The 226,677-nt window shown below is 43.7% G+C and overlaps 4 protein-coding genes across 4 annotated transcripts in view; 1 reads left to right on the top strand and 3 right to left on the bottom strand.

Annotated features, from left to right (window-relative positions):
- Nucleotides 1–21,455: 21,455 nt before the first annotated feature.
- On the top strand, nt 21,456–185,502 carry CELSR1 (cadherin EGF LAG seven-pass G-type receptor 1). Its single transcript, XM_084206040.1, has 35 exons — nt 21,456–24,153; nt 89,095–89,733; nt 110,475–110,697; nt 115,020–115,135; nt 117,757–117,845; nt 138,539–138,696; nt 139,580–139,743; nt 140,752–140,877; nt 145,582–145,748; nt 146,198–146,383; nt 146,702–146,815; nt 147,141–147,315; nt 148,018–148,159; nt 149,829–149,949; nt 151,015–151,198; nt 152,472–152,573; nt 154,411–154,505; nt 154,823–155,032; nt 157,599–157,782; nt 160,455–160,598; nt 161,774–161,975; nt 162,300–162,467; nt 164,831–164,957; nt 165,339–165,539; nt 168,906–169,080; nt 174,757–174,869; nt 176,164–176,243; nt 177,799–177,925; nt 179,824–179,949; nt 180,260–180,396; nt 180,853–180,956; nt 181,793–181,960; nt 182,820–183,062; nt 183,369–183,633; nt 184,954–185,502. The coding sequence occupies exons 1-35, from the start codon at nt 21,471–21,473 to the stop codon at nt 184,976–184,978; spliced, it is 8,283 nt and encodes a 2,760-aa protein (XP_084062166.1). The 5' UTR covers nt 21,456–21,470; the 3' UTR covers nt 184,979–185,502.
- Nucleotides 185,503–195,879: 10,377 nt separating this feature from the next.
- TRMU (tRNA mitochondrial 2-thiouridylase) lies at nt 195,880–205,443 on the bottom strand. Its single transcript, XM_084205794.1, has 11 exons — nt 205,323–205,443; nt 204,721–204,886; nt 203,515–203,621; nt 202,833–202,955; nt 201,568–201,740; nt 200,515–200,568; nt 199,901–199,967; nt 198,991–199,091; nt 197,816–197,960; nt 197,497–197,579; nt 195,880–196,309 (listed from the first exon to the last, which is right to left on the bottom strand). Exons 1-11 carry the CDS (start codon nt 205,408–205,410, stop codon nt 196,163–196,165), a joined length of 1,254 nt encoding a protein of 417 aa, XP_084061920.1. The 5' UTR covers nt 205,411–205,443; the 3' UTR covers nt 195,880–196,162.
- Nucleotides 205,444–206,276: 833 nt separating this feature from the next.
- GTSE1 (G2 and S-phase expressed 1) lies at nt 206,277–215,278 on the bottom strand (the record flags this gene model as incomplete). Its single annotated transcript, XM_084205411.1, has 10 exons — nt 206,277–206,360; nt 207,283–207,423; nt 208,974–209,172; nt 210,291–210,539; nt 210,951–211,023; nt 211,215–211,592; nt 212,772–212,922; nt 213,785–214,382; nt 214,460–214,523; nt 215,200–215,278. The coding sequence occupies 10 exons, from the start codon at nt 215,276–215,278 to the stop codon at nt 206,277–206,279; spliced, it is 2,016 nt and encodes a 671-aa protein (XP_084061537.1).
- An 8,227-nt stretch (nt 215,279–223,505) lies between these two features.
- Nucleotides 223,506–226,677, bottom strand: part of TPRKB (TP53RK binding protein) — a 3,203-nt gene continuing 31 nt past the window's right edge. Inside the window, exons 1-4 of the mRNA XM_084205481.1 lie at nt 226,418–226,677; nt 225,870–225,992; nt 225,398–225,574; nt 223,506–224,587 (exon numbers count right to left, since the gene is read on the bottom strand). The exon at nt 226,418–226,677 is cut by the window's right edge and continues 31 nt beyond it. Of these exons, the coding sequence (XP_084061607.1) occupies nt 224,501–224,587; nt 225,398–225,574; nt 225,870–225,992; nt 226,418–226,558 (528 nt within the window). The 5' untranslated portion in view covers nt 226,559–226,677 and the 3' untranslated portion in view covers nt 223,506–224,500. The remainder of the gene's footprint in view (nt 224,588–225,397; nt 225,575–225,869; nt 225,993–226,417) is intronic.

Here is a 226,677-nt window from a genome sequence, read left to right as displayed (position 1 = left end):
TCTGTGCATCCCGCCTCTCCCCAGCCAGGCTTTAAATGCAAGGGGACAGAAGTTCTTACCAACCCCTGCGTTTGTCAATTCCCTGAACACACGCCTGAAATGCTCTTTCTGGCATTCAAGTGTCTTCAGATGGAAAAGAGAGAGCTCAGGATTATGTGCACCATCTCTTCCAGAGGCAGCTTGGCTGATGGATCACCTCCTGCCGTACATGGCGGCTGCAGGGCAGGATGCTGAGCACCCCCAGCTGCAGCAGAGCTGGGGCCAGCAGCTGTGCGCCATGCAGCCTGAGCAGCAGCCTCCCTGCCCAAGGGAGGGCAGCCCAGCAACCAAAACCTCAGCCAGGTTTTAAAGGGATTAGACCGGCAGAAATGGCAAGGAGGATTTTCATAACAAAGGACTAAATAGATGCAAGTTTGCAAGCAACAGAAGCTCTATTTTATGGGACAGTTACACTAGATACAAAGAAACCGCAGGAAGAAATCTTATCCCACCCTGCCAGCTGCTGTGGGGCTTGCAGCATCCTCAGAAACAGCCCAGACCTGCTGGTCCAGGCAAGGAGCCTTCCCTCGGTAAAGGTAGAACAGAAGATCATGCCCTAGCTGCCCTATTCATGTAAATGAAGAGTCAGGTCAGACTGTTCAGAAAGAAATACTCAGATTTCAGAAATTTTTCCTCTATTTTTTTTGTTTCGGTTTTGGTTTTTCTGTTTCTTTAGCTGTTGCTTTTTCTTTTGTTTTTGTTGGTTTGTTTCTTTGTTTTGTTGATAATTTACCATTTTGATAAAATTATTCATGCTCTCTTTGGGCTTTAACCTGGCTGTGGGTAACTTTCACACCCAGCTACACAGCTGTCAGAGCCTCAGCAGGCAACAGCTCTGAAAGTGGTGGGGAAAATGTGAAGGCAACCCCAATACCAGCAGTTTTGTTTCTGGGAACAAAGATGCCAAAGCATCTGTGCCTGTACAAGGCTGAACAGCTTTCTGCTGATGTTCTCCCTGTTTGTCTCCATCAAGCTGTCTTAGGAAATGCAAGAGCAGGGAGCCACTGCTTGCTCACTCAGTGCTATAGCTCAGGGAAGAAAAAGCGCCCTCATTTCTTCCATCTGGTTGGTGTGTGGGAAACAACTCTTATCTGCTAGCATCAGAGGAAATGCGGGCTGCAGCCAGCTGCTTCCCAACACAGGACCCCTGGCCCTGCCATTACTCCTCTGCCTGACCTGGGCACAGTTTCTACCCCACTGCTGAGGCTGGGCAGCTGTTTGGAAAAAAGAAACCAAGTCAGACAAGTGTAGGAAGAAGCAAGCATTTCTGAAGCAAAGGGTAACAGAGCAGTACCCTAGAAACTGTTTTTATAACAGTTTAACTGTTTTGATAACAGTTTGGGGTTTTTTATAACTGTTTTTATAAATGATTAGTGAGAAAGTGTGTGTGACTTGGAGCAGAAATCCATTCCCCAGTGAGTGCCATCTGTTCCAGGTTCCCCACCAAGGGCACTTTTGCTTATTAATATTTTTGGACAAGAGATCAATTTAGGAGGCAGCCAAGGCTGAGAACTCTTTGGAAATTAGACACAGTAGTACTATTATTTAAATCTCTCACACATCTCTTTACCACAGCTCAGTGCCTGCTATGGATAAAAATCCAACCTCTGCTTCTCATTCTAGTTTCAAAACAGGTATGTTAGCTGGGTCTGATGATCCAAGTGCCAGTACTAGTACGAGCATCTGTTGTTGCTGTTTCCAACCTTCATAAAAGATCTTTTGCCTGTCCTTGAAGGCAGATTGACAGTGAAACTGTTTCCAGCACTGAAAATGGTGTCCTCTCCATTTCGTGGTTGTGTCACATTCCTGCACTTGTCAGATGATGACCCAGAAGAGGTAACAGCCGTATCAGACAGACTTCTCTGTCCCCTGGGGTCAGCCAGGGACAAGGTTTGACTGGGTGCTATAAAAAATTTATCGGAAGACATGTGGTTAGGCCAACATCCCTGCTCACTTGTGGGATTTCATGGCACAGCACATCAAGCTGCATTTCTCTGAGCAGGGCTGCTCTTCTCCTGTGCTGGATCTCCCTGGCTTTGCCAGTGAGCCCTCACAATTGAGATTCTAGCTGTGGACTGCACAGTCTAAACCATATCATGTGTTCTATCCTGTGTGTCTTGCTAGATGCCCAGTTGCTGTGCTCAGTGAGCTCCAGTGAAAGATCCTAGTTGGATTCTCAGGCTATAATTAAGTGAGATTTCATAAAGAATTTAAATATTTTTAGCAACGTGGAAAAAAGCGCTTTTTCATAATCTAAGATTAAATTCTCTCCTTCAAGTCAGCCAGCCAAGACACTTCCAGCAGGGTGCTGAGTCACACAGCTGAAGATGGTACCACCTTGTCCTTGCAGGAATGAGTGTGATATCATCTGGGCTTTGAGCCCTGAGCTGAAACAGCACCTGTGACATACTGACAAGCCAAGCCAGAGGGGACGAGGCCTTGGACACAGCAAGCACACTCTCCAGCAACCCAGTCCAAAGCCTTGAGCCTGAAAGGCAGCACACACACACACACACACACACACACACACACAGCTCCTCCAGCAGCTCCTGTATGAGCTGGCTCAAACCTGCTGCTGACAGTCATTGTCATTCTCATAGATAAATGTAAGCTGTGGGTATGGCAGAGCAGTATTTGGTATAAATCAGTTAATTGAAACTCAGCCAGCTTGTGTCAGGGCTGAAATAAACCTGAAAGATTTCAGCGCAAACATTTTATTTTTATTTTAGAAATGCTAAAAGAATAAAAAGGAGAGCAAGTCTCAACACCAAAAAAACCAGCTTCTCTTCCAGAGAGACTGCTCCCAGGCACAGGACAGGCTGGCAGGATGGCAAGGCAGGGCTAGGAGGAGTGCCAAGGGATGCTCCAGGTGCCAGGGGCACTGCAGGCGAGCGCTCTGCTGCCCTCCCCTCACCAGCACTTTGCTCAATGTCCCCCTCTTCCTTCTGCTCCTCCCTGCACACGGCTCTGGCTGCTCTTCCCTAACAGGCAAGGAGGTACCAGCTCCTCTCCCTCTGAGCTCCTGTCTCCAGAAGTAGATTAAACTTGAAGAAATGAAGGGGTTATCCATTTCAAAGTCCCCCCAACAACAATCTAAAGGTGAAAAGCCTCAAAGGATTGCTCATCCTGCCTCTGCATGGAGGAGGTAAGTTTTTACACTGCTGTTGAGGGAGGAGTTGTAGTCCCCACACATGCTGTCAGCTGCAAAAACCCAGCATGGATAAAGGAACATCATTTTGCTTTACTCCTCTGGGCCTGGATGACAGATATCTGGTGTGCTGGTATCTCTCCTCACTGGAGTGAAGAGCAATTTCCATTCTGTGAGCTGACTGACATGCACCAGCAGGAAGTGACCCATACCCCAGGAGTGCACACTTCTCTCAGTTTGCAATGGAAGGAGCCTGAAAACCTTCCTTGAAGAGCAATGTCTGGAATTAGGCAAGGCTGTAGTAGGTAAGATGTGGCTGAGGGAGAATGCAGATCCATGCCAAGTCCATCCAGCAGTGTCTGGTGGCTGTGTATTCCCCAGGGTGTCACATTCCTGGCCTTCCCCCCAGCAGTTGTGTGTAAGCTATTAGCTGTTTGCCACAGTGAGCTGCTGGGCTGAGAGATGCTGAACAACATCTCATTCAGCTCAGAATGAAGCTCATTCAGCTCTGGCTGGCATGGACATGTCCTCTCCACAGACCTGATGCTCACAGGGACAGCCAAAAAGCCCTTCCAGAGCTACAGCCCTTCCAGGCAGCCATTTGCCATGTTTGTGGCTTTTAGAAAAGAAACTCTGCCTGAGTCACCTCCCAGCAGGGTTCATCTGAAAGCAGGATGTCAGGAACTTGGGTCATGCCCTCTTGGAAGAGTGGAGAGATCCTTGGGAAGATTATCCTGCAGATCTGTTCTCACTCACCTGCTCAACTGGCATGGCAGCCTTGCCTTCCTCACAGGAAGCCTTTCCACTGAGAGAGAAAACTCACTGCTGCTTTCTGAATCCCACAGACTGCGAGACAAATCCATCTGCAGGGAAAAAAAAAATTAAAGTGTGCAAGTTTTGCAGACAGTTTTTGCAGGCACGTGGCATCAGTTGCCTACCTCTGTCCTGCCTGCAGGTTCTGCCAGAAGTTTTTTGCCATTCCCATATCTGTCCTGGAAGAAGCTGTCTCCCTGCTGTTTGGAGATTGTGGGCACCAGCAGCAGCTTGAGAACAGTCTGGGACTCAGGAGTTCCAGCTTTACCTGCTTCCTGCAGCGGGCTGTCACCATCAGGAAGTCAGAGCCACCTGGCTGCATTTCTCCTGCACAGAGCTGCACAGAGCTGGGCAAATCCAACCAGCAGCTTCTCAGGGACTCAGCTTTATCTGGTGCCAGTGGTCATGGGATGGCCTACATACAGCCTTTCATCTTCTGGTTAGAAACACAACAGGAAAATTGTCCTTCCTCTTACCCTGCCCCCCATAAGAAAAGGAGTACAGGAGAGCACAGATTCCTGAAGCTTGTGGAGAGGGTTAAACATTGTCACAGACTGACCAGGCATTGTATTCAGCCATCCCCGCTCTCCCTCCAGAGTTCCTTGTGCCTGACAGCACTGGCCACATCCCTGGTGCTCATATCTCCCATGGGCATATTTTGCAGCAGAGTTTTGATTCCATGAAGTGGGTGTTAGCTTCATCCAGTGTGAATAATTTTGAAGGTGGGACTGCAGGTTCCCTCCTCTGCCCTGATTTGGAGATGCCCTGAGGCAGACAAACCTATACACTCACACAGGCAGCAGGGGGATTAGGGAGAGATTTTTGAAGCCCGTGTCTGTTCTCCTGATGCTGAAGGAGCCAGGATCTATCTAGCAGAGCACAGTGCTTTCCTCATGCAGCAGAGCAAGCTGTGTTTAAATCCCAGAGATCTGGGACCCTTCGATTCTTCTGGCAAGTGAAATCAAATGCTTTGCAAGTCACTTTGTGAGGTACCTGTGGGAACAGAATCTGGCATGCTGCATCTCTCCCTAAAACTAACATGATCCTACTGCAGTGGAAGTTTGGGGCATTAGCAGCACTTAATCACACAGTTCTTTGAGTAGTATAAATCTTCCTCATACTCAGGCTGAAGAGTCACAAGTTAATGACAAATATTTGTTCTCTCTAATGTGTGTACCAAGGGAGGAGTGCCCAGCTCCTTCCATCTTTCCTCCTCCATCCCTCTGACAGCTTCAACACCACCTGCTCTTAGAGCAAAGTGGGCACAGAAATAAAATCCATGCTGATTTTTGGACAGGCAGGCAACACAGGCTTGTAATGTGAGAACACGCACTTTATTTTTAAGTACAGGGAAGAACTTGGGCACACCTTGTTGCAGATGGAGTGGTGCACTTCACTTGGAACAAAGAAGTATCAATATTCTTTTTGATGAAAAAAGTTTTAAAACATTTGATAGTAAATGCAACAGTGATTTAATGAATTTGATGGCAAGGTGCATTTGGTGATTTGCTGCATAGAGGACAGAGTAACACCAAACTGTCAGGGAGACTCTCCCATAGAGTCCTGGGGTTCAGAAAGACCCTCTTTCATTCTAAACTACTTTGAGGAGAGTTATGGGGATGGCTGACTTAGTCACAAAATTGGTCAGTGATTTATATGTAAAGGATTTTACAAGTGCAATCAATCCCTTTAATCACTTAGCTAAGATTTCTACGTTTCAGAAAATCTAAAAAGAAAACATTTAGGTCTTTCCACCAGGATGCCTTTCCTGTATATTGCTGTTATTCTACCACCTTTCCTTCAGGACCCCACCCCTCACAAGGGTCATTGCTCAAATTCCCTGGGAGCCAGGACCAGCCTCGCAGGCTCCCACTGCTTCACCTCACTCAGCTGTCAGGGACCTTGAGCACTCTCCTCTGCCTCCCAGGCTGTCCCAAAAATGGCTCCTACTCCCCAGCAGCTCTTCTCCTCCTTGTCCTCCTCCTCATCATCATGTGCTCACCCCTCTCCTTCATCTGTAAAGACAGATATAGCCTGTGTCTTCTTTTGCCAAAGCCTGTGAGTGCTGGATCATCCTGCCCTTCTCTGGTCTGCTCCCACTAAGGAAACTGATGAAAAAGAAGTTTCTGCTTTTCTTGTGTAGCTTTCAGCTTATGAAAAGTTCCAACAAGTGCATCACAGTGCAAATCCCTCACAGTGAGGACACTGGAAAGGCTGGCTGGCCAGCTGGTCCCACCCTGCCAGGCACAGGGTGATCACCAGCTAATGGAACAAGATGCATTTGTAGCCCTGGGGCTTCAGACTGAAACGCCATGGTCCAGAGAGGTGACCACGTCCCAGGCTCTCAGGGCTCTACAGTGGCAGGGAAATAGCATGGAAATAAACCCAGAGGCTGCTTTTCCATAGCAGGGTCACCCTGCCGAGTGCCCCCAGCGTGCTGCTGAGCCCTGTGCACCTCCCAGCTGCCTGCTGCACTGGAGTGGCAGAGATGGTTCTGTGTGGCCATGCTGGGACCCCCTGCAGCAGCACGGGGCTGGTGTGGTGACATCCCACATCCCCATCCCAGGGTGTCCACAGCACCCTTCAGATGGGCCTGGGGCCATCATTTACACCCTTTGGGTTCCAGGGGGTGGGCTTTGAGCTTTTGGTCTGCTTTGCCTTTTTTTTCCTCCAGTGGTGAATGAGCAGTTCTTTGTGCTGTAATTATGGGGGACAGCTGGATGTCTACAGCTGTGCTCTGCCAAGACAGACCTGTACCCTCAGTGCTCTCATTCCAGCTTGGATGTGCATGGTCTGTGCTAGAATGGGGTCCTGAGCCACAGGAGCACCAGTGGGCTGCTGCAGTATGGATGATAACAGCTACAGGTGGTATAGAAGGTTGAGAAAAGATTTCAGATAAGATTCATCTCTTTGAGAGTTCAGGATTGATGCTGCTCCTGTACAGAGAATAAATGATCTGTGCAAACTTTGTCCTCAGTTTTCCATTAACTTCTATTTTCTAGTGTTTCTTTTCCATGTAAGTAAAACTGATAAAACCTCAGGAAAAGATCATGAATATAATATATATACTGTTGTGGATATCTAAGGTTTAACACCTTCGAATATTGGGGCCAAGATTTGGACCCTTTTTAATGACTCTTTTTGTAAGGCCACACTTATAAAATCTGTGATTTAGAAAACACTTTACAGGCAAATTATTGAATTTTCCTAAAAAAAAAAAAGAAAACAAAAAAAAAAGCCTCCCTCTAAAGAGCTTCATTGGATACTCTTTGAGAGATCAAACAGTTATTCAAATGTTGTTATCATTGTATTAAAAGGTAGAGCAACTCTAGCATGATTAATTTTTCATGTATTGAGTAGAAAGGGATAATTAGAGTGTGCTTCATACCGATTGACTGCAATGGCTTTCTAATTAAGTAAATGACTGCAGAGCTAATGAGATTCAAAATTAATTTTTACATATGAATTTGGCCATACCTATTTTAAGAACCATGAAGACAGATTGGTCAGAAGCTTTCTTTTGACGTCAGTCAGACTGCTATTTTGGAAATGGGCGTTTTATCACCAGGGTGGCTCCTTTGCAACGGCTTTTGCCTCTACCTGGTGGCTGGAAGATGAATTGCAAGATTCCCGGGGGTGCTTTTGGCAGTACTTTTGGATAAGAATATATATAAACATGAAAAGCTCTCTAAGATTTTACTATTTGAGGACTTATCTTTTTTCCCCACCCTACAGTTTGGTCAAGTAATTATTGGAAAGGACTGTTCATGTGGATATGTGAATAAATAAGGTACATTTATCATTTATCTCAGCATCAGCAGTCATGGCTCACATATCTACAAGATTCCTTTGAAACCATCAACAAACTGGTGTTAACAGACAAGCAAAACCCAAAAGATACAGTCAATTCGATTTTCAAAAGGCACTGTGTAAATCCCACAACAGCAACTTGTGAAATAGCTGCCATGGATTAAGAGAGAGTGTTTTCATGTGAGCAGGCAATTGGCAAAACCCAGGAAAAAAGCAGCATTATTCACAGGGAAGGGGAGTCCCAGCTGGAGTCCTACACTGACATATGCTGCGGCTCTTCTGAGCAACCAGCTTCTACAAAATCCACAAATGAAGGTTTAATAGACCTATTATAGGAAAAATAGACCTTCTGGGATATTGAGCAAAGTCAGTCAACTGCATGCAACAGCCCAAAATAATAAGGACAAAAGTTACTTCAGCAGGTGCAGAAGGGTTTCAGAATACACAGAAACTGGACAATAAAGCAGCAGGTGAAATTGCAGATAAAAGACAGAATAGTTTAAGTCAAACCTGTTAGCAAACCCAGTTGTAGCCTCCCATGTGCAGAAATAAAACCTGAACGAGCTATTGCAAATCAAAACAAGATACACAGTTCTAGGCCCACATTTCAAGGCAAATATAAATGTGAAAATATGTTACAGAAAAAAATGTAGCCATTAGACCTGAAAATAAATAACTGGGGGGGGGTGGGAACTGTGTGCATGATGTCTTGAGCAGGATGGAGAAAGGGAGCAGAGAACATTGTCTGAGGGTGTTTGCAGCCCTGAGCAGGTGGCAGATGCCACAGGGAAGGAAGAGGAGGGTTTCACCCAATGAATGCTGAAGTTCCACAGCAGTTTGTGGGAGGATGCCAAAGTTTGCACAGTTCAGAAAGCAATCAGCCAAATTCCTGGAAGAAAAATCCATTTGTCACTATTGAAAATGAAGGTGTTATTTCTGGTCAGGAAGTCTTTGGACCACAAATAGTTGCAGCGTACAAGCACTTCCATGAAACACCAGCACTTTCCTGTCACCTCCTTTTGCTCTGCCTGCAGGACCTGTCACTGCCAGAGACAGGTTAGCAAGCCAGGAAGCTCTTTGGTCTGCTTACTCTTGATTTTTTTGGTATCATTTATATCCATTACATTTCACATTTGAAGAAAAACACCAAAGGTTACTGAGCATTTGCTGGAACACATCTCATCTCCCACTAGATGACATTTCAAACCTCAGCAGGAGTCATTTACAGTGTCTATAACAGGAATGGAGACAGCCAGAAAAGCCTCAACTACACGTGAAAGAGGGCTAAAATCCTTCATATTACCAAGTCCACAGTGTAGAACAAGTGGTACTCTGAGAGACTGCAACATTTCCCATAGTATGTGTACTTAGGGAGTCTGTACAGCATGTGTAGCTCACCTTAATTCTGGCATACTCTTGTGAGCTTGACTTTGCAAAGGCAGTAAAGTTCATTTAATTTGGTTTCTGGTGGTTTTGTGTTAATAATTAGTAGAAATAATTTTTTAATCGCTAAGACTTGACATTTGTACTGTACACTGTAACAGTTTGGGATGATTTTCTTCCATCAGACCCAGTATGGCTCAAGCTGCTCTCTTCCTGTGAGTGCAGGCAAAGCCTGCCCCAGACACAGAAACAACCCATTAGAAGGTTTAGTCTGCCTGCACCTTTCATCTAGATTGTGTCCCAGGGCAGTCAGTGCTCCCACAGCCCTGAAAGCCTGGTCATGGTCCATGGTGAGCCCTGGTGCTGAGCACCCCCTGCCAGGGACCCCACCTGTGGGCATGGTCTTCACTGCACTGCCAGCCTCCAGCAACACCAAGAGCAAGGGGAAGGTCTGTATGGCTGTCAGATAAGCCAACAGCAGCGGACAAACCCTTGCAATGACACTGCTAGTTACAGGTACACAGAGCCAATCCAACCCAAGCAAAGAAACTGGGCTCAGACCTGCCAGCAGACACCATACCAGCTGTGACTATCACATCCCACCATATCTCAATTAGCAAAACTGTCAGTGGATAATGGAACCATCTAGATGGAGGGAGGGCTGCCAGCAAGGTCCACCCCGCCCTCCATGTGCTTGATGTGCCAGCTGCCTCTGATCCACCACTCATGCCCCAAGCAGTTCCAGTTGCTGGGATTCAGACTCTGAGGGAGAGGGAAGACCACAGAAAGATGTTTCATTAGGAGCAGCCATGTCCCTGGGATCAGCCTGCCATCCCCTCTGCACACCCAAAGAGCCTGTGCACCCGGGAGATGAAGTGCAGGGACAGCCCTGACGCTGGGCAGCTCCCACAGCAGTTCCAGGTTTCACTGGCTCGGTGTTACAGGGGGATGGGAGGCTTGGCACAGGCTGACTGCAACCCATGACAGCCACCCTGAGCAGCTCAGGACCAGGTAGAAAGCCTGCCAGATTGTGAGACTATTGTCATTTTCCACTTTGCAACCACGTTCTACTGCAGCATTATATCTCAGTAAGTCCTAAGATACTGGTTTCAGATGGACCAGAAGAAAGGGAACACTAACTGATGCTCTCTCCTGGCAGTTTCATCCCCCTCTTCTGTTCTGCCTCAGTAATTTACCTGGCTCTATCTTCCTTGCCCTGTTTTATCCTGCTTTTTTCCCACTATTTATTGTCCTGTTTTGAACCACAGAATAGTTGAATTTGGAAAGGACCTCCACAAGTATCTGGTCCAAGCCTCTGGTCAGAAAAGGTCATCTACAGCTGGTTGGTCAGGCCCACAGTCAGATGTCCTTTGAGCATCTCCAGGGACAGAGGCTCCACAAGATGGAGACTCCTGGGCAGCCTGTGCCAGTGCTCAGCTACCTTCAGAGTGAAAAGTGTTTCCTGGTGTTCAGAGGGAACCTCCTGTGTTTCAGTTTGTGCCCATGGCCTCTGGTCCTGTCACTGGGCACTGCTGAGGAGAGCATGGCTCTGTCCTCCCTGCACCCTCCTTTCAGGTATCTGTATTACCTGATGAGATCCCTCTGAGCCTTCTCTTCTCCAGGCTGAACAGTCCCAGCTCACTCAGCCTTTCCTTACAGCAGAGGTGCTCCAGCCCCTCATCATCTCCACAGCCCTTCTCTGGGCTGTCTCCAGCACATCCATGTCTCTCCTGTACAGGGCAGTGCAGACCTGCACCCAGCACTGCAGTCTGGGCTCCCTGGTGCTGAGCAGAGGGGAGGATCTCCCTGACATCCTCCTCCTTGGAATACTTTGCCCAGGAGGACACCAACAGCTGTCTGTGCACTCCAGTGCACAATACCAGGGGAGCAGCACTGCAGAACTCACCTGAGAAGAGATGTCCCATGGAAAGAAACAGCCACCAAGCCCCTACCGATGGATTAGCAAGGCTAACCACTTCTGTATTTTAGAAAAATGTCACCTTGAGGCTGAACAAACCATCTGATCAAAAGTTACAGCACATGAAAAAGGCAAGGACTTTCCAAGAGAGCCTTGCCTCAATCTGCAGAATAGGTGGATATGGGATTTTTGAAGGAATTTTGAATGAGTTAGAGATGGGATTTTTGAGGTTTTTAGATGTTGTGATTTATTTTTCTTATCTTCTACATAGGTGGGAAGGGTGAGTTTGGTTTACATCTTTACTGTAGGGTTCAGGAGGTCACAAGACTACAGGAGGAGATCATGGATTAGGACAGGAAGCAATCTTGGCTGTAGAACAGTAAAACACAGATACAGGGCAACATGCCTTCAGCAATCCAAATATAAACACATCTCTGGCATCTGCAGGTTTATACAGCATGCAGTTGGGTGAGAAAGCAAAGAAAGAATATGAAAATTTCCTCTTCCAAACAAGACCAAATGTTTCCCTTCACCCCCTTTCCTAAGAAACACCCATTAGCACCCAGTGATATCCACCCACGGGAAGTCCAGCATCCCAGCTCCCCAGCACTGTGCCCCACAACTAACCCAGGACTATTCTCTGTCTCAGTCTGTGCTGACAGCATGCTCTGTTGGTTAAAATTTTCAGAATAAGCAAATTTTGACAACCTTTTTCATCAGTGACAGTGGCAGCTGTGGGAATACTTTTACTTCTAAGTCTCTCAGCCTCCTCATAGCTCAGAAAATATTTCATTTTCTCTACTGTGGGTGGAAATGGAGATCAGCACTTTCTAATGTTAGAGCAGTGCTCTCTGCATGAGTAGCAAAGAGTCCCAGTGTTTCAGCCACAGTCTGCAAAGCCCAAGGGCACCCTGCATGTCTCCAACATGACTTGGCAGAAGGTGCAACTAACTGTACAGGCAGAGGCTAAAGGTGATGCTGCACGCTCCAGTAGGAATGGTTAGAGTTATCCCCAGAGGATTTTTTCACCTGAAAATATGTTTTGGGCCCCTGAGGACAATGAAATCATCAAAATGGCATTTATAGCTGAAGGTCAAGTCAGGAATTATAGAATCATCAAGGCTGGAAGAGACCTTTTAGATCATCAAGTCCAACTGTCAGCCCAGGACTACCCCTGCACCCCTAAATTACTGGAGTGGGGCTTTGGCTCTGCAGAGCCCTGTGAGACCATTGCTGTGGCGTGACTGATGGTGGGATTGACCCCAAAGCTGCTCTCTGGAAATCATCTTGTGTGACTCTTGTTTCTTTAAGGGCTGTGAGACCCATGTCTGTGGGTACAGGGAAAATCAGCCTGGCAGCAGAGGTGGAGCTGGAGCACGTGCCTGACAGCCCAATGAGCTTCCCATTCCCCCAGCCTGTGCAACCAGGGATAATTTTTGTCCTTTTCCCTGACCACAGTGTTCAGCTAGAATATCTGAAGATAAGGCTGCTTTGGGGCATGCCAGATAGGACAGGAAAAGGCTCCTGGCTGTAACCAAGCAGGAAAGAGGGTCTCTTGTACCCAGCCACGTGGCACATCCTCCCACAGCCACTGTGGTGCTGCCAGTGAGGCTGCTGTGTGCTGAGGGGTTCCTGTCACTGCAAATAAGCTTCACCAATTTTACTTAAAAAGCAGAGTTTGGACTGCTTCCCAGATTATAATTACCTATATATAAATACAATGATAATTACGCTACCTAAGAGAGACCTCAGAGCACAAAGCTGACAAGTGATGACAACTAAATTCATTAAGAGTGCAAGTGCTCTTCCTCTCCTTTATGAAACAACACTGAGTGATCTCTGAGGAAATCCAGCAACCAGAGACACAGTCTGTTAATAAGTGGTGAGCCTGGTGAAAGCTGCTGGAGAGGCAGGACAATGAACCCTGGTGCTCATGGGCACAGCAGCAGAAAATAGAGCAGCTAAGATACTAGTTTTTGAAAATGCAACGTGTTTCATACATTTGGAGTGAAATCTCTCTTTCAGCTGGTGTAAACTGGGAAATAAATCAGGGCAGGGGCCATTTTTCATCACAGAGGCCAACTGGTGTGGCATGGCTTGCTCCCAGAGAGCAGCCCTTTTACCTTTCCCAGCACACACAGGGCTGCTCCGGCCAAATTTCTCACAGGCCATAATCCCAAGGGCTGTGCAAAGCCAGCCTGGCATGGGCTGACCAAGGAGGTGAGCTGGCACAGGCAAAGCTCAGCCTGGGAGCCCAGCAGCAGAGCAGGGCACACAGCCCAGGCCTGATCCCTCTGGATGCCTGCAGATGGACGTGGTGCCACTGTGTACCCACCTCAGAGACTGAGAGAGCCTCAACTGAGGCTCAGCACTGTATTAGGGAGGTTTTAAAAGTTGTTTCTCAAACACTTCCTACTTTTCCACATTCAGAATTGCCAAGCCTCAGGGATGCCAATGAATGCTCAGAAATTTGTTATAAAATGCATCTATAAGAAAAAAATTACTATTCCTGGGTCTCCTGGGAAAAAATGAAAAGAAGTCATGGTGCAGAGTGGGCTTCCAGTCCAGGACTGGAAACCAAGACTCTGTCTTTCCATTGAATTCTAGGTATGAAATAAAATTAAGAAAGGGGGGATATAACAATAGTCATCTCACATGTAAATCCTACAGTGATTAGGAGAGGTGCTAAGTGCTGACTTCACCTTCTCTTGCTGAAACAGCCACAAAGCTGTAACCCCCACCACTGTCTGAGCAACCTGTTATGCTGACTTCATATTCCCACATTAGGCATTTCAGTTAATACTTTTATTTTTCCAGCATGGCAACTAATTCCCTGCCTGCAAGTGTTTCATGAGAGCTGTGTGTTTCCTCCCCTGAGAGGCTGAAATCCCTTGCCTTTGAATGTAATTGAACTTCTAGAAAATGAATAGGTTAAACCAAAGTCACAGTGTCCTTGCTTTCACTCCACCTTCATGCCCACCCACCAGAAGCTCTTTGAATTCTCTTTGATAAATTGTTGGAAGAAATTTCCTCCATGCTTTTCTTCTGCAGATGTTGCTGTGTCCAATGAGCCCACGGCAAGCTCATGAAAAAAGGGCTACAAGGTCCTGCTGCCAGGAAGGAGCCCAGCAGGAAGGTGGCTGGGTGTGTAGATGTTACAAAAATAACCAGTACTGTTTAATCTAATGGTATCAGATCTAACAGGGCAACTAACTACTCTTCTGGAGAAGAATCTCTTGGTGCTGAGCAAGTAGGGAATATAATGGCAGATGATGCTTGATGCTGATAAAGACAAAATAACAGAGATTGGAGGAAAAAGTCCAATATTGTCTCTATGTAAAGCATAAAAAGTTCAGAAAATGTTAGTTCAATCCAGCAAAAAAATATTTTGGAGGCATTAAAATCCCTAGAAAACAGTATTTCAATATGAAATTGGTGTCTAAATATTAGAGAGAGCTGAAGGAAATACTAGGGGAGAAATTGGAGCAGTCTGGATTCTAGCATCATATTGCAAGCATCCACATGTGGGTACTGAGGAGGAGCTACTGATGGTGGTACAAGAGCAGTATCCCCACATTCCCATGTGAATGCAGAGCATGCCTACCCCATCAGCAGTGCAGCCCTGCAGAATTCTTCACAGCCAGAAGCATCTCTGTCACTGCATGGACTCCAGTACTTAATCTGTTCATCTCCTTGCTCCTCACAGCTCCTGCAGCACCACCAGTCACTGCTCCCTGGTGACCACATCGGGGTGTTTGTAACATGCTGTTAGATTTAGTCCCAAACCCATCACTGAGTCAAGCTAGAATGCCTGCCAAGATAGTGTTTCCCTTTTGTACTCTCCCCGTATTATTCAGTCCCCTAATTCCCCAGTCAAGCAACAGGAGGTGGCAAAGTGAGGAAATCTGTCCTACTGCACCTTTATTTTGATGAGCTGATAGCAAACTTTCAGCAAACTCTTGGGCAAAGCCAGAAGAGCTGACTTTTAAATCTGTTTGTACAACATAAGGTGAGACCCTGCAAGAAAGAAAGGGCAAATCCTGCAAAACCAGCAATAAAAGGTAATTTCCAAGGGTTTGTTTTTCACTCAGTACCTCAGTTAATGTATAGGTGAGATATGCAAAGTACAGAAAAACACATCCATGTGCAGACTTGGGCTTTCCCCTCTGTTTGTTTACTTGAACTGGATGATTAGTCTCACATTTTATTTATTAGTTTGTTACAGTATGTGTTACAGAGCTTGTTATTATGTAGAACTACATTTCTGGTGCATTAATCTCCATATCACTTCCTGCAAAAGTAACAATCAAGCCTTATTCAGCTTTTATTCCTTGCACAGTGTTCTTGGCCTCTGTGCAATTTTTGAACATGAAATTTGCTTTTCTATTGGTTTATTTGTCGTTTTGCATGTTGTAACTAGCGGAGCCTTTAGCTAAAGTGAGGAGGGAGAAAATACCCAAACCAATTTAGAGTGAGGAAACTCACAGGCAGTGTTTGAGTAGGGTGGGGCTGAGCTCCTTAGGGTAAATTATAAATGGATGGTATGAAGTCTAAAGAAATAAACAAGTTCCAACACCGAATCGCTGCTGTATCCGCTGAGGATTTTAAAAGAGGCAACAGTGTGATTCGCTACAACAAACGCCAAGAGAGCTCAAAATTGTTTCTACTTTCTGAAAAGAAAAGCTATGCACAGCCAAGAAGCCTTGAACATAATTCCTGCAAGAAGGATCCCAGCATTTTGAAATCCGTTCTTGGCTTTAAGAAGAATGAATGTTGGCAATAAAAGTATTTTCTGGAACACTTCCAAACCTGTGTGGTTCCTGCAATAGGGGAAGGATCAAGTTTCACCATATGGAGCTTGAACTGGTTCTTCTATTCCTAAAACAAACTCAGATTCAATGTGGAAACATAAGTTACTTTTGCTCATTTGACCATTCTTGGGCTGGACATGGAACAGATGGGGACTGGAAGTCCAAGCCTGCTCACAGGGAAATATCTTGTGCTTTTGTTCAGTAGTGATTGGAAAAATAGTCTAAAGCTGGGTTTATTCAACTTGAGTTCACTACAATGGGCCTGTCAGCTCCTGTCCTCAGACTAGTTGGCACACTCTGGCAGGAGGAGGTCTCCTGGAGGAGCTTTGAGCAGACAGAGATCCCCTCTGTGGTGCCCTGTCTGGGAGAGCTGGGGCTGACTTGGCCAGTGACAGAGCAGGGCTCCCACCTGCCTCCTGCCACAGCCAAGGGGAGCCTTCAAAACCGGGGAATTCCTCTTTCCTCCCCCTCCATTTTTTATTAGGCTTTGTCTGGGATCACAGAAGATTGCTCTCTGCTGATGTGCAGTCCCAGACAGGGAAGACACCCAATTGTGAGGGTAGGATGTAACAGCAGCCAGCACAGGTAGTCTAAAAAACAGTCAGTTATTTGTTATTTGGGTTTGGTTTAATTTGGTTTTTTCATGTCTAATATGCTGCTAGTTTATTTGAAATAACGGGTAATAAATAGCATTCCCCTCCAAAATCCATTATTGTTCACTTCTAATGTGTGGCACAAAACATCCAGTTTCTTTCAAGTTGCTGGAAAATTGTAAGGTTGTGGAATAAATTGTGGTTAAAGGCTGTTTTATTACTGCCTGTTGTGGTTTCTTAGATTATTTTCTCAAAGTGTTACTTTAGCAGGAACAGATCATTGGTGCATTTGTGAAGTGAATAAATGCAGTTATGAAGATGTGATACATACATCAATTTATGTTAACACTATGTATAGAGAGATCTCATACAAGATATAGGTTGTGTTGCATGGATACCTAAATTTGAGGATAAATTTTCTTCTTCCCCCAAGCAAGAGTTTAGAAGACAAAACCCCTGGTTTGGAGGGGTGGGGTACGCACTGCATATCACATTTTTGCAATATACTTCACAAATCCGACGCCAAAAAACTTTTCACCACTCTTGTTCTTTAAAAAAAATAAAAAGAAAAAAGTGAACTATTTTAACACAGCATTACTGAATGTGAATTTTTAAGTCTTTCCTCAAACTACTGGTGGGCTAAGATAAGAAAAGCCCCATCTCCTTCTCGGGGATGGATTTACACTGAATCACTTTATTCCCAACCTTAAAAATACTATTGGATCTAGATGCAGGCAACCCACTCTGCACGAGCCTTCCTCTGGGCTACAGTCCCAATTAAGGAATGATTTTTGATCTCTCCCCTAGTCTTGTAAACTTAATGTTTTAGGAAAATCCCTTACAGTTTAACTACTATTTTTTTTTTTTTAAGCTCAGCACTGAATTAAGCTGGGTGAAAAATCCGTCCTTCTTTTTATATATATATATATATATATATATATTTATCTGATATATATTTTTTTAATTCACTTTGGAAAGAAACTTGAAATATTTCACTCCTAGACAAGTTGAAACAGAGTTTTTTTTTTACCTGTGAAATGAATATGTCATCAATTGGTACTAAGGAAACAAAGGGTCAAGGAAAACCTCACCCACTTGCATTTTTTATGAACGTTGCTCATCCTGGTGATGTCAGTGTGATTTCTTCTATAGGAAAAGGACAGCTCATATGAGAAAATCTGCAAAATCAGACACAAAGAAAGTATCTGGTTTTCTTTGGAGGAGCAGCCTTCACTAAAAAACCTGCCAGCTAAAACAGAGAGACGTGTAATTCTGTTTTTGTTCCCCACCTGGAGTTGCCTTTACCAAACGTTCTGTGTCACTGTTGCCTTCTCTGGCTCTTGTGGACCCACAGAAGCAGCAGCAGGGGCAGATGCACCTCCGATCTAACAGCGACCCCTGTTTCCATCCAGAGCGCTCCGGGAGCAGGCGTGACTCATTTCACCTCTGAAAAGCCATTTGAGTTGCCAGAGTGTTAAAGAAACCATTCTTTTTGCTAGAGCAGTGAGTCAGTGGTAACAATTGGATTCACCATTCTGGATTTGAATTCTATTTTAATGGCAAAATGATATGACAAATGGTGTAACGCATGCAAGGAACAATAAGGTTAATACATTTAATTAGAAAACAGTGAAACATCACATCAACAAGATGAAATTGACTGGAAACAGAAGACAGGTCATAAAAATACAGAAAATATGGAGGATTTTGTGTAATCATACACAAAATTGGTTTATACAGAGGATATTACAGTATCTTCCCAACTCACAGTAGTCTTTTATTCCAATAAAAAGAAAGTTTAAACTGTCTTTTCTTACAAATCTATTTTATCTTGAAATATGTACTTGGATCTCACTTTTGAAGAGCCAAGAAAAGATTTTATAACAAGAGGTTATTTTTGAAATTGTGGGCATTGAGCATAGCAGCAATAAAATAAAGAAGGAAGCAAGAAAAGTATGGACTTAAATTAAAGATTCCTTATGTAAATCCCAAGTTAATATTGATTAACCCAGCTACCAAGTGAGTTGCTTTGTTTCTGGAGCAGGTCACTGCATCCACTCAAAGTCAATAAATGAATGGAAGGTTAAGTTTAACTTTTTAAACTTTCTTTTCATGAGCAATCATTTAAACCAGAAGACATGCAAAGCCAAGTAAGCTCCTAAATTCCATTTTTAAAAAATCTCAAATTAAGTAAAGCTGAATCATTAAAACATCTTCCAAAAAAAAAAAAAAATTTAAAAAGCATTTTTCCTCCTGACAGACATACTGGCAATTATCCAAGTGGTTCTTTCTCTTTCTCTTTCTCTTTCTCTTTCTCTTTCTCTTTCTCTTTCTCTTTCTTTTTTTTTCTTTTTCTTTCTTTCTTTCTTTCTTTCTTTCTTTCTTTCTTTCTTTCTTTCTTTCTTTCTTTCTTTCTTTCTTTCTTTCTTTCTTTCTTTCTTTCTTTCTTTCTTTCTTTCTTTCTTTCTTTCTTTCTCTTTTTCTTTTTCTCTCTTTTCTTTCTTTCTTTTTTCTTTCCTCTCCTTTCTCTCCTTCTTTCTCTCTGTGTTTCTCTCCTTCTTTCTTTCTCTCTCTCACTCTCACTCTCTCTCTCTTGCTCTCTTTCTTTCTCTCTCTCTCTTTCTCTCTTCCTATTTCTCTTTCTCTCCTTCTTTCTTTCTCTCTTCTCCCCTTCTTTCTTTCTCTTTCTTTCTTTCTCTCTCTCTCTTTCTTTCTCTTTCTCTCTTTCTTTCTCTCTCTCTTTCATTCTTTCTCTCTCTCTTTCTTTCTCTCTCTTCCTTTCTCTTTCTCTCTTTCTTTCTTTCTCTCTCTCTTTCTTTCTTTCTCTCTCTTTCTTTCTCTCTTTCTTTCTTTCTCTCTCTTATTTTCTTTCCTTCTTTTCTTCTTTCCTTCCCTTGCAATAATGCGTTCCAGGGCATGAAAGCCACTGAAAGAATCTGTTTAAGTCATAGTTTTAAGTGCTGAAGAACCTGAACCGACCGTGACAGATCGCTCTGAAAGTTGCCTCCCAGCTCCTAAAAGTAACAAAGTCTTGCGAAATCCCAGTTGGCGACCTTGGGCTGGTCGTTGTTCACCACCCCGTGTCTTCCTCCCGGGTGACGCTCCTGTCCGCGGGATCTCTGCAGATGCACGGGTCCTTGCGGGCGGCGGCGGCAGGGGAGCACGGCGGGCGGGTCCCCGCGCATCCCGTCCCGGGCCCTTCCCGCCGCACCCACCAGGGGCCACTGCAGCCGCGGGGATGCGGCCGCGGCTCGGGCGCGGCGCTCGGGCGGCCGCATCGCGAAGGGAAAAGCAGCGCGACGTACAGTAATTAGCATAAATTCGTAGAATTGACATTATTATCTCCAGTGCAGTGTTTTCACGGGGAGTTGAGCTTTGCTTCTTCCCACAGAAGTTTGCGTCCTGTTTATCATTATAAACAGGATTTGCGATTGTCCCAAAGAAATTTTTAACTCAAGGCTCCAGATCCCGTCGTCTGCCCTGCGTGTTTCAGAGCGCGGCAGCAGATCTTGTGCCGGGATACTGGCAGCCCCCCTTGGGCCCCCACATGATGCTCATTTTGCCCTGGAAAGTAATTTCACCTTATTTTACCCCCTCCATAGCGAGAATGTAATAAAACGAATTTAAATTAATTTCTGTTTGACTCTGTCCTGGACGACGGATCTGAGACGACAGGTGGCTGCTGCGTGGGGAAGCGGCCGAGAGCCGCCTCCCGCGGAGCTCCGTCCACGCGGGGCAGCGGAGCAGCCGCAGCGGGCCCTGCCCCGAGCCCGCACGGCCCCGCCGGGCCGGGCAGCTCCCGCGGCCGCCGAGGGGCGCCGGGCGGCGGAGCCGGAGCCCCGCGGGGCTGAAGTCGGCCCGGCCCCCGCCGCCGCCGCCCGGGAGGGGCCGGGCGGGGCCGGCAGGAAACCCCGCCCCGGGCAGCGCCCGCCGCGCTCCGCGCAGCCTGCGCTGCTCAGCGGAGCCGAGCCGAGCCGAGCCGGGCCGGGAGGCTGGAGCGGGACAGACGGGACGGGACGGGACGGGACGGACGAGGCGCTGCGGCTCTGGCGTGTCGTGCAGCCACGCGGGAACCGCGCCGCCCGTGGGCCGGCCCCGCCGCGGGGGGGACCTCGGTATTTGATTTTCTTTTCTTCTTTTTGGCGAAGGAGAGAAGCAGCAGGTTTATGCTAATCGCCCTCTGGGGAGCGGCGGCGGGAGGAGGAGGAGGAGAGGAGCCATTTTGAACTCACTTCAAAGTTTAAGGTGGAAAAGTTGGAGCTCTCCAGCCTGCTGCCCGCGGACCGGGACGGGGCGCGGGGCTTGAGGCCGGCGGTGCCCGGGAGGCGAGGGCGGTGGGGGGGGCGGGCCGGCGGCTGATGGATGCGGGCGGGCGGGCAGCCCGGCGGGTGGATGGATTGTGCAGCAGCCCGCTGCCCGGCCCCGCTGCCCGCTGAGCTCCGGAGATGCCGCGGCTGCTGTCCGCCGCCGCCTGCGTGTCCTGGGCCGCGCTGCTCTGCGCCCTGGCGTCGGCAGGCGGCAGGGACCCGCGCCCGCCCCGCGCCGCCCCGCTCCTCCACCTGCCCGCGGGGGCCACGGGCCGCCCCGCCGCTGCCGCCGCCGAGCCGCCGGTGCTGCCGCCCGCCGGGCGCCTGAGGGCTGCGGGGACCGCGCCGCGCCGCGCTCCGCCCGCCGAGCCCCGCGGGCCCCGTGGCGGCGGCCCCTGCCCGCGGCGCGCCCGGCACCGGGCGGCCGCCGAGCCCCGCGGAGCCGCCGCCGGCTGCGCCCCGCTGCCGGGCAGGGAGGGCGGCGGGCGGCGGGGAGCGCGGCGGGCGCGGAGCCTCAACAGCCCCCCGCAGTTCCAGCTGCCCAGCTACCAGGTCTCCATCCCCGAGAACGAACCGGCCGGCACGGCGGTCATCGTGCTGCGGGCCCAGGACCCTGACGAAGGGGAAGCCGGCCGGCTGGCGTACTCCATGGAGGCGCTCTTTGACGAGCGCTCCAACGACTACTTCACCATCGACGCCGAGACGGGCAGTGTTGTCACTGCCCGCAGCCTTGACCGGGAGACGAAGGACACCCACGTGCTGAAGGTTACCGCCTCCGACCACGGTTCCCCACGCCGCCGTTCGGCCACCACGTATCTGACAGTGACTGTGAGTGACACCAACGACCACGAGCCAGTGTTTGAGCAGCCCGAGTACCGGGAGAGCATCCGAGAGAACCTGGAGGTGGGTTATGAGGTGCTGACTATCCGTGCCACTGATGGTGATGCCCCTGCCAATGCCAACATGCTTTACCGCCTGCTGGAGCCGGGAGCTGGTGACGGAGTCTTTGAGATTGACCCACGTTCTGGGGTTGTGAGGACCCGAGCTTCGGTGGACCGGGAGGAGGTCTCTGAGTACCACCTGGTGGTGGAAGCCAATGACCAGGGCAAGGATCCGGGACCGCGCAGTGCCACAGCTATGGTGCACATCACTGTTGAGGATGAGAATGACAACTACCCTCAGTTCAGTGAGAAGCGCTACCTGGTCCAGGTGCCAGAGGATGCCCCTGTGAACAGCCAGATACTGCAGGTACAGGCCACAGATCGGGACCGGGGCAGCAATGCCCAGGTGCACTACAGCATAGTGAGTGGCAACCTGAAAGGCCAGTTCTACATTCACTCTTTCTCTGGCGCCATCGACCTCATCAACCCTCTGGATTACGAGACTATTCGGGAGTACACACTCCGGATCAAAGCCCAGGATGGGGGCAGACCTCCTTTGATCAACTCCAGTGGTATGGTGTCAGTGCAGGTTGTGGACGTGAATGACAATGCCCCCATCTTTGTGAGCACTCCCTTCCAGGCCACAGTGCTGGAGAATGTTCCTCTGGGTTACTCGGTGCTGCACATCCAGGCTGTGGATGCTGACTCTGGAGAGAATGCCCGCCTGGAGTACAAACTGATAGAGATGGCACCATCCACTGGAGGTGCCCCTGTAGCAGGTGACTCTGGGTTCCCTTTTCAAATCAACAACAGCACGGGGTGGATCACTGTGGCTGCAGAGCTGGACCGAGAGACTGTGGAAAACTATCACTTTGGGGTGGAGGCCAGGGACCACGGTGTGCCCGTCATGACCTCCTCAGCCAGTGTGTCCATCACTGTCCTGGACGTGAACGACAACAATCCCACCTTCACAGAGAAGGTGTATCACCTCAGACTGAACGAGGATGCAGCTGTGGGCAGCAGTGTCCTGACCCTGACAGCAGTGGACAGGGACGTTAACAGTGTTGTGACTTACCAGATTACCAGTGGCAACACCAGGAACCGTTTTGCCATCACCAGTCAGAGTGGAGGAGGGCTGATCACGCTGGCCTTGCCCCTGGATTACAAGCAAGAAAGGCAGTATGTGCTCACAGTCACTGCCTCTGACGGCACTCGCTTTGACACCGTCCAGGTCTTCATCAATGTCACAGATGCCAACACACACCGCCCAGTCTTCCAGAGCTCCCACTACACAGTGAGCGTCAGTGAGGACAAGCCCATTGGCACCTCTATTGTCACCATCAGTGCCACTGATGAAGACACGGGGGAGAACGCAAGAATCACTTACATTTTGGATGATAACATCCCCCAGTTCCGCATTGACCCCGATACAGGCACCATCACCACCCTGATGGAGCTGGACTATGAGGACCAGGCCTCCTACACGTTGGCCATTACAGCCCACGACAATGGTATCCCCCAGAAGTCGGACACGACGTACGTGGAGATTCTCATCCTGGACGCCAACGACAACGCACCCCGCTTCCTGCGCGACCGCTACCAGGGCTCGGTCTTTGAGGATGTGCCGCTCTCCACCAGTGTGCTGCAGCTGTCTGCCACTGACCGTGACTCAGGCCTCAATGGCCGTCTCCTCTACACATTCCAAGGCGGTGACGATGGAGATGGGGACTTCTACATCGAACCCACCTCTGGAGTGATACGCACACTGCGCAAGCTGGACCGCGAGAACGTGGCTGTCTACAGCCTGCGGGCCTTTGCTGTGGACAGGGGCAGCCCGCCACTGAAAGCCTCTGTGGACATCCAGGTGACCGTGCTGGACATTAATGACAATCCCCCTGTCTTTGAGAAGGACGAATTTGATATCTTTGTGGAGGAGAACAGCCCTGTGGGCTCTATTGTGGCACGCATCAGTGCAGCTGATCCCGACGAGGGGACCAATGCACAGATCATGTACCAGATTGTAGAGGGGAACATCCCTGAGGTCTTCCAGCTAGACTTGCTCAACGGAGACCTCACAGCCCTAATGGACCTGGATTATGAGAGCCGGACAGAGTATGTTATTGTGGTGCAGGCCACTTCAGCCCCTCTCGTGAGCCGAGCAACTGTGCACATCCGCCTCCTGGACCAGAACGATAATCCACCCGTGCTGCAGGACTTCCAGATCCTCTTCAATAACTACGTGACCAACAAGTCCAACAGCTTTCCCTCGGGCGTGATTGGCAAGATCCCAGCTCATGATCCCGATGTGTCTGATAGCCTGGCCTACACTTTTGTCCAAGGCAATGAGTTAAACTTGCTCCTTTTGGACTCTGTCACTGGGGAACTTAAACTCAGCCGTGATCTGGACAACAACAGACCCTTGGAAGCCCTTATGAAAGTGTCAGTTTCAGGTAAGCAAGCATTTGAGTGCATGATTTTGTCTGATGAGTATGGGGACATGGGCAGAAATAACACACTTGCAGTTTAGAGTGTAGCTCTTGGTTTCCTGAAGCGGCAATTTATCTGTGAAATTTTTGGAGAGGAACCACAAAAATCTATCAAGTCTATGTGCTGTGGATTGAAGTGGTGCTTTGAAGTTATTTAGTAAACGTGGATCACAAGGATAAATAAATATGAGTGTGCATGGGAGGGAGCATACTCCCTCAGCTGAGGTGGTAGTGAGGCTGGGGCTTTTCTGATGTGGTTCCATAAAGGTAGTAAATGATGTAACTTGCAAAGGTAGTAAATGATGTAACTTGCTAAGATGCAGGGAATGCACAGGTATCTGTAATGCTGTCTTCCCTCCCTCTATTTTTCTGTAAAAAAAAGTTGAGATTTGACGTCTCTTCCTGCTCAGCAACAAAACATGTTTACTCCCTTCTGTGTTCCCCGAGGTTTGGCTGGTAGTTCCTTAGACCTCAGCCCAGAGCTGGTGTGGCCCAGGTGGATGTTCTGCTGTGTTTGCACTGCTGACCTGCACTCCCGTGGGAAATGGCAGCCCTGAAAGCAGTGAGCTATGGCTGTGTGATAGCTGTGTGACATGGCTAATGGCACTGGAGCTGCTTTAGTGGCACTAGGGGCAGATACTGGCCAAATGCAGCCCCCAAAGCAGGGCTGTTACGGGGAGGGAGAAACAGGGAGAGGGAGGGATGCTGTGCATTAACTTCATTGGGGAACTTGTGTCTCTGTGTGTGTGTGAAGACTGTTCCATATTGTCCAATATGTACTTTCATTTGAGCACAAACACACTCCTAGGATATTATTCTTGTTCTGCTCAGTTGCCTGTTTATCATGGAATTACTTTTTATGCCTCTAATTGTGACATCAATCGTGCAATGAGTAATTTCCTCTTCAGGTGCCACTCTATAAAGTTTACTGTGGACCTGATCCCATATTTCTGTTGACTTTCAAAGGTTTAGCCAGATACTTTTCTTGCTGCCTCTCTCTGCCGACTAAAACTAAGATTTGTGTTATTTTTGTTTTTAAAAAAAAGGCTCAAAGTACTAGGTATGTAAAATCACACTTGGGGAGAATATTAGAAAAATAATAATCAAACTGTGGCATAATCCCAGCAGCAATTGTTTTGCTGTAAAAGTGGCCACAATGTGCAGCAAGGCCTCAGAAAAGTGAGTCACATTCTCCCTTATATTTGCAGGCTTGAGGTTCTTTTTTCTTCAGAAAAATGAAAGTGACATTAACTGAGCTGACTGATTTTGCTGCAGTGTATCCCCTGAAAAGCCACTCCTGGTTCTTCCAAAATGCTAGGGTGCAGCTTCAGTGGTAAGGTAAATGCTGTTTCCACATCCTGTGAGGACTAGCAGGAAAAACAGACAGTAGGCTCGTGACCTTAAAGAAAAACATTTGGATTAAGGTGCAGATGATTGCATGGTCACTGTCTGTTTGAACCAGTAGCTCTCTATCTGGTAGCAGAAGATAAGCACTCATCTTGGAGCACAAAGCTAGGAAGAGTTGTTAGGCTAGGTGAAGAGTGTGTTCAGTGAACAAAAATAGTTGACATGGATGATTCCTTTCTCAGTATAAGTGTTACACGGTTTAAGTGGGTGAAGTCTCAAGCAGGAGTGAAGACTTGTTTTTTTTATGCAGGAGATTGATTATTCCAGCATCCTTTTCATGTTTTGTGAAGGTGTGAACGTTGAAACTGTGCTGTGATGTTCATCAAAATGGACTGTCTGCTGTGTGTCTTGAGATACTTGAAATGCTTAAGTTTTTTATGGCTGGATTTTAAAATAATTTTTACGAGCACTGAACTACCTATGACATTTATTTGGAGAAGCTTGCCGTGTGGAAATTGGAAGGGCAGTTTGTCGTGTGATTAGTCCATGAAAGTCTCACCTGCCTGGTTTCTCTGATTTATCTGATGCAGTTCAAAAAAGAAAAGAGACAGAGAAGAAGCTCAGACAGAAGTACTCCGCGGGGTTATCTCTAAGTGTTGCGTAACACCTGCAAATCATCTGCTAAAATGACCTGCCAGTTAACTGCAAAAAACGTGTCTGTGGAGTAGCCATTAACCTCTCAACCCAGACAGGCACAAAGTCCTCCCTACTCGCAGCTGCTCTTAGGTCGGGGAAGGACTGGAACTCCTTATGAACTTGGGGGATTTGATCTCTGTACGAGTCGGAAATAACCGTGGTGCTATAAAAATCTTATTTCTGTCCAGCAATGTGCTGTGCAGCAGAGGCATGTGAGTGTGTGCAGTGCTAGCGAGGAGCCTGCTACTCCGCCGAGTTCCTTGGAGACACTGATACGTGGCTAAACGCAGCACTCTGCGGTTTCACTTGGGGATTATTCAAATAAGCATGGTAATTTTTGCTTACTCCTTATAAACAAAATGTAAGAATCAAGAAGAGCAAGCAAATGGAGCTAGTAGGCTTCATGAAGCTGTCAGAAGTTTCATGCCATCCTTGTCAGAGGCTCTGTGGGGTGGTGAGCAGCTGGGGCAGGCTCTGCCCTTGCCTGGGTGCTGGGGTGCCCGGGGGGTACCTGTGGGCTGTGCCCCCCAGCCAGGCAGGAACCAACCCAGGCAGAGCAGGGAGGAGTGTGGGTGGTGTGGATATTAGCATTCTGCTTTGGATTGGGAAGGAGCTTTTGAAGTGTGTCTCTTTTGAAGTGAATCTCTCTGGGTGTCCCTCTGCCTGTTCCTGTTGTACAGAGCCGTCTGAGTGAACAAACCGGACCCCTTTTGCATGCAACTGTTCCAGACGTGCTCCAGGGGTCCCTTTAAAAGGCATATTCTCCTTTCTCTAGTGTGCCTTCGAGGTTTTCCTACAGAAAGGCAAAGCTTTAGCTTTATAGTCCCATGTCTGCACATTGTGTTGTTTTAACAATTGGGGTAAAATCTGGACTCTGCTGAAATCCTGTCCCTGCTTTCCAGGAGGGGCAGGATTTTACTCTGACCTTCTGAAACAGGTGGTCAAGAGTCAACCAGTCTGTGATTTCTTAGTTTTACTAATTGACAGGATGGTTAAATATGATTACTTCTTGTCCGCAGCGATGTTCATCATAATGTTAAATTGGGATTTATTTGGTCCAAAATGGGTTAAACATTGTTGAAGTCACCTTTCGTTTGCTTGTTAAACATTATATTGCAGTTCTTGCTGGGGCGGCAGGGGCAAGGCTGGTATGAGCATCAGCTTTTCACAAACGTTACACAAGTTTGCCTGGGTATCACATTGCAAACACTGCTGGCACCTGCTTGGCTGTGTTGCCACAAGTAGTCCCACTTATCATCAACGACAGCTCGGTGGGACACAATAGATGTGTGTGCAAACTCCTCTGGGAACCCAGCCTAAATCAGCAGTGCAGACAAAACCCAAACTGGCTGGATGCTACAGCTTTTGAGTGGTCCAGAAAAATGTAAAGTACCATTATGCAACAGACAATATACAATTCTGGGAAGGTTTTTTCACCTCGGGCAGTGAGGGATAGACACCCAGGCATTTCTGAGGACTATGCAAGCTCAAGTATCATCTTTTGTGTTTCTTTAGCTTTAAAAATCCCGTGGCATTCAGTGGTTATTGACTATCAGCAAATAGAAATTAACATAGAGCTTGTTTGTGTTACAATCAGCTTTGGGAATGTTTACTCAGAGCTTCATAAAGAATCTTGTATTTATAGCTTCATAAAGAATATTGTATGTCAATAATTATTGTTGTAATTTAAAAGTCATTATTGCTAATGATCCTGAATCTCCAGGTCTGTGCCTTCTCCATACAGGTACAGATGCTGCAGTACTTTGGTGCAGCCCTTCTCAGAAAGGCGAGGCCGCAGCTGTGCCTGAGATACAAAGTATTGGGGCATTCATTACTGGTGTGTGGCAAGGTTTGGGATTACAGGGAAAAAGGAAATTCCAGCGAAAAGGTATCCTTGTATGCACAGGGACACCTGTGGGCACGCAGGGTGAGCCGGGTGTGACCTCTCAGGATGTGCGGGGCAGCGCCAGGGACAGCCCAGCCTCCTGTGCCCGCTTGGGGCAGCTGGGGCCGTCTGAGCCTTGGGGCAGGTCTGCAGGGCAGCTGCTTTGGCTGCCACCAAGGACATGGTTCCAGGGACAGCAAGGGGCACTTGGTGCCCACACTGGCACTTAGTGCCCAGGCTGCTCTCCGTGCCCCCCTTCCAGGGAAACACCGCTACAGGCAGTGGTGTAGGGATCCCTGTGAGTGACACAGTTAGGAGAGGATGGAAATGATGGGTGGAGAGTCCTCCCCTTGGAGCAGGAGATGTGTTGGGGCCTGTTCTGTGGCTGCAGGGCTTTTGCATGGTCCCAGGGACCTCGGGCTCCTGCACTTCCCTGTGCATCCCACTGCAGAGCAAGGGGAGGGGGCAGCGGCACAGAGGCTGCTGAGACGTGGGAGGCAGTGATGAGGGACCCAACTTGGAAAGATGCATGTAACCACAAGCTGCAGGATTGCATCCCCAGTCCTTGTGTGGTGTGTTTGGTGGGACTGAAGGGAAGGATGATCGATAATAGCTAGTCATAGTGACTTGGAACATTTACATTTATTTCCCTAAAACAGCAAATCAAGAACAGTGACCATCAATTAAAGCTAAGGTAGTTCCTGGATCTGCTGTGGCTACCTGTATCCTTTATTGCATCCATATAGGCTCCATATTCTAATTCACGCTGCAGCAAGGTGCATTATAGTTGTGTGTCCTTCCAGCCTGCTGGAATGTGACTTTCTGTTTTCAGCTGCATGAGGTGCTCCAGCTGATAAAAAGCTGTGGTTGCCTTGTTGCTTCCCTACAGGCTTCCTTCTACTTCATGCCTGGGCTTCGTAGGTGTAGTGTATTTTTGTTTCAAAAGACAGGAAAACATGTATGGCAAGGAGGGGAAATTATTTAGTGGAAGTCTGACAATGTAACTTTTTATGAGATAAAAGGTATCTTCTGTCTCTGAATAAATAGAATGCTGATACTGTTCTCATCAATTTCTGGGAAAGAGAGAAGGTAAGGTAACAAGGAGAAAGTATAAGAAGAATGAGACGGGAGATATGACAGTGAGAAAGATCTAATAGGCTTTACTTGATAACAAGTCTCAGAGGAAAGAAATTAAATGTAGAGAAGTATGGTAGTGGGATTACCTTGAAAACTTTTTTCCTCTCATTTTCACATTATTTGCAAATGAGGAAATAGTTTTAATAACATTTTTAAAAATTGGATTAGTAATTGGTTTATATTTTGATTGCTTTTTAAGCCTCAGGGTATATTAAAGAATTGGCTTCCTTGGTGTATTCTCTTCTGATTTGCTTCCATCTCAGTCATCACTGAAGTATTTTTCCTTCTGACCTGCACCCCTGAGTTCAGAAGAATCCTCTCTTGTTCTGTTTTAGAATTGTTTTAGGCTGGGATTGTGGAGCCTGCTGCAAACTGCCAAATACAGAATAAACATTGAATTGATGTCCAGGTAATGGCAAAAGAACCCTTTGTTTAGAATACAGGAACAGTTTTCTAAGTTTCGGTGTTAGCATGATAGTAAACCTGCAGCAGAGGTAGTGCTGGGGAAAGTAGGTGATGTGAAGCAGTGGGATTTTATACTTTGTTATCTCCACCATCCCAGGCGTTACCTGAGGAAGTGTCTGGCTGCTGATAAAGCCTCTCATGTTACATCTGCTCATTGAATGGTCCATTTTCCTTCAGTGCATGTACTTAATACCTTGGAACTCCCATCCATTGCTGACTCCTGTCTTGGAACTAAAGAAATTTTCTCAAGACATCCCATGACTGAGGAACATAATGTTTTAAAGCACAACATGAGGTGAAGTAGGTAGTGTGCTCACTGCTCTTCTGTAGGGTGATTGAGAGACCCTTAGCAGATGTTTGGATGGGAACCCAGACGTCCTCACATTTCAACCAGTCTGGTCAGAGCATCTTGATCAGGGCATCTTGCCATCCTGGTATCTCCCAGCATCTTCATGGAGGGTTTGGGGTGACTCCATCATGATCTGCCTCCCCCTCAGAGTGTGCAGCAGGTCTGTCACACACCCCTGCAGCTGACAAGTTGTCTCCAGTCTTTGGGCTGGCTGGGGAGTTCATGGGTCCAGGGGCCTGTGAGAGCATGCCACAGCTGTGATGGTGGTTCCAGATGTTCAGCCAGATGTGTAGCTGCTGCACACATTGGCATAGCTGAGCTCACATCCACCTGGTTATGTTGAGTACAGCAATTGTTGGGCATGGGTCTGACTTGCAGTTTCACTGGGTGCCTCAATTCCCTTGTGGGTCAGGTGAGACCCTGGGAGTATGACTGCTCTGAAAGCTGGAGCAGGAAACGACTAAATGTGGAGCAGAAACCTCTTTAAACCTGTATGCAAGCACCTTTTCAATATTTAGCAGTGTAGGCAACTCTATCAGTAATGGTCATGCATGGAGGATGAGTAAGGGAAGGATCAAATGTCAAGACACAAGATCTATGCTCTCCATCCCTTCACCCTCTCTTTCTTAAGCCTTCAGGGTTTTGAGAGTCAGTTGGTGAGACAAGCTCTCTGGTTTGGGTACCTGAGATAACAACACAGCTTACCTGCTTACCTCAGTATTGCCTAAGTTACAGGGTTTGGGCAACTGTCTCTTTTGGCTTCCTTTGACCTACTGACTTGCATTTCCAAAAATATCTATGGAAAGTATTTAGGAAATGTAGGAGGGTTAGAAGAGCTGAAGATACTCAGATCAGCTCTAATGACAGTCTTTGGCAATCTTCCATTTACAGTTTTTCTGTCCTGGTTTCTGTGGGAATTACGATGTTTTTAGGTAATATAGTAGTCCTGACTACTCTGACGTCTACTTTGCCATCCAAAAAACAAGCATGGTACTACTGGTTTTTCTGAAGGATAGTTTTTTTTGTTGTCTGCTCCTTTTTTAAGACTAGTTATACAAAAGATTGCATAAATCAAAGTACAGAACAAGTCGACAAGGAGTTCAGTTCTTCAAAGATTTTTTCACAGTGGTTGTCCACTTGAAACAAAGAACATCTGATACCTAATTAAATTCAGTTTTGCCACTTTGTATTTCTGTGACAAGTGACAGTATTATTTTTCCCTCCCCACAACAGAGCTCTTTTTCCAGTATTGAAAAACACCGAGCTATTTATAGAAGTAATAGTTTTCCAAAAGGGGCTGAATGTAATCTTTATAAAAAATTTTGAAATCTTTCGAGATTCGCCTAATGCTTTTTGAAAAAATTCTTAAGTCTTTGCTTGAGAATGAATTGCAATATGTTGATCTTGTTGGATTGAAAACAGCATTATCAAAGGTACAGCTTGGCTTTTGTGGTCAGATCTCTATCTGGTACCATGATCATCCTCTGTATCTCTTCAAATGCTCCAAATGTAGGTTGCAGCCATGGCTGGTCGATAAGCAGGAGGGCTGTTGACTGGAAATGTCCATCTCTCCCCACTGATTAAAGAGGGACCAGGAATGACTGACTTGGGCTGAGTGCCTTGCTGTTAGGTGGCCAAAGTTCAGTGGGATGAACCCACCCTGAACGTGTGTGCCAGAACGGAAGGGTTTGTTTTCTTTTGGAGTGATGATTGTACTTATTTCTGTTACAGCAAACTACCTGTAGTAACAGGCTGAGCAGACTAGATAGAAAAGATGGGGGAGGCTGTAATTTGCAAAGAGGAAAATGTTTTGCCATGAATAATGCTAGGATATACTTTAAATATTGTCAAGGTTTTGAGTGAATGAAGGGGGAAAGTATGCTTTTATGGGGATTTGGCATTCAACAAAGAAAGAAAATTTTAAAATACTTCAGAAAGATGATCTTCACACTTGAAAAAAAGCACTTGAACAGAAAAGTAGGATTTGCTGGAGAGAAAGGAAAACTGTTGGACTTTGTTTCAACAAGTCGTTAATGCTGCTAAGCCGTAACCACCTTCATATTTATTCCAGTGTTTACCCTTGCCAAGCACAAAAAAAGCAAATAAATGGAACAGCAAACCTGTAATAAATCCTCAAGGGACCACATGATAAACATAGACATGTTATGTTTATCACATACAAAGGAAAGTAATCTGTTTTCAACACCACTGCCTGACACATGATAGATGCTACATTCCATCAGGTCTCCAGCACTTTTGGAAATGACGCATATGGTCAAAATATTTCAGTGCTTTTTGAAGGAGACAAAAGAAAAATCCCTTGTTAACAACTGCTGTCAACATGGCATCTCCTGCCTGCCATGGAGACTGTGGGCTTGGCCCAGTTTTAGGAAGAAGCAAAAGGTTCTGGACCCCACCAAAAGGGGCAAAGCAAGGACTGTGCTATTAGATTTGAGTTTCCAAGGTGTGATGGCCAGCACCTAGCAGTCTGTCTTTGCTGTTAGGTTTGGAAGCTAATGTACTCAAGGTGGATCTCTGCAGCTGCCATGCCACCAAAGCACATATCATGGACGCAAAGATCTGCTGGATTGGTTGGGTTTGCTCTTTCCTTTCACTTGCCACAGATCAGACTCCTTGATCTTATTCAAACCTGATGTTAGCAAGTCACTGAGCTTATTGCATTGAATTCCTGTCACAGCACTTTTGAACTTTCCAGGAACTGGCTCAGCCTCTCCTTTATTTGTGTGCTTGCAGTGTTTGTGCTGACTCCATTTCTAAAGGAGACCCTTGAACATCCAAGCTGTGATTTTTAGTTTGAAAATTGATTTGGTTAGTTTAAATCATGTAAAACCTGTCCCACACCAGTGCACTTCTTGTTTTAGCAGCCTCCAGACACTGTAGGCACCATTCAGTGGTGACTAGGGAGAGGCATTTGGAACCTTTCACGCCCTAGGTCTAGTAACAGGACTTGGATCTAACCAGCAAGTGCTAGAGCATTTCACTTGTAGGTGCCTGTTCCCTGCAGCCCCATTCTGTTTTAGGCAGTTAAGTGTCCTGTAAAGTGGGAATACTTGAAATACCATCCCACTACAGCTTGGGCACTTCACTCAGCACAGCGATCAGGACACTCAGTGAGGGCAGAGATGGGCTGGGCTCCAGCCCTTGATCTCAGAGCTCTCACTGTGCTGTGCATTAAAGAGGAGCTCAAGAAGCTGTTGTGGGACTCACATTTCCCATCTCTTTGGTGGGTGCCATAAGGCACAGGATCACACTCACTCTTGCAGGAGAGGAGGCTTTCTGGCACACGTGCATGGACACCTCTGCTTCAGCAGCATTGTGGGCACTCTGGCTTTTACCCTCAGCTGCTGGATGCTGCTTGGATTGTAACAAAAGAGGGATCACAAGCCATTCAGGCCATGTTGGGAATAGGTCACTTCTGGTCATAACCAGGAACTGAATTCTTCTCACCTGGGAACTTAAAGGTAAAATAAACAAGAACCCTGGGAATTTTCATGGAGTACTTTCCTGTTGATCAGAGATGATTCGTTTGCCTCCTGGCTTTAACTATTTGTAAATGTATTCTGATTTTATGTGGAGCAGCCCCCAGATGGGCTAAAGGGTCGGTTATGGAAGAATTCATGGGCTCAGACTTAAATTACACTGCTAAATATTCAGAGTCCAACCCATCTTTGCCTGCTGTTTAATCCTCTTTCTCGCTGCAGTTTGCCATGATGATAGACTTGCTGGCAATTACGGACGTGTTGCTGCTCGTCCCTTGGGAGCAGTGGCTTTTCCCCAGTGTGCTCCCCGGTGCTGCAGGCAGCCAGTGCTGCCCCACACGTGTGCTAAAGGTCCCTTGGCAGCAGTGACTGGGCTGAGCTGTCCCTTTGGCTGCCTCAGTTTCCCTTCTCACGGGGTGCATTGCTGGTGTTGGCCTCCTCTTACTGACACGGCGTAATTTAGTGATGTGTGCTCTGCATGATGAGCTCTCCATCTGGCAGATAATTGCCTGCTAGTTTAAATCCCATCTTAACTTCAGTTTCTCAAGCTCATGAACCTGATGGTGCCTTCTGGTTAGTTTTGCCGGGTGTTTGCAAAAGGGTTTGGTACAAGTTACAGTGATGTGGGTAAATTTCTCAGGTTTTTTGATTGATATGTAAGACAGATTAACTTTTAGGTCCTACTTACCAAGCTGTCTGACATTATTCTGCATTGAGTTTGGCAGAATGATACCTGGGTTTGTAGACCAAGCTGCTGGCAGCAGGCACTGATTGTTTGCTCTGGTTATGCAGAGTGGGAACCCTGGCTTTATTCTGGGACCTGCTAGATGCTGAAAGCTTGTTACACAATACATGTTCCTCTTTCCTTCTTCCATATTTTTTTATCCATTCTCCCTTTGCACTCACTGGATCTGTTTGCCCTATCCTGTTCTGCAGCAAGGTGCTGCATCTCTGGAGCTTGCTTGCTGCAAGTTTGTACAGGGCCATGCACAGCAGAGACCTTGCTGGGCTGCTTTTGTAATACCTGCTGTAAATAATGAGGATAACCAGGAGGCATCGAGTGAGTGACTGCCCTGTGAGATAGCAGACAGCAGCTCTGGGATGTCCTGGGCCCGTGGTGTCTGTGGCAGGAGCTGGGAGCTGGCTGGCAGCTGCCCCCCAGGCACAGGGCTTGCTTGGTGTGGCAGCCCCCAGTGTCACTGCCTTCCCTCTCGCATTCAGGGAGGCAGGGCAGATTTCTCATCCACTCTGCACCTCTTCTGAGCACCACAGCACCACTGTGCTGTCACTGGGGAGGGTATGTGGGTGCAGGGAGAGGGGCAGGGTCTGTCCCTTCCTGGGATGCCCCTGGAGATGGAGATGTTCCTGGTGAACCAGCGCATTGCCCATGCAGCCCTTCATTGCCCTGGCAGTTCTGGGCTCCAGACTTCAGCAGTGATGGCTGCTGGGTGCAGCTTCCAGAGGTTTTCAGACACAATCCCCTGCCCCTGTCCTTGTGCAGAGCCCAGCATGAGGTGCTGCTGACAGTCCCCCAGAGGTCAGCAGCACAAGCAGTCTCAGGACATCTGTGTCAGGCTGCAGGGCACGCTGCACACTGGGGTCAGTGCTTGTTGTCTTTGCAGTCTGTGGGAGCAGCACCTGTGTGGCCCACTCTGGTGTTGATGCTGACTGGTTTCTTTCCTATCCCTTGTGAAAAGGTGCAGCTGCCTTTGTTGACTTGTGCCTTTGTGCCTCAGCTACCCTATGGCTCAGCTAATAACACTGTCTGGGACTTTATTCAGCTTTAAGAAGCTTTAAACTGAGAAATTCCTATTTGCTACTAACAGCATTGATGGACATGACTGATTAATGGCAATAAACTCGGGTGAGAACTGAGAGACAAGGACATTTTTTGTGTTCTGTGCCGTGAACATGCTTGTTTTGTATGACTGAATTTTACGAACTTTTGTATGATCTACTTTTAAAATGTGTCCTTTGCCAAGTGGTGGGGATTTCTTAAGCTGAGATGACTGATTCATTCCTTTATCTCAGCCAGCCTGCATCAGACTGGGCTGAAGCTGAGATGCTGAAATGATCAGATAAAATTCTTCACACCACTTCTGGCAGTTAAGTATCCATCCTTTTTTTTCCCCTGGGGCAAGTCCTCCAGGAGAGTTTCTCCTGCTCTGAGGTTGTGTCAGTGACTCCCTGAGTTTTTGCTCTGAGTTTCTTTGATCAGTCTGTAGCTGTTAAAAGATTCCATTGCTCTTTTCAAGACCTAAGGGGAAAGTAAAGTGACAACTCTGATGACCAGTTTGAAAGCTTTCTCAGACTGGAAAGCATCCCATGGGGCAAACAACTTTACTCACACTCTAGCATCCCATACTGGTCATATAGGATGGCTTAGTGCTGCATAAAATTTGGATATTGTGCATTTGCAAGTATTTCAATGAACTTATATAAGTGACTAATGATAAGAAATCCCTAATTAAATTTTTCTCCTGTGATGAAACGGAATTTTAGAGAAATCAGGTTGAGATTTCAGCAGTTGTGAAATTCCCAGTGTTGTTCTTTGCACTGTAGAGCCTTTGTGTTTACTGCTGTAGTCATATTACATGACATTGCCTAATACCCAGCAAGGCGTATTCTTGGCTCATTCAGCAGGTAAGATTCCCTGAGGGTCACTGAATCTGTCCCTGCACTCAACAGAGAGCTCAATCTGATGGTTTCACAGCCATGTATTTGCATTGCCAGTGCTTTTTTTCCTTTTTGCCATGCTTTTCCCTTCTATTCTACCATGATTATCAAAACCAAGGCTCTGACCAGTTTTGTGACCTGTGCCATCCCTTCCTGCATCCCACTTGTGGCAGCCAGCAGGCAATCAGCTGGTGGTCTGTCCTGGGGATGGGTTTTCCCTCCTGAGCCCTGGCTCCCTCTCATGATGCAGTGGGAGGGGCACCTTGCAGAGATGGTCATGTCATGGGTGGGGTACTGAGCTTCAGCTGGGAGCTGGTCCTCTAACAAATGGGAAGGTGATCCATTAGAGCTCCAGGGTCATATCATCCCTTTTGGAAAGCACAATAGTTAATAATCCAACACTTAGAAAGCACCACTGCTTCTGTTCCTTATTAGACATCTAGATTAGTTTATTTTCCATTTCTGTTCTTAGGTGTTTTGTAGCATTTCATTTTCTCTATGATAATTTATGAGTCACAAAATCTCTTGGAACAGGTTATCTTCCACGTGATGGCATTTCAGCACCTCTTGCATTTCCTTTAGTTGGATCACGTGGTGCTGCTTGTTTGGAGGAAATGCTGCTGCTTCTCTGAAGAAATCAATATATTTTTACCTGGGTGTGATATGCCAGGGTTGCACTGCTCTCTCTTTAGAGATATGCCCTCCATCAACTTATATAGTACTTATGGTGCTTGTCAAGTACTGGGATGGAAAATTACTCCTTTTTCTGAAATGACACTATTTGGGTGACTTAATTTTCTTTCCTGCCACCTCTGTCTATGTATTTGAGTTGGTTCAGATGCAGGGAAGCATCAGACCAGCAGAAAAAATGCAGTGGCGCATGGGGCTTCCACCACAGGGGCTTAATGAGTGAGATGGGTTTATTACATGAAATGAAGTATTACATGCTGTTGTACAAGGCACTGCAAATATCTCATCTCTCTCCAGTTCTGATTGTTCCTGGTGCAGAAAAGTTAATGTATATTGTAAACTGGGGAACAGAGAGAATTTGTTCTACCGGAGGTATCATTTATGGTAGAAGTTTGCATCCTTCTTATTGCAAAATAAAAACCAAAGAAGAATATGACTGCTACCTACACCCCTGAAGTACAGGAGCAGGGCAGTTTAAAGAAAAAAAATGTGTAAGTGAATGTAATAAATTTAGGTGGGATGTTAGAAGGCAGTTTGAAACCTTCAGGGAAGCAAATTTCTGGGATAACTCCTCTGTGAAAGCATCCAAAGAAGTGTAGCTGGGTTTAAGATAAAGCTTGATAAATTGATAAGCTTCATAGTTTTAAGTAATATTATGTATATACAACACATTTCCTTGAGAACCTTCCTTAAACAGAAAATTGAACTTGCTGATGGAAAAATCATTTCCTGTTCTCTTTTTGCTGCAGAAATTAAACATACATATTAATAAATTGTGAGAGCAGTTAGCCCTTTGAACTGCCTGAGCTTGTGTAAGTTGCTGTGTGTTGGCAACACCATTGCTATCTTCTCCTAAACTTGGTACCAAAAGAAGGTATAGAATCCACAAGGTGACGTGGCTCAGACACATGAAGGGGGCTGGAAGTGATTCACAAATGTCACAGGAGGCAAGTGGCAGCAAAGATGAACCAATCTTGCTTCTGGCTGTTACAGCCCTTTGCTTCCCATCCCCTGTATGACCTTGTGCTGGGCTGTTTCCATGCACCAAGTTTCTAAAAAGCCAATCTGACAATAAAAGTCCCCAACAAAACAAACTTCTGCCTTAGCGTGAGGAAACAGCTGAGTTCATTGAATGAGTAGAAGATAATGCAAGGGAGGACGAGTGTTGACAAAAAGCCAAACTAGCAATAAAAAACAGAGAAAAAAGTTCTTAGTTGGTGTGAAGAAACAGTTCCATGCAGTATGAAATGAGTTCCAGCGTGGAGGTGGAGAGGAGCTGTGGTAGTCAGCCCTTCCTTTAGCTTAGGGCTGCTTTGAATTTGCACCCAAAGCAAAACTAATTTTTCTTGTTTGTTTTTTTTTTTTTTCCCAGTCAGATTTCTGTTGCCTTGTGCTGGAGCAGTTCAGCACATGGTTGGACAGACATAGGGATGGTTTTAAAGAGGAGGCATTAATTAGGTGGGTTTAGGCTCTGCCCTTGGCTTGATTGTTTCTCTGCTGCTTTTTCTTGAAGGAGATATCATATATTTGTGTCCATGCTTGCATTATGTCCCTCTGAAAGGGCGAAAGTTCTAGAAAAGTCCTTTCCAGTTATGAAGATGTTGTTCTGTCCCTCCCTCAGGCCCCTGTGACCACATGGACTCATATCAGGTGAAGGATTTGTTCCAGTGCTCTGTGTGCAGTACTCAGCACCTAATCCATGTAGGCAAGAGTGTCAGCACTCACCACTTTCTTCTGTGGGTACAAAGCTCCCGGCTTTCATCTGTGTGAATTTCTGCCACCTAGAAATTCTACAGCTTGACCCTACCAGAGCTGTTATGATACAAAATGCAGCTGCATTGTACTAACATCAAAACCTCAATAAACATGGCTGTCTTGAGCCAAACAAAAACACAGAGCACATGAAAAAAATAGTAATAAATGGATTCAAAAATAAACAACTGAATGTATTTTCCCTGTAGATTGCTGCCTTTCTAAGTTTGTTAATTTAAAAGATTAACAAATTTTGGTTAAAAAAGGTAACAAATTCTCGATAATAAGAGTTTGGCATTGAGAAAGTGTACATATTTATGAGCTCTGACTCAGTCCTTTGAATTATCTAGGCACTACTGTAACTGATAAGTGAATGCTGATAACCCTGTTAATATTTCAAGGACTCTGCAGCTATAGGGGAGCACTCAGTAACTATCACATTCCTTTGCACTGCAGGACAGGTTTTTATTTGCTATCTTAATGGTATTACATACATACAGGTTTTTTTCTAACTCAGTTCACCTTGTCTCGCAGCAGCTCCTTGGCACACAGCCTCATGAACCTTCTAAAATGCTTTTTACAGCAGCTAGGCTCATTGCCTGCTCTGGTGTGGCAGGGATTTGGATTGCAAATTCATGAACCAAACAAAGAGGGGGAATAGAAAGGGCTGGTCTCTGGCCTCTCTCACACTTTAGGAAGCTTTGCTGGCTTCACAGGATTGTTCTGGTAACTCTGGTTACACTTCCAGAAAAGAAAAAAAAAGCCTCTAGCTTTGCAAAGATGGGTGCAGCCCCACCAGCTGGAGAGAGGAGGTTCTGGGGAGGCTGCTGGGATTTCAGGCTACCTTGAGTTTTGTCCACAGTTGTTCTCTTTTTCTCCCCTGCTTTGTTTCCTCCAAACCATGGGTCTGGAAGTCCATGAGTTTAGAGACCTCATGATAGAGTGGAATAAAAAATGGATGGAGGCAAGTGGTGTACGCAGGATGTATCCACGTGTTCCTTCACCAGATTGTTGGCTGCACACGAGGGCCCTGCAGTCTGAGCAGCAGCTTCCAGTAATTGATTTCGTGAGCCAGTATCCACTGGGTAGGATTTGGCCTGTGCTGGCTTGTGTTCCTGGAGGGGCAGAGCAGAGGAGTCAAACTGAACAGGGTGACTCATGGGCGTCAGGTTCCTGCAGTGCTTGGATGAGAACGCTGGGAGTTGGGAAATGGGCTGTCCTGGTGTTAAATCATCACCCCCCTTTGGTCTGCTGCTCTTTGCAGCCACTGCAGCCCATGGAGCCCTGTCAGTGTCTGTGTGTGCCTGAACCTGGCTGCCCAGGGGCTCTGACAGGGGCACCCACATTGCTGCTGGGCAGCTGCTGAGACCAAACTTGTGTGCTCGCACCCGGGCTTCCCTTTTGCTGTCCCTGTCATTAAAAATGACCAAAATTGCTCCAGTCACTCGTTTGTGTGGAACCCTCTCCGGAGGACCTTGCACAATGAGCAGTGCTGGGCTAAGCAGCCTGCAATTATTCAGTGTTTTGGTTTTAAGTGTGGTAACTGCTTCCCTGAAGCCAGGTTTGTGCAGTGCCATGAGGAAAGGCACTGCTTTGCTGTCTCTTGAACGGTGTTTTGATTTGACACCATTTTCCCTCTTCTCTTGGGCATTTGTGTGTTCAAGATGTTCACCACATGCTGGGATCTCCACTTCTCTTGTGCCATAAAATCAGGTTTTGTCTTAATGGACCCGGGTAGAGGCAGGGAGAAGGTGGCAGATGGACCCCGGGATTACTCTCCCTCGCCCCGGGGCTGATCAGAGAAATCCAGTCAGGGATGCTTTTCCCCTGCATGAGAAAAAACCTCCTGAAAAGGGGAACTGGAAGGTAGAGGCAGCTCTGGGAGGAGAGCCTTGTTTGATCTGCAGATGAGAGCCGGGGTGGTGGCCGGGAGCAGCCGTGGGAGCAGCGATGGTGGCCGTGGGCGGGAAGGAGCCCCAGGGCTGCCTCAACTGATCTCTGCAGACAGGAGCAGCCTCATGAAAGCACGGTCTTGAATATCATATGCACAAAACAAGCCTCTGGGAAAAGCTGCTGCTTGCTGGAGACATTTTTTTGGGTGTATCCTGCTCCGTGAGGTACAATTTCTGTGAGACACAACGCACACCCTCTTTGGGTGAGTTTGTTAGTCAAAAAGTACACTGACTTCCTTCTGTTTCAGGGGAAGCGAGGCTGGAGGAGAGGCAGGTAAACAGTGTAAGGGGATCTCCTGGCATGGCTCATTTCAGAGCTAGGAGGCTGCTGGGATGAGGGCTTGGCTGGGCTGCCTGGTCAGTTCCAGGCATATAGGTAACTAAGATATATGCTCCAATTAACCTGAGTGGCCCTTTTATTGATGGGTGAGATCAGCGAGCCCAGCTGCCACACAGACAGCAGAAAAGAGTCTGGATGATTTTAACCACTGCTTTGCATGTTTAAGTAATTCAGAGATCTGCCCTGTTAATGTTTACAGAGGTTCATTAAGCAGGACAGGTATGCTTCCCTGCCCTGCAGGTTAAAAGGCAGAGGCTGGCTGGGCTGGAATGGTTCCCTTGGCTTTGTCCATCCTGGTATGGCCAGATCTGTCCCTGCAAGAGTGCCAGCACAGCAGGGTGCTGCTGCACCTGCCAAAAACTGCACCAGGGCTAACCCTGCTGTGTTGTGTGGCAGCACAGTGTATGAATGTATGTCTGTGGTGCCCTGTTTCATTTAGTGCCATCAGCATCACCTCTCAGACCGGCAAATGCTGTGAGGCCAAAGGGATGGCCAGGCTGATATCCCCACTCCTGCTCTGCCTAGCAGCATGCACTAAGGAAGGTGTGTGAGAAGCAGGACAAGTACAGACTGATCCTCCCCTCCTTGCCCTGTTCCAGCTCACAGCAGGCAGATGTTTAAGGGCTTTTGGGGCCACAGGTTTCCCCTGATCATGGCATTGACTCACTGTGGGGCACGGCAGTGCCACAGCCCACGGCCCCCTCATCTCTCAATTTCTTTAATCCCTCTGAAGTTTCTGCTTTCCCCAGTGCCTGATCACAGTCCCACCATTCAGATGCACCCACTTGCAGAAATGGTTTTCTGTTAAAACATGTTGCCTGTTCATCTCACTGGGTGATCTTTTGTTTTTGTATTGTGAGGGACAGGGATTTTTTAATTTTTGTTTCCCTTCTTGTTGTGATTTTGTGATGCTTCCTCTTAGCCATTCTTTTTCCATCCTATGAAGAGTGCTCCTAGTCTTGTAGTATACTGTGAAGATGGTTTCTCCAGATGTGCCTGACTTGCCCAAGGGGGTGCAAATGAAAGCATCCCAGTGTATATGGGTGCATTTATGGCCAAACTATTTCCAGGGAAAAGGCAAATTGCAGAGGTGATAATTGTCTGCAGTGTTCTCAGATGCTTTGAGCTTTGTGTTTTTTCTGCAAAAATTGTACTGTGTTTACATCATTTTTTAAAACTTCTTTACAAAACTTCAGATATAGAAACACTGTTTTCCCCAGAGAGCTGCTTCTGTGGCTGCTGTTTGAAGAGCTGCGTGGTACCCCCTGCAGCTTTTTGTTACCCTCTTTGCTCATCTCTCTAGCTGGGCTGTTTTGGATACTGAGCTGCTTCAGTGCCCATTTCAGTACACAAATAGTAGCTGTGCTGCCTTCCCACTCGTGTCAGAGCAAAGCTTAGTCATATCTTTCAGAGAAGAATAAAGAGCCAGGTGCAGCAGATGTGTTTTTACATTTTTATTTGTATTTGTTGGTAGCGTTTTAGCCTGCAGAGCTGTGCTGAGCAGTGTTTGCTGCAGCTGATGGAGGGTGGCTGTGACCTGGGCTGGGCATCATATCAGAATTAAGGTGTTCATCCCTTTTGGGCTCTTGCTTACTTTGGGCCAGCTCCAGGTAGTTGCTGGTAGTGGAAACAACAAGGAGAGGGTGGGACATACCCGTGAGGTCAGGGTCCCTGCACACCTTAAGCCAGAGTTGCATGTCACACCTGCCCAGCTGATCCCTGCCCAGCTGATCCCTGCCCAGCTGATCCCTGCTGGGCGCTGTGCAGGGACCACTGAGGTTCTCTCCTCCCTGGGGAAAGGCTTGACTCCAAGCTAAAGGTTTTACCCCACTCACGATTTCTTTATTTATTTGCTTATGCATCTGGATACTGTTGCTTCTATAACCACATGAATGGTGAGCACATCTGAACTTGATACTATAATTGCTGTGTGAATTGCCTTTCAGTCGCTAAGGGAAAATCCCTGTTTTTTCCTTCAACGGTGCTCTCGACCTGGTGAGGATTTTGCTTGGAGGTGGGGCAGGTGTGGCTGCCTGGTTTCTTAGACCCCTTTCCTCAGCCCTTGTGATAGAATGACCAAGGTGGGTGCATGTGGAAAGATTATTATTTTTTTACGAGAACACTTTCTGCTAAAATCAGAACACACTGAATTTTTTAACAAAGTCAAAATCAGCTCAAGAAAGAAGATTTCTATAGGCTTTGGAAGAAGACCAAAGCAATGAGAATATTTATCTGCTTGGCATATGGAGTGCAGGGCTTTGGGAGTTTCATGGTCCCATGGGAGAGTGTCTTCATGGGGCCCCTGTCACCAGTTTTTTGGAGAACAACTTCACCCAAAATGGGAGCTCAGTGCTTGGCAACAACATTGGATGTTATTTTTAGTTGTTAGATTTAAATTTGTCTCTGTTTACTGATTTAAAAAGGGGACAAAAATACAAAGCAAAATCTTAAGCATCATTGTTCAAATTACATAAAAAGCAAAGTGTTTGTTGTTTTTCTTGTGTTTATGTTTTGGGTCATAGGGGCTTGATCTTGGATCAAGCTTTGGATTATAAATCACTATAATAAAATTAAAAAAGCCAGCAACTCTGCTTTGCCTTGCACACAAGTATGATTTGCTTTATTCAATTTTTAAAAATTTTCCATATATGCTTTTGATTCCATTTTTAGACAGGAATTGTATTGGTTGTGTCTTGGTCACAGGTGATTGAGCAGGGAGTTATTAACCCAGCATAAGAGCTAACATGAGGATTACTGGAAAGTTCCTGCCTGTGGCAGCTTTAAGTGAACTGTGTTACTGCAAAAGCTGCAGAAAGTTCAAATTGCTTGAGATCGTGCCAGAGGACTGTCAGTGGTCTTTTGTTAGAGGCTGACCACCTCAGGCAGGGCTCACAAAGGGAGCCTATTTTGTTTAAACCAAGCAGGGCTAGTTCTGTGCTCCAGAGTTACAGCCTAGCTACCTTCCCCTGCATCAGCATTTTGGATATTAAAACTGGTACCCGTGTCTCCAAAAGCCTCCAGGAGGGGACCTGGCAGTGCTGTGACTTGGCTCTTACCAGCTTTCATGGGAACTTACTGCAAAGCTCCTGTTGGTTTGTGGACTACCTTTGTTTTTACCTGAATCATAAAACTTGGTTTTGACCAAGTACTGCTGGCTGACACCTGGACATCCATCTCGCTGGGGCTGAGCCCTGCCAGGTTGACAGGCCACTGAAACAGAGCAGTTCCCTAAAGCCTGAGCAGTCTGGGTGAGGCTCTGAGCCTTTTCCTAAGCACTGCAAAGCTGTGATGCTGCTGTGATCTGCAAGGACCCTTGTGTGGCTGAGCTCTGGGGAACAGCCTTTAGATGAGGTCTGGCCTCCACAGCCATCAGATTCCTCCTCCAGGTGCTGAGAGAGGTCCTCTCCATTGCACATCCCTGCTCTGCACAGGCTCCATTGCTCTGAGATGTTTCACTCCTGTAATTCTTCAGGAGCAGAAAAGCCTGAAATGTCATCAGTTGCATGGAGGAACTGAGGGCCAAACCTTTCACATCAAATTGACCAGGAGTCTGGAGTCTGGACCACTCCTGTTTCTCATGTTGTCATTAAAGCATCCTCCACTGAGTAACTGATGTCCTTGATTCCAGTGTCTGCAGTATCTGGATTTTAGATCATTTCAGGAAGTATTTGTCTAGGTTGCCAAACCCTTGGAGACAGAAGAAGCAGAGACAGCAACAGAACCAGGACCTGTTCTTCACTGTCAGGTGCTTGAGAGGTTGAGATCACCCTCCAGGAAACTGGAAGATGTTGAAACCCGCTGTACTGTTTGTACCTTGTGGGAAGTGTGTAAATGGGGCCTGTTAGAGGCCAGTGGGAGGGCAGAGCAGTGGGGACAGGGGGTTTCCATCAGTTCCCCAATTGCTCACACATACCAAAGCCACATGTTACCAGCAGCTGTGCTGAGTGTGTGACCACAGCTTTCTCATGTGCTCCTGGGGATGCTTAGGGGACCAGCTATAGAGCTGCACGCTGGTTGCTTGGTGTTCTGTGGTAAAGTAACCTGGCAGAAGTTTTAACAGAAGAAATGACCTCGTCAGTGGTCAGCAAAAATCATGACTTTCAGCTTCTCTTGCCTTTTCACCTCTTTTCTAGATTGATTGACCAGCTTTAGCCTGGGAGGTGTTGCCTTCTGGGGTGGTTTTTTCCATCACTGTCAGCAATTTATGGAGGCTGAGCCTGACTTTGTGCACCTGTGCCTCTGCTGACTATGATGGATGCATGAGTTTCTCACTGATCAAGCTACTCCCAGCATGGCCAGCATCTGTCCTGGAGGTCTAAAAAGGACCAGCCTTTGTCTTAGCTGAGGGACAATGTAATCTGTCTACAGAAGCTGTAGCTAGCCCAGGGCTAGCTGTATGTTCTCATGGCTCTGCTGCCCTAAGAGCAAGAGGCTGCATTTTCAGAAAGGAATTTGTTGCTCTCATGGAGAGAAGCACTGCCAATCCTACCCTGGGCATGTCCTGCCCACTGCCAGAGGTCCTTTTTCCCTAGTCTGAGGGGCTGTGAACACACAGCCTTCACTGGGTGTTGTGTCTTGAAGGTGAGATCTGGTTTCTTGTCTCTTTACTGATGTAATTTTTCTGACAAAGCTTATTTTCATTAGCCAAATATATTGACATTCGTAAATGCTTTCTAGAAAAAAGGATCCTCAGCTCCTGCGGCTTAACACTTCAGAGCCTAATTTATTTTTTTTTCTCTGGGAGGGAGACAGTTATTACCAGGTTTTTGGTGGATGGACCTCTAGGAGGTCTATAAATAGATTTATATTGTTACATGTATATCACTACAACTATTCTTGAGGTAAAAACGTTAAGAGATCCACTATTGTTCCAGCATTTTAAACCCTAAGTAGTGGCAGTAGCATGAGACAATATCTCGGGTTAGTTTGACCCTTTCAACAGCTTTCTGAAGCAGTAGATTCTGGTGAGTCAGAGGAACAGAATACAGGTTTATGTGGAATCTTTCAGAAACAGACCAACAACATTGTTTCTGTTGTTCCCCCAGCATCTGAAATAGTTGTAGGATTTTTTGGAACATCTCTTTCTCCTGTACATCTGTGCTGTTTCTAGAGGAGAAGGCTCAGTACAGAAGTTGCGCTCTTAGCAAGTGAAAGGCTGCCCTGCAGCGCTGTATCCCACTCAGGCATGTCTAAGACAAAATTATCTCCTTTCTTTTAACTGTTGTGTACTGTATAACACACTGTTGTTATTGGATAACACTGGAGTCCCCTTTCTGGTGTGTGTGCCTACACGTGTGAAGAACAGCAGTGTGGCAAAGGGGAGCAGTTCCTGCAGTGCATTGCTGGGGCTGTCAGCTGCCGATGCCGGCGTGGCCGGGGGTGTGTGTCGCCTTTGCATCCCTCAGATTCAATAGCAACAGCTGCCAAGGCTTTTGTGCTGGCTCTGATTGCAAAACCACTCTGCCTGTTCCTCCCCGTGCCCAGCCCCGCAGCAGGCTGTTCGCAAGCTCTGGGTAGCGTGACCATTTGTACAGGATGAGGCTCCAAAATCCTCATTTTGCACTGCAGCATCTGCCGCTGATTCTCTGCGATTTGCTGTCTTAGCTGTGCCGTGTAACCTGTGCTTATTCATTTCCCTGTGAAAGCAGTAACAGGTCAGAAGTCAGGGCAGAAAAGGGTCTGGCTGTAACCTGGGCGGGTGCAAATCCTCAGTGAAAGGGAAAACAGGAAAACAGGGCGGCCCATGGCTACAAACCATCCCTCGGGAATGCCGAGCTCCTGGGGGGCTGAGCTAATGGGCCTCTGCATTGGCACCGGGTGAGAACTGCCCTGTGCATATTGAAGAGTCTCTTTTATCGTGCTCCGGGTCAGGTAGTTCTTATGGAATAACGTCAAATCACCGATGAAATGGAATTCTTATGGAATAACCTCAATTCATTGGTTAAAGGGAAGCCCTTTATTATTCTAGAGAGAGATGGCAATATACTACAAGAAATGCTGTGTAAATACGAGTGACAAGAAATGGTTGCATTTGATTTTGTTGATGGAGATGTGGTAGAGACTTGGCAGATAAAGACTGACAAATGCTAAAAAATCCATATTCTGGATTGAAATAAAATGCAAATGTGCAGAGGTATAGAATCTTCTCCTTATCTGTCCCTATGCATCTTTATAAGTTTACAAACTCATGAGATAACAAAACCTTTAGATCCCAGAAGAACCCATGTTTTACTCAAATAATGCTTATGGCACATTGGTCTGGCCTTTTGTTTTCTTATTATTCTTTCTGTTATTTTCTTCCTTCACAGCAGCAATCTTTTGGCCAGCTATAACGTAAAATTCCTGATTCTTTTTGAAAACTCATGTTTGCCAAAACGGTAACCTCATAGATTATTCTCTTGTCAGCAAGGCTTTTAACCACAGTTTTGGCAGAGCCTTAAAACATGCCCTTTCTCAAGAAAGAGTTGTCTGGGCTAGAAAATCATTGGCATTAAAAAGAGGTTGTCATAGTGATTGAAACCTCCTCATAGACATTCCTTAGGAAAAGTAGGCTGCAAGATGCACCTTTGTAGTCCCTTTTTTAAGTAAGGGACCCTTTAAATTGAAGAGCCTATTTCATTGTCTAAATGCAGATTTCTGTCACTTGTAAAACAATAGGACTCTGGAGTGCTGTTTGTGTATCAATGCTTCTTTTAATTACTTTCTACAAGAAATGACTCAATGGGAATCAAGTTCCAATTTCTTGCTATTGCAAGGCACCAGGTTTTTAGGTTTAAACCAGGATCACAGCTTGGTTCCTAGATTAATAGGAAAAGATTTGAGGAAGACACTCCAACTGAGCCCTGAATGACCAGCTCTGAGAAGGCTTGAAAAGCACAGCCTGGGAAATCCTTCCTTACAGAAGTTTGGTCTCTTGCCTGAAGAGACCAAAACAAGGTCGGGAATTAACTGTTACCTCTGGAGCAGGCAGATCCAAATGTGTCATCAGGGTGTTTGGCTCGGGACAGAACGATGCACATACAAAAGAGACAGCTGAGAACACGAACAAATCATTTTTATGCTAAATCTAGAAATACAGTATTGCATCAGTATGGTGGGGTTTTTTTATAGAGAGATGTCCTTATTTATTTGAATCACTGCTATATCTGTGCTGTATTTCTCAATAAGACTAAAATAAGATGAAGAGGCACATGTTTCTTGGATGGGATCTTTATAAAGTGAATAGAAATGTATGCTGGATAATCTCTGGGAAGAGATTGGAAAAAATTAGGCTAGGAATAAAATATGTGCAGGAGCTGGGGTGAGGTTGCAGAAGTCTCTTGGCAATTATATCTTTCACTACTTGAAGTCCCTGGGTGTGCTTTATTCCATACACCTACTTTCAATTCTTTCATAACACATGCACATGCAAGGAATATTAATTAAATGAAAGCTAAACTTGTGGCTAGCCCAGAGCCATCTGTTAGGAACCTACTTTTTTACCTGGCTGCCCAGCAAGAAAGGTCTAATCCTGAGCTATTTGGAGACAGTGGCAGAATGAGAGGTGTTGATGTGAGCTGCACTGGATTTCAATGCCTACTCCTGCAACAAAATTAACCCCAAATTCCAATCCTGTTTGGATTAAAGAAAGAAACAAAGCAAGAGACCTTTAGGAAGATCTTGTTATTTCTGGAAGTACCCAAAGCCCTGCTGGGAATGAGGCCTAATGAGAACCTATTATTGTTCTTATTGTTGTCTCTGAAGTCAAAGGGACTTCTGCAATCGACTTGAAAGGAGCAGGACCTGGGAGCCATTTATTTTACTTTCATTCCCTGCAGTGAGAGTTCATCAGTTCCAGAATAGTAACTTCGGGGTTTATGGGTATGGGAAAATCCTTCAGAGGGAGAAACAGGGGCTATTTTTTTGTATTGCATCAGGGTGTCTGGGGAGCTGGGTGAAGCTGAAATCTGCCATGTAGTTTAAATCTGTCTCACCATAGGTGCATCTGTGCCAGCATTTTAGTTCAGATCACAAGTGTGCTTTTGAAGCAGGTCTGCTGATCATTCCCACGGGCTTCACTGCCATGTGCCCTTCAGTGTGCTTTGTGCAGTCCCTTGTGAGTGCAGGAACTGGGCTTCTCCCCCATGAAACTTGTCCAGAGTGCTCACTTTAAACACAGCCAGTTCTCAGGACAGAGCCAGGAGCAGGAACCCCTGAAATGCATGCAGAGAGGTTGTCAGCCCCTGCTGTCATTCACTCCCAGGTCCTGTTGCACTGCTGTGTCAACATCATGTGCCTGTGCTGCCACAGCAGCCTGGAGGGGAATATGTGCCCCACCCCGAGTTTCCCAGTTGCCCATCCTTGTCTGGATGCCAGGCAGGAGCTTGGAGCAAGTCTGCAGGGTCTCATCAGGTGAGGAAAATCCACAGGAGGGTCACTGAGCTCACAAGATAACAGGAGACAGGTTTTGTGGCTCTAGCACACAGCCGTGCTTGCCCCGTGTCTGCCTTCTCTTGCTCTTAGGGTGCTGCAGCAGATGCTGTCACTGCTTTCGTAGGAAAGTTTTTCTTTTCACATACGCAGCTGAGTTTAAATATTTCAGAAATACTGGAATGTTGAAACATGTTTAGTAAGAGATTTTTAAAGCAGCTCAGCATGGTTGGATGTGGCATTACACTTGGCAAAGGGATTGCTACAGGTGAACTGATGGTTGAAATCATGTTTTGAACAGTTTTTTGTCTGCGCTTTCCTTTTTGGAAGCTCCGAAGTTAAGGAGGACCAAAACCTGGATCCAACTCATAATTCTTAAGTGTGTTCTCCACATGAGAAAGTGCTGTAAATAATAATTCAAAAATCCTTTAGGAAGAATAATTAAGAAATTTGGCAGACTTTGCTTCAATACTCCCTTTATGATTACTCCCACCAGCCCTGGGTGTCTCCCCAGCTGCTGTTTCAGCTCGGAGACTTCCCTGGGGTGTGTTTCAGGCTGCAGCCTTTCATCCCCCCTTGCCGCGGTGTTAGGGACCTGCGGGAGCGCTGGGTGCAGCATTGTCCCCGAGTTACTCATCAACCGGAGGGGCCGGGGGCTCGGGGAGGGGGCCCCGTTGCCGTGGTTACCGGCAGCATCGCGCTCCGCTTGTAAATGCGATCTTTGACCGAAGCCACTGCACCGGAGGAATTTTCACAGCTCCCGGAGAAGACAAAACTCCGGGAGCCGGGATGTAAAAGGTTATCTGATACAAGGCGGATGAAGCGGAGGCTTGTTCTGTGTGAAAGCGAATCCCTCTGCCTCACAGTGAGGGAAATGTTGGGAAGATTTTAAAGTTTCAGGCGTATTCCCTTGCAGCTACGGTCTTGTTAAATTTGTTTTCTCTAGCTGCGGGACAAGGGTCGCAGGCAGCGGTAGGAGTTTGGCCGTTGGCCATTTGCAGAGGTATAAGGTCACTCAAAATTGTTCTTGCGCTTGTGTGTTCGCAGTAAGAAAATTTTAATGAGTCTTTCATCGGTAGCAGCCAGATTGTATCTGCTCCAGGGTATCACTCATCTGGCCCCAGCAGAATTAACGTGCTGAATGCCCTGAGCTACGGGCTGAACTTGCAGAAAAGGAGCTCAAGTCTTTGTCTGCGTAGCCACAGCAACAAAACCACAGCTGAACTATAAGTTTCTCCAGGATCTGACGATAAACATGCTTTAGCCTGAAAGATGGTGATCACCTGCCTATAGGAGGGTGTTCTCAGTTGGGACTTTTTGCTCACCTGTTTCAAAGGGAAGGGTCACTGAATAAACAGAAATTATGGCCAGAGCACTGGAGACATCAAATTATAATTTCATTTACCGTTGTATTTTGTCTCACTTGTTCACTGTTACATTATGTTAATAAAATTATTAACATATGTTTCAGGGGAGTTTGTACGCATAGACTACGTCTGTCCTGTATCACATTTTTATTTACTTGAATTGCTTAAAATGTTTAATTCAAGGCACGAGTTTAACAGGGGAAGGGGCTGGTGCAGTGCTGGCTGAAAGGGAAGTGCAAGAGGTGCAGGTGCTGGGATTGTCCCCTCTTGCTGGGACTCTGCCCCCCTCCCATGTGCTTTAGACATTCCAAGCTCTTCTTAGGATTTTAGAAGTCGCTTCCTTCTTCCCATACATATGAGTTCAGGTCTTATCTGCCCCTGTTCTTTCAGTTCTTAAATGGAAAATACACTGGCACCTGTGCAGGTAATGAAAATACAAGAAATTGTTGCCTGCCTGGATTTAAAATCTGTGTGATGGCTCTGAGCAGATCCTCAGCCCTTACAGTGTGAGGATGGCATCTTGCAGCCAGCAGTGCAGGTCCTGTCCCTGGGTCAGAGGACAAGAAGGGGTGACAGTGGCATGCTGTGTTGGCTCCAGGTTTCAGGGACAGGGTGAACATCTGGATGGTGTCAGGAATGAAACCAAGGGAATTAATGCAGTTTAAAAAAACCCACAAAACTGGATGCAGTTAAACCTGCATCCAGTTTTTCTTAGTTCCCTCTTTGCTACGGTGGGAAGCTCCCAAAGCGAGTATGATTCAGCAGGGCCAAACAATATGAGCTTTTGAAGATGCTCTCCTTGTGCCACTTTGGGAGCTGCATTCAGATCTTGAGAGGTGCTGCAAGGACAGACATCCCAAGGCAAGTGAGCAGGTGAAGGCAGTCAGGGGGGTGTAGCAGGTGGGGGCTCCATGGTGCTGCAGCCCCACAGCCCCAAACAGAGATGATAGGCCAGATACAGTTTCACTGGGGCTTGTACTGTGGCATAAAAGGTTCTTTTCTAGTGCAGCCAAGAGTTCCATTAGCCTTTCCTTTTCCCAAACAGCCTGTCTCCTATCCACTGGCAGTATGTTTTGGTTACCTTGCATCATATAGTGTGTCTTACATGATTTTGTTCTAAAATGCATCTCTCTACATTTGCTCATATTACAGTGAATTCTGTCACTTCACTACAACCAGCTCCCACAAGCCTAAAGTCATATAGTGTCCTGATGGTTCCATGAGTCTGTTCTCACTGGGGAGGTGAGCAGAATCTGGTTGTTAGTGGGACCAATGCCTGTCCAGCACAGTCTGTGTGATGTGGGACATTAAATGTATTGAGGAGATTTGTGTGGTCTGAGATGTGAAGACATAGAGCCTGTGAAATTGCAGTGATACAATGACATGGGGAGGTGTTTAACTTTACAGGAAATCTTCTGCTCCTTTCTTGTAATTTTTGAACATCTATCCCATTTGTAAAGACAGAATTCTCCCATCTCTTCCACTACTTTCTCAGAGTATTCTTCCAATACTCTGAGAAAGCAGCTCTTCTGTTGAGTTGTTAATGTTACAATACTGTCTGTGTGCACCCTCTCATCCCTATAACATCACACCACTTTGGACTAGGAGCCTGAGAATAGTTATTCATTACTTTAGTAGAAAAAGCACTCAAAAGATCCAAGTTTTTATCCCATCAAAATTCAAATAGTAGATATTGGGCACCATCACTCTTATTAGTAGCTTTTGCTGCATTAGAGAAATCTGTACTATGAAAAAGCTTTTAACTGCTAAAAGTGTCTTAAAACTGTATTCTTGCTGAATTGCATGTGAATGGCCCTTCTGCAGTGAGAGGTAAATACTGGTTTAATTGCACTTTCTGGTGGAGCTCTTTTGGTTTCCCTGTAGATGACCCACAGTTTATTCCCACTCCTGCCATTACCCATCATTGCAGAAAGCAGACTCTCTAATGCTGACTCTCAGAATAAATTGGTCTGAGAAACTGTTGGCAAACAAACTGCTGCAGTTTGGTGGTTTAGAACAGCACTAATGAGGATAAATTTGCAGGGATATTTGGCATGATTCAGCATGGCTGTCAACCACGTTTTCTGTTTCTGCCAAAAATACTAGAACGTGTGTAATTTGGTTGCAAGTACTAAAACAGTTTTCAGGTATCAACAGGTCAGTTTTCTCTAGAACAGAGACACCAAAGTGTATCATAATAATTTTCAGGTCTGAAAACTATCACTCATAAATATCTCTTTAGGCACCAACACGACAAATTCTTGCCTGAGTGAGCTATCTTGTCTACCTTGAGTGATTTCATTCACTTCATTGTAACTGCCAGGGTAGGAAGAGGTTTGCAAGACCAGGTCACCAATTTGACTTCCTTTCCCACGTGGTGCTCGACTTCATTGTGAGAAACTCTTTGTTACCAATTTCAAATCATTTTTAGGAGGAAAGGCTGGTTTTGATAAGCGATCTAGACCCTATTGTCTGTCCTCTTTTCATATGGGTTTTTCTTCCTAGTGGATTTTATAACATTTTTCTCTGTTGAGATCTATTCTTTTAAGAATTGTTCTTTTGGTAAGAGCTGTTTGCTTGGGGAGATTTGTGTACCTAAAGTGCTGAGGTTGCTCCTGCAGTGGATTTCCACGTCTCGCGTATTTGTCTCCCTGGCGGATTAACCGTTCTTGCTGTGCCACCAGGAACATCTGTCAATCTTTTCTGCCCTGTCTGGCAGCTTCATTAAGGATCTCAAATGCATGTAAACACCTTGGGGCTGGGCCTGTCTCTGCCTTTCCTCTTGGCCAATGCAGTGTGTTTAGGAAGTGCTGCACCAGCGACAGCTCTAAGTAACAGACACACATAGGATGTGAGTACTCAGAAACAGTAGAAAATCCACGGTCTCAGTTTGAAGGGTTTGGGGACTGGCCTCTCTCACAAAAGTCATTGGGGCAGGGAGAACTTGGACTTTTCCAGGTCAAGCTTTTAATCTCCAGAATGTCCAGATTCTCTTCTGTACTGCAATTTACTGTTGGAAAGATATTTGAGGTCTTGGTAGTTTTGTTTATTTAATGGGATTTTTGTGTGATCGCTTAAGGGAACCAATGAGTTCTTTTGTGTTTCTTAATTTTATTTTATACTTGCATCATAGGTTGTTGGACAGATCATAGGCACAGTTTGTTCTTGGTACATGCTCTTCAAGTTACATTTCCAGTGATGATCATAAGAAAAAGAAAGCAAACAAATGTCATTTTTTAGGGCACAATTGCTTTTTCAAATGCACGTGGATGGAATATGCCTTCTAACCAGGAGATACCTCAAGGAGAGGCTAAGACCTTCACTGCCTGGCTAGGAAGGCAGAGGGGTGGGGCTGGCAGTCACTGGGACTTTGCCAACAGAGTGGATGTGGAGTGGGATGCCCCAGACTGTGCATTAGGCAGGTCTGCTGTGAAATGCAAGGTCTTTCTCCTTTCCCTTTTGAAGTGCATTTTGTCCTTTTCTGGAGTGCAGCTTCCTTGGGCTGAGCATAGTTCAATAATCTGTGATCGACAGCTGTTAGCAGTGCTTCTCTTCTCGGACACAGTTCAGGGATGGTGTGAAGAGATGGCAGCCACCAGTCAGGTCTGCCCCATCTAGAAAGGATCTTTTCCATTTTAATATGGAACCTGTTCTTCAGAAATGATGCAAAAATTTTTTTAATGGATTAATTATATCAGATGAATTTTCAATTGTTTTCACTATGGAAAGTATGTTATATTTTCTGACTTGGCTCAAACAATTCACTTCAGTTAACCAAGTCATGGGATCAAGAAGGTGAGGGACTTCTATAATCCTCTTGCAAATTTGCTGAGGTCAGTAGAGTTTTCCTACTGAGCCCTTTGAGCTGACCTTACGGAAAATATGGGTGCCTTATCTTGATTATGATTCCCCTCAGGGTAGGTGACATGCACTAGTTAACTGCAGACAGAATAAAGCAAGAACCTCCCTCCCATGTATTCAGTACCTCCTAAGCTTCCCTCCAGTCCTTCTACTGATATTGCCAGTGCCAACACAGCTCTTGCTAATTAGTGAGCCCTCGTGGGACTTCTTGCTTTCCCACTGGATGTGGATGGCAATCTAGGAGCAGGATCCTTCTGTGTACCCAAAAACAGAAGACAAGGCACTATAGCTATAGCTCACAGGGGAATTTGGTTTGTTGTTTTTCTTTAACTTTGGTTGACTATTTTCCAAGGAGTGCAGATGGCCCAGTTCTGAATAGTGTACAGACTTGCATTTCCTCTGTGTTTTTCTTTATAAATTGTCTCTCTGTATATATTTGGGAATGTACCAATATCTATATATATTTCTCTTTTAAATAGTTTTAAAATTTCACTTTTTAAGGCAATGACTATGGTATTATTAAACAACTATGGTATTATTAAAAGATAAAGCATGCTGTCTTCTTCTTATATTTAGCCCAACTACAGTGAGTGGAGAGTGATTTAGTAGGGCTGTGAGAATGTAATGAGTGCATTAGCAGGCTTATAAAGTCAGATTGTGAATCAAATCCTGACTCATGCACAAGAAGTTTTGACTTGCTGAGTTGGTCTGTTGGATTTCATACAGCCAACAAATTAATGAAGTATATGAATTATTAGCCATTCAGCATCTCCCTTTTCCTTTTTTAGTTAAAATGTTGTTTTCATTTCAAGTATGGACAGTTCATATTATGAAACTGTTTTGGTAACTGTAGACTCCTTGCTTGCATTTTCCTGCCCTTTCTTGGTAAAATTGATTTTGAGGTTTCCAGATTTGCATTGGCAGAAGTCAATGTCCAGCCTGAAAGGGCCATGGGTGCCTCCTGCACAAAGACTGCATCTCATTCTCCTTCCAAGCTGCTCTTTGCCCGTTGAGCAGATGCAGCATGGTCAGGGTGGCAAAGCAGGTTCTGAGCCACAGGAGTAACGGAGACAGCCTGAGCACTTTTTATGGCATGAAACTTTTACAAGCAAGCACACTTACTAGTTTTCTGAATCCCCTCACACCTGGAGCCCTGTGATTTCACAGCTATCAAATTTTCATTTTTGGGGTTAAAAAAACCAAAACACTTTAATGAGCAAACATTTAATTGCTTTAATACAAGATTTCCCAACCTGCTGCAATTTCATTTGAAAATCACGTGTTGTTATGAGAAAGCTGTACTCTGACAGTTGTGCCGCATTTTAATAGAGTCCTGGGGCCTAATTCTGCCACGTTGGCATTAAGCAATGCTTTGTTCCAGGAGCAGTTGTATGGCAATTACCAGGTGTACATTACTGCACACCGTGAGTAAGCATGTGATTTAATTACCTCATGGGAGATTCTCATTGATGTAAAAAGAAATATCGACCCTTCCAAAATCTAATACCTGAACTTTAGCGGAAGTAGATGAAGCTGTTTTCTATCTGAATACCAAATGTAGTCATTAAACATCAGGCACTCACTGTAAAAATGTAATGGGAAAAGTTGGCCACAGTTCTGGAAGAATTGTGGTATGGGCTGGAGCCTGTGCCGTTCCCAGGAATGGGAATTTTTCCTTTGACTTGGTGAAGAGCAAGATAAAGATCAGTTTGCTGAGTTCTGAGGGACCAGTTAAACAACTCATGTTGGTCACATTCTCACGGTAAGCCTATGGACTAAATGTGCAACTACTTCAACGAGTAAATGCCTCTAAATTAACACCGATAAATTAACTAACCTAATCCTTTGCAGTAAATAATGTCTGTTGGGCGCCGTATTTAGCATGTTGGGATCTGAAAAGGTTTGTAGCAGAAGAGTAGGGTATGCACTCTAATGAGAGAGAGCAAGTCTGTGAGCACACTTTAGTTTGGGGGATCTCAACTGGACATTAATCAGTAGAGACTTTATTAGCAAAATTCTCCTTTCAAGTCTGTTTATGTATAATACACTAAGCGCCTTTTATCAGATTTTCTTTCAGAGGGAGTGGCAAGAATCTCTGATGACAAAACTCTTGCCAGTGTGTTGTGTTGGCAGCTGGCTCGAAGGAGGAGATATGTGCTGTACAGCTTATTCTCATCGGGTGGACAAGAACCCACTCGTTGCTAATGGGGTTTTCTTGATTTTGTTTGATTTTTGATTGTTCTTCATTGGGTGTTTTAGGTTTTTGTTTGAAAGATGTATTGCTGCCCCATAGATTTCTCTATTGCTTGTCTCTATAAAGTTATAGAACTGGGTTCTCACCTTCCAACTCTCAAAGGGCTTCTTCTCATCTGATGATTTTGAAGTTGGAAGCCAGGGGAGCAGGAATCTTTGTCTGTGCTCAATTTATCTTCAAATAATTTAGGAGTTAGCTTCATGGGATGCGGAGTCAGGATCTGCCTCCTTCCCTTACTGGGTCCTTTCTGGTTTGCAGACTAAACTGGGTCGGTTGCTTGTCTTGCCTTCCCCACTCAACTGTTGCAGCCAGCCTTCCTTGTAGCATGTGCCACGGTGAGGAAAGGGTGCCTGGAAATGCTGGGGCAGGATGTGAGCCCAGGAAGGGCAGGGACAGCCATTAGGCCTCCAGCATTAGAGCTGCCTTTGCTGCCCAAGTCACACATCCTGAGGGTTACACAGCGTATCGTTTTGTTCATTGTCTGAAAAATTTGTGTGACTAGGAAAGTCCATGATCTGTGGTCTTTTTATTCATAAATAACAGCTCAGTAATTTTGTTTAATTCTTAAAAAATCTGCAATACTGTAAATTCCTATAGAAACTATGCCCTTTTGGATAGAATTTTCATTTTGGTCTTACCATGGTATTCAGAGAAATTCAGAGGAAAAGTGCACTCCATTTTAACTATATAAAATCTGCTCAGATGATTTACTGCCTGACTTGCAGATATGATTGGATTCATATGCCATGTTGGTATGTTTGTTTTGCAGTATATATTACTAAATTTGAATGTAAGGTTGCTGGAATACAGCAGACACCAAGTCTACTGTACCTTCTGCACAGTGCAGCTGTCATGCACAAGATTCATTCCTTGTGCCAGAAAAATATCTTGGGTGGTTCTTGTTCCTAAATGAGGGAAACATTTCTTATTTCATTAATTTTACCCTCTCCAAAGTGTTGGGTGAGGACTCTGTGTCAGGCAGCACTGAAATGTTGAAAAGTCGAAGACAGTGGAAAGACAAGGATTTCTGCTCCTTCACAGTAGGAATCCCTCTCTATTAAACAGAAAAAGTACTAATCTATAAATTCCCTTTTAAAACTTGCATCTCTTGAAACAGGATTATTTGAACAACATAAAAAAGGAAGTTATATAAAGTTTTTAATGGTCTGATATGTACCACTTTCAATTATTAATAGAGAACTCTTTCATCAATGTATTTTTATGTTGTGATGAGTAAGTGTTTTCACCTGAGGATGATGAGTGACAGCTATGAAGGCTCCTGCAGAACACGTTGCCCTGGCAGATGGAAGCCTGGGGCGCCTTGGGGCAGCTCCTCCAGTAGGTGCCCGCTGCTCCTGCAGTGCCAGCAGGAGCTGCTTGGAGGAAAAACACTGCTTGACTTCCCATGCCAGTGACCACCTTGCTGCTTTGAAAAATATGGTTGTAAAAGAGCTTGGTTTATGCTGCTTCAAGTACCAGCCTGATCAGAGAAGCCCTGCTGACCTCATCATATTTGTGCCCTTAGACCTCGATCAGAGGCCAGTGGGGTGGACCTGTGGTGACTCCTCTGGCACAGGTCCTAGTGCCTCACAGCTTAGGCCTTGCACTGAGACTCCTAAGGGTGGGAAGGATTTTAGGACCAGAGGAATAGATTAACAGAAAAGTGTTTAATAAGGAGATTTATAAACTTTCTGTGTCAGATATGTAAATAGGTATTTAAGAACTGAAGTGACCACGCATGGGATGTGTTACACAGTTAGAGTCATGTAACAATTTCCTAGCTGTGGCACCTGGGGCAAACTTGGGTCACCACTCATTGCCTTCAATTCAAAATATTAGCCCTCTGGTTTTTTTCTTTTTGTGCTGCTTTTATAAACCTTTGGGCAGGAGCAATGCATTCTTGGCATTGTTGGACGTTTGGGGGAGAACACAATTCCATGCATTCTTAGCTTTGAAAAGTGATCAGGCAGAAAGGTGTGAGCTAATGTCCAATGATTTATCATTGTTCCACCAGAAAAGGGACACAAGACTTTAAACAATTACTGGCTGTATAAGCTCAGAAAGTTATTTTACATGGGGTTGTTTAAGCCCAAAATAGGAATAGTGACAGCCTTGCATACTGGAAAGTTGCACTCCTGTTTAAATTCATAGGCATTATTTACTTGCATGATAATTTTGATAATACAGTAATGGGGAAAAGTTTGTAAAGGAGAGAGATTTACTTTCAGGAAAAATATTAAGACTGTGAAAGCTTAATATGTCAAAATGTTGGGTACTTTGTTCAGTCCGGGACGTCTTTATCTTTGTACTCGTAACAATGGTCTTCTCCAACCTAAGATTTAAGTTTATTGATGGGCTGTCTTGGTGAATGGGGAACTTCCTTTCTTGCTGCTGAGAGAAAGAAAATAGCATTCTTGACTGAGATTCCCCTTTTACTAAATCCAAAATCAGTTGCTTGACAACTGATGGTATGTTCTCAAGTTTTTCACAGCCGAAACCTTGCATTTAAACCTTGTTTTTATTCTACAGCATACATTGTGTAATAGAAACTCTCTAATTTAAGTACAATAGTCGTAAAAGGAATATATCAAGTGCTTTCTCAATTTCACTCTCTTTCAGAAAGCATTGGCAATTCAGATAGGTAGTAAATTGTTTAAATTTACTTATGAATTTTCTAAAAATTATCTACAAAGTCATCACACTTCTAGGTTTTCTTGGACATGTCTCTTTTCTCTCCCCAGCAGCTTTGTCCAGGCAGAAAGACAGGACTTTGCCTATATAAAAGCACATTATGTCAGGCCCTTAGTGTGTGAAAATTTTGCCTAAGGAGGTGTTTGATAATTAGGCTAACTAAAAGTAAGCACTAGGGCAGATGCGCTAAGGATATTTATGGAAGTTTATTTTCTGTATAAACAGAAGAGGAGCCACTTAAAAGGCTGAAAGCTTTATTTTGCATCTTTCAGTCTTGAACCAGAACACTAAGTAGCACCACTGCTACTTTGGCTTTAAAGATAACACTGCTGTGAAGACTCGTCTGGTTTTAGGTACACAGTTTTCTGGGTGACAGCCTTTTGAAGTTTGTGAAGGTCTACTTTGTACAAACACATGCATGAAGTGTTCCCAGCCTTGGGTCATGATAAAACCTCTTTAAAAGAAATCAAGTAGTGTATTTTGTTCTGGTTCACAAAAGTGGTATTGGATAACATAGTGAAAACCTTTGCTGCTTAGTGACTCAGGAGAGAAACAGCAGTGTGGCCCTGAAGGGAGGAGAGTTGGATGTACAGAGCCTCGAGAAGGTGAAGTCCCAAGTGCCTTTGGGTATTCTGAAAGAAATAAAGTGTGTTTTCTTTTAGACACAAGTCATTCTGATTCTGACTTCCTTCGTTTGGAAACCATGGGCAGAGCCAGGAACTGGCTCTGAGGCAAAGCAGGGTGAGGGGTGAGACCTGGAGGACTGGGAGGGAAAGGAGAAGGCTGGCTGTTGCGGGAAGCTGCTGGAGTTGGGCACTCTTACTTCAACTGAAAAGTTTTCCTTTCCTGACTGCCCCTGAGCAGCCTCTCAGTCCTCCTGGGTGAGAAATACCTGTTGTCCTGGATCTGGCAAAATATCTACCTCTCAAGGCATAAAGGTGCCTGTTTACAGATTTACTAAGAGAGGGAATGTGTGAAAGAGGACTGTGGGAGGAGAAGAACACATGCTGTGTCTTGGGGAACTTGTGTTTCCCAGCATGTGAAGGACGCAGGAATTAAACTCCCTGCTTGAAAGATGTGACTCTCATTCATTGTCAGTGTTTGTCCTCAGTCCATATGTATGTATATATATTTACCTATGTGTGCCTATGTCCATGTAATGCATGGTCATATATTGGGATTTTTTGGTTCTGTAAAGAAAGTGTAGGGTGAGAAATTGCTTGTATTGTCATATAATTACTTAGCAGCATTTGAAATAAATGGAAAATAGTGATCAAAGTTCCTGTTAGTTAAGAAAACTCAACACTGAAAACCCCCCAGCAAACTAAAAATCCAATTGCAATGTGTGAAAAAATGTTGTATTCAGTCTCTGCAGATGGAAATGTTCACCTTCAAGTCTGAAAGTGGAACTTCCTTAAAATGAAGGAGTTGGAGAAAAAGAAAAAAATCCCAAGTCCAGAACCATTCCATTTCAGGAGTTTGAGCTTTCATGCTCTGAGGGAAAGCATTTGTCTTTTTTCAGTATACATACCTGTGTTGGTTTACAGTCAGAAGAGTAGTGTAAGCCTCATCAGAACCACAGGGATTACTTCATGTTGGCATCTGTGAGAGTAGGACTTGTCTTGTGATCCTAATGTTTTAGCTCCTACCAGAACTCAAGTCCACAAGTGAAACATGCTGATGTTTTCCTGTGAAAGTGTGAATTCACAAGGGGAAAATTGAATGTGTGGAATGGTATCATTAAAGTTGAAAGCTAGAGGAAATTGTGCAAAGTCCCAAAACACAGACACTTAGGCTCGGATCTGCTTCCATTATAGTGAATGCCAAAACTCCTATTGTTTTCCCTAGGAACTGGATTAAGACTTCTATTGAAATCATGCCAGTTTGAATTCCTTCTCTTATTTTGGATCTTGACAATCACTTTTTCCATTGCAGTTTCATTTAAGACTTATAACACAGCATAATAAAGCTTGGTGAAAAAAATAACTTAATGCTCCTAAATTATTATGCAAATGGATACAAATTAAAATGTATTCCCATAATTGCAATTCTCTCTTTGCTGCAAACGGTAGAATCTAAACTTTATTCTTTTTGCTTGCTAATCAATTTTCAGTTCATTGTCCCTTTTTTTCCAGAGGTTTTTGAGTATCAAAGTAATTGAAAATAATTGGTCTTTCAGTTGTTTTACAGTTAGTACTTGAATAATTAAAAATTAAGCAGATTATGCATGTTGTATTTTAATAGAACAATTAATTCAGTGGCATTATTCAGTGGCCTCTGTCGAGCATGCCTGGCAGCGCTCAGCCCCAAACCGATGGAGACCAGTCCAGAACACAGAACTGGCCTCTCTATTTTGGCAGCCACTGAAATTGCTATTATGGACTCTCCACAAGGAAACAAAAACAAAAGGACTAAATTATCCTTTTTTAACCCAGGAGAAGCTGCTGCATCAAATATTTGGGAGCAGGGGCAGCAAGAGACTCCAGGTGTCAGAGGGTGCTAAATTGGCTACATCTCTTCTTCATTCACTTTGGCATTTTTTCTAAGACTGTGATAGAGGTGTCTATTTGGGCATCATATGTAGAGCTGAATAAATAGTCCTTAGTCAGTGTCAACATAGTAAATTCTGTCACAGTTGATCTCCATATGGCCATCTTCCAAATTTTGTATTTACGTAATTCTGAAAAATTGTAAACTTGGATTTAAGGTGTATTGGCTCCGAATTTGCATGTAGAGATAAATGGAGATACTGTAGGCTGTCAGTGTGCAACTTTGCTGTCTTTTGGACTGATCATGGTTTATTTTTGTTTATATAATTTTATATGAATTTAAAGATGTGATGGCAAAGATACGGTTTGAAGAAAATTGATATATTGCATCTAAAACGTTTGCAGTGAAGATCCAAAGTGTCTTATGCCCTTTTGGTTTTGGGTCTGCACAATGTGAATTCCTTTGCCTCCAGCCTTTGCATAGGACAGCTGTGGGAGCGTTGCTGTAATGTTTTAGCCCTTCATACTGCAATTACAGACAATTAAAGACAGTTTGAAAAATGTTATTATTTTTCAGATTTGAAAAAGCTTTAGTGAATTGACCAGCCTCCTGTCTACAATATGCAAAACAATTTTTCATATTACACCAAGTAATAGGACCTGACACAAACAAGGGGAGTTCTGCAAGCTGCATCTGGTTTTGGGACAATTCTGTCACTTACCTGCGTGAGCAACGTGTTCAGGTGGTGCACACAGACACTGAGGATATAGTGGTGTGATAAGAGACCTCGTTCCCTCTTCAAACATTGTCCCCTTCTCTACACATGGGCACACAAGTGTTAGATGCAGAGTCCTAAGTCAGTCCCAGCAGCCTATGAGGCTCAGGCCAAGGCTCATGCTGGTTACTGAAGAAGACACTTATGGCCTCCAAAAATTCTCACTGTCCTTGTGACAGGACAGGTTTTTAATAGGGGTGATGGGGGGCTGTGGAATCTGTTGCATTCACTCAGTGCTCTGTGGTGGCTCTTAGGGAGCTGGAGCATGTTTCTGTGTTTTCCCTTAGTGGCTGGATCAGGAAACGAAGCGTAAGTTAGATAACCTCAGTTAATGGGAATGTTAGAGACACATTGTCCCTAGGTTTTTCCCCTTCTTTTCATACATTTCATTCTACATACATTTCAAAAGGAATGGGTATTGCCAAAAGGAATGAGCAGCATGCAGGGACAATGAAACCTGAATTTGGCAGCCTGAAGTCTGCCAAGGGCTGGGAACCCGGGGGTGCAGCCTTCACAGGGCGCCAGACCGAGTAGGCTAGACCACATGCAAATCTTGATTTGAACTGTAAAGGCAATTTGGGATGGGTCTTGCTGGGATGGGTGTTCCAGATCATTCTCATATGCCCAGGGCAGATGTATTACTGTTTGAGCATTTGGTTGAGACTCAGAGAGCTCTTAGCTTTACTGCTGGAGCCAGGGATGCCCAGTTCTCTCTTCAGTAATAGCCCTGTAAGCCCCAGCAAAATCAGCAGAGTTATGTCATGTCTGCATCTTTGGGTAGAGGACAGTGTTTTACTTCTGGGCAGACTTCAAATACACAGATAAAAAGGGACAAGTTTCTTTTGTCTTGCACCAAAAGAACCAGCTCTTCTCTGAACATATTTGAGTGGGTTTTGGTGGCTTGAGTCTGTCATCCATAGTGCATGAAGCATGGGATGAAGCTGCTCTGCTGGAGCTCTGCTGCTGCCTTGCTTTGCCACAGCCCTGGACACGTGCTCACAGCTGGGGGGGCTTGCCTGGAAATGTGCACTGAACCTGTGTGGTTTTATTCTTCAGCTGTCTTCTAGCACTCCACCCAAGCATTGCTAATAAAATTGTCCTTTCTATGGAGATCTAATATCATATGAGCTCTGCTTTTTGAGCAAATTTACATTATTTCATGGCATGTGGTGACAAGTCTGAAGTGCTGCAAAGCACTGGGGTGACTTCTCTTCCAAGGGCTGGGGGGGCAGCTCCTGATAGAAACTCCTTTACACATACACAAAAATCTGTGTCAGTTCTGACTGCAGCAGGTGTGTGGGCTGTGCAAAGGGATTACAGTAGGTGTGACCCCTCATGGTGCAGCTGCAAGGACATCAGCAGAGCCACCCACTGCTGAGATTTTCTGCTTTTTCCTTTCAAAGGAGAAACATGTAGTTTCTGTGGCCAGTTTGGAGTGTTACCTGCCTAAAAAAATCCCTTGATCCTTATACTGTCTGAGAGGCCTCTCAGGTGGGTGAACACAAGCTTAATATAACACAAGAGCTCAAATAGTAATCAGGTGGTTGTTTGGATAGTAATACTTTTTTATGATTTTCTTCACAAAAGGCTTAGTGAAGGTGTGGATTACTTGCTAACAGCTAAAGTCAAGCAGTGATAGGCAAATCCTTTCTCTCTATTTACACAATATAACGCCAGAAAGCAAGAAATGTTTTTGAAATAGTCTCTGTAAGCACTGTAAAAACAAATGTCTCCACCCTTCACAAATAAAGGCTTTACTGGAGAGGCCATTTGCCATGTATAGAGCAGAGAAAAGGAAATAAAGCTGGTAAAAGTACCCTGTTCATGATGGAAGTGAGAATCCTAGCTGTTCTTCTGTCCATGTTTGCAAACACATCTCTGCTGACTCCATGAGCTCCACAGAGCTGAGCACGGAGGAGGAAGAGAAAAGCTTTGGGGGAACAGTCAGAACATCGACCACTTTCCAAACTGGTGCAGTTTAAAATCAGGTTTGGGTAGAGGGTAATGCCACTTGGGTCTTCTGAGAGATCCATAGCATGGACTGCTGGTGGGGCACTCAGTTTCTGAAGGCTGATGCTTGGCTGAAGCTCACTCCTGCCCTGAAGATGCCTGTTCCTGTGCTAGTTAGTCACTAGTCTTATATTTTGTACATGTTAGCTGCTGCTCCCCAAGCAACTGGAGGTGAACCACAAGCAGGTTGCAACAAGACCCTTTAAAATGCTGAAAGGTTAGAATGCACAAGTGGGATTTTCAGCATGTTAAAAAAAATCTTGTAAACCTTTCATCCCCAAAGTTTTAATGGACGTTTTGTGTGTGTGTGTGTGTGTGTGTGTGTGTGTGTATCATTCTAGGAATAAAAAACTATTTGAGGAGATCTCGAAGTATAAATTAACTATAAATTGAATTAGGAAGGCACTCCCACTTCAAGAGGGAGAATGAGACTTCTCTCCAGCATTTCTGAAGTTGTTGTGCAGTAGGATACAAAACCTTGTAATGTTTTTCCAGTTGTCTATTTTTATTTTTTTCAATATGGCTACTCTTCTGTCTGCCTTTTCAGAAGGGGTTTGGCATGAACTAGGAGGTATCTCAGATCTCAGCAAATCTCTGAGTTTCTGAGTTTCTGAGCCATACATCATCTGCATCTGCACACCAAACAAAAATCCCAGACAGAAGCACTTTTCTCTCTGTGTTCATGCAGAGCTAAGGATTACTTAGTTGTCTTGCACTGAGAAAGATCTGTGGAGGCCTCAGTTGCAGAACATGCAGCTGTTTGAAGACTCTCAAACTCCTGTTTCTGAAACAGTGATCTCCCAAGTTGGGTGCCCTTTGGAAGCTGCACAGTGCTTTCAGTTTAACAGGTACTGTTCAGGTGGCGTTTTGGTGCTCAGTCTGGTGGCCCAAAAAGCAGAGCCATTGCTTTTGCCAACCTTTCCCAGTGGGGGCTCCAGGAGGTGTTAGTGGAGGTGAGCCCGTGGGTGGGCAGCATTTGGCATGGTCTGGGGCAGGGGATGGATGGGGGTGGAGTGGGAGCTGCTGCACAGGTGCCCTGTGCCCTGCCCCTGTACTTGGGGCACATCAGCAGAGTTCCCTGCTGGAGTGTAAAGGAGCTGAGCAGCCCAGGCAGGGGGTGTTGGAGAGAGTGGCAATGCAGGACTGCTGTGAAACTCCTAATAATTAACTGCCTACTGTGGGCTAGATGAAAAATCTTCAAGTGTTTTCTCTTTTTAAATCCTTTTTTACATGCTATAATAAATGGTAGAATTATGATGATCTGCCATAGAAGCTGGGGTGGCAAATGAAATGACCTCTATACAGGAAAGGGTGTTACATTGCTGTTCCCATCTTCAGTTGAAATATGTCCAGTGCACTTTTCTATTGTTTAAATTGCTTAATTGCTATGTTCTATGAAGGTGTTATTTTTCTTATTATTCTTTAATTTGTAAGGTAAACTTTATTTGGGGCCAGAAAGTCAGCTCATGAATATTTTTTAGTTTTTAGGTAAATAATTTTGCTTTTAAGAAATGTTTTGGTGCTAATTCTCTGTGTCCTGTAAAATAAGTCTGCATTGAATAAAATGGGGAATAAGAAACATAGGCTAATAGTGGAATTGGTCAGGAGCAGGGTGCTGCTGGCTTGCCTGGTGGTACTATTGGTCACTGGGTCTGCAGCATGTCACCCCTTGCAGAAGCAGCTTCTCCAGGAACTTGCTTGGTTTCTCCTGGCAAAGGTAGTCTCTTGTGCCAGGAGGAGCAACTGCCCTGGCTGCCAAGCCTTGAGAGGCTGCAGACCCCTGAGCTAACCAGCATTAGTCTAGTGGAGACAGATTAATGTGCTTCTCACAGCATGTTTTAAAATATTGCTAAAACCTTCTAAATGCTAGTCTATACAAGTTAATCAGCTGAATTTTATCCCTCTTCAGTGCCTTGGGAAGGCGTGCTCTGTGTCTGAGCTTTACCTGAGCTCGGCTGTTTGCTCTGCTTCAGAGAAATGCAGCAATAACAGATGATGGACATTCTTTCTCACAAACGTATTCTTTTTTCCACACTCCTCCTTGAATGAGCTTGTGCCAGAATTTGCTGAGCTGTTAGGAAGGTGCCGGAAGCTGGTAATTTGCTCTCCTCTCACAAAAGCTACCAATTTTTCGTGTAGTTCTTACCATCTAAAGGCAAATATAATTAAGAAATTTAGTTGGTTTACAAATAGGTTATGGACTATCTAATAAATTGCAATTGTTGACATTTATGGAGGCTTTTTCTCCCAAACACTGTTTGTGAAAGGCAACTGGCAAAGGCAACAAGACAAAAACTGCTGTAGGCTCCTATTCTGGGCAGCGCTCAGCCTCTCCAGCTCCTCCTCCTCTTTCTCTCCCCAGCATGTCTTTTGAAGCTCCCTTTGAGTATTTTCATGTATGTACATGTGCTACACTTCAAATGGTGCAGTAGTTGACTTTCTTGTACTGAGAGCTGTGGGTTGTTAATTGCAAGGCTGGTATTAATGGGTTTCATCCAAATTCTGGCTTTCCTCCGGTGAGGCTGCAGTGCATGTTGGTGATTTCAGCTGCCGTGCAGGCTAGGTGGGGTGTCCCAGCCAGGCACAAAGTGTCCTGCCAGAGCTCCTGCGGAGCTGCCACCTTCAGGAGGTCTGTGTGGAGGACTCTGGCTGTCCACAGACATTTGTGTGTCTCAGCCCCAAATCAGCCTCTGGAGCAGCTGTAGGTGCATGTATGGTCTTGCTCTTTGTGGGAGAGCAGCAGTATGTCGAGCACCAGAGCTGCTGCAGGCAACAAAGGGTCAGAGTACAGTCTGTCCTTGAAGCAGCCAGTAAATTTACCATCAGGCTTTTCTTATTTCAGTTTGCTGTGCATTGCATCTCATTCGTGTACCAGAATTATTTACTCCAGTTAGAGGCAGCTGATCTGAACTAAAAAACTCTTGCTGGAGGCAAAACGCATATTCTGTCTTCATTACCCACACCAGACTGGTGAGAAAATAACAAAGGCGGAGAGGCAAGGAGAACCAGATCAGGGAAAGAGTTGAAAGCAGAAGCCTGGTCTCTGTTCAGTTTTTTGCCCATGATCTGGTGTGCTCGGAGGTGTGGTTAGTTGGATTCAGGAGAAGGAAAATAAGGGTCAGTCAAGGAATGACCTCGGCATGATCTTCTCAAAAACTGGCAGTATTGGGTTGTGAAGTTGTGGTTCGGAACTATTGGTAAGGAGGCAGAACCAGGACCAAGGAGATCCTGTGGGGATCTTCAAGGAACAATAGCATCTTTCATACTTCATGTCTATAAAACACATGAATCAACTCACCTGAGGCAAGAGAAGTCAGGAGCAGCTGACATCAACCCCCAGGAGCCGAGCTGCTCATTCTTTGAGAGTTAGCGCATTTCTCCGGTCTGCGCTCCGGGGGCCGATCCCTCCTTCCCTGCCCATATGAGCTGGGCCAGATGTTTCATGCACTGCTGCTGTTGTGGCAGACAGCTCACCACTCCCACGGGGTCCACATGCAGGAGCAGGGTGAGAGGCCCAGCTGGACGCTGCCATTGCCTGACCAGCACTGGAGGTGTTGTGCCATGTCCTCGGTGGTATCCCCACGCTGTGTGCCTATCCTGCAGCACACAGGGTGTTGAGAACAGTCCTGCCCTGCATGGCAGGGGACAGCCCTGCTCTCCCTCACAATGGGAAGCTGGAGATCAGTGTGCAGGGCTTGGCTTTTTGGATGGTTCATGTGCAATTCCACAGTTGTGGCCACTCTCTTTTCACCTAAAGTTACTATAGTTGGAGTTTTAGTGGAAAATGTCCCAGAGTGACCAAACTGGGATTTAATTTACCCATGGAAAAACCCCTTGTGGCAAAATCCCACCCCTTCTTGTATGGCATGAGTTAGTGTTTCAAACACCAATAAGAGCCAGAGATAAGCTAAATGAAACTAATTTAATTTTTTTCTTTTGCCGGAGCACTCAGCCTGGTGTGAAAGACTCCTATTAGCAGGATTATTCTCTTGTCAGATGGAAGCTGGAGATAGTAGTCCCAGATGTGCATGTCTGGTTTGAAGGCCTGATTATCTTGTTCATGTCACTTCTTGGCCTCTTATCAAAGGAACTCTCACCCACATCACCCTTCAGTTCCACACTCTCAGCTCTGCAAGGAGGAGGGGTACACTTAAACCATTTCCAGCTAGTAAGCCAATGTTTGTAAATTTTTTTCCTCTGGGGCAATAGTGTCAAGAGGAACAGGCTCCTGAGCATGTTAGGTGGAAAGAGGATGGAAGAAATTTTCTCATGTTTGAGGACAAGAGATGAGGACAGAGCTGCTGTGCTGCAGCAGGAGGATTACAGCCCGGTGCATTTACCAAGCATGAGGTGCCTGTTGGATGGAGCCTTTTGGATGGCTGGGATTTAATTTAAAATAATTTTAAAATACCCTTTATTGGTGAAATGGGGCTTAAAAGTATTATCAGGTGGCACAAGAGGAGACTTTAGGGAAGATTCAGAAGTACTGTAAATACTCACTTGTTAAAAAATCATCTATTATTGCTCTTATCAATATGTCAATAACTATAAATTCTGGTATTCCTGGAGTTCATGTACATGAACCACTTAGTAACTTTTTGTAACTAAGGTATCAAGAAGAGAAACCAAGTATTTCCTCTCTGTAAAATCCCCAAACATCCTTTGGTGCCTCTCAAGGTGTCACCGGGCTAAATGGAGGCACATGTCCTTCTGAGCATAATAAATACAGGAGCTTCCATCTCTGTCATTCACTGGTAGGGAAAGCTTGTCCTTTCCCAAGGCACATTGACAAGGGATTGTTTAATTGAGCTGAACAAACCGGTACTGAGGGGCCGGGGCGGGGGGGATGAGCAGCGCTGGCTGCGGGGCAGGCGCTGCCGTGGCTGGGAAAGCCGCGCTCAGCGAGCAGTCCCGCCTGGAGCCGCTCAGTGTGCGCTCTGCCCGCTGGAGTGAGCCGCTGAATGTGCGCTCTGACTCCGCACTGAGCCGCTGAATGTGCGCTCTGCTCTCCGCACTGAGCCGCTGAATGTGCGCCCTGACTCCGGAGTGAGCCGCTGAATGAGCGCTCTGCCCTCCGCACTGAGCCGCTGAATGTGCGCTCTGCCCACTGGAGTGAGCCGCTGAATGTGCGCTCTGACTCCGCACTGAGCCGCTGAATGTGCGCTCTGACTCCGCACTGAGCCGCTCAATGTGCGCTCTGCCCTCCGCACTGAGCCGCTGAATGTGCGCTCTGACTCCGGAGTGAGCCGCTGAATGTGCGCTCTGCTCTCCGCACTGAGCCGCTGAATGTGCGCCCTGACTCCGGAGTGAGCCGCTGAATGAGCGCTCTGCCCACTGGAGTGAGCCGCTGCATGTGCGCTGACTCCGGGCTGAGCCGCTGAATGTGCGCTTTGACTCCGCACTGAGCCGCTGAATGTGCGCTCTGCCCTCCGCACTGAGCCGCTGAATGTGCGCTCTGACTCCGCACTGAGCCGCTCAATGTGCGCTCTGACTCCGGAGTGAGCCGCTGAATGTGCGCTCTGCCCTCCGCACTGAGCCGCTGAATGTGCGCTCTGCTCTGTGGGCTGAGCCACTGAATGTGCGCTCTGCCCTCCGCACTGAGCCGCTGAATGTGCGCTCTGCTCTCCGCGCTGAGCCGCTGAATGTGCGCTCTGCTCTGCGGGCTGAGCCACTGAATGTGCCCTCTGACTCCGCACTGAGCCGCTCAATGTGCGCTCTGCCCTCCGCATTGAGCCGCTGAATGTGCGCTCTGCTCTCCGCACTGAGCCACTGAATGTGCGCTCTGCCCTCCGCACTGAGCCGCTCAATGTGCGCTCTGCTCTGCGGGCTGAGCCACTGAATGTGCGCTCTGCCCTCCGGAGTGCCGGGAGTGCCACTCCATGGGGTGCCGGGAGCCGAACCCACATGCGGCCGGCACTGCAGCCGGCAGGGGGAAGAGAGAGGGGGATCAAAGGGGAAGAAGGAGATAAGAGTTAAAGGAAGTCAGCGTGGTGCTCCCAGTTAGATTGGCACAGGCAGCAGTTGTGAACTCAACACTCTGTGACCATCGCTCTAGTCCAGGTGGACTGGAAGTTTCTTCTGTGTTTCCAGGAAAAACACTCTGAAGATATTCCACTTTTATCGTATATAATTTTTAACAGTTATTAGTCTGTATTAAGAAAAGTGCAACCAGTGGAGTTCGTGTTGGATTAAGCTGGCTTCTGTCATGTCTGACTCCTGCAGATGGAAGCATTACTAGTATTAACAATTTACTAGTATTTGGCAAATGAATTTTAACTATGCTGACTGCTGTTCATTACTAGCACTAAACTGCCACATGGTGCATTACAAGCTAGATGTTCCTTTAATTCTTAAGTCCTTTCAAATCTCTTTTCTTGTTGTTAGATTCCACTGTTTCTGTACCACAGAGCTGCAGAATCTAGCATGTGTGGAAATGCATAGTGTGTTATAATTCCCTACCTCTTTACAAGGTGTGAAAAGCCAAGCAAGTTTATATTGCAGTGTGGTCTGTTCCTGATGTCCAGCTGGCTTCCTTTTATAGCTGCTTTGGGGTTTGTCCCATTTATTCACTCCCATAATGTTTTACTTCCTTATTTTCTTCATTGTCATATGGGTTTTTGTTAGCAACATCTAGCATTGCATCACACACCCCTCTGCCTCCATTCTCCCTCTCCATTGCTAGTCCAAGAATCATTGTTCTCTTTTTGGTGATGTTGCCTAGGTCACAAATTGCATCATTTATTAACATTTTTGCATAGCTCACTGTTTTCCTATAGCCTCTACATTATGTGTGTGTACATCAATGTAGCTGTCACCAAGCACTTATATTTCCGTTTTAAAATTAGCATTTTGACTCTTCAGAGTTTCTTTAAGCCATAAAAAGGAGCAGAGAGCTGGCTGTGCAGAGTAACATATTCAGACATGTCCCCAGGCTTGCAGAAAACCCAGATGACACAGACCTGAGAGGTATGTCTGTGTTAGGAACATGTTTACATACTGGGGGCCTGGCAGCAGTGGAGGCAAACACCAGCCATCAGTGTGCCCTGTGTTGCTTGGCTTCATATAATGTATATTGTTGTGAGAATGTATATTTTGGGAATAAGAAAAGCAATTATATTTTCTTTTACACTCTATGTTGGAGCCTATACTGAGACCTCTGTGCCAAGTGCCTCCTCTGGTTTTGCACTTATCTTGAAGCTCTTCTGAACTGTCAGTTGTGAACACAGGGAGGTTAGCACCCTCTTTGCTTAAGACCATTTAATCTTAGCACTAACCTTCCATTGAAGAAAGCACCCGTGAGCCCTGCCACTGCAGGTTCATTTCTGTGGCACTCCTGCATCCCTTGGCTGCTGTGCCATCTCTGCTCACCTGCAGTGGGTACCAGAGCAGTTGCATAGGGGCCTTCCTCTTGGCTTTTCTAGCCACACATTTCTAACATGATCCTTTTAAGCACTGACTTCCCTGCTGCCCTTCTCAGTAGTTTTCACTTGAAAATACTGACTCAGAAAATTCCCTGGTATTCTTGAGCTGATCCACCCTCCATATGTTTATTGTATTAATCCCAAACTCCCAGAAGGTAACATCACATCCCATTCTCTTTCTTACAGACTGCAGGTTTTGGCTCTTCACCATGAAATAGCAGTCATGGTCACTCAGGTCATCTCTGTGTCTCCAGCCTTTGGCTCATGTTTGCTTCTTGACTGTGAGTTAGCAGAGTTTTGGGTTCCTTGTGTCCCTTCCATGCACTGCTCTCTGCAGGAGCTGTGGCTCAGTCAGTCTGAGCAGTCTCTAAGCCCACAAAGTAAATTCTCCACAAACATATGCCCTGGGACCATAAATCCCTTTCTGCAAGAGATACCTTTGCTTCGCTACTCTTCTCTTCTTGCATTTTAGCAGCCTGCTGAGACCCAGAGCCAGGTGTGTGAGCATGGAACAGGCAGCCCTAGGGGCTGAAAAAGGAGATGGTAAAAGTTTGCAAGGCTCACTCAGGGTGAGGGATGGTGGAAGGGCAAGGCCATTTGTCTCTGTACATTTGCACCTACATTTGCAGTTGAGACCTTCCCTTATCCACATGAACACGTGAAGAAGGCACCACTGGCTGCAGCCACTTGCACCTGCTGTCACCTGCTGTCGCCTGCTGTCACCTGCTGTCACCTGCCATCACGGGAGGGCAGTTTCCCAGCAGTGCTTCAGAAGAGAGAAGTGTATAGTGAGAAACAGAGGGAGAACTTTGTGATCACTCTGGGAGGTGGAAAAAGGGACAGACACTGAGAGGAGATGAATTATAGGGTAAATCTGATGCTGGGAGATGGAACCCTGCTGTGCTGACAGAGCAGAGGGTAAGTGGCAATGTGTCACTAGTGAAGGCTGCAGAGTGACCTTAATGATGTGGAAACCTTGATATACCGTGCCTACAGCAGCATGGTAGCTCTCTGATATTCCTTAGCTCATGAGGATCCTGCGAGCCACCACTACTGCTTTGAGGACTATATTTGCTTTTGTTGGTGTGACAGCTCTCCTTTCTTTCCCATCTCCTTTGAGGGAGGATTTCCTACAGTTTTCTTTGCAAGCTCTCTGCATCTACTCCAAGAGAATTATCAGCTTCAGGCAAGGGCTGACAGGACCTGAGCCCACACTGGTAGTACCAAACAAAAACTAATACGTAGTTACCCTTGAATGATTAGTTTTCATACCTGCATTCATGGTTTTTCCCTGCACGTGCTTCTCTGCCCACTTCTTTACTGACTGTTGGCAATTTGCATTTGAAGTAGCTGGCTTGAGTATCAGTAGAGGTTTTGTGACATTTTGGGGTGCCAAAATGGGACCTGTTCACCTCCTCAAACATGCATCTGCCTCTTTGCCCTCCTGTGCGAGTCTAGCAGCTGAGAAGAGAGGGATTAGTCTCTCTAGACGGGGCTTTCAGAAACAGACTTTAATTAAAGGTGCAGGATGGAGCTCAGTGATCACCTCTGATTACTGGTGCAAATGCTTTAAGAAGAGAAATTAGAGCAATGGCGTATTAAGAGGTGGATTCTCAGGTATTTATCTCAAGCAGTTCAGTCTTTTTAAAGTGATTTGGCCAGATTCTGCCTCCTGGTGCCTGTGTGCAAACCTAAAATAACTCCAGTACACCAAAGGTGTTCCAGCGCAGAGCAGTTACTTTGCTGCTTTGGGTAGAGACTGTTTTGAGCTCAGTGCTGCTGGGTGTGTAACTCTGTGCTTGGAAAGAGGAGAGGGAACCACCCAGTTTATTTCAGAGTGGTGAGTGATAATAGAGAAATAGTCTGTTTCATGCTCATATGACCTTGTTGTTGCCACATTATTTCTTTTGACATTTCTCAGCTTCTGCTGATGTCTTGGGATGTTAGTTTGGTATTTTCTAGGACAGTATAATTATTCAAATCCCATGCCTTGCACAGCAGTGCACAGCATGCATCAAGTGAGCTCAGTACTTTAAAGTAATTACAGAAATATCATTACTTGATTGGCAAATAAAAACATTTGTGAAAGAGAGGTACAAGATGCACTCAGAGACCTAAGGAGCCCCTCTGTACTTCCATGATCTCCAGGGTATCCTGTGCTTTCCAGATGACTCAGTCAGTAAAATGCAGCAGATATTAAACGATGTTAAATTTAAAAAAATTGTAATATCATATCTATTGGCCTTGTGTAGTGCCTGGGTATGAGTCATGGACTGGTACAAAAACCTCCTAAATTCTGATTATGAGCGTAAACCACTAAAGACAGAAAGGTGCATTAGGTAGGTAACATTAAAATGTTTCCTTTTTCTGGGTGCTGACTTAACTTTGACCACCTGTTCCAGCATTTCCTGACGCCTCAGGTTACTGCTGGAGAAACAACGTGCAGGAGATGTCTTGAGCCAACCAAGAAAGCGAGATGAGGGAGGTCATTTGCAGAGCTTGAGCTGTTTTAAAGAGCACAGGAGGCTGGTGTCACAGCACAGCTTCCTGTTCACAAGAGCCTCTTTCAAAGACAACTGTGAAAGGGTTTATCCACTAAACACGGAGCTGGCAGCAGTCCTGAAGCAAGAGCGTGGCGTTGGATTTCCGTAAGAGGAGACTGTGAAATGTCCTCTTTGCCAAACAGGTCTCTGAAAAGGACACAAAGACAAATTGGCAATTTTTTCAGGGCTAGAATATCTTATTTTGAGCTTGAACATTTTTTGACATTTTCATGGGTGTTTTTTTTGGTTTTTTTTTCCTTTTAATTATGCATCTATCCATCCTATAATTTTAATGAGGTTTCGTTTTCTTTTTTTGCTTCTAATTCTACATCCATCCTTAAGTAGAAGATTGTTCATTTTTTTTTAATAGAACCAAAGTAGAAGATATGTTTTTCAACTGAGGAAACACTTTTAAATTTTACTGTAATGAAGCTGGAGTTCGTGAAAGCTTGAGTCTGGCCAAACCACCTCACCCCATGGGCTTCATGCCCATGAACAGTTTTCCACCATGAAATGCACTGTTGGGGTTTGCTTCTGCATCACTGCTCAGAGAAGAATGCCCATGTGAGCTGTCCTTTTCTACCTCCATGTCCTTGTAGTGCAAATGCAGCAGTTTGTTTTTCCAGGGAAGACAGAAAGAAAAAAAAAATAGAGGAGTAAAAGCCAGCTTCTCTGGGACAATTCTCTGTTCCTCTAGGGGTGGTGGAGGAAGAGCTGCATGCTCTTCTTGTTAGCAGTCACAGGAGTCAGCCTGAGCTGGAGATCAAGAACTTCTGCAGTTTTGGAAGATTTCTGGTAGAAATGTTTCTCCACTCGATGCTTTCTGCAGACATTGCAGCCACCTGTCGTGGCACTTCCACGCGCATCTTGCTCTGAGTTTTCTGATGTGAGGAATGCCATCTGTGTGACAAATTGTGGAGCTGGGCTGCGTGACAGCTGGGCACCACCGCTGGTCACCACGCTGCCCCACCCAGCCTCCTGTGACCTGGAGTGTGCCAAAGCCATCCCTTGCCTGGCACACATTTGTGTGAATTTTGCTGTCCTTCCCACTAACATTGGCCTGTGTGGAGCTGCTGCTGCTTCCTGTGCTGCACAGGCACGCTGGCAGCACGATAAACCTCCTGATCTGGGTTACAGCTGCTTTGCCTCTCTCCCCATAACCAGCTGTCACATCCTGAGAGAAATAGTTCTTTCCATGCAAATACTGAAGCTGTACTTCCCTCTTGCATGAGCCCACCTGTGGGACACTCAAAGTGCTTCAAGCAGCCCGTGCTGTGAGGTCCTGCAGCTGAGGACCACTGTGGTAGGATTTGGCTGTCTTGGGACCCACCTCAGGGGATCAGCAGGCTTCCTGCAGGCTGGGAAGCAGGAGGGGGTTTCTGGTTGGCCCTGTGGAGAGAAGGAACAAGTCTTCCCATGTGGGATGTTTTGGGGGTTATTAATGCAGAACACGGACTGCAGGTGTGAAAACTGAGTGTTTTTTCAGTGTTTAGGAAGCTCTTTCATGACGATGCTCAGCACTGACCAAATAGAGAAATATCAGGGCTAAATATAAACAGGGCTAAAGAGGTTTTTAAAAACTCAGGAAATTTAAAAATAGCTAAAATACATTTTTCTTCTGAGAACTTTGTCATTGAGTTGAGCCATGGCAAGTGCCTAATTTTATTAGTAGAGAGAGAGAATGAATGTCCGGACTCAAAGGCATGGTCCAAAGAGCTGATGTACTGTCTGTCCAGTTGCCCTCAGAGCTCAGGTGGTGAAAAGAGGTGCTCTGGACACTGAAGTACAAATGCTTTCTACTTAATTAAACTTCTGCAATTGCCTGAGCTCTTGGGAAGTGAACCACAGTGTGAAGCATCCTGCAAGAATTCAGATAATTCATATATTCTTTGCATGGAAAAATCCTGATTTACAGACAGCTGCTTTTCACAGTGTGTACTACTAAATTTTAAAAATAAAATTAATATTTCTATTCTCTCTGTGATAACATTTATCTCATTGCATGCCTACAAATGGAGGACATGGGTTTGGTATGTTTTATAGAAAGGTGATAGAATGAACTTCTACTAATGCTTGGTGAAATTTCATCCTTGTGACTCAGTGGTTTCTCAGGAAGCTGCACATTCTTGATATTGTACCAAAGTAGTCTCAGAGCTCGGGCTGAAGGCTTCATGTGCAGCAGTCCTGTAAATGGTCAGGCTCAGTATTTCTATATTTTTCCATAAAACATAACTAAAACAATGAAAAATAATAGCTTGAAAGATATTAATAGGAATCTACTGGTACTATAATGAAGGAGATATATAAATTCTTTAGGTTTTGTAGAATATACAAGCAGCCCTGGGAAAACTCAATGTACAATGAAACATTTTTTCCTCAATGCTAGTTGGAAAATGCTGCTTCCATGGCACCATTGTGGTCATCATTTGTCCAGCTTTCACTGTGCATCTCCTCTTCTACACCTGGAAATTCTGCTTGTGTTGAAAAAGAAGGCTTTTCTACAGATTTTAAGATGTCCAGTGGTCTGGTGGGAGCATTAGTTACACTGGGATGCCTGGAAATGGTGAATTAATTCTCACCGAACTGGAAAAACTTTGTGCTGTCCATGATGCAGGTGTCCCAGGGAGTCATCCTGCCCTGCTATGTGGTGGGCACATGCCTGCTGAGTCTTGCCATGCTCTTGTAGTAAGGCTCTGTTTGCTGTCGAATACCCTGATCTCACCAAATACAAGTTGCCCAGATTGCCTGCAAATTCGGCAGAATAGGAAGGAAAGAGTCATCACCCAGAAGAGAAAGGCACAGTCATCCTGCCCTTAGCCAGAAACATGTGGCTGCTTGGCAGAGCCCAGCCTGGCACACCTCTGGTGATGCCCTGCTGGTGTTGTGCTAAGATCAAGCATGTATTGACAGCACACATTTTTTCTCTGTTTATCCATTATAACAAATTCCTTTAACGAGAATCTTTTCCTTTTGGAATTCATTGGATAGTCTCACATTAGTCCTAGAATGCAAAATTTTGCTCCAGACCTCTGTCTTACAAAGTGCTTGGCAGAAAATCTTATCTGATTCTTAAAGTGAATCATGTAGTTATGACTTCATTTCTACAGTTCAGCTGAATAGGAATCCTTAGATAGGCATTTGAGATTGCAGTATCATTTCTGGAGATCAGTGTAGTTTCTGTGTTTCACCAGTGGCTCCCAGTCACTGTCTTACCCCCTTTCATCTGTCATAACTCGACCTTCCCCTTCTCTGCATGCACCTCCCCAGATGGTGTGCAGCGATGGGAGTCGAGCTCTTCTTTGACATTCTCCACATTTTGTATGAGCAGCTGCTTTTGTCTTTGGAAAAGTTTTGGGGAGAAAAATACCCACTACAGGTTCAGTACCATAGAAACAGGAAACGTGGGCTTTGTCTCTTTTGATTCTTGTCCAGCATTCTAGTTTTAACGGCAGGGATCCAAGAATAATCTCAGTTGACCGTGCAGCCAAGCCCACCATGACCTCATTGCCAGTGGCCAGTGATGTGAAGGTGGTTAGTTAATCAAAAGGGGGTTGTTTTTGCATTGCATTTTTAGAAGATTGTGTAGGTCGCCTATCAACAGAGAGTCCGGACAAAGTACACAGCATTTTCCCTGTAAATATTCCCACTGCCTGCTGAGTCTTTCCCAAAACTGTGAAAGTTTGGTAAGGGTGGTTCTACCTGTTTATTTTGTCTTTGTCTTCATACTTCTTTAATCACACTATACGAGCAATTTCTTTTTATTTACATTTCTTATTTGCTTAAATTTAATTGCTCAAGTTTCTGATTTGCGTATTTCCTTCTTACTCTGCTTAAGTCAGCAGACTTCAGTTAACAGAAAAGACCAGCTAAACTGGTCAGCTGAAAATCTAGTAATAAGAAGGAAAATCTATTCCCTTTGAAATCAAAAATGAACAAAAATGTGATATTTTGTTGAACATTTTCATTCTTGAGATTTTTAATGGAATTAAGCTCGTTGAAAGTCTAAATTTTTCAGAATGTGGGAGATTGGTATATTTTTTGTCAGATCCCAGTTGATGGACTGTGATGGACCTCATCTCTTCTCTTGAATTTTATGTACTTCTTATTAAAAAGTCTTAAACATTAATTGGGCTTGAGAGATGAAGGGAGAAAAGGTAGAGTTATAAAGGCTCTGAAACCTTCTCTTTTGGATATGTGTACTACAGGTGAGACATCCATGCCCTGTCATTGCTCCCATCAAAAAATTTGAGATCTGAAGCAGCCTGAGAGTGTTACCTTGTTTATGTGGGTCCCTCATGTTTGACTCTGAGTCTCCTAAGTCTCCTGAAAGAACTTTTCCTGTGCCTGGTGCATGTGGAAGCTGACATGTAGCCATTATTGCTTGCTCTATCCCAGAGAGATAGCCCTCTGTTTTCACCTTGTATTACTTTGTAAACACCTTAGGATGACAGAAACCACAGAAAACCAAAAAAAAAAGGAGTGTCCATGTGCCTAAGAACCTTCTTATTTCCCCAAGCTGGGCCTCCATAGTGCACAAGCACAGTCAGCAACCTGTTGAGCTACCACAGCTGAATTTTTCAGGGGGTTTTTCTGTTTTAGAGGGCTGGGCAACTCTGCATCACCTCTTATATCAATAACTTTCAGCAGATACATAGCTGTTTTGAAAGCTTGTCTGTAAACATAACTGTTGTCTTTCTTTCATTGTTCCCTTCTTTTTTTTTCCACTCAAGATAGCAAACCTGAATCCCATCCAGCAGGAAGTGTCCCTGTGATTTCACTGGGGGTCATAGCAAAGAGCAGAGCATATCTCCAGGGAAAAGCAACATAGGAATATGGAGACATTTAGAGAAATAAACCTGATGGATTTCATTTTGCTGGTGCTGTTTTGAAAGGATACTTTGAGGTTACTAATATCCAGTATGGGTGCAAACAGTGAGGCAGAGAAGCAATTTCCTTAGCACCGTTCCCAGTTTTGACACTCCCAGGCCCCCACCCCAATTCATCCCACCTCACCCTTGCCATCCTCAAAACAGTTTTCATCCATTCCTGCTTTGAAACTGCGAAGAAAGAGATTTGAATAGAGCTCTGGCTTGCTTGGGGAAGTTCTTGCAGACACCGTGAGTAAAAATGTTTGCAGGGGGTGTGCAGCTGTGAGGAGAATAGGGGCTTTTATGGCGACCCATGGGTTGTCCCCCCAGCAGCACAGCCAGGCACCCCACACAGGGGCTGTCCCTTTTGAAGTGGAGTAAATGACGTAAAAGCATCTCAGGGTAAACACACTGCTCTTATGTCCTCTGTACAAAATGCATCATTAACTTGAAGACCATGGCCCAATGGAGATTTAACGCTGGAGCATCCCGTGACTGCGGTTGTTTGTCCAGTGCTTTCATGGATTTTCGACCCCTGTGTACCACTGGGTACAGCTGGGGAGGTGGTGGCCTAGGAAAAGTCCTGGGACAGCAGAGCTCCCTGTGCCTGGGCTTCATCCACCTCAATGCTGGCTGGCATCTCTGCCTGCCCAGCAGTGCCCCAGCAAGCCCCTGCTGCCACCACCGCTGCACACTGCGCGATGGGGCTGCAAGCCGTGCGAGTCTGCTGGGAAACTGTCTTTGGCTAACAACATTTAGCTCTGCATTTAATTAGAATTAAAATGTGAATGATATTAAACCCCTCTTCCTTTAAAATTCAGAGAAAACTATTGCAGTAATTAGGCAATAGTTTTGATTATATATGAAACAAGATCAAGCTTTATGGGAGATGCTGGAGGCTCCAGCAAGTCAGTCTATGAATTTATCTGGTGTAGCGATCTGGAGCGGGGTTTTTCAGCTGAGCAGGTCAGATGAGTGCTGTAAGATGCGCAGTTTCCATGGACATTAGCATTAAATGGAAATCCTTGTCTTCAGTGGGACTCTGGAAACTCCACTGTGGCTGGCAGCTGGCTGTGGAGAAGCAGCGGGGTGGGCTCCCGGGCTGTGCACCCCACCAGGGGCTGGCATGGCTGGGAGCAGGGCAGGGCTCCTGGGCTGTGCACCCCACCAGGGCTGGCATGGCTGGGAGCAGGGCAGGGCTCCTGGGCTGTGCACCCCACCAGGGCTGTCATGGCTGGGAGCAGGGCAGGGCTCCTGGGCTGTGCACCCCACCAGGGCTGGCATGGCCTGGAGCTGGGCAGGATGCACAGGTGGGGAGCCAGCCCTGCTGCCAAGCACAGCTGGGCAGGGGAGTCTGGCCAGTCCTTGCTAACAAGGAAAACCAGCTGAGGTACAGGGAGGTGTGCAGAGCCCAGAAGGAAATTTGCTTTGCATTTTAGTTAGAAGGAAAATCTGTTTAGTTGAATAGTCTGTAAAGAGCTGGTCGTTAGCATGCTCATGCTATCTTCCCACATATCATACTTCCCTCCAAGTGTCCCAAATCCCTTCTACTTGTGCTTTCTGCTCAGGACAGGGATTTGTTTCCTTGTTCAACCTGTTGCTCCTGCATGCCTGTCAGCATCCCCTGTCTGCATCTCACCCCTACAGAAGCTGTAGCCCATGAGCACCAGGTACCTGAAGAGCAAGAAGTGATTCTGTGGGAGGGTGTTCAAGGAAATGAGGTGTATCTTCAGCCTCGCTGCAGTTAGAAGTCAAGAAGGGTTATTCTTGTCAGCAGATCCAACTTGCTTTACCTCCTACCCTCCGGAAATGTTCCCCCAGACTAGTGTTATCAACCCAATTAGCATTTCAAAATTCTCAGCTCGCAGGTGTTGGTTTCAGAACAGCAATCTTGTACAATGTTGAGCAATCATGTTGGCATCAATTTGTTCTTAACCCCGTTCAAGCTGCAGAGTCAAATATGCTCTTTTTCTTTTCAGTATTGTGTACAAAGTAAATAATCCTGAACAGCACAGGCTACATTAAAGATAATGATGCCAAAATTGGTTTGTTTTTTTCTCTTATGCACGTCGGGAATTCACAGTTGCTTTATGCACAATTTAACCTCCCACAATTTGGGTATTTTTAGCTGTTTGATTTAGCTGGTACAGCTATGGCTGCTGCCAAGGGAACTGTGGGGTGAGAACCCCAAATGCCATTGCCCACTCTCCCCAGGTGTCCCAGATATTCATGTTCTTTGCAAAAAGAAGTACATTAAGGCTTGAAGAAGAGGTGGCTTTGCCTGGAAGTGTTGTTGGGATCTGTTGCTTGCAATGACCCTGACATCATTTCACAAGTGGGGATGTGGCTGATGCTGCCATGGGCAGTGCAGTGGCAGGGCACAGCCTGGCATAGCCATGACCCAGGTGCATACCCCGTGGCCTGGGTGGCCTGGGACAGACCCCTGGAATGCTCTCAGTTGCTGCAGTGGCAGCAGGAAGGTGCTGGAGGTAATGTGGATAATGCTGGCTTAAGGAGAGCTGGTCACTGGCACATCACACCCTGGCACTCTTCCAGTGTGGACTATTGCTTGTCTTCCATCAGTCTGCCAGTGTTGCTGTAGTTAATCCCAGACACCTTCTTTTCCCATAAAGACATGTCTCACCCAGGACTTTCCCCTTTCTTGCAGCTCAGTCAGGACCTGCCAAGGTACTTGGATACACCATGTAGCTCAGCTGCCTCCTGTTTCAGCTTGCCCTGAAATCTAAAATACCCCTGTGTCACATCTTTGTCTTCCCTCTTCTTGTGAGTGCTCCAAACCTTCTTTCCTCCAAATGATGCTGGGCAACACTGGCCAATGTTTGCAGAGCAGAGCATCTGCTGAAGGGTGGCTGCAGCTGCTCATCCTTCCTGAGAAGAGATGAGAGATGTTGAGGTACAGATTCAGACACCTGATTTTAGGAAAACCCTTTCCACCTTTACCACTCAGGAGGAGCTGTCCATGGGGGATGTTTTGAGGGTCCACATGCTTGCCCTGCTCATCCCTCATGTTTTACTTTCTGCTCTTGCTGTTTTGATTTTTCAACCCTGCACCATTTCCTGGGCAGACTGTTCTTGTCTGGGGCTGCAGGGGTGGGAGTGAGGCTCTGTGTGAGTGCACTGGCAATGACTCTGGGAATTAGGCTCTAGGCCAAATTTTGGCAGGGAGTGAAGCCCTCTGAAGTCCACGGGTATCTTCCTGTTGGTGTAATGGGCTTGGGAGCAGACCTGGACTTTGACATTCTTCACAGCAGCAGTTCCATCATGAACCTTTGGCATTGTGTGAATAATAGATAGTTATTTTTATATATTGTTTCTAAAGCCCACAAGTTGTGTTGGCAGTCAGTGCTCCTAAATGCAGGGAGCTGACTGGCAGCCTGAAACAAAGGGACAAAATCAATAACATAAGCTTCATGTGGCCAAGGACAGTCTCCATGTAGTTGCACCCAACTTGCTGTATTGACAGAATTGCTCATCAGCAGTGTTCCTGTTTCCTAGGACAGGGAGCCTTTGACAGCGCCTGTCTAAGAAATAAAAGGATATTATACACAATATGTTGTGTTTTTTAGGAGTGTATTTCTCATGGATGTTACTTTTCTGTTACTGTACCATTTAAGATCACTTTTCTCTAGCAAATGAGGCCTTTGTACTTTGAGCTGTTTCAGCTACAAAACAGAGACTCTTTAGGGACACAGAGAGGATATTTGCCACTGGACATTGTGCTTGTCTTTTGGAAAGCTAAGACCAAAACCATCACCTGCTTCCTTTTCCAGGGTGCCCTGAGGGGACACTAAAACTGGGGTCATACACACTTTCTAACCTGAAACACTTCCTCAGTGAGGCTAACTGGGAAAACCCTGAGATGGGAGATCTTTAAATTCACAATTATGCCCATTTTCCTTTTCCTTTCTGGTCATGTCTTCCTGGTGTTTCAGCAAGGAATCTTGCTTAGGTTTCCACCTGCCATTTTCTGTGCAGCTTATTTTCTTTCAGGATATTTTCTTTGCATTATAAGCTCTTGAACTTTCTGTAACACAGAGGATATTTTAAGGAGTTTATCTTATGGGTGTTCATAGAGTTCTTATTTCTACTCATCGATGTGAAGCTTTGTAATGCCTACAGCAATGGTTTGGAAGGGACAATATTAGCACACTGATATTTTATGCATTTCAAATCTGCTCCCATGGTGGTGGAAGCACAGTGCAAGGAAAGGGGTCAGCCCTGCAATGGTGGCAGATTCTCTGAGGCAAACTAGAGCTCAGGGCAGGACTGTGCACTCTGTCTCACTTTTATTGACACGTGTTGAGTTGATTTTTTACTGCTGTTTGCTCAGTGGGAAATGTGGTGTGGGTGCAAGCCTGCACAGACAGGCAAGCATTGCCTGCAGTATTCATTTCTGTGACCTGGTGCTGCTAATGTGCTACCAAGCAGTGTAAGGACACTAAAAGCACAGCATCCTCATCAGTAATTCCAGGTTTAGTGCTGGGCTGGGTGTGTATTAGCTCCTGTGTGTAAAGGCATGGCTGGAAGCAATGGGGATGCAGCTTTGATCACTCCAAGGCCTGTTACCAAGCAGTGGCTGCTACCCATGGCCACAGCTGCTGCTTATGATTTGGGAAGAGCAAGAGCTGATTTGAATCTGTGGATTGCTGGGCAAGGATTTTGCAGGGCTGTTGTAAAAACTGGCATCTGCTATTTCCAGATGTGTTATAAAGCAAAATTAAATGCGTTTGGGTCGGTATATCTGTGAAAGAAAGCTCTGCTGCTAAAGTATAAAGTATGCAGCTTTCAAAATTGGTACTTAGACCTCTGTATGTAATAAGCTAAAAATAGTATTAATTATTTTATTTCTGCAAACTTAAAAAAAAAAACCAAAATAACCTTTCTGGCCAGGTGCTACCATTGCCAAATGTGCATTTCAGTTAAACTTTGCCATGTTTACATTTCTAGATGATAAAATTCTTTGGTTTATGGACTGCCAGAAAATAGAAAGCTGAGATTAAAGTATCAGATTTGATATGGTTTGTTGTAAAGGTAATAATGAAACAGTGCCTACTTAGTCAATTTTCTAGTTATTAATGTGTTTTATAGAGCATCAACCTTTCATCAGCCTTTCTTGTCTTTTCTTTGTAATGCATCAGGGTACGTGTTTGCTATTAGATCTTTTCATTAATTTGATGAAGGATTAAGATGAGTAATTCTAGTTTTAAGTCTCCTCTTTAGCAATGACAATGACAATGATTCAAAAGACAATAGTCTGCTTTGATTTCCACCTTGTAGAGAGCACTTCTGTGGAAATTATACAAAGAATAATATTGCCAGAATAAAAATTGAGTATGCAGGGACCACATTTGTAATGAACACACTTCTGGTGTAGCCACCAGGCTGTCCAGAATTCTCTTTGTTCATTCGAGGGTCTGCGAGACAGTAAGAATCTTATTTTAATCCTTCCACCTTGTTTTTTATAAACTTGGGTGCAACAGCTCTTAAAAGAACCTTTAGTGATTTCTTCGGGACATTTGTGTTGCTTTTGTTACCCCAGTGTCTCAGCATTTCATCATCTGTACCCACTATTTCCCAGCATACATGTTAAATGCTATTATCCCTATTTTATGGAAGAGAAGCTTGAGCACAAAGTGACAAAAGCCATTGGTACTGGGGTTTAGGAGCCAAGCCAACAAGGGGTTGGTCAAATCCTTTTTCTTTCTTTGGACCAAAGAAACACTGTGTTTCCCTTTCCTCAGGCTATCTGGGTGGCTTGGGCTGCTGAGATCCAGGCTGTCTGCTCAAATCACTCTTAGCAGGATGCCTGCACATCCTGTGTGCCAGCATGATCTGAGTGTTTAGGGCTCCTTCAGGAAGACTCCTGCATCCAGCAGGTTTGCTGAAGCCCCCACATGCTGGCTGTGAGAACTGGTGACAGCTAAGCCTGGGGAATGTGTGTGCACTCATCTGTTCCGAGATCTGCTCCAAAGAGTAAAGTGCAGCCAGAATTTTCCAGTGTAGCAACTTGAAGGTTGTTTCACACTCCTGACTGAAACCATCTTGCACCTGCCATAACTTCTTATAGCTGTATCATAAGAGCTTTGGAAGCTCAGATGGTTTGAGCCTTTTTAGCAGATTGGTAGCTGCATATGCTGGGCATCTCAAACACTGAAGGCCATGAAGCATGGCCACTCCACAAAATAGTACTTCCTAATGATAATTCTCTGGCATTTCTGGCAGGAAACCTTTTAAACATTCATGGAGTATTTCAATTGTAAATCTCAAAACACATATGTTACTGGGTATTTAGGGCTTAAGTCATTTCCCAAAAAAGACAAAAAAAAATTCCACTTTCTTTATTGTTCCCAACCTCAAAGCCAATGTTGTCTGTTGAAAGTAGAATAGATACTAATTTGGTCTCATAAAACCACAGATTGTTTCAACTTTCCTTGAGTTTCTGAATGAATAGCTGATCAGATCCTGTGATGCTGCTCTCAGCCTAACTGAGATATGAAAGAGGCGCTTGTCCAGCCAGTTCTATGGCTGTGCCATTCTTTTGTTGCCTATAGTACACATGCTCTGCTCCTTTTTTACTCTCTTTTTATTTTAATGCTCTGCAACAGGGTTGCACAAAGCTGAGTTGGCTTTTAAAACACAACTTCATTTTGCAGCTATATGTCTGTGCCCAGTTTTCTTTTGTGCTGCCCATGAAACAAGGAGGCTGTGTGGTATCTGACACCAGGCTTTTTTCCAGTGATTTATTAACTGTGTCAGAATAGCTGTTGTGAATGCTGGGAAGCTCTTGCATATTGTGACAGTTGATATTGATTATGACAGTTTGTAGACTCTGCTGCATTGTCAGACAGTGGATCGTATTTTGTCTTCTTACTATACATACCACGGGCTATAGATCATAGTGTTTTCTTAAAAAAAGGACCCATTGTCCAGCATTCTGGCTGGTATGAGAGAACTTCTGTAGCATATTGTGCAACAAATAGCAAAATGGTTCAGGCACCCTATGGGACAAACAGGCAAATGTCAATTGCTTTAGGAAAAAAAAAAAGCTAATAGTTTGTTCTGGCCTTTCAGGGGAATGAGCTGTGCAAGTGATAGACATGGGTAAACTAGTCTGAGGATGTCATTTATGAAAATACTGGTAATCCTCTTGACCAGAAATCCACAGACCATATAGGAGGAGGAGTTTGCAATGAGGATTTTGGCTACCAATAATTGGTAAAGGTTGCTTTGCATCTTGATGGAAGCTGTTACTGCAGATTTCTAGAATGAGTCTGAGGAAGAAAAGATAAAGATTTTTGCAAACTTGGGAGAAAATGAAAGCTGGTATGTGAGCTTCTGTGATGGGCACATAGAGTCATAGAATTGTTTATTTTGGAAAGGGCTTTTAAGGTCATTGAGCCCAACCATTCCCCCAGCCTTACCAAGCCCACCATTTGAGCATGTCCCTAAGGGCCACATCCACACACCTTCTAAACACCTCCAGGAATGGTGACTCCACCACTTCCCTGGGCTGCCTGTTCCAATGCCTGAGCACCCACTGGTGGAGAAATTCTTCCTCATACTTGATCTAAGCCTCCCCTGGAGCAACCTGGGGCCATTGCTCTTGTCTTGTCCCTTGTTACCTGGGAGAAGTCAAACAGATCCCCTGGGAGGGGACAAAAATGGTTGATCGGTTTTAGCCAGGCAGTAGTTAAAGTAGCACACAGAAGAGATTTTTCTATTTCTATAAAAGCTACTTCAGTGGGGAAGTCAACAGCTGAGCTTTTAAGACAACCTGATAGGAGGAAGGAGTCAAAAGCCATTTTGTTAATTATGCTGCTGTGATTTACTATATTGTTGCTATAAAACTGGAGGGGAAATCTTCCAAGAATACATTTGTTTTTAAAACAAAACCACACTTGAGATGGAGTGGTGACAGTGAGTAGGAAAGAAATAATTCAAATTTTTTCTGTTCTATTTCTGCATGACCATAATAGGTCATAAAGTTACACTTTTAGATAAGAAACCTTAGCAAAATGACATTTAGCAGTCCATGCTGTTAGACTTTTGATCTCACACTGATAGATTTAAACACAGCTCCTGATGCAATTTACCTTGATGTGATTCAAAATCCATTTCTGCACGTACGTTGTGGTTCATTGAAGTCAGGCTTAATGGCAGGTTACTTGTGTATTATTATCACTGGGATACTTCAGACCAAGACTGTGACACTGAGCTGTGGCCTAAGGAAGCTGGGCTCAGTTCTTAACCCCACTCTGGGGCTCATATTGGCCACTCAAACCCGTTCATCTCTCTCAGGAGATGAACTCCTGCCCATTTAAGATTGTTTGCTTACACTATGGCATCTTTCAGAAGGAACATTTCCTACTGGAAGCCACACTTGATCTCATCTGGGATTTCTAGATGCTGCTCTAATGCTAACCATATTTTCTGTAATGCAATCTGTATTTTAATGAGTCCTTAATGTTAGCAAGGAGACACATTTAAAGTAAGTGATTTGATTTCAGTGATGATGCAACTTCCCATTCCACACATGCATTGAAGTTAGATTATATTTAGCACTCACTGTGTCATAATTATTTTCCATAATGTCAGAATAATCTAGAATTTGTACATTCACAGCACTGCTGTAAGCTTCAGGGTGTGCTGAAATTTTACCGTGGCAACTCTCAGTCCAGTGTTATGTATTAGTGCTATATTTTTATAATTATGAGTTTTATTGCAGAACAGGCACAGCAGTATCAGAAATGCCTTAAAGGAAGGATAAAATGGAAGAGTTTTTAAATGTCTGCTTTTCACTACAGGCATATTTTATTAAATTTTTTTTCTAATATTCATAAAATATTTTTAAGAAGTTACACGTGAGAAATGAAGAAGTTCTGGCACTCAAATGTGAAGACTTGTTTCCTTAAATGACTTATCAGAAGCTCTGGTCACAATTCTCTGTCTGTGCAGAGTTCTGGCTCCTTAAGCCTGGGACCATGCCTGAAGAAGATAATTTTGGTATTGTGCTGTGAAAAGCAGCAGCTTCCCAGCACCAGTTGTAGACTAGAGGTCACTGTCATGAGAGTCACCTTCCTGTCGGTTTCCCTTGGCCATCATAAGGGCCCAGACTGTTTCCACACTAACCCTTGCTAGTTATTTGCCTGGCATTTTCTCCTGGTGTTCTTGCCTCTTAGAGTTGTCTTGGGTCCTTTGAGTTACAATTCTTAAGAAATGTTATTTCTTTTTCCTGGGAAAAGGCAATGGTAATAACTGTAGAAAGTGGATACATTTCCCTCCCTCATCCTGGTGCCCAGAACGGAGTGCTTTGCAGGTCTGGTTCATTTTCAGGAGACTGTGGGAGCCCCCCTGTCTGAGGTTGGAGCTCTCTGACATCACTGTTATTTCTCTCCCTTCCCTTCAGATGGTGTTCACAGCGTCACTGCGGTCTGCACCCTGCGTGTCACCATCATCACGGACGACATGCTCACCAACAGCATCACGGTGCGGCTGGAGAACATGTCCCAGGAGAGGTTCCTTTCTCCCCTCCTGTCCCTCTTTGTGGAGGGGGTGGCAACTGTGCTCTCCACCGCCAAGGACGGCATCTTTGTTTTCAACATCCAAAACGACACGGACGTCAGCTCCAATATCCTGAACGTGACCTTCTCAGCCTTGCTCCCCGGCGGCATTCGGAACAAGTTCTTCCCCTCTGAGGACCTGCAGGAGCAGATCTACCTCAACAGGACGCTGCTGACCACGATTTCCACGCAGAGGGTGCTGCCCTTCGACGACAACATCTGCTTGCGCGAGCCCTGCGAGAACTACATGAAGTGCGTCTCGGTGCTGAAGTTCGACAGCTCGGCGCCCTTCATCAGCTCCAACACGGTCCTGTTCCGCCCCATCCACCCCATCAACGGGCTGCGGTGCCGCTGCCCCCCGGGCTTCACCGGGGACTACTGCGAGACGGAGATCGACCTGTGCTACTCCAACCCCTGCGGGAGCAACGGGCTCTGCCGCAGCCGCGAGGGCGGCTACACTTGTGAGTGCCACGAGGACTACACCGGTACGTGTTCATCTTATCTTTGGTGGTGATTCATTTGTTAGACCGGCAGCCAGGCCAGCTCTGTGGCAAGCTGAAATTGCTGGCATTCTTAGTCAAAGGGAGGAAAAACTCCTGGCGCTGCCTTCTTGTCAGGAGAAGGTTTGTGGGTGTCACTTGGGGTGGGTTAGTCCCGTATCTCCGTGTGTGTGCGCCGGTAGGAGCCGTGCCTTGCTCCAGGTCGTGCACAGGCACTGTCAGCTGCTGAGGAGATTTGCACTGTGTGAATTCCTGCTCAGAATGTTTTATGCAGACAGGTTTCTTCTGTCTGGAAGGAAAAAGGTGGGACACATCTCCTGGTTCATGGGACTGCATGTAAACCCACTGCAGGCCCCTTCGCACACCGGGCCGTGGTGAGGGTGACAGCCTCGGTAGGAGCTCCTCAGCCCTTGGTCAGCAGCCAGCACAAAGCATCAGCACTGTTCCCAGAAAGCTGCAGTAATACACACTTGAGGGAAATACTGTGACTCAGCTCTGGTTTGTAAATGTTCAGGTAAAACCCAGAAGCTCGTAGCTGCTCCCAGGCCTGTCTCCACAGCCTGCTGAGGAACGTACTCGGCCTTATCATGGACTGGACAGCTAATAAAGATCAAAGTGCTGCTTCTCAAATACTCCTGAGAAGTAACAAAAGAACATCAGGTGAATGTTTTCTGGTGCTTCAGTAAAGTCAGTGGGATTATTTATGTATTTGAAATTGCACACGCACTTAAGCATTCTGTGCTGAGGTGCTGCCAGCTGTAATTTACACTGACAGCTCAGCAATGTCTGCTGTGACCCCTGCAAACAAGGGCTGGAGCAGAGGGGTTGGCTCCCAACACTGCCTCTCACTGCTGAAGTAGTAAAAAATTGAAACCATAAATTATTTAAATTCTGATGCAAAAAAAATCTCGAAGATGTGGGTCCAGCCCTCCAGGTGGAAGGCTTTTCCTTCACAGTCTCTGGCTTTTGCCTCAGGGATGTCATCAAAAATGTGACTGTGGAAGGAGCCAGGAGTTAGCGAGGGACGTGGCAGGAAAGGAACTGGGCTTTTCCCAGCATGGGGGACAGGAGATGCTCCCTCAAATTTATGCAGGGCTTGGGGCAGCAGGACCTTTCTAAGAAGATGGGGACAAATTTTTTGCCTTATGGGAGAAATCCTGAATAGAATTGTGAGATGGTTGGGATATTTGGTGTTTGTTGAGGAGTTACTTGCATGTCAAGCTTCTCATGAACGAGTTCCACAGTGAAATACATTTAAAATTCCATTATCCATAAATACACAATACACACAGAAGTGGGCATCCCAAAATAGATTTTATGATCAGTAGATTTCATTTAAAATGTTTGTATACTATTGTACTGTAAATAGGAAGTAGCAAGATTCATTAACCAAAGATATGCATAAAAATGAAGTTAATACATCCACGTCTTAGTTTTGGAATGACATGCATTCCATCACATTTTTAGAATCTCTTGCTAGAAATCTTCAGAAAAAAAGGCTAAATACACTTTTAGAATGAAAGATACTAAGCTTATATTAATAATTGATGAACATGTTTAATACTTAATGCTGTAGTCAGAACAAACAGCACATATTTAGAAGAGAAACACCCTATTATTCATACACAAAGAAAGATTTGATCTGTAAGTCTATTTTCAGTGCATAGTTGTTGAGTTAAAAATTAACTGTCTTGCTGTCAGCATATTAAAGAGGTCAGAAGTTAAGGAGGGAGCACTGCTTATAGCTTTGCTGTCTTTAGGTTTCAGAATTAACTACACTTAAGTGAAACACTTTCGTCTTTGGAAGGACAGTTTGATCACATTCAGATTGGCCACGGAAAAACACTTCCAACCATGATAAAGAGGGCTCTGGAATACTTTATCCCAAAAATTGATGCAAATATTGTAGAATATTTCTGGCTCATGACTGGATGAATGCAGTAGAAATTTAGTGTCTGTTCTGGGGCTGGTTGAAATCGCTTTGATGCCTTTAGGTTCCATGTTGCATAACAATGTCTTGTTCATCAAACCCAAACATCTACCCACATATGGTGGCCATTAGTTTCTTGATTGTCATCCCTTTTACAAAGCAAGGTTGAAAATGTTATCAACAAGAAATCTATTATCAGAAATATTTCATGAAGATGCATTATTGAATTTTGTCCCAATCTCCTTAAAGTATTGTTATTTTACCTACGATTTTAATAATTCTTTTGATATATTCATATCCATTTGCAAGTTCAGTTTATGACTATTAAGCATAATATTGTGTTTTCAGCTTGGATGTGAATTTATTGTTTACAGCATTCCAGATTTTCTATCTATTTGATGTGTAAATAGCACAGGTTGGTTTCAATAGCAGCAGTGTGTGTTGGCTCATGGAATGCAGTGGCCATAAATTGGAATGAGCAGGGAATTGCCAGGTCTGAAACTTGGAAGATTCTGGTATTACTGAAATTTTACCATAGTACTAACTTGGTGTAGTAACGTATCAGTATGAGGCACCTACAAATCCTAGAATTAAAAGATGAAATATGAATGGTAATAGGCTATGAAATGCAGCCTGCTTTGGGAGTTCTCATGTTTCCATTTCCCAATTAAGAGCCTACATAGAAAAATAATTATAAGAAAATACTAAGATCTGTCATCTCTCTGGGGAGATAGGCTGCAATTTGATGAGAAATCACTACACAATCATAACCCTGTACTGATTCTATCTGACTAGTCACCTGCTAAAAATATAGTGTTTATTTCCTGTGCAAGACGATTATGTCCTATCTTAATGGGATGGAATTTCCCTCTATTTTTCCACCCTGCTTTGAAGCCCTCCATTCGGTTCCATGTAATTGTTAGTCATTTATACATGATGAAAGTTTCTCTGTCTTCGGGAGTCTTCTGTTACGGGCACAAAGGTAAACTGAGCTTCCACAAGGTATTTCTGAAACCTGATTACTGCCTAGGCTGGGGTGATTTGGAACGAACTTCACTTCCTGTGATGTAAGGATGTGAGTAAGGAAGTACATATATTTTTAATCCTTTTTTTTTTCCAGACTTACAACCTCTTTAACTTCTTTATATACAAATCAGTGTAGCAATGTGCACACTAATAGTTGTGCCATTGGTGGCAGAGAGCTGTGTGCATGACCAAAGGTCAAGGGATGTAATTTTAGTTAAGCAAACAAATTTATTGAACACCATATAAAGCCTGTATAATTTTTCCAGCTTCATTTCATGTATCTTTGAGCACTGCAGAAGCAGCTGAGATGAGCTGTAGGTGAAGGTTTAGACACAGGTGGAATTGTCTGTATTCCCCAGGGAGCAACCTCTGAAGTACAAATGGATCATGTCATCAACACCTGTTCTGGGTGCATGGATGCCACAGCGTGAGCTGTACTTCCAGCTCCATCCTGGTGCCTCCTACAGAGCACACCACTGTGGCCATAAATCAGCACCTTTTTGGGTGTGAATTCCCACTGTTCCTGCCCTGCCATGAGTGGTGCTTCCCCCAGTGCTGTTCTCATGGTCCTCCTGCTCAGCAGCCACCAAGACTGCTCTCCTCTATGGTCACGTCCCAAAAAGCAAAATTTAATCAACACAGAACAAAAGTGCTCTAATGGAAAAGAAACCCCACCAACTCCTGAAATAAAGAGGAGATTCAATGTTCCCACAGTTCTCCTTAGCATTATCACATTCTCTCTGCCTCCTTTGCTATGCAACCCCAAGCAAGGAGCAGTTTGTAGGGGAAAAAGATCATCAGAGAATTCCCCATATCCTTTGCATCTCTCCTTGGATTTCACTTCAGAGAGAGGAGAAATCTTACATGGTTGTAAATCTTCTAGTAATCAAATACAGCAATTAGAGGTCTTCTGCATGTTACACTTTTTTCTCTCCTAATTTGTATTTGTGATACCATATTGACATGAGGAATCATTACATCTAATGTGCCTGCTGTGAATTCAAACTTTGTGTCATGAGAAGGTAATTATAGCTGGTTTCTCAGCATCCTGCCAGAAGTTCCTAATCATATTGCTTAGTAAGTTCTCAGTGTTTGGCGCTTGCAAACATAGAACATAAAAGTAAATGTGAGGATATCTTCTGCTTAATCTTTACTTATATCCATTCTTCAGATAGTAATTTCTCAGCTCACTCTGATACCAGATTCTCCTTTTTCAGGCCAGAGATATTTATTTCAGGGAATTTCAGCTTTGAGGTAGAGAAATCTGGCAGCCACAGTAGTCATAATGAGTGTTTTATCTTGTGCAAGAAGGTCTGAAATTCCACCCTCAGTTGCACTTCTGCAGCTTGTTGGGATCACAGGTGTGTAACAGCCAAATCCTGTACAGCAAATCTAAATTTGATTCTTTCCTCACTGCATCTTTAACTCCTTGTTTAGCTTATGGAAGGCTGTGGTTTTGTGTGACAGCAAGTATGAACAAGGGTTATCCTTACTGGCCTGTGGGGCTTTGACAACATTTTCAAGCAGCTGTGACCAAGTTTTTCTTAAAAAACAAAGCACCAAACAAGAAATTCTGTCATTCACAAATACTGCCATGAATGTAGGGACATTGTCCTTGCCATGTGACAGCTTCATTGATCATCTCTCTGATTCTTCATTCAAATATTAAGGGAAACAATGAAGATACTGAAATGTTTTGTATCATTGCTGCCTTAACAGTACCTTTTAGTCTAGGTCTTCAGAGTTATGCTACTGGACTCCACATGGTTTTGCATACTAAAGAGATAAAAACCTAGGCAAGGTCTAATTCTCTAAAAAACATATAGTCAATTTTAAGAGTTTAAATACAATTACAGTTATTAGAGTGCTGGATGATTTGCAGTATTTCCAGAATTTGAACTATTAATGGGTTTTTATGAAGCTTTTCTGTTGATTTTGGATGCAGGAAGCATTGAAGGAGAGTGCTGACTAACTTTCATTGTTTCACAGTGCCTTGAGTGGAATGCCTGGTTGCCTTACCTTGCAGTTTCTGTATGACAATACTGTGAAAAATCTGGTGGAGTGTGATGGCATGCCAGTGTTGAAGGTTTAGACATTTTTCTGTTTTTTTTCTTTTTCAGTAGTGCTATGCCATGCCATTATTCTGATGCTTGTAGTGAAACTAGGTCTGCATAACAGCATCACCACTTCCTTTGATTGCTGTGGACTTGACTCTCTGCAGCTTTTTGACATCTGATGGAAAGATAAATAATTGTTTGCTTGTATGATCCATCCTTACAATTAGTACTCCTTGGCTGATGTCCCAGCACAGTCTTTTCCATCCATCTTCAACTTTCTTTGTTTCATCACCCTTTTTCTGCCTGTAAGCAGTTATCTCTGTAGGTGTAGACATGGCAAGCTGTGTCCCCACAGTGGCAGCAGTTGTGTACAGCCAGCTGCCTCTGTGTGCTCCCAGCCCCTTCTAAGTCCCCAGTGCTTACAGCACTTGGTGGCTTGCAAGGACCCCAGAAGCAGGGAGGTGGATGGTCCAGAAGCAGAGCTTAAATCCTCCAAACACTTTTCAGAGCATGACTGGTGTAAAAGCTGGGACAGGCTATCATTATTGTTATTCATTATCTTCATCAATGACATAGACATAGGGATTGAGCACACCCTCTGCAGACTTTTCAGATGACACCAAACTGAGTGGTGCAATCACACACCTGAAGGATGGGATGCCATCCAGAGGAACCTGGACAAGCTCAAGAAATGCATGGTGTTGCCATGAGAATCTCATGAGGTTTAAGAAGACCAAAAGCAAGGTCTTGCACCTGGGTTGGAGCACCCCTGGTACCAACACAGTCCGGGGGATGAACAGATGGAGAGCAGCCCTGCCAGGAAGGACTCAGAGGTGCTGGTGGTTGTGAGGCTGGACATGAGCTGGCAATGTGGGGTTACAGCCCAGAAAGACAATTGTGTCCTGGACTGCATCAAAAGCAAGTCAGGAGCAGCTGAGGAAGGGCCACTCCTGGGCTGCCCATGGCTGGAAGCCTGGGGGGACCCCTGTGAGAGGCATTTCTTTCCTGACAGAGATTCCAGCAGAAGTCTGTGCACCCACTCACCTGGTGTGTTTAATTCTGAGATTTGCTGTGCATGTTCAAACAGGTCCTTGCGTCTTTTTGTGGCAAGGTTTGCTGTTCATGCATGCAGGGATGGGGCCAGCACACCACAGCCTTACAGCTGGATCCAGGTGATGCTGCACTGGGGCTGAGGCCCAGATATCACAACTGCTTCCTCCAGAAGATCAGTGCAACAATAAAAACAGTAAAAAAAATCAGTCAAATTCTAAAGTCTATTGTTGTCATGGTTCTGTTGATTATATTCCTGTCCATGTCTATCACCAAGCCACAGGAGATGAATGTTGCAAATCTGGAGCTTATATCAGATTCTCAGGACTCCCTGAAGAGGTCTACCATTTCTCTAGGTGGGTTTTTATCTGGAGGGTATGTCCTTCAGCTAATCTTCAACCTACGCTCACTTGTCAGGATGCAAACAGCCTTTGCTAATTGGATTACTGTGGTGTATTTGTTGACAGTTTAGTTCTCACATGCTGTACATGGCCTGCAGCCTTCACAGCAATCTGCTATGCTTTTTCTTAAACCCAGGCAAAGAGTTTTATCGCATTACCCTCCTCCCCACGTGCACAAACTAGCTGCTGTTTAAAGTTCCACAGTTTCCTCAGTCATGTCCAAACCCTCCTTGCCCTCACCCCAAGGTGCTGCCTGTGGGATGGTCTTTGATTCAGCTGACCTGCTGCAAGTGCTGGGGGCTCAGGTGCCTCATATGGAGCCTTGTGTCTTATCTTCCTTGCCCATGGAAGCATTTGCACTGATCAAAGTCCTTTGCTGTCATGTGGAAACCTAGCTACAGACCTCATGTTGTGTTTGTTCTTTTTAATTAGTTTTATAATTATTTGACAGGACTCATGTTCCTGCAGTGGAGGCACGATGGGTGCTTTGTGGAAGCAAGTAGCAGATCACACACCAATGTAATCACTTAGCTCTGGTTTCAGGAGCTACCTTAGTAATTAATCTCCAATATACTTATGAATTCAGCTCTTCCAAACAGTTCCGTGTCTAGGAAATCCTCCTTACTGATTATGGCTTATCTTCTTTTGCTTCTCCATAAGACAGCTGTGGGGCTGGCTGCTTCTTCCCTTCATTTAGCCACTCCCCTCATTTGTCAGCCAAAGAGTCTATCACTGATAATTTTACACTTTCTCCCCAGATTTTGATTTTTAAAAAAAAGTAAAAGTAGCATGTAGCTAGAATTCAGCAACCAGATAATTCAGGCAGTAACGTGTTTCAAGATGGTTCCGTTCGCAAGCTCCATTTTTACACTTGCTGGCTCCTACTGCCCTTGGTGTCTGCAGGATCACCGTGGAAGATGGAGAAGGTTGTGGGTTTTTGGCTGTGGGCTGTACAGGACAAAGTCAAGGCTTGCTGACATGAGAGGCCTGCAAGCACAGACTGTGGTGGGACAGGGTTGCAGCTGTGGGACAAGTGCTGCCCCAGCTCTTCTGCAATGCAGGTGTTTGGTATCTAGCCCTGGTGGCCAGGTGTAACCTCAGGATGTTTTGGGTTGGAAGGGACCTCTAAAGATCAGCTAGATCAGCCTCTACCATGGCTAGCATTTCAGTCTCTTTTTTTTCAAGCTGAATTTCATTAAATAGCTGTTGTGAAAAGAGCACATTTGACCCTGACACCATGCCCAGCTAAGCTCCTGTTTGCTTTGTGTGAGCCTGACCTGGAGTGGGTACCTGCCTGCCTCTGGCACCTGACCTCGCTCCCCACCCCTTGGCAAGGAAATGTGCTGGCAGTATGAGAGCTCTCAGTGGTGTCCAGTGGCACACAGTGAGCACCTCAGCTTTCCTGTTGCCATTCTGGTTAACAACAGCCTGGTCCAAATTTAGGATTCCCTTTATTCCAGCACATGTGAAATCTCTTTTATTGTATTTTATTGTGTATGACATTGTTCTGTCAATTATTAGCAGTTTCTTGAATTATTTTCCTGGTTTTATATTGATGGTATTTCTGTTACCACACCTAAATGGGAGTCACAATTCTCCCAGGCTTTTTGAAAACCTTTGTTATAGCACATTTTCTTATCATCATTGGTCAAACAGAAATAAAAAATACTTCACTGTGGGAAATGAAGTGTAATTCATCAAAGTGGAGGTATTTGATATTATAATTTTATAGGTACATTTAAAACCCCTCCTCACTGATGTAGCTAAATTCCCACACACTGTCATAATTATGAACATATATATGCATTGCAGATGCTTGGTCTGACAGGAATTACACACATGGAGGTTTGCTTTCATGAAAATATTTTAAATAGCAGTTTATTAAACTACAGCAAATTACTCTGTGACCGTAGTTTACAATTGTGTTTTCATTAATTTAGCCAAGTTGAGCCTTGTGCAATATAAGATTTAGGGGTTTTTTCCCCATTGTTTAATTTCAAAAAGGTTAGCTGGAAAAAATTTTAAGCTGCACAAGTGCATTCTCATTACCCACACATACACTTGTTAAATGTCAAAACAACCCATATGTTAGACTACCCCTTAAGTGGTTGTGGTTTTTTCTCACTGAAAACAAATCAGATAAGAAAAAAGGAGGAGAGAAACGAGGAGAAAAACCCAAAAACTTGCCTATAAGTTATTTGTGCAGAAGATAAAATCATAACGAGATAGTGCTTTTTCCCAGTATACCTTATGTTCTGAAAACCCCCTCACAGTGTTCACAGCAGATCAGAGGTGAAAACAAAACAAAAAAAATTCCAGGACATCTGAAGTGAAATATTCTAGATCTTCCAAAACAAAAAAGAGATTTAGCTTCCATGGATCAAGGTAAGGGAGCTCCTTTTCTCCTGTCTGCAAATAAAAAAACGGGAAACAAAACTGGGAAGCAGTAAGACTGAATTCTGAAAAACAGTTTAGACTTCTGTATATATAATTATAATTCCCAAAGTAGACATTTTTATTTTCATCAGTGGATAAACAATGGGAAAGTGGCAGGAAGGATGGTTGGGTGCAGAGAGGAGGGTATCAGGATGATATCCTGTTAGGAAGGAAAAAAAGCATGAAATAGTTTCTTGTGTCTCTGTTCTTTGTGTTATGATGATTGGAAGTTTCGACAGTTGAGCACCAGACTGAGGCACTTGGCCTTGAACATCAAGATAATTACAGTTGTGCAGAGCGTGGTGGGAACCACAACTTCATTGTTGTTGCAAATGCTCTTTTGTTTAGAGCATCATGGTTCAGTGCCTGCATGGCAGCCCTGCTCCTCCTGGGGCGGGTTTTGTTCTGCGACCCCACTGTACGCTGCCCCGAGCGCGCCCTCCCCAGCAGCCACACGCTCGAGCCTCGCTTTCTGTGACTCAAGATGGGGGTACTTTACTTCTCAAATTCTCCATAGAGAAGATTATGAGACCTTTTATGCAGCATTTTCATCTAGTATAATTTAAAAGCATGTTTTAATTAGATAGGCCGGCTTCAAAGGGTCAGCACAATTGATGTGCAGATTGTAAGAATAATAAAGATATGAAGATGAATGCCTTATATTAATAATTAAACAAATTTTAATTGACACAATGAAGTGTATTAACTCTAATAAGATGGGTATCACTTAAGGTTACTTTGAAATTGAATGGTATTTAACAAAAAGGCTGAATTTTAATTCACTGGACTGCTGTAAGCAAAGTACAAGCTATGAAAGCTGGCTGGATTAATTTTTTAAGAGTTCATTTTAAAACACTTTTTAAGAAAGTAACTTCTGAATTTCCATCTGTTCTGTAGGTTTAAAAATATATGGATTTTGAGATTTTCTGTGCAAGATGTGTGTGGCATTGCAATCCCTTTTTCATGACTCATTAAGAAAAAGTCAGTTTCCCTGGTTAAGTTGCTTTTTGTTTTCTGTTTGTGTTCCTGCGCTGTGTACCAGATATTTTTGAGGCTACCAAAACATAAGATTATGGGATTATGTTTTTAACCTTAATCCTTTTAATTTGACAAGCAAAGGGGCATTTTTTAATTTTCTTTCAATGTATAACAATAAGAATTTGATGAGCATCAGTTTGTTTCGCCAGCTCTACCTATCCCATGATGCTAAACCACTGAACTACAATTCACAGTAAAGACAGTTAGACAGTGCTTTCAAGTATACCTTTCTTTTAAGCTGATACTTCTCATATAAAATAAAATATAAAGCTCTGAACTGCTAGCTTCCTAACACACACTTAAAATGGTAGTGTGACTTTAGGCATGGTTTTCTGTTGCATTATGAATATTTTATGGCTTGTCTTCAGTTATTCTCACTAATTGGCCATTACGCTTCTTTCCACCAGAGCTTCTGGGACCACCTAGGGTGTGAAGGGGCATGGTTTGAATTGGGCCCTGCCTGGTTCTAAATTGCCATGATATTTACCATAGCATTGGATTACACAGAAAATGGGAGAGTGAGATTTTCCTGTGAAAACTTCTAATTTTATGGAAAGCACAAACTGCGGGCTCCCACCAGCCCTCCTTCAGTGGAGCCATGCGGAGTGGGCTGCTGGTGCCGTCAGTCCCAGCAGGCTGCTCGAGACAGGGGGAGATGGCTTCTGTGTTTTGTCTCCTGTAAGCTGAATCATCACGTCTGTAACAGTTACATGGAGAAAATTAAGTGGCATCTTAGTGAAATAAGGGCTGAACTCTCCTAAAGAGAAGAGCAATGTTTGCCCTTGAAAGGGAGGCAGTGATCTTAGTTTCTGCTTATTCTTTAACCTTCATTTTTCATCTTCTTTCAGAGGGCAGTTATTTGCAGATGTGCTGCTTTTTTGAACTGCTCTGAGATGCTTACTTGATCAAAAACAAGTGCTAGAGTTTTGCTCTTGCCCACCAATTTAAGACCTGGGAGTTGCAACCCTTTGGTGATCTCTGTGGAAAGCAGCTTAGGGAAGCCAGGCTGAAAGTGAGCAGGAAGCCTGATGGTGCCTGAAAGTGTGTCTGGTTTTCCAGCTCCTGAGTTCCTGTTGATAAAAGATGTTATTGCACACACACCCCTGCCCCTGCCACCACGCCTTGCTTGCTTTCCTCATTCACATAAATAGTTTAATGTATTTTGAAAAGCCCAGTGGGAGGCCAAAACAGCCTGTGGAACAGCAGCCTTGTGGAGTTAATGGTCTTGGTAGTGGCATTTGGTGCTCAGAAGAATTGCAACTCTGTGGCATGAAATAATCTTTCTTGTCATCTGAGCAGAAGCACAATGAGCCTGTCCCCTTCTTCTACCTCAGTGCTGCCTGTGGAAGGAGGTGAGAACTAGGCCTGGCAGGTGGTTCCCATGCTGGAGAGGCTGCAGGCGTGCAGGGATGCAAATATGGATCAGCCTGCAGAGGCTGTCCCAAAGGGAATCTGTCCTGCCAGCCATGGTGCCTACTCCAGCCTTTGTCTCCCTCCACAAGCCCCTCCTCAAGTAACACTCCTGGAGAGGAATCAAGGGGCACAGAGAGCCAAGTAAACAAAATATAATATCAGATAAATTTATAGTAAAGGTAGAGGGTGATTGTACCTCTTAAAAATAAATGGAGGGAGGGATATTCTTCTGAAAAAGAATGTGTTGTGCAAAGGGATGCTTTGTTCTTACACCTCCAGCTTCTTCACCAGTTTTAAGGTGGGATTTTTAGGAAGAGATTTTTTCCAAGTAATAATGCAAATTGCAGACGCAATGGCATAATCTAGTTTGAGGTTTATCTTTGACATCTATAATAATGTTATCCCCTTGATAATACATCCAGGGATAAAGCTTAGGCTTTTATTGAAAGGCACTGCTTCATCACCATATCTTACACCAAATCACTGCAATTTGCATTATGATGAATTGTCTTACATGTAAACCTGCCACAGAGTTCAACATAGCAGGAAATTTTTGTGCATTTCTTTTTTCTCATGTGTAGATTTGTACTGTATTTAGCTCTGTGAGAGGCAGAGCCTAAAAGGTTTCTAAAGCTTTACCTTACAGGTCAAATGCAGAAGGAGATGACACCTTACAAGGGCCCTGTACATTACAATAAATGGTTCAATAATTTAGGAAGCTTAGCAACCATTGTCAAGTCAGTCAAGAGTAAAGATGAAGATGTTAACAAATTACCCACTGGACCCCATAGGGCAAAATTTGTTGTTAAGTAAGTGTGGCAGGCTAAAGGCTTGGATGTTAAAGGCCTTTTCCAACCAAAATGATCGTGGGATTCTAGGGGTTTTTCTCCTCCACCACCACATCTAAAGCATTCCAAAAAAGTGCTTTTCCTCAGCATTTCCTCAGAAGCCCGGGGGTGATTATGTCTGGTGCTGTGGGAGCAGGCAGCAGGGGGAAAAGCAGACACATTGTGTGCACCCTGCCCACTGGCCCACTGCAGGACACCAGTGCCCAGGTTCCACACAGGCATGTCTCTGCGTGAGTTTGCCACTGAGCCTGTGCCCCACCTCTGCAAAACAACCCTCTGGGGCTTCTTTTGGAGGTATTGGCGCCAATCCATGGGCTGGAAAATCGTGAGTTAACTCTTTTTTTTTTTTTTTTTGCTAAATCGTAAAGTGGGCTTCAGAATTGGGTCTTTTCTTAAATGAGGAATATTTTACTGGCATCTGGCTCCTTGCTCACCATGGTGCTGTCAGGAAAAAAAAATATTTATCTCCTGATAAATCTTGGTTTCACTTCCAGTGGTCACACCATTCTGGCCTCATGGCTGGAAGGTGAAAGGTGAGTTGCCTGGTGTAGATATAGTGGAAACTTAATGCCTGGGAATTTTTAATCCTCAACAAATACACAAGGGAGGGAACACAGGTATTCAGTTGTGACTTTTGTCTATGCTCTGTTCTTGCTGGCACTGCTGGAAATTGCATAGGAGAATGAGGTCCAGTGATCATGCAGCATTGAGCATATATCTTCTTGAGAACGTGCTCATCATTTCTGAATCCACAGACGGATTCATTTCTCCAACAGATGTGCCCCAAATATCACTAATCCTCCTCAGTATTTTTTCTTCTGCCTCCCACCTCCCCCAATTATTCCTTCTCATTTAAATGCAAAAACACAAAACAACCCAAATCATCAATCCATCCATCCATCCATCCATCCATCCATCCATCCATCCATCCATCCATCCATCCATCCATCCATTCTTCTCTGCAGGGTGTCTTTTGTTTTGCTTTGTTGTGTGGCCAGGGAAGGGGAGGAGTCTAGGGAAAATGGAACATCTTTGCTCAGGCTGATGCTGCTCTGGGATCCTGGCCTGGTTTGGGGCTGTCAAAGGGCCAGGCACTGTTGCAGTGGCTGCTCTGCGTGTGCTTTGCACCAGTGGGCACAGCCTGGAGCAGCTTGAGAGATGGAGACCTGCTTTTGCTGCTTTAGCTTTTGTTAAAGACAGTTTAGCTTGGTTTCCAGTGGGGAAGGATCAGCAAGAAGAGTGGGGTCCTGGCCTCTCCCTTGCCTGTTTGGCCCATGGGATATTTTCATGGTGGTCCTCCTTCTCCTCACAGGAGCTTGCAGGAATTCAGAGCAGCCAGGGAGCAGAGGTTTTCCTTGAGGACCCTGGTGGGGAGAGGAACTAGGAAAGCTCAGATAGCATCATCCTGTTGAGGTGTGAGTAGGAATAGGAGCTCCCTCAGAACAGACAGTTTGGGCTGGAATTTGACCACCAAGAGCTCTCATGTACCTTGGGGCCAGCAGATGACACCCACAGCTTCAAAGGCAAATAAAATAAAATAAAAACCCTCTCACATTCATTATTTTAAAGAATCTCATTATTAAAAATCTTCAGACACTTATTTAGCTGAGTCTTAGGATTTCTGAAGATCTGAATTATGAGTTATCAGGGGTGCCTAGGGGGAACTTTATGGAAGCACAAAGGGAAAAGTGTGATGGTAAAGGGGAGGTATAAGAGATATGTGTTTGTATCCAAAAGAACAGTGGTATCTGCACAGTTTCTTCCCACCAGCTCAGAGCTTAGTGCTTATGCCCACGGAAAACCTAAAGCAGATCCAGAGATAAAAGGGTGATTTCCAGAGTATCTTATTATAGAATCATTTCTACATATCACCTCAGAGAACTGCTTGGCAAGCTATATGCATAGTGTGACAGGAATGCTTTTGCTGTTACTTTGCTTAGTGTTATAAGGTCGGGTTACTCTCTTGTAAATACATTATATTAAATCTGGAATGGTTAGCAACTGAAATTCTGTAGGACAGCTGTCACTGCAAGTCAGCAGTTTGAGTGTGTATGTGTGGAGTATGTCAGTGTAGGTATTTATGTATTATTTTACTTTAACCTGTTTCTCATAAAATGACTTTATAAGTCTGAAAGCAGCAAAGGAAGCAGAAAGAAAAAGAAAGGAGGGAAATTCTAAAATAGACCTTAAGCGGCTGTTTCTCCCTGTAAGAGGATTTGGGATAATTTTAATTAACCTAGATCAGTCCCAGCTCTAAAAACATAACAAATGAGTAAAAGAACAGACCAAAATGTATTTTCAAGTTTAAAGGTTTGGTAGCAGTGTCATTTAGAAACCTCACCAAATCATGACCATCAGTGTCAATAACATGGAGTCTGCTTGGCCTCTCTGAAGCGGCAGTAGGGTCTTGGCTCTTGATTTCTAAGAAACCCAGATTTTATGTCTGTTACTCAAATAACACTCTGAGTCACTCATGTAAAATGGTACATGAATTTAGTTGTCCCCTAATTAATCTCCGTCACTAGTACACCAGTGGCTTCTAACTTCTATTTGATCCAGTTTCTCCATCATTCAGAATGAGCTGGCTAATATTTCTGGGTAGCTGCTCTCTAACTTCTCTCATAAACCCAGTAGACATTTGTTTGTTTGTTTGTCTGTCTGTTTGTTTGTTTGTGTCACATTTCATTAGTAATTGGCATTTGCTGCCAATTTGCTGGGAGGTAAAGCTGACCTCCCAGTATGTTCTGAGAGTAGACTCATGCACCACAGAGCCACTGAATTTCCCTCTATGGACATGGATTCCCCATGAATTTCCCTTTATTGAGTCATGAATTTCCCTTTCTGGACAAAATCCTTTGCTAATTTATTATTATTAGAATTGCATCTACGTTTTAGGCAAATTTTCCTGCAGTGCATCCATGTACAATCAGTGGAGAGAGGTGGGTATCTACTGGAGATGTTAGTCCAGCTCTCCTAAGGCAAGCATTGAGCCACTGGACTCACACATGAGCCATCTAAAATGGCTCAAAGCTGTATTTCCATAACAGTTAAACCCTTCTAAGAATTCCTGGGTGCGTGGTCCTGCCTCCTTCCCATGTGCTTGCTGAGCTATTCATCCCATCAGTTCTAGAAGGGACTTAATCTGAAGATCACTAACACTTCAATAAAGAAATGAATGGTGTTTTGCCATCCTAGCTCTACAAATCAGTCAGCTGCAGGATTACATGAATGCCTGCACAAGGGAGGGGGAGGAAACTGCAGCACGCTTGGGGAAAGGAGGGGACTGTGGTAACTCCCACTCTCTGAACTATGGTGAAACCACCCCAAAGCACAGGATCCCAACCTCTTTGTCTCTTGTCCCAGTAGAGATTTCCAAGCTGATTCTGCAGCTAATTTGTTTTTAACATTCTTATTTCTTAGTGCACTGATTGCTTTGGTGCCAATTGTCATGTAAGGTTAGTAGTGCTTTAATTACTAGCGGAAAAGGAGGATTGATTTCCCTTAATGTGCAAGACAGCAAATGCATTTTTAATGTAGTTGGTTCTTTATTAGGGCAAACGGTCAATAGGAATTGTTTGAAGAATTTGGTTGTTCTATTTCTTGTTGTTTCTCCTTTTGCCTTAATTCTTGTGGATTCTCCTTTCCACTTTAAAGTATATAATTTTAGGTCAGCTGCTTAAATCAGCTTCTCAACATGCTGTTTATTCTGGCAAAGCAACATAAACATAGAGAAAATTAATATGTGTCTAGAGCGAGTGGCAGGATGAGGAAAGGAGAAAATAATCAGTTCAAACAATTACAGGCAGTGAGTAAAAAATTAATGTGTCCAGGGAAACTGATGAAAAAAGAACATCAGTGCAAATTTGGCACTTCATGTAAATATATATTTAATGTACTGTTTCAGTTGAATACAATCAGAGAATAGTAAAAAAAATTGAGGACTAGTCCCTAAACCAGTGTATTGGTGAAACACACTGCAGGTAACTGATGTGAAGAGGAATTCTGTAAGTATTTGGATGCCATCATCTTGTTTCCAGAATGCTTTCAAACATTTTACATCTTTGTTGTAAAGTCAAACAACTCATCAGCAAAACCACAGTCAGATTTCTGCAAAGACCAGCTCACTGATGCACACCAGTGTGTTGCTTGAAACCCACAATGTTCAGCTCACAAGGCATTTGCAATTGTGAGATTATTGTCTTGGTTTTAAGACAGCTTATTTTTATTTATTTTCACTTTTTTATCACTATTTATTGTTTATTAACTTTGTTGTTATTTGTTGTTGTTTATTAACTGGTTAAACTTTCAGTATTTTATTTGGAATTGGTCAGAGGAAGATCAAACCTAGCCAGCCTTTGCCTGTTCTTGTTATTTTGCACCTGCTGTTGTGTTGTCCTCACTTGTATAAACTTAATGACAGGAACTTTATGACTGACATCTTTGTAACATTAGTCCTAAAACTGGAGAGGATAGGTATGTGTTAAAGATAGGATGTTTGGGAGTAGGATGCAGCGTCCAAAGCAACTATGACATTTTGATCTCGAGGGCTTTAAAAACATGAAGCACTGCATAAAGGGCTGCAGAAAAGCCACAGGACTAGTAGCTTTAAAAGTCATCAATATTAATTGGGAGCCTATAAGTTCAGCTGCTGCCATGTCACAGTAAATCATTTTCTGGCAAGGGCAGAATTTTTTCAAAGCCCAGGAATCTTCTGGCAGATAACAGGCAGCCATGGCCCGTGTTATCTCAGAGTGCATGCTTTAGCTTTAGCAGCTGGAGAGGCTGAGCTTCACATCCCCTGCTTGGATCTCACAGAGCTGTGGTGTGTAACTGGTTTGTTCAGCGATTCCTAAAATGCGAGCCAGTGTGAAAAATGAAATTATATTAGTCAAGGAAAGGCTGTGAGGAGCAAAGGAGGGTTTCACAGGCTGCGTGAGTGGCTGAGCCATGCCGCCATCACCAGCCTCACAGTCTGACCCCAGGCTGCATGTGACAGCTATTTGGGCTGTGCTTTTATCACCCCAGCCCCTCCAGCCCCTCACTGCACAGCAGCTCTCCCCCTTCTGTGCTATTTTTTCCTACCAGACTGTAAGGCCACCCTTTCGATGGCACGTGCCAGCCCTCCGACCTCCAGCTGCAAGCAGGCACACAGGCGCTTTTCATTCCCAAGGGCTGGCACATGCAGCTCCTTCCTTTCTTCCTCCTCTTCCCTTAGGGCCTTCTGGCTCCAGCCAGCAGCCAGCTTTTCCTTCAAGTCCATGCAGGCTTTGGTTCAAATTCTGAGGATGGTTTTTAGGCTGTGCCTCAGAACTCCTGCAGGGCAGAGCTGTGGGGCAGTGGTGTGTCCAAGGAGAGGTGGCTGCCCGTGGAAGTGACAAACCCAAGGGTGACACAAAGGTGCCTTCTGTTGCCAGTCCTGATCAAAGCACTGCTTCAGATTCTTGCTCAGATGGCTACTCCAAAAGGCAAAAATGCTCTGTTTCTAAATAATTCCAGGCACTTTTGGAGAAAACAGTAATTAAGGTTTCTAAGTTTAAAAAACAAAAGGTTTTTGGTAACCTTTGTGCCTCAAAGCACAGTTACACCTTGGATTTACTGTTGAGATTTCAAAACCACTATTTTAATATATTTTGGTAAATACACATAAAATATGAAAATTCAACATCAAAGAATATGCATCAAATGCAGTTCTCATTTACATTACAGACTTAAGAGAATTCAGAATAATTTTAGTAACTGGGACATCAATGAGGCTACAACTGAATAAATATGGGACCAAGAATCTTGAAGTATATTATTTTAATTTACTTCTTTACACATTATAGTGAAAAGAAGGAATAAAAACAATACAATATAACTTTTCTGTAAGCTTTTCTCTTAAATGGTTTTATGTCTGCATAGGTCTATACATTCTTGTTATATCACAGAATTAATACAGAACCCTCAATGACTTCCAGCTTAGGCTTTTATATTTCACCTCTGTATTGCCATGTATTGCTGTGGAAATGTCCACAGCCTGCTGCAATGCCAGGAATCTCTCCTTTTAGCTCACCCTTTTTCTCTCTGTGTATTCAAGCCTCCGTGTTATTTGCTTTTACAAAATACATCATTCTGTTCCCAGAAAGCCTTGAAGATTACATTCTTCTGTGAGTCAGGGAGTTATTTCACAAAATATCCTACTATTTTTTTTAAAGCAACAAACCTGTTTTTTCTTTCTATAGGAATTTTGTTTTTCCACTTTTTTGAGAATTTTGGTACACAAGATACATGTTTAAGGGCTGTGCTTATGCAGTGGATCTTCAACAAGTGCTTGCTGTAGTGTCCTCTTAAAACATCTGATGCGTCTGTGTACCATATCCTGTATACTGAGGGATGTCTTGGACGATATATACATTTTTTCCAAAAGAAACACATTATAGAGTGGTTAAAAATATGAAGGAAAGTGTATTCACATAACTTGCCTGATATGTAGAGCTGATAATTGGAAACAGGAAGATATTTATCAAGTGATTTTCACAGCATTTCACATAATTCATTAAAGTGAGACTTAGGAACATGAGTGCTGAAGGGGAGAAGCTCTAAGCACAGGCTTGGACTCAAGGCTATGTGGGTTATTAGTCACAGTAATGCTCAGAGCAGGTCCATCCTCCAGGGCTGGCCCCACCTGGGTGGGGTGTGCCTGGCTCCTGCTCATAGCAGTCTTGTGTTTTGCCACCTTAAGCCATACCTGGTCTGAAAGACAAGTGATGTTCATGCAAGAAGAAAAAGGCAGCAAAGCTGGAGAGCCAAAACCACAAAGCTGCCCACCTCACCTTATCTCAGAGATCACTGCCCTTGGGGCAGTGGCTAAACCAGCTGCAAACCACAGCAGACCCATCTCTGGGTGCAGAGGGTGCAGGGTACTGCTGCCTTCAGCCTGCCTCCCGGCATGGGCAGCTTTGGCGTGGGAACCTGTGGGAGCTGGGCTGTGGAGGACTACATGGAACAAAACTTTCCATTTAAATTTGCCTTTGTTAATGAGTCACTGCCCACAGCTCCTGCTGCTTTTACTTTCCTGCAGGAATGTGTTCTCAGGGTTTTAAGTGTGCTTGGATCAATCACAGGACCACGGAATGGTCAGGGTTGGAAGGGGTTTCTGCTCCTCCAAACCCCTGCCAAAGCAGGTTCACCCACAGCGAGTTGCACAGGATCATGTCCAGATGGGTTTTGAATATCTCCACTGAAAGAGACCCACAGCCTCTCTGGGCAGCCCATTCCAGTGCTCCATCATCCTCAAAGGACAGCAGGTTTTTCTCATTCTCAGATGGAACTTCCTGCTTTTCAGTCTGTGCCTGTTGCCCCTTGTCCTGTTGCTGAGCGCTGTAAAGAGCCTGTCCCAATGTAATTGTATCATCTGGTGGTGAGTGGTCATGCAAACACTGAAGTGTTAGAAATGTATTCCTTCAGCTGGCTGTGTTGAGTAGTATTGCTCTACATGTATTTGTCAGACACTGTTACTGGGTTAAATTCAACTGTATATGCCACTTTCAGTTTCTCTGGACAGTTTTACATGTGGGATGTGAACATACCATAGGAAGACACATGTCAAAACACTAATGTTAACTAATTAACTCACACAGAGGGTTTGGCTTTCTGTACAATGATCACTCAGCAGCTGCTTTTGTCCCAGCCACAGCAGGTATTTTAAAATTAATATCCTTTGTACATTTTTTTTTTAAATTGGAAATCATTCTCAGATTATGAGCAAGCACAGGAGAGAAACCCATGGCATACATACAAAGCAAGACGCTGCATTCTTTTGTATTGTATTTAACACATCCTACTACATGCTTTGGGGATGAATAAAGAAAAATTATTTAGGGGTGAAACAACTTAGCAAGTGGCACACAGAATCCATAACTTCTGTGGAGAGTTAACGTGCCCTTCTCCAAAGGGCACAGAAAATTGTCATCAGTTGCAGGATCCATGTGTGGGAAAAGGTGGAAGCAATCCCTGTGTCATCTGTATCCTGCTTATTCTTGCTATAGACATTTTGAGAGCTTTGCCATGAGCTCAGCCATGTCCTGCTGCCACCATGGGCAGCACAGCTGAATCCCATTTGAGACAAAGAGCAACCGTTTATCTGTTTTACAGAATTTCCAACTATAGTGAAACACCAAAACAATTTACACATATTTTGGTTAACAGAGAATGTGCAGGGTTTCTACCTCCTCCCATCCAGATCCGTCACCAGGTCTGTATTTGTCACTCAGTTTGGAAGCAGCCAAGGAATCTGAAAACCATAGGCCAATGTTGTTGGATATTTGCAAGAGGATTGCTCAGCAAATCGTATTCCACACTTCCCTGAAAATTCAGACTTGAATACGATGCGGTGTTCTTACCCCCAGCAATCACAGGCTTGTGCCTCAGTTGCTATGGGGATCAGGTGCAAAAGTGTGGAAGCAGCTTGACCTGTAGCAGAACCACTTGGGCAGCTGAGTGTCACACTCGGTGCCACCTTCCCTGATGTCTTCTTCTCCCATTGCAGGGGAGTCCTGTGAGGTGAACGCGCGCTCGGGCCGCTGCGCGCCGGGGGTGTGCAAGAACGGCGGCACCTGCGTGAACCTGCTCATCGGGGGCTTCAAGTGCGAGTGCCCCCCCGGCGAGTACGAGCGGCCCTACTGCGAGATGACCACCAGGAGCTTCCCCCCTCAGTCCTTCATCACCTTCAAGGGGCTGCGGCAGCGCTTCCACTTCACCGTCTCCCTCATGTAAGTCCCAGCGGGGAGGGGTTCTGGGGCTGGTGGCTTCTGCCTCCAGCTTGGGACTGTTTGTCACGTGCTGATGGCCACCAAAGACCTTCCCTGAGGGTCACTGCCGGGATTTCTGACAGTGACTCCTGCAAGCAGAGCACAGGCATGTGATTTGAAAGCATTTGATTTTCTGCCCTGTTGTGGATGTTTCTGTGTTGCTGACTCACAACCTTGCCTGTTGTAACACAGGGGGAGGGAGCGGGGTGAAAGTTGTGTTTGACACTTTTACTGTCTGGGCTTTTGGCTTCCTGACCTTCAGCCCAGCTTCAGAACTGATCTATTTGTGCTCTTTGTTTGGGAGCACTCTTCCCATCTCCTGTTTCCCCACCTGTGAGAGGACCTGGGCACGTCAGGCCATGGCTGAACACAGTCTGGTCCTTCTCAGGTTCTTGCTTTCCAGTGTTGGACTTGGGACAACCCCAAGTGATCCAGCTCCTCACTTAGCTCCTTCTGGCCTTCATACCTAGGTCCTGCTTCTGGTCCCATCCCAGCTCCCAGGCTCTAGTCTTATCCCCATCCCATCTGCCCCAACATCCACATGTTGGGCAGTCTTCTTCTGGGCTCTCACTTTTCCTTGGGGGGTGCTCAGGTAGGCAAGGAAGAGCAATGATAGCAGCCACAGCCATGGGCAAGGGCTCTCCCTCAGCAGGAAAAAACCCTCTTCTGGAGAAGACTTCTTGGGTCACAGGGCTTGCTTGGTGTGGAGCCAGAGCTCCAGGTGCACAGATGCCTCTTCTCTGGGGAAGGGCTGGGTTTGCAGCTCTCCCATGGTTTAGCTGGTCAGGATTGACTTTTGGTTTTCCCTCTCAGCTGACTGAGTAAAAACCAAAACAAAATATGTTACTCCTGACCCCAAAGAGCAGAGCTGGGGATTTTTTTATAGGTACAACAGCAGCTTCAAGGGCAGACCTGTGTGTGTGTCTGCCCAGAGAGAGTGCTCAGGGAGGTCAGACAGGCTTCAGGCTTATGTCTCCTCCAGCACCCAGCCATTGCCTGGTGTTTCATATCTGTCAGGAGCCAGGTCACTTCTTTACAGCATGTTTTTCAGTCCTTTAGCATGCTTCCCTTTCCTGAGCTAAGATCCCAGAGAGACTCCCCATGTAATGCTCCTATCAATAGAAGTAAGTAATGTCCCATCCTTGTAAATGTTCAGGGCCAGGCTGGATGGGACTTGGAGCAACCTGGTGTAGTGGCAGGGGTCCCTGCCCATGGCAGGGGGTTGGAACTGTGGAACTGGATCGTCTGTATGGTCCCTTCCAATCCAAGTCATTCTATCATTTTATGCTTTCTACCATTTTATCTTTCATCTGCCTTAATCCTAAACTCAAAATTTTATGGAATCTTGAAATTTTGGTTAAATCAGATGCACACAAGACAAGGGAAGGGAGAGTTGTGCCTGTGAAGATTGTTTTAGAGCATCAGGTGTAAGTCCACAGAAAAACCGAGGAGAAAAAGGCTCTGTTGGGTTTGTCAGACCCACAGTGAGAGCAAACAAAGGTGCAGTCTGGGCTGGCTGCCAGCTTGAATTGCCTGCACTACCCTTGACTTGTCCCCTCAGCCATGAGGTGTCATTTTTCAGGCTTTTGGAAAGAGGGCTTGTACGTTTGGGGTGCTTTAACTTAAAATTACTCAAATGCCCTGTGTAGGGGTTATTGAGAAATAGCAAAGTACTGTACAAGGGTAGTCCTTACACCAGGGCTTCTTCACCATCTTTAGAACCACAATGGTTTTTTTAGTCATGAGCTAAACACTGCTTATTCCATTTGGTGTGACTGTAAGAATTCTAGGCCATTACAAGGTTCATCCCACATTTAGCTTTTCATACCTGAAGTTTACTTTTATTTACACCAGCTATTTCTTTGGCTTTTATTAATCCTTCAGTGGAGCAGGAAAACATTATGTGAGGATCAGGAAGAATTAGCAGTTTGGCTGCTAATGATGATGATTTACCATTGCATGTTTTGTGATTTGGGAGCATTTATAAAATCCCGGGTATCCAGCTTCCCTCAGCCTCAATGACCCACTCCTAGCAAAGAGCAGAATATTTGCCTTGTCCAGTCTCATAACTAAAATGTTTCTTTAAAGTATTTAGGTTACTGACCATGCATGTCTTTGTGCTCCCAATATTATGTGTCTTCCTTGCTTAATTCCAACACTTACTACTCCTTCACTCCAAGAGACACTGTTAGTGGAGAGGTTTTCTCATTATTTATGCAAAATTCTGTAAGAAAGAGAGTCTTTTTTTTTCCTGTGTCATGAAATGAAACATATCCCTTCTATTAAAAAACAGCATTTTTTTTCCCCAGCTGGTGGGTGACAACCATACAAGTTCAAAAGCAGTAGTGCTTTTAGCAACAAGTGTAATATAAAAGTTGCTTTTGACTAGTGGCAAAGAATGGAACTGAGCACAGATGGAATAAAGAAATATACAAAATGGCTTAATAATGTATTAGTTTAATAAATAATGGTTTCAAACTTAAAATTATTCTAGGAAATTGTAAGAATATGAGAAAATATATTCAAAAAGAACTAAGCTCCCTGATATTGCTGCCAGACTAAATCTTCCTGCCCACTTAAGAAGCAGCACTAGCATTATTCCCTTTTCCTTTGCTCATATATATTCTGCACAGATGTAATCAAAATATTTGGATGAAGCAGTTATTCATGAAAAAATAGTCTTGGGAAATGTTTTTCAGGAACTGTATTCCTTTGGATGAAGTGTTTGATGGTGAAAAGTGAAAATTAAATTAGTGTTTTGATAATTTTGATATATTTCAATGGTATTGTTGTAAATAATTTAGTTTGCAGTTTACTTGTATACTATTATACTATGATAAAACTGGAAATAAATATGTATATCAAAGCTGATTAAAAGCAATCAAAACATTAATTTTTTTATGGACTATAATGCAATTCTTTGAAATTTGAATTTTACAGGAAACGTCAAATTTGTGACTTCTCTTTATTGAACCAACAATTCAATATCCTTCAAAAACATTTAAAAATATATTATTAAAATTTCCCATTTCCATCTCGCTCAAATTCTGAAAGGTCTCTACTCAGTGTGATCCACAGCATACATATGTCTGACAAACAGCTTCTGGTGAAAATTATTCTTTATCTTCGGAACTTTTTCTTTCAAATACCAACCCTGGTATTCTAAAATACTGCTTGGTTCCCATTCTCTGAAATGCAGGGTTTGCTGCATCACGTGAGAGTCTTGCTATTAGGCATGATATGACAGGCACAAGAGTCACTTCTTATGTCTGTGGAAGACAGATTTCATTTCATTAGCTGTGTTCAGTATTTCATTCATTTGTAGGAAAATGGGTTAATTTAAATCAGGCATATTTCCTGAAGTTCAAGATACAAAATCAGACTAAATTGCCTTTGGGAAATGCAAGAAATTCCCATGGTTTCTCTCTTTTTCTCTCTTTATCTAATATTAATCTTTGTAAAAATGTTTATGTAAAGTTTAATTTTTTTTTTTACATTTCTGAGTAGATGAAAGCTGTATCCAACTCTCCAGAGATGAGAGAATTCAATTTAAAAATATAAAATACTCTCAATGAGCAGAAAGTTTAAAAAAATTATCTGTGCTGACAAAAAAAATAGGCTTTTTAAAAAGTGGGGTTTCCCCTTTTTCTGCAAGGAAGATGCATCCCATATTAGTAGCACAAGAAAAACAAAACCCAAATGTACCTGTTGGTGCTGATCTAGTGAAATCATTTGAGTGTTTATTTTCCTTCTTCCCATTGGCTGACCTGTTGATTGACTAACTCTGATTTTCCATGTGACATTATTAAAGTAACTCTTATCTTTCTTTCCCCTTACTCCCCCATCAGGCTTTTTTAATCAGTTGATGACTGTCCCAGGACACTGTAGCATTTAGACAGCAAGCAGGCAGCAAGGATCCCCCTTTGAAGTGGAAATGCTTTCTTGCTGTCAGACTGTTTGCAGAGTGTAGTAAGTGCTACTGTTTGGCCAGTGTCCGATACTGCCATTGCATCTTGTGTCTGCCTAATTTTAGCCCTCGTGAGGGTCAGCAGATCTCTGCAGAGTAAATTTCTGTAATTTCCATCTGCTTGCCTTGTTGATTGTGAAAGAGTAGATTTATCCTGCGGCTGACTCCTCAGTTTTACAATTTTCTGTCTGAAGATCGACTCAAAGGCTTGTTTATCTGCCAAACACAATGCCTACTTTCTTCTGGGTGACTTGACCATCAGTCTTTAACCCATAAGCTGTTAAGCACAAACTAACTCCATGTCTCTGTGTTCTAGGTTTGCAACCAGGGAGAGGAACGCTCTCCTCCTCTACAACGGGCGTTTCAACGAGAAGCACGACTTCATTGCCTTGGAGATCATTGAGGAGCAGATCCAGCTCACCTTCTCTGCAGGTGAGCTTTCACTGGAGTCGAGCGTTCCTGCTTGAAGTCAGGAGATCCTCTCAAGCCATTTGGAAATGCACTTCAGTGATTTTATATGGCTATTTGCTGCCTCATTAATTTACTGGCTGACATTGCGCAGTAAACAACTGATGCCGGGTGCACTCCAGATTGTAGCGGTTTGTGGCGATTACTCTCACTGTCGTAGGCAGGAGCTTGTCAACATACCAGTTATAAAAGCCAGAGTTTATGACTACTATAAAAGATTGGCACTAGCCTGAATGTTGGCCTCCAAGCCAATGTTTGCTTAAATTTAAATGAGACTTCATTTTATCATACTGTGATAAATGTTGTGTGTTTATTCGTTTTTACACTACGATATCAGAGGTGCATAAATGTTATCTTAAAAATCTATGCAAGCCAAAGGAAAAGCTAGCAGAAGTGAAAATGGCCTGCCATTAGGGATTGGGGAGGAGCAGTGCTGTCTCTTGAATGTTGTATTTCTCCACTGGAGAAGCACCTCCTCTTAGAAGAAGCCATAAAAAACAACAAATTGAAGAGAGCTGCGTGCTCATTGCTACAGTGGGCCAGGAAACAACAAGTGGCAGCTTTGACTGCTTTCTGCACTAGGACTAAGCCAGTGTCTTTGGTGCTTGTAGAAGAAGAGAGAGGGGAGGACTGACAAGCAAAGGTCAGGCAGAACATATGCCCAGAAGCAGATCTGTGCTTTCAGTAGCAAGGCTTTGGTGGCTTAATGAAATCTCAGTAGTGCAGACAAACTCTGGCTGTCACAGGTTTGAGGTATTTTTCTCCTGAGACTAAAACAAATATCTGGAAAGGGCTGTTGTCCTGTAAGTCAAGTGGAGTTATGTGTAGGTGTAGTGAGATGTTTGTGTCTCTATATAGGGCATGGAGTTCAGGAAATGGTCCTGCTATTTCCCATTATCCATATTCGGGACAGACACATGGGCTCCAGTCAGCTCCTGTTTTATTTTTGTGGAAAGTGAGACATTGCAGGCACTAAAGCCATAGAAGCAGAAGCACAGCCTGCATTGGTGTTGCACACTCATCACCAGTGATGGCTGCTGCCCTCAGACCCCATGGTAAATCCTGTGTGACCCCATTGATTTACCAGCAGTGCTGAGTGCATATGTGGGCTCTTTGGGTTGAAGGTATCTGGTTACATTTCCCCTTTATTACCTCAAAGTTGTCCAAATTAGATTTTAAGGCAGGTTTCTGAATGGATTAGTGCAAGGAAATATGCTGCAGAGAGATGTGCTTTCTTCTTGTAGCTCTGCTTCACCTGTCTAAACTTGAATCAAATTGCTTGGAAGGTACCCTGAGGATGAATGGGAAAAAAATAAATTCTGCTTGCACTTATATGCATTTAAATGTGAAGGAACTCCTTTAAGATACATGAAACTAAATTTAGATTTGCACTGCTGCACCTGAGAGCAGGTCTGGTCCTGCATATTACAAATGGTATTTTCTTTGGAAGGAGAATGGTTTATGTTTTATAGTTTTAAGTGGCTTTTAATGAACAGTACAAGTTTTGGACACCTGATCTCGCTGTGTTACGTGTCGCAACAACTTTTTCTCAGAAAGCAGAGCAAAAGGATTGCAGAACAGTGATCTTCCTTTTGCAGACACTTGATAGCTGAATAAAAAGCCCAATTATTTGTATAGATTTTATCACTAAATGATAAAAACCATCACAGCCGGATGTCATACATGCTAAACTGAAATATGTATTGCTTAAATCACAGAAATGTATGGGATGGGAGTTAAAGGAGAGTAGGGGACACAAGAATAATACTTGACTTAGATATTTGTTGCAAACACACAGTTGAAAGTACATTTTAAGCTCAACAATACTTTGTTAGTTTACAGGGGGAGTTACTTTTCGTGTGGTTTATTATGTAGAATTTTCCATCTGTTAAAAAAAAAAAAAAGGTGAGCGATCCCTTCTCTGTGCCAGGCCTATTATGTACTTTCAACATGAATGTTTGTTTTACTGCTACCTCGAAACAGATATGCCTGGTTACTTAGCTGGGTCTGCTGACTCTGTCCTGGCTTAAAAGCTTCAGCTTTCCAATTGCAATGGCGAAGTCTTGCTTTCAAATATAAACACTGAAAGGCTGCCAATAATTTCATTAATCACTGGTAAAATTTTGCTGGGCCCAAGGTTACCGTGGGTTTTATACTAGAGTACTTTTGGATTTCACTTTCTCAGCTCTAACAGTGAGTTCTTCCCTTCCCTTACAAAATATCCCATCACAATACTCATCATACTAAAAAAAACTCAAAGGGTGCTTTTGGCAAAAACGCAGAAAAATTGATGTACATTTCTCCCTCAGTTGATCACTTCATCAATAGCTGTATCTACCCAATGCATCTGCTACCAAGCTTTGCAGAAGCATGATAAAAACCACCATAATTGACGCAAATGTGCCAGAAGCTGGTTTTTGTGCACCAGAGTAACTCCATGAAACTGGGGATATTTGTTGTCTTGCAAGACAAAACCAAATTCCTCCCTGATGAAGCAAGGTGGCTGCATCCAGTGCCCAGTGAGGGTGTCTCTGTGTTTCTTGCAGCGATGGGGACTCATTTTTCCCTTCTGGCTGCTTTTGCAGGGGAGACAACCACGACGGTGGCGCCGTTCATTGCGGGTGGGGTCAGCGACGGGCAGTGGCACTCGGTTCAGGTGCAGTACTACAACAAGGTAAGGCTGATTCTCTTGGTGCTAACCCTGCTATTCATACAGCAACAGAGGCCTGGGGCAGCTAGCTCTGACCTGACATGTGCAGGTGACCTGAATTTTATTTGTTTCACCAGGCACCTTGGTACAGCTCTGCACAAATGCTCTTGGTCTTGCTTACCTTGCCTTGGACAAAAATTCTCTCATAGGATCTTAGAGTTTTGACCCAGGAAGGCAAAACTAGATGTAGTACATTTTTTTCAGAAGTACTCCTAGGGAAACCTTCATGTACTTGAAACTATTTTAATTTTCCGGTTTTTAATCTGTTACAAGTGTCAGTGGATCTAAACCAACGGATTCACTTGTGTCTTGTTGAAAAAATGTGCTGTGCAGCAGCCTTCAGTGTAATAACTATCAACCACTCATGTAGAATTTTCTGAAACAAAGAAAATTCTTTCCTATAGCTGTCTTTTCTTGTCAAATGATGAGTTTAGCTAGCACTAGCTTCTCTGGTTTGTAAAATATGATTATTAAAAGTTTCACAGCTTTCAGTAATAAAGCACTGTCTTACTAAGTAATTTTTTGTCTGCAGTATAAAAAGATACACAAGAGAAATTCAAAGGTTGTCACTGCATGAGGTCCATGGCACTCAGAGGTGAACTCTGTGGTCCCCTGTCCTTCAGGGTCCCTCAGCTGCCACTTGGTCACAGGGTCAGTCTGACTAAACTGAAAGCATTGCAGGCTCTCTGTGCAGAGCAGCCATTCCATGATGAGCCACAAAGCAGCTTTTAGAGTGTACGGTGTCACTGTTTACAGGTAGATGTCAAAGATCTTCTAGAAACCATAACAAAAATTAAAGAGTTCATTTAGTGACTAAGAAGCATTGCTTTTAAGTCTGACATGATAGCATTTTGGGGGAATCACATGAGGAAATAGAGAAGCATTGTTGGCTGTTAAAAAGGAAACAGGATACTGGTGTAGGAAGCTGAATGGAAGGTGGAGGATTAATATGATCAGCAAGTTTTTTATTTCCCAATGCTGCGTCCTTTCATCACAGTTTGTGTGGCGGTTTGAATGGGAGGATTAAGATTTTATTTTGACTCCTAGATAGGATCTCCTAGCCTAAGGGTATTTTATCGAGGCAATAAAAAGCTTTCTGTTAGTATTTTATATTTTTTAAAAATGCAAAACTTAATTAAATTTTGTGCTTAATATACGTAATATACTCTCTGCTATCAGGAACTCAGAGAAACAGAAGTGAAACTTGGTGTGTTGCTATGCATGCATCTGTGGACGCTGTGAAGCTCTTCCACTGTTTCCATGTGTGCATATTTGTTAGAGGATTACTTTGGCAGAGTGCACAGCACTTGCTGAGGCAGTGGAAGGACGCTCCAGCTCTCAGGCTCCTGGGCACAGCTGCAGGGAGAGCTGCTGGACCAGCTCACTGAAGTGCCAATGAGCAGATAAGGGGCCTGAGCCACAGAGGAACGCTCTTTAAAAGGCAAAGAGATCTGACACTGATGTTAAAAATAAATCCCTGCCTCATTTTAGGGCTTGCTGTGGTTCAAGCAGACTGGTAGGTGAGCCATGTTAGCAGCTGGTGTTTTCTCGTTGTTAACACATGTGTCCTGTCATCATTTTCTTCTTCTGCCCCAGTTTTTTGAAGTGAAATGAGCCAGTCTCCACTGAACAGGACAAAATTCAGGGCAGAGAGGGAGAGCAGAGTGAAACACCAGGAAACACTGCTGACTTTACTGCCTTTGCCACTTGTGTGACATGAAAGTGATGAAAAGCAGGGTCACTGTGTGGAGAGCTGCACTGTGCCCTTTGCTGTCCGTGTGAGAGACTGAGGTCATCACCTTCCCCTTAGCAGCATTTATTGCAGGATGGTTTAATTTGGGCTGGAGGGGGGAGCTCACAACACTGAGTAAATGGCACAAGTAGGATATGCTCACCAATATGTATTCAAGTGCTCTCAGCACTTCCCAGCACATCTGAGAATTGCACATGTCACACCAGCTCTCCAGCAGTGGAAGAGGGAGTGGGTGCTGCAGGGCAGGGACAGCTGGAGGCAGCTCTGCAGCCCTGCCTGCCAGGCTGCCCCCACACCCTGCCTCAGGGTTAAACCTTCACCTCAGCTGGTATTTGTTTGTACAGCAGTTTCTTGGCTACTTCATGTTTTAACAAAGCTGGAAGTAAAGTTCCTGTGAGGAGGTTGAAAAGACAGGGACAATTTAGGGATTTGAGTTGTGCCAAGATAAATGGGATGCTGTGTCTAAACTTGACACAGTTGAGATGTTTGAATAATAGAGTACCAAAACTCATGAGTTTCCTTAAATTAGGCACACATATTAGTTTGCAGGTACTGCATCCTTCCACTCTTTCCAAAATCCTGCTGCAGTGTCAGTTTGTCATCCCAAGGCTCCGCAGCCCCTTTGTTCTGCTCAGGCAATGCATAACCTTTCTGAGCAAGCAGAGCTCCCCTGAGCTGTCTCCCTGCTCCCTGTCTCTGGCTCATGTTTGATCCTCATCTTCAGGCTCTTCTGGACTCTCCTCCCTGCTGTCTGCCTCTGGCTTTTCCTGGCAGCGGGGCCACAGGGGCTGCCTCCCCCAGCATCCCTTTGGTGCTCCTCACCCCTATTTCCTTTCTGCTCTTTGCCTGGAGAGCTTCTGGTCTTTGCTCCTTTTTAGACATCGCTTGCCAATGTTGTCTGTGGGAATAATCACCATCACAGATATCCTTGGAGATCCAATTTATTGATTTGTCTTTCTTGCATTAAAAAACTTCAGCAGCAGCTGTTTTCTTAACAGACACATCCTGGCGATGTGCAAGGTCACGCTGCACAAAGTCAGTTTGCTAATAACCATAATGAAACAGGAAGCAAGTGTAGAAGTGACTCCTGTAAAGTATTTTTCTGTACTTAGCTCAGAAGTGATGTGCTTGGTAATATTTATCTTTATTGTTGTTGAAAAATGATGATTTAGAATTAACTACATATCATGAAGGTCCCCTGCCACTTGGAACCAAACGCTGGAGCCTCATCAGTAAAAGATAAGTCCAGAGCTGGCTTTGCTCCTCTGTGTTTGCAGAGAGGCATCAAAGCAGTTCTCTGTCAGTTCAAGTATTTGATGCTTTCTTACTAACCCTGCTCTGTGCCAGCACTGTAAAACATTGCAGTAAGGAAACAGATTGTATCAGAGGAAGGGAAGCAGTGTCATTTCATTTACTGTGTAGTGATGGAAATGGATGCTCCCTACATTGGAGGAAACCAGCTGGATTCAGCAGGAGTGCCTGAGGGAAGCACATGGAACTTGTACTAAGTGTTGGGGCTCTGTATTGAATTTCTGGAAGGGAAGGCATCAGGGGAAGGAGTTAGAAGTTACAAGACAGCAGAAGTGAACAGGAGTGGTTTATAACCATTATCTGGTTTCAGTTATATATTGGAAGTTCTTCAGCTTCCCAGTAGCAAGGTATCAGTTTTCCTGTTACTTGCCATTATAGATGTTTGCTGACAGTGGGGGAAGACAGGGAGGAAGGCCACTTGCTGACTCTGATAGCTCAAACACAATATTTAGTGGGGTCCTGATCTTGCAGCCATTAAAATCAATGGGAAGTATTAAATTAAAGGTAACCTGTGGGTGACCTGCTTTCTCAAGATATTGATAAGAAATTTAGAAGAAATGGAATTTCAAAAATTATTTTGGAAGGAAAGGTGGGAGGAGGGGGAAGATTTCAGCCTGGTAAATAAAACTGATTAAAAAATACTGGAATCAGCCTGCTGCTTGTCCACAGGATAGCTGGTGTAAGGGGCAGCAGCAATGTCAGCTGCCCGATTTGCCTCAGTACTATACTTCTTCTCCAGGTAATGAGAATATAGTCAACCTCTGATCCTTTGGCTCTCCTGAGCCTGCCAGCATGAGTGACAGTGGCCAGGTTTAGCTGTGCTGATACTTGTTTGGAATAGGAGCAATCCCATATTTGATGGTGATGATGCTCAGCAGCAATGGCATTCTATGAACTGTCTGGTGTTCATTGCACATAGAGGGTCATGTATGATTGTAGGTGGTACTTGGAACAGCAGATTTTACTGAAGCCTGTAGTGAGGGGTGTTTTTAATGAAGTGCAAAGTTCAAGCCACTCTCCCAAACTCCTGATAGAAACACAGTTCTGTTCAGCATTTGAGATATAACATCAAACTTATGTTAATATTTTACTTGACTCATTACCTCAGGGTAGAATTCATCATTTGGCACAACAGAAAAATATTTTGAGTATGGACATGTTCCTTTAATTATAGAGGGCATATACCTGTATATTTGTATTTATAGGCTCTGTATATTATGTGTTACTTATACATATATGACATCCAAGTTGCTTAAGGATGCTACTCTTCTGTAGGCAGAAGGTCCTTCTGCATCTCTTGAAGGGAGCACAGGACAATTTTACCTCAATGACAGAAATCCTGGGAAAAGCATATAGAAACAAGCTCTCAGTGAGTGCAGTAATTCTGGGGGATAGGATGAACAAAGCCCTGAATGACTCACTGGATGACTCACAAAAAGAACAACTTCGGTGTGCTGTTAGGCAGTGCCTGTGGTGGGATCCACTTCCATGGTCAGGAGGTGTAAAATGGTGGGTGCCTAGGAGAGTGTCTCCACTGTACTTGTCTCTTGAGCCTACAGTCTCCTAGGATGAGCTATTCAGGACAAATATTACTCTTCTTCCATTGCTGGGATGAGGTATCTTCTCATGTCTGATAATCAATAGTAAGCTGCTGCTCTTTCTCTCCCTCCCTGAATGTCTTTGATTGAGACATGCCATGGCTTTTGTTTCAGATACTTGGCTGTCTTGGGAGTAGCCCTCCCCTTCAGAGTGATTCAGTTAGTAGGGACCTGCTGACTCTCCCCCCTGTGTGCTTCCCACCCGGCAGAACCCAGACCTGCACTTAGCCTGGAGACAACTGCAGAGAAAACAGGCAAATTCTTCAGTTAGAGATAAACTTGAAAGAAGAGAGGGTGATTAGGGTTGATCTTCGGTGTGTTGCGAATTCAAAGAACAGGAGGTGCATTGGTCTCAATTAGACTCACATATGAATTCAAAAATTTCCTGCCCGTGGTAAGTGATGGTTTCTCTTGAGTTAACTGGCCTTCATCTGGGGCAAGCTGCAGCTTGAATATCACCAAAGACTGAGTTAATACTGTTGAGATTTAGCTCTCAGCCCACTCATGCACTAGAATTTGCCAGTACCTTCCCATCTCATGGTGGTTTTATCCCTCATCCACTGGCTGAAAGCTGTTTACAGTGCCAGAACACCCTGTGTTTCAGTGCCAAGTCCCACTTGTATCTTATTTTCCATAGCTGGGGTGGGTACAGCAGCTCTCCCCTTGTGCTTGCTCAGTGGGCGAGTGAGTGGGTGGCAAGGCAGCTCCCTCCCTCCCCTGGGGGCTCCTCGGCCAAAGCTGATCCTGAAGGGTTATTTTACCATGCCCCCACAGCTCTGTGTAGCACCACAGAGCTTATTTTTTGAAGTCTGCCTCCACAAATCCTCCATACTAGGGTCACTAGTAGCGCCCACAGACTGGCTGTGGTTGCCAGGGGCAGCCTCTGGCCAAAGCCCAGCACCTCCATACCTGGGGCACCTCAGTGAGCCCTATTTGTTCATGCCATCTGAGTGGTGGCTCTCCAGCACTGTTGGACAGAGCTTGTGTGCCTTGCTGTGATCCAGATGAAGCTGTGGGCAGCTGAGGGTCTTGAGGATGGTATGGATTTGGGACTGCTGCCAGCTCAGGCAGACTTGGGATGAAGCTGTTCACAACAGAGAAACAGATCCTATCTACACTTGCTCAGGATTTAGGATTAAGTGGAAGGAAGGGCAGGGTCATGGAGGAAAAGTCAGGAAGAAAAAAAGCAAAGCAATTCCAGGCCAGGTCAGGGTTTCATATGATGCTGTTCCTGCAGCTACTCAGGCAATATGGTGGTCAGAAAGAGGAATGTCATACAAAGTTCCGTGAATATAGGTGTCCTTTAAAGAGGCATACATTAAGAGCATACCTGAAGATAGTATCTGTCAATGCTCTTAAGGTTAAAAAAAGCATCTGCTGGTCTGTTCTGAACCACCCACCTTCACTCCACGTACACTCTTCATCTCCATGTGCAATTTTTGTCATGCCCAGGTGTACTGGGTTTGGCTGGGGTAAAGTTAACTTTCTTCACAGTAGCTGATATGGGCTGTTTTGTATTTGTGCTGAAAGCTGTGTTGGTAATGCAGGGACATTTGAGTTGCTGCTGGGCAGGGCTTACACAAACTCAAGGACTTTTCTACTCCTCAGACTGTCCCACCAGTGAGGAGGCTGGTGGTGCACAAGGAGCTGGGAGGGGATGGCCAGGACAGCTGACCTGAGGGGTACCCCATGCCATATGATTGAAGGGAAGAAGAAGGAATGGGGGGATGTTCACAGTGATGACATCTGTTTTCCCAAGTCACCGTTACATGTGACAGAGCCCTGCTTTCCTGAGGATGGCTGAACATCTTCCTGCCCATAGGAAGTGGTGAATGAATGCCTTGTTTTGGTTTGCATGTATGCACAGCCTTTGCTTTACCTATTAAAGTGTCTTTATCTCAACCCACAAATTTTCTCACTTTTACCCTTCTGATTCTCTCACCCACCCTTTTGTGGGGAAATAGAGCCAGCAGCTGTGTGGGGCTTAACAGACTTTGTATAATTCCTCTATAAGGAGGAAAGACCTTGAGATAAAAATTGCAATGTTTACCTGGCAAGCCTGGATGTGTAAAGGGAAGATTACTAGGTTTGGGGTTTGCTGAGTTTTTGCATTTCTTGGGAGCTAAGGATGCATCCCCATTTTCTAAATGAAGCAGAAAAATCAACCAGTTGCAAAGTACAGTCCTGTACAACCCCTGTATTTCTTATACTCCTGCACGCCTTATGTCTGTCACTTGTTGGCAGAATTATCTTCAGGATTATCTTTACAGCAAATCTCTAACATTCATCACTGTCTTTGTTTTACTAGAGCCTCTGTTTTGATTCTGGGAGCTTGTGTCACACAACTGCCTAACAGTGGCTAGAGGCAGAGCACTACTGAACAACTTGAGGATGTGTACACAAAACTTTTCTTTTAAAAATTCACGTCCATCCCTGTTCTCCCACCCAGGAGCCAGATGAGACCAAGTTTCAAGCAGCCACCTGACACTGGGGGGGGGGCGGGTGACACAGTCATACCCCAAAAATTAGGAACTACAGGGCTGTGTGTTGTTGTAGTCATGGGCAACTGAAGCTTGGTGGCCACTTGCAATCCCCTGTCATGGGCAGGCAGGAACTGCCTTTAATCCAAGGGCATGAGCACAAGTGGCACAGGCGGTCGCAGGCAGTGGGAGTGATGCAGCTCTGTGCTGGAGAGGTTAATGCAGCAATTTGTTTTCCATAGGGTGGGATGAGTGCAGCAGCCTCTGACAGTCTGCTGCTGAGACAAGCACAGACCCTGCTGCCTCTGGCACACGTGCCCCTGCACGAGGTGCCTTTGGAGCTGACAGATAGGTTATCTTGTTTCCTTCTGAAAACACAGGCCTTCTCTGATGATGGCAAATTTACCTGTTATGGAAATATATTTCAGGACTGACCATTGATTTTGCCACTTTGCCTTAAAAAAAAAAAAAGGCAGAGTGCCTTTCACTACAACATTGTAGTGAAACTCAGTCTGTGACAATTGTGCCAAAAGAAAAGGACGGCACTGGTTACTGCTCTCTTTCCTGTTAAGGGAACCAATCCCTGTTAGATTGGGTTCTCAGCACTCTGTTGCCCCAGGACCAGCAGGCAGCATCAGGCAGTAGCTCAGCACAAGCTTCCTCCCCTGTGCCAGCCCACTCCCACCTCATGCCACCATTCCAGCACAAACACCTTGTTTGCTCAGCTCTTGGTCTCCCTGCTGAGCCTGCCAAGGAGGCTGCCAGCACTGTGGGTGATTTATGAGGCAGGCACATGCCTGCAGCTGAACAGGGATTGCCAGCTCCTTGGAGAAAAGCCACATAGCTGCCACCAGCTAGGCATAACTTTGTCATTGGACCCTGGGTGCAAGACACTGCCCTCACAGTATCCAAGACACCACCTAGTATCGTTTACCTCTGAATCTGAGCGGTCAGGAAAAGTGGTTGGTGATTAAATTCTTAGATTGGTGTTTGGTATTGCCCCTTGTGCTGGGCAGTGCCTCTCACACCAGAGCAGGATTGCCCAGCTGAGTGCTGAGTTTTGTGACTTGGTTGGAAAAGACAGACAGAAGTCAACAGAAGTAAAATAACTGGAAAAACAATTAGCAGTAGTGTTTGGGTATGACTTATGCAAATGTCTATCACTGGTGACATTGGAGCAGATTTAATTGTGATCTGAGGGAGAATTTTTGAAGTTAATCCTCTTGGTGGCTTCCAGACTAATTTGTTAAGGGATTGAGGGAGATTTTCTAACTAAACAATGCAGTTGTTGAAGATTATGGTAATGCCACTGTTGATCAGATTGCGGCACTGCCAGAATTTGGATTTTGCTGGCTCATATTGACAGGCTGTGTTTACAGCATTTATGATTGACACAGACCTGCTCCAGCGTTGCTTGGCATTGTCTGATAAAGAAAAATGCAGAACAGTAATTGCCATGTCAAGCAAACCATGGCGGTGGAGAAGTACTGGAAATACTAAAAATGTTACTCAATTAAGAGCACCCTACTTCTCTGAGCATATTTTTCCAGAAGGAAATAGAATTTGGTGGCATTTCAAAACCTAAATTCATAATATTTCTAAGAAATGCCAATATATATTTTAAAGGCTCTCCTAAGTGTGGAAGGCAGAAAGTGCATTACAATGTAGTGCTTCCTCTTAAAAGAAATCACATATTCTTACTTAAGATTTAACCATATTTCTTCCAATGTTATCATTTCCTTATCACCTGTCTCACTGTGAATTGTTTAACAGCAGGATGTACAGCAGGGTTTGGAGGTCAGTGGTGTTGCAGCAAGGAGGAGGTGGTGGATGGTGCTAACATCCAGCAGTGTGGATGGTACACCTCACCAGATCATCAATTTGTGCTGGATGCCTTTCCTTCTACGGCATTTTCATGGGATCAAAAGTTCTGCCATGGCTTATGCACAGGGAAGCCTGCAGGACACCAAAACCACAGGGAGCATGACCACAGTCAATTCATTAGCTCAAGTTTTTGAATACTTAGCTGTAGTTACCCATGTAACTGGGTAGGTACAGTTTACTTCACAGAGAAGGGGTTTCTTCACAGGGTTTCTTGAGCTTTACAAGAAAAAAAGCATTTCAAGTGTAAAAGTCACTTTCTTTTCTAGCCACAACCAAATTTTTAAAGCAGCATCATGAGAGGCATTCATGTTTAATCTTCTTCTCAGCTCAAGAGTGTAAGGAAATTTGACTGGAATACCAAGGTGGTTGGCCACAAGCAGGGTATGAAGTTTTTTCACAACTTTCTTATAAGAGCAGAAGTTGCTGTATCAGCAGATTATTGTCCTTTTTGGTGTGTAGGCTTGTATACTGGTGAAAGATGTGGTGGGTAGTGCTGGAGGCTCATGTACAATATGAAAATATGAGGAATTTGTAGCTATGCATTTGTATTACTTATCTGTATTTTTGGTGCTACTGGGCATGGCCATTCCAAAAAAACCCTAGCAATTAAAAGTGCAAGCAGCTAGAGGAAGGAAAGAAATTAGATTTTCGTTACTGAATGCCTTCTGCATTTTACATTTGAAGTTCAGAATGTTGTTCTAGTCAAACACATAAAATATGTTCTTTGTGTCCGAATGCAAAAGATGTCATTTCCCACATGCTCACAACTCAATTTTTAAAATGCCATGAGAAAAGGTAATCTCAGAAAAAATAGTTCCTTTTATGAGTCATTTCCTGGTTTTCTGGCTCATGATTCATAGACTCACATCCTTGCTGAGGTCAAATTCATCCTTTTCCACCCAAATCCAGAGGATCATCAATGAAAGTCCTCCTCTAGGTAAGACCATAGATTTGCTATATAGAAACTGAACCTTGACAGATTCTGATTAGAATTAATATACCTGCCCACAGTTCTGATGTTCTTGCTGTCCCCTGAAATCTTTAAATCAAGTCAGTATTTCCTTTCTAAAGGAACATTTTTGCTTGTTATGTGATGTTATTGAGCAGGACTCACTGGCTTATGTTCTGTGGTTGTATAAAGCAAAAGACTGATCAGATGAGAACATGAGTCCCATAGATTCAAAAAATGTTTCAGAATCCTGTGAAAACCTGTCTTGAGTTCCATCCTGCAGTATTGCAGGTGGAAAGCTTAGAGAGAACAGAATTGTTGCTGCACATTTGCCCCATTCTTACACACTTGCACAGCATCTACCACTCCCTCAGTGGGACTTTGGCCTGGCCTGTGGCAACCATTTACATTCCTAACATCTCCTGAAAAGCACTGGAGGGCTGCCTAGCTAATATTTACTTTTTCTTGCTCTGGCTGGTTGTGGAGTCCTTGCAGGTGTTAGTGGGTGTAAAGGGATGGGGGGTGGGCAGCTGATCTGCCCTTGTGGAACAAAGATATGTGAGCCTGGACTTTAAAAGTCCCTCCCTGCAATTCCGCCGATATTTATTCATGTGGATTTCAGTTAGTCATTGTTTTTGTTGGTGTTTGCTTTTTTTTTTTTTTTTCTGGTGGAGGGTAAGTGTGAAGTGATTGATATCTGGGAAAGGAAATCAGGATTTGGCTGTGGAGCGACATTCCATTGTTTTGACACAAAATAACAAATAACTCACCTCTAAATCTGTGTCTCGGGAAATTAAAGTGTAAAGCAGTGAAAGTCATGTGGAGGTCATTGAGATGTAAAGTGTGACCTGCTCCCCAGCACTGAGCTCAGCTCTCAGTGACAGCTTTGAGAAATCTCTGGGACTGGGAAGGGAGGGAAAGCGTGTACCCAGGGCCTGGCTTGTTCTCTCCCCCGCCTGCTTTTTGGAATTGTTATTCTCACAGAGTTTGCAAACACCACCTGAAAAACACTGGTTGTTGTGGTGGTGATTTTATATGCAAACACAAACTGTAACTTTGTAGAAAACATCTGCACATTAAGGGACTGTGTCTTGGCAAAACCAGCCTGAGTCCCTCCTCTTTTGGAAGCCTCATCTTTGTCAGGGCTGTTCGGTACTTTTCTCACATCACTCAGGTTTTAATTAACTTGTGTGTCCATCTAGGGTGTGCACCCCACATCTGAACTGGGTGTCAGCTGTGTGGCTTTTCCTCCTGGTGTGAGGCTCTCAGGTCATCCTGGGGAAGCTGGCACCCAGTGATGCTCCTGAGCCCAGTTTGCTCAAGCCATCTGACACCTCTGCGCTGCAGAAATCCCAAGACATTCAGTGGCGCCTCCCACAATGGTGATTTTCGGGATCTCCATGAGACCTGGCACAATCTGAATGGTCCTTGGCTCACCCTGTGGCCCTGAGGACAGTGCTTGAAGGTTGTGCTCTGCAGCCCAGCCTGGCAAGGCCTTGCTGAAAGCCACGGAGTCATTGGAATGGCACCTCAGGAATTTGGTGCGAGTTCTTTGAAGTGCACTGTTATCACAATTAAATCATGTAGTAAATTACAGTAGCTCACTGATTTGCAGTAACTTTTCAGGTATTTTGTATCTGTCTGTGTAGTGAGAGGAAGCAGCACTTTGCAGTTTCCTGGCCTTGCAGAAGTCTCTGTGTGCCAGGAGACCCTCACAAAGATCCAGCAACGGGGGCAGGGAGCGAGCCCATAGAAAAGTGTGGGATTCCTGGATGTTATAGGCAGAAATGTGACTCTATTACCCACACTAAGCAGCAGTTTTCTTGGCTAGGTGTCACCAGGGATTTGTCCAGGAAGGGGTTAGTTGCTGTGCATGTGTCACAGGTATTTCTTGGACTCTGAGAGCAGCCACATTGACATTCTGGATGCAAAAATATGTCACAGAACTTAGAAGATTTATATAAAGCGAAAAATGTTTCAGAATTGTTCTTTGGCTGGTAAATAGGGACAAGTGGCACAGGGAGAAGGATTTGCTGAACTGGAAGAGGACAGCATGGGAGGGAGAACAAGGGGGCTCTTCCAACATTAAAGGATATGTTCTTTTTTGCCAGCTCTCCAAAGGTGCTGGAGAACATCCTTGCTGGTGGAAAGAAAGTGAGACAGCAAAATAGGCAGAAAAAGGGTTCTGAGGGCAGGAAAGGTCAGGGAAAAGGGACATCAGCCACAGGAGCAGATCAGCACAAGGAGGGGACTGCAGAGGAGGGACAGGGCACCCACAGCAGCAGAGCACTGTGGTGAGTGCTGTCTCCCACATGGAAAACTGAGTGTTGTCTTGAGGAGAGAGGGAATGGTCTCTTGACAGCCAAAACAGGTCTCTCTTGCTGTGTCACTGATTCAGCCTCAAAGAGCTGAGAAGCATCTGGGAATGCACATTTGAGGATAAAATTTCCATTTGCAGACAGGGAAAACTCATGTTCCCATCAGCACTGCAGCAGCCCTTGCCAAAATTAGTCAAAACTAAGAATATACCCTTTGCAGTAGGCACATGATATTTGTGAAGATCCTGGTCATGCTCTAGAAGCAAGGAGCATATCTGGATGCCATGCCTGTGTAACCATGGCTCCTCACAGCCCTGCTGTGCCATTGCCCTCTTGTTACAGGAGGGGCTGCTCCCCATCTCTGCCCCAGCGCTGGAAGAGCAGCAGCAATTTGGGCAGTGCCAGGTCTCATAGCTCTGCTGAAAGCCTCCTGCTTTGAATATCAAAGTTTAGCCTCTGGATGCAGCCCTAAAGGAGATAACAAATCAGGCCAGTAAAACTTGCTTGACTTTGTGGGCCAGCCTAGATCCTGATGATTGGAGTTCTGGGCGTTTCTCTAGGAAAAGAAACTGGTCTGATGGCTTTTTAGGATTTGCATTTTTTACTCACTGATGGGAAGCTCTTTGGTTTTCCTTTTCACTGTCACAGGCTCTCGTGTTTCTGTACAGACTTGAGGCAAATTTGTATAGAGAAATGCCATTAAAATATTCAGGGGAATAAAGGGGATACATACATCAAAGGAGTAAGGGGGTTATGTGAAATGACTTGTCCTGCCTTTCCCTGGTGACTAATCAGGATCTGTTCTTCACCCCGCCTATCTTCAAGGTGCTCTGGAAATCTGTAAGGAGAAACTCTAGAAAACAAAGATTAACATTAGTGGTTTCTGTAATCTGGCCTGATTTGGAGTTTCCTGATTGATCAGAGTGGTCTGCAAGTCCATGCTAATCTCCTCTCCCCACAGGACTGTGAGCAATGTGCTGTCCTTGTTTATTTTTTTCTGTTTATTTATTTATTTTGGCTGCCGGAGGGGGGGGTGGGTCTGGGCTCCGGCAGCTTGTCGGGAGACCGCCGCTGCCATGGGCCCTTAATGAGCTTTTTGACCACTGAAGCAGCACAGCATCGCCTGGGAATGGCCGGGGCTCCTCCCTTCCCCACGGCGGAGCGCGGAGCAGAGGCCGGCGGGTTAACGAGGCAGCCGGGGCTGGCGGGCGGCCTAATGAGCGCCAGGGAGCCGGGCAGGGACCCGGCAGAGCCTCCAGCAGGACCCTGTGCCATGACTCCAGTGCCTCCAGCTGCACCCTGTGCCATGGCTCCAGTGCCTCCAGCAGGAGCCTGTGCCATGGCTCCAGTGCCTCCGGCAGGAGCCTGTGCCATGGCTCCAGTGCCTCCGGCAGGAGCCTGTGCCATGGCTCCAGTGCCTCCAGCTGCACCCTGTGCCATGGCTCCAGTGCCTCCAGCAGGAGCCTGTGCCATGGCTCCAGTGCCTCCAGCTGCACCCTGTGCCATGGCTCCAGTGCCTCCAGCTGCACCCTGTGCCATGGCTCCAGTGCCTCCAGCTGCACCCTGTGCCATGGCTCCAGTGCCTCCGGCAGGAGCCTGTGCCATGGCTCCAGTGCCTCCAGCAGGACCCTGTGCCATGGCTCCAGTGCCTCCAGCTGCACCCTGTGCCATGGCTCCAGTGCCTCCAGCAGGAGCCTGTGCCATGGCTCCAGTGCCTCCAGCTGCACCCTGTGCCATGGCTCCAGTGCCTCCAGCTGCACCCTGTGCCATGGCTCCAGTGCCTCCAGCAGGAGCCTGTGCCATGGCTCCAGTGCCTCCAGCAGGAGCCTGTGCCATGGCTCCAGTGCCTCCAGCTGCACCCTGTGCCATGGCTCCAGTGCCTCCAGCAGGACCCTGTGCCATGGCTTCAGCGCCTCCAGCTGCATCCTGTGCCATGGCTCCAGTGCCTCCAGCAGGACCCTGTGCCATGGCTTCAGCGCCTCCAGCAGGACCCTGTGCCATGGCTCCAGTGCCTCCAGCAGGAGCCTGTGCCATGGCTCCAGTGCCTCCCCCAGGACCCTCTGCCATGGCTCTAATGCCTCCCCCAGGACCCTGTGCCACTGGCCCCAATGCTTCCCCCAGGACCCTGTGCCACTGGCCCCAATGCTTCCCCCAGGACCCTGTGCCATGGCTCCAATGCCTCCCTCCCCCAGGACCCTGTGCCACTGGCCCCAATGCCTCCAGCAGGACCCTGTGCCACTGGCTCCATTTCCCCCACTATAACTGTAGCTGGAAGCATTAAAAAGCAAAGAGCCCCAAAAGGTTTAAGATATTTTCTACCCAGCACTTTTGCAGGTGGTGGGGTCTGAACCAGCACATTAACAATGAAGAGGAGAGTGTTAAAAAAAATAACAAGGAAACAGATTCTTTTTAACATTTAACCACTCTGAATGGCCAATAAATCATTAGCTACTAATTAACAAAAACAGAAGGGTAACTTACTGTCTGGTAAGCAAACTCTTGGAATCCCTGAAAGGCTGGCACTGACTTCAGGATGGCTTTTCTTCTTACACTTATTAAAAAGACAAACAAGCCAAACTCTGAATATTAAGCTATGCCATGCAAAGCATTTTGCCAGAAGACTGACTGTCTAAAATAAATATATTTTTAATGTGTACAGTGAGCTGAGAAAATGCAGAATTTACAATATGCAACATGTGACCCCCAAGAAACTGGGTCTCCTCCTGGTGCCAAGTGTAACAAGGTAGGCTGTGTCTCATCTGCAAGCAGTACTGGTTTGCATTTTCTAAATGTTGGCCATACTTACAGTCTGCTGCTGAATCATCTCCTCAGCTCCTTCAAGGGACTCAGTGGGGTGGCTGAAGCAGGAGGAAGACCTCCTGGCTGAGGTTTGGGCTGGAGAGCACAGCTTTCAGTCTGAGCTCAGGGAATATCCCTTATGTTGGAGCACTCTCTGATGGCTGACCAAAACCACTCTCCCTCTTCCCATCTGTGAGAAAAGTCAAGTGGCAAGTTTTTATCTAGAAATGGAAATTGGAAAAAAGTTGTCTGGTGGAGGAAATGTTTGTGAGACCTCTGGAACAGGCTATTATCTTGCAGATTAACTAATAAAAGGGTGAGATATAGGAATGTGAATGTCACCACTGCTGCTGATTGACTAAACAAACATTTGAACTTTGCAGTATTACTATTACATATACAGATACTATCTCGTCTGGTTTAATTTGAAATAAGTCTGCCAAAGATTGGACTACTTGCTTAAACCTCTCCAACAGTTTTGCATCCTGACTTGGAAACAGTAGGACATATGATCTAAAATACAAGGGTTAAGTGTTTAGGACAAGGGCTCCCATTGTCCGTTGATCTGTACGCCTTTCCATTCACTGTGCATCGTTACACCAGCTGTGTCTTTAATAAGTAACTGTGTGGGCTCTCACAGTTTAAATATTTACTTAAACATAATAGAGAACCCAAACAAAACTGAGCTACATGAGAATATCCACCTCTGATGTTCTAAGTGTAATCACAGTGGATTTGTGCAGTGGATTTGCAAACTATAAACAGATGTGTTTTGATGACTTTCTTTCCTCTGTCTGGTCTCCACTTATAAAATACAAGTTCACCGATTAAGCTTCTCAGGGTTTTTCACCTGGGAGAAGCTACATGTCTATCTTACAGTTGAATTTATGGGGAGAAGTCCAAACATTGCCCTGTAACTGAGTTTCACAAAAATCAGATTTGGCATCACTAGGAAAATACTCCAACAGTGGTGTTCTCTCACTGCAACCTGAGAAAGTCACTACAAGTGGTCAAAGGGAGTTCTGTGCCCTATTGCAGCTCAAGAAGGTCACTCCTCCACATCACTGCTGAGACAGTAGATGAGTCTCACTGTTACCTCTGCTCTGGGCAGAAAGGGAGCTGCAATTTTCAAAAGTAATCCTGGGAGGCTGTCGTTCCTGTAGTCACAATTTGCCTATGACTCTCTCTGGGCAAGGGTGAATGTCATGGGTTAGACATGAGATGGGAGATGGTCACTCAGAACCACTGATCTTCATGAAAGCTCAGTGAGGCAAAGTTAAGTTTCATTACATTGTTTACAGTTTTAGGTACTAATTGCTGTCATTTGAGGAACATAAATACGGTTAGTCTTGGTTTACAGATGGAGAAAAAGGTAGGGGATTTTTGATGACACATATTGATCCTAAGACAGGACTATTTATTTTCTCCAGGTGACCCTATATGTGATTATAACATAAAAACATAGGAGTCAGTAAAACAAACAAAATGAATTATGGGATGCACAGAATGTTTGAAGAATCATCACGTGATGGTGATAAAAACACTGCAACACTCAGGGCTGCTTTTTCTTCCTTTCATTTGAGTCCTGGAATAATGCACTTCTTTCATAGTTTGTTTAAGGGAGACCAGGTTTTCTCTCTGGCACTGTTTGGTACCTCTTCTTGCTACTCAGTGTTACAGCATGTGGTCTTTGAAATTTGAATCCCAACTTCTTTCTGGAGAAGCACTAACTGAAAAAGCAGCCTTTAGGGTTAGGCAGCGAAAGGTAAATTTTCAGCTCCATGAGCAGGAACTCAGCTACATGACTTGCATTACTATTAATGGGGGTCATGCTGGTAAATTCCTGTACACCACGTTGCACATTTACTCATGAGTGCAGAATTGGCACAGCTAATGAAACTTGCCTTTCGGGTAGCATGTATTTCAGGAGATGGGTCTGACAGGCAGAAAGGACTGCTAAGTACCCAGATGAAAGTCTGGCTTTTAACTCCTTGAACATATTTCCAGAAAATAATAGTGTGAATTAATGCTGGTTAGTGTTAGCTGTTCCTACTGTTAGGGATCAGTCTTGCTCCAGTAGGATTTCATTGAGGCAAAGATCATGCCTGAAATGTGAATGTGTGTGCTGTCATGTAGTGTTGGCAATTCACTTTCTGGTGCATTTTCCAAGTACTACTCACTGTTACTTCTTTGCTTTCAAACACAGGCCAGTCCTCTGCTAACACCAGCTTCTATAATCATATGCACATAAAGGGGTTTTTTTAGCATTTTCAGCCCTGCTACTTTCCCAACGATGATCCCTCCATTGGCTGAGCATCCCCTGGTGATTACCAGCCTACATTACTCATGGGCATCTTTTACCCCTTTATTCTTGTACTGTGTCCATTGCAATGATGGCATCCTATTTCCAAAACTTCTCTCTAGCCTTTACTTTGCTAGGCTAAACATGCCAAGTCCATTTTGCCTGTTTGATATGGTAAACTTGCTCTGGCTGCTGTTCTGTGCACCTGCTGTAATTGGAAGGTATTTTTAGTAAATGAAAACAAAATTGCCCAAACATTCCATTCTGTTCAGTGTTATGAAACTTTCCTCATATGCATCTGTGCAACAGCCCAGTGTTGTATTGCCTTTTTAACCTTTTAGTCTCACCATGGTTCCTCATTGTTTTGTAGTTAATTAGTAAGGTTGTTTTATTATTTTTCATCATTTAGTGCTGAGAGTGTTAGAGTCTGCAACAGGAATTCTTGTCATCAGATCCCAAGTTTCATGTTGTGGGATTAATTCTCTTTCTTGCATGCAACTATTCAAAGTGATTTTTTAAAAAATGTATGATACTCTAAATATCCTTTGCATCAGCAGTAACCTATATGTAACATTAATCAAAGTATTTAGTGAATAAAATCTGTTCCATGATTCACTGCTGAAGGAGCTCCTAACTTGGGCATTCTCTGATAAAGTCTTTTATTTATTTCCCATTATTTCAATTATAGAGTATTCCCTATGTTAGCAGTTGAGAAGATGAATAGTGTGTATTGCTTGCCACATATTTTGAGATCTTGTCCCATTAATTCAGTCGTATAATATCTCTTTCCTTCCCCAGTGACATATTCTTGCATTTTGGGAAAAACCTGTCAAATGCTGTCAAATGATCCTTTTAATATGGTCAGAAAATCACCTTGTGTTTGAACTAAGTGTGGTTTGAACTGCCAATAGATTTCTTTTCACTCACTGCAATATTCCCTTTCTTCATGGTTCTGTGTGGTCATCAGAGCCAAAGAGGTGCCAAAGATCTGTATTGCAATGAGCAGTCAACATCTAGAGAAACATTTTTTAGTTTCTATGTTAAATAAAAGTAGAAAAAAATCAATCTGGTACTGCAGCTAGTGACTGTGAAGGAGCAGCTGCAAAGTGCTGAGTCTCATCAGGTTGCAATCATGATTAACATTGGGCAGATCCCCCCTGCTGAGGGAATAAATACCCTGCCTTTGTTAAGGCTTCCATGTAAGAAACAATAGATTATTTCAGTGAAGCACAAGAACATAAATGTTAATCGAATCATTCCTCTGAATGAATAGAAGTAGCACCCAGAATATAAACATTTTAATTTTGGAAGGGAAGGCTTGCCTGTCAGTTGGTTAGTTTTCCATGTATTTTTAAATTTACTTGGAAAAGCTGCTCACTAACATTGCCATCATTGCATACAATAACATTTTCAGCACTTCAGATACGTGTGTTTCCTGTCTTTCCAAGCTAGGCAGTGGCAAAGTCCAGGGAATATCGGAAAAAATAAAATCTGCCTTAATTTCACTAAAGAGAGGTCAAAACCTTATACTGAATAACTGCCAAACTATGTGATCACATTAGTTCTTGGTAGAGGAAATGGAAAATACTTTCCAACTGGAACTGACACCAGGAAATGTGTTTTAAAAATGTTTTTTATACATTGGGATACTTACCCTTAAAAATAAATCTGTCTCTATAGAGATGATGAAAGCTGCTGTAAGTATGTTACCAAATTTATGTGTCTGTAAATGAAACAGAAAGAATTCATTTATCCCCTTACTGCTTCCTTGTTTGCTGTACAAATAAGGAATTTCAGAATGCAGTCATGCAGTACATGTTTTAAAGCAAGTGTACAGCAAGATACAGATGCCCAACCATCTTCATTTTCATATGGGTCAGCTATTGTTGATTAACACATAAGTAAATATGTATGGGCTTTCAGTGCATCTGGTCAGATCCTGCTGACTTCATTCCTGTGGGGTGTCCCTTTGTAAAGCCAGTGGAGTTCAGCTCAGTGCTTCTCTTGTACCCATAATGCCCTCAGAGATCTTGCACCTGTGGTAGATGAAGACCCCTCAGTTCTATATGAACATTAAACATGGAAACAGTTTTCTTACAGGATTTGCTAGTTCTTCACTGAGGCTGCTATGCTTCTGTTTGCACATGCACCTTTTTTAACAGTCATAATGTACTTCTCCACTGGACAAATCTGTCTCTTGAGTTTCTGCACAGAAAACATCATCTCCTGTCAGTCACTCTGGAATACATCTGATCAGTGACAAAATTAGTGATGATGATGAAGGATCTGTTTGTGGTGGAAGCACAGAAGTTTGATGGATGGTATTGAATTCCTGGTGGCCCTACAGGAAAGCCTGTCCCTTGGGATCACTGAATTTCCCCATTCAGTAGGTGCTGAAGTGGGGAGAACACCAACTGACAGCAGGTGATGGGCAGAGTGAGCCAGTAACAATGGAGGTGTGAAGCTGAGTCTGATAATTCTAGCTTTGTGGTCCATGTTCACCACGACACATTGTGATTGGGTGGGCAGGAGTTTCCTACTGCCTGGGAGAAGCAGAGGTGAGGAAAAGCCAGAGCTTTTATTGCTGCTCTAAAACACATCTTCCATGGTGCACCTGCGTCTAAGTGCCTGTGCCGGAGCAAGCTCAGATACATCCAGTATTTTTGATTGTCCAGCTCTGCAGGTCATTGGTCTCAATTCTCCTGTAACTAGAAACTGGGGGCTTCTCAGCTGACCCAGAAATGGGCAGTGGTTTTTCGTGCACTCCGTCTCGTAGCTGGAACAAGCAGGTTTCATCTCAGTTTCTGGTAGCCTGGACAGAGTGCACCCATCAGAGAAAATGTGATTTAAGCCTTTAATTTAAGCTTCAGTTGTAATAATACATCATTTTAGGGTTTTCATTGCCTTGAGGTGAAGAGGTGCAAAATGAGCATAATTTATTAGAATTTACTATGCAGAAGTGGGAAAACACCTGTTCGATGTGTTTTGGGCCAAAGTGGTTCAGCTGTGGGAAAGACCAAAGCCCCTTCTGACCACCCTGTGTACCGTACTGGGCATGTGTAGACTCTGACTGAAGTCATCCATCAGAGCTTTTCCTTGCCTAAATGCCATGGCGCAGCCTAACTTCTGCTGTTCCATTTACATCTTCTATTTTTGTCCTCTTTGGGGGGGTAGTAAGAAGTGTGTTGTTGAGCTGACTGAACCAGCATTTAAATCCCACGTGTATGTAGCCCTGTATGACATGTGCCCTTTACTTTTTGAAGCCAAACATTGGCCGATTAGGAATTCCCCATGGGCCCTCTGGAGAGAAGGTGGCTGTGGTGACTGTGGACGACTGTGACACGGCCGTGGCCGTGCGCTTTGGGAGCCTCATTGGGAACTACACCTGTGCTGCCCAGGGGACTCAGACTGGCTCCAAAAAGTAAGGATTCCCTATATTTGTGTTTTCCACTCATTCTCTTTTCCAGTGAAGAATCAACAGCGTGCAATTAACCACTGAGCACTAAATGATTAACCAGTAAGTTGGAAAAACAGATATGATGTAACAAGAAAAAGTAACAAAGTTTAGTTTGGGACATGGAATTACTTCTGCCATTTAAGTTGAGTCCTATCTTAAAAGGAGGTAGAAATAAAGGATGTAAACTAACAACCATTGAAAATCACTGGTTGTGAGAAAAGGTTTCCTGTGAAGCAAGAAAAAAAAATAAAATTGGCACTTTTGAGTTTAAAGAGGAGGTGAACAGCAAGCAGCATGAGTGATAGCAGAGACTACTGAGAGACAAATGGTGCTCTAATATCCCAAGAGAGGGCACACTGTAAAAACTGGGGCTTATCCAAATGACCAGATGATAACACTTCTCACACAGTGTGGAGTCATTTAGTAGAACCTACATCCACTAAATGTCATTAAGACTAAGATCTTCAGAGGATTTTAAAAGGGTTGGCACTATGTGATAATTAAGTCATTATATAAAAATGTACTGCTTCTCAACCTTGTGCTGACCGGCATCAGCCAGTCCCTGCATGACTGGGGTCAGAAAGAAGTGTCCTGTGGCTACACATTTTTCTCTAATTTTCATTTTCTTCTGCATACTAGCAGCTGTTAGGGACAGGTCACTGGATTCTGTATGGACATGACAGATCCTAAGTTAGTGTTACTGGACAGTCCTTTGATTACAAGCTCAGGAAGTGCTCATGTAGCAGAGGGAAGTGCAGCCTAAATGTGCTTATGGAAGCAGTAAGATAAAGAACAAAACAAAACAAACTCTTTGCAAGAAATTATGAGCATTTCTTTGTTTCTTCAGATCTTTGGACCTAACTGGCCCTCTCCTCCTTGGTGGTGTCCCAAACTTGCCTGAGGATTTCCCAGTGCACAACAGGCAGTTCATCGGCTGCATGAGGAACCTCTCCATCGACAGCAAGCCCATTGACATGGCTGGTTTCATTGCCAATAATGGCACTCTGCCAGGTATGGGCAACGAGTGCCCCAGGGGTCAGCACCACAGAGGTCTCTGCCACAGCTGTATGAGGCTTAGGGTGTCGAGGAACCCCAGGAAGGGGAAGGGGACACAGGGTTCTGAAATGACCCTTGTCCCCCTGTTAGCACTGCTGAGGGCAAAGCAGCTGTGGGGCAGGGACTTCAGGTGCTGTATGGCATTGTGCTGCCACTGTGACTCTGGCCAGACCTCATTTGTTTCAGTAATGTGCAGTCCACACCTGTGCCAGGGAAGTATACAATAGCCTGTGGCACAGGGCACACTTCCAGGATTCAGCAGCACATCAGAAAGGACTGGGCTTGTTTAGCCTTTCTGCATTGCTGGGAGTTTCAGCCAGGAATTTACTCCTAAATTGACTTCTCCTCTTCTATTTTTAAACTACCTATTAAATGTCATTTTGCTCTGAAAGCCAGTGGGATTAGTTCACAAAAAAGACAGTATTTACAATGACTTTTTAATAAATTGTGTTTGTTCTGTAAATAAAATTCTGCAATTCCCCAAATGTGAAACCTGCTTCATGGAGCAGCCTGTTGGAAGTTCTGATTTGATTTCCAGTCCCTGGATCCCTGATCAGGATTAGTTCCAGTGATTAGGCATGCAGAATGTTCTCATCATCCTAAAACTGGCTCTTACACACAAAAATGGAAAGTCCCTTCTGTCCATGCTGCTGAAGGTCTGTGTAAGAGCTAAATTGCAGTTCTAAAGTATGTTGCATTGATTGTGGATTAAGGAGGGAGTCATTGCATATGCCTTTGATAGACAGACTTGTCTTTATGCATTTAATACATGATCAGCTTACATAAACTTTTGCCATCCACATTTTGCTTCACTGACTTCAAAAACATTTTCTAAAAAAAAGCAAAACACCCCAAACCTATAATAGCCATGTCTTCTTTTTATGTAAAAACTCAAATACAGTCATTCAGAGCCCTTTTTTTTTAATTGAAACCATACAAAGTAATGGTTTTCCTGAATTACAGGCTGTGCAGCTCAGAGGAACTATTGTGAAACCAACTGGTGCCAGAACGGAGGCACGTGCATCAACAAGTGGAACACGTACATCTGTGAGTGCCCTGTGCGCTACGGAGGGAAGAACTGTGAGCAAGGTAGGCTGCACAGAGCTCGCTGTGCTTGTCATGTGGGCACGTGTCACTGCCTGTCACTGCCACCTCATAGCACCTATGGCCGGCTGGGATGATTGAGGGTAACAGAAGATTGCAGTTGAGACTGTCACCCTTTATCTATCTGAAAGAATTTTAGAGATCCCCTCTATAGTAGATGACATACTGTCATGAATAAGAGCAGCTTTCATTGATTTACTTACATAAGCAAAGTAGTTCCAAAGAACTTGGCTGTATTTAGTAATTTGTTTATAGTAAAAATGCCTGATCCTAAGCCCCTTTAAATCAGTGGAAAGAATCCTGCTGACTTTACTGGGCTTTGACTCAAATTGGGGATGAATGTGCTGTTTTAATCACTACTTTTTTGGCAAGAAGGCATTCTGTGCTAAGTAAGAGCACTTTTGGTTTTACTGGATTTCTCTTTGATTGAGCACAATGTGCATATATGTGTAAAACCTCATTACTAAAGGATAAGGAAGGAGCAGCAGGTGAGTTTTACAGGGTGTGAAGAACTTGCAGTCAGTTTTTTCCCCTAGAAGTGAGGAGTTGCCTGTGGGAGGAGTCCCATGGGGTTGGTGCTGTAAGGTGGCCACTCCTTTGGAGTCCTCCTGGATGCTTCCAGCAAAGAAAACCTGTTTCCACTGGGCCTTGTCTAGGTAATGGCAATTTCTCTTCCCTTTCCTGGGAAGCAGCAATATTAGCTTGAGAGTAGAAGACACATGGTTAAGTTTCTGTCTTGGACATAAAGGTTTGCAGAGTGAAGAACAGGGAAAAGGAACGATGGAGACCTCTTCCTAAGTTCCACCCCACACAGAGCCCAGAGCTGATATTATTGCCCCTAGCCTGGTACCTGCTTTCTGTAGCAGCTCCTCAAATGTTTTGAGCTTCCCAGGTTTGTGTGAAGGTCTGATTTTTCCAGTGTCTCATATCAAGAATGTTTGTGGGTGAAGTTCTTGTGTTTTCTTCATGATTGGCTGTTCTCTCTGCTACAAACCCACTCTGATGTGTCCTGAGGGGAGTGCCAGGGGCCCAGCTATGGTGTGTCCTGTACTGGTGTAAATGGAAGTACTGCTATCACATGCAAAGACTCTCCATCCCTCTGTTTTTCAAATGGAAATTCAAAATTTGATAAAATGTTTGTTTTATTTACTATTTTCTTATCCCAAACTCAAAACCAATCCACAAAGTCTGGGATTTAGATTATCACCTGGGAGCTGCCCTGTAGCCATCCCTGGAAACGCATTTTAAATTCAGGTGAAAGAGATGAAGGCAGTCACAGCAGCACTGCCTCCCCCAGTCCCAGCTATCACCTCTGCCTCCAGCACTGTACATTCCTGCATGTCCCCTTTGTTAATGAAAAACCCCATGTTCTTGCTGATGCCTCACTTTGTGGGGTTTTTCTGACAGTTTGAAGGCAGCTTGGCTCTTTAATGGTATTTGTGGGCCAGTGTCCCTGTGGAAAAATTGCTAGCCAAGAAAGAAACAGAATGTGACCAAAGATTTCAGAAGTACAAAGTTAAAGTCAGGAGATATAGTCAGTCACAGGTGTGCTATTCTCCTGTCTTTCAAATTTCTTATTTGAATGCTCAGCTATGATCCTAAGAGCATTAGCTATTAGGTAGCTATTTTTTAAAAAGTCTTCAATAGAATATTTGCAGTTTTGAGTAGGAGTTGTTGAGTAGTAGCATTTCTTTAATCCCTATGGCAGTGCTGGTTCTGCTTCAGGCTAACAGAGGACAAAGACTTTGGCAAGTTACCAATTAACCTTTTTTTCATTTCCTGCTCTTCAAAAACTCTGGGATCTGGTCTACACTAGTGAGGATGGGATGTTTTGCCTTCACCACCCCCCTGTTAATCTGTTAATTCACCTTTTGGCAGCTCCCCTCTCCCTCTGCTGATATATAGAAGGGAGATAAAATTAAGGAAAAATTAGTTTCACCTTTATTGTAATTTAATTCTTTTAAACTATTAGGTGTTGCAATTCTGTGAAGATCTGGCTGTGTCTGACTCACTCTTGGATGGCCAGTGTCATTGCACTAGCCGTGGACTAGACCTAAACATAAGCTTCCACATGTCCAGCATCCACACTGCCGGTGACATCCAGTGGGATGTTGGGAGCATGTTTCCCACACTGCAGGTGACATCCAGAGGGATGTTGGCAGCATGTTTCCCACACTGCAGGTGACATCCAGAGGGATGTTGGCAGCATGCTTCCCCAGGCTCTCTGTCTCCGCAGAGAATGGCCCTCGTGTTTCTGCTGGCCTGTTGAGTGCAGGACTCTCTTTAGAGTGAGCATAGATACACAGGCAGTGCTTCAAGTGGCAAACCCTGAGCACAGGATCAGTTTGTATCACTGCACCACCCATGGCAGGGGGTGCTGGGAAGCATGTGGGCCTCTGTGGTGACAGAGGAGGTCAGGTCCTGTCTGAGGACAGGGGATGTGCCACCCCCTCCATGGACACTCCTGGTCCCAGGCATGAGGAAGGGCTGGGGGTAAGAGGAAGGTCAGAGGGGGCTGACAAATGGGGCTTTCTATTTAACTAGCAGGGAAAGGTGCACCCTGGCCCCAGGGAAGGGAGGGAGGCTGGGAGAAGGTGTGGGAAGGGAATGGTATTTGCAAGTACAGAAAGTCACCACCAGTGAGAAAAGGAAGAAGGTGGCTAATTGCCATGCCAGTCCAGTTCTCCCAGGAGCAAAGGCAAAATGCTTGCACACAGCATTCCCAGCCCTCAGCAGGTGGGAAGCCCACAAGTTTGCATCCTGCCTCTGCACTCCAGAGGCAGATGGACTTAAAAATCTCAGCAACAGCCCAGAAAACCAGCAGCAAAGTTGGAAGCTGAGGTTATTGCAAAAGTCAGCAGGGTAGAAGAGAAAGGCGAAAGCTGACTTTTGCACAGGTGGAGCAAGAGAAAATAATCCTGCTCAACTCTGATGTTCTGGCTACTTTTACATTGATGTGGTGCAGTGTGGGCTGACGAATTGTGCCCTGACCCAGAATTGTGCCCTGGCCCAGACAGCCAGAATTCAAGTACTGCATTCAACTTTTAAGCAACCTGAGACATCTGTATCTGGTGACAACCTTTTTTAAAGTTGCCATCTGGTTTTCAAGAGCAGGCTATGCTGCAGTTGTTCCACCATATGCCCTCTCTGGCATTTGTGGTATGACTGCAAAGGTGAGAGCACAGGCAGGAGGGAGGAGGGCTGCCCCCTGGGACTGCCTGCCCTTAGCCTGATGTGGGGTGGCTGGGTAACCACATCTGAAGGAAGAGCAAGTCAAGTTCCATCTCTGGCTTGACTAGTGGTAGCCCAGTAGTCCCTGACTTTTTGTTTCTCACAAATAGCGAGCTAAAGGGCTTGCACTTCACTCCAACCCCTGCACTCCACTCCTCACCCCAGTCTTTCCCTTTTTAGGCACCAGCAAGGCAGACATACAAGAATTTGGGGGTTGGCTTTACTCCTCAAAAAAATGCAACTTCACATCAACTTTCCCCCATTTTCTGGTATGGTGTCATCCCTCAACCTTTTTCTAAGGACTTATACATATGCACATGGTATATAGTAGCACATAGGCATTTGTATATACATGATTTACTACAAAAAAATCCAGAAAGTGTCAGCAGATATGGTAGTGTGGAGCAGAATGGGAAAGACTCTTAAGCCCTGTGATTTCACTGACCGACATGGACTCAGCACACGATGAAATAAAAGTCTGGGTGCTAATCTGTGGTGGTTATACCCAGTCTCTAAGGCCTGCTTCCACTGGCAAAAGGCTGCCATGAGCTTCACCAACATGTCCACATGCAAGGATGTCAGGAAGGGGCTGACTGTAGATCTCCTACAAGGTTCCACACATGGTGGAGGTGTCATATGAGGTGTTGCAAATAACACAGATCTCCCATGGCTTAATTTGTGCTTCTAATCAGTGGGATCAACTAATCCATGGGACTGTAGCTCCCATTACCCCAGATAACAACTTTAGAAGTCCAAGGGGTTGGGTGTTCCTCTATTTTCCATCAGCAAAGTCCTTCCTATTGAAGGCTGTCATTGGCGTCACCCTGTAGGAGCTGTGCTTGTGCAAGGTTAGAGAGGGGGGCAATTTTGCAGCTGTCACCACAGGATATTTAAGGCAGGTGATTTAGGCAATTCCACAGAAACTTTCTCTCTCTGAAAAGGCTGCGTAGCTGGGGCAGCTGAATAATCTGGCCCTGGAGTATTCATAATTCATTCATATTGCCTGTTGCCTCCCAGCCTTTTTCTGTGTTTAATCTGCTAATTAGAAGCAGGTAATCATGGCTGTGTTGAAAACATCTGAAGCAACTGTTGCCCTCATACTTCCTGCTCTGTCCACCCACTCACCAGCAGGACTATATCAGCAGAGATCCTGAGCTTACCTTTCTAGGAACAGCTCTCATGTGGGTAATGCCACAGCAGTGTGGAGATGCTGCTTTTGAGTACAAGCACCAAGACAAGATGCCTACCCATAACCAGGGTAGGTTGTGAATTTGCAGTATTATCAACTGTTTCACAGTATCTCCCCTCTCCCAGCTCTTCATCCATGGTAAATTGGTTATAGCTCAGTGGAATAGGGACAAGCTCCCTTGTGTCATCACTGTGACATAGCATCATTTTTCCTCTTCACATTTGTCCTGAAGGGTAAAAACTGTTTCTCTTGTGTACTTTGATTCACAGCAATGCCTTCTCCTCAGCGTTTCAGTGGTGAGAGCATTATCATTTGGAGTGACCTTGACATCACCATCTCTGTGCCATGGTACATTGGGCTGATGTTCAGAACCCGGAAAGTCAATGGCATGTTAATGCAAGCCAATGCTGGGGCTGCATCCAAGATCAACATTCAGGTAAAGTGTGGCTGCCTTTGGTTAGAAAATACTCAGCAGTGGATATGGTCAGATGAACTATGCAGCTTCATGCACCTAGCTATATGCATGTCAATAAAAACATATCATTACTTTAGCCTTTAACAATGATCAAAAAGTGAATGATCAAGATATCATTATAAAAATAATATTAATTTAAGATTATTTTTCTAGTCAGAGGTAGTAATGGGCATTAATACAGAAGTAAAAAATGAATCTATTCCTTTGGGGATTTTTTGCCCGTAAGGGAAGTTGGAGTCTGAATGTCCAAAATTATACAAGGAGTTCTTGCAAGCATTCCCATCTTTACTCTTTGGGCTTTTTTTCCTTTTGGGTTTTCTTAGGAAATATTATCTTGCCCTCCACCTCCTTCTGCATCAAGTACAAATATGTAGCAAAAAAATACATGGTTGTTTTTTTTCCCCCAACAGATCCTGAACAGCTACGTGCAGTTTGAAGTGTACAGTGGCCTGAGCCAGGTTGCTAGTTTGAAGATGAGCCAGTCACGGGTCAGTGATGGGGAATGGCATCATTTATTAGTAGAGCTGAAGAGTGCAAAAGATGGTAAAGATCTCAAGTACCTTGCTGTCATGTCCTTGGACTATGGGATGTACCAGGTAAGGCAGCATCAAAACTTCGCCACTGAGCACTGCGCAAATGCTTTTAGGAGAAACTAGGACAGAGGACTGTGGACAAGTACTTACACTGTGAGACATGTTCTGAAGTGATTCATGCCTAATCAACGATACTAATTTATTGAGCTTTATGATAATATATCTTACAAAGAAGTCGTAAAAAGACACATTCCAATGTCTGGCTCCTCACTGCTTTGGTATTTTTTATGTAATCTATCAGCTACTGCTTGACTCCATCACAGCTCTGTCCGTGTCACAGAGGATGATAGTGCTTCTTATCAGCTGTTGTTTTCCTCACAGAGCACTGTGCAGATTGGAAATCAACTACCTGGACTGAAAATGAAAAGTATCATTGTGGGAGGTGTCTCTGGAGACCAAGTCTCTGTTCAGCAGGGATTTTATGGATGTATGCAGGTATGAAATTAAAAGTGTAGCAATAAATTTTGAGCTTATGAGAAAATGCCCAGGTGAAAATGTGGGAGGTTTCTTTTTCATCCACCCTCAAACATTTCTGTTTCCTCCATAAAAATTATCTAAGAATCAAAATATTAAAGTCTGCCCACTTTGCCAGGCACAAATCTTATCACATAGGGGAAAAACATTTGAAAAAAATCTGGGTTTGGCTCATCAGGTGATTTCTTTAAAATGTAGCCTCATTGACTGATGAAAATAGTGAAACACATAATACTGTACTCTGAAAGGAGACTGTAATTTTAAAATAATTGTCTTTTGTCATCAGGGAGTAAGAATGGGAGAGACATCTACAAACATAGCGACACTCAACATGAAACAGGCTATCAAGATCAACGTAAGGGAGGGCTGTGAAGTGGATAACCCTTGTGATTCCAACCCGTGTCCCCAGCACAGCTACTGCAGTGACGACTGGGACAGCTACTCCTGTGTCTGTGACCCAGGTAACCTGCTGACCACTCATACAGGAGCTGGATCACACCTTCATGAGCCCATCAGAAGCAGCACAGCAGCAGCAGCGTGCTGGCAAAGTGTTCATCTTCTGATTCTTCCTCTTCCAGTCAGTATTACCCTTCTCACTCTTACTGAAGCACCCTGGAAGCTGCACTCCTGGGCCTAGAATCCAGGCAATGTATTTATCAAACAGAAAGACAGTCTCTGGTCCAAAAGACTCCTGTGCACCTCCCCTTTTCTTTTAATGGTTCTTTTTTTTTTTTTTTTATTTCTCAGCCTTTTTTGCTGTTGAATTTCAGTCTGTCACTCTGCATCCTAATCAAGATACTTTGAATGTTTTCTCTGTTTTGGAGCATGTAGCCAGCACATGCTGTCAGCACCCAGCGCAGTCACCTCCCATACATGCAGCAAGAGAATACGAAACTATTTGTAGCACATGCCCCAAATATAAAACTGGGAACCAAAGGCACAAGGGTGCCTCAAACATGGTAACAGACTGTCAAAAAGAATAGCTTAGTATCATTTTGTTTGAGAGGGAAAAGAGTGCTTCATTTCTGATGGTATCTCAGGGGGAATCTACTGATTATCAAAGACGTGTTATTAGTGTATAAGCTTAAGACAGACAGTCTTTTGGAGACATGCAAATCATAAATTACAATGGTTGCTGTAATTTTCTTACCTTGTCTCCCCAGGGTACTTTGGGAGAGACTGTGTTGATGTGTGCAACTTGAACCCATGCGAGCATGTCTCCACATGCGTGCACAAACCTAGCTCATCCCACGGCTACACCTGTGAGTGTGGACAAAGCTACTATGGACAGTACTGCGAAAGCAAGTAAGAGAATTATTTTGTTCTTGGTTTCTTGATCCTGCCAGGAAGCTCTTCACCTAGGGCAGCAGTCCTCCCACTTCCTGTTCTGCTCCGATAAACTTTCTTGTTACAATTTGAGTGGTATTTTAGGCTCTGTTGCGTTTTGGCATTCCTGAACTCTTCCCAGAAACTAGACGTGTTATTCAGGAGCCACTTTGCTTCATCAGCTGCTCAGGGGCTCAACCAATTCTGCTGTGTTGCACAGCACGGCATCTCACCTGTGCTTTGTGGTGGGCTTGGCCTGAGTTTGCTCTGCATCTTTCCTCCAGCTTCCCCAGCACACAGAGGGATGCACCAGTTTGGTGGACTCTAGCAAGATAAGGTCTCTTTGCAGTGTAGGTCCAGTCCCTAGGCTGGCAAAGAGCCATCTCTTCTGGACAGTCTGGGGCCTGTGTCTGTTGCTTTGAGGGAGAAACGTGCTGATTCCCTCGTCAGCAGCTTCCTGGTCTCTGATAAGCATTCAGCAACCAGCCTTATCCCAGAGGCGGCGCTTTGATTTACTGTAATATGGGCCATTCATGATGTGCAAATGAAGTGCATTTGTCTGCCCGTTTAGGAATGGCTCATGTGATGTTTCCTTCCCTTTGAAAACTGCAAGCTTCTTCCTCTGCCTTTTGTAGTGTGGGCTTGCAAATATTGGCCGTGCTGTTGCCAGATTTGTCTTTCATTTCTCTGGATTAGCGACAGAGAGACATTGTCCCTTGTCATTATCTGCTGACATGTGTCAAGTGCAACATTGTGGTTTTCATATTCTAAAGCGTAGAAGTACAAACCTACCAATTACCATAAATAAAATTGTTCTTCAAAACAGATGAAAATAGCTTTTCTTTCCTAAAAATGAGCAGCAGGGAGGGGATACCTTGTGCATTTCCAGGATCCCCGTCTCAGAGTCCTTGTCCTTCAGGCTATAGCTTGACAAAGACTCCCAGCTATCAGAGAATCAAAGCTCTCCTTGCCAGAACTAATGTTGGGGCATCTGAGGGATAACCAGCTCAGAGGCTCACCCAGATGAAATAGTCCCAGTGAGAATGGGGGTTTTCCTTCAACAGGGTTTGGCTTGCTCCTTAGCTTCCAGTGCTGCTGCACTCAGTCTGAATCAGTCTTTGATCCACAGTCCAGATCAAAGCTGCCACCCTCCCCTCTTCCATGTCCCCAGCCATGGGTCCTCTGTCTCTCCTGAGGCAGACCAGGGCTTTTCAGACCTTGTAGTGAACAGTCTGAGAAAGCCAGGTTGGCTGAAAGTAGTGGCTTTTCTTTATAGGATGAGCGTGCAGACAGCTTTGCATCTAACTGGTGTCCCTGTGGGCTGGGGCAGGATGGGGATGGGAGATATAAAGTGTTGGGGAGCTGTACTCCAGGGCAGTTTGTGGTGGTAGATAAACCAGGGCACAGGTTAAGAGACATCTGCACTTGAAAATACTTAGAAAAACATTTCCTTTAGGTTTTCATGGCATTGATATTCTAAATTTTCCCATATGTATTTATATTTATATATGTACTGATTGTTGCTTGAGATACATTACTGTCTGTAAGATGATGCAGTTGAGTGCAGATTTGACCCAAAGCTTTTTTTTCCACACTTTTTAAGAGGGAACTTAAAATAACTTTCTTTCAATTTGATTTTCTTTAACAGGATCGACCTACCTTGCCCCAGAGGTTGGTGGGGAAATCCCATCTGTGGCCCATGTAATTGTGAGACTAGTAAAGGCTTTGATTCTGATTGCAATAAGACCAATGGAGAATGCCACTGCAAGGTAAACCAACCATTCTCAAGTCAAAATTTCTTTAGTTTAAAAAGAAACTGTACCACTAATAATTACAAGTGAGTATCTGATACAAAGTACACACAATTGTGCTTTGTATCATATATAAATGTAGGTGCACAGTGGAGTTAATCATTACCCAAAACATTTTGCTGGCACCACCCTTCTCCAAATCTTGCTGTACAGCTCTTATCTTATTTGTGTTTGGAAAAGCGAGCCGAGAGGATGAAAGCCTGGCTCTGATCTCTGAAGTGCAGCCTGGTTTATCAGGGGAGATCAGGCCGGGGTGCAGAGGAGTGTCAGTGGGGGTTTGTGCATCACAAGTGAGTAATAGCCATGAAACAGCTCAGGCCAGCTGGCTGAAGCTCTCCCCTGTGCTATGGCCAGCAAAAGGCCTGGCAGCTGGAGAGAGCTGCAGGGCTAAATGCTTTTCTCATCTCTGGACAGGCAGGGACAGATGGGGGACCTGGGAGGGGAGGCACCTCATCAGGAAGGTTTTACAAAGGACTTCTCACAATAGGTTTTAAACTGGCTTAAATGACATCAGAGGAGCTGGGCTTGTGCAGACTGGTGGCTGTGAATCTGGCCCCCTGCTCCTTTCCGAAATGCCAGCAGGACACACAGCAACTGTTGCATGAAATGGAGTCAGTGGGGTGCCAGCTCCACGCTCTTGTGCAATCCTAACGCCTCAGATCAAATGCATGTACAGAGGCAATTTGAACCCTCTACGTGAAACACAAATGCACAGTGCAGGAAGTTTTCTTAGTGGCTCCTTCATGCCATACAAGAGCAGAGTTGCAAAGCTGAGAAAACTGTAAATCCTTGGAGAATATGTTTGGTGGGCACATGCAACAAGTGCATGTGGAGTAATGTGGGCCCTGTGGCTCCACTGCAAATGGCAACGCAAACCCTGGGTCTCTGATAATAGTACTGTAACTTTTATCTGTGCTCTGCAAAATGAGCCCTTTTATGATGTACATGCTGCTAGAGCAGGTTTCAGAAATGTCAGCGGTTTGGAAGTCAAACACCTCGTGTCTATCATTTTGGTTTTTCTAGGCCAATTACTACAGGCCCCAAAGCAGTGACACCTGCTACCCCTGCGACTGCTTCCCATCTGGCTCCCACACGCGCGCCTGCGACATGGAGACGGGGCAGTGTCCTTGCAAGCCCGGCGTCATAGGGCGGCAGTGCAACCGCTGCGACAACCCCTTTGCAGAGGTCACCGTCAGGGGCTGCGAAGGTACCTCAGCCGGGCCGCGCGGCCCTGCCCTGCGGCCCGGCCATGCCTCCCTGCTCTGCGGCCCGGCCATGCCTCCCTGCTCTGCGGCCCGGCCATGCCTCCCTGCCCTGCGGCCCGGCCATGCCTCCCTGCCCTGCGGCCCGGCCATGCCTCCCTGCCCTGCGGCCCGGCCATGCCTCCCTGCCCTGCGGCCCGGCCATGCCTCCCTGCCCTGCGGCCCGGCCATGCCTCCCTGCCCTGCGGCCCGGCCATGCGGCCCGGCCATGAGGCCCAGCCATGCCTCCCTGCTCTGCGGCCTGGCCATGCCTCCCTGCTCTGCGGCCTGGCCATGCGGCCCAGCCATGCGGCCCAGCCATGCCTCCCTGCCCTGCGGCCCAGCCATGCAGCCCAGCCATGCAGCCTGGCCATGCCTCCCTGCCCTGCGGCCTAGCCATGCGGCCTGGCCATGCAGCCAGCCATGCTGCCCGGCCATGCTGCCCGGCCGTGCTGCAGCGCAGGACTAGAGCTGCTGGCAGTGCACAGATGGGGACACTGCAGGGACGGTCCTGGGCCGCAGTGAGCCCAGCAGCACGGCTCCAGCAGTGGGGGAATGGGGGCTGCAGCAGCCTGAACATACACCCCTCCTCCTAGATATATGCCAGTGTGACTCACAGGGACTGAGGGAATGGAATAAAAGCTCTTATCTGTTTAATTTTTCTCACATGGAAATATAGCCAGCTGAGGTGGAGTAGGGGGAGCAAAAGACTAGCGCCAGCTTTTCTTTAAACCTGAGTTCATCTGCCAGTGCAGTGTTGGATTGCTGAGCTGCAGCTGAAGAGGCTGGTGAGAGCCCTCACACCTTTTGCCCACAGAGGCACCGTGCCGTGCACCTCGTGCACTCTGCCTTCCTTCCCCGCCTTGCCCATCCTGCCTTTCCTCTCACCCACCCACCTACCCACTGTCCTCCTGCGATCAGCACAAAACTGCTGCAACAGCAGTGTGTGGGCAAAATGAAGGAGAAATGTTTTCCCACAATAAAGGAGCAAGCAGAGATAGGCAGAGCCAAAATCCAGAGCCCCATAATCATCCTGAGCTCTCCTCTGCCTGTACCTGTCTGTCCAATCTGTTGGATAAGGAGCAACTGATGGGTTACAGCTTGGAAGGCACTGCAGAGGATAGGTATCCTGACAGGGCTTTGGAATTACAGGAAGGTCCTTCAGGCAGGTTGAAATGTCTCACTGTTGTGATTTTTATCTTGTCAGAAAAATTGCATCATTTCTTTTTCTGCTTTCAGTAATTTATAATGGCTGTCCCAAAGCTTTCGAGGCTGGTATTTGGTGGCCACAGACCAAGTTTGGTCAGCCAGCTGCTGTGCCTTGTCCTAAGGGCTCAGTGGGTAAGTTCCCTGGGTAAATAATTACCTACTTTATCTGCATACCTCTCAAAAAAAAAAAAAGAAAAATTAAAAATGTCCACATAGGGAATAGCATTAATTCATTTGGTCTAGAGACTGCAGCTTAGCTTATATATCATGAGCAGAAAAGTATAGCTAGCTGAAATCAAGGAGCTGTTAAAATGTAATTGGAATACTAGCAATAAATAAATGCAGCAGTACAGCAGATAAACGTGTAAAAAGTACAGAAATTCTCTATTTTCAAGAAAGCAGAGCCCTATTTTCTATTTATCAAGGAATTCTTACACATATAACTTTCAGTTTCTAGTGACTTATAAGTGTTCTTTAGCCATACAGTTCCTCTGGGCACAAATAAAATTAGGAGAATCATATTCCTGATGACTGCTTTACTAGGGTTGCAGCCTACTGAAGTTAAGAGTTGCAACAAAACTCACATTTTTCCACACAATATCTTTTCCATAAGCAAAACACTTTTCGCTGAAAAACCGAAAACACCTTTTATTTAAAAAAAAAAAAAAGCTGAAAAAAAAGCTGGAAAACATCTTTAATAAAGCAGATGAATGATGTTGTTTTGTACAACAGGAAGATGACAATCTGCTTTTTCATATATGTCTCTGAAAACATGTATCAGATTTTTGAAAATACAGGTCCCAATCTTTTCCAAAGGCTGTTCTGTGGGAAATGAAAACTCTGTCTTTGTTCTGGACCTGGTGACTCTCTGCTGTGAGTGCTTCTTAGGCTCAGGGAGTTATAAGTAGTTATGTGACTGCCCCAAATATTTCTGGAGGGAGGCCTCTGCTTATAGGTGTGCAGAAGATTTGTGGTCAACCTAGCTCCTGTTCTAAAGATTTTAGGAGATAGAATTTTTTTTTTTAGGTGAAGAATATTTTCATGATTAAGCAGTATAAAGCTGAATTAAAATGAGTTTTCTGCGCTGTTCTTGAAGTGGTTCACCCAAGCATCTCTTCCAGGCAATGTTGCTTATAGTAATTGCATGTTCTAAATTTTACAAATTGTTCAAAGAAGCAAGCCTTATAATAATGAATATTCAGACTAAGAACCTGAGGTTTAATTGTATTCACCTAATAATAGAAGAAAAATAATATAATTAGATGCAGTAATTAGTTATAGGTCTTATTTAGATTTGGTAATTAAATGGCTTAGACATATGCAGTATGTTATGTGCAAATTAACTAGCACAAATGTAAATTTTAAATTAGATTACTTGCAATTCATGGTGAAGGATCCTCAGACAAGAATTGCATTTTAAAATTATTTGACAAATAGTACAAAATATGATAGGCTAAATTAAACAGTAAGCTGCTCATGGTCCATTTACAAGTGGCAAAAAGGCAATTATGCATGTTGGTTGAAGTGTTTAGCACATGCAGATGTTTGGGCATGTGTTGATGTGAATACAGCATTTGTCCAGGAGGTTTCCTATATAGGCTATTGCACAAAAATCTCAGCAGGGGTTGGTTTTCAGGAATACTTAGGAAGTGCAGCGTCCTTCTCTTTTTTGGTATAAAGAAATGAATGAATTAATTTGAGAACAATCTGGCAGTGAGGCTGAGAGCAGTTGGGCAGAGCTTGGAGTTTAGCTGACTTTTCTCCAAAGTCTGGCGAAAGCAATTCCTGAAGGTTAGTCGTCCTTAACTTTTCTTTCGCAGGAATCCCCTGTTTGGAAATTGAAATACATGTGTAGCTTTTCGCAACTTAAAAATGTAGGAAATTTGAAAGCCTAAGGTAGGGAAATCCATGAATATTTACCCTGCACAATTCAGAGCATTGTTTGCCATTGATGCTTTGTTTCCTTCAGGAAACGCCGTTCGCCATTGTAACATTGAGAAGGGCTGGCTGCCTCCTGAGCTTTTCAACTGCACCACCAACACTTTTGTGGATCTAAAAATCATGGTAAGCTGGGTTTTCTCAGTTTTCCCTTTATTTTGTAAATAATGACCAGTTTGGACTCCAGTTTGATATCCCTGCAGTCAGTCTTTCGACTGCATCCTTGAACACAGCCTCATTTTCCATGAGGACCCTGGTGCTTTTCTGGCTCTCAGTTACATCTGCCATTGACTTTTGTTGCCAATTCTTTCTCAAGACAAACAAAAATTTGACCGAACAATTTCTGTGTGCCAAAAATCCCTAAATTATGATTGTCTTTGTAACTAGAATGAAAAAAAATATATATATAATTGGATTTTTTTCTTCCTTTTTATCTGATTCAGAATGAGAAGTTACACCACAATGAGACCAGGTTGGATGGAGATAAAACCATACGGATTGTGAGAGCGCTGCAGAATGCCACCAAATATACACAGAGCTTGTATGGCAACGACGTGAGGACAGCTTACCAGATCATGATCCGGGTCCTCCAGTATGAGAGCCAGCAGCAAGGGTTTGACTTGGCAGCCACGAGGGATGTGGAATTCAATGAGGTAAGAGAAATAATCTATACTGTGCTGAGCCCTTACAGTTTCCCTTGAAAATTAGGTGGCAGTGGGTAATTAAATTTGTCTTTGACCAAGGTGAAGCTAATATTGTGTAATTGCCTAATCTGTTCCACAAATAAGCCTTTCTTCTCAGATTAGAATGGAAAGTTGGTTATGCATGTGTCTATGCATGCATGTGTATGTGTAATAAAAATATAATAGAATGTGCTTTTCTAAAAAAGATCTTCATAGTAACAGCCAAAAGCAATATTCCCCATATGAAGAGAAATCATCACATCAATGTGTTTTTCCTGGCTAAAATAGTTTTGTGTACTATATTTATTTTTGTTTTAAAACATGCCTAATGTGATCATGCTCATTTAAATCTGCAGCAAATTAAGTCAGAGCCACTTACTGACTCTGAAGGTTTCCTCTAATTCAGTTATGAGTTGGTACACTGAAAGACATTCCATATCATTCGTATTTTAAGGCAATGTGATTGCCTTAAAGCCAGAGAGCTTCTGCTACTCAGAGCATTCATGAAAGTCACAGTTATTACCAAAGACCTGACCAGGGCTATAGAACAAGCTGTAGCATCCTCCCTGTCTGGTCAAATATGTAGTTGTGGTGGAAAAATGTGAAATTTAAGGCAGTTAGGAGTATTCTGTGTCTGATAATGTGAAGGCTGGATGACCAGGCTTGTAGAGCTTTCCTCAGTCCCATATTTACAGGGGGTACTGCTCTCCACTCTTGCCCATACTGTTTCCAAGGTCCTGGCCATGGCACAACACAGAGTCCAAGCTAAAACATCTGTTTGGATCTGTGCTAGCAGAGCCCAGAGCTTGGGCACCGGCATGTGGAATGACCCTCCATGGGTCAGGACTGGCATCTGTGCTGGCCAAAGATCTGTCTGGCTCCCTGAGAAGGTGTGCTACACCCAAGTCACTGCTCACAGTACTCCAGGAGGATCAGACAGGTCAGGCAGACCTGGGGTGAAATTGGAGAGCCTGTGCAAAGCCAGGCTGCACCTGGAGGGGATGTCACTGGAGAGTTAGGAGCAGAAGAAATGCGGCTGAGAAAATTCCTTAGTGTCTTGGGCTGTATAATCAGCAGAGAGTGGAGAACTTCTGAAACATTTTATGTTTTAGATGCACCAAATTTTAAGAGATTCAGTTTTTTTCTTTCCTGTGGGCTGTGAAGCAGGCCATTCAGATCTTAAAAAGGAACTTAATTTCTAGCATGTTTTGTTAAGTAGAAATATGAACAATAAGAAAAAAAAATTAGTTTGGAAACATATGCTTTAATTTATTGTTCTCTGCACTTGGCACTGAAATTCATACAGATGACATTTTCAAGAACTCCCTAAATATTTTAGGATAGGTCAGGAATTTGAAAACTAATGAGTAGAGCTCATGAATAAAAGGAGGTAACGTCCTCAGCTGAGGAACCATAACGGGAGAAGGAATTTTATTTTTTATAATCCACCGAGAAGCCTGAAAAATAGATAATAAAAATCCATAAATAATGTTCACAAACACGGAGGAGGCCTGGTACCAAGTACAGTATGTGTATCCTGCATTCCTGGGATCCATGTTGTACTTCCCACCCTAGGTAAAGGCAGTCATATTGGGAGTCTCCTTTAGCTCAGATACATGCTTGCAGCCTCAAACAGTACAGACAGGATACAGATAGCTCCTTCTAAATGAAGCCTAAATATTTGTCTTGGCTATTATAGACCTTGTGGTGATTAATTCCTACTGCCATTTACGCCAATTTTACCTTAGTTAGGAATTAGGTTTTGTTACAACAACGTAGTTCATATGTACACCAAGATTAAAAACTTCTTAGCATCTTTCTCATTTAAGCCATTTAGCACAGTCTTGGGGTCAATCTCCTTCCATTCACCCTGAGGGTCCCTTTGCATATTTTTCTAAGAAAGGGCAGAAGAGTCAGGTCCTCAGAAAGAAATGCCTTTTTAATACCACTTGTAAGCAACATAAAATGGGGAGACAATGGCATGATTTAAGTTTTCTTATGTATTTGCAAGTTTGTCTATGCAAGTTAATATTCACTCAGCATTCTTCACTGTATAAGTTGTCTTCATTACTAGGAAACAAAGTAAAAGAAAAAATTATAGTAAAAGAGGAAGTGATATTTCTATCCTTGGCTTTCTTTTGTTTTCAACAAAAAACACATTTTTTTAATTTAGCTGGGGAACTTCTTCAATGTACCTGCTAAGAGCTGTGCTTTTCATGTGTGTGACCTCTCAGAAACAAAGAAAACATTGATAGGTTTTTCCTCCTGCATTTTCTTGCTCGATTTCTTGTCATTAGGGAGGAAGAAAGTAGGCAGTTCTCTTACAGCCTCCAATTTTGGCTTACTTTACTTGTAAAAAGTTTGAAGGGATTTGCTTTACATGACCAAAAAACCTCTGGGTGAGTAACTGGTGTGCATATTTTATATGGCTGCAGTAGAACATGCCTGCATTAAATATTTCATTATACACTTACTTCTCACTTGAAATCCAGCTCTGTGTTTGCTTCATAATTTAGGCTTGTACTTTATTTCTCAGAATATTATCAAAGTGGGGAGTGCCCTGCTGGACCCTGGCAACAAGGAGCACTGGGAGCAAATTCAGCGAACAGAGGGTGGCACTGCTCACCTGCTCAGGCACTATGAGGAATATTTCAACAATGTGGCCCAGAACATGAAAAAAACCTACATGAGACCTTTTGTCATTGTTGCCACTAACATGAGTAAGTATCTGTGTTGAAAACTGCCCTTTTTTTGAGTCTTAAAAATGTGCTGGACAGAGGTGCTAGTTATTTGTTTTAACAGAACCTACTGAGAAGAATCATTGCATTAGTTTCAAATCCATCAAGCCTTGATCCATATCTTTCAGTTTTCATGGGGGCCTCCTGGGAGATTTTTGATCTGTTTTGCCTCTGTACCATGCCACTGCTCCATGTGGCTTCTTGTTGCAGTCATAGCAGTGTAGAGATAGTAGGAAGGACTAAATTTGTAAACAAAGGTAATGCCTTTTGAGACCAACTAATATAGTTGAATGTAGTAGATCTCATTTTTGGAGGAATCACACCAACACCACTTGAAGAATTACTGCAGTACAAAAAAAAAGTAACCCTACTATTGATTTTGTTGCAAATTATTAATCTTACTTGCATAGGTATGGACTGCCCAGGGAGGAGGTGGAATTCCTGGCCCTGGAGATGTTCAAGAAGCAACTGTATGTGGCATTTAGTGCTGTGGTCTAGCTGACAGGGTAATGATCTATCAAAGGTTGGACTCAATGATCTTATAGGTCTTTTGTAACCTAGCTGATTCTGTGATTATACCTCTGATTTTCACATGCTTTCCTAACTTGGAACCTATCCAGAAAACCATCTATAGAGATTCTTGTACTGAAAGGTATTTTCACAGAATCACCAGTCCTTCAAATGCCACCCCAGTCTTGCAAAACCCATAATCAGAACAAAATCCATGGGATCCAAAATATCCAGAATGAGTGTAAATTGAGAAGGAAACATCAAGCATACCAAGACACCTTGTTCACCTATCACAGGAAATTTCTCCTCTGACAAACAAATAGCAACTCCTGCACTTTGGACTGTGATGTATTTCATGGGCATCTCTGCAGTGCATATGCAAGTGAAGCACAGCAACCACAGCCTGGTCAGCTTATTTCCCCATTTTCTCCCCTGCTCTCTCTATTTCATTTTCTTCCCAGCTACAAAAAGTCTGAGCTAGGGGGGTGTTGGTGATAGTCCTGCCCTGGGTGTGAGGTGAGATGGAGCCAGCTGACCTTCAGAAGTCCCTCACAAGCAGCATTGCTATTTGGTTTTTCTTTCAGAGGTGCTCTAAACTATATAAGCCTGAACTTGTGTTTAGCTTTTCAAGCTGTTACTTTTATTTCAGATATGAAGAAGGCTTATGTGCCAAAAGTTGGTCTTATTTTCCCAACTACACCTGCTGTTATAGTAAGAATTTTAATTGGCTACAAACCTTGTCCCAGGAATGCTTTATGGCCACAATCACAGGGGCAGAAAATCAAAGGCATGAGGCAGTCAAGTTACAAAGGCTGTAGCATCCTGCATCAATGGGGCATAGATTATTGTTGAACTATGCCAAACTGAAACACTTTGATTTTTTTCTTTAATAAACCAAAACTGAAATACTTTCTTATGATTCAGGACTATAAGAATCAAAATATTTTTATCCTCATACTGATGAAAAAATGTGCTTAGAATTTTAACCCAACTGAACTGAGATGAAAACAAACCCCAGAATTTCTTGCAGGTTGTAAATCATTATTTTTTTCAACCAGTTCTTCCTGTGTAAAGAGGTGTGAGCTTGAGAGGGATGAGGCAACTCTGGCCTAAAAGAGGTCTGTTTTCTTTTGAACAGTTTTTCCAGGTGAACATGGTGTTAATAGAGTTTCCTAATGGCTCATCTGGGAGTTAGTTAGAAACTAGGAAAGGAATGGGAATTTGCGGGTCTTAACATGGATATTTCTTCATACAGAAATTTGCAGAGGATCACACTTTTTGGTGTAGGGCTAGTAAATTGGCACTCAGTGACTCGTCTTAAATGAGAAAGTTAAAGCCAACTCAACTGTTTTTAAGCATTGGGGCAGAGATGATGAGGTAAGCTAGGGAGGAGCTGCCAGTAGAGGACTAAGCAGTAGTCCCATATAAAATGCATGTTATTTTCTTCAATCACCTGACTTCACAATCTAACAGAAGTAGAACTATGTTTTTGAAGCAGTTGATTTAGTCTTTTCATTAAAAAGCGAGTCTAAAATTGGAACATATGCAGCACACACTGGAGCAAGCCAGGAGCACATGGAGAAACTCTGTGAAGCAGGAGCATTCACTGAGCAGCAGCCAGGGAGAAGCCTCTGTGAAACCCCAGTCAGCAGCTGCTGGAGAAGTACCAGCGAAGTGATCCACCACAATATGGGTGTTAGCACAAGTTTCTTCACTGAAACAATTCCCAGGCATTGAAACAGGTGGCCCAGGGAAGTCACCATCCCTGGAGGTATTTAAGACATGTAGATGTGGCCCTTGGGGCCAGGGTTTAGTGCTGGACTTGGTGGTGCTGAGTTAACAGTTCCACTTGATCTTGGAGATCTTTTGCAACCTAAACAATTTTATGATTCTTTATTTCCAAAGTTTCCAGTATGTTTTCATAGTATGAGATACTGTCTTGTGAATTCCTTTCCACTGAACAATAAATGTATAATTTGATAAATGTAACAATGCTGACACAAACTTTTAGTTATTATATAAGGTATTAACAGAAAAAAAAATTACTTTATATTTTGGGGTTTAAATTTTTATCTGCATTGTGTAGTCATTTTAACCTTTCAATAATGTTTCACTGTTGTGATGGGAAAATTTTATCTCCCCAGTTATTGCTGTTGACATCTTTGACAAGTCTAATTTCACGGGAGCTAGAATACCACGATTTCATGAGATTAAAGAAGATTATCCAAAAGATCTGGAGTCATCTGTTGTCTTCCCTGATACTTTATTCAGACCTTCAGAAAGGAAAGGTAAAACCCTTCTGCTGCTGTTTGGTGAGCGATTATGGCCAGCTCCCAGGGAGTGTGGTGGATCCTCAGGGAGCAAAGTGGTACTAGTGTGAGAGCAGGGCGATTGTCTGCACAAGTGAGCATTATTTAGGGATGGAGCAGCTGTGCATACTTCTGAGGCATTTTGCCTGCCGGCAGTGATGGAGGCATGGGGGGCTGTGGGACTGGCTGTACCTGTCTGTCAGGTCTTGCCTGCAGCCCCTCAAAGCCCTGTCAAAGAAGGAGAAATGCTCTGCCTCTGTTCCCACCAGGATAGGATGGGATGGCTGCCCAGCGCCTGCAGTCCCACAGCTGCCTCCCTCCAGCCCCTGCAGAGATGGAGGGAGGTGGTGTGAGAATCCAAATCTGGGAGCACGGAGAGGTGTTATCAGAACTAGGCAGCAATGAAAAAGTCTTGAGCTGCGTGATAAGGGAGAATACATAGGGGAGTACCTGATTCCTGTGTCTCTGAAGTATCCCAAGATTGCTGCAAAGCAACACAAGATTTTTGGGCAAAGGGAGAGAGGGTAACTCAAAGGTCAATAGATGTACCATTGTTGAATGTCTTCTGAATGGAGAGATAGTAACTCTTCTGAAAATAACACACAAAAAGCTGGTACAGCTTTATGGCTTTTTTGCTTAGAAACAGTATCTGCTTCTATGATTTGTATCTTTTCTGTAAGACGAAAGGGAATGGGAATTTTAAGAGAATATTCCAAAACAGAAAGCTCATTAAATGACAGAATTAGCAGGGAGTAATCTCATGTGAGTAGTTGGTGGATTCATTATTACTAGTTTTGCCATATATAAATGTACATGCAATTTAACAGCATGCATAATGTTTTAATGTTCTCCTTAAGTTATGCATGGGGTACTTACATACTTATGCACCTTTTAGCTTAGAAATTTCTTATTTTATAGCTAAACTAAATGGCTTTTCACTGTTCAATGGTTATTTGATTATCAGCCATATAACTATGAATTGTGCTGAAATTTTATTAAAAATATCAAGTATAACATTAGAAGCATGCTGGGTGTTCTAAGCCTGAAGTTGTAAGAATACATATTATTGTATCTTGGCAAAGCAAAATTACCAGTTTAAATAGTAGCTCCTGAAGCTGTGTGCAAAGAATTTAATATTTGTGTTGGTTCCATAGCAGTGCCCACAATGAAACCTTCAAATCAGAAAATACCCTCTAAGTTAAACAGCGATGTGTTCAGCCCTGAGAGTGCTTCTGCAAAGAGAAAGAAGCGACACCCAGACATTGAGACACATCATACTGTTGCCATGGTCATTATATACCGATCCCTGGGACACCTCCTGCCTGAAAACTATGATCCTGACAGGAGGAGCTTGAGGTAAACTTCAGACCTGTTTGTGAATTGTTCAGATCCCTTTTTCTGCTCTCTGAATGCGTGGGGGAGACAGAGCTGCTTTTGTACTGACTAATGTCATCAGTGCTGCTGTTCTCACTGCAGTACTGCCTCATGTCCTCCTCTGGCACACCGTGGGAGAATAACTATGCCAGAAGTGCCAGCAGTTTTTGGGAACACATCTGTATGGAAGGCTCTTGGTACACCTGCCTTACTTTCTGAGTAGAAGCAACTGGAGATCTTCTATTTGCAGAATGTAGCTTTGCATTTTGATGTGTAGATCACCGTGCAATTTTTCTCCTTGTGCAGATTGCCAAATCGCCCTATCATCAACACACCTGTAGTGAGCACAGCCATTCACAGTGATGGGGAGTTTCCTCCCAACCTGGTGGAAAAGCCTGTCATAGTGGAGTATGCCATGCTGGAAACAGAGGAGAGAACAAAGCCTGTCTGTGTCTTCTGGAATCACTCCATCACGTATGTCTCCTGCTTGCTTTAGGGCTGTGAGTGACACCGTCTGAGTAGCAGAAAACTCCTGGCCTTATCCTGGGAAGATAATTCTGGAGGAAACCCTGTCTTGGTCTGTCTGTTCAACTGACAACTGATTTTTGGTGGAATAGAGCCATGTAGTCTTTTCCCACCAACCTAAGAAAAATGAAAATAATTATCATAACTCCTCAAACAAAGGATTAGCCATGCGGTTTCTAAGAAACACAGTGCTGTCATGTCTTTCTGCAGGGTTCATTTTCACCCAGAAGCAATAAATCCCACAATTTCCTTGTATTTGTCCATGCTATTTGCCCACGGATGTATGTCTGGACAAACATAGTCCAACTCCAGTGTCTGAATTCATGGCTTGTCTGAGGCCTTTAAGTCAGGATTTTCAGGAGACGATTCAGCTCTTCCATGGGCTGCATCTTCTCCTGTTACATTCCAGTGACTATGGACCGAGTAGATAGCAAACAGGCACCTACCCTTGGTGCCTCAGCCAGGGCAAAAAATTACAAAACCAAACCTTCATTTTGGTAGAAATGAGGACTGAGGTTTTTCACATAAAATTGGGAGTAAAGATTATGAATTTATGAATCACAAATTTTTGACTCAAAAGTCGATGCAAAGGCAGTTGCACTGGTAAGAAACTTAACTTTAATTTCACCAACTATTGTGGATTTGCTTTCATTTGTTTTAGTGAAAAATTGGAGGGAGTGGAAATACCTTTTTTGGGACATTAGACCTTTTCAGTTTATGGAAAGCAATTATAATATAGAAGCAGAATATAAGGAGAGAGTATTTGACTCTCTAGGAGAGAGGTGTTAGGAAAAAGATGAAATGTTCTGAAAATTGTTCATTTAGGTCTTTTGTATTTAGTAAAGTTCAAGATAAAGACATCTTTTTCTTGAAAATGAGAAAAATTTTATGAGCTGGAACTGTATATGCTGATGTTTCATTGGTTTTATGGCATTGTGGAAACAGCACAGTCCTGTTGGAAATATTTCAAGAGTGTGGATAAAACAAAAGAAAATGTTTTGAGAGGTAACCACATTCATATTATGCTTCCACAATATTATAACTATTACATATATGTTGCAATTTCCAGCTACAAACCCAGGTACACGGTGAGAGGATGACATGGTCTGGCCAGGGGAAAGGGGATAGCTGTTACTTGTTTCCTAAAAACCCAAAAATTCTAGTAAACCTATGGAAAAATCCTTTAAAAGGCAATATCCTGTGCTGGAAATAAAACGGCAAACTAACCTTGGGAATGTGTGCCTCCTAGTTAAAGGCTTCAGGAGATTATATCATTTAAAGGATCAAATATGCAACAGAAATCTCTTATCTTCACAGTAATAAACTCTTCATTTGCCCACATGTGAAGTAGTGTTTTTGCTTGTATGCACTCTGTCAATCTGCTGATTGTGAGGGAATGGCAAGTCCTTTTTCATAAATTTTTAAACATTGTTTGAGCTTGAATAACTCATTAGCTCTAAAGTGATTCATCTGTTAGCTATTCGCTGGCAACTTCAGTGGCATTGTTATCTGTGTTACGTCTTCCTACAGCCACAATTGCAAAGCAGCTCTTACGTGGCATGTAATAATGAAAGAGCTTTTAGAAAGAGAGTACTCTTTGAGAGGAAGTGATATTAAATTTTAACAAATATTTTATTGCTGAATGAAAAAGAGGTCTTGTCATATCTAATTGAAAAATCTTTCAGTGACTGCAAAACTATTTTTATTACTCGTTAACTTTGAATAGAATAATTAATATCGATACAAAATAATTTCTAAAGTCACTGGAGTTAACCATAATTGCACAGGGAAGAATTTTAAGGCAGCAGTTCCTCCCCATTGTTAATGTAAGAGATCTCCTGGTATGAAATATTATTTATTAGAGAAGGTTTTAACTTTTTCTTGTGTACTTTTCAGAGGAACTGTGTAATGATATCATATTATTGCTGAAACATAATTCACTCAAAAACATGTGTCCTTCTTTGGTTCTGGCATTATTTACCTTGGTTACAGAGCTTTTGTTCGGTGCAATCTCTTTCCCATATAGGTTGTGTGGTCTCTGACCAAATACACATTTTTAATTTTTTTTTTTTTTAACTCAAAACAGACTGTTACAAACCCACAAAATCTGGCCAGCTGTCTTATCAGAAACTACTTCAACTGAAGGCCTTTTTAGTTTGATGATACTCTTTCAGGCAGGTGACAGCTATAGATAATTCTGCCCTGGTACTTGCACTCCTCTCTGGTTGCGCAGCACAAGCTGTCCCAGAGGGCAGTGGAAGGTGAGGGGAGATTGGAGGATGGTGCTCAGAAATGCCTTTTTTTCCCCACAGGATTGGCGGGACAGGTGCCTGGTCCTCCCGAGGGTGTGAGCTGTTCTCCAGAAACCACAGCCATATCGCTTGCCAGTGCAACCATATAACCAGCTTCGCTGTCCTGATGGACATTTCTAAACGAGAGGTGGGTGGTGTCAGGCTCATGATTTTTGGAGATTTTGGTTTCCAAGGGCTTTGGCTCAGAGCTTGAGCTTTGTGTGCGACTAGGGCATTGTCAGCAGATCGGTCCCAGTGTCAGGAGTGTGTTGCCCATGCCTGGCAGCACCTGCCACTGGGTTTGCTGAAAGGACCTTCTTACCTGGGTGGTGCATCCTCTGGGTGCTGCCCATACATGCTCAACATGTTTAGCATCTAAAGAGGTGGCATCACCCACTACTCTTGGTCCCTAAGTAAATCTGTATGTTGACTCAGTATAATGAAAATATTGGCATTCTGAGTAGTAGATTTGATTGGAGGAAAAGGAAGGGAAAACCTCCAGAGTTCCTGTCAATCTGTCTTTCTACAGAATGGGGAGGTGCTTCCTCTGAAGATCGTCACTTACACAACTGTATCCATCTCGCTGGCGGCTTTGCTGATCACCTTCATTTTGCTGGTCCTGATCCGCACACTGCGTTCCAACTTGCACAGTATCCACAAAAACCTGGTGGCTGCCCTGTTCTTTTCTGAGCTTGTCTTTCTTATTGGAATCAACCAGACTGAAAACCCGGTAAGACTGACTCTGTGTTCATTGCTAGAGTTGTTCTCAAGCTTTAAATCGGGGGTTCATATTCAGCTTTTACCTTCTCCCATCTGTTTCACTTTCTCCTCTTTTTGGCTTCAACACTTACTTGAAAAACATCAGATTTTTAATATATTCGTGTGTGGTTGATAATATTAATAGCAATGGCAGGTAATAGGACTATATCCTATTTTCAGAGAATATATGACAGCAGCCCTGTTGAAGGTTTATCCCCAGAACTGAACCTTAAATACTGATTTCTTCCTTCCTTTCCATCAATGTGTTTTCTGTCTTGCTTTGCCTGTTCAGTAGGAGGCTTTCCAGTTTCTCCTGCAGCAGGTACCTCCCAAGCCCAAATGGCTCCTGGTGTAGACTCACAGGTTGTCAGTGATGTGGTGCTGGTCAGGTGCTAATATGCACGTTGTACACCCACTGGCCATTCTGGAGAAGCCACTTGCCAGGCATGGGACAGCTTGCTACATCCAAGATTCAGTAGGAGACCTGTCAGTTTGCTTTGTGCCTTCCAGACACAGTGGTTGTTGGCTTCAACCCATCATACCTGTTGACAAAACTTAGTGCAAGCATCTCCAGCATTGTGCATGTCAAAAAATGCAAGTTATGAATAGACTGAGTACAAGATAGATATAAAGCACACATGAAGTGTGTTCTGTACTTATGACCTCATTGCTCTCTTAACCATGTGGCATTATATGTAGTCTTGCTGTTGCTTCTTAGTAGCACCCATTCCAAAAGCTATGGCTGCCCTTCAGACAGGTGAGAGACAGACAAGGGCTCCAGCACTGCCAGGCTCCACAGCTGTGCCAAACAGGCTGGACACAGATGAGGGTTGACATGCAATAAAATGTATGTCCTTAATAGATAGGAAAAATATTCAGAATGTTACTTTAGGGATTATCTGAACACTGTGAAGAAAATTTATCTTCTAGAAATCCATTAATATACATGTTTCAATCTAATTTTTGAGAGGGAAGTACAGTGTTGATATCAAAACAAAACAGCAATAAAAAAATCATGCTGATTTCACATTGTCCAAGCAGCAGAAATAGGAGGATATGCCTACATTCAATGAATATCATCACCATCATGGTAGTGACACTGTGGTGCCTAAACACACAGCCTCATTTGCTGTATAACTTAATCCTACACTGTCACTCTGGCTTCTAATATCCACTTGAGCTATAGCATGCATTTTAAAAAGTATCTAACCTTGACTAATTTCAGCTTCCAGTAACTGAGTGCTGACAAGAACTTTTCCTAGTAAATTTGAGAGACCTCTCTTATAAAAATTGTCTTGCCAGGAAACCTCTCTTTCATAGTATTTCTTTTGGAAAACTGTATAAAACTAAGCTGCTGAAATAATTCAATTTCTAAGATTCAGGTTAGTCTTTGGGTTTTTTCTGGCCTTCTTCTCCCACTTTACCTTTTGAAAAACTGTGAATGCCAAACTGGATAAAGATTTCCAGCTGGTTGCATCACTTCCAATTCTGTATACCAATATTCCCTTTTACCAGGAACTCAGGTCCTTTTTCTGCTGCTGTGGTGAGATCTTCTGCAGTGACCTGCCCTCTGGGATATGGTCTCATGTCATGTGTGAACTTGTGTTGTCTTTGTTTCATTATATAAATGTTTGCATACTAAAATAACTTTGCTGAAAGGAGCTCACCTTGCCAATTGATACACAGCGCTCTGTGTAACTTGACCTTTTCCCATGCCTTGCTGAGCACACCACATTTTTCACTGCATTTTACTGGCAAGAGGTAGTTTATACTCTTTCAGTTCTCCAACATACCTACTGAGGAGTTGGGGGCCAAGTCCACATCCCTACAGAATTTTACCAAAAATTATGCAGTAAATGATGGCTCCTCATTTTCAGATTCCTTTCATAGCATCATGAAGCACCAAGCAGAGGTTTATAAAAGTAGTAAAACAGTTCATTACATCAATACCACAAATCCTAATGGTTGTACTTGGTGAGATTGTTCTCTTTTCTCATTTCCATGCTTTGGGGGTCATGGTGTGATCATGTCCTGTAGTGTTACCAGGACTCAGTAAAACACCCCAAACCTTTAAGCCATTTACAAAGATCTTTAATTTATAGAATGTGTTTCATACAGCAGAAAGCTGCTCCTTACAGCCTACCCAGTCAATTTGAGAAGGTAGGAGGGCTGTAAGCCATGTCTGCTTGAGACAATTATTCATCTGTCTGTATGGAATGAAAGTTGTCTAACGAGTCATGCACTGATGAACATAAAGAGGTAAAGAATGCTGGAGCACAAATAATGCTGTGCTGCTTGGCACCCAGCCTGGCTTTTATGGGTTTCTGTAAATTAACAGTCACATTTCTGGGTGAGGTTTTAATCTTTCCCTGGACTATTGATAGAAAGTGATTTATTTTCTTTCTTTTTTCTTACCTGAAAAAGGTAATGTTCAGGGCAGCACTCTACTCATAAGCTTGTGAGAATCGGAACAAGAAAAGCACTGCTTACATAGAGGGAAGAAAGATGGTTTATTTAGTGAGCCACATTTTCAATAACACATGATGTTATAATAATGCTGATGTAGTAAGTGAATCCAGAAAGTTGGCAGTCTTTGTACGATTCTTTTGCTCAGCAAAGAGGTTAAATGCACATTAAACAGGGAAATGTACATTTCTGAGCATTACACCATGAAAAACCACTAAAAAGTCAAGCCAAAGTCTGAAAGCAGGGTCAGTGCTGCACAGGAACAAAAGGTTACAAAACATAATGTAAAACATTTTCGAACAAAACCAGAATGGTTGCACAAAGTTCTCTTAATTCAAGCTTATCAACAGATCCTTGGCAAAATCCTTTGTTTGGTTTGTGAAAGGAGAAGGTTAATTGCAAGATTACAATTCAGGTGTCAGATGCTTGTGGTCATTCTGGTTTTCACTCATCAAACTGTTAAGTTGGGAGAGAAAATTGGTTAGCATATATTACAGAAGGGCAAGTATCTGAAGGTCATAGGTTTCAAGGTGGCTCTTTGATCACAAAGATGACTTCAGCTACCAGTGTGCCCATTGTAGCTGTTACTTTCAGTCTCACTGTGGACCTGGTCTCTGATTTCAGCAGGTCCTTACATTTTGCTGCTTTCAGCCTGACAGAGCTTAGTGATCCACTTCACTTTTAAAAAGCAAAATCTCTCACGGTATGAGCAATTCTTCTTAAACTCTGGAAAACTTAATTAAAGGCAGCATATTTGTTCTGCCAAATCTTTTTATTACACTTGCCATTAGCTACGCAGGGGGAACGAGTGACTCACCGGGTTGTGATTCAGAAGAGCAATTCTAATTTCCCTGCCCTTTCCCTTCTGCAGTTTGTGTGTACTGTGATTGCCATCCTCCTGCATTATTTCTACATGAGCACCTTTGCATGGATGTTTGTGGAGCAGCTCCACATCTACCGGATGCTGACTGAAGTGAGGAACATCAACTTTGGGCACATGCGGTTCTACTACGTTGTTGGCTGGGGCATTCCTGCCATCATAACAGGTACCTTCAAGAACCCCAAAAAAGCTTCATTTCCCTGCCATCTTCACTGGCCAGGTTCAGGGAAGTTACCCCATGTCAGACAGCTATGGGTGTTTTCCTGAACCAGAGCAGCACCAAGCCACATCTAGCAGAAGTCAGCCTGAACTTGGCAGATCTGTGTACCAAATGTTTGTGTGCCCCAGCTGAAGTGATACTGATGGTTATCCAATAACAGAAACATAATTGCACAGATTAAACCAGGACCTGATAACATTGCTTGGGAATAACAGTATTTTTATTTGAACAATTTGCCATAGCTTTCTGAAATTTTCCTTCCCTGTGCTGGTACCTCCAGATATGGACACACAGTCTCTGAGGTAACTGCAGTGGCTTCAGAAGCAATGCTGCCTGCCCACAGGACATTACTACCCTTCACTGGACATTCCCACTGCCTACTGACAACCAGCAGTAAATACTTCTGAAGGGAATTTCAGTGGCTCTGTTTTATTTGGCATTAAACCAAGCTGGGAATACTCAAGCTGCCTTTTACTTAATTTCAGATACAAAGGCTGTAACTTTCAGCTGAGAAAAAGTAATGAAAATCTGGAGGCAGTAATCTTTTAAACCAGTCCAGAGTGATCTACTGGAGCACATCCATCTCCGCCCTCACTGTGCCTATTTTTGCCATAGACATTTCCAGTGTTACCCTAAGCACACGGCGCTGTGTTAATTCAGGCAGACAGCTCCTCAGGAACTGTGCTTCATGGAACAGTTGGAGTGGGGATTTTTGGTTCAACTGTTTCAGCATGTATCTGTTGCCATATGGGAAATCACATCATAGGCAGGCAGTTAACTTTTTTCCAATTAGATTTATTTTTGCAGATAATATCATACTGTCAGCAATGGCAGAGGTTTAGATGTCTCTGAGATCAAACAAATAGCAATCACTCATGCACACTTGCAAAAATATTATGGAACAAGTTAGATTTAAAAATATGTACTTGTTCTTTTTTTCTGTGTGTTTTAAGAAAGTGTAATATGAAATCACAGAGTAGGCTGGTATAGGTTAATTCTCTCTTCAGGGAACTGGTAAGTTTTTCCATATTATTTTGTGCCTAATAATTTCTACTTCTATCAGTTTATAGTAGAAAGCACAGCCCAGAAGGCTCTGCCATTTTAGATGTACCCCAGACACTTAAAATAGAAATTGTCCTTGAACTTCTGAAGCATTTCAGACCTGTGTGACTTTTACCAGTACATACAGGACTACTGCAGTATTTTCAGAAACACTGAAGTGCAATTAGATATTTGGCAGCATAATTTCTAGCCGAAAAGAAGTATCATTAAATAACAAAACTAATTAAATTTCAGAACTCATTATCTTTAGAAGAATTTTGTTGGAAGGAGTTTCTGCTTAAGGTTACTTTCTCTCCTGAAATCTAAATTCAGACCTTCTCAACAGCGGTATTATGCAATTTAAATATCACAAGCATACCATTTTTACATTCTCTACTTAGTTATTGCTCTCTGTGATATCTCCATTTTGCACTTTTGAAACTTTCCAGGTTGTGTCCTGCAATTCAATCCCTGAATCTACTGAATTTGCAGTTCTGTTTAAATGAAAAGTCAGATCCCTATTACTGAGAAAGTCAGGGGATTTTGTGAAATGGAGGATAAAGAAAACTAAGCCTTTAGTTTGCCCTTCCAGGCTTATAAATCATCTGAGGAGAAAATTGTTTCATCATAAATAGCACAATGTAGGATTTCTTGCCTCTAGATAACATGTTACTGTACATATTTTAATTAAGCTTCTTTATAAATTTTAATTTATAAACAGTAAAAAGCTTCCAACTTCATAACATGAATCCTAAATATTATTTAAATTGATTTATGAGAGAAGGATTGTTTATTTTTCTTAATTGTGGTATAGTCTAGATATGGGAAGAAATTTTAGTCTTGGGACATGCAGAGGACTTCTTTATTTTAAAGACAAATACCATTTAATCTTCATCATAGCTATCCTGAGAGGGGAAAAAAAACCCCAAAACAACAGTAGCAGTGGCTTTTTGTATATTTTTTTTTCTGCTTTCTATGCTCAAACTGATATTCATTTCAAGCTGGGACATAGTGGTCCTAAGGCATCTGTGATGGGACCAAGCTACGTGAAGAAGGGAACCTTGGCCTTTAGAGGGGGAGAAAACTTAGTAAAATGTTTACTGCAACAGGGAAGAACCACATTTAATCACAGCAGAGAAATGCAAATTGTCATGAATAAGAATAGGATAGAAGTTGGGAGAAGGCTTACAGGCATCAAAAGAGTGGGGATCTGGAATAGTCCTCCATTGGGAGTGATAGTGGAACATTTTAAATCAGCTTTAAGCTTGCTCATTTTAAAGTGTAGTTTGATCCATCTTGGAGAGGGATTTTATGACTTCCTTGCCACAGGAGCAAGGGGCTGGATTTGGCACTCAGCAAGACCCCCCCAGTTCTGCCTGCCTCCGCTAACTGCTTGACATATGCGGGCAGTGACTGCTTTGCCATGGAGACCGCAGCCCTTGTGTTAAAACAGGTTCATACGCAGCCCTAAAACCAATATCCCCCAGAAAACCAATATCCCCCAGAAACTGGCACTTTTCAAATCCTAAGCAAAGCAATTAATCAGGAGAGAATTGAGGCTGCCCCACAGCTGCCTGAGTCACACCTGGCTGCTGAGCCCTCAAGAGCTCAAAAGGGTCTAAACATGTCTCTCCTGCAGCCCTTGGCACACTCCTGTGTGTGTGCTGGGGGTGGTGCTGGTCTCCACAGGACTCTTGGCCATAGGACCAGCTCCAGTTCCTGCAAATGTTAGCAAGGTATCACTCAGCTTGCACACTCAGTCTGTTAAGGGCAACCAGGCTGCAGCATTTAATTGATGTGCCAAAATATTTCTCAGAATTACATTGCATTGGCTTAATTCTGCCTTTGGGTAAAGTGTTATTTCACGTGTTGTTGACTGCAGTAATATTTGAATCATGTACCTGAAGACTGCAATTTGCCCCATTTGTTTAATGGAGAACTTCAGGGTAAGATTTTGAGAGTAAAAAAACGTTGCTGTCTGCCAATTACTCATAGAGCCAGAGTCCCATTAATGGGCAAATCCAGTCCTGGGAAACAGACTGTATCCATAGAATTACATCTGTATAAAATACTTTATGGTCCCTTAATCATTTATGGCTAATTCTTTCTGGATGGCAACTGCTGAAGGGGGTGGTGGAAGGGCCAATGGGAGCAGGAAGGGAGACTAGTCCTATCTCATTCCACATTTCAGTGAAAACAGATCCAATATCCACTGCTTTGCCAAATAGCCAGTTTAGTTTTCACAGACCGTAGGCCTGTACCAGATGTGAATATTGGCTGTGGGCCAGTTCTAAGCAGCAAGAGTGAAATGCAGCTACCTTTCCCTTTCTCAGTGCCCTTTCATCAAAGCATGCAGGCTTCAATTCAGAAAAAGATGGCTCTAAATGCAGGAGCCCTCCTTGCAGAGAGCAGCAGCGCCGTCAGCCTTGGCCGCCTCTGGAGACAGGACATACGCCCGTCGCCGTGGGTGCCCCCGTGCCCAGACAGCATGCTGCAGCCACCTGCCATATGCCATGGCCACAGCCCTCTCAGGGATCACTCTCTGCGTCCTGGAGAGGGAAGATCTCTGCAGACAGGGTACACCTGTCTCAAAGGGGGAAAAGGATCTCTGCACGGGAATTACAGGGCTCATTAAAAGAGCTTTAAACAAGGTTTGAAGGGGGAAAGGGATAAAGCCAAGCTCACTAGAGGCAACTGAGGGCAGAATGCCAGTGTCTGTGGGATAGTGTGCTAGTGACTCCTTCCGTCTGCCGTCTTAGTGGAGGCTGGAGTGGGAGATCCTTGCGGCAGCAAAGACACAGGTGTGTCTGTGTTAGAAAGGTAACCATTCCAATGCTATGTTAGGGGATGTTTTGACTGTCTGGAACTTGATGTTGGTGGTGAAAGAGCTGAGTGTTTATGGGTTAGAATCATAAGGAAGGACAAGACCGATACCACGGTGAGAGTCTATTATAGACCATCCAACCAGGATGAGGGGTCTGTTAGAGGCCTAACTCAGAGTCTCTTGGGAGGCAGTCATGAAGGGCAAGGGAGTCCAAATATTTTACAAGCAGCTGAGAGAAGTCTCACCATCACTAGTCCTTGTTCCATGTGGGGGACTTCAACTTAACAGGTGTCTGCTGGGAATACAGCACAGCAGAAGAGAGTCCCAGAGGTTCTTGGAATGTGTGGAAGGAAACTTCCTGATGCAGCTGATGAGTGAGCCAGCAAAGGGAGGTACCCCACTGAACCTGTTCGTTGTGAACAGAGAGGGACTGGTGGGTGATGTGATGGCTGGAGACTGTCTTGGACACAGTGATAGTTTTCAGTTCTCTTAGAAGTAAAGTGGCGATTCAGCAGATCTTCCACCTTGGACTTCCACAGGGCTGACTTTGGTCTATTTAGAGGCCTAACTCACAGAGCCTCTTGGGAGGTAATCATGAAGGGCAAAAGAGTCCAGGAAGGCTGAAGATTCCTCAAGCAGGAAGCCCTAAAGGCACAGGAGCAGCCCCATGTGGTTAAAGACAAACCAATGGGGAAGGCCAGCCTGGATGAAGAGGGAGCTTTTGTTGGAACCAAGGGAAAATGGAAGAAAAAGGAGGCAACTCAGGAGGGCTAAAAGGATGTTGTGATCATTCTCCTATACCAGCACTGGTGAAGCCACACTGTAAACCAGTTCAGTTTTGGGGCCCTCACTACAAGGAAGACATTGAGCAAGTCCGAGAGGAGCTGGTGACGGGTCTGGAACACAAGTCTGATGAGGAACAGCTGAGGGATCTGGGGGTGTTTAGCCCAGAGAAAAGAAGTCTCAGGGGACACTAATGTGAAAGGTCTTTTCCAACATAAACAATTCCATGACTGTATGATTTTGCAGGTCAAAGGCAAATCCCAGTCTATCACCATACGACCAAGGCGTAGGTCACCAAGTCAGGCAGCACTGTAAATCAGCAGGTGAATGTTGGGCTCAGAAACCCCCTTGGAATTGGCCAGGTTTTAAAAAATAAAATAATAGAAGGTGTGGTTTTAACTCTTTGGGGTTTTAATTCCTTGGGGCATTAACTCCATTTTAGACAGTGCCGAAAGCAGTGTGAGGGACCTGGAATGGCACTTCAAAATGAATCCCACCTGAGCTCAAGCAGTTAACTCCCATAAGTTCCCAGATTCCTTTGTCTCTGGTGTTATTTTAGTGACAGCAAGTTAAGAATGCACTTTTTTTTTCATAGCATAGACATCTCCTCAGTTATGATTCATGTCATTCTGCTGCACAGGCTTATTGAAATTCCTCAACATGTCACTCACCCTCAAGGCTCACACCATGTGAGAATGACTATAAAACTGTGCTGAAACAGAATTAATTTGGGACTTGCATTTGTTGTCTTTTTTATGTAGCTGAACTTTGTTCTAGTTGGCAAAACTCAGAATATTGTTTGATATGAAGTAACCAAGATGAAGATTTTGATTTACAAAAGTGTTATTTCAATTTTTGCCTTCACAGAATTTCCTGTTGAATAAATTTTGCCATGATAATTTTGTTTATTTGAAACTACATTTGGCTATAGGCAGCATCTTTCTGATCTAGTTTTTCTCCACTTTGTGACACAGGGCTTGCTGTTGGTCTGGATCCACAAGGCTATGGGAATCCTGACTTCTGCTGGCTGTCTGTTCATGACACCCTGATCTGGAGTTTTGCTGGGCCCATCGTAATGGTTGTCGTTGTAAGTAGGGGGAGCTGGCATCCAGAACTGTCTCTTCTTTGCTGCTACCTTTTCTCCTAAGTTTTGTCAAACAGTAGTCATGCAAAGCAACCATGTTCTTTACATTTGAAGCAAATGTACTTGAGCTTGCATCTTTTTCTTAAATAGATAAGACATGAGCTAAGCTCCTGGAAATCAGAGGGCTGCTTGCCCATACAAAGATTGCTGGTGGAGCAATGGCTGTATAGCCAGAAACCTATTTCTCATTTGCTTTGTTCCATTTTTGAAGGGTTGGTCTGTGAGATCAGTAAATAAATCAACAGAATGAGCCATAACAAGTCACTTCATCCAGAAGTCCTAAAGGAATATTAAATATTTCCACTTTCAGGAATTTAAAAGAATGGACTGCTGTTTAACTTCTCCTTACAGCTTCTCCATCAAAGTAACACCAAAAGATAAATAGTCATGGTTTGATTCTTATCTTGAATGCCAAATGCAAGGTCTGGTCTCCTTGCCTCAAAAAGCAGACCTGGAAGCACTGTAGGTTATGGTCACAAATCATCAGAGACGTGGGACAGCTCCCACTGCAGGACCAACAAGTGGAGTCTTAAGCCTAGAGAAATGAAAGCTGCAGAGCAGGGAGGAAGGTGGAGCCTGTAATGGTGTGTTGGTCTGGAGAAAATGGCTATGGACCCAACCATTCAAAATCTTTCCCAACACAAGCAGTAGCAGGAGGTGGGAGATTTAGCAGAAACAGGACAAGCTGCATCATTTCTCCATAGCATTTCAAGTTAGAAATTCCTAGAAACAGGACAATGGCAGTGGTAAAACTCTACATGGTTTTGGAAAGTGAATGATGAGACAAATTCTCAGCATTAATATTCACTACAAGTGATTAAGTACAAATGCACCACCAACCTAGTACATCCCAGCTGATGTGGAAACTGGAGGTTTATTCAGAGTAATTATCACTGTATGGTCTGCTAGAAAATATCCCTAAATTCTGGTTTGACCAACTGAAACAAGGTGCTGGGCTGGGGTGGACACTGATTTGGACAAGGACAGCCATTTTTTCCCTCAAGCATCTTTGCATAGGGTTGTTTTACTGAGTTTCATCCAGATCAAGTGCCAGGATATCCTAGACTATGTTGCCTTGAAACAAGGTGAATCTTGGAATTTAGAGACCTGTAAGTTGAACAAGAAATATTCTTGGTGCCACAAACCATTTTAGGATAAAAATTGCATTGTTATTGAAAATAGAGTTGTAACAAATGTACGGAAAGAATCCATGCTGTTGTTTCAATTTGCCTTTCAGATAAACACTGTCATTTTTATACTTGCAATGAAAGCATCATGCAGACGAAGGCAACGTTCATTTGAAAAAACAGGAGTCATGTAAGTTTCAGTTCAAAACCTGTAGACATTCTGACCAGAAATAAAAAAAGCCAGAATTGCCTAAAATCAAGTGTTGAAGCAGGAAATAAAAATGATTTTTTGGAGGATAGTGTTGGTAGAGGCATTTGGAGCTGCTTCCCACCCTCTCCTGGGGTTCCCTTGGAGATCCTGTGAAACTTTCACTATGGTGCTCTGCACCGCCAAGGGTAGGCAGGAGAAGGGAGAAGGGAAAGATCTATCCTCCAGGTGGTGTCATTGCAGTCTTCCAGATCTTTCATTTTAGTCTCTTCTACACTGCCACTTCACCTCTGCCCTTGGCATGCCCGGGTAGGCATCATTCTGGGTCTCCCTGTGCTTGGCCATGGCTCAGAAGGGTCTCCCCTCTCAAGTGTCTGGTTACCAGCTGTGTCATGGCAGAGACCCACTGACATTCCCATGCTGAGGGCCAGCCTCCCTGCATCCCATGCTCACTGGGATGAGCAGCATTGCAAGTTGCAGCCTGCCACCCTCCTGAGCTGTTGTGACAGCCTGTTCTCATTAACATCTGTTTTGCCCAAAGCTCAGAATTTACCTGTGAGCTCAAATGTGATTAGCTAGTGGCAGTACAGCCCCTTAGCTTTTTTTTTTTTTTCCCCAATGAGGTAGCTCTATGAGATTTCAAATGGCTGCTTTTCATTTTTGTTTTTCAGCTCTGGCCGTAGGGTACTGTGTACACACTGGCATGGCTTTTCCAGCCCTGCTGTCCCTGGAGCTAGGCTTTGTGGTTCTCTGAACCCTAACCCTAACACTAAGCTTAATGAAAACTAGAATCTGAGTGTGAGCTCCTCGGCAACATGGGTGGCTCAGTTAATAGCAGTGTGGAAGGAGCAATGTTGGTTGGTGCAGTGCCATGCTCCCCTTGGCAAGCCCTTTCCAGCCCCAGTTTCCATGCAGCAAAAATATGTTCGTTTTGTGCATTCTGAATCCTGACCCCAAGAGTGTCTGGGTGTTGAAGATGAGGTCTAAATCTCCCCAAACCAAGGAGTGTAACTGCTACCTAAGTCAGCAATTTTACTCATAATATAAAACTTTTGCCACTAGATTTGTTTCTGTCTTTTGAAAAGTGTCTGTGGAAATTGTATTTTTAAGCAAACAAAATTTCACTGAGTGTCTTCAATTCAAAACCTTGGGTAGTAATGTTGGGAAGGAATGTGAGAGTGAAGGTAGCAAACTGCAATGAGATGGACATGGCCATTTACAGCCCAGACGTTCCTCAGAGTCATCAAGGCTGAACAGCATGGGCTTGTAAAATAGTCAGATTTGTTTGAAGAAAGTCTTGGAAATTGATTTGGAAAGAACTCACTTTTTTAACTTGAACATGCTAAGCTGTGGAGTGTTGCTGTGAGAGAGTTGGAAAGTTGTGGAAACTGGGAGTTGGTGAACGCTGCCCTAATTTTCCCAAAGGGCTTTTCCAGTTGCCAAGTTGTTGGGCACATAACACCATCTGTGGGGAGAAGTTGGGCTGTTCTCTTGTATCACCCCACCCTGCAAACGTCCATCTGTGTTTGCTTTACAGCCCTGTGCTGCGGACAGCGTTCCTGCTCCTGCTGCTCATCAGTGCCACGTGGCTGCTGGGGCTCATGGCAGTCAACAGCGATGTCATGACCTTTCACTATCTCTTTGCCATTTTCAGCTGCCTGCAGGTAAGTTGGGTAGGATCTTGTCTGTGGTAGACCTTGATGAGCACACTTCTACCCAGACCTCCAAAACACTGCTCAGCATGAGCTAACTTAAGAAAAACAGAGATCTCAAGGCAATTTTTGCTTTCTCTTCTCAAGGAGAGGGTTCTTTTCACCAAAACTATAATTTTGAGTAGTTATGTCTGTCACTGTTAGTCATTCTCAAGGTAAGTGCACTACCATAGTAACCTGTGACAGTAAGCAGGTATATCTCTGTCATTCTAGAGACAAAGTCTTTGTTACTGTGCTCTGTGTGCTCATTGTTAAGTCATCCTGTTGCTATTGCAAACAAGAGACTGCTATATTTCACCCAGAGTCAATGGCTCCAAGTTCAAGGCTTTCACAAATTAAGTTACTGTTTAAAGAAATGAGACAAATAAGGATTTTCAAATGCTATGTGAGTTGTATTATGGGTTTCCCTGGTTGCCTGTCCCAGTTTACACAATGAAAGGTGCAGGACATAATTATTTGTAAGAGACCTGGCATGGAAGTAGTGACAGAGCTTCATGTCGTCACAATTTGAATGTGACCAAGGGTGACAGTAACTGCCCTAGCAGGTGCCTAAAGTACTAAAACAGCTACTGCAGGACACAGCTGCAGCACAACAGCCACAACTTGCAGCCACAGAGAAAACAAAGTCTGATGGGTCCCCTTTGGAGACAGCTGTCAGTGCCCTGGAAGCACAGCAGATAGGTCAGCCTGGAGCAAGGTTATTTTGCCGCTAGTGTGCTCTGTAATAAATGCACCTACTCAGGCTATAAAACCAGGCTTCCACAAATCTAAAATAAAACTAAATTAAACATAAACCTGATGAAAGGGACAAAGGTCAGCCGCCAGAATTCTCCAAACTTGCCCAGAAAGGCACAGTGGTATGTGGCATTTCACATCACTGCCTTCTTTGAACTTACGTTTTTAAAGAGACATTTATGTGAATTTTATTAATGAGTAATCCCAAAGTGCTAGTGCCAGCTAAGATCACATTTGATTGAATGTTAAGAAAGTGAGCTTGTAGTTTAAAGTTACTCTAAGTCAATTGCTTTGGCTGAAATCATGAAATTCGGGCTTCTTATGATGTTGGTACAGCTGCAACTTCATGAGTATTGACTTTTCTATACTGTGTGTCCAACCAAAGTTGATAACAATTTGGCAGCTGCATTAATTCCCTCAGAGCAAGTACATCTGAAGGCACACACATGTGTGTGTGCCCTGCCCCCAGCAAAAGCTGTTAATGTGTGTTTCTGGCAGCCAACAACTGCCCAGCCCTGGGGACTTGACTGATTTTCCCACCAGAGGTACTGCTTAACCAAGGAACTTCGGCAACAGAAGTTGGGACCTCTCTGTTCCCAATACCTCTTCACATCTCACAAGACTTTCTACAGTTCTTTTGGATGCAGTGTTAAGGGCTTCTTTCACAGAAGTTGCCTATTTCCAGAGGCTTTTGCTAAAGGCTGTGATATTTTTCATGCGCTGCTATTGATATTTTCTCATCATCTGTGTAAAAGCTCCAAAATCCCAAATTCTAAAATCTCTGCAATGTTTTCTAGTGGGACATTGAGGTTCCCTTTTAATTTCTTCCCATATCAAGCTCTGCTCTGTAAATTCTGCAGAAATGCATATTTTTGTCTATTTTTCCAGGCCTTTAATACATATTTGACCTTGGAATCAAATTATGAAGAAGTGCTAGGAGATCAGTCAATGCCATTTCAGTCAAGAAAGAAAATAGTTACTACTTTTGAAATACACCGTCATGGACTACAAACTAGAATTCAGGGGTTGTTTCACAATGGGTGTCCTTTAATATCTGTATTTGCAATATGGTAGCAGTGAAGTATTTACATTTTCCTCTCTCTAAAATTATCCAGGGGCTGTTCATTTTCTTCTTCCACTGTGTATTTAACAAAGAAGTGAGAAAGCACTTGAAGAACACTTTAACTGGAAAGAAACCTCTTCCAGATGATTCCACTGCAACAAGAGCTACATTGTTAACGGTAAGAAAAAAAGCATTGGGAGAAAAAAAACATCCTCTTGCTGGCAGAAGTTACCTAAAATAAACTTATAGGTGGCTTATCTGTAATTAAGTGAATGGAATGATTGCTTTCAGTGACTTGTACAGAGAATACTGATGGCTTCTCTCAAAATTTTTTATTATTATTTTAATTGAAACCTTCAAGAGAAAATAATTCTTTTCCCTGACATAAAAACCCATTTGGTTCTTTGAAGCTTAATACATTTGTGGGTAACATAAGCTTCTGGAAGAACCATTCACTATGGCTTTTTGTCTTTTCTTTTCCCTTTCAGCGATCTCTGAACTGTAACAACACATATATAGAAGAGCCAAACATGTATCGCACAACTATGGGGGAATCCACTGTCTCCCTAGAGAGCACCGTCAGGTCAGCCAAGAGCCACAATAGCTACCTTGCTTATATTCTCAGGTAATCCGGTGGCAGGTGCATGGCTTTCAGGTGCTTGCCTTTCCCTTTTTTATTGCTCTTGTGGAAACCAGAGCTCTGGTTCAAATGCTACTTGGTTTATGTCTTAACATTTCTCTTTCATGTGACTGTCGTTCTCCTTGGTGCATTTTCTGTTGCATGTGTCTTCAGGGCAGGGTTCCAGCAGCGCAGGGGTTAACCTAAGAGTGATGTTACCTATATGGGCCCTGCTGCTTGTCTGTTATAGTTCAGATGTGTCTCAAGGAGCACAGTTTAGCTCATTAGCATTGGGCTTTTTCACAGTGGGATTCATGTGGCACAAGGTAGATAGCCACATCAGGATAAGCTGTTTCACTGTAAAGTGACTGTGCAGTGGCAGCTGTCTGCATGTCTGCCTTGTTGTTAAAAACAGCAAAATAAAGTGACCAAGAAGGTTGTCCTCTGTTTTTGTTCTCAAAGGGATGAGGCTGCTCATAAACTCAGTGGATCCTCAAGTCAAGCAAGGGCTGGTCAGACTGAAGCAGATTCCTCCATTTTTCATAGGAATCCATCCAAATCCAATGGTAAGAATAATTTCTAAATGCTTTGACCCATTTGTGCACCTTCTTCTCATCACTTTCTTTGAAATCTTCTGTAACAGGAAGAATAGTTCGAAAAATTAGATGGCCTCATTCTCATTATGCTATTGGCAAAACAAGCTGTGCAATGGCTTCCTTACAAGGAAGTCCTGGAATGAAAGTATCATATATCTGCTGCTTGTGATGGTTTAATTTTAATCATATGCTGTCACAGCTATTGACAGTTTATAGAATCCCCTTTGTTTCTCACAAGTTATTTACTGTTGCTCTTGATTTTTAGTTGAAGAAATTTTAATGTTTGAGACCTTGAGGCAATATTCTCCTTTACTGCTCTGTGGTTTGTACAATAATGAGAAATGCCTCTTGTCTGATTTCCTTTCATTTTGGTCTTGACATTAAATTTTGTTTCCTTGTAGCAGTTTTTAAGTTAAGTTCATTTCAGATTCTTGGTATTTCTAGATTCATTTCAGATTCTTGGTATTTCTAGATATCTTGTTTTGCCTGTGTGTTGTGTTCAATGAGATCAAATAGAGTTACTGTTCTGAGTGTTAAATAGGGAAAAATATGTTCCCACTCTGTTCTGCACATCCTGTACATGTAAAAGGTCCTGCCCACTAGCTGAGCTGAGTGGTTGTGCTTCCCAGTGGTTGTGCTGCAGTCCTTCTGAGTTTATCCTATATACACTAACAGGTGTAAGAGCTCATTCCTGTCATGGCCTGGACCAGTGCCTGCCTTTCCTTTCTCCTTGTGCATTTGTCAGGTAGATTTGTTGAACTCCTATTCACACTGTCACCCCTGTGTTTCCCCATGCACATTTGCAGAGCACGACTCAGACTCTGACAGTGAGCTGTCCCTCGATGAACACAGCAGTTCTTACGCCTCTTCCCATTCATCCGACAGCGAGGAGGATGGACTTGAGACAGAGAAGAAGTGGAACACATCTACTTCCAAAAACAATGAACATGGCCCACTCCATAGCACACCCAAAGGTACCCCAGGGGGAGGGGAGGGCAGTGGTGCTCTGAAACAGCTTTAGATTAGATGGGATAAATTTGCCAGGTTACTGTGTGACTGAGGCAGCATCTCTGCCTCTGTGCCTTGCTTCTGTAGAGATCCTTATTGTTTCCAGCTTAGAGCTTGTCTGCAGCGGGGACTGAGCACAGAACCACACAGAATTGCACACAATGCTGAATGCCTTAAGGCAGGCAGCTTTGCAGCCAGGTCCCCAAAACACTGGGACAAGGCATTACCAAGCCAGCAAAATCTCATATGAAAAAGAGGAGAAAGAGGCCACTTGTTTTGAGGGCAGGGGGAAGAAATGCCTGCCTCTCCTCGTACAGTAAAGGCATTGGTGTTGGGGAGGTCCTGGACCTAAAGAGTTGGCAATTATTGACCATTAATATAATTTCTGTGTGTCAGGGTGCAGGCACTTCTAAACATAGTTGATCCTCTCCTAATGAAAGACAACTTTGAATGACAAACATCCAGGCCATGTACTGTGGCTCTTCACAGATACGGCACAGGGTGCCTGGGGTGCTCTCAGCCTTCAGAAACTAACCTCCTCAAGGAGGGATCTCAGATCCTGGAGAGCTGAGAGGGTGGGTTTGCCTCACACTTCTCCATAATCAAGCTTGCAACCTCACTCTGAGAAGGGTTTGGATACCCTGCCATCCTACCAGGTGATTTTTGGGGATTTAATGCACCCCGAGGGCACTGCAGTCCAGCAAGGACTGATGGAAGGATTGCTCTGGTTTGATACACAGCCCCTCTCCAGCCACAGAGGCCAGGCAGTGGTTGAGAGAAGGTATCAAAAGTGTTTTTTTGAGCTAGTGTTTTTTTGCATTGCAGTTGATACCCTTCCCAATCATGTGAAACCCTATTGGCCCACAGAGTGCGTAACAGCCAGCGATGGCGAGGACCCCAGTAGGAAACAAAAACTCAAAGTAGAGACCAAGGTCAACGTAGAGCTTCACAGGGAAAACCAGGTGAACCACAGCAATGAAGCACCCCAGGACAAGGAGAATGAAGGGCAGCAGAAGGAGAACAGACCTCTGGCCCACCAGAATAACCAGCAGCCGGAGCAGAGGAAAGGTAGCACGGCCAACCCAGCCTCACAGTTGGATTGGGAGACTGGGGGGTTAACAAGCATTAATTAGTTTAAACAGTAGCTCTGCCAGGGAAAAATACTTTCCAAATGGCTCCAACCTGTGTAGCCAGATACACCATGGGAAGCTAGTAGGTAGTTGTTGTAGTCTAATCTGTTGGTTATGAAATGAAGTGCCAAACTAGAAGTCTTAGTAAGAAATAGAGACTGTAACATCTCGCATGTGCTTAGCTTGATAAATTAAATTACTGATACACTTAAAAAAATTTATTATTCCCTCTTTTCCTTCACAGGCATCCTAAAAAATAAAGTTACCTACCCTCCCCCACTGGTGGATAAGAATATGAAGAATCGCTTGCGGGAGAAGCTGTCGGATTACAATCAGAGCACAGTCTCATCCAGGACTACTTCTCTAGGCACAAACGAGGGGCTCCGCTCTCCTTCGGACTCAGGGGTAACAGTGAAAAATGTTCGCAGGGAGCAGTCTCGAGACCAGCTCAACGGCATGGCCATGAACCTCCACGTGGGAACAGGACATGCTGACACCTCAGACTCAGAGTAAGTGCCACATTGGGATGCCCTGGCTGACCTCCTGTGGTTTCACCCTTCGCCTCCCAACCCCAGACTCACACATGAACAAAACTTTCCTCTGGTGACTGGCCAGAGTCCTTCACCAGTCTTGATGGTTTGCCCATACCATGTCCCCAGGCCATGGGGTTTCAGTCATGAGAAGGCCAAAACAGGTATCATGGGCAAGGTGCTGTGACAGACACCTGCTACTGGGTCACCCTGGCATGCTCTGAACTGTCAGGCTAGGCTGATGTGGTACTGGCACACTTGGACAGGAGCAGCCTTGCTCTGCCCTGCCAAGAATAGGTGGGGAAAGGCACAAGGCTGTAAGGGGCATGGTGTGAGCATCCATCTGGGCAGAGGGAAACGATGGCTGAGGCAGGAGACCCCAAGGCTGGAGAGAAAACCAAGCTACTGATCCTAAATTACCAGGCGTGTGATTCCCACCTCCTGCGTTGCAATCAGTGTGTGAATTTACCACTGTAAACTAAACAAATATAAACAAAAGGCTGAGCAAGCTCTCAGCCAAAGGGAATTCTCAGAAACATCATTACTCATCATAATTCTTGTGCTTCAAATGATGACAACAGCCATATGTAAAGTCTCTGAAGGCATTTTATGCATTTAGTCTCATTTTTTATTAACATGAATAATAGTCTTATTCTTTCACCAAACCAAGAGAAAATTTCTCACCCAGCTTTAGCTCTGGCACTGTCCCACCAGGGTTTAAATGCCCCTGTTGTCTGGTGCCCAGACCATTCCCACCTCACTATAAAAGCAGATCTTTGGATTGCTAGGAGTTGTCTGATGGAATAGATCCTAGTTAGCCAGGAAACATGGATGTTTTGAATAAGCCATAACTGAATAAGCTGCTACCAGGTAACACAGTCATTACTGGAGAATAACTCACCCGGCTGTACTAAGCAACTGTGTTATCTCCAGAGCTTGGGCATAATGGAAAGCTCTGCTGTTGGCAGCAGATTGCATGAATCCATCTGATACACCAGGCTTCTAACAGCTTGTAAGGTTTGTGTATGGACCTTGTATCCTCAGCAAAGCCTTAGACAAATACAAGCCCTCTGTAGAAGTTCCTCTAAAGCATTTCTGTTGTGTACTGCCTGAAATTGCTTCTCCCAGCTGGTCTTCCCCTCCAGGATAGCACCCCCCTTGCAAGCACTGGATTGGCAAGGCACAGTAACTTCACAGAGCACGAGCCCTTACTAAAAGCAATTAGGTGGGTTTGGGTGGAGTGGTTTGCCTGTGCCTGTTTAACCCTAAGCCTGCACAATCACTTCTTCTCCCTAACAGAGGCAGTAATGAAACTTCAATTTGAACCATCAGGAAATTGTGATCGCCTCTGCACGGTTCCGCCCCCTCGCCGCGCTGCCCGCCTCGGACTTCATCAGAGCGGCCGCACGGTGAGGAGCATGAGGTGGGCATCCACTCCCACATGGTTTCACCTTCTGGCAGAACCCTGACTGCTCCTGGCACAGACACAGTGCCCGGCTGCTCTGGCAATAAGGGCTCTGTGTGGTACACTGCCCCACAGGAGCCCACGCTGAAAACCTGGAAATGGAAACGGGTGCACTGTGATGGACAGATAGCTGTGCACGGAGCAGGCAGTGCCGCAGGGCTTGCTTGTTACAGGAGAGAACCAAGGAAGAACACATTGCTTCCTAGTGGACCTACAATAAGCCTGAAGACAAGCACTAGGAGGTGTCTCTTGTGGAGTTTTGATGACTGCAGCGTGAACCCTTGAGGTTGCTGAGCTCTAGGGAGGAATATTGCAACAAGTGTCCTTTGGTTTCTATGCCAGCATCTCTGTCCACCTCTCTATGGACACATCGTCTTAAGAAAAAAAAACCTTTATATATATATATAAAAAGTGTAGATACTTTTATATATTTTGTATGGTGTTGCTAAAGAAAAAGTTCCTTTGTATATTTTACCTTTATACTGATCTTCTTAATTTCATAATAGGAAATCAATTAAAAAGATGTTTTGATATTTTTTATATGAACATTGCACAATTTTACTTGAATTTGGCGTTTGATAAGTAACTGAGGTTTGCGTGGAAGCCACCTTCAGACACAATGCAGTTTTCCAAGTAATACAGTAAAGATTACATCAAAGTCCATGACTATAATTTATAAGTTTTGTTAACAGATTTTGGAACACTTTGAGGGCATAGTATGCTTTTCTCATAACCTCTTCTAAAACCCACAAAAATTTATTTTTTTCATTTTTTGGTATTTTGATCTCTTCTCAGAAGTGCATTGAAGTGTTCAGGAACTGAACTTCAGGTCTACACATATTTTTGTGTAAGGTTCAACATAGTCCTTGTCTGGAAGAAGTCAAATCAGTATTTCCCTTACTAAGAACAAGAAAATAATTAGTGTGATTGTATAGCTCTGCAACAAAACAGTACTCTGCATGTCCCAAGGAAAGGGCCCTCCTCCCATGGCTCAAGTTCTGCCTCAGATGCAATATTTTTTTCCTCTTTCTTGCTCACTGGATTCAGCACATCACTAATCAAAGCAGAAATACAAGACTTAAAAGATGTACAGATTTGTCTGCCCAGCTCTTTGACAAAGCCCGGGCCTTCTTAATATTTCAGAAAGCTCCTGGAAGGCTTAAGGTTTCATGTGCTGGTTTCATAAGTATAGGAAAGTTAAGCATGACCTGTCTGCTGTCTTCACCTTCCTGCAATGTTTACAAAAAGAGGAAAAGTAAGATGTGAAAAGTTTGCATCCAAGTGTGAGGCAGAGCTCAGCCAGTGGCTCCCATGGTGGGAATGCATGACTCCAAGATGACAATGGTGTGCCTGTGCCTGCTGTCTGCAACAAGGCTCTCAGGAGCTCACCACAGCAGCCCTTTTGGGAAAATGCTGGCTATTGTTTGTGCAAATGTGTGTGAAAGAGAAGAAACAGAAAATGGGGCTAAATAAAATGCAGGAGTTGAGGAAAAGATGAGAAACTGTATAGTGTAATCTGGGTTTCATTATATTCCTATGCATTTTCAAAGTATCAAGGAGGCCTTTGGAAGGGGAGAGGGAGGAAAGATACTGTTCCTTTAAAAATTATGCAACATCCTGTGTGACATTTTCTGACAGAAAAAAATTTTGAATGTTTTAAGGGTCTGGCACTTGGCTGTGTGCTCAGGCATTGTGTATAACCCATGCTAGTTGTTCTTACATCTGTGTATGTATATTTTGTCCCAGTAGGTGTAGGTAGTTTTTATTCTGATCAGAATTGTCTCAGTAAATGAGGGTCAGTTGTATTAATGACAAAAAAATTAAAACCTATTTTTATGACTTTTTAAAAGCTTTATGGCAGATTAGACACTGGAAGTTTGTTTGTTTTTTTTTTAACAAATGTATATTTATTAATGTGCAGAACACTGGAATTGCCGCACAGATGAAAGGAGAATTTACAATAAATTAAGAAATTTTTTTGAACTTGTACTCTTCCTCTGGTGGTTTATTTTTAAGTGAAGGACAGATAATGAGGGTACAAATGTCATTTCCTGGGGATTAGCAGGAGCAGGAACATCCAGGTGCCCATCTGAGCAGAGGCTGTCCAGCACCAAGCAGCCAATGCACAGCCCCTCGCAGCCCAGGGCCCCGTGCTGGCACAGGATGCCAAGTGTGCATCACATTCCAGCCCAAACCTGCAGAATCTTTCAGACCTGGGAAATGGTCCATGGGACAGAAATGCCCTCTGCTAACCCAGAGCAAAGCAGATCACCAGGAAAGTCTCAGATTTAGAAAAGGACATGTGAGAGCAGCTCGAGGGGAGTGGCAGCCAGCCCACCCCACGACAGCCTGCAGTGACTGACAAGGGCCTCCTCAGTCTGGGCTCCATCCTTGGCTCTCCCAAGCCATGGTCCTGCTCACCCAGTCCTTTCCTGTTGTGCAAATCCTCATTCATGCATCTCACAAGGCACAGCAGTGACCTGCACTTGTCTTGTCAGCTTTCTGGAAATAAAAGTATTTCTCAGTGTCAACTGGTCAGTGTGAAACTGGGTGGAGAGAGCCTGGCTTCTGACTTAGGAGCAAAATCAAATCTTCAGGATCTGCAGTTTGGATACAGCTCTGCCAAAACTTGCCACTAAACATACTCAAGTAATTATCCCAGAGGAAAACTGTTTTTAATTTCATTGTACAAGTGCATTATTTGGTGGAACACTGAGTTTTTTCTCAAGTATTAGTCCACCATTCTGTGGAGAAGCAGAAATAAGCCTCAGGCTTTCACATAAGCAGGTTAGTGAAGGGAGAGGCCAGCCTGTGATCCTGTCTCCAGCAGTGACCTACAGCATATGTGTAGGAAAAGAGGATTATCAGACACACATTACATGGTGAGGTGGCCCCTGCAGGGTCCACAGCTCCCAGCTCTCTGCAGCTGAGGGATGGGTTGTGCCTGTCTCCAGCATTCCATCTATTTCCCTCATACATCTCTCATGTTGTTTTGGATCCATTTAAACTTCTAGTACACAGCGGGCTGCCTGATTCAGTCACAAGCAGGAGGTAAAATTTCTTCCTTCAGCTTCATTGCTGTCCCCTACACCTTTGCTGCTTGCAGCAGGAGAGGCAGTGATAATCATCTCTCACCTTCTCCAGGTCAAAGAGAGAGACAGGCTCTGTCCTAGGGCACTTGAGTAATCTCTTTCCATCTGGGCAGCTTGGATCTCTGTAACTGTTCCTTGTGCAGAAACACTGCTGTACCTTTTACCCTTCCTTCTTGCCCTTCTTCAACCCATTACCAGGTCAGCTATAGCCTTTTTGGTGGTGGCAGGGAGAGGAGAGACCAGAGCAGTCCACAAAATGCAAGCAGTAGGCCTGCCAACATGCCCCCTAAAAGGAAATAATTTAAGAAATCTTCATTTTATTCACTTTTCCTGTCCTAATCCTTACAATGATATTTGGCCTAGGCAAATTGTAGCAAAAAATTTCATTAGAGATGCACCACTGGCAGCAGCAGCATGGCATGGTAAGGCTGCAGTAACATAAGCAGTCACGTAGCCCAGCCTCTTCAACAACTAAACATACTCAAATATCTTCAAATATACTCAGGGATCTGTCTAAAAGTCCTAAACAATAATTCCAGTAGAAGTGCTTGCAATAGCATTTCTGAGCATTTCTTTCTCAGCTGTAGAGGATGCTCCTGCCAAGGTCTGGGGGGATCACAGAAAGGAGATCCCAGCAGCCCTGGTGAGCTATCACCACTGCCCACACCAACAGCACCTGCAGCTCCAGGAGCAGTCTGGGAGGCATTTGGACCTCACAGCCTCCTCTGCAGAGGTTCTGCCCTGCCTATATGCTCCTGTTCACACTTGTGCAACTCACTTCTCCTCCCTAAAAGAAGCAATTTGTACTGGACTCATTTTCCATTTTAGTCTACTGATTTTTGGATCCATCCTCCAGTTTCACATACTCATTTTGGATTTTAGTCCTGTCCATGAGGATGCCTGGAGGCAGCACCTGCAACCTGTACAAGCTACCTTTTATTTTATCATTCAAACTATCAATGAAAATATCAAATAAAACTAAGCCCAAGAGGGTTTTTGTAACACTTCTTGCCAAGCAAGTTTTGCACCTAGCTCATATTGATTAACATCAGCTGCACTGACAGTGTTTTGTGTATGAGAATAAAGCGTGGGGCAGTATCATTTACTGAAGACACGTTCCATCTGCTGCTGCTGCTCCTTTATCCACCATGCCAGGCACAGTATTAAAGAAAATTAGATTAATCTGAAGTGTGTGTGGCAAAGAGACTGTGTTAATTCATGATTGTCTTCTAAACACTTCAAAGCATTTGTAAGAGCTCCCCAGGAACCCCTGGAGCTCTGTACTGTGCTGGTGTGTCCACTTCTGCCTTGGTCAGACATCTGCTGCTGCCATCCCTCTGCTCAAAGATACTTCTGAATAGAAGAGTATGCACTCCTTCAAACAAGGATTGTGCACAGCCTGAACATACTGTCTTTATCTGAAGGGAGGCCCAGACTGATTTCCCTGTGGACTGATGCTTCATGGAGGTGCTGTGGGAGCCCAGCCTCTGCACTGGGTCAGGAGACACTGCAGAGGTGGAGCGGAGCTGAGACCCCTCTTAGGGAGAGAACTGTGCTGAAGGTGAGAGGTGCCCTGTCTCCTGACAGCTGCCTCTGTCCCAGGGCCACCCTCAGCCAAAACATGCAGTGCCCTGCCCAGCATGCCCTGACTTCTGGGGCCCCTCCTGACCTCCTCACAGCCATCATTTTACATGAGATGCACCCAGGAAATAGAAATGAGCTCCCAGCTCTGACTTTCCAGGTGCTCCCACTCTCTTTCATTAAAATAGATGTAGTGCAAGCAGCTGGGTGGTTTGCTGGGTTAGTTTCTTACAGACTGGGGCTTTTCCCCTCCAGAGATGTAACAGTTTGCAAACCCACCGACCCCTTGGGTTAGTGTGTATAAAAACCTCTTGCTTTTGGTCATTTGATGGAAGCTCGAGGAAACGGTGAGCATGGGAAGTCCTGTGTATGTATAAACAGGGCAGCTGAAGCAGGGGGGTCCTTGTGAATGATCCATTCCCTTCAGGTTAGAACATCCCACTGAATCCCATTCAAAGCAGGAGCAGCTGTGGTTGGGAGCCAGCACAATGAACAAGTTTCCAGGGGAAACCATAAATCGGCCATCGATTTTGAGAAAAATCAATACCTTTTATTGCATGTTTATTTCCTGAATAAAACAATCAGAAATGCCTAGAATGGTTAACTCCATCACTTACAGATGCACAGGTTTCAGGGATGGAAAGGACCAGGGAAAAGTCCAGTTGGCTTAGGGGCTTTAGGGGTTAGGGTTCATACTGCTGGCACAAAATGGCCAAATGAATGGGAGTGAGCAGCTGGTCAGGAGGGACGAGCTGCCACCAAAGCACTCCTGACACACAGCTTTCTCCACCAGGGTGTCCAAGGAAAAACATTTTCCTGGCTGATCTTATCTAGGTTATGCCAAGCACAGTGACAGGGGAGGTCCTCAAGCACCCATCTGCATCAGTTCCCTGTGGGCAGACCCATGCCAGAACCTGTGCCAGCACCACTGAGGTCAGCCCAAAGGGGCTTCCACCAAGGCTGCTCCTTTGCTGGGGCAGAGCAGCAACAAAGCACTCCTGTTTCTTGCAGAGTGTTTAGTTTGCCTCTGTGGTGATACACAGATACACCATGCATCCCTTGGGATTTTCTGCCAGCTCCATCTGTGTTAAACATGCCTCTTAGGAGGTTTAAACACAGGAGCTTCAAGCCTGGCCTCTGCTGGGCTGGCTTTTCCTGGCAGGTGCTCAGTACAGCAGCATCAGCTACAGGAAGTCCATTGTGATTAAAGCCTTGGACAGTTGTGGCAAGAAGCACCTGAGCAGAGCTGCCTGCTCTAATTCCAGGATCAATCTATTGTGCTTAGACAATACTGACATGTTCCTCCTGATCCATCAGTGATGCTCTCCTCTGGCCTCAGAAAGAAGGCAGCTTGTAGGGAGCCACCTTAAAAGTCATCAGCCTCAGCCCCCAAAGTCATCAGCCTCAGCTCTGCCCTCAGTATGGAATTCCCCTGCTTGCTCTGGAGCTCAAACATCGCAGTGCCAAGGAGACACACCACATGAGGACAGTCTCTGCTCCATGAAATGGTTGTGTGTTAAATCAGGCTCAACACCTGGCTACTAATCAGTTCAGAGATTCTTCTTGGGCTGTCTCCTTCACCCTAAAAGGTAGGTGTAAAACTCAGTGTAACAATCTTAAACCATAAAATACCTTTAGTATTTAAACCCAGTGTAGATTATTCTGATTTATTTCTAAAGGTGTTACTATATGAGTAAATACTAATAGTACATAAAGTGATTTTAAGTTTAAAAGCTACACCTGAAAGCTTTCAAACTTGTAATAGATTGGTCACATGGTTTTACTACATACAGCAAATTTGCTAACAGGCATGGAGCTGTTGGTGTGATATGGCCTATGGAGCCCTTCATGTACTCTCAGAGAGGAGAGGTAAAAATGTGTGAAGAGTAGTTAAGTGACTAGATTAAAATAAAAAATACCTTGAATCCTGCACCAATCTGAAATCCACCAGATGTTAAATGGCTAGTTATCCTGTTTTTGCATACCAGTCCATTTTATGTTTACAATCCATCCTTCTTTGATGTTCATAGTTTCATACAAACCCTCATCCAGTGCAATGAGAGCAGCTGAGTTTGCTCTGCCACCAGGCAGGAGCTGCAGCAGGGCTGGGGACGCAGCCTTTGAGACAGATTTCCAAAGAGATCTGTGCTGCCCTTTCTTAGATGCAAATTTCACTGAAGTCCTTCCAATGAGAGAAATGTTCCATCAGTGGTTTTCACTCAGTGTTGCACTGAGAAGGGGGCACAGCCCAGCATTTTCCTACTATGCTGGTGTTTAGCAGCCCTGGAGAACACAGCAGACTGGGAGGCAGAGAGAGCAAATCTCTACAGTACCTGCCACAGGGAAGAGGAGCACATGGGGCATCTTCCCTGCTCCCAAGGACATGGCTGAACTTCCTGTCTCTGCTCTGATCAAATTTCACTGAAATAGAAAGAGAACTGGATGCACAGAGGGATGAAACAGCTGGCTCCCACAAAGTCAGGGCTACATATATCTCTTTCCTCCCTAGGGGCATTCTTAGAGAAAAGGAAGAATTCACCATTTGTCTAGGAGTCCAACTTGAAGTTTTTTGATACAACCCAGATGTCCCATCTGCCAGCCAGAACTGCCACCAGCACTGCCTGCAGACTACATCCAGCTCATGCAACCCCAGAGACACAAAGCCAGGAGCCCTGCAGGAATGCAAAGCACCAGAGGAATTTCTGTTGTGAGTCCCCACAGCACTTCTGGAGAAACCCAGGACAGAGTAGTCAGGCCACTTTTCTCTTGAATCTTACTGGAAGTAGGTCTTCTGTTACTTTCCACCACAGGGACTGACATGCTGTAATTACAAGACTGGTATTTTCCTGAGCCTCCTCAAAAGATGGTGCTGTTGAATGGGAAAGGTGCCACTGAATTATCAGAGTGGGGCACCCACCCAAAAAAATTTAATTTCTCCAGGTAGGCTCTGTTTAAGGGGTATCTGTCCACATGTGTCATTGTTTCTAGGACCTTCAGTTGGAAGCTCTTTTGTATTGAAGAAATTACTCTGTATGCTGCAAACCTGCACAGAATGAGGAGTCCATCCACTTTCTGTTTTCTCAAGTTTCTGTAGCTGGTGCTATGCCTGTAGTAAAAAGCAAGATATTTTAGAAAAGAAAACCCCCAAAAGTCAGTGTTCATTAGAACCCTCACATATTCAAAGAAGTGTAAGAATTTGGTACTAGTTCTCAAGAGAAAAAAAAAAAAATCTCCCTTTTACCTCCACCCATTCAAGAACCAGATGAGATGAAATTTGAGAGTGACCAGGAAACAAATGACCTGCACAGCCTGGCACAGGGGAAAGAGGGCAGGCAGGACCTGCACTCTGATGAAAAGGTGTGTGTTTGCCCTGCTGCCAGGCTGCCACTGGCCTGACCTGTCCCATGGTCCAGCCCCAGTGAGAGTTTGGCTCTCAAAGGGTGCTGCTTCCCAGCCAGCTCATGGCTGAGCTGCCATGCCTGGGCAGCTTTATCCCTGCCCAGGGACAAAGCAAACCCACCGAGGGGCAATTCTCCCAATGGATTGGCTCAGCAAAAATCTAAAACAAAAGGGAAAAGCTCACACTTACAGATGTGCTAATTGCCACCACCTCCCAACAATGCTGCCCGCGGTTGGGAGGGATAACCGTGATGTCCTGGTGCCTCCTGGTGCCGGAGCTGGAAATGGCACATCACCTTCCTGCATCACTGCTGGGCACCACATTGGTGTGATTATCGCATTTATCATCCATCATTTCATTTTGTTCAGTGCTTTAAAGCATATAAATACATGTAAATGCAGGGAAATTGGTTTTAAAATTAAATCTTAGAGTGTTTGATGGCCCTGAGATCCCCCTGGCTGCAGAACCCAGCACAGTCCCATGCAAAGCAGGGACAGCAGAGAGCCTCCAGCCCGTCCTGTGCTGAAGCCTCCAAGCTGAAAGGGTTCTTTTGGACAGGGAGAGGTTAGAAAATTCTGGTTTGGGAATAAAGGTGGAAGGGGAAATTGTATCCTTTCCTCTGAAACAGTCTGATCCCGAAATCCCCAGCAGCAGAGGCTGTGCTGTGAACCTTCACTCCAGTCCCACCTCATTGCCTTTGGGGCAGAGTGTGCACAGGAGGCTGCACACACTTATCTCCCAGCTTCCAGGAGAGCTCAGCCTTGTCCATAGGGGCTGGATTCAATATTCACATATATGAAAGTACAAATTCAAATGCTGCATCCAAAAATTTGTTTGTTTTTTTTTTTTTTGCTTGTAAGTATGCTAAAAATATAGACCTACTCTAAAAAGGATAAAGCTTTATAAAAACAACATCAGCTCTGCTCCCTGTGGTTTGCAGCTGAAGAGAAATAGAGAGTGAATAGAGAGAGTCATCCTCCCAGTTTTGAAATGGGAGGATGCCAGCCTCTCTCAGCCCTAAAAGCCAATGCAAACACTAAGAGCCAATGCATTTACTGCTGGACTGCAAATACTCCTGCCTTAGTGCAAATTAAATCCTTCACCACACCTGTGCAACATCTCAGTGTTCCAAAGATCCTAACCAGGTGAAGAGAGAATCACAGGACAGCCCTGCTCTCCTTGCATGGGGACACTTCTCCAGCTGGGGCAGGAGCACTGCCAAGATGGAGCAAAACCAGGAGTGCAATTAAGACAGGTTTTACACAAGCATTTCTGGAATCAAACTGCACTTGGAGTGCAATTTTTCAGCCATTAGACACTCAGAAACACAGGCTTCAAATATACTCAAAGGGCACAACAGAGATTTCAATTTAGACCCAGCCTTAGCTGACATGAGTCGTAGTTTTTCAGTTACATGATCCTAATCGTGTTATCACATTTTCTGCTTTGGAAGGAAAAAGTCCTTTTCTGAATAGTTATGCATGTGAGTCCTTGAAACCAAATATTTCAAGACCTGAAAAGCTTAATGACATCTTGAAAGTGAAATCACCTGTTTGCAATTTGCTGCCCAAAGTGGCAGAAGAAATGACCAAAATAAAAGTGAAAAGCCAATGAAATTTAAAGGATGCTAATCTTCTGCAATAGATATAAAAAATAAAATTGACATAGCAGACCACTCCTACCTCATTCAAGCTTAATCTTGGCCAAATTCCAGCCTTGGTGTCAGTGATGGTCCCTTGTAGGGCACATGGCTGCCTGACCCCAGCACCAACCTCACATTAGCCATCCTGAATTACTGCTGTGTCAAGTGTTAAGGATGCTTAAACAAAAAGAGGGAAGCAGAGAATATATTAAAAAGCCTCTGTTCTGCAGGCTCTGTAGACATTCATTGCACCCAATGCCAGCTGTGCTGCAAGCAGGACATGGTTAACCTTTCCTGCTGTGAGGCACTGGCTCAGCAGCTCTCAGCAAACCTGGCATCTCACTGCCAGCTAAAATCTCAAAATTCTACACCACCAGGAAGTCCTGCTCCTGCACAACTCTACTTCAGGAACAGTCACCTTCTACTTCTATGCTGAAAGACAGGAATTCATTTTTGCTAACTTGCTGCAATGAAGTCTTACTATAAGCTTGGGTTGTCTTCAATATGTAACCAGTCTTCATAAACCTATGTAATTTAGATGAAGTATTCAGCTCTTCCTAAGAGCACTGGATTTTGAGACATGGCAAGATCCAATCATTATCAGGTCTATATTAAGCTTGATCCACAATAAGGAAATCCCTGTGAATTTGCATTTTTCTCAAGCACAACAATGCATTCTCTTCTCCAGGAGACAAACCGAACAGCCTCAGACCTCAGCAGTTATCAGAAAATTAGTCAGCTGTGTGAAAACATTTAGCATTCAAGACTGTTAAGCCCCTAAGATTTGTAACTCTGTTTTATGTAAACATCTGAAGTGACTACTTCATACAGCTGAAGAATCCAAAAGCGTTTTTTGTAAAACTATGCAAAATGAAAAATAAGTATCTGTTGCCTGGAGTTCATTCCAAATGCTAAATTTAAGCATCATTCATTCCTCTTCCAGAGTTCAAAGCAAACATACATTTAGTGTAAAACAACATATGTACTTAACTAAGGACAGGTACTTTAAGTAAGGGAAAAAAAGGCATTTCACTTACACATGAGAGATAGATTTATTATTTCAGCCATGATTTTTGTATTAAAATTCCTGTATGTGTTACTACTATTACAGAACACCTTAGGACATCCCTTGATATGTATTAATATAAACAGCATCATACAGTCTGGCAAAATAGCACCAAAGTGGCTTTAGTTTTAAACTCCTTCAGTGCTAACAGTCAAGAGCTGGGACTCTCTGGTTAACTGGCCTTATAAATCACATTTATTATAGTTTTTGTTGTTCTCAGGCAGCAAATTCTCCAAAGTCCTCCAATAAACAATCCCAGGTGCTATGTTGCTGGTTCTATTTTGTCAATCTCTTCCTTCTTTGGACTCTCCTCTCGGTTTTTACCCTGTTGCAAGGTATACACTGATGGACCCATCCTCAGGACCTTCCCACTGCCCAGGCACTCATCTCCCTTGTAGAACACAGCAAACTAGGAGATAAACACAGGGAGAATCTTTTAGCAGCTGCAAAAACCACAGTGAGCAACTTCAGGCCGTTCAAAACCTGCTGGACAGTGAGCAATTTTTATCTGTTCTAAATCTTGAAAAAAACCCTGAAACAAACAAAAATCCCCAAATTACAGAGGATTTGTAGGCTCACATGAGTGTAAATTTATAAACATGGTGGAAATTTCATCATGAACTTCTACAAGGCTATCTCAAAACTCTTCAGTTATTGAGGCAGAGTGGATTGTGCTGGAAAGTTTCCTTTCCAAAGGGGATGAAATGTAACATCATCTGCATCTTCACTTTTTTTTTCCCCAGAAAACTGTGCCCAGCCTGTGGTGGCACTTGTCAAAACATGAAGGGGGCTAAGGACTATGGCAGCAGACCATCTGCAAAGAAGCAACCGGAGCTCCCTGATGTCCTCAGCAGGTTCCTGCAGGAGAGGGGAGCCCAGACCTCCTGCCCTGTCCCACTACCTGGCAGTACAAGCCTGGCCACAGTCTGAGCAGCTCCTGGCACTCAGGGGATTCTCATGCCTCCCACAAGCTCTGGCTGGATTCTTCCCAGCTTCTCTCCACTGCAAACAGTTCTCAGATAACTTCCCTGCTGATGTGTCCCACAGGCCCCCAGGTATTGGGGAGGGGGGGTGGAACGTATGCTGGGAGAAGGGATGCAGGGAATGCTTGAGAGCCAGGGTGCTGGAATGTGATGGAGTATCTCTGTATTGGCAATGTTAAAGGCATCCCTTTTAGGCACAGCACCTCCTCTCAGCTCTGTCTGGGACAATGGAATTCACCAGAGTCTCACTACACAGGTTTGAACACTAAACCCATATTAAGCAGGCAATTACCAAATTAATGCCTTTCAAAATCTCTTTCTTGCAGGCAACAACAGCTTCAATTTCTGCATATACAACTGATTACCAGAGATGCTTCTATGTATTTCTAAAATTTGTAAGCAAGTGTCTTAGACTATACAGACAACAACAGATCACTTGAAACTAGAAACAATCTCCCTTAAAATAGTTGATAAACAGTCAAAATAGAGCTAACCACTCTCACAGGCAAATAAATTAATTACTTTGCTCCAGCTAATAAGAAAGCTACTCTGTTTTATTAGCCAGATAAGGTAAGGCACAAAAATGGAAGGAAAACTACTTCTAATAACTCACCTGTCCAGGTGTGATAGCTCTTGCTGGCTTCACTAGTGTTACCCACACACTCCCATCTTGGTTTAGAGTCAGGACACAAGGCACTAGAGCAGAAAATGATCAAAAACCTGACAGTTAACCATTATGCTTACATTAAAGAAGGAAAACCAAGGCTAAACAGCTCTAAGTAAAGATACTACTGCACAGAATTGTTTTGTAAGACACTGCAGAAACAGGAAGGCCAAGCCAAAGCCTATCCACTACTATTGCAGAACTACACGAACAGGCCACCAGAGTTTCCCAAACTGAGTAAGAGAAAAGAAAAACAAGGTTTGACTACCCAGTGCCATCTGGTGCCGAAATCTGAAATGACATTCCATCATCTTCTCCCTAACCAGCTCTGCCGGCGGCTCCTCTGCGATCCAGTGCACTCGGTTTGTCCGCAGCAGGTCTCTGTACAGAGCAGGGTGATCTCTTGATGGTGCCTTAAAATATGTTTATTTATTGCTGATGGTTTTGCCAAAGAGCAGGTAACTTGTAAAGTAAAGCATGAAATACAGGAGAAGCATCAAGCCATAGCAAAATGAAGCAATATGAGCAAGAAAGCAAACACTTATTAGCACTTAAATTAGGCTAAAGCAAGCCTGAATGATCTGTCAGTCTCCTGCTCCTCAGAGTCACGTCTCTCTTCTTGTATGCTTTTCCCTCCAATGGCATTTCTGCCTTCTTCAGGCTGAGTTCAGAAATCTGGACTTCTTTATCCTATCTCAACAAGATGCTACCTCCCTCTTCTCCAACTTCCCAAATGAACACCTCCCCAGCAAAGGTACTGCCTTTGACAAACTCGCTGCAGGACATAAAAATTTTTCTTAGTGCTCCTGTCTGCTTCTTCTATATTCTCATTTGATAATGGTCCCCTGCACTAGCACATCAACAAGTAGCAGAACACCTCATTATAATCACATCAGTATCCAGGAAGCATAACAGCTGCATGAACAGGAAGCAACATTATCAATGCTAGCAAGCTGCAGAACTCTGCATCACCTCATATGATTAGCCATTACCATATCAATTATTTATTATTTATCATATATGTTCTGCCTCAGTTTTCAAAATTATAGAACTGTCACTGTCTCCTCATTCTTTTACTAGAAAAACAAAGCAGCAATACATCCTAGACCAAGGTAATACACATCTTATAAACCACATCATAATAACTAAGATAAAACCATCATGCTTCAGAGTAGAAAATGAGAGTTCAGACATTGCCTGATTCTTTTCAGCATTTGCCCTTTGCTTTGAAAAGCTCTATGCCAAAATCTAAAACAATTTGGTGCTCATGAAAAGCCTGTTTAAAAGAGATGTTTCACATCTGCTGATGCCACACTCTAGTTGGTTCTTGTTTCCCCCAAGAGGAAAGCCAAGAATTCTGCCCAAGTTAGGCCATGTTCCATACAGCAGCAGTCACAAAATGCAGGCATTAGTCATTTTCAAACCCAGTGTTAATTAACTCACCACAAAGACATCTCCAGTGCTGACATCTTTGTCTACAACAAACCAAGCATCCTTGAGGCCTCCCAGTCGAGCCCTCTGGCCTATTGTGAAGAGGAACCAACCTAAAGAAAGATGAAAATGGAATGCTGGCAACTTTTTACCTTTTACTCTCAGAAGAACACATTAAAATAATTTCCCCAAAATTTTACCACTAAACAAAGAATAACAAATCAAGCTGTCTTAGAGAAGAGGGCCAAACACAAACTAAACTAACATTTACTTGAAATTTCATCTGTACCTGAAATGCAAACTAAAGATTACAAATTAATCCATTTCAACTGTGCCATTCTGAGATCTTACAAAAGATATACATTTATTTATTTCAGTTTCGATCTGTGGGTTATCTACCATTCAGTCTCACCAGTCTCTCCCACTTTTATGTACCCATATAACATCCTGTTATCATAAATTACTTGGGAGAGGAACTCAGTTCTGGCAGCTTGAACTGAGGACAGGAAAGGAAGAACACACAGGAGAAAAGGAAAAGTTACTGTGTCCATGTTTGATGAGGTCCTCCTGTGCACCACTGAGGTGCATTTTCAAAGTCTAGGTGCTATGGAATATGGAACTGCAGCACAGTCATTCTGAAGGAATTAAGCAAACAATGGTCTCTTGGTATTAAAATAACAAGTACTCAGTATCAACAGAGCAACCCGAATCATTATTTACTTTCTTGCAATACAGAACAAATAACCAAGAATCAGTTGTAGTTCAAGGCTCTACTATTGTATACAGCAAATTTTCCATGGTTTAACAAGCTGGGTAAAACCTGTAGACTCCTTTGGGATTTCCCAAAATTTGTCCCTCCAAACAGAAGCAGTATTGTTCCATTTATCTAAAAGTAAGTTATTAAGGTGGGTTCACCATTTACCTTTGTGTCTTCCCATCACCTTCTTATCTTCAATGGAAACAAAGTTCCCAGGCTGAGGTTCCAAATACTAACAAAGAGGAAGAGGTAAGTCACAAGACAGCCTCAAAAAAACCAGTCACAAAACAGTCACAAAACCTCATGGTATATTTCAGATTCTGTCACTACATTCTCTCAAAGCTGAAAAACAATTCTTCAAGAAGCAAACTTTGCCTAAGCAGCTTTCTGACTCCTTCTTGATGCTGCTTTCAGAAAAAAGCAGGAAGGGCAGTCCCTATGAGCAGCAATACTTGACTTCACTTCCCCTATCCTCACACATGTCAGGAGCAGCAGGATCCAGCACTTTGTCCCTCTCACATTCCAAACATTTGTCAGAGCCTGGCAGGGACAGGAGTGCATGTTCACTTCTTTTGCTCCAGAAAATGAGTGACAGCTGGTAAAGGGGCAAGATACTTCCTACAGGCTGTGGGTGTCAGCTTCTAACTAGGCTTGTAAGGGAGGTGGGACATTGCTACTCACAGTGGGCCACAAGCTGCTTGAGATTTTTCTACAGATAGTCCTTTAAAAACTGAACACCAGAATGAAACAAAGATTGTCACAGATTTAGTGTTGCTCACCTCAAGAAGGAAATTTTCGAAGTTTCTTTCACCAATGAAACAGACCCCCATACTCTGAAAAAGAAACATGGAGTTGAATACACAAAAGCAGAGAAAAGCATTTGAAATAATGTCTATTCATAATCTGTCCAAGATTTTTTTTCCCCTCCCATGTATCCCAAACTATCCTAGGCATCTAATAAACAAATCCACAACATCTGCTGCAACACAGGCAAACTAATTCTATACAGAATCAGTGAGAGCTGTAAGCACAGAAGTAAGAGGGATAATAGGAAATAGAACATCTGTTCAATAAATACATTAACCTTGTATGTATATTAAAAGGTTATGAAAGTATATTAAAAACAGGTTGTATGTATATTAAAAACAGATGTCTCTTTCATATTAAAGTACAAAAGTAACAAAATGATACAATGATGGTCCCTCTCTTGAAAAAAAAACACTTTCAGAACGAAATAGGCTTTTCTCTTCCTTCCAGTTACTGCTGACATTCTTCAAACACTCATTTACTGAGGCTGAATAATAAACATGAAAAGCAATCAAGGCAGCATCAGCAACATAACTACTGCCTGCATTACAGCATTTAAGATCAACTCATGAAGTCTCAGCTCTCAGAGAAACAGAACTTTTTTTCAAGAGTAAATGTAGACAAACAGTATGATCCAATTTCTAAAGACATATTGAAAAATGAAAAATTGAAAAATAATTTTAAGAGAAGAAGCTCTTAAAAGCTATGGAGAATAAAAAAAAGCTTCTCCCTTGCTGTGATAGAGGATGTTTCCCTTTAGGCTCATAGCATCCTACACATTCACCTTCATCTTAATTCTTCTGAGACACAATAGCAGACAAAATACCTGCAAACTAAAATACACAACTAACCACAAGCTCCTAAAAGTACTTTGAAGGAAGCAGACAGCTATGAAAAATGCTCCCCATTTTATACTATTCTTTTCTATCAGAAATGGATGGGTTGTGACAGGTTAAAGTTCAAGCAGCAGGGAAAGTTGTTTTAGAGAGAAATACAAATCAAAAGAGTGTTAAGTGTTACCATGCCTCTTTTTTCTTTAGCACATGATGAAGGTCATGTTCTGCTGCTATCTTCTTTACAAAACTTTTTGTTAAATCCCCTAAAGGGAAAATGGTTTTTCTCAAAGCATCCTGTGAAATCTGACTTAGAAAGAAGGTCTGGTCCTTAAAGAGGTCAGCCCCTTGAAGGAGTTTCACAGCTGCAAAGTGAAACACATAAAGCATCTCAACATGACTACTATTAATAGTTCAAATTAATTTTGTTTGACAATCAACATTTCTGATTTATTATTTTCAAACACATGTTAACAAAAACACTTGGATACTTTCTTATCACTAAAAAGATCTAGAAGATTTTGTACTATACAGAATCCCACAAAGACTTTCACTGCCTCATCTATTTCAATAGTGCACGTATCACTGGCAAGGACATCAACAATGCAAAAAACCAAAACAACTTTCACATTTCCTGTGAAATAGAGAATGAGGATTCAAATACCTTGGAGTGTACTGTTCTTCAGAAAAACACTGTTTTGCTCTGAAATCACCCTACTAGAAATCAATTATTTGAGCAATCAGTGGAGTTATCACCAATGCCCAGAAATGAGAGTCTGACCTTTTTCTTTAAAATAGATGAAATCTCCTGATTACCCAGATGAAACAACTGGTACAACTTTTCAATCATGTTCTGTCCCTTCTCTTTAAAATTAATAGCTCTGCTGTTGTACAAACACTACTTATGTGTTTCTTGACTCAAACACAAACTAGAGGCCAACAGTTCACTTACAAGTGGTGATACAAAATCTCAGTCATGGGGCAAGGAAGCCCATCACAACACACAACACCTGCAAACCACAGGCTGTCACATACATAGACCATAGGTCCAGCTGGGGCCACTTCAACTTTCCAGAAGTAAAATTAAAACAAAGAAAGAAATAAACCCCTTTAAGTCCAGGGGTGGACAAATTAAAGTAGGGAATCTCTAATGTAAAATCATCACTGTGGCAGCTTTGCATAGCTTTAGTTTACAAAATGTTTTCCCTTTGGGTACAGCATGCTTTTCACCATATATCATGCATTTATCTGACTATTAAAACAAGAAAATTTAATGCTTGACAAGTCAGGGTCATTTTCAGTAATATAAACACCCTTGTTTAGCACAAACAACTATCTACAAAGGCTGGTAACCATCGTGTGCAAGGTCACAAGCATCCCTGATTCTGTGACACTAAATATAGTTTAAATTTCTCTTTCATATGTAGGACAAAACATGAAATGAAGACACAACTTACTATTTCTAACTTCAAAACGGTTTCTGAAAAGCTTCTGTGGTTTTTTAGTATGTTTCTGTTGAAACACTTCCTCATCCTCCAGTGAGGTCCTGGCATAATGCCCAGTAGCAATTGCATCTGCTCCTATTAAGGAAAGAAAACCAAACATAACATAAAGGCACAAACTTGAAAATCACAGTCCAAAACACAATTGCAAACATGCAGTACGAAAAGCAGAAAGCAATAAAAGAAGAAAACCTAAAGAGAAGTATTATACTGACAAAAATCATACTCCTGCTATTTAAATAATGCAAACTATTCACCAGCATGCCAGCACTTGTGCTTTTGTACTTTAAGGACCACCTAAGAATGCAAAACTTAATGGTCAGGTCAGTGCATGTCCCCAAAAATAAATCTGTTCCTACATATGAGCAACCTAATCTAGTGGAAGATGTCCCTGCCCAGGGCAGGGGAGCTGGACTTGATGACCTTTAAAGGTCCCTCCCAACCTGAACCTATCTATGATTCTTTATGTAAAAGCAACCTTAAAACCAAATACTTTGCCACGACTGACACACTACTACAGAGATATGAGTTAGGCATGCACATGAACTCATGTATTTCCCCACCTTTTAAAGAGTTTGTTTCCTTTAAGCATTTCCAAGGCACACACTCTGTACTGACACACTTGAAAATGCCTTACCAAGGTTATCCATAGCATAGTGCAGAAAGTAGTTGAATTTGATGTGCTTGTTACACAAAATATCGGGATTAGGAGTCCTTCCCAATTCATACTCTTTTAAGAGGTCACTGTAAAATAAAGACTCAAATGTCTATCAGAATCATTAACATACATAATACTTCAGAAACTGAACGGTGTTCAAAAATGTTTTATGGTGAATAACTCTTTAAAGAGAGATCCAGAGGAGGAGTAAATTTAAGATCAGTGATGACAATAAAGAAAAAAGGATTCTGAAACGAACTAAGACACTTGTAACAATGTTAGGAAATATTGTACAAACAAATCCTAAGAAGTTTTGTAGCACTTAGTTATTCTCTCACACTAAAATGGGAAAAATGGAGTGAACTTAGCCAGAAAAGAGCTGCTGTGCTGTTTCCTTCACTGACTGTCCAAAAGTTTGGTGCTCAGCTTGATGTCATTTCAACATGAGTACAAGTAGCATGACCAGGTTATTCCTCAGCTTCATGTAAGGTAATAACAGCACTACTTGAAGGGGGATGATGAAGATCAGGGAACAATTTTTATATACTTTTGTCCAGTGCATAAAGATAAATTATGCTGCTATACCAACATGTCCCTTCTTGTCCTAGCTTCCACGACTACCTCTCAGCTTTTCCTATGTAGAACTTCGCCTAAAGTGCAACAAATTCACAGAAAATCTGAGCACTCTCTTTAGAGAACAGCTTCAGATTTGTTCTAAGTTTGAAGAAGCAAGGCTAGGTCACAATCATTTTGTGCTAAACTGGATTCAGCACACATTATGTAAAATGCACTGTGTAAGTTACACACACAGAAAATAACAGTATCCCATTTAATAATTTTTTTCAAGTTGCAGTAGGGTTGGGCCAGTACATCAGTAGCTGAAGAAAAGCTGCAACAAAGCAATTGCTAAACACTCACACAAGCAGAAACCTCTTACTAAATAAAAAAAAATACCATATTAAAAGCAAAATATAAATTCTGACAAATACAAACAAGAGAAAAAATAATTCCTCAATATTTAACAGGCTTCAGGGCTTTCTCTCAGCACTGATAAAACTGCAATAAATTGCCATTGCTCATTACCTGTCCATTCTTACTTTTCATTGTAACACAATACCACATATATATCAGTATATTATATACCACAATATATTGAAAGACCAGCTATTGTAAGTGTGTTTCTACCTGAATACTTCATTCCAGTATTCCTTCACGTAGGAAACCTGGTGAAACGGGATATCAAGCTTTTGGCACACCCGATAAGCATCTTCACAATCTCTGTCAATGGAGCAAGCTCCCTGCTCATCCAGTGGGTCCCAGTTCTTCATAAACACACCTGTCACCTGGTAACCTATGAAATGAAGGCAAGAATGACTTAGAAAGTTCCTACAGCCTGGACACAAAGCCTGCGTTTCTCAAGAATGGCTTTAGTAACTGCACCTTACCAGGGACGTGAGCAGCCCTGTGCTACGTTTTGCTACGTTTTACAGTACAGTTACTGCATAGCTGGCTTTTGCTCTCGGTAATAGCTAATCCAAGCCCTTCCAGCAACCTAACGCGACGCTAAGTCACATCTGCCGCCCCCGCGGTGCCCGGCTCTCCGCGCTGCCCTGCCCTGCCCGGGGCCGCTCCACGGGCCCGAGGGGCGGCCGAGCGCGGGGGAGGTGCCGGCCGGACCGGGCTGCGCGGGGACCGAGAGGGGAGGCGCGGGCCCCGCAGCACGGCACGGGGCAGGGCCGGGCCCCACTGCCCCACTCCCTCCGCCCGGCCCCGGCCCCAGCCCGCACCTCGGCGGCGCAGCAGCAGCGCGGCCACGGCGCTGTCCACGCCGCCGGACACGGCGCAGGCCACGCGGCGCGCCTGGGCCGCCAGCATCGCCCCCGCCGCCGCTTCCGCCCGCCCCGCGCTGCCCACAGCGCCTGCGCGCCGCGCCGCGCCGGGCCGGGCCGGGTAGGGTAGGGCAGCGGCGCGGCCGGAGGGGAGCGCACCGGGACAAGGAGCAGGGGACGCCTCTGGCCCCCACCGGGCCACCCACAACCCGCACACGTGCTCGGCCAGACCCCTCCCACTACCCCGAGCCGCAGGACCAGCACCGGGAGTCAGATAAAGGAAAACACAAAGGAAACATGTCCCTTCGATTGCTTCATGTCCGTTATCCCTCAATAAGCCAACGTTTCTCCAGCTGGGGGCAGCTACGACTAAATCATCTGACAGTAACAAGCTGTTGTCTTCTTGCTGTTAATTTATTCTACTGGCATTCAAATCTAAAATGTTTGTTTCCAAACTTGCTACACCACCCTGAAGTCCAGTAGTTTCTACCTACATATTAGCATTTGTTAGTGAAACACTAGAAAATCTACCCAAAGCATGCAATAAAAAGTTGCTATTTTGTACAGGTTTAGCAAACAACTCATTTATTTTAAATTAAAACTTTTGTTGTACATAGAGGAATCAAATGACAATCAGTAAGAAGTAAGGAGGCAGGCTTCCACTTCAGAAGCTGGAATTACAATTCCAATTTTTTTGCCTTAGAGCAACATAGTTTAAATACATCCATTGCAGCACATCCATGAATGAAACCATTATCAGACTGACTGTATCAGGAGTGTTAGAATTCTATTTTGTTAATGCAGTTCATCAGACAATCTACAGCCATCTTCAAAAAATTATACCAATGAGGAATAACACCAAAACCACTTCAAAGATCACAGTTGCTAAGAATTCTTCATGTTAGTTCAAATTCAGAACTTCAGTAGAGGGGAATCCAGGTTTTCTTTGTTTACATCAGGGCTCAGAGTGATAAGAGGAGAACTCAAATCAATTAGCTGAAAGAAAACCAGAAACATTTAGCTATTGTAGTCAAGTGCTGTGCATAGCTACTAGCAGCTATAATCTCTATTATTCTCAAGTACTTTTTCTTGTTTAGGGTTCCTGTTAGTATCTAGAAGACAAATACAAGCACCACACTCAAGCTTTTGTGTTCAGGTTTTTAAAAACACGCTCATTTTTAGACAAGCACAAGCTTCTCAAAAGGTGGTTATTGCCCATACTTACCTTAAAAACCTAAAAGCCTTTTCTAAGTTTCACTACTATGCATATTGTAGTGACAGTGCCATCCAGACAGAACACAGCACTTCTGAACTCCTCTGAACGTGTCCCCCACAGTCAGAGTTCTGCAATACTCATCTTTTGACAAAATTTGAATGGCCTGATACTCAGCTGAGCCCAACTACACCTTTTGTCAAAGGCTGTATCCTTATAGTTACCAGCATTCATCTGACAATGATCTAAAGGCATCTACCTTCAAGCCACTAAGGCATAAAAATATTTGTAACACATCTTCCAGCTCAGGAGAGAAGCCAAACAGGAGAGGCATCCCTTCTTTTTTGATTAAAATGAGCTGCTGCCAAGAACTGAAAATGTGCAAGAAAGGTTAAACAAGAAGAAGCATGCCAACTCTACTGAAGACAACATTCACTTCCTGCTTCAGAACAGTTTTATGCTGTAACAACTGTTTTAAGTACTAAGTCCTTTCTCCATCCTCCTCTTTCCTATTTGCAGACTACTCACTGAGCTCTAGTTCAGAACACAGTGTTTGTTTTTAAACATGACATTAAGATCACCTAATTATGTATATCATATTGAGCTAATATTAAATAATTCCTACGGTACTGTGGAACTGCTCTGCAGACAGTTGACATTTTTCTGCTAACATAACTTGCACCAGATGATTTGAATAAAGCTTACCTTTATCTGCCCAGATAACACAGGTTTTGCAGAGATAATCTTACTCATTTCAGGAGTATTGGAAAGGTCAATCAAAGGTCTGCTTTCACATTCAGAAGTGTGTGGGAGAGAATTGTCTGCTCCAATATCTAGCAGTAAAGCCTTCAAAAAAAAAAAAAAATCAGGTTTTCTCTCCTGTTCAGCAAGTTTCCTTCATATACATTGAGGCAATCAATTTAGCTTACAGAGCTTTAATAATCACAGATTAGGCTTAATTTACATCTTGGTATCTTTCATGCAGGATTCATTGCACACAGTGTAAAACCCTTAGCTCCTACTCTTTGGCTAGCATCACAGGGAAAATGTGGTGAGGCAAAGCAAAAGAGATCTCTTGGGGCATAAAACAGTTTTTCACTTAAAAGTATTGTTAAATTTAAAACAGAAGATTAGTAACCCTCTTAATACTTAAATGATTTAACTACAATTACTGTGTAATGTTATTTAGCCATATAAACTATTCTCTACAGCTTCACACTCTAGTTATCTTTTTGTCCAGTTTAACTACCCCATACATGTACTAATGTAACTAATCAAGTAACTAATCCACAGATTATTCTAAACCTCAGTATTTGTAAATCAAGAGCCACTTTGTCAGGTTAATATTTCAGAACTACAACTTCAGCCCTTTCTTCTTAATGCCTGTGGAGTGCCAGCTTTCAACATGAAGCCACTACATTCCTGAGAGAGGGGAAGTGTTCACTGAAATAATTACTCGGCACTGAAGTTTACTGCTATATGGACTTCAGGGTTTAATCCTCCCTCACTGTATGCAGATTTACATTCCTTTTAGGTGACTGAATTTAGCTACAGCAGTGTTTTGGGTTTGGAGGGGTTTTTTAATCCCTAAAGGAGCTTTATGACTGCAACATGAACTGCCCTGCAACACTACTTTTCTAATTGAAGCTACAAAGATTTCACAGTACTCTTCCAAAAGTGGAAATTTAATATACAATCTACAAGTATTTGACAATGCATTTGAAATGGGAACACACAATGGAAATACTGAACATATGAAACATATGATGTTCACTGCTAAATATAGGCACTAGAGGGTGCACATGGTTACAGCCAATTGGGCACCACAATACAAAAAAAGACATTGAGCTATTAGAGATCATCCAGAGGAAGGCAACAAGGATGGTGATGTGCCTGGAGGGGAAGCCTTATGAGGAGCAGCTGAGGGCACTTGGTCTGTTCAGCCTGGAGGAAACCTTACTGTGGTCTTGAACATCCTCACAAGGGGAAGCAGAGGGGCAGGTACCAATCTCTTCATTCTCATGATCAGTGACAGGACTCAAGGAAACATCAGGAAGCTGAGTTGGGGAGGTTTAGATTGGATAGCAGGAAAAGATTTTTCACTCAGAAGGTGGTTGGGCACTGACACAGGCTCCCCAGAGAAGTGGTCACAGTACCAGCCTGATAGAATTCAAGAAGTGTTTAGTATGATTATTGAAGTGCCCTGTGCAGGGCTGGGAGATGGACTTGATGATTCTGATGGGTCCCTTCCAAATCAGAATATCTTATTATTTCAGTATTCTAACACATTTTAACTTCATGTATACTGAAGTGATTTCCCTACTTATCCCTTATATTGAAATAACTCAAGCACTTTACTTAGCAGTTTTGTAGAAAAATATATTGTCATTACTTACCTCAGGTTGTTTCTCTTCAGCCAGCTCATTTTGCCCTTTAGCCTGCTCATTGTGTACTTCTGCCTCTTTTAATGCATTTTCTGCTTCTTCTGTAGCAGTTTTCTCTGGCGAGAAGTTAAGTACAAGAGGTAGCACAGCTGGAGGAGACGTATCATCTTCTGAAGATGTCTGTGTCTTACTCTCTTGCTTCTGTTTAGAACTAGGGAAAAGAGCATCAGAGATAATTGAGTTCTTTAATCAGCATAAACTAAAGACACAAAAGCCAATTTCTAAGCTCATTGACTCCTTTTTTACCCCAAGCTTTAATGACCAAAAGGTTTCCCATATTTTTATCCAAATAAATGCTAGTTACCCACAAAATACAAAATACTATATTCTGCAGAAAAAGTATAGCCTACCCATGCAAAAAAAAGGATTATGAAGAATTTAATCTTACTTGACATTTCCATTCAGCCTAAACTTCACACAAGGTATTTTCATTGTTTTTTTCTAAACTTAGAACAGCTAGCAAAGGGGCATTGATTTTGTGTATCACTGAGCAACCCACTTCAGTCCCTGCTGAAAGGAAGTACTGACACGGGCTGGAGGACCAAGGGCTGTAATCTGATTAGTCTGATAAAGTCACTGTAGACAGAATAATTGTTTCCTTGAGAGAAAAGACTATTTGAGACATTTGGCCTAAGTAACATGACACAGTTTTCTAGCCGTGAATCATTCCTACTTTAATAGGGTTCCTCTCCTCCAGCCATAAAACAGGCCTGCGTTCATATACATGGCCCTTGTCAGAAGATGCTGGGTGGATAATATGAAGAAGGCAACACTACTTTCACATTAAAAAAAAAAAAAAGAATTAAAACATAAGTAAAACTGCTCAGAAAATAAAGTTCAAGGCAACAAAATCCTTGGCTTTTTGACTGATGCTTTAAAAAGTGTCAGTTTATGGACCATTGGCAACAATATAAAACAAAAGTTAAAAGTAATATGCATTTCAATCAGCTATTTCCCTTCATCAGAAGGCAACAGCAAAACAACACACAAGTCTTATTTTTTTCCCTTGCTCAAGAAATACAAATAATTTCCCATTAAAGCTGTAATTCTTTAGTGTTAGATATTGACTCACCTCAGTATGGCTTATACCATTTTACCAGTCACAAGGTTTAAGTTTTTATTAGGCCTGAACAGCTTTTCTACGCTCAAATTTTAACATTTATTCTAACATTTAGCAGATGCTCTTGAAACCCAAGAGTCATCACTAGAGTTCTCTAAGAGGCAGTTTGCCTACAATACTCATTTCATACATGAAAATTTCTGTCTTACCCAGCTGTAAAAGTCTTTTTGGTAGAAAAGCTGAAGCTCTGCAGAGGAGATGCAGCACGTGGAGAAGTTGACACTCTTGGCACAGTTTTAGGAGTCACTGCTGGGAACCCTGAGATCCGACGGACAGGTGTAGGTAGGCCAGACCGCTTCACACTGGCCGGAGTCATGGTGGCAGACTTGTCAGGAAAACAAAAACTCTGGAAGGCCTTATCTTCTGAGCCTTTCATAGGAGTGCTGACTGCCATGGCACTAGAACAGGAACGGACCTTAGCCAATACCTTCTAGAAACTGTTTGAATAACACTATTCTACCAAAGGACAGAAATCCATTTCCCTTTGGTCAGTAAGGGAACAGTAGTCACCTTAAGGTTGATAATCACAGCATAGTAAGGGCTTTACTCGAAAATAATTCTTTTATGACTTATTTTAGTCTATTTAGCACTGCAAAGAAACCTCTCCTGAATAGAGTAGGAGGGTTATTTGGTTTAGTTTTGGGTTTTGATTTGTTTTAAATCAGTTCTAATAGGCGTCAACTTGTCTAACTTGGCAGGTCTCAAGGGACTAGACAATGAAGTTAAAACTTTTAAAAGACTGTTGTGACACCCAGCCATGTTGCATGCTAAGGATGCCTCAGTGCACTCAATTTTCAGCGAAGCCCTACCTTCCAGGTGTGCCACAAAATGTTAATCCAAGAGATGGTGTTGCTTTTGGTGCCAACTTGTTTGGTGTTGCATCTAAAGAGAAAGTTTTTGTTAATTCCTATCAGATTCATATTTATTTATTTTATAGCAGTTATCTTTCAGTTAAATACTAATTCCTTCCCAAAGGTGGACAGAAGTGTAATGAAACAAATAACAAGCCTTCAAGGTCACATTTGCTTTTAATAACCAAAGTAGAAGACAGGCCATACTAAGTGTGTGCTTACCTTGAGTCTTCACAGGAGTCTTAGTGTGACTTGTGGAAACAGACAAAACTCTAGCCTTGGGCTTTGGAAACAGGCTTCCTTTTGCTGAACTCCCATCTTTATTCTGCTGACATAGCTGCTGCAGACTGGAAACAGAGCTTGGTCTCCGAATTCCACTGCCTGCAGCTTCAGATGATGCTGCAGAAGCTGAAGACTTAGCCAGGCTTATGGCACTAGGTATTTTGGGAGTACTAGCTGATCTCACTTGCTTCCTGGATTTCTCAGTATTGGCAGCCTGCAGAGATGACACTGCGATAGGTCTGACAAGGGCCAGCCTGCTTGTACTAGATGAAATCTTGGAGCCACTCACACTAGCTTTTGATGACATGCTTGATTTTCCTGAAATAGAAAGTTGTACTTCTATCATTTTTGACTAAGCAAAATAATTATACTAACACAGGAAAGAAAAACAGCAGTTTACAGCATTTAAATTCAGGTTCAAACAGTTGAAGTTTAAGGAGAATATACACAACTACTGAAAATTTATTCCTCAAATTCTTTGGCAATTTTATTTTATAGTCTTCTCACCAAATTCCTGAATTACTGCAATCAAGTGAAAGAATATTCTTCAAGGAATGCCAGAACAGCTTGCAGATTGAAACTACTTCCAGCACTTACTCCCAGCAGAGCCCACCCTGTTCCCTTAAGCAGCCTTTCAAGGAGGTAACAGTTTGAGTTACACTGATTACACCAAGCGCTAAACTACCACACAAGCATTTTTCCCAGACTTCTGTGAAGTTCTTACTTTCAGCCTGTAGGTTACTTTCATTAACAGGATGAATCTTGATTAGGCAGTTCTATTGCATATAACAGTTCATACTAAGCTTTTAATAATATATTATTAATCTCCCAGAAAGAAGGTGCAAAATAAAAATTTGCTTATGCTTTGTATTTTGAGAGATGTAAAAGAACTATAGCCCTTACACCTGTAGCTACTTTTGGGAGACTATTTTCCTGATCCTTTGAGGCTTACTGAAATGGTCAAATTCACGGTTTCAACACAGTACAAGCCTCTTGACTGTGCTATCTCTCTAAAGGTGTTACTCCTATCTGCTTGAGTAAAGCTCATCCTTTATTTAGGCTTACAGAAACATGGAATAATGCCTCCCCATTTCCTTCCAAATTTCAGTTGTTTTGGTGTTTTGTTTTTTCTTTTAATTCCAGTCAGACAAGCTTAGAGCATTCAGAAGCTCACCTTCTTGGCTCTAATAGAGGAGATCATGCATAAAGGGAAGAGAATTCCTGGGGCATTGCTTCCTTTCTAGCTGTGTCATATGCTCGCATGTAGGCATCAGGTCTGTATGAATCTAGTCAATCACAACTTATGGATGTCTAACATTTATCTTTAGTCCACAGGGATTTACTGGGCTAGCCTAAAAAATTTTATTCTCCATACAAAATACTTCTTAGTGCTTGAATGTATTGAATACCATTAAAACATATTTCCAAATCCAAAGTCCAGAAAATGCTTAGCTATTTCAAAATTGATTTGTGGCACAAATCTGTAAGAGCAATTACCTTTTTTGCCTATAGGAGAAATTGGTAAACTTGAATTAAGACTTGAGTTCATGCTGGAAACTGATGATGAAGATGATGATGATGTAGTCTTCCTTGTGAGACCACTGGCAACACGAGGACATTTCAGATATGTCACCTTCCTTAAGCCAGGCTGAATCAGAAGAAAAAAATGCCCTATTTAACACATTATTTTGCCATTATTTGTCTTGGTATTGTTACTTTTTACTTGTGAATTTTAAAAGCACTCCTTAACTGAGATTACATTTTAAGAAGTGAATTTTCATAGAGACAAATCATTGTATCTGGATTATTATACAGAATTGGAGCTTCAGATCTAGGAGGCAAACAGTTATTTTTATTCCTGCCACAAAATTGAGTATGGACTTAAAGGAATTAGAGAATAAAAAGAACCAGCCTAAGCAGCAGTATATCAGAGTCCTGTTATTTCTATAGGTGATGGTTCTTAAGAAGGCCCTACCACATCTTCAGTAAAAGCTGTAATACATACTAGAGACTAAGCTATAAAGCGTAGAGCCATAAAATTCAAAATATGTTCTATCAAAAGACTGGGATTGGTGTTCACAAGGTCACTAACACAACTGTTTCCTTGCTATGCCAGAATACAATTCCATTGACAAGGATTAAATAAAGCCACTTTTATATAGTAAGTGTAAAATTACACACAAAGTGTAACACTAGTAATTTTACCAGCAACACAGCAGTGTCAGAAACCAGTTAGAAGAGAAGCCAAGAATTATAGTATTCACAAAACCAGAACACAAAGGAAATTTACTTGCAAATGCTCTACACTGTCATAATAGACAAAGTAATCAGTTATTAGTACCTGCCCTCATTTTTTGTTCAATCTAAGTTTTCTAACCAAGGATTTTATGAGGTAGAGAAGCACCAGAAGATTAAAGTTTGCTTTTGAAAATAAAAGACTGTAGCCAGATTAAAGATTCCTAAAACACAGACTTCACTTGAAGAAAACGTTGCCCAGAACCTGACTTTACCTTGTCAATTGTCAACAAATTGCTTTTTCCAGAAGCAGATGGTTTTGCCACTGGCAGTTTGCAAATTGCCTTTGCATTTGTTTCCTTAGTTTCCTGCTCCTCTGTTAGGGGTAAACTGGCATTTTTTGTAGGAGACACAGAAATTTTAACAGGGCTTCTGTCAGGAGGAGCAGGAAGAGCATGCTCTTTGCTGTCTGACACAAGTTTCTGTGATGCCTTCTGAAAACAAGGTGGCAGCTGACACGCTGGGCTATCCTGCACACAGTATGTCTCCCGTTTAACGGGTCTGGGAGTTATTTCTATGTTTTTGTTTCTCAGTATCTTCAGCTTTGACTTTGAGTCCTCCACAAATGTTTCTACAATCTTGTTTTCCTGTTCTGATTGGCTTATTTTGGTCTCCTCGTCCTTGCTTCCAGTCTCTATTTGCAGTGCCAACAAATGAGCTTCTTTGAAAATTTCCACAAATTTCTCTCCTTGAAGTGGGCTCCACATGAGTTTATCATCAAAAGGAGACACACACTTTTTTGCTTCAATGCTGGCAGCAATACATCTTTCTTTGTGTCCCACAGGTCCAACAAAAACTTCATCTTCATTTCCACTACAAAGAAAAATAATTTAGGCCAGCATGGTACATTGTATCAATTTTGAAGGGTCTACAGTACTTACATAACTTACCTTGTTGAAGAGAGTGAAAGGTCAAAATCAAACTTTTCATCAGTCAGAAGAGTTAAGTCTGAAACTGTAAAAAGGATTTTGTCACAGCATGGATTTGCAATGAAATGATTGCATTATGCTTTGATAATTTGGTGAGTGATGTCAGCTGGCAAAAAGCTTTAGCTACCAAGTTTAAAATATTAAACTTAAGAAAACATATTTTGGGTCTAAGAAATTTAAGGTACAATTATGACTATGATCATAATTGTGGGATGCCCAAATATTGTGAAACAGCTTGATGGTAATTTCTAAGCAGCTGTAACAGCAACATGGAATGCAGCTTATCAGCAGCCTCCAATCAAAATAAGTGAGAATTTGTAATCTAGAGCTACGTGACAGTGCATTTGTCCCATCCATCAGTACTTTTCTTGTTCAGGTTACCACAGAACAGTAGCAGAAGCCAGTGAGAAAAATTACTTTCCTTATTAGTTAACATATACCCTAAATAAATCAGCAGCTGATGGATAAGGGAGGAGCTCTTATCAGACATATAGAAGAAAGGTTGATGACATCAGTCACTATTACACAAGCTTTAGCACCGTGCTCCACAAGCTTCTCAGGAGGCTTCTGCAAGCCATCCAAGAAAGCCAGTACACAGAACATGATGTAAGACAGACAGAGGATGTCTACTGATCTGAGCTAGCCTAGCCTATAACAGGGGATATACCACATAGAGAATACTCAACATGTTCTCCACCTACCATTGCTCTTGCAAATATCCAGTTTTTCTTCAGTCAAATGACTCAGGCTATGTACTGACATTTCTTTTTTTTCCCCCATAGTACCTGGAAAATATAGAAGTAGACATGCAAGAGGTTTAAAAAAACCCCAAAACCGAACAACAGGCCCACAGACTTTGATGATACTGCTGAATTAATGAGGAGGTAAACATTCCCTTTGAAGACTATCATATTTAGGGACTGCCACGCAGAATCACGGAATATTTAGGGTTGGAAGAGACCTCTGGAGATCGTCTAGTCCAATCCCAAATCAAGGCAGGGTCACCTAGAGCAGGTTACACAGGAACGCCTCCAAGTGCGGTGCAAGTCTTCCCTCTCCAGAGAGGGAACTTCATGCCCTCCCCGGGGCAGCCTATTCCGGTGTTCTGCCACCCTCGATGTAAAGTTCCTATTCACGCTGAAATGACGCTTCCTGTGGTTTAGTTTAATTTAGTATTGCTACTCATCCTGTCGCCGGGCACCACCGAAAAGGTGGTTCACGGGCTGCCACGCAGTTCACCATCCCGCTGACCGCCCAACGCCCCACCTCAGCCGAGCTCGCACAGGTCCCCCCCCTTCCCCGACCGCGATGGGAAACGGGAAAAGACCCCCGGGCACCACGCTGGGGATCTGGAGAACGGCCCGAGCCGAGGCGGCCGCCGCCGTCCCCGCCGTCCCGCCGCGCTCACCGCTCGCCCCTCACGGCCACCGCGCACGAGCCGCGCCGCGCACCCGCCCGCACTTGGAAAGCGCGCCCCGCTCACGTGACGCGTCCTGCGCGCTCTCATTGGCAGGTTCGAAGGATTCACGAGCGCTTCCGGTGCATTCTGGGGCTTGTAGTTCGACCGGGGCCCCCAACGGCTGCTCTGTCGCTCCGTCCCCGTCTCTGGCGTGGGTTTTGGCCGTAGTGCATGACCCCCGCGGGTCGTCCTTGCTCTGCCCGGCTTGCCTGGCCGGCCTCGGCAGGGTGCGGGCATTGCCGAAGGTCTCGCCGTGAGGCTGCGCCGGCGTGCGCCGTGCCTCCGGGCAGAGGCGCCGTGCTGGCTGTGGTGCGGTGCGGCGCGGCGCGGCCTGCGCACCCATTCCTTTGGTTTCCTTGACGCCTTCGCTGGATGTGGTTGTCCTAGTGGCTTAACTTTAGAAGTGAAGCTAAACGGCGGCTGAGCTTGGACATAAGAGGAATTTAATCACAGCAAGCATGACTAGACATTGGAATGGGCTGCCCGGGAAGGTGGTGGAGTCATCATCGTCCTGGAGGTGTTCGAGGAATGACTGGATGTGGTGCTCAGGACCACAGTCTAGTTGTCAAGGTGGTGTTCAGAGCTTGGACTCGGAGGTCTTTTCCAGCCTGATAGATTCTGTGATATCTCCTTCTGTGAAGGGGATTTACACCCAGTCCTAAAGTGGCATAAGGAATGATGAGATCCATGGATGTCAGTCCCAGCTATAGACTATTAATTATGAGTCCCATTAAAGCAGCCTCACTGTCAGAATTGTTTTAAAAGTAGAATCATGTTCATAAAAAAAACTAGGAAAACACCACTCTTCACATTTCTTCTGATATTTAATGCTGTGCAGTGCTTAGAGTTTTCTCTTCACGCACGCATGGAACGAGAAACTGAGTTCCAGTGATGTATTCTGTTCTAAGTATTTTTAGCTGACTAAATCAACCAGCTGGAATTTATCAGCTAAATAAGAATAGTTAATCATAACCTGCAGATTTTCATACAGACAAGATACTCTCTAATCCTTTCTCCACTCAACCATTTGTCATTTTTTTAGCTTTCATGGAGCCCCACAAGGAGTATGTATGTGACTTGAGTATATAGCAAGTGTCAATGTATTGGCAAATATGCACAATAAATAGCTGGGACAAATAGGTTTCTGCTGAGTATTAACCTGCTCACCTCACACTTCTCCCTCCCTTGGAGTCCCTCCTGGCTGGCAGAGGTCAGTTGCATGGGGAACTGTCTGGCTTAGTTGCTTGTAAAATAAGCCAATCCTCATTGTCACAGTTTCTGTCATCCATCTTTTTACATTCAGAATTTTCTACCTGTTCTCTTTGATGTTTTCCTCATTGTTCCTTGAATTATTCTTATGGATGTAACGATTCAATTTATTGGTTTATTTTTTTCAATTCAATTTCATGTCATTATAATTCCTACCTAGTCTGTTTCACTTTTTTCTGTTTTCAAGATTTCATTTCCTTTCATGAAAGGAAATTCTTCATTTCCTCAAAGGAAATCTTGCAATTTCAATGAGGATCAATTTGGAAAGGTGTGTTTCCCTGTACTTCATGTCATCCTATGCCATTGGATTGTTTTCCTTTTGTTGCAGTTTTTTTTTTCTTTAAGCATTTAATTTCATCTATTTCTTCTTCTGTCTTTTTGTTTGACTTCATTCCCTGATTTTGGGACTTTAGTAAATTTAATTTTGGTAATTTTTAGTCCTTTTCACTGCACCTCATTTCATCCCAATTGATGTGGTTGGAATCACTGCATTCCCAAATTTTTTTTTTTAAATTGCATTTTATTTTAGCATATAATATCTCCTTTCCAGAGATAGTACACTTTCTTCTCTGTTTTCAAGATTTCATTGCTCTTGGTAGCTTCACTGGTTCCAGTGACACAGTTTTAGTCACATGGGTCAACAAACTCAGTTTTAATTTTCTGAAGTGTTTCTTCCAGGATATATTTGGAAATTACTTGTTTTAATTTGTTTTAATAAAACTAAAGGAACCAGTTTTATTTTTATAAAAACTTAAATGCTGTAACCATGACATATATGAAGGAAAGGCAAAAGTGTTTAGAAATGCACCAGAACTACAAGTTCAGATTTGTCTTAATAGCAATTATATGGGACAATAAGCTGAAAGTAACAGTTAAAAGAGAAATACAATTATTTTAAAGGTGATGCAATAAAGTCTTTTGGGAAAGAAGGTTTTTGGTCAGTCTTTATAAACTGCAAATTTAAATGTTTGTTCATTACAGGGTCATTGAATTGGTTATACTAAACCCACCATTAACCCAGCTGGTCATGCAACACCCAGCTTGGGAGGAACTCTGCATTGGCACAGCCCCTTGGTAATTAATGGCTTCAAGTGGTCAGGAAATAATAGCATGTATGTAACTGTTACTAACCCTGGATGTCAAAATGTGGTTTTTTTGTGGTGATATTTATTGACTGCTAATTTACTGCAATGTGATCATATTATCATGTGATCATATTATAATGTGATCATATTATCAAAGTTTTTTAAAAGCCATCTGCTTTTTTCATAAAAAATATTTGAGTATTGGACCACATGTAAGTGATGGTGGCTTGAAATTTCACTCAAGGCAATTTAAACCAAATTGCAGTTGTAGAAAGGAACTAAGTTTTACCCCAAAATAGCTTGTGATCTAATAGAAAGTAATTCTGTTACAGCTCATCCTGCATTTTTCATCACCACCACCCTCCATCTGTGCATTACTTGTGTTGTTATAAATTTGGCAACACTTCAGCAGCGAGCTACTGTTTATAACAAGAGATCCCAGCAGCTAAAAGAAGCCAGTCACTGGGATTACTCATAACTTGCCTTGTGAACTGCTCAAGGGAATTTCTTGAAGAACTGTGTCAAAATCAGCTTTAGAAACCATTAATTTGAGAGCTTTCATTGACACAAAAGTGTTCTGAGATTACTGTTGGTCAAGTTGGTGGGCTTGGAAAGAAGATTCTTTTTGTTGGTACTGAGAGAAAATTGTCTCATTTTGTGCAAGGAAACGAAGATAAAATAAGCTTTTTTCCTCTCTGCAAGAAATCTGACGCAGTGGGAACTCAATCACCCAGACACCATGAATGCTTGCAGAAGGTAAGCTGCATATACTGCATTTCCCTCAGGTAGGAACAGAAAAGCAAACTGTTGGCAGAATATTCCTCTCACGGTCTTCACGTGATGCTCCCAAATGATCATGAACTGTTATTTGATTTGCAGCTACACGACAGATTGTCCTGATAAAAATGTTAAATGTCTAATTCTGCAATTACCCTCTGTAAAAGCTCAACAGCAGAACTTTTTGTTTTATTGATTAATTCCCTTTTGGAGATTGCATTTCCTAGTCTTAGAGTTTTAACAAACCAATTTTGACAGCTCTCTTCCAAGTGTGGCTAAGTATGTAATTTGTGGTTTAAAGTTTGTTTTTACTCCTAAACTCTATCTGCGCTAACATTTGTGGTAATCTCTACTCTTCTGTCACAGTAACAGCAGGAACACGTATGAACCAGACCTGCAAGGTATCCAATCCATCTCAGACCCCTTCCTAACAAATGTGAAAATCACAGGCTAGTTAATCTCTTTTTGGCACTCCAGTTCAGATGTAATTGTGTGCATTAAAAAAAAAAAGAAAAAGGCAAAAGCAGCAGGAACAAGGATTTAGCACTGGGGCTTAGCAGGCAATTTTAAGTGAAGGAAATAACTGGAGGTCTGATGCCATAGGTGAATACTTCTAGTTTCAAACCCTTTGGGAAAGGTGACAAAGCAATGTCAAATGTTACTGCAAAGAATCCTGCAGATATGCTTTATGTAGTTACTCCTGACTGGTATCTTTGCCTAATGGAAAACCTTGACACAAGTCCCCTCTGAAAAGCAGAGATAGAAAAACATGCCAGAACGGGATGGGAAGATCACATGCTGTGCTTATTCCCACATATTAAAGCTTTGAAAACTGTAATTTTTTATTTGAACCCTGCCTCTTTCATAATATTGCAAAATGAAAGGGTATGTTTTTTCTCATACAATGATCTGTATCAATAGTGAGGAGTAAGAACACTGTTTTTCCTCTAACAAGCCCATATCCAGTCACTGTGCCTGTCAGTGGGAGAGAAATACCAAATGGCTGGTAAATGTTTTGCATTTCCAATTATAGAAATTATTTTATTAGCTCCAGACAATCTGAAGAGCTCTTTCCCAAATCTAGTCAATGATTCAATGCACACTCTGGATTTCATTACAAACACTACTGAACTATTAATAAAGAAGAATAATTTTTAACCTTAATCTTGCTTTTTATTATGTCAGGATACATTCTCTCCGTGCTCACAGACAGAAAACTAATGGAAACAGAAGTGAGAACTGGCACAGCACGTCTGGGTTCAAGCACCAGCATGGAGATGATCTTGTTACAGTCCACACCCTTTACACAGTGATCATCATGATCCTTCTAGGGGCACTCTGGGGAGCCTGGTCAAGAAAGGATTCATCCTTATAGCAGCAATACAGGAACTTTCTTTGTCAATATTTAAAGAAGTATTTGTGTCAATTATCCATACTCGAGAGGTACAAAAAATGGTCTCAGTGTATTTCAGTTGACTTGAAACTGCTTAAGTGCTTGCTGCTTGTGGAAGTGAATCTATGAAGCAATTTAACAAGGCATGTACAGAACATCATTTTGTGAATTACAGAGACCTCTTTGACCTGTACACATTTATATTACCCTCAGCATGTATATGAAACTTTAAGCATGATAATCTAGAAAGAAGAGTTCAACTTCTGTTTTATTGGTCAATATTTTGTATGTCCACCCCAGCTTTCCATTTGTGAACTTGCTGAGTCTCTACCTCTGCTAAGTTTGCCTGTCCCAATCCATGTTAAAACATACACTGTAAGCAGAGAGATAATCTGCTGTGTCACAACAACATAGGAAAAAATAATCAACAAACCCAGCTATTGTGCTGGCAAAGGAAGATCAATGAAAAAGTCAAATTCTCATCTCCACTGCTGAAGAGAGTTTATATGGGACTTGCATACATTATCTTTAACTTATGGTAATGACTTTGTAAACTCAGGAATAAAATTATGGAATAAGCTGCTTTTGTGAATCCTTTGTCACAGACCTAGCTGGCTCAGTCTTCACCTTGTATATATTTATCTGCAACCACCACTTGCTTTTCCATAATTCATTAACATCTCATGGCAGCACCAGCTCCTACGTACACCAGCCCATCACTGATGGGGGGCATTCCATACTCCCACATTTTCAAGGAAGTAATCCCACTCAGACAACCTGCAAGCTTCCTGAACAGAGAGCCATTAGGCAGTTTCTGTTCAACTCTTTGTTGGTTGTCTACAGCTGATGAGCACACATTCGTGGACTGGCAGCTCTGAGGGACAGTGACTGTTGGAGACAACAGTCCAAGCCTTAGGAGCCTAAACTCAGCTTAAACCCCAAATTTTAGCATTGCCTAAACTAATACACACTATCCCAATTAAAAAAAAAAAAAAAAAACCAACAAAATAACAAAACAAAACTCTGCAAGATATTTAGACATTTTACAGACTCAGATACAGATTTGTAATTAGGCAGTACTTGCAGACAACACAACTCTTAAAGTACTGTGTACCCCATTTTGGTATCCCTAATCAGGAGAGATATATAAACTGCAATGTCTCTGAGAAGAGCTCTAGGAGTGTTAACAAAGGTGAGTGTAGCACCAGAGACACCGGTGTCAGCTCTCAGCAGGCAGTGAGGTGCTGGAGTTGCTGTTCCTCCAACCAGCATCACCCTACCTGCACAGACACCCTTGTTAAGACACCACCTCAGCCTGCTTTAACATGGGAGCAATGCTTTGGTGATGGTCCCTAGAGAGCAGCACAAAAGGAATACTTAAGAAAACAGATGATTAGCACATTAAATACATTGTCATAGAACATAGGAACCCAGTCATAAGACATGTAGGGTGAACATTACAAGTGAACACAAAAGGATGGGCCCTCCCTTCTCAATATAAGTTTGAAGTACGTGAGATGGGAGAGGGACCTACACATTCTGACAGCAGCACAAAAACCCCTGGTGATCAGGGCTGTGGGACAGGCAGTGGCCTCAGTGTGCTGGAATTCAAACACAAAATCCCAAATGCAACCCACCAAAGGAAAAAAAACCCTAGAACAATTGACCACACATCACGATGCAGCATTTAATTGTTAAATTTATAAATTCTTCAGTATAATCCTGCCTCTGAAGAACTGGAGGTCCAAATAAAGTATTGAAAATACTTCAGTTTCTTCTTTCACTTTCTGATAGAGGTGATGCAGTATGAAAGTTCAGAAGAGACTGCTGCAGAACATTAAATGTTTTGAAAAACATTTTTCTTAAAATTTTGCTTTCCTGGAAAACAGCCTTAGTTAACAGTAACATTAGAGATCTAAATGAAATAATTTTTAACGTGTTCAGAAAGACAACTGTATCTTTGCAGGGTGAACAAAATCTACTTTTACTACCACTTTTTGTAAATAACTCATTTAACTTGGATAATGCAACCACATCTAGAGAAAACCTGTGGTCTTCTAGGGCATAGTCTTCAATGCAAACAGATTCAAATCATCTGCCTGACTGAATGACACTGGAGACTTCAGCTCCCAAAAAATTTCCTGTAAATCCACCCATGAATACACCTCATTTGGGTCTCACAGTAAAGCACAATTTAACTTATGTCAACAGTAACGAGCTATTTAATGTCTCTACACCAATGAAATAGATGGAGAAGTAGAAACTGGGAACCCAAGTTTGGAACTTGTGTATCTAAACTTTACACAGCAATCATTTTATTACTACTTCTCCTGTACTAAACAGACTGGACAGATGTTTTACATGTGCTCAAAAAAGGCAGTGGTTTGAGTAAGCCTGTCTGCTGTTATTTTAAACAAACAAAAACATTGTAGTTCAGCCAGTGAGCCTTATGATATATTCCATGTACCAAGTGGACTATCAGAAAAGGAAAACAACTCTCTTATTTTCCATGGTCATTCTCACATGCTGATGTGACAGACTTTTGAAGACTCAAGTCCTTCCAAGCTCCATTTTTTACTACTGCATCACACTTCCCTTTAGAGAAGATGATGCATTCTGTAAAGCCATCTTTAAAGCAAGATGTCAGCACAGCTATTTGCCCCTAATCCTTTGATAAACCTTGTCATTCCCTCAGTACTTCGTAACTAAATTTGCCATTGGTCTGGCTGGTAAGAAAAGGATGGTGTTTGTACTACTGTGTTTTAACTAAGGGAAGACTTAAACGAAATCAAAATGCAAAACTGAAGCTGTACATTTCTGTATTAAACACAGAAACACAGACAAAACCAGGTCTATATGTCAGTTCACTGGTCTGTTTACCATTATCAACTTTAAGATTTACCTCTCCTTCCAAAAGTATGTGTAAGAATGTGAGGCATTCTCTTCCAAAGTTCTTTAAAGTACAGAAATTAGAATACTTCAGAAAACATCAGGGAAAAAAATACAGACAGCTATAGTTTTATGCACATCTTAGAAAAACAATACAGCATAAAAATAACAAACAGTATGGATTTCTACCTAACTAGAACAATAGTTAAACAGGATGCATCCATGTGATTAAATGATACACATTCACAGCTGTTACACCTGGTGACTACTGGAAATCAATAGTCCTCCTAGTTCCCTTTGATGGCCTTTCCTAGCAGTGGTTCAAAAAAACAAGTTTTATGTCCTTTAAGAATACTATATAAGCTCTATTGACAATTTAAGTGGATACAGCCTATGGTGCAAATTTGTCTGTGAATTCTGCACCTGTAACCAGGTTCTATGAGTTCAGCATCACCATGCATAAACCAGTGCTAGGAAGTAAAAGCACCACTCCTTATCCTTTAAAGCCAGCAATGGATGACATCAGACTGTCAGGTGCTAACACCACCTCAGCATTATCAAAACTGACCTTATTCTTCACTGTACACATCTGTCATGCCCCTGCTCCACACTGCCACTGGTTGGCATGGCACCCCTCTGCCCCTTTCTGTCCTCCAAGGGTGGGCAGCAACTCTATCCCAGGAGCACAAAGAGGGAGATGCTGCTGATTGTTTATGGAAAATTTCCACTTTCTAGTCCATCAGAAATACTTGATCTGTACTGATGCCTTTTCTGGCAGTAGTATTGTTAAAAGAATATCATCCACCGGGTTGCCAAACCAAAACAAATCAGAGCATGGTTAATAAAAATGATTTACAATGTTTGAACTCTCTCTGGGACTACCAAAACATTTGGCAAAAGACAAAATTAAGTACCATTTCCAAGCCTTTTGTTTAAGTTCAGCTTAAAGTACTGCCAACTCTCCCTTGTCAAGAAAAAGGACCAAAATGTCAGTGGCAAATTCTGCGTGGCATGTTCTCTGTGCTTAGAACAGAGCTCAGGTGTCCCTTGTCTCCAAGCTTGGTTAAAGCTCAGATGTCATCACACTACTCAGTACTACTTCACTTCCTCTAAAATTTATTTCCACCTTTTCACAAAACATCTTTTGTTGACATTCTGCAAACAACACTATCCAATAAGGTGCCAATTTTTTCTTCCTGGGGAGTAATTTTGTACATCTGCAGAAAAAAAACAAGAAAAACAGTAAAGATGTGTAAGGAAGAAAAAAAACTGATGACATACCTTCTAAAACTATGTACACAAGAAAAGATTATTCCCCTCTCCCCCACTTTTATATTGGAAATTTCTGTCTTCTTGTGACTGCAAGACAGAATTTGGACTGAAGGAAATTCAGAAACTGCAAGAATAAGGAAAGCTATGAAACTGAATGAGAGCAGCACTTTTAGCTCCATATGTTAAATGCTATGATTTGCCCAGTTTTATTCATATGTCTCCTATCAATACTTTGACAGACATGATAAATATAATTTAAGTTACTTGAGTTTTATCATGTAGAAGACATATACTTCAAAATACCTATTTAGCATATGGTAATCTGTTAAGAGCATAAATGCCCCAAGACAGCTCCTAACAGCTAATTAACCTGTTCCTATTTTAACCACCCCTTCTGGGACTATCTATGTACTTAAGCTTATGAAAATGCTCTGGACTGAAATTTTTAATTAAATTAATATTTGCCTGAAAAACAGGAATCAAAAGTTCTTGGATGGTACACAGCAATCAGGAATTTATTTTTATACTCTAATTCCCTGACATTAATAATTTGAAGACTTAAATTTTGTGATGTCAGAGTGTGACAACTAAAATTTGTTTCAACTAAAAAATTCAAAGAAATCATCAAAGTCTGCTTGAAACAAGTTTTCAGTTGTGCTAAAGAAATACAGATCCTAAGTGAATTATGCCTGTTGATATTTAATCAGACACCTAAATAAACTGTCCCATGTCAGTCCTCTCTTTTGGCTACACACCTTTTTAACTTTGGCAGTGTCTGTTAGCTGGGGGAGTTCATCTAAGGAAACCTGCTGGCCTTCCACCTGAGATGTGATATCTGCCAGATTTACATTCTTGTCTCCATCCACAACCAGCACAATGAGTACTGCTGTGTCGCTGTCTGAAATGCCAAACTTTTTAAATGCATCTGAAATCTGAAAAAAGAGAAAAAAAAGCCAAAATATTTTAAGTCACTTTCTCACTACACATAAGGAACCTTTTCGGTTACTGGGACAGATACACCAAAAGTATAAACTCACAGACATTTTACATTAATGGAATTCTGACAAGCTACAAACCATAACAGCACATTAGTGTCATTAAAAATAACAATTAAAAACTTCTACTAGTAGCTACATAGAGTGTTAGAGGAATACATGTAGTTAGTTTGGCTGTGTGGATCTTAGCAAGCTTTTCTGGCAAAAAAGAAATTTGTTCAATAAATCTTACATTGTTGCTCGGTGAAAGGCTGAAAATAATTTCTGCATAGAGTGTTCTGGTCTTCATTTTACCTATCTTCTGCAGATGCACTGCTTTGTTGGCTGCCACAAGAATCTGAAAAGGATCTACAATCTGTAAAATACAACAGAAAGAGTTACACAGAATTAACTTACTGTTTTGAAATCTGAAAAAAAATCCTGACCACTTCATTTTGATAGCTTAATTCTAACAAAAAAAGACTAGATTCTTAAACTATTTATGGGTTAAATGAGAACAAAGGCACCAAATAGTAGACTTGAGACAGCATGAATTAACTAGCACTAGAATTTACACAAGAGGCAGATTTAAACGCTACCAAGCAGAATGTGAAATTAATCAACACAATGTTTTTGGCCAATCTTGCCAAGGCTGTTTTAGAGCCGACCCCTTCCGCGGCAGGACCCAGTAATGAAATCAAAGGAGGGCACTTGGGCAGGGCCCGCAGAGAGACTCGTGTGACAGCGACTGGGAGCACGGCCCAGCTTCGGGAGCTCCCACGGGCACTCGCATTCACTCACCATCGCAGGGTTTATCAGTGCTCCCTCAATCGACCCTTCCATGGCTTTTTTCCGCAGAGCAGCGGCATTTTTCACCTGCTGGAAGAGGAGCAGCGTCACGCTGCGCTCAGGGAACAGCTCCAGCCGGTGCGTTCGCTCCATCCCCGGGGTATCGGCCGCTTGTCCCGTGGAAAACACAATAATAACAACACGCGGCCGCCCAGACCGGGGCTCACTTTCCCGCAGGAATCCCCGGGGTCCCGGCCCCGCGTCCCTTCCTG

Source organism: Fringilla coelebs (assembly GCF_963513975.1).
Source record: "Fringilla coelebs genome assembly, chromosome: 5".
In the NCBI taxonomy this organism is placed as follows: domain Eukaryota; kingdom Metazoa; phylum Chordata; class Aves; order Passeriformes; family Fringillidae; genus Fringilla; species Fringilla coelebs.
The sequence above is the reverse complement of the archived record's forward strand: the minus strand, read 5'-3'. Positions and strand labels throughout refer to the sequence as shown.

Excerpts from the sequence above, each read along its gene's own strand:
- CELSR1 (XM_084206040.1), top strand. The coding sequence starts at position 21,471 with ATGGAGGCGCTCTTTGACGAGCGCTCCAACGACTACTTCACCATCGAC. Across the intron at positions 160,599-161,773 it reads CAGACCTTCAGAAAGGAAAG|CAGTGCCCACAATGAAACCT; the intron begins GTAAAACCCTTC and ends TTGGTTCCATAG. Across the intron at positions 169,081-174,756 it reads CATTCCTGCCATCATAACAG|GGCTTGCTGTTGGTCTGGAT; the intron begins GTACCTTCAAGA and ends TTTGTGACACAG.
- TRMU (XM_084205794.1), bottom strand. The coding sequence starts at position 205,410 with ATGCTGGCGGCCCAGGCGCGCCGCGTGGCCTGCGCCGTGTCCGGCGGC. Across the intron at positions 204,887-205,322 it reads GCTGCTGCTGCGCCGCCGAG|GTTACCAGGTGACAGGTGTG; the intron begins GTGCGGGCTGGG and ends TTCATTTCATAG. Across the intron at positions 197,961-198,990 it reads GCACTGGAGATGTCTTTGTG|GCACCATCAAGAGATCACCC; the intron begins GTGAGTTAATTA and ends ACATATTTTAAG.